Genomic DNA, 251,848 nt, shown 5'->3' on the forward strand with positions numbered 1-251,848 from the left:
GCTAAACAGAACATAAAAAATACTGTTTTTGCTAGAGGGGGAATGCAGGCAACTTCCCACTAGTAGAAAAACAAACACTGGGGTTCAATTTAGAGTTTGACTGAGTTGAATATGAAGATTATAAGCTTCCATGGATTAAATATAAAGTTCAGAGGGAATTATGACATTAATGTACAAGCATGGCAGTATTTCTGTATCAAATTAGTCTATGATTAAATACAATGCTATATATACATACACACACTCATAGTACCTTTATGGAAGTCTCTAAAATGCTCACAGTGGCTTATACAGTATTGATGAAAAATAAAGATAAAAAGGTATAGTATGTAGATAAAAACCATTTTTATAGCTTACTGAGTGATACCTCCTGTGGGTTCAGTAGCTTAAACTGTTCAAGTTCAAATTCTGATTTTTTAAAGTGGCATTGCACACTGGTATTCAAACTTTCATGAAATTGTACAGTTTTTTAAAAGAAAGACTAGAAGGGAGAGAGCATAAACGTGGTAGAAAAAGACTTCTGATTTATAACTCAACTGTTACGTGGTTAACAAGTGGTGTTCAACACATGTCTGGCCAAAACTCGGCTTCTTGTAGGTGATTAAGGATATTAAGGGGTCTGTTTTCCCAATGGTTTAATGGTAAAGAATTTGCCTTTAATGCAGGAGGCACAAGAGACATGGGCTTGATCCCTGCGTCAGGTAGATCCCCTGGAGAAGGAAATGGCAACCCACTCCAGTATTCCTGCCTGGAAAATTCTATGGACAGAGGAGTCTGGCGGGGCTACAGTCCATGGACTTGCAATGAGTCAGACACAACTTGAGCATGCTCGCATATGTGTATTTACATATATATGTGTATACACATATAGGTATTAAAAATGTTTGATTCAAATTTTGTTTTTATAAAAGTGCATAGTTTAAAAACTTACTAAAAATTCTATCACACTGGAGACCACTTATGTATAAATTTCTACTACCAGGATAATTTACTTTATGTATAAACTGGGAATACGACTATAACTCTCTCTAGTTAAAGAATCTCCTGTAATGTGTGTTTAAACCCTATTATTTTACTTACCTACATTTGCATGAATCAAAATTCTCTTGATAGTACTCAAATAACAAGGCAAAGAAACAGACTGGCAGCTGAGGCTTCACCAACTATAATCTCAACTTCACATTTGTGTTACTTAGAAATCAATGTTAGATTCTTAGTAACGGACTAAGACAAGTAGACAAATGTGGACTCAAGATATGGTTACACTGATTAAATGGACTTTTCAGGCTTTATGTATTGGGCTTATACAAAGTTTACTTAAAAAAGATTCTAGCACTAAAAAATGTTTGGGAGATAAGAGTCGGACACAATTGAGCGACTTCCCTTTCACTTTTCACTTTCATGCATTGGAGAAGGAAATTGCAACCCACTCCAGTGTTCTTGCCTGGAGAATCCCAGGGACAGGGGAGCCTGGTGAGCTTCCGTCTGTGGGGTCGCACAGAGTCGGACACGACTGAAGCAACTTAGCAGCAGCAGCAGCAGCTCTGTAAGAGACTGTCTTTCCATTTAATTTGTTAATCCAGTGTTTAATGTGAATTACTTTAACAAACTGCCTAATACATTTTAATTCTTAAATTACTCAGCTTAATGGGAAAATTTCTACAAATTAGTGTTGTGGGTCTTCAAAAATGATAACTTGTAAAATATTGAGAAATTCCACTAAAATATTCATAATTGCCTTAAGCTTTTCTGATAGGTCACATTTAAAACAATATTTCTAACTGTGAATTAGTCACATATCTATTGTTATGTTCTAAATCTCAAAATATGCTTATCCTCCATGCAACACAAGTAAGTACCCTCACACTAAAAACTGTGTTGTGTGTTTTGATAGCTCAGGAACATTTCAATGATTTTTTCCTTTATTTTGTGGTTTCATTATAAAACAACTTGCACACACCAAACTCAAACAATCTTTTTTATTTAAAAACCCACCTCAAAATTCAGTTCTGGGTTTAGTTTCTGTTTAAAAATAAGCAAACATTTAAAAGCATCAAATGTTATTCGTCTACAATTCATCTTGTTATGAACGATTTTTTAGTTCATGGAGGGGACATAAACCCATTACATAAGTCAGGCACAGGACAGTGGCCAAGGGGCCAGAAATCAGGGCACATCTGTGTTCTCAGGCAACAGTTAGAGGTCTGAAGTGGGATGGGGGAACATGACTCAGCTGTAGGCTCTCCGATCTCTATGCCCCCTCCAAAAACTGTTAGTAAGTCTCAAATCAGTACATAACAGATTGTATGTAACGTACTTAAAACCCAATCAAACCAACAACTATATCTGCTTTCTAAATTACATTGCAAAGCCAAGACAGATAAATTATAGCCTCACTATATATAATGTGTGATCTTGATATCCATGTCACAGGACCATGTTATAGGTGAGAAAGAATCATACGATACCTCTGGTGGTTTCAGAAATCTAGTTGGAAGAAGTCCATGGCTATAAGATTTCACATTATAGCAAGGCTCCACTATTTCTTGAATTGGGACAGTGAATATAAATCACAGTACAAAATCGTTAATTTTTTTTTTTACTGGAAAAGCAATAGGTGCTACATATGAGAATCACTTATATAACATCTATTTAAAAAAACAACGCAGATATAAAACATTAATTGCATAGGGATTTAAATAGGATAAGGCCAAGAAGAATATTAAGTAAAGTTTTTTTAAAAACCATAGAAAGGGCACTATGGTGTCAAAAGACAGAATTTCATTCTTAGAGCAATAAATCTGCATGACTGTCTAATTAAAAGTCACAGTATGTTGCTATAACTAACAGTGAATATCAACTGTGTCATTAATTCCAAACTGGAAACCAACAACATTAGAGGATTAACAAGAACACAACTAAAGCTCGTTGTATAAACCTGATCAGTGTATTAGCACATCAGTGCCTGGTACGTACCTGATTAGCTGTATAATCTACACTTTGCAAATAGCGTAAATTTTAATACATGGTAACAAGTGTGAGAGCACATCCTCACCGCATGCCATCAGTGATTTACACGCTTACTTGATAGTGTCATTATTCACTCTTTTCAAGGTGTAAGATCCCACCCGGCAGAATCTTCACTGAATGAACCCAAAACACTGTAATTAACAAACTATAACAAGGTTCCACCATTGAAAACTAAATGTCCACGAACCAGGGAACTAAGTCCTGACGCCAGTATGGACACGATGTTCAGCACTTTGAAAGGCAGTGAATGATGAGTCCAACTCCACTTTGTATTTTAAGCTAACGATCACCCCGTGAAGTTTCAGGTAGAATGGCAGACTGCGAACGTGCTTCTCATGCCACGTTGTTATCCTGCAGGTCAGAGAGTGATTTCTCAATGGGAAAGTAGCTTAGTTTACTCAGCATCGTTCTTGAGGAAAAAACAAGAACTCCCAAAAGAATCGTGTTAAGGTCCATTTGGGAATACCCAAACCAACGCTTCAGATGAAAAAGTGCATAAATACAGTAATACTACAAGTGTGTTAACTACAGAACAAATGTTTCTCTGGGAACCAAACAATAGTATTTTCCCACATTATTTACATGTGATGAATTGTTCCGATACCACAAAGCACCATTTACAGTCTTGACAGCTTGATGAAGCCTGAAAGGTCCTCCGACTCTGACTCTACTTAGTTGAGGATCTACCTAGAGTAGAAGGGTCAAGTTATCTCGGGTCAAGCAGGATTTCTCTTTACAGTTCAGTCCTCTTTCGTTCAGACACGTTAAAGCAGTCTTTTCATTTCACATTCTTGGCTGGTGTTTCGGATTCTGTGGATTGCCTCCCATCGGTCCAGGCTTCCCGGGTGCTTTTCAGAGCGAGGGTCTTCTGTTGGTCAACCACCACATAGTCCACTCTCTCGTCGGCTACGCTGCTGCCTGAGCCGCTGCTCTTTTGCTAAAAAGCAAAGGAAAAAAATCCCATAAGTTCCCGCAGAAGGTGTGCTTCTGCGTGAACTCCAGTCTTAAAACATGAGCATATGCACGCTGTGAATAACTTCTGAAATTCTACTGGTTCACCAAAAAATAACACAAACGACTGCAACTTAATGATGCGATCACTATCCTAACTGTACTCTGCTTTTCCACTAATTTTAGAATTCTTATATTTAAGAATTAGGGACTTCCCTCGTGATCCAGTGGCTCAGACTCTGTGCTGCTAATGCAGGAAAGTGTAAATAAACAGTGTCTGTATAATAAGAATGTGTGTGTGTGTGTTAGTCGCTATGTCCGACTCTCTGCGACCCCATGGACTGCAGCCCCCCAGGCTCCCCTGTTCATGGAATTCTCCAGGTAAGGATACTGGAATGGGTTGCCATTTCCTCCTCCATGATATCATAAGAATACAACTAATAATAATATCTAATTTGTGAGTATAACAACACCAACAAAAGCTTAAAACTTTTGGACAAAGTCAGTAAGGGAGTAATTTGGGTAAACTAACATTGGAAAGAGTGAAGACCATGATTAACTGTGGAACTTCAGAATTTTTTAAGCAAACATTTTAATGATAATCCCTAAGACAGTATAAAATATGTAACTTCCATGCCATTAGACATGAAAAAATAAATTAATCTGCATAACTGTTGTTTGTGATTTATAAAAAGGCATTAAGTAATAGAGTTTTCTAAACTTAAATTAAACATATTAATAGAATTCCCTCAAAGGAGACAGATCTTCAGGTTTCATACATGAGCTAAGTACATTTATAGAAAGAGGTTTCACTTACCTTACGTGGTGGTGTGGATTTCCCAGAATCTAAATCTAGATCTAGGTATTCCACTTGTTTGTCTCCTTTGGGCTTGATCATCGGGCTGTTTCCTCCATCAAGACTATTACTGCCAAAAAGATTCTGAAAGTACAATACAGTAAAGTGAACGGTCAAACATTCATGAGACATACTGCTCTTTACCTTGTCTGCCATCTATATAAGCCTAAATATTAATTTTAGGAGAATATAGCTTGAAGAAATGTCTCCACAGAAAATAGTATTTTAGGATGGGGAAAGATAAGTAATATTTTATTTATTTATTTTTTTGATAAGTAATATTTTAAAAATTGATTAAAACATAGCTTTGGGACTTCCCTGGTGGTCCGGTGGTTGGGAGTTTGCCTGCCAATGCAGGGGACATGGGTTTGATCCCTGGTCTGGGAGGATTCCACAATGCTCTGGGGCAATTAAGCCCAGGTGTTGCAGCTACCGAGCCGTGTAGCTGAAGCCCATGCTGCACAATAAGAGAAGCCGCCACAATGAGAAGCCCATGCACGGCAACTAGAGAGCCCACATGCAGAGCGAGGGCCCAGTGCAGCCAAAAATACATTGTAAGAACAACAACAACCAAAAAAAAAAAAAAGCTTAGGTAAGCGAGCTAAAAATAATTTGAAGAGTAAAACTTGGTTCCGACTAAGACTGGGACGTCAAGCTATAGTTAGTTGGAATAGTTCTACCTCAATACTATCTGAACTCAATTACATTCTTTAACTATAGGATCCTTATAGTCCATGTTTTCTGATTAATTTTTTTGTTTGTTTTTAGGGATTGACCAAGATGGTGGAAAGGACCTAAGCTCACATCTTCTTAAATTAAACTTTTCTCTTAAAGTTCTACATTTAAAGGCTTTCATGCTAAAATATGGTAACTAAACGCTATGAATACTGAGTCTATTGGCAAAGACTATTTTTCAACCGTCTGGAATTTTTACCAGTTGTTTCCGTCTTCTCTTAGCCACATCTTTCTGTCCCTAACAGAGGCTGTACAATAGAAGGACTACTGTCTAAGAAAAGAAAAAGAAAAAAGGAAGGCAGAGGAAGCAGTGAAGAACCAGAACAAAAAAGCCTGAGGCAGAAAAGTGAAGAAAAGAAATAGGTTATTAGGAACATGACGATCAATGCTAAATAAAAAGGAAAGGATGATGTGAATTTATATCCCTGCATACACCCTCTACTCTGATTATGACAGTCTTCAAACATGCTCCAATAAATGATTTGTTCCCAGACCTTGCTGCTTTTAATCTTAACTAAGAAGGTTCCTGACTTCTCCTAGGTGACGCTACGTGCTTACTAGGGGCTTTCACCTTGTACCCTCTACCACATAGATACTATTGTTCACACGTTAGCTCATACTTTTGGAGAAAACCATAACGATGTAATCGACTTGACAATTTTATACTTGTTTGAATGAACAACACAATTGGAAAGCTGCATAAATCCGCTTCTGTTGATTCTTTCATACTGCTACTCCATTTCTTTTGGGTTAAACAGAGTAAAACGTGATTTAGGGAAAGGATGATTGCTAGGAAAACTCTGCGTTTATTCACTCACGTATAAACGGAGCTGCTGACAGCCTGTGTGAAACGTTTTTATGAATCAGGAAAAGGTGCTCCTTTCTGGGGCAACAAAGTTCTGCCCCAGGACCCACAGCCTAGGGCGCAGGCCACGGTCTGGGTTGCATGTACTCGAATGCAGTGTGTGTGTGTGCTTTGCTGTATCTACTACATACTGCGCACGGCAGGTGTATGCAGTAGACAATCTGCATTACTGCATGTGATGGACCTAAATGCAGGAGGAGGTTTTTAAACCAAATCCATCAACTACTGCCAAGAAAACATTAAAAAAGCACTGGCAGTAACATGCAGGGCACAAAAAATGCAAGCAAATATTACTGCTCAGTTAGTATAAATAGCTACTCTTCCCCCCAACCCTGCCTTTATCTGATTCATGAAAAACTGAAATTGTTTTCTCTAAATGACTCCATATCTCATGCTCATATAAAAAACCAAGCTGGACTGCGTGTGGGAGTATGTGAAATTTTGTATTCAAATGCAACGACAGAGCTCATACCTGGAATTTCCCTAACTGAAAACATACAGAATTATTCACAGCGTTGCAGGCTATGAACAGAACCCTTGAGTTCATGTGACGTGCACATTTAATCTAAGTAAGGTGTCCCTAAACTGAAGTTCTCAGGATTGCTGGTTAAAATATAGTCTAATAATTAATAGAACTGGAATTTTTTTCATCCTTAAGTATTGTTAAAATCTATGTGCCGACAAAAAAGTCTGTTTGCTCTCTAATCTCAGCCGGGAACAGCCTGTGTCTGCCTTCTAGTTTTTAACACAGTGTTTTCCCAAAAGAGTTTAGAAAAACCCTAAGATTCTAGGAGTTATTGTGAAGTGTTCTGTGAAATAAAGGAAAAAAAAAAATATTTGGGACTTCCCTGGTGGTCCAGTGGTTAAGACTGCACTTCCACTGCAGGGAGCAAGCGTTTGGTTCCTTAGTCAGGGAACTAAGACCCCGCATGCCCTGTGTCATGGCCAAAAAAAAGTAAAACATAGTAGTGCTTTGTTTTTCTAAAATTCTTGAAAAAAATATATACAAATATTAAACATATTTTTGTTACTGTTACACACAATATATATGTCTTTAGAAATGATGTACCATAACTTGAATTTCAGGTGCTTAATTCAGTGAATTTCATAACTTAATTTTCAACCCTTAATGAACATTAAGGGTTCATTTCATGAATGCTTGATTTTAGACCTTTGTGTAAATGAATACATAAAGCACCCTGAGCACCCTGATGTGAGTCTGGAGAAATGCGTTATAAAATGCTTCCAGTATAAAGCATTTTCTTGAATGGTTTCAAACATCAAGTACATATGAAAAGAAATATAACTGAAAAACTTATCATTTTTATCTAACTTATATCTACTTTATAGATGTAGTATTACACTCTGACTCTATATTGGTTTTAGACTTTATGATCTGCTTTTCAAAAGCATTTTTAAAACTCTCCTTAACTTCTTATTCAAATTCCTCATTCTCTAGTATGGAATTAATTAAAATATATTACAGAGCAAAAAAAAAAAAAAGTTGTCCTTTTTCCTGAAGTAAATAAAGAAAGGTGGATGGGTAACATGTATGAACTGGAAGAAAGGTTGAGCGCGAACGACTCAGAAGGGCTGCTGAGGAAGAGAGATGTTAGGAGAAGACGCTACTTACGGAGTCTTCACTGGATAGGTTGGGGTTCATGGGAACGTAATTCTCTTCACTGTCATGCGAGTCGCTGCTTGAAGTTGTGCTGTGCACAGAATCCGGCCGGGGAGACAGGGGGAACCTGGAGGAGCTGACGGCAGAGAGGGTCGTCACAAACACACAGCCTGACCCAGGTTTCTCAGCTCGCTTCCACAGCAAGAATAAGAGAGAGGGCATACTCTTCCCGGAAGTATTGAAGCTTGTAACCATTTACTACACATATTTATTACAGTACACTTTATTGCAGATGTTCAAACACACATCTAGTATTTATAGCTATTTGTAAACAGATATTAAAAAAAAACATATTAAAAAAAAACTTTGAAAGGTTACTTTCCATTTATAGTTATTACAAAATATTGGCTATATTCTCCATGTTGTACAACACATTCTTGAGCCTATGCTACACCCAGTAGTTTGAACCTCCTACTCCCCTTTCCCTGTTGCTATCCCCTACCCTGCGGTAACCACTGGTTTATTCTCCACATCTGCAAGTCTGCTTCTGTAAAGGGATGCTGTGCTTCGCTTCAGCCATGTCCGACTCTTTGCGACCCTCTGGACTGTGGCTCCTCTGTCCATGGGATTCTCTAGGGCAAGAATACTGGAGTGGGTTGCCATGCCCTCCTCCAAGGGATCTTCCCAACTCAGGGATTGAACTCATATCTCCCCATAAAGGGATGTTTCTGGGCATTTAATAGCCTTGTGCAGAGCAAAAGAAAAAGAAAAAAAAGTATTGCTAGTGATATGGGGGATAAATAGAAAGTCACAGCTTTAAAAAGATTTAAGAATTCCTATTTTTAAAAAAACTTGTTCATACATATAAAATATGAACACATCAACACAGGTTTGTAACTGTGTACATTCTTTTTATTTCCACATATATATTTAAATGAATCTTTATTAAATAATCCTCACAAGAAACTATCATAGTTTCCAGATCAGTAGTTCTCAGAAATTTCTAGCCTCATGAACCTTTCACACTCTTAAAAAATTGAGAACCCCAAGGAACTTTTGTTTATAGGGTGTTATTTATTGATATTCACCATGTTACAAGTAATAGAAAAAAAATTAAACACAAGCATACACAAAAGCATACTCTATTTAGCTGTCACAACGGTATCACCCAATATTAGCCACCTCTGGAAAACTTCAGTGTACACTCATGAGAGAAGGAGAGTGGAAAAGCAAATGACATCTTGATATATTAATGAAAATAGTTTTGACTTCACAGAAACCCAAAAGTGGGGGGGGGGGTTCCCCAGACCATCCTTTGGGAACCACTGTTTTAGGTACTTTCCATTACAAAGAACAATTGAGCTATGAATTTTATACAAAGACTTACTCTCGAGCAAAACTCCTAGTGATGGGAGATCTAACTGGGGCTTGTAATTCTTCCCATTCTGGCAAAGGTTTTATTTCTAAAGGTGCTGGCTTGACTGAAACAAGAGAGAGAAAATGAGATTTTAGTACACAGAAATTTGGAAAACATGACCTTCTGTCTATACCTCTACTATAGCCAGAGTACACCTAGAGCTGGCTAGTTTTCACATGAAAAGAAGCTCACAGATGTTATGTGATTTCTCCAAGGTTACACAGCTAAAACATTAGTGACAGAAGCTAAATTAGATAATTTCCTGACTGTTTACTGAAAGTCTAAATAAAGCTCTATTATTACATGTTGGTTCTTAATTGAAGTAAATATTTTATGACTATAAACTTAATGAGAACAAGAAAGAGTAATGTGGCACAATTCCTTCATAGTTATTTGATTTATAATTTTCATTATTTCCTTATTTTATTTTTCCTACTAATGTTATATCGTCAAACACAGAGGTTTAATTTTCTATGTAAAAATGTTCTTCATTATCCACACTGAAGTATGAGCTGTGCAACTTTACATACAAAATGATGTTTCGAAAGCAATAAACACAACACTTTGCTAAAACCAAAAACTGAAAAAGGAATCAATGATTAAAGTTTTGAAATTAATTTGAAATTAAGTCTGGAAGCAAATAAAACAAAGCAATAATTACATCTTTATACTCAAACTCAGATCTGAGAAAGGCCGTAAAATTAAACAACTACCTCAAATTTTTAGCTTCCTTTAACCAACAATGTCCTCTATTAAGTAAAAATAAATGCTAATATTCTTATTAGCTTTATTTGTAAGAGGTCTTCACTAACTTACCCCATTATTGCAATCAATTACTGCAAGAATTAACTACTCTGCTAGTATATACCACAGAGCTCTTTGCCCTCAAAGTAAGATTCAGATTCCAGGAATTCAGAAAAAGAACTATAACAATATTATCTGTTAATATTCATTATAATTTAGGAGACTATTTAAACATAATTAGGTAAACATTTTATAGTTAAGATTTCATTTTTTTCTCAGTATCCCTCCTCCAGCCTTTGTCCATATGTATGTACTTTGAAATGCCAAGTTATAATTACCTTCAAACTATAAAATAGGTAGCCATTTTACAGGATCATGTAGATTTAATGAGGCTTATGCCACAGCATTCTTGTCAACTCAAATACAAAAAAATTCAATGTGCTTTTCTGAAGGCTACATTGGTTTCAGTTCGAGTTAAAATAATTTTGTTCATCTGTGCTCTTAAGATGGACATGTACAGAATACTGTGCTTACTGAAAGCATTTCTTTCACTCTGATGTTTCACTTTTTTAAAGCCCAAAGACAAATAGCAGTTTAGCTGTCAAATTCTAAGTAATGGCATAAAATAGTGAATCCATGGAAATGATTGTATATTGTCTCAGAACAGAATATATACATTATACATAAATACAGGAGGCGGTTGGAACTCACTAGCAGTTCACAAGCTTAAAGAAATCACTGTACTGATGTCTAAAAGGTTAAAAGAATAATGCGAAAGGACAAGACTGAACATCATACATGATCAAATATTTAACATGCTGCTGTTAATGGCATAACAAATAGACTCATTGTATATTATGGGAAGCATTCACTTTAGAAAGTATATGCTGGTAAGTTTTATTTCCAACAGTAATAGAATTTAAGACTCTTTTTTACTTTTAAAGGAAAAAAAAAATCACAGAATAAATAAATTCCCAACACCCCATCCAGCATGCGGTGCTAAAGTACATACCCTTTCTTCTTGTAGCAAAGTCACCTATGGTTTGTGAATCAGTTCGCTCTAAACCATGGGGTTTGGGTCTTAAAATTTTAGGACTTTGACCTAATTGGTAAAAAGAAGACTCTCTTAATATAATGTTATTTTTTTAATTGGAAAAAAAAATGGATTCTGTAAAAAAGCAACAGAGCCCTGAGCAGAAACATTACATCTCAAAAGCATCAGCAAAGTTTGTTTGTGCAGACTATTTCAGTCTTGCTACTGCATATCATTCATGCTTAAAACCACAGGAACCAGAAAGTTGCATGCAACAATGTCATAAGCAAAATGTTATAAAAGATGGTAGGGTTTTAGTGACATAACCACCTAGTTAGTTGTTATCTTTATTTGGAGGAATGGAGGAAAAATATGTGCCATGTTAGTTTTTCTTCTAACATGTCTTTGAAAACTGGATTGAAGAAAAAAATGATAAAACCGCACAGTGAGGCAGCAAGTACATCTTTTCTTTGAAGTCTGGTGTCTCATACGAAAATACCAAGGCCTACTTTCTTAATTTGATGGAAGTGTTCTAAAAACCTTTAGCTGACTACTCCCCCATCTCCTGAAAGCACCCTTCTAGAGAAGCAACGCTATAATGTCTGCAAATCCAAAGTCAAAATCAAGACCAGCCTTCCTTTCTCCTGGATACTCAGTGGCTCCCTGGGATGCCATTTTGTAAGGATTAGATGTCTAGATTCCGGAACTGCTGATTACCTGATTTAATGTGAGAATTGTTTTTTTTGGCTTTTTAGTCACGCAGCTTGCAGTTCCCCAACCAGGGACTGAATCTACACCCTTGGTGGCGAGGGCACACAGTCCTAACCACTGGATCACCAGCAAATTCCCAAGTTTTAATTTGAGAATTGGTGAGCATAAATTCAGTCGCTATCTCCCTGCCCCCGCCCCCCCCCCCTCCATTTAATTTCTGCCATGTACAAGTGCTGCTGAAAAGCCTTGTGAAAAGTACAGGCTTACCACCCAGCAAGTGGGCTCATGCTTTTCCCACTGAAATTCAGCCTGGAGATGCTGGGGTAGCAATGTCATTTCAATCAGGATTTAAACTACTTTATTCTCAATGACACCAAATTCTCTTTTTTTCTTGGCATTTACAAAACTGAGTTGACATTTATTATATTAGATGGCAAAATTAGTTTGCTGATTCAACACTGATAGCTAGCACCTCACTGACCGAAATCTACAAATTTTTGAAAATATGATTTTCTAGCTTATAAAACAGGAAAATTCCCTAATTCACAGGTACTCTCAAAGGTACTCTTTAGTTGTCTTCATAGAAGAATACTTTATTAAGTGAATTTTTTTTTACAGAGCATTTATAAAATTTACATGTATTTTCTACTCCATGCAACAATTCAGGTTGATTTTAAGACAAATGTCTAAAGGTGAAAATGTCCTGAATTGAACCTAGTCACTTAGGCATTTTGGTAGCTTCATTTCTTTGTATTTCTATTGCCTGGCTCAATCTGACATTTACATTCCAGACAGAAATCCAAGTGTTAGTCTCTCAGTCATCTCCCACTCTTTGTGACCTCATGGACTCTAGCCTGCCAGGGTCCTCTGTCCATGGGATTTTCCAGGCAAGAATCCTGCAGTGGGTTGCCATTCCCTTCTCCAGGGGATCTTCTTCCCAACTCAGGAATTAAACCCTCATCTCCTGCATTGGCAGGCAGACTGAAATGAAAATGAAAGTGATACTCAAATGATGGCTCAATATGATTGGGTTCATTCAGGTTCTGAACCTTCTGACCAACCCAATACTTATGAGGAGAGAAAGGAGAAAAATCCAAAGTATATGTACTCTCCTCTCTGCCTGCAGGCAAACATTTATTTGAATGTTTCTCTGATTACTTAAGTAAAAATAAAGAGTAAGAAATAAGAATACTAAAGTAAAGGCAAAAGAATGAACCAACTTTGAGGATACACTATTCTCAAATTCTGAGGGTTAACAATGACTCATCTGAGCCTCAGCCTTTAAATCCAAGGCAATCAGAAGTGGGCTTTAGCTAGATTAGTTTTGAACAAAGAAAGTGAACTGACACATTTTGTTTAGCAAACAGTACTGACTACTGGTGAAATCCCCATTGCACCATTTCTAATCTAACCCTTATAGATTAGAACAATCTCATCCAGGATTGTCAATCTCTGGATCGTGTGATCGGCCCCCTCATTGGTAACACAAATTGGTAAATCTTAACTTCTGATTCAGATCTACTCCAGGATCCTTATTTGCATATTGACAAGGCCACCCCCACATGGAGGTTCTGCAGGCTTTCACACTACATGTTCAAAAATGGAATTTAGCTTCTCCAACCCAGCATGCATCTGCTTTGCTTCCTCTCTCTTCACTTGCTGAGGCAGATCTCTTAGGAGTTACTATAGATTTCACTTTCTCTCTAATCTCCCTATATCAATTTTAATTTCTATTTACAGTGACGATAGTTTGTTTTCATGCAGCCAAGAAAATGACAAAATCTGAAGTCTGAAGCTCTTCCTTCCATTTTTAATGTGCACTTTATTTACTTACCTGGTTTGTTTTTCAGAAAATGATGAACTCACATCGTATGGCTAAATAACCTCCATCTATACTTCAAGTGCCCTCCAAGCTTGTAAAAAAAAATCATTCTAGGTCCCTGACTGGAGGCAGCAATGAGAACCACAAAAAGGACTTTTGTTAATGCCTTTCTGTCTGATCATCTCTAAAGTAAGGCTTCTAGAACCCTGGGTATTGAAAACCTGGCAAAGCACTCTTTAAAGAAGACACTGAAGCAGCAGTATGATTGTATAACATTGTACATTAAAAAAATACCATTTCCCCCCTATCATAGCCTTAAATCTTAGAATCAACTTTCTAGAGGCTAATCTGAGTATGTTACTTGCCTCCCTAAAACCTTTCAGTTGCATTCTCAGAATAAAGCCCGAACTCATTAGCATGGACTATTAGAGCCCCCAGGAGCCAGCACCTGCCAGGCCTTTGGCATTCCTTCCTGCATTCTTAACTTCCTCCCTCCCACCCAAGCCAGTCCTATGTTCCCCCTGGTACGCTGCTGATTCTAACTAGAAGATCATCTATCATCATTTAATTGCCATTCGTCCTCTCAGACTTTCCTCGGAGGAGGGAGCTAACAGTGCCAAGAGCTTACCTCAACCACAGTGCCTTTCTGTGCTAATTATGATAATGTGTTTACTCTTCTACCTCCTCCAGTAAACTGGGGGCTTCTAAATTACCCTTTCTTCCTTCCGCTTTAAGACCTCAGACCTATCGGAAGGTATAGTCTGTCATTGGGAGACCCTTCAATCTGTTTTGATGAACTGTTGATCTCTTAAAGCTTAATCTGATAGTGGAGTTTAATCTGATCAATGTTATAATTTTGTGTTTGTCTTGGAAGAGGAAAAAAACAAAAACAACTGAATGTTGTTTTATAAGTGGATCATTCCAAATATGGTCAAGGCAGTCAGTCATACGAGGTGTCAAGATTCAAAGAAGCAAATGCAATACTTTTTGAAAAGTCCACACACGATTAAGTATTATTTTATTTTAAATTGCTTTTTATTAATTTTTTTTTTCATTGCACCACAGGGTATGCAGGATATTAGTTCCCCAACCAGGGATCAAACCTGTGTCCCTTGCATTGGGAGCAAGGAGTCTTCACCACTGGACTCCCAGAGAAAACTCAAGTATTATTTTTACTTACCTAGATTCAACTCAAAGTGGAAAATTTATTTTCTCTATCATTATAGGTTTAACTTAGCCTGTTTACTCATCTGAAGTTTCAAAGATGATGCTACTATTTCCAGTAGGCATCTCAAAAACCAAGAAAGAAGAAAAATAATTCATAATATTATTAGTCTCTGTTAATTCCAAGAAGTAACCAAGGTAGCACACTGAAAAACTTTTACACTTGTTTGAATGGTCTTATACAAAGGGGACTATAATTGTGGTAATTATACTGGAGAGCATTAGTTGCTCAGTTGTGTCCAACTTTTTTGGGACCCCATAAACTGTAGCCTGCCAGGCTTCTCTGTCCATGGGATTTCCCAGGCAAGAATACTGGAGTGGGTTGCCATTTCCTCCTCCAGAGGATCTTCCCAACCCAGAGATCGATCTTGGGGCTCCTGCATTGCAGATGGAGATGCATTTACCTGCTGAGGCATCATAATGGAAGGTCAGGAAAAGGAAAAAAAGCCCAAAGGCAGAGGCTGTGCTGTAAATATGCCCTCTATACTCATGTCCTCTAAACTGTAACCATCAATCCACAAACCTGACTTGAGTCAAACCTTAATACTTGCTTATATTTACTGGTGTCATTCATTTATCCATCTTTCAAATATGTATTATAGTACAAACACCATCCTTAAAAAAGCATGTTAATTTTTAACAACATTCAAAAAACTTCTTTAGAAGCTCCCTTGAAAAAAATATTATCTAAGATACCACTGTGCCAAAAGGATCTACCTAGGGAAGCTGCTCAATACGTCTTCTGGGTGCTTCCTACACCAAAGTGAAGATCCAGCCAGACATGAAGATACTTTAACCAAACTTATGTCCAGAAACACCAGAAATAACCTCACACCACTTTTGTGAAAAACCAGTACAACTAGTGGTCAGAACTACTGTAGAAAGCCACAAATGGGCAAAGCCAAACGAAACAAAATAAAAAGACAGCATATCTGAGGCTTGAACAGCTGCTATTAATATATCATGTCAGAACGAGACTGAATGAGCCTAGTGAAGTGCAGGGATGAAAGCTGGTAGGTTTATGTAAGGACTTATTTTAAGAGAAATCACAATATTTCACAGCAATTTCCCCAACTTTACAAAATTGCTTTTCCATTAAAATACGAAAGTTCCAATTGAAGCAATCAAAACAGAATTTGTCCTGCATTTCCAATGACTCCTCTGCTTTCCTAATATTTAATACAATACATGTAAATGATGATTTTCTCCTCTATTAATACATAAGGCATGGCTCAGAAAAACTATTGTTGTGACAGAAATAGTATGGGTGAAAATATAGCTACTACAGTTGGGTGATGGATAAAGGATCCATGAAAATACATTAAATGTAAGTGTTTAAAACACGTATGTATTTCTGCAGCTTCAATTACTCGGAAGTATTTGAAAACTTCATCTGTTAACTACAGATGAGTTAATTACAGCAGCTGCCATCTGTAATTGGGGATATAAACAAGACTAGGATGTCACTCACCCAGTGTAGGCCCTTCCCAAAAACACAATCACAGAAACTGGTTATATTGGGTGTTGAATTGGTTATATTGAGTTTTGAAACTAAGGAAGCTGTATTTTATAGAGCTAGGTTTGCTTATTATGAGGTTTAGTTAATAAGAGATACTAGAATAACGATTGAGTCATATATCTGATGTCACAAAATCTGAAACGAAAACAGACTCATGAGATACTGTACACAGTGAGAAAAATTTCAGGACAGTTTTATAGGTTAAGTTTTTGTTTTTAAATGTATGCCAATTAACTTAAAAAAAAAAGTATTTTAAAGTCTTTATTGAATTTGGTACAATATTGCTTCTGTTTTGATTCTTTTTTAGTCCTGAGGCATATGAAATCTTAGTTTCCCAACCAGGGATTGAACCCACACTCCCGCGTTGGAAAGTGAGGTCTTAACCACTGGACCAAGGAAATCTCTACAGTTTAAGATTTTAAGGATAAACTTTTCTCTAAGATCTGAATATTAAAACGTTTTTCTCAAATAGCTATAACTTTCTAAAAAGTGAGTTGATAACGTGTGCCCTGCAGGATTAAATACTTTCCCATGCTTCCTCTCATATATTAATTTTCAAAAGTAGAGCAGTGCTACAGAACAGCAAAACACAGTTTTTTTTTTCTATTTGCATGCAGTATTTCCAGGTAGTACTAGTGGTAAAGAACCCTCCTGCCAATGCACGACAGTTTTCCTGGATGGGGAGATCCCCTGGAGGAGGGCATGGCAATCCACTCCAATATTCTTGCCTGGACAATCCCATGGACAGAGGAGCCTGGCAGACTACAGTCCATGGGGTCTCAGAGTCAGAGATGACCAAAGCAACTCAGCACAGCATGTGCACATTTACTAACTATCATGGAAACTTTTTGAGGTAAGCAAGGTAGATTTGTTATCCCCATTTTACAGATGAGGAAACCAAGTCCCTGAGGGCCAAGGGACTTGACCAAGGCTCACAGCTGGGGACTGATGGAACTGGTACCCAAAAAACACTTCTTATTTTTTTTAAATTACTATGACTTTAGTAACCTCTTTATTGTTTTGCTAAACCTGTTCTCCTTTTTTTCTTATTTTCTTTGTCAAAAACTATGTGGAAATTTTATTCTGGGTGCTTTTTTAGTTCATTTGGTATCTAAGCAAGGATGCCAAATCAGCCATCTGACCCATGAGCTCAGGACTGTCTTTTAATAATTCAGCTTATTTGTTTTTCCTGCTGTGCCATGTAACTTGTGGGCTCTTAGTTACCCTACCAGAGATTGAACTCAGGCCTTCAACAGTGAAAGCACAGTGTACTAACCACAGGGCCACAAGGGAAGTCCCTCAGCTCATTTTTTAAAGACGAAACAGAATCTTTAAAAGTAACTAAGGAATCTACTTTGTTCTGTTCTATAGTAGAGTCACCATAGGTTGGGTCAGAGGACTAGGATAATCTCTCATGTACTAGAACATAATAGTACTTTCACTACATACATAGGGAGGTATAATTATGCATACATGTAATACATATGATGTATAGTACACATGCCATATCATTATGCTCTGTACATAAAGTAATATACACCATAATGCATGCAGGGTCCATGAACTCTGTCAGACCTAGATGATACTAAAAGCGTATGTTTTTACGTATGTTTCACTATGATCCTGCAACTTTTCCATATCAATAGGAATCTTTTCTGTGTTGTGCTTACCACATGGAACCATGAACCATGAAATACACTGGGAATTTTCAAGCTGTGCTCTCCTGAGCCAGAAGGGAGCAAAGCCCGAAGGACTAATGGCTCTGTCCCTCACCCAAACTACTCCACCTCCATAGTTATGTAGGGACCTCAGCATATAAAACCGTTCCATCTGGTGTCAAAAGCTAGCGATCTGCTGCTCATGTGCAATAATTTAGAGGAAAACAAGAAAAGAATCGGTTGAGCGTTAAAATGAGGATCTCTGATTTCAGAGTTCAATAACACTTCCATCTTAATCCTTCCACTATCTGCAGGCGCAATTACAAATCTATCCATGCCCAAACATATGTTTGTTGTAGGCAAAGAATAAAATGACTAGTGATGTCTAAATAGATTTTAAAGCAAATGAAGACCAAGAGAAACAAGAAGAGAAGTTATCACATAAAAAGCCTGGGACGCTCACGCCCTTTCTAAACCAGCCAGCCCCGATCATGGCCCTGCTGCCAGGGCCGTGTGGATGGCCAGGGGTGTGGCACACGACCGACGGACTGACCAGCTGTCTGATCGAAGATGGGCACTTGACCCAAAGGCGGCCTGCACGTGGGCTGGCCTCCAAATCCATAGTGTGGACAGACAAATGAGACCCATCCGACGGTGGCTGAGCAAGCTGGTAAGTCAATAATGAACAAGGCAATTTGCAGGGGACGTGGAAGCTGTGAGGGCCCATAAAAAGCAGCCACGGGGCAGCAACAAAGAAAACGGGAAAGAAGGGAAGAATGTGAGGGAGAAGCAAGGAGGATCAAAGACCTTCCAGAGGACAGAAATGCAGGGAAGGCAGGACAAAGCGACAGCCGCCGAGCACTGTCTCAGCTGCCACTCACTTTCTCTGTTCATTTTCTTAACAGCAGAACAAAATAAAGCTCATTCTCTTGAAGATATATCGCACTCTCAGTCTCTATTTCCCACACCGGGAACTTAACTAGAATAACTATTAAAGATCCAAGGCCAGGTTAATGAGAAGTTTACACAAACATTAACATGCTTTTAAAAAATCTACATACAGCATATGAGACTTTTCAAATGTGCTGGATGCCCCAGAGATGGTGCCCCGCATCCCACCACCAACATACTAACTTATTTGGTTGCCAAGATTAAATCACACCAGCAGCATGCTGGTTTTAACCACTTGAATCCAAAATTTAAAAACATGGGTATATATGACCATTTTGGCTGAAAAGTTTCTTTTACATCGAGTTCTTGACAAACCATGCCACCTTAGAATTTAATGTTACTTAAGAAGCCCAGGACAAAAGAATAGAAGAGAAGCATTTGCTTATACCCCAGCCAAGGCAGAATCATTTTTCAGAAGTTGTTATACGAACAGAATACAAAGAGTATACAAGCAACCTTGCTGTTCTTAAAGAATGACGTCAAGTGCACTAATAATCTCAAGTCTGCTTTGATATCAAATACTCTGGAGAAGAGGTTACCAAAGGGAAGAAAAGACCATATTTAGCTTGTAAAAGTGTGTGGTATGGTCTGCAATATTCTGTTCTGTTGTTTCAAATAATTAAATTAGCTAGTACAGCTTAGAAATCAAAAGATAATATAAGTAGAACCCCCAACTTTGGACTTCTTTTGATAATCAGAATAGTTTCCTCTAGGAGCTATGTTAATTTCACAAGTTCACAAAGGGCTGCCGCCAGGCAATGGTTAATTACTCCATTTGGATGGAGCAAGGGCATTTCAGTTTTTCCTAACTATCTGACGCTGCTTGCCAATCCTGGTGAATGTTTTAGTTTGTAACCTCTGCTCTAGAGATAGGAGACTTAAAATCATACAGCATCAACATAGGACATAACAATTATTATTCTCTAAAAAGGAATACCACTAAAACAAGTGGATGACTAAGGTAATGTGAAATACTTTTGAATTACTAGTCCTGATTCCGTTTTGGATTTAATGACAGTTAAATGCGGATCTAAACTGGCGACCCCTGCTCCTTTTGCCATGCCATACTCTCCTTACCTTTTCTGTCTGGTTTGAGGTTTCGATCCACAGGGGGTGGTTCACAGTCTGCAACAGGAACTGGCCTTCTGGGAGGGGTCTTGGGGCTGGACCTGAAGCCCATATGAGCGGGAGGAGGCACTTGCATTCCAAATGAAGAAAAGTCAAATGTCCCTGGAGTCATTGGAACATAATTTGCTTCCTGAATTGGTTCTGTGAAACTGCTGGAATGTTGTCGTGGTGGAGAGTTGGGATTCATGGGCACGTAATTTTCATCCAGTTCTTCACTTGATACACTTCCCGCTGTCAATATGTTTTTGATTTTCTAAAACACACAGGCATTTCTTTTAATAAGCAAGAACTGTTGTCAAACGGGAAAACATATTTGTAAGTCATGCCTATTCATGTGGATCTGAAGGGACTTTTATTTCAGGATCTCATTTAGTCTCCAGGCCCTACGTGTAAAGGTTTGGACAATGAAATACAATTGATGATGCCAAGGTCAATTATACTTACAAAATGGTTGTGGAAGCCTTCGAGTGAACTAGATCTATCACTTGGAAATGTTCGTGGAGTATCATAGCAGTCTTGAGAACTAGCATCTGAAACAGAGAACAAACTATCAATTTTCTCCCCATCTCTGCCAGTTCTCAGGGTAAGCAGGCATGACCTTCTCTCTCTCTTTTCAGGTATTCATGCTTCACACACATAAATTTTAAAGAGGATGCTCACAAAGAAAAATATCTTGAATTGAAACATAAAATAACTAGAAAATGCAGACACTTACAGGCTAACCAGTACTGGTATTTGATTATAGCACTGAGACAGGTTATCTAAAGATGGAAAAAGAAATACTTCTACTTCCTCATCTTTTGTACCCTTGGGTCCAACTGACACCTCACTAACTTATAACTACCTCAAGATACATTACAGCCACTTCGAGGACTAAGTTAGAAATTGGTACTGAATGGCTAGACAAGTATTGGTACAAGCACCATTCACAACACATCAGATCTTCATCTTCTTTAAAACAACTGGATAACTCTATCATGAAATCCAAAAGTGTCAGCAGCACATAGTTTTTAGGGTCTGTGCCTTTTAAACTTTTTTTTTTTTTTAATTTTCAGATCTCTAAGAACCTCAAAATCTAACTGAGATTCAACGGTACAGAAATTGGTAAAATGACTAGGGGTAAGGGGAGGGAAGATTATTAACAGCTTTAAAAATAAATAAAACCAAATAAAAAGCAGAATGACTTGATTGGAACTGAGTACCAACTGGCAGACACAGTGTAAAAACTGTTATCTGGGAAGGAAACCAACAGAGCCCTGAGTACCACCTGGTAGACACAGTGTAAAAACTGTTGATAAGGGAAGGAAGGAAACAAAGCCAAACAGATGTAACACAGCAGTGGCCGTACCAGGACACAAATACAGGAAAGGGCATGACCCGGCAAGGCTTTGTGGCTGGTCCATTTCCTGTTCCTCTGCCCCACGGGTCTGCTCACCCAGGATACAGAGAAAGGGAGAAAGAGGGCTGCAGGCTTCCTGAAGCCTAAAATATTACTAAGGCCATACTTCTTCAGGGATGTAAAACTCCTCCTCTTCTTCCCTTACAGCAAAACACGCATAGAGGCACATGCCGAACACACAAACATACTTTCCAGTATTTACTGAGACTCTGACACCTTTGGTATCTCAGTAGATACCTGCAGCGCTGAAGGAAAAAGGGACTGTCTTTTAACATCACACTTTGCTTCCAAGAACAAAAAGAGGTTTTGGGGACTTCTCTGGTGGTCCAGTGATTAAGGCTCCCGGCTTCCAGTGCCTGGGTCACAGGTTCGACCCCTGGTGGGGGAACTAAGATCCCACCTGCCACAAAGTGCAGCAAAAAAAATTAAAAAATAAATAAGTAAAACAAATAAAACATCTTGGGGGGAAAAACACAAAACCAAACAAAAACTGCAGGAGAAAATGTTAAAAAAAAAAAAAGAGATTTTCTACCATTAACCTCTAACCCGGCAGAAGCCAATGGGTGCTGACCTTTTCGCAATTTGTTCAGATCCACAGTGGAAATTGTATTGCTACGTGAGGGCGGCAGCCCGGCTGTTGGGATACAGTAACTGCTGTCAGTGTCCGAGGCCGTGCGTGTGATGCTACACGTGTCCACAGGAGATCGGTCATGAGCCGGATGCGGTTTCGGTGGCCGAGGTGGAGGAATATCTGGAATAGTGTCTAGCTTTGACGTCTGCCCCAAGGTGCCTTCTGGAAATGTTCGTGGAATCTGGTAAGTATTACCAGGTGTTGGAGGAATGTCATAACTAATAGATACATGCCTCATTTGAGGCTCCACGCTCGAGGTCCCAGACGGGGTGTTAAAAACATACAGTTCTCCATCTGCTTCGGTACTCGATGGAGACACCTTTGGTAAAACGTCGTGGGAGTAACTGCGGGGCAGGTTGTAAAGGCTGGAGTCTACGGAGAGGGATGCAGCGCGAGACGGTGGAGAGTCGTACATCATGTGCTGCTGGAAAAAGCCGTTCACTCCATGTTTGCTCTGGGAGGAAGCGGGGTTTTTATGAGAAGGGACGTTATCATTGCAGTCGGTTTCCGAAGAGGTGGATTTTGCAGAATCAGCGTGTGTTCTAAATAAAAATGGTTAATGACAGAAGAGAAAACACGGTGAAGACCTAGGACTACATTTTAGTTAATATACTTCTAGCTTAGCAATCAAAATCCATGGCTTTTTCTCATTCGATTTTTTGGTGTGTGTGATCCATCCAATTGGAAGCACGAATGTTCCTGAGTTTTTTACGATTATGCACCAGATAACAATACCGCCACCACAAAACCAAAAGCATTCTCCCTAATTCCTTTTCTGTACCTTCCCACACCCTCAACTCCACCTATGAATTCCACACATAAAACCACAATTCCTGAAGCACTGGAATTAGAAAGGTACAAAACTCAGAGGAAGGTAAATGATTAAGACACTGGGAAAAGCATTTCCTCTGAAGAGCATGCAAAAACTTCATACCAATAGTTTATCAAGGTGATCCTTAGCTCTTTAGCTCCCCTGTGGCACTCTGTTGTCAAACCTAACGATGACCTGGTATTGAATGAATTCAGTGTGATCTACAAGGTGTCAACGCAATAGGTTCTGTGTATCTTCCTTTCTACTAATTTTCTTTAACAGATATTTAGCCAATGTCATAGGATCAAAGGATCAAAATACAAGCCATGGGGTTAGCCAATTCCAAACAATAATTCACCTTAAGAAATTTCATTAGAGTGTCTTTTATACTTTGGGCGCATTTTCAGTCTCTGTATTTTGTGGTATCACAAAATTTGGGAGTAAGTCAAAATGCTACCAATACCAGGGTGTTTGTCCTTCCTTAATGCTAAACTAGATACCTTAACTACCTGTGTGTGTTGTTCAAAGTCCTGGAGGAACTTAAACTCAGTATTTAAAAAATAGTAACTTGTGATAGTTCTTTTCAAGGGCATATCTTCCTGACATCTTGGTAACATCTGGCATGGGGTATTGCATTTATTCACTGAAATTCTCCCCTCTCGCCCAGTATCACAGGAACTTGACTGCAATATCCTGACTTTCCTTCTTCCTCACTGATTATGCCCTTGTTTCACTGATCAACCCTTTTTTCCTATATGTCCACCTGGAAGTGGCTATCAGGAAATAGTCCTCTAAGTCTTTACCGCACACACCATTAAGAAATCCTCCTTTCCTGTAACTTCATCTCTACTGAATGCTGACGACTCCCATCTTCTCACCAAACTCTGAGTCCCATATCTGCAAACAGTTCAAATTTATTTCCATTTGCTTATCCCAGAGTTCCCTTGCTCATGTGTACATCAAACTCAACTTACTTCTCAAATTGGTGGCCCCTTCTGACTTGCCTTGACAAGAAACGTCTTTATCTGAATTGTCTAAATTTGGAACCCCATCAGCTTTGATTCATTCTCTCTGATCACCACCATTGCTTGGGCACAAAGTCCTTCTTTCTACTCAAGTTATCTATTCCCCTTCTCTGTTCCCACTGTCACCACCCAAGTTCACGTCTGGGTCTCTGCTGAAATCTCCAACACTGGACCTTCCTCAGTAAACGTCTTTCCTCTAGTTTCTCCCTCTTCCAATGTGTCCATGGTACCATCCACAGGACCAAGACTGTTGGAAGGTCAATATTTTCAAAACCTGGTTTTCATGTCACTCATCTAACTCAGAGAAAATCCTGTTAAGAGTTCCTACAGTCTACGGGAACTACAAAAAGCCTACAAACTACTCTACTTGGTACTGAGGCTACTATTAATAGCCTGGTTCCAGCTTGTATGTCCAATCTTACCACCTACTGGTTCCTCAGTGGACCCCTTCACTCCTTTTTCATGACTGTCTCCTGCCACCAACTACGTATGGTTCAAAGCCTACTCCTCTTAGGAAGCGTCTCGCCCTCCATCTTGAAAACATATGCACTGTCCTTTCTAGGAATTTCTAACCCATATTCTAAAATATGCATTTCATTTAATTCAAATGTGAAGAGGAAGCTAGAGGTGCAATGAGTACTAAGTTCCCTGTCCTTGACTGGTTTAGAGTTTAATGGAGAATAAATGCAGCTAGCAAGTTACTTCCGATTCTGGGAGACATGGAGGCATACCTGGGATGCTGTGAAAACCCAGAGACATTTAATCCTGCCTGGGTGTCTGGGGGAAGGTCTCCTGGAGGAGCAGAGGTCTGAGCTCAGTCTTGCAGGACAAACATAGTTCTAAGGCAATGCTCACATCTTGCCTTCATCTGTAAGTACCTTCATGCTTTACTCTGAAACTCCGAAGGTGACTGCACCTGAGGGGGCTGTATCTTATGGCATTAGTTTGTACCTTCGTAGAGCCTAGTGAAACAGTGAGCTCATAGTGGATACTTCACAAATATTTGCACTGAACTGTCACTTTTGCAAAATACAGATACAAAATATATGAGAGTAACGATTTTGAGCATAATTTCTGTGACAATAGGAAAGCCGTGATACCAGTGAGATTGATGAAAGACACTATATAAAAGAAAATGTACTGTCACTTAGCTTTTGGCTTTTAAAAAGGCAGATACGGAAAAATAATTGTGGAGTTCCCTAAAATAAAATCTTAGTTAGTAGCATATACAACAAAGTTGCGAGTGTATAATTTTAAATTCTCACAGCAAACAAGCAAAATCAAGTTAGAATTTTATATTATTAACTTGTGATGATTTATAATTTTTTGTCTACTTTTACAGGTAAAATCCCATTATAACAAATATATAGAAACGTATCTTTGGAAGGTTTGTGAGCTTCTTCTTCTATCCCAGGGAATGGTTCTCAGAAACTAATTCATGGATCTTAACAAATTCTATATAAAAATTTTTGAACAAGGAGTTTGTATGATCCTAGGGTCCAATAACAGTCATTTCCTACATGAAAAAAAATCTTTTTTTGTTACAAAAATAATTCTGGAGTCTAATATGTTTAAAAAATATCACATTTCAATGCAATTCGCATCCTCCTTAAATAATGCAAATTAACACAAGAAATATACCCAATATTACTAGTTCTGGGAAAGATTGAGGGCAAAAGGAGAAAGGCATGACAGAGAATGAGATGGTTGGATGGCATCACTGATTCAAATGGTCATGAGTTTGAGCAAACTCAGGGAGATAGTGAGACAGGGAAGCCTGGCATGACGCAGTTCATAGGGTCGCAAAGAGTCGGACATGACTCAGCGACTGAAAAACAACAACATTACTAGGTGTCATACAGCTGTTAATGGTATCACAGGCATCCTGATCATGTTTCTGCCTCAACTCTCATGATTACTTCCAGCCATCCAGTTATCAACATCAAATGAGAAGAATAACCAAATTAAAATATAATTAGAAGAAGAGAGGGGTCTGGGAGCAGAGATAAAGATGACAGGGAGGGAATTCCTTGGTGGGCCAGTGGTGAACTTTACCTTCCAACGCAGGGAGTGCAGGTTTGATTCCTAGTTAGGGAACTAAGATCCCACATGCCGCCTAGCGGCCAAAAAACCAAAACAGAAAACAGAAACAATATCGTAACAAATTCCATAAAGACTTAAAAAACGGGGGCATTAAAAAAAAAAAAAAGGTGACAGGGAAACCAAGAGCTTGGGGAAAGGTTTTATACTTTGGGTCAAGCGCTGAAACCCACATACTTCATTCTACTTAAAAATCTGTTAAGTCAAGGCATGTGGTAAGCTCTGCTTCATTGCCAGATGTGAAGATTTGAAAGTTTCAATGTTTTTAGCAATATATTTGATTTTGCCAAATTTCAGTAACATCTGATTTGTTTAATCCATAGAATTTGCTGTATTGGGATTTTACCTGTGTGATTAATTTCTCACACAGATTCAAAGCAACCACAACACACTCACTGCAATGGAATCGTTTTGCTTGCAAAATCTTCTAGCAGTAGGTATTCTTCTCCTTCTTCAGAAACAAAAGATGACCCTTGGCTGGTTTACAATCACATAAGAAATGGAGCAAGATCACCATTTATAAATCAGTGACATCTGTTAAGCAAGTAACACTGTGAGTCCGTACAAAGACTAAGACCCAGGAGACAGATTTCCAAAAAAAGCCATGAAGGCATGAGTGTTCTTTGCCAAAAAATGATCAACAATCTGTTTCTTCAATAAAATCTCCTCAATATCAGAAATCATTAGCGGAAGAACATCACCCTGAAGTGTAAGCCTAAGAGATGACCTTCTATAGATGGTTTAAGCCTTCAAATCAGGGTTAGAAAAGTTTCAAGGTGAGAGGCCTGAGTGTATGCACGCACAGGCACCACACATGGTTTACCTGGTGGGTTCAGGCTTCTTGCTTTGACAGTTGATTAGCAAGAGGTAGTCTTGAGGATCCTCCTGGATGCCAAGGGTTTCTAGGTGTGGTGGAAGGCTGATGAGCTGATAGGGAGGCGGTGCAGCAGCAGCAGAGGCACCCACCTGGGAGGATGGTGGTGCGGTGCTTATCGCCAATGGTAAATCGGCTGGTGCCTGTAAGGAGCTGCCAGGTGCTTTCACAGGATCTGCAAAACCCAAGTGTGGCCATCACTGTCCATCCCATCTTAAGGTTTCTTTAACACAGCTAATTGAAAGTTTGGGGGTAAATCGTTTACCACAGAGGACCTGGATAAACTAGGACAAGGTCAGTTAAAATTCGTGCCATGTAAATGGTAATGCTGATACAGAAAATTATTGGTTCTCATTAAAAGAGATCTGAAGACAGGGCTCTTTCTTCCAGATGCTCTTAAAACAAACAAACAAACAAACAAACAAACAAAACCCATCGTTGGGAATTCCCTGGCGGTGCTTTCACTGTTGGGGCCTGGGTTCAATCCCTGGTCAGGGAGCTAAGATTCCATACGCCGCCAAAAAAAAAAAAAAGCCACGGTTAACATTGCTTTGAAGACTCTGATTTTGAGGCTATTGGGAATGGAGATGTTAGCATAAGTAGCAGCAGATTTTTTTCCCCATGATAATCAAGTGGCAAAGCCAACCTAGTCAAGCCGGCCTTCTAAGGAGACCCACTTTATTATATGAATCTACAGGCACGTGATGCTGTATATACCAGGGCCAGCTCTTCTCCCCATGTTTATTTTGCTGTTCATTCTTTTCTTTGTACCTCTCAACTGACTAGGGAGAAATATGTCTAGTTCCAGGATTCACATTTAAGGAAACAGCTTTTCCCTCAGCTCATAGCCTTATTTTCCATTTACTGGATTTCTGTAGTACTTTCATGCAAAAGCAGTCAGCAGAGAAAGTAGTAATTTATTAAACACTTAACTGCATTCTGAGAAGACATGTGAAAATAGCTAAACTGTGTAATAAGTTATTTGAAAACAACTGGAAAGCCTAGAAAAAAAAATCTCACTGTATTCACTGACAGCTATGGAAATTATTGAGGACCCAGGAGAAAAACTCTGTTAGTCTGGTTAGCAATACAAGGCTATAAATCCAGGGGAAAAGGATAAATGCTCATATTCAAATAAACAAATCTGTTTATATTAGAACAAAAAAGGCTGGGTTGAAACTGAGATTTTTCACAATAGAACATTACCTAAAGATGCTAAAACATGGTAAGAAGACTTAAAATGTTCTACAGAATAGAATAATAGGCAGATTATTTGGTCTATCAATTCCCTAGGGAAGGGCTACACGTCTGCTCTCCTCTGAATTCTACAGAGTAAGTCCACATGCTTTTGATGAGGTCTTTATGTATTCAACATTAACATCCACATATGCACTACAGCCAGGATTAAGTAACTCATTTCAAAACTCTTCTTCCTAGGCAGAGAAGCTCATATCCTAATGGTAAAGCCTGAATAATAACATGCGAGTATTGTATCTTTCACCCCGGATAGCTCAGTTGGTAAAGAATCCGCCTGCAATGCAGGAGACCCCATTCAATTCTTGGGTTGGGAAGATCCACTGGAGAAGGGATAGACTACCCACTCCAGTATTCTTGGGCTTTCCTTGTGGCTCAGCTGGTAAAGAATCCACCTGCAATGTGGGAGACCTGGGTTCAATCCCTGGGTTGGGAAGATCCCCTGGAGAAGGGAGAATTCCATGGACTGTATAGTCCATGGGGTCACAAAAAGTCGGACATGATTGAGTGACTTTCACTTCACTTCACTGCCATTTTTGGGCTCAGTGGTAAAGAATCCACCTGCCAACGCAGGAGACGTGGGTTCAAGCCCTGGGTTGGGAAGATCCCCTGGAGAAGGAAATGGCAACCCACTTCAGTATTCTTGCCTGAGAGGAAATCTCATGGATAGAGGAGCCTGGCGGGCTACAGTCCATGGGGTCGCAATGAGTCAGACATGACTGAGTGACTTTCACTTTCAATTATGATAGGAATTCATTCATTCACTCTTTCTTATTTATGAAAGGCCAGAACAGAAGATGGTGGAAAAATAAAACATTCCAACATTTATATGAGATAATGCCATAATTTCATGAGAACTCATACGAACCTCATCATGTCTGATGTTGGTTATAAATAGTGTTTCTAACAAGCCTCATGAAATTTTTACTGCTTTGATTCTGTTACAAATATAAAGAGATTTATTCAAGGGGATTTAGAATGCCATAGATTTATCAGTGACTCAGAGGAAATCCTTGTGGAGAGTTCAACTTCAGAGAACTATGAAAAATATTTACCCTTTAGAGAGCTTAGGAAAAACACACAACATTGAGGCAAGAAAAGTAGCAGAGAGATCACAGAGTAGTTGCTGCATCCCTTGTACCCTCAAGGGTGTGTTTATAAGTCTATTTCACATACTTCTGTCTTCTGCCAGAGATTTGGTGAAATTGTACAATCCAGTTCAGCGTTTACTTCTGACCAAACAAAATCAAACCAAACAGCCAAAACATTACTTGTATCAAACAGTATGAATTCTAGTTTTCCACTGTAATTCCTAAAACAAACTTTTCCAGGTGGTTGTTTTCATAGACACACTATTCCTATAGCAGAAACTACACTGGATGGCTACATACTAAATGAACTGAGTGATTCATCTTTAGTGGGAAAACAGTCACCCAGCTAAGCAATCAGTTTTGTCTCGCCTTGTTTTTATTAACACAATGGGACTATTTCATTTTTAACCTTCCATTTCTGCCACCTGTGAATGATGCAAGCGTCTCTCAATTTTGTGGAAGGAGGATGGGGATTGTTCACAATAAGTGGCAAGAACTAGAGAGAAACTTCCATTATGTTCACTAGCAAGCTCACGGAAGAAAAGACCTTCAAATAGCCGTGAACAGCAATCCCAATAGTTCCAAAAAGCATTAATGACTTGGGACTCAGATAATGGACCATCTTCAACGTTTACTGTTTGGGATGATTTTACTCACGGTAATTTGACTATATACTCAAGTCTGCGTATTTCAATGCCAGTATGGTGGGGTCTAGATATTCTATAACAGAAGATTTCTAGCCAAAGTTAACCAACTGGTCTGAAAGAAGAACCTTCCTTTGACCTTATAAAGACATGGGATTAGCCCCCACTCGACCCTATGAGTAGTTGAGCAGACTGTGTTTATCACCTTCTGCCTCACTTGGGTTTCTGACTTACTGATTTTTCTAAGTAATACCAGTATCGTGTTTCTGGGAATCAAACATCAGCATAGGGTGTGCTTCTGTGTGTAAAATTATTTCCTGTGTCTTAATTCAGAAGGCATGAAGAGAATCATTAGCATGTAGTAAAGGCTTAATAAGCTACTGTAGCAAACTCTTAGTTGAATTTTACTTAGAAAGCTCATAAGGACTGCTAAGTCTTAACAAGTTTTCAGTGAACAGAAGTAGATTGTTCTTGAGGAGAACCACAAATAATAGATTGGGTCACAGGATGCCTACCTTAATGCACAGATTTTTTACCTTTCTGCACATTATGGTTTCTGGAACCATAATGCTCTGGAGTAAGTGTTCCTCACACAAGACGGGATGGGGTGCCCAGATAATGCCTTGAAATATTCAAAATAATATATTTTTTAACCAAACATGTGCTTAAGCCCAGGGAAGCAATGACACTCTTTCTTATTGGTAAGGGACACTCTAACTTATTGCTAAGTTACAAAACTGACATGACAAGACCCTCTGAGTTTGTAACTTACTGACACACCCTACCTGAGCAAGTGGTGCATACATGCTAAGTCACTTCAGTCGTGTCTGACTCTTAGCAACCCTGTGGACTCTAGCCCCACCAGGCTACATGGGATCCATGGGATTCTCCAGGCAAAAATACTGGAGTGGGTTGCCATGCCCTCCTCCAGGGGATCTTTCTGACCCAGGGATCAAACCCGTGTCTCTTATGTCTCCCGCATTCACAGACAGGTTCTATGAGCACCACTTGGGACACCCAAGCATGTGGTAATAAAGTAATTTACAATATATTCACACAGTGGCGGGCTACATAGGATGTAGAACTCCACATGGAACATGGGTGGATCTCACAGACTTACTACTGGAAAAACGTCAGACTCAATGGTGTTATTTGTATAAACTTCAAGCACAAGCAAAACTATAGTGAGAGAAGCAAAATAATGGTTACATTTGAACTTCTTCCTGTGTTTTTACAAGGAAGACGCATGAGAAAACATTGTCGGGGATTGGATCTGTTCCACTTCTTGGTTTGAGTGGCGGGTTTCACAGATTTCTATTTCTACATCTAGATACAGAATGGATAAATAAAACTATATTGAACTGTACACTTTAGAACTGTACTTTTCACAGTCATTAAGTTATAGCTGAGTAAAAGAATAAATAAAAGGAAATTTAAGTCCCCCAATTAAGAAGCAGTGCTTTGCAGAAACGGGAGCAGGTGCATATCCTCACACATTAGTTTCTCTACTTTTCTAAAAGGAGGACTATCAGACAATCACATTATTTTTTTTAAAGCCAGTATTATCCAGGCATTTTGAGAAAAGCAACTCAACTGATGAAGAGGCAGTTTTTTACACACGCACCTGAAATGAGACCAGGAGCCTTTGCGCCAAGCTGTGTTCAACCCTAAGGCTGAGTTTCCTGGCACTTGTTTAGCAGATTTTATAGCTTCCACCTCAGTGTAGAAACAAAAATAAAACTGCACATTTCCAAGAAAAACAAAAGAAATTAGTTTCTAAGTCTCCAGACTACTAAATAAAAGCATTCATAGGAACCACACACAGTGCAATGAGCTAGAATTGAAAAACAGATTCAGCCTGCCAGCATTCTGAGTATTCAATAATAGCAATGGTCACCTGGGGCGGCGGAAATAACATGGTAATGATATTTTGAGAGGTTCCTGGAATCAAAACACAGGTCAGATTTTTCCCCTTTCCTTTTGTTTTCAGGGGAAAATTAGTTATTCTCCTAGGGATTGGGGACAGTTATGTTCTCAGACTGTAATGCCAAGCATAGTCTACTTCTTTTCACATCTACTGAAACTAGTTACAGTGAAGAATCATTTTGTGTTATTAATTTTAAGCCAAGAGTGGGAGCAGGTTTGGCTGTCTGGAAAGGGAAGAGCCCAGGGCTCAGGGGACAGATCTAGGTAAAGACAAAAGCACCTATTATTTCGTGAGTGGGGGTGAGATCTATCTGGAAGCATGAGAGGATAAAGCAGGTAATAAAGTTAATGGAAGAACAAAGACATTTTGATATTTGCCTTGTCATATTCAACTGTATAAATGTGATCACAAAGGGTAACAGTAGTTCTCTGTAGTTTAGAATTTGATACAAATCTTTAAAGATCAGAATTTTTAAAAAGGCATCTAGCAAAGTCAGTTACTACAAATGAATAGGGGAATACAGTGGTTGGCTTTAAAGCCTTTTTGCAGTTTTGCTGCTGTGTGTCGAAAACCAAAATTGTGGAGCAAAGTAAAACTGTGTGGATCCTTGATAGGACACAATGAAGACTGCTCATCTTTCACTGATTTATTCCAAGAAACTCAAGTCTCCAACACAGCCTAGTAAGACATTTCTACTGTGGTTATTTGGGAGATGGCCAAGATGAATTTGTAAAATATCTAAACTGTAGAATTGAAAAAATAAACACAGATGAATTCAGATATAGCTCAGGATCTAAAATTGAAAAGTACTGGCAAATTGAAATTCTTAGGGACTTGCTTTAATGAACAGAAAAGTCATTTGTGATTAACATAGCTATTCTTGGTAACCAACTCAGCATATATACATCAAATTTGATTAATCATACTGAATTTGATTAATCATACATTTTCTTATGACCTCTCGCTTCATGGATACTGTGAAGATTACAAGTTCACAAATTGAGAGCTTCACTCAAGACAGATACACTTCTAATCTGTTTTATAAGGATTTGAGTTTTGCTACTGAAAGCTATCTTTCAAGTTTTGAAACTTCCCCCTCTCTATACTAGGAAGTTTATGAAGTGAAAACAGACATTGTAACCGATTTTGACTACTAATGCCACTGAAACCGTTCCATTAAGGACAAAAATTCAGCTCTCAGTACAGTATCAGTTATAGTCACAGAGCCATTTGTAACTACCTAGGCTTTTCCTGGCCCTCCTGAGACAAAATCAGCTGCTCTCTATGCTTTTAGTCCCGTTTAGCAGAGCACCTATCAACCCGCATTATATTTCCTAGTATTTGCCCCTCTACTACTAGACTGGGCTTCTGAGATGGTGCAAGTGGTAAAGGAACTGCCTCCCAATGCAGGAGACTTAAGAGTCGTGGGTTTGATCCCCTGGTTGGGAAGATCCCCTGCAGTAGGGAATGGCAACCCACTCCACACTCTTGCCTAGGAAATCCCATGGACAGAGGCGCCTGGTGGGCCACAGTCCTTGTGGTCACAAAGAGTTGGACACAACTGAAGTGATTTAGCATGCATGCACTACTGTAAACTCTATGAAGGTAAGAAGTGTATTTACACACTCTCATGGTATCACACTTTAAAATACATGTATATTTTTATATATTATATAATACATTATGTTAATTATAGATTATACTAATTATACCAACTATACTAATATAGATTATATATTAATATTTTAATATATACTGAAGTATGACATATAAATAAATATAAACATATGTATACACACACACACACATGTGTATAACTTGTGCCATGCTGTGCTAAGTCATTTCAGTTGTGTCTGACTCTGTGACCCTATGGACTGTAGCCAACTAGGCTCCTCTGTCTATGGGATTGTTTAGGCAAGAATATTTATCAACTGTAATGAATTATTCTGGGTATGAATACTCTCTCATAAGATGCTCAGTTCTCTGCCTGTAATACTTCATCTGTCTGTGTCCCTAACTAGTCACCTAATATATATTGGTTGAATGAATGCCCAAAGCCTAGCAGATCCCTGTCAAACTCAAATAATTGGGTATATTAATGAATCGGTTTTCTCAAGCAGACAAAACTTACCTACTTCCTCGAGCTGACTGCGTGGGTGTTCATCAAGTTCCCAGATGATAAGGACCATTCTAAGGTGGACAAATAAACCAGACTCTATGCCTTCACACTTGTAAAGCTAATTTGGGATACCTGAGCATTAGCCATTCTCATCTGGGGGGTGATCAACTCTAACCACCCTATGAAAGTGCTTCTAAAAAATTACACACTCATGTTCCTTGACTGAAGAATGTACTAAGAGGGCACTGAATATCCTTTGTTAACTAGGAGAAGTATAAAGAAAACAAACAGAGAGACAGAAGAACACCTACTGGAGTCTTCAGATCAGCTGAATCTGTACCAATGGAAACAGAAGTCTGACTTCATATCCCCCCAAACAAATTCTAAATTGAAAAGGAAGTAGGTTAAAGAACAACATCGGCACAAAGACTATACAAATACTTGAATTATTTTAGCTGAAAAGCCATTATACAGTGCAACACATGTGGTGTCTAAATAAATCATTATCATTACTGACTGGCTGTTAAATAACCATTAAAAAGAGAGCCATCTTGTCCACTGGCAGATGAGTGGATAAAGAAGCTGTGGTGCATATATATACCAACGGGATATTCTTGTGGACACAGTGCAGGGAAGGAAAGGGTGAGATGAGTGGAGAGAACAGCATGGAAACATACACATTACCATATGTAAAACAGATAGCCAGTGGGAATGTGCTGGATGACTCAGGGAGCTCAAACCAGAGCTCTATGACAACTTAGGAGGGGTGGGATGGGATGGGAGGTGGGAGGGAGATTCGAGGGAGGGGACAAATGTATATATACCTATGGCTGATTTATGCTTCCCTGGCAGCACAGACGGTAAAGAATCTGCCTGCAATGTGGGTGACGTGGGTTCGATCCCTGGGTTGGGAAGACCCCCATGGAGGAGGGCATGGCAACCCACTCCAGCATTCTTGCCTGGAGAATCCCCATGGACAGAGGAGCCTGGTGGGCGCAAAGAGTTGGACATGACTGAGTGACTAAGCACAGCACAGCACATGGCTGATTCATGCTGGTGTATGGCAGAAACCAACACAATATTGTAAAGCAATTATCCTTCAATTAAATATTAAAAAAATATATATACCAAAAAAGAATTTGAAAAAGAACAGATACATGTGTATATATAATGGAATCACTTTGTTGCACATCTGAAACACATTGTTAATCAACTGTATTCCAATATAAAATTTAAAAAATTTACATAAAATAAAAAAATAAAAGATACATTGAATTAAAAAAAGAGCCATCTCATTTGTGACTTCAACTTTAAAATCCTCCACTGTACTCAACTATAGATCATGTCTGCAAGCAAGAAAGGAGCTTAACTGGATTAAGAAATAATACCCAAGGGTCCACTTGAACTGGGAACAATATTCAGTAACTTTACAAAAACAACCAAAGCTTTAATTCCATATGCGCAACAATTTATTGAGGCTTTTAATCAGCAGAACTCTATTGAAGTGCTCTGTGTCATTAGCCTCCTGTCTAAATCAGTCACCTCCTTCCCTTTCGCAGTGCTGTTTTCTCTTGAGCATTCTGGAGTCTCTCAGCAGGGGTTCCCCACTCCCCACTGGGCCAATCCCAGTCCTAGAAGCCTCCTGCTCCTGGGGGCTGCCTGGCCAGAGAGGAAACAGTGCTGACCTGAGCTAATTAGAGATGATGACTGTTTCACTTCAGTCCAAATCTTGATGTTGATTGTTAATACAGTTTTTCCACCCCGCACCAAATCTCCAGTGCTCCTAAATACATGTATTTGGAAATGCACACTTGTCAACATGAGGATAACCATGAAGACAATAGGGTCAAAGACCTTGGGCCACCTTTATTTCTACTTTTGGACTCTGCAAACCTAAATTAGTACTGGAGTCCCCTACCTGGGTTCTTAGTGTTTGTTTTAAAAAGAAGAGCAGTAGAGAAGCAGACAAGGAATATAAAAGGTCAGGACAGCTACATAAAAGCACCCAAAGAGGAATTCCACTTGTAAAATTCTTCTTGAAGTCTTTAATCACTCAGTTCTTCCAGGTTGTTGTTCAGTTGCTCAGTCGCATCCAGCTCTTTGCAGCACCATGGACTGCAGCACTCCAGGCTTCCCTGTCCTTCCCTGTCTCCTGGGTTTGCCCAAACTCATGTCCACTGAGTCGGTGATACCATCCAACCATCCCATCCTCTGTCTCCCCCTTCTCCTCCTGCCCTCAATTGTTCCCAGCATCAGGGTCTTTTCAAATGAGTCAGTTCTTCACATCAGTTGACCAAATTACTGGAGTTTCAGCTTCAGCATCAGTCCTTCCAATGAATATTCACAGCTGACTTCCTTTAGGATGGACTGGTTTGATCTCCTTGCTGTTCCAGGGACTCTCAAGAGTCTTCTCCAACACCATAGTTTGAAAGCAACAATTCTTTGGCACTCAGCCTTCTTTATGAATTCTCATATCCGTACATGACTTTTGGAAAAACCATAGTTTCTTCCAGGACAGGAACCCAAATATTAGATCCTTAAGAAAGTTTTCCCTTGCCTCTATCATTCACAGCCCTCTTCTCCAACCAGGGAGGAGTCTACTCCCCCTCTGCGTCCTTCCCTAGCCCCTAAGCCTGCAGGTTCTGCATCCCTCCTTCCATTCATGTAGACAGAATACGACTTCCTTCAAAAGCCTCCAGTTCACAGTTGGGCTTCTCTAAGAAGCTTTTCTTCACTACCTCTGTTTCCAAACTCAGGTCCTTCTTCCTCCACATGCTTTATAGGGCATCTGTGTTTAGTAAATTGAGATGTTTTTTCTTTTTCATCATGTTTTGTGACTGATTCTCAATTTTCTTTTCATAGGTATTGATAGTCACCTTGGCTATTTCATAACTCCACAATCCAATATAGTTTAAAAATAAGTCCTGTGTCCATTATTAAATGAATGGATAAAGAGGATGTGGTGTTTACATATATATACATATAATGGAATATAATGTATTATATCATGATGTGATATGATATACTGTAATATACACCATCAATATAAGATATATAATGGAATACTACTCAGTCATGAAAAAGTCATGTTGCCACTTGCAATAACATAAATAGACCTGGAGGGTGTTATGTTAAGTGAAATAAGTCAGACAAAAAAATACAAACACTTTATGATATCACTTAAATGTGGCATTTACAAAATGTTACAGACTAGTGAATACAACAAAAAAGAAGCAGACTCAGACATAGAGATGAAATTAGTGGTTACCAGTAGGGAGTGGGAACGGAGAGGGGCATGGTAAGGGTAAGGGACCTCAAGAAAAGGGCATTAAGAGATTCAAAGGGGATTAAGAGATTCAAACTATTATGTATAGAAAAAGCTATAAGGATATATTGTACAACACAGGGTATATAGCCAATATTTTATTTATAAAGAGCATACCCTTTAAAAACTGTGAATCATTATATTGTACAGCTGTAACATATAAATCCAGAGAAGGCGATGGCACCCCACTCCAGTACTCTTGCCTGGAAAATCCCATGGATGGAGGAGCCTGGAAGGCTGCAGTCCATGGGGTCATGAAGAGTTGGACACGACTGAGTGTCTTCACTTTCACTTTTCACTTTCATGCATTGGAGAAGGAAATGGCAACCCACTCCAGTGTTCTTGCCTGGAGAATCCCAGGGACGGGGAAGCCTGGTGGGCTGCCGTCTATGGGGTCACACAGTCGGACACGACTGAAGTGACTTAGCAGCAGCAACATATAATACTGTACAGCAACTATACTTCAATTTAAAAAACTTTAGAGAGTTAAGTCGCATGAAAATGTTATTTTAATAGGTTGAAATATCAAGTATCAGCAGTGTTAAGGTTTAACTTAGTATTTATACTGGAACTCAAGAAACACTTTTAAATAAGTATGCCTTCCTGTCATCTTCAGGACATTATTTAGACCCTGCCCCACAATGATAGTCTTTCTTTCTAAAATTTACATAAAGTTTCTCTCTAGATATTGAGAGGTGTGCTTTTTCTACATGTTGTTACTATTATAAAAAATATATTGTGTAACTGAAATAACAATGAATTTTATGATGGCTTTTAAAATGCAGTAATAAAGGAGAACTCAGGGTGCATCACAAAATCCTGAACTTAACTTACCTTCTTCTGTAGGATTAAACCCACAGATGTCACAAATACAACGAACCCACTTATTCATCTCCTCCTCGCTGTCGGCTACCAAGTAGAAAATGCGGTCAATGGTGTTGATATCAAAAATGTAGCTGTTTTCAAACTCTTTTTTGTTAAATGTCAATCCAGCATCAACTTGCTGACATAAATTTAAATCAATAATACGGATAGGCTTCTTGGCGTGATCATTTTTGTAATATTCCAAGACATCTGGGTCTCCAGTTAAACGGCCACTGCGTAACACAAACCATCTCCTCTTCCAAGCCTAGGAACAAAACAAAAATATTCACCCAGTGTTAAGCTGAGAGAAGTTTTTCAGATGCACATTTGTCAAATCAAATTTACAAGATCATTGACTAGAGAAAGTCACATATGCTGTTTTGTTTTCATAGAATAAGCTACCATTCCTGCCAAGTTTACTGGTGTCTCCTCAATTAACTCAATAATCTGTGTGTATACACACTTATTGTTCTCTATCATCTGATAAAGTATTAGAAGACACTGATTGATATTAGAAGACATTTACACTGATGTACTTATCAAGTCAACAAATCAAGGAAGATTTAGTTTTCATTAAATATGAAAAAGTAAATGGTGCTGGAAAACCCAGATATCCACTTGCAAAAGAATTAAATTAGAACCTCACCTTATATTATACAGAGATGAACTCAAAATGGATCAAAAACCTAAACGTAAGAGCTAAAACTATAAAACTCTTGGAAAAGCACATAGGGGAAGCTTCACAATGTTAGATTTGACAATGAGTACTTGAATAGGACACTAAAAGCATACGAAAAAAAAGAAAAACAGATAAACTGGATCAAAATTTAAAACTTTTATATTTTGAAGGACATGCTCAAAGGGTGAAAATGCAACTCACAGGATGGGAGAAAATACTTGCAAATCATATATCTGGTAAGACATTAATGTCCAGAATATACACAGAACTCCTACAACTCAGCAGTAACAACAGAAATATACAACTCAGTTAAAGAAAGGGCAAAGGACTTTCATATTACACCTAAAGAAGCCTAGAAATTCTTTCACTACTACCCTCTTTAACCTCAACATTGATCAAATGAAAAAAAAAACAGAATCAATTGTCTCAAAGAGTTGACTTCATCAGTTTTTAAACCCAACATCTCTGCCCAGAGACAAAATGAAGCCTTACTCTTCTGTGAGGGTCTTCCTGAGTGGGCAGTCAGACCAAAAAGAGGCCCATTTTGGCAAAATTCAAGTTATCTACTAAGAGTCATTCTCTGCTCTAGACTGAACATACAGGGTCAGACGACCAGGAAGTGGAAGAACCGAGAAATGGCAACTTATGAACCCCAAGGGAATCAAATCTTCTTCATGGACACTGTCCACTTCTGTCCATCTGGAGAACATGATGCGGCACCAGTCTCATCTCAGTCCCCTCGTTCTGGAAAAGTGTAACAAGACAGAGTATGTCTCTTCCGGTGACAACCAGCGGGTACTGACAGCTTTGTGCTTATGGCGTGTTCAGGAATTTTCTTCAGAGCAGTATATGAGTTTGGTGCTCTACCTACAGTGTGTTCAGGCTTCCCAGGTGGTGCAGTGGTAAAGACTATGCCTGAGAGTACAGGAGACACGGATTCGATCTCTGGGTCAGGAAGATCCCTTGGAGAAGGAAATGGCAACCCACTACAGTATTCTTGCCTGGAAAATTCCATGGACAGAGGAGCCTGGTGAGCTACAGTCCAAATGGGGTTGCAAAGAATCAAACATGACTGAGCAACTGAGTGTATACACACAAATACACATGCACGCACACACACACACAAATAGTCTAATCAGACAAAGAATGTTCATGACATTGGTAATATAACGTAGGCCAATCCCCCTTCCCCAAATATTGTTTGTTTCCTCGTTAACAAATAGATCCCTTTATTTAAAAAAATCTACAAAATTTATAATCACTAAAAGGAATACTAGTAGTGCTATGATATGGTCTCTCTCTCTATATTTTTTCTTTTGCAGAAGTTGGCAACTGTAACACAAAAGGCATGACAGTATCCACTAAAAACTGCTTTATTTTATCCTGAAAAATACCTGCAAACCGAGAGGAGGACTAACTAAAATCCACATAAACTTCTCCAATAGATGTTTAGTCTCAGCCTCCATAATGACCACCTTTTTTTAATAAATTCTGACATGAGTTAATTTTGACTTGTAGTTCATTGATGGAGTCACAGCTAGGAAGCTGTGACAATTCTCTGAGGCAGAGAAAATGAAAATTAAGGGACTGGAGTGGTGCAAAAAGCAGTTCATTTGGTCTATAATCATTTGGATAACTGTACTAATAACTGAATTAACTAGGGTGATAACTTCAGGTTTTAACATTTTAAAAGATTATTTAAATTGAATTCACCCAAGAAAATTTAGATATATTAAGAACTAAGTCAATAAAATAATCAGTCCATAAGTTATTGATTATACTATAAATGACATGCTAGGTGCTTGCGTGAAGAAATGATAGGAAATTGATGATTTCTTCTCTCCAAGAATCTACTGGCTATGAAGAAAACACTCATACATGCAAATATCTGAGAATACAGCAACTCTAATAAAATATATGCAGGACTACAGACAGAGAGGCCTGGCAGGCTACAGTTCAAGTGGTTGCAAAAGAGTTGGACCCCATGACTTAGCAACTCAATAACAACAAATTGTCAATGGACAGGCATTCCTTCATGGAAAAACTTATGCAATCCTTTAATAAGCAGATCAAGTAGAAAAATCACAAAGACCTAAAATATTATATCTGTACTTCTTTAATATCATCAAGATTTTTCAAAAATATTTGGCTGCACTGGGTCTTAGCTGTGGCATGCAGGATCTTTAGTTGCAGAGCTCAGACTCTCTAGTGTGGTGCATAGGGTGAGTTGCTTCCAGGGCATGTGGGATATGAGTTCTCCCCAGGAATTGAACCTGTGTCCCCTGTATTGCAAGCTGGATTCTTAACCACTGGACCACCAGGGAAGACCCTATCATCAAGATTTTGAATTAATTTCTCAGTCTGACTGCAGCTCAAAGTTAAAAGCAAACGATTAGTGTCCAGAAGAAGGCAGTGTTGGAGTTCTACAGATGCTTTAGATAATACTACAAAGTTATAAAGTGTTAAATTCACATGAATTTAGCACTGGATTCTGGATTATAAAAATCCATTCATAAATCTATTTATTTCAAAATAAATAAATATCATCTCTTAGTAAAACTCATGCCCTCATGGATACCTCCTTATCAAGCAGTAAGCTTTAAAAAGGGAGAGACAAGTGAAGAAAAAGGAAAACACAGTACTATGTCACTTATCCAGGGCCATCAAGGATTCGTATCTTTTTCTAAGTGATTTCTCCAGATGGTGAAAGTTCTGTCTTTAAATACAGAAATGACTTTTTAAAACTTTAATGTGGTTGGTGCAAGGAAATCTTTCTAAAATGCCTTACTACATAATTCATTGAACATAATTCACGCATCCCCCAATGACTCGACTAAATATCACAGGCATCAATTTCTATACTGTACTTCAGTGCAGCTCTCAGGCTGTAAGACGTATGCAGAGTTGTGTGTTATTTGCTCAGTCGTGTCCAGATCTTTGCTACCCACGGACTGCAGCCCGTCACACTCCTCTGTCTATGGAATTCTCCAGGCAAGACCACTGGAGTGGGGTGCCATTCTCTTCTCCAGGAGATCTTCCCGATCCAAAGATCGAACCTGGGTCTCCTGCATTGCAAGCAGATTCTTTACCATCGGAGCCACCAGGGAAGCCAGTATGCAAGGTTATCTGCCCCTATACTAAATGCTACAATACTGTTGTGCTTGTATAGTCCATCTCTAAATTCTTAAATACAGTCATTTTATTTTTCTCTTTAATCAGCTGTCCCTTCTCCTGCTAATCATATGATTTCTGGATGCCCAACTGTCTCCTGTCTCGGGGACTTTGCACATGCTGCTTCCTAAGTCCAGAATGTTCTTTCCTCTCTTTGCCAGGCAGACTTTGACCTTTAGGTTTCTCTTTCTTGACCACCCTCAACCCACCACTCCCCAGTGTAGAGTAGGGCATAATTTTAGGGATCTCATCACTTACCTATGTAGTGATTTTTATAATTCTGTGATCTAAGTTTTCTTTGTATTTCTTTATTTAGTATCTAACTCCCCAAGCAGACTGTAAAGTCTGAGTAGACTGTGACCATGTCTATTTTATTCGCCATTACACACTCAGTGCATAGCCCAGGGCCAAGTACTTAGAACTATTTATACAATAAACAGAATTCCCGTAAGACTGTGAAGTTGTCACAATTTTCAGACTATTAGATTAGATATATGGGCCACCCTGAATAGAAAGTCATGCTTTCAAAACCTCTTCCACCTGAGAAAAAGAGCTCCAATGCTGAATGTATACATAATAAAGTAGACACAACTGAACTTTGCCAAACACAGGCACAAAACACCCCGGGAAAATGACAAAAACAGAGAACAATGCAATCTGTCCCTTTGCTACAGTTCACGTGTCAGTCTTGGTCATCCAGTTGACTGCAGCTCCCCCATCCATTTCTGTGTTTCCCTCTTGAAATGATACTGTTAACATGTAAAAGGCCCTTGGAAACTAAAATAAACAGCCAAGAAATGAGCAGCAATGAATCGCAGGGCACTGGGCAGATTGGGCTAGCGATTACAGAGGCTGAGAAGACATTATCTAAGAGATGAACCCTTGCAGCAGGAAATTACAACATGAAAACACAGAATTTAGCCAAGCAGCACCTGCCACTTATTTATTTATTTTTAACATGGTCCAAATGTGAATGTTTGTCTCAGTCACAAAATGAGTCACTCTCATTGAATCTGGCACAGATTAAACTGGAAAACAAAAGCAATTACATAAACTACACACTTTAATAAGGCAGATACAAAGGTTCTCTGGATTAGGGTACAAAGCACAATTTAGCCACAGAATAAAGCTTGATGCTCAACAAGAGAACTGACATCAGCACCCTTGCTAATCACAGCACAAAAGCTTCTCTATGTTTTGTCTGAGCACAAAATGGGTCCACATAAATCAGTCTTTGTTATCTGAAAATATCTGGGATTCTTAAAGTTTGCCCTATTTTTATCCTTGCTGCCTTGGTAGCCCCGGAGAAAGCTGTACATTGCCTTACCAATTCTACACTGCAGTTACAGACAAAAAAGGACACTTTTTTTAGGAAACATTCAAAGCCATTTTAAACAAAATACATGTGAAAAATCATTTTACCCACTGGCTAACAAGCAGGTGTGGTTAAGGGAGCTATGCAAACATTTATTTTGTTGTCATTTCCTACATGCAACAGTCAGTTCAACCTGAAGTTGAATAAATGATGCGTTAAAATAAGATTGCATCAGCAGGTCTGCATTTTGAAGCATAACAGTCTGATGCCAGTGTCCCATCTCAGGGTTTCAAGATTAAATTTGGCTTCTATATGAAAATCAAAAGAGAATAGCACAGAGAGTGCACAGATCCCAGTGGACATATATTTACATCAGACGGTGAAAGTAAGTATCTACAATGCTTAGAGTACTTCCATTGCTTTTACCTATCCTCTATATTCGGTGACTGCCTGCAGGATAAGCCAAACTCTCTCTGGCAAGCTCTCCTAGCTTTTGCTCTCTCTCCAGCCCCACTTTTTGCTGCTCTGCCTTTCAACTGCATTGGAAATATATGCAGGTCCCTTAATACTCTACTTCTGTACTCCCTCTGGCCCTGATACATTCTGGCCCTTAGCACATAATCCATTCCTAGATTTAGCTCAGACTTTGGGAAACCACCCCTGAATGGCCCCCTCCAAGCTCTCCGTTTCCCCCTCATTTCCAGTTACAGAGTTTGACATCCCTACAAGTCAGCTTCTTGAGGACTGGAGCCATGTCCCAGCAAGGTGCTCAGGCAATGCTGAATATGTCAAAGGAGACACGGATAAAAATACAGAAGTTCTCACACTCTCTATGCATTATAGGGATATTGCTGCTGCTGCTGCTGCTAAGTTGCTTCAGTCGTGTCCGACTCTGTGTGATCCCATAGATGGCAGCCTGCAATCTTCCCAGCCCATTTGCAACTGGGCTGAGAAGAATTATTCAGGAAAGATAGAGGTGCATAAACCATAAATTCATCTGTTTTAAAACTCTACAGCTATGAGAGGTTTTCTTGTTTTTTTTTTTTTTTTTTTTTTTGGCCACACCATGCCACATGTGGGATTAGTTCTCTGACCAGGGATTGAACCAACAGCTTCTGCATTGGAAGTGTAAAGTCTTAATCACTGCACCAAAAGGGAAGTCTCAGCATAGGGCGTTTCAAATGCTCACCAGGTGATTCAAATGTGCTCAGGCAGAATTAGGCTGGTTTTTGAAAGAGAATTAAGCGAACAAACAAGTATAGAGGTTCTTTTAAAATTGTATCTAATTCCTTCTCTTCTCAAGCCTTCTACTGCCACCAAAGCAGTTTATCTGTTCTCTTCTCATTTTTGTCCACAGTATTTATCCCACCAGAGAGTATATTTGAACTCCTTTCTACTATCGGAAACCTAACCATTCTTCAAAGTTCTGTTCAAATCTTTCCCTTGTCTTGCCACATCTGCTCTCAGGAGTCTTGGCCAAAGTCTTCTGCATGGCTATGGACAGCTTAGAACCATCTGTTATCTTGTCATTTTCACTGGTGGCTCAGACGATAAAGAATCTGCCTGCAATGCAGGAGACCTGAGTTCGATCTCTGGGTCGGAAAGATCCTCCGAAGGAGGAAATGGCAACCCATTCCAGTATGCTTGCCTGGAGAGTCTCACGGACACAGGAGCCTGGTGGGCTACAGCTATCTTTCTATGTACATTTCCAAATGTTTCATATACTCATGAATTATTTTCCCAACCTGACATCCAGTTCTTTGAAAGCTGAGACCATTCCTTACATTTTTTTGTGTCTGCTGGGGAAAGCCAGTGAACTTAAATGAACGAGAGAAAAGAAGAAGTCCACTGTTATTAGGGTAGCCCAAACTCCAACTTCTCAGGTCGGTGTACAAAACCATACTTATTATAGATCAAAACAATACTTACCCTCCCTGCCTCTCCAGCCAACACACACATTTTGCTGTTTTCAGTCTAACACATCCTCTTTCTCTCACCCAACGACCCTACTCTGCCTTCAAGAGTTAGCTTAAGACCTCTTCTTTGCAGCTTTCCTCAGCTTGCTCCGAGTTAAGGCGCCTGACCGACTTGCTCCCACTTCTCTGAGCTCCCAGCACACAGGTCCTAGGCAGTGTGTTCCCTTCGGGTGGTTCACAAAGGCCTCTAATGACTCCATCCAGGTCTGCAGGTCTGTCACAGTCCCTGAATCCTCAACTTGACCTTGACTGGACAAGCTGAAGAACAGCACTTTCTATATTCTCGACTCAGCCGCCCTTCCATCACGAAACATCACCACTGTAATTTTACTAACCCACTATTATCCTAGGAAATTGGTGGAAAAAAAGAGTGGAACTTTCTTATTCTGAAATCTCTTAAAGGGTATTTCACGACTGAAATTTAAGGAAAGAAGGTCACAACTGTGAATTCAAAACTTATGTATAATCTTAGAAATCTGTAAAATGTTAACAAAGATAGGTGTTTCACTAAATGAAAATGCTATTTTTTAATAAGGGAGGTTTTAATCTAAACTTCACCAGCAGGATAATGGTTAAATAAATTTCGAGATATAGATACAATAATAAATTGATGCAAAACATTTAAAAAGTGAGACAAATCTGTACATATGAAAAATGCACGCATGCTCAGTTGCTAAGTTTTGTCCAGCTCTCATGACCCCATGGAGAAGGAAATGGCAACCCACTCCAGTGTTCTTGCCTGGAGAATCCCAGGGACGGGAGCCTGGTGGGCTGCCGTCTATGGGGTCACACAGAGTCGAACATGACTGACATGACTTAGCAGCAGTAGCAGCAGCATGACCCCATGGACTGTAGCCCTCCAGGCTCCTCTGTCCAGGGGATTTTTCAGGCAAGAATACTGGAGTGGGCTGCCATTTCCTTTTCTAGAGGATTTTTCCAACTCAGGGATCAAACCTACGTCTCTTGCAGGTGAATTCTTTATCACTGAGCCACCTGGGAAGCACATATATGAAAAATACTCACAAGGTAATTGTTAAACTTAAAAAAAAAATAAGCTACAGAATTGTATGATTTCATTTTGTCTGAAATGATTGTGTGTATGTATAAACTATGTTTAGAGAGCAGGTCTGGAAGGAGACACACCGGAAATGTTAACTGCGGTCATTCCAGGAATAGGGTTGGGAGGGTCAGACCAGTTTCATATTTTCATTTTATATGATTTTGTGTCTGATTTTTTGTCAAGGACTTTCCACTCAGTACTGTAATAATTTTAAAAATATTGCATGTTTTAAAAGCTTATGCTTCAAAATGTTCTAAAAAACGATGCCTATTAATTAATATTTTAAAATCTAGGAATGATGTACATAAGACAAAAGAGCTTACATCTGTATGGAAATGCATATTCCTCTTCATATTCTGCAGTTAGTGAATAAATTTAGCCTTTCTTTTAAATATAGAATTCCAGGATACATCTGGAGAGACTGAGTCTTAGTCAGGAAACAGCTTAGACAAAGTATAACTACTTTGTTTTAAAAACTGGAATTTAGAGGGTTAAAAAAAAAAAAAGGAAAGTTGGAAGCACTTAAAATAGAGAAACAAATTTCTTCTCCCAAAGTCTGGTGGTCTTAACATTCTTACCATTTTAATTTATTTGAAAAACCATGTCTGTAAACGGTCTTATACTTAGATATTTAAATATCTAAAATAAGCACTTTGGGAATTACTTTTCCTATTAAAAACATTAACTTTCCATAATAATAATACAACTAGGGTAAATAAAATAAAGAAAAACAAATTAGCCATGAAGCAGGGACAAAAGAAAACCATTTGCTTTAAAATACTTGAGTTGTTTTCCAGGAAGCACCATCTTTTCTCATAGCGCAAAATAAGGAAAAAACAGGCTCAGTGGAAGTTTCCACTCCATTGGCTCTGTCATTAAGATCATCTGTTCCAAACACACACAAGCCTAAAATTTCCTGTTTTCAAACTATTGTCACCATCTTCTAGCCTAGTGTTATCTGTGCTAACTTTAGCTTAGTAATATAAACAAAAGAATACACCAAAAATAATGCAAGACAATGCCTAGAAGTAGGCTAACAACTGTGCCACAGACTTCTTAAATAGGGGTTTACATACAGTGTCTGGACAAAAACAAATTAGCTAGACCTAAAGCAGTTTCATAATAGCAAACCTAACAAAAAAATAACAAAAATCAAATTTAACTCAAACACTATGGTAGCTGGAAAGAAATTTCAGGAATTTTAAATGATTAATGCAAGTGCATCTCATTTGCTTGTTGAAATCATTGCTAAACTGATGCCTACTTCAAAACTGGTGGAAGTCCTACATTAAAGGAATAAACAAAACAGCAATGACAAAAATTCCCTGATATTTTATAAACACAAACTAGTTCTTATACCTTTTGGGATCATTAGACCGCTCTGCGAATCTTATAAAAGCAATAGAACCTTTTCTTTAAAAAAGACACATAAATAATATCGCACAGTTTCAGGGGTTCACAGGACCTCTGGGCCACATGATAAGAATGCTTGAAACAGGACTTCCCTTTAATACTTCTTACTTCAAAGAAGAGTTTGATATGAGACTTTGGACCCCAACTAGGCACATTCATTTCTAAAATTCCACAGGAAGGTAGGTCACCTCTCAATACAGCATGGTGGGGCAGGTTGAATATATATTTTAACTTGTGAATACTAGCTCATCTCTCATATTTCCAAGTGTACGGGTTATGGGACACACTAACTCTGTGGGTTTCCGAGGCTTCCTCATCCTGACAAGGAGGAGGCTGAGAGGCAAGAGACTGGCTAACAGTGGATGCACGATAAGCTCAAAATGTCCTGTGTGGCTGAAGGCTTGAACCTGTACTGGGAAGAAAGACCGCCTGCCTTGGGTTTCATTTCATCTCACCCTTTTCCTGTGACCAAGTCCTCTAAGAGTCAGTGTGCTCACATCAGGGTGTGATCACAGGGCAGTGGGGTCAGGGAGTCCACCTCAACTTCTGGAATCAGCCTTCAGCCTGCCTTTGCCCTAGACGAAAAGTATTTGGGAGTCCTATGCCATCTGGTTACCTGGAGATTTAGAAGGGCAGCTGTAGTTACTTACAGAGCAAGTGTGTCTTTTGTATATCTCCCTAAGAACCCATGGAAGCAGAGGTAGCACAAATGTCCAGACAGATTCCTCCCAATTTAGCTGAAAACAGCAAAGGTACCATTAAGGGATGTGAGCTTCAGACACGTCCAGAGTCATCAAACCATTCATTTCATCTCTAGGAATCTCACTAAAGGCAATAATGCAAAAGACAGCTAAATACACAGGGCATCCAAGCACTCAGAACAATGTTGGTTATATGAACAAATATTTGAAACAATCTAAATATGCAACAATAGGTAGGGTGACCAACCATCCCAGTTTCCCCAGGACCATCCCTATTTTTACAAGTCAAAATTCCACATCTCGGGAAACTCCTCTGTCCTAAGCAAACCAGGAAGCAAACTGGTGACAGTAGGAAATTGAGGAAATAAATTAAGATACGCTTCTATGAAGGAGTCTGACACAGTCATTAAAATGATGCCTCTGAATGGCATTTTAAAGATTCCCCCTCCCCCATGGTTTGAAAAATTTCCAAACACTGAGAGGGCTTGGCCAGGAACTAATCTTTTCCATTTTGGAGTAGCTGGAATCTGCTGTGAAGGGAAACTGCAACTCCTTCCTGTCTATCAGTACCTTCTCTGGTGCTCGTCACCTGCTCCAGGTGAAGCTGACTGCTCCAGGGTATCCAGAGCACCTGTGCAAATTTCTATTAGAGTAAGCTTCTCCTGACTGTCATGAAGACCTTTGAACAGCTGTTTCCTACCCAAGATCTTGTCTCATTTCTCTTCCATCTAAGTGCTTAGCAGAGTGCACAGTAGGCAAGGACGTGGTGCCTTAAAAGACCAGTGTGACAACTGTTACCTCAACAAATGGATGAATGACTGAATGTCTCCGGGTGACCCTGAAGATGCTGTCTCTGCTCTTTACAAACCCAGTCTCTGCATAAATTAATGCTATGCCAGACCAACAGTGGGTCTTCTTATTGCTGTAAGAGTTCAGCCACAAATCCTGTCAAATCTCCTCCTCTGCAAGGTTCAGTCAACAAAAAGTGAAACCACTTAATCAAGATTAAGTCAATATGAAACCATATGGAACCATGCCAGTGTGCTACAATCCAGGAACCACAACCTCAGACAAGTCCATACAGTATTGAGACGTCTACGTATTTTAGTTATAAAACATTTATGTTAGTGTATTTAATTATATATACAACTAATTCTCCTATATGTTCAACTTTGGGGGGTGTGTGTCTAATGACATCCCTGTCTCTGAGGGTAGGATGTAATATCATTAAGAGAATAAAGGCAACAAGCCATGTACTGTGAAGAAGTACAGTAAAAATGGACAGGTTTAAGCGAAGAATAAGATGTGAGAACTTTAAATTTTGTTGTTTCAGTGCTAGGAAATTGATATCACATCTGAAAATCACCAGATTTTCTAGCACAGATACAAATTCTAAGTGCAGTTTTAGAGCAATGCTGTCCAGCAGAACTTTCTGCCATGAAGAAAATGACTGTGTTGACCATTACAGCAGCTACTAGTCACATGCAGCTACAAAGAACTTAAAACATGTCTGGTGCAACTCAGGAGTGGATTTTCCAGTTCATTTAATTTAGCCACGAGTGTAGTTGCCATCATGGGACGGTGCTGCTTTACAGTCTATTTCTTCGACTTGAGCAAGAGGCAATACCAACTGCTAAAGAGGTTGCAGTTCTAAATAAGAAAACCCACAACGAATGTTTAAAATTGTGAAATGTTACTGTAGGCTGCTGTGCCTGAGATGCTAACAATTATGTGAATATGTTTCCTGATTTTACTGTGCCCCACAAATGCATGTCCCCTGCATTATTTTTATTAATATTATTCTTGGGAAAAGAACATGCTTGCTTAAATAGTGACTTTTTAAAAAAATATAACACTAATAACACTTTGAAATTAAAAAAAAAAAGTTTATCTTCATAAACCCAACAAGTGTCTAAACTCTTTCTTCTTTAGCTATTCAATTGAAAAGTAATAATTAATTCTGGAAAAAAGCTAGCATTTTTAGTTTCCAGCAAAACATACAAAAACATTCTCCTTTTCTCCCCTGCTTTGTACTGAACAGTCAGAATTCACGATAAAGTAAAACAGTGCTATTTGGATGACACTTCAGAAACAACACTTTCACATTAAGAAGCAGAGGAGAAGCATAAAGTGGTACAAAACAAAATTCCAATTTCCATAACTACATTTATCTTGAATGAGCCAGAATAATGCTTTGTATAATTTTCTTCTTAACATGAAACTCAATCTAAAGCTTCCGGAACAAAAGATATGTGGCAATGAAAGGCTTCCTTGGAAAGGCATGCTTCCAAAGAGATGAATTATGCATTCTGGAGTCATTGACTATAAAGCACATTAAGTTCAGGAGGCAAGGAAGAAGAATCTCACCCAAAGAGAAGTAAGCACAAAGCCGAACACGACGCAAAAATTACTCCACAGATAATGAATGAAGAGGATCTTGGATGGGACCATAGAAGACTGAGCCCGAGTGTTGACAATGATGCTCTCCTCGCTGTCTCCCTTCAGTGATAGAGGGGAGCATTATCCTTTGCAAAGACATGATTATTTGGGGGAAAAACACTTTTTCATTCATGTGACATCCAGATAATCATCTTACCCTGTAAGAAAAGCTGTTGATCATTTACCTCTCTTTTTCAACTAATCAGCACCATCTTGCCCGTTCTATGATGTCTTGGCCCTCAAAAGAGCCCAGCTTTCTTTTTTCGGTCAACTTTCCATCTCCCTCTACACCACCCAAGTCTTATAATCTTTGACCAATAGGAAGACAAAAGGGAAAGACTAGAGATCTCTTCAAGAAAATTAGAGATACCAAGGGAACGTTTCATGCAAAGGTGAACACAATAAAGGACAGAAATGGTATGGACCTAACACAAGCAGAAGATATTAAGAAGAGGTGGCAAGAATACACAGAAGAACTGTACCAAAAAGATCTTCATGACCAAGATAATCATGATGGTGTGATCACTCACCTACAGCCAGACATCCTGGAATGTGAAGTCAAGTAGACCTTAGAAAGTATCACTATGAACAAAGCTAGTGGAGGCGATGAAATTCCAGTTGAGCTATTCCAAATCCTGTAAGATGATGCTGTGAAAGTGCTGCCCTCAGCCAGCAAATTTGGAAAATTCAGCAGTGGCCACAGGACTGGAAAAGGTCAGCTTTCATTCCAATCCCAAAGAAAGGTAATGCCAAAGAATGCTCAAACTACCGCACAATTGCACTCATCTCACATGCTAGCAAAGTAATGCTCAAAATTCTCCAAGCCAGATTTCAGCAGTACATGAACTGAGAACTCCCAGATATTCAAGCTGGATTTAGAAAAGGCAGAGGAACCAGAGATCAAATTGCCAACATCGCTGGATCATTGAAAAAGCAAGACACTTCCAGAAAAATATCTACTTCTGTTTTATTGACTATGCCAAAGCCTTTGACTATGTGGATCACAACAAACTGTGGAAAATTCTTCAAAAGATGGGAATATCAGACCACCTGATCTGCCTTCTGAGAAATCTGTATGCAGGTCAGGAAGCAAGTTAGAACTGGACATGGAACAACAGACTGGTTCCAAATTGGGAAAGGAGTATGCCAAGGCTGTATAATGTCACCCTGCTTATTTAACTTCTATGCAGAGTACATCATGAGAAACGCTGGACTGGATGAAGCACAAGCTGGAATCAAGATTATCGGGAGAAATATCAATAACCTCAGATATGCAGATGACACCACCCTTATGGCAGAAAGTGAAGAAGAACTAAAGAGCCTCTTGATGAAAGTGAAAGAGGAGAGCGAAAAAGTTGGCTTAAAGCTCAACATTCAGAAAACTAAGATCATGGCATCTAGTCCCATCACTTCATGGCAAATAGATGGGGAAACAGTGGAAACAGTGTCAGACTTTATCTTTTTGGGCTCCAAAATCACTGCAGATGGTGACTGAAATTAAAAGACTCTTGCCCCTTGGAAGGAAAGTTATGACCAACCTAGACAGCATATTAAAAACCAGAGACATTACTTTGACAACAAAGGTCTGTCTAGTCAAAGCTATGGTTTTTTCAGTAGTCATGTATGGATATGAAAGTTAGACTATAAAGAAAGCTGAGTGCCGAAGAATTGATGCTTTCGACTGTTGTGTTGGAGAAGACTCTTGAGAGTCCCTTGGACAGCAAGGAGATCCAACCAGTCCATCCTAAAGGAAATCAGTCCTGAATATTCCATTGGAAGGACTGATGCTGAAGCTGAAACTCTAATACTTTGGCCACCTGATGCAAAGAACTGACTCACTGGAAAAGACCCTGATGCTGGGAAAGATTGAGGGAGGGAGGAGAAGGGGACGACAGAGGATGAGACAGTTGGATGGCATTACTGACTCAATGGACATGAGTTCGGGTAAACTCCGGGAGTTGGTGATGGACAGGGAGGCCTGGCGTGCTGCAGTCCTTGGGGTCGCAAAGAGTCAGACACAACTGAGTGACTGAATGGATTGACAGTGGACTGAAAAGAACAGTGACTGGAAGGATTTACATGTACATGATTTAATGCTGAGGACTGGGAGAGAAGGGCTGGGGGAAAGAGAAAAAGACTAGTCCAGGTTCAATGCATGATACTGGATGCTTGGGGCTAGTGCACTGGGATGACCCAGAGGGATGGTATGGGGAGGGAGGAGGGTTCAGGATGGGGAGCACATGTATACCTGTGATGGATTCATTTTGATATTTGGCAAAACTAATACAATTATGTAAAGTTTAAAAATAAAATAAAATTAAAAAAAAAAAAAAAAAGACTAGCTATTTCTGCTGGTCCCATTTGGCAGGACCCAACTCATCCTAAACTCCAAGAAAAACTGCTACCCAAGCTATACAGTTCATAAAAGCTTAAAAAAGAAAGACCATATGTATAATAATATAGACATATCACATGCAGTTGACACAAGATAACTTGTACACTTCTCTGCTTTAAATATGTTAGAAACCCAAGACAATCAGTCATTCACAAAGTGCTGGCATCTGAGGTAACAGATGACAACTGAGTGCACCTGACTTGCCAGCTTGGAAGTTCACTGAAGTCTGCAGAAGCTAAAAATAGCCACACAAACATGTTTACAACATTGTGAAAATACACGATTCACACAGTTTTCTAAATATAAACCTTGAGTTCGAAGCACAGGGATTGGCTCTGGGTTTTCAGAGACGTCACTGGGACGTCCCACACTTGGCCACAGAAATCCACATTTCAGGCTTTTAGTTTAAATATATAATTGGTGGCATTTAACTAGAGTGAAGGTGGAGTGGATCTGGAAGGGAGAGGACAAGCAGGGAAAAAAAAAATGGTATCGCTTCCTCCATTTAATTAGAGGGCTTCAGAAGACCACAAACCCCCAGCTCCTTGTGGTGGGATCAGCCTGTCATGAAATTCTGCAAGAGGATATCCTGTCTATATTTTTCCACCCAGTATACCCACTCTCCGATCTAGTCCCTGCCCCGTTCCTAAGACTGTAGGTGCTACTGCAGTAGATACATGTAGACAGGAAGTCAGATGGAATATGTACATATGTGTAAAAGTGCCTGCAGCCCACTTGGTCCATGAGTAGTGTAGGCATGTTAAAGGCAACAATTCTGTGGCTGTGCTACATGGCTTGTGGGGTCTTATTAATAGTTCCCCGACCAGGGAATGAACTTGTGTCCTTGGCAGTGGAAGCACAGGGTCCTAACCACTGGACCGCCAGCAACAGTTCTAATTCTTGTGCTGTTCCTAAAAAGTGAAATCATTCTAGCTCAAACACAGGGGGAAATTTCTAGCTAAAACCCACAATGCTTTATCAACTGGGATTGCTGGCAGAAGGGGAAGGGTGCGCTAAGACTATAAACATTCAAAGGAGTATGTTATTAGTGTAGGAAAAAAATATTCAGTCTAAGTTATGCAAAATTACTTTTTGTTATTAATTGCTGGATAGAATTTGTTTAGATTTTATCCTCTGCATTTAATTCTAAAAAATCAGCTATTGAAAGAAATAAGAAAAAGAAAAACCTATAGCAAGAGACGTAGCCCTATACTATATATTATAAACTTCAAATGAAGAATCCACATTTCTGGAGGCTATCCAAGATCCAAAAGAAGTGTTCTTCAGAACAAAACTGTGTAAGTTGTACAGGCATTTTTTTAACAAAATAAACGACAATCAACAACAAATTCAACTGAAAAACTGGAGGAAATTATATATAATCCTACCACCATCAAAAATACATTTTTCCATATTTTCATCTAATTTTTATCCATGTACATATATACTTTCAAAGTAGCTAACTTTTTTTAAAAAATTGGAGGATAATTGCTTTACAATGTTCTGTTGGTTTTTGCTGTACAAAAGCGTGCATGAGCTGTTAAGTATACATATGTCCCCTCCCTCCTGTGCCTCCCCACCACCACTGTAGCTCTCTGGGTTATCACAGAGCATCAAGCCGAGGTCCCCGTGCTATCCAGGAGCTTCTCAATAGCCACGTATTTCACACATGGTAGTGTATACGCATCAATGCTAAGCAGCTAACTTTTACAATACAGATGATGTGTTTCTGGTTTCCTGAGCCACACTTCTAACTTTCAGAAGCTTAAAATTCTTGGGTTTAAAATTTGAATTCATTAATATTTCACTAATATTCACTAATATTCATTAATTTTTCAAGGTGTTGCTTATCATGCTAGAATTTACAGAAATAAAGGTGAAGCCCTCATTGAAATGCTTTCTGAAACCTGATAAAGAAAACACACTTGAGGACTGTAAAAACACAGGACATTTATTCACCATGGGCTTCCTTAGCACAGAATCCCAGATACACTCTAGCAATTAAGATATTTAATTACTCAAAGGATGTCCTATGGGGCCTTGTCCAATTTTGTACAGAATGCAGTTAATGCTCTAAGCACATAATGGTGAAAACAAACATGTATTATCTTCTCGAAAGAAATGGCAGCCTCTATTTACCAATAATGGCAATCTCATTCTGTATAGAATGATTTATTAAATCTAACAGAAAAAGAATTTATTCCAGAAAAAAAGACTTTTTGATTCTTCAACTTAACATTAGGCATTGTAAACTGAAGATATTCTCAGAAATGTTTATACCTTAAGATTAAAAGATTAGGCGATCTAGTTATACATTATCTACAATGAACAGAGGATAGTTTGGTCCAAAACTGAGGAGAAACCAAGTATCTCTGGCTTCCCTGGTGGCTCAGTGGTAAAGAATCCACCCGCCGATGCAGGGGACCCAGGGTTTGAGCCCTGGGCAGAGAGATCCCCTGGAGAGGGAAATGGTGACCCCCTGCAGTATTCTTGCCTGGAGAATCCCGTGGACAGAGGAGCTTGGTGGCCTAGAGTCCAGGGGGTCGCAAAGCGTCTGACACGACTTAGCCACTAAACAACAACAACAAAAGTTATCTCTGGTTAAAATCTGACTAGCTTTAAAAAAAGAAAATAAAATCAAAAGCACTGGTTCTATATTTTGTTGAATAACTGACCATGTAAAGACAAATTAACGAGGTTTTCATTTAAAGATTAATATTCTGTAACCCTAGGCTGGCAGAGGTTAATGAGTTTCAGGTAACTAGATCTAATTCTTGAGGAGCAAAGACAAGAAAGAAGAAAGAAAACAAACAAAACAAGACCTTTAGCTAGTCTCCTGGACTTTGAGGTCCCCACACCAACCCCATATGGCTTTCTAATCTTTAGGAGCAGCTGGTGAAGAATAATCAGAAATAAAAACTACCCAGCATTGTAGCCATCATGTACTCCTTGTGGGGAGGAGGACAATTCCTTACAGAGGTGGGGTGGGGGGCGGTGGGAGGCAGAAACTACTGGCTGTAAAATAGGCTACCAGGATGCACTATACAACATGGGGAATATAATCAATACTTTATAATAACTGCCAACGAAGTATAACCTTTAAACATTTTATTAAAAATTATAAAAGAGTTGAAAGGGAAAAAAAAGAAGAATCCCTTCTTTGCCCTCTCAGCCTAGTCCTTTCACCAAATGGCTTAGGGAGCAGTTGCACGTAAGCATTTGTTATGTGCAGCCTCCTAAGAACTCTCTCTTCACTGCTCTAGTCTCAAAACCTAACCCACACAATGCTTGACAAAAGTAGGAACCCAATGAGTGGTTACTGAGTGAATGAATGAAGAAGAATATTCACGGATAAGGTGGACCTCACAGGGACCATCATTATGGTCGTCCACAAATAATAATTAGTGGTTTGAGGTTCGATGCCAGAAACACGCTAGAAAACCAAAAGAAATATACTGTGATAATGTATTAATTGGGAAACTATCATTAAGCCTGAATAAGCATTTACACTTAAAATATATAGCTATAAGCATGATAAAGATGCCATTACGTGAAATACACAAAATAGAAAGACCTTCCCCTAAGGTATCCAGAAAGAGTAGCAAACACAGGCAATGCACTGAATAGGTTTCCTTTATATTCCGTTCTGTTGTCTGCCCCCTAGTGGAGTCCTCATGAGCAGAGAAAACGTAAGAAAGGCTGGCACTACAGAAATCAGGAAAACCCAAACCAGAACCGAACAAAGTGCAAGGCACAACGAGCTTACTTCGCACTTCTACGAATCAGTCACTCAAGGACAGAAAGCTAACTTCCAAATTCCTATTCAACACTTTTGCTCCGAAGACAAAACTCTTGTATCAGCTTCGGTAGGTTCACTCTTTCCTTATGCACCTTTGGACCTTTCCTCATTACCTTTTAAGGAGAAGTTGGCATCTCTAGATGGCATCTCTAGGTGGCATATGGGTTTCTGGATCTTTAAGAAGACAATTTACTAACTGCTAGTTTCTAAGTTCACGCGGTCAGCCTGCTTTAATCTCTGGTGTTTTCAGGTGTCTTTGACATGAGTGGCTAAAACAGAATCACTTCTACAAAGATGCCTCTGGCAAGCTCTGTATTCATTTCACTGCACTTCAAATCGAGGGGCCGGTAAAGTGAAACAGAGACGCTCAACAGCGATGGCAGACGTGGCTGAGTGACTCCTCCCAGAAAGCAGGCTTATCTCCATGGGGATCTTTCTGTCTGGAGAGGGGTGTGGGTTTTGTCTATGATCTCATCTGCTGCAGCAGCCGACTCGCCTCCAAACCGGCGGCCCATTTTATACCCGAGTTTCGCACTAACATGTACAGTTCTTTAAATATGAAGATGACAGACACTGCTACTGACTTACGTAAACAACCAGTCACGTGACCCCCTCCACTCCTTATGACTGGTGACACACCTCTGCGAGCCAACCGGCCAGGGTTACAGAAACTTCACTAACTGAACAAAACATCCGAAAATCACTCCTGAAAGGAGATACAAGTCTTAAGCGTTTCGAGGCTTCAGTGACCCAGTGGTTCTACTTCTTAACCTCCGAAAGAATCAGAATGCTAAATAACTTAAAAGTGAAAGTGAAGTCGCTCAGTCGTGTCTGACTCTTTGCGACCCCATGGACTGTATGTAGCTTACCAAGCTCCTCTGTCCATGGGATTTTCCAGGCGATAGTACTGGAATGGATTGCCATTTCCTTCTCCAGAGGATCTTCCCGATCCAGGGATCGAACCCATGTCTCCCACATGGTAGACAGATGTTTTACCGTCTGAGCCAAGAGATGTGATACCAGATTTTCTCCCGTATGTAAGTACTTGCACATCTAAAACTCCTACACTGGTAAGAGCTATTTCCCAGAATTGTATAAAACAATCAAATAAGAGGATCCATACCAAAAAACATTCAGAGATGAATAAAGGGACTAAAATAAACAGTTCCCTTAATTATCATATTTACCGCCCTTTGTAGAAGTGCATTAGTATGATAGTTCTGGCAGGTTCTAAAAACAGTTCATTTCCAGTGATTTATGACTATATCTTACATGTGACACAGTTATCAGCTTTAAACACCCTCACCAGCTTTTTCATGGAGGAAACAGAGAGGCCCAAATCAGGGGAGATGGAGCAGTCAAGGTTTATTTTAATAAGCAAATGCTCAGGGTAGAGGAACACAAGATGTAACTTTTTTTTTTTTTTTCTGTTCTCAGACTGCTGTGAATGCTATGAAAGGCGAGAGGAATGAGAAGACAGCTGAAATACATCTTCCTCTGTTCATTTATCTTTTCCCTTTGGACAAACCCTCGGCAACAGGAAGTATCAAGAACACAGAGGAAAACTCTGTGCTGGTAATGCCTTCCCGACTTTCTTGTTGCTCAGACCTCTACTACAAAGGCAAGGAACAGCAAATTTCCACCTTTGAGGACCCTCAAAAGATTTACTCCAAGCATCAAGGCTCCTATGTCAGGAAGAAGGGATGTGGGGGAACTTCCCCAGCTTTCTATACTTGGATGTTATGGATTCTTCGGTTAATTTTTATCTGCTGTTTTACTACCACATTATTTATAGAGGGCAAAGTAGCTAAAAAACTGACTTTCTTAAAACTTACTATGTTTAGACAATGATATCACTACTAAATTTGAAATATGATATTATGATATAATTCTTCAAGCATGCTTATATATCTAATTTAACGTTTTGAAGTCTGTTCAAGTGATTCATTAAAATGAGTAACAAGGGAACAAATGAGACAGCTGTTGTGTTTGTAGATCTGATTTGCAGCATGCCGTTTGAGCTCAACAAGCTACTCAAGAAAAGAACTGTTCCTATTCTCAAATAATTACATTTTAAAAATCAGTGCAGTATCTCTATTAAAGACTTAAGTTTATACAAGTAGTGCTAACTTTCTGCGTGCTATGAAATTAAACTTACAGCATTCATCACAATTTGTAATCATACTGATTATTTTGTTTGATGGTTGGTTTAGCATCTTCTCTCTCCAAGGAGACAATAAGGAATTAAGAGGAGACTGAGTCTCTCCAGTCCACCAAGCTTCTAGCACGTCGGATGATATGACAGGTGCTGAATAAAGATATGTATATTAAAATGTTCTATTAAATTCATATCTGCAGAAGGTCAAACATCAAGTTGTACAGAAGAACTTATCACACAATACTATAATCCCACCGCAGGCATCCTCACCCTGAGCTGGACTCTAAAGAGAAGCTAGTCCTGGTTTGGGCTTCTCTTGGTGATTACCCTGGGTTGGTTATTCCTGGTTTAACCCCTCACCACAGACCCATTCTCCACCTGTCTCTGTGTCTGGGGAAGAGGTGAGTGTATTTATCCCCCTTTTTCCCAGCTTTACCTAATTCCTGAACACAGAGCCCCTGGGTGGTTACTTATTGTTTCAGGGCTCAGGGGTCTGGTATACACAGCTTTTTAAATGAGCATTTATTATTTCCACCCCTGTTCCTCCAGCCCTAAGGGTATCAGGACCCTCATGTAAGCCCAAGCCACAGCACCATAAGTAGTTCCTTCATTAAGGTCTGCATTTGAACCATATGAACTGAGTCTCTTCCCTGTGCATAAAAGATACATCTTATTTCCAAACACTATGCTTCTACATGACTTCTCATTTTCAGACATAAACCATGGAGGTCTAGCTTTGACAGCTCACTTTCCCCCTCTGCCTCTTCCCCGCTTCCTCCCAAAGTAGCGGTAACCCCAGTTCAGCCCCTCGACCAGATGGATTCTGCACCACATACTAAGCCACTGTGTGGTTTATCAGGCATAGAGCAATTTTCTAGGAACAATTTGCTTTCATTCCCCTCCTCCATCTTTCCTCAATGACCTCCCACTGCCTAATTTTCATCTGCTATCCACATAACTCTCACACTATCAAGGCTGATAACACATTCTGTCCTATAACCATCTCAATTTTGTTGTTTTTTTTTAGAAACTCTATAAAGATTGACTGTAAGAGTTTAAAGTCAATAAAGGGCATTTATACTCTCATGACCATGGATATGTTTTTTCCCATGGCCCCTTGGGACTAGGACTGCACTGGCTTCTTGGCTTGTGCAGGGTCAGCATCATTAGCTGCAGGCCATACAACGGAGAATGCTCCTCGGGTTAAGGTTTAATGGAATCTCTGTTTTCTACTTCATCAATTCCCTTTATCAGATCATCAACCTTTCCCAAGCCTCCCACTGTAACGCCTGCTTATCAACCCTCTCCTTTCCTAGGTCCACTCTACTTGAGTCCTCCCTTGCCCCAACTTCTGCTTCAACAGGGGATCCTTCTGTGATTTCCTGCTGTATTTTCCCAGGGTGGGTCCACCAAGCCCTGCAGGCCATGCTTTCCTCCTTCTTGGTTTATTCCTCATTTTGTTACAGCCAAACCCTAAGAAAGGGTATATGGAAGGTACGCCTTAAAAGATGATAGCAAAAAAGATGCATGCACCCACTGTTCACAGCAGCACACTCTATAATACCCAAAGACATGGAAGCAACCAAAACGTCCATTGACAGATGAATGGACAAAGAGGGTGCGGCATATACATATACGCACACACACATATACACAATGGAATACTGCTGCTGCTGCTGCTAAGTCGCATCAGTCGTGTCCGACTCTGTGTGACCCCATAGACTGCAGCTCACCAGGCTCCCCCGTCCCTGGGATTCTCCAGGCAAGAACACTGGAGTGGGTTGCCATTTCCTTCTCCAATGAATGAAAGTGAAAAGTGAAAGTGAAGTTCTCAGTCGCGTCCAACTCTCCGCGACCCCATGGACTGGAGCCCACCAGGATCCTCCATCCATGGGATTTTCCAGGCAAGAGTACTGAAGTGGGGTGCCACTGCCTTCTCCCAATGGAATACTACTTAGCCACAAAAAACCATGTTATTTGCAGCAACATGGGTGAACCTAGAAATCATCATACTAGGCAAAGTCAGAAAAAGAAAGACAAATACGGTAGGATCGCACGTATATGTGAAATCCAAAATATGATACAAATGAACTTATCTACAAAAGAGAAACAGATTTACAGACATTGACAACAGACTTGTGGTGGCCAAGAGGGGATGAGCATGGGGGAGGAACAGTTTGGAAGTTTAAGATTAACAGATACGTGCTACTATGTATAAAACAGATTAAAAAAGGACCTACTGTACAGCACAAGGAACTATATTTGATATAATAACCTATAACAGAAAAAAATCTGAAAATGAACACACACACACACACATTTGTGTAACTGGATCACTTTGCTGCACACCTGAAACGAACACAACCTAAATCAGCTATACTTCAATAAAAACAATGTTTAAATTAATTGATTTTTTAAAAATGGCAGCAGAGCATAGTGGTTAATAACATTGTATAATCAATTGCTATCAGAAAGAACACTGTTTTAAATATTGGTACTTATTATGCTATTCTCTTCGAATAAAGGGAACAATAATACAGTCTGCTCTCCATATCTGTATGTTGCTCATTCATAGTTTCAACCGATCTTGGATCAAAAATATTTGGAAAAAAGAAACTCCAGAAAGTTCCAAAGAGTGAAACGTCAATTTACCCTTTCAGCAACTATTTACACAACATCTACATTGTACTACGTATCACAGATAATCTAGAGGTGATTTAAAAGTCTACAGGAGGGGACTTCCCTGGTGGCACCGTGGATAAGAACCTGCCTGCCAATGCTGGGGACACGGGTGCCATCCTGGGATGGGATTCCACTCGGTGTGGGGCAGCTAAGTCCATGTGCCACGACTACTGAGCCTGCACTCTAGGGCCCTGGAGCTACGACTACTGAAGCCTGTGCTCCACAATGAGAGAAGCCACTGCAATGAGAAGCCCAAGCTCCGAAACAAAGAGCAGCTGCTGCTTGCTGCAACCAGAGCAAGCCCTCGTGAAAGCCACGAAGACACAGCACAGCCAAAAATTAAATAAATACAAAAAAAAAAAGTCTATAGGAGGATGTGCAATAAGCCATTTTATATAAAGAACTTGAGCATCCATGGATTGTGGTATTCGAGGTGGGTCCTGAACCCCTCCCCCTCAGATACCAAGGGCCAACTGTATTTTAAAACCTCTCTCAAACATTTTTAGTGACAACTAAAGGCTTTAACTGCCTGAGTTATGGGTATCTAGCAATCTTACACTTTACCATTTATAATATTACTTGGGCTTCCCTGGCGGCTCAGACAGTAAAGAAACTGCCTGCAATGCAGGAGATCCGGGTTTGATCCCTGGGTCAGGAAGATCCCCTAGAGAAGGCAATGGCAACCCACTCCAGTATTCTTGCCTGGACAATTCCATGGACAGAGGAGCCTGGTGGGCTGCAGTGCATGGGGTCACAACAGTTGGACATGACTGAGCGACTGAAGCTGTTACAATATTATTAACCCATGAAAACATAGATTTCATGTTGTTTCTTTTATGTGCTCAACTGTTCATGGGTTTAAAACAGAATTCATTCAAAATTTAAAGTATTCTTAAAATATCCTTCTCAGCGCAAAAACGGCTAGAATGACACCAGCTGACAACCTACATGTGTCTGGGGAGGATATTTCAGTGGAAATGACAAATAACTGTATTTAATCTATTTATTCATTCACTCATCCAAAAATATTTACTGAGCAACTTCAGGTACCACTATTTTGGCTCCTGGAGAAACGTTTAGTAGTTCACAAAACAAAAACTGGGACTTCCCTGGTGGTGCAGGGGTTAAGACTCTGAACTTCCACTGCAGGAGGCACAGGTTTCATCCCTGGTCAGGGAACAAGGATCCTTCATATGCATGCCATGCGGCTTGGCCAAAAAACCCAAAGTAACACACACACACAAAAATTCACCTACCTCAGCAAATGTAACTTCTAGCAGAGGAAGAGAAACCCAAGTAAATGAGCAGGACTGATTTTAATTCTGTAACTGCTAGGAAGGAAAACCAAAGTCAATCTGAAAGTGATAACGTTATCTGAACAATCTGAAGGCGAGGCGGGAGGTGATTATAGCTCTCCCGTAAAATGTAGTTTAGTACAGGAAGCCACCACTATTCCTAATACAGTCCCACTGGGCAGTGACGATGATCAAGCTCTCAGGATCAGATCCTGGAAGCTGCACTCTTGAAAAGCTCTGCAGTCTTGTCTTTTCAAAGTTCTCCATCAGCTAATAAGATGAGGTAATAATCAATGCAAGGCTTCACTGTGTTATCTCTGTGCGAGGCCATTACTCTAGTCCCCTGACATCATCAAATACCAATCCTGGACCACTCATCTCTCTGGTGCAATATCCACAAACGGAATAAACAACCCGAGTAAAACAGAAGGAAAAAGAATGAATTTTACTTCAATCATTTTTTTGGTGTGTTTCTTTTAACACTTTCTACTTTCTGTAAATAACTAAGTTCGTTCTTCCCCAACCTGGGAGCGAATCAAGGGGCACTAGAGAGGAGAAGGCAATGGCACCCCACTCCAGTACTCTTGCCTGGAAAATCCCATGGATGGAGGAGCCTGGTAGGCTCCAGTCCATGGGGTCGATAAGAGTCAGACACGACTGAGCGACTTCACTTTCATTTTTCACTTTCATGCACTGGAGAAGGAAATGGCAACCCACTCCAGTGTTCTTGCCTGGAGAATCCCAGGGACAGCGGAGCCTGGTGGGCTGCCATCTATGGGGTCGCACAGAGTCGGACACGACTGAAGCGACTTAGCAGCAGTAGCAGCAGCAGAGAGGATGAAGAAAAGTATTCAGAAATGCAACAAATGTTAAGAATAAGAATAACGGTGATGAAGGCAAGTGGCTAAAGGCAGTAAAACTACTTGGCGTCATAAATATTCAAAATGTGATGATTTTGCATATATATATGTGACAAGTTTTCTGAGGGAGCATACCTTACATACAATGTGTATTTTGTGAACAGTCCTTGACTTGAGGCTGAAAATTTATTTCTGCAGAGGAAAATGATCACAGGCGACAGGCTTTCCTTCAAATGGGAGCAATTAAACTGGATGCACAGAGTAAGGAAGGTGGGCTCGAAAGGGAAGGAGACACAGTAATACTGGTCACCCAGAAGAAAGCCCGCCAGCCTTCCTTCTGACATGGTCTTTCTCTTCTTCTGCTGACAGCCTGGTGTGTTCTTGCTTCCTCTTTTTTTCTCTAACCATTATCCTCTCTCTGAATGCTTGCATTTCCACTTTAGTTCTTCTCGTGCTTGTCATAAGTAACATTGAAGAAAGTCTGTTTACTTTGTTTTAAAGTGACACGTTTAATGTTCTTTTCTGAATCTAAAAAGAAGGTATCTTTATTATTTCCTTTTATGCTTTTAAGCATTTTTTTTTTTTTTTACGTCTAAGCATGGGTCTGTCTTGATGTCTTTTTTCAGTTAAGTCAGCACTGTTAGAAATAAAATGGATCTTAAGCTGAAAATGGTCTTGGATAATTTGCTCGTTCATCAGCTGAAAGCAAAGGCTAGTCTAGCTGAGCTCTCAAAGACTGTTCCCACCACAACAGTAATAATAATCATTGACATTTATTGGGTACTAAGTACTAGGCACTGTGTGTGTGTGTGTGTGTGTGTGTGTGCGCATGTGTGTGTGTGTGTGCGCGTGTGTGTGTTAGTTGCTCAGTCATGTGTTCAACTCTCAGCGACCCCATGAACTGTAGCCCTCCAGGCTCCTCTGTCCATGGAATTCTCCAGGCAAGTATACTGGAGTGGGTTGCCATTCCCTTCCCCAGGGATCTTCCTGACCCAGGGATCGAACCCGGGTCTCCTGCATTGCAGGCAGTTTCTTTACGGCCAAGCTACTCGGGAAGCCCCAGGCACTGTACTAAACACTAAACATTAACACAGTTCTCACCACAACCCTGTAAGGTTGGCACTGTAACGATTCCCATTTATAGAAGAGAAAACACATCACAGAGAAATTAACTTGCTGTAAATGGTAAAGCCAGGGTTTGAACCAATGTCCCCCTGACCCTAAGAGTCTGTACCTTAACCACTTAACACGATACAGGAGGCAGCAAACTTTTTTGTAACGGGTCAGATAGCAGATATTTTAGGCACTGCAGGCTACACATGGTTTTGTCTCATATTCTACTTCTTTTTATTTTTTTACAATTTTTTAAAAAATGTAAAAGTTTTCTTTGGTGGCTGAGACAGTAGAGAAACCACCTGCAATGCAGGAGACCCAGGTTTCATCCCTGGGTTGGGAAGATCCCCTGGAGAAGCAAATGGCAACTCACCCTGGTATTCGTGCCTGGAGAATTCCATGAACAGAGGAATACACTGGCGGGCTACAGTCTATTAGGTCGCAAAGAGTTAGACACAAAAGAGTGAGTAACACACAGATGTTAAGAAGCCAATCAGACCTACAGGCTAGAGTTTGCTGACCCCTGCGATATGACTTTATCAATTCAGATGAGTCACTACTTTTCATTTAGACAAATTTAGATAGAAGCAAAGGTGAAAGGTTTTAGACAGGTAGCTCATAATCTTTAGTCCATGAATGTCCAATAGCTACTGATGATGGGATGCCATTAAAACAGTAAGTGAAAGTGAAAGTGTTAGTCACTCAGTCATATCCCACTCTTTTCAACCCCATGGACTGTAAAACAGTAAAGGAAAAAAAAAATGCAAACATCTTCAAAGCAACCTAACTGTCCATCAACAGATGAACAGATAAAGCAGATGTGGTATATACAATGGAATACTACTCAGCCATTAAAAAAAGAATAAAATTTTGCCATTTGCAGCACCATGGATGGATTTGGAGGGTATCATGCCAACAGAAATAAATCAGACAGAGAAAGAAAAATACTGTATGATATCACTTATACACAATGAACTAGTGAATATACCAAAAAAGCAGACTCACAGGGAAGAAACTAGTGGTTACCAGTAGGGAGAGAAGGGGGAGTGACAATATAGGGGTATAGGATTAACAAGTACAAAATAAGCTACAAAGATATACTGTACAAAACAAGGAATATATCCAACATTTTATAATAACTATAACTGGAGCATACCCTTTAAAACTTATGAGTCACTATACTGTACACTTATAACTTACATAATATGGTACAGCAACTATAGTTCAATTTGAAAAGAAAGAAAATGTAAAAAAACATCAGAATCAAAGAATTGTAGGGGGTTTATGAACACATGGAAGGACATAGAGCTTATGGACATGAACGTACAGCTATCACTGATGGGAATTCACTAAAAAAAAACCTAAGTGAGCCTCAGCAACCTAGGATTTCACAAGTAGAAAACTCTGGATATCCCTATCATTATCTGTTGGACAAAACTACTATTGTAATCTGCTTCCTGACACCCAACAATAGCATCTGCATTTATTTTTGGCCGTAGCACATGGCAGGTTGAATTCTTAGTTCCCTGACCAGGGATCGAACCTCTACCCCCAGAGTTGGAAGTGTGGAGTCTTAACCACTGGACCTCCAAGGAAGTCCCCGGCATCCGCATATTAAAAAACGCCTTCTTTTTCAAAGTCTTTCATCCCAGTTCACTGTTGAATTATCAAAATATTCATTATTTTCAATGTCAGAGATTAAAGAAGGGCAGCTAATTAACTCCTAGCTCAAGTCCCCTGAGGAATTTGGAAATTGTTGAGAATCTGAACTTCGTCTATCGGAATTCTTCCTGGGCCTCCGGCAAGATCCTACTCACATAAAATATTAACACGTCATCATTACCTACCACCCTCTTAAGATTTCAGAATTCTTGAAATAAGATTTATAGGCTCCATATATTTCACTACAACTTAATTTTCCTTTAAAAAACAAAAGTTCTATTTTTTTTTTTGTTCACATGTGCACTGATTCATGTTGATGTATGGCAAAAAACCACTACAATAATATAAAGGAATTATCCTCCAATTAAAATAAATAAATTAATTAAAAAACAAAAGCTCTGTTTCGACAGTCAGTAATCATTTTGCTAAATGAAATCAGAAACTAAGAATTTAAGCCCTTTTTTTGACTCTCCAAGTCAGGTCAAACAGGGCAATCTACAAAATCCCACCTCACAGAAAAGTTACTTCCTTAGAAGTAAACACGTGAAATTTGGTTCCGGGTATAAGCTGTTATTTGTTTTTCTCACTTTGGTGGGGGAAAAATAAAAACTGAGAAACAGTCTCACTTCTACTTTCTTTGCTATCAACTTTGGACCATTGGCTTAAAATAAACTCAGCTATTTTCAGTGGTTAGGCAAAGGGTTACTTATAAAAACAAAAACCAATGCCAACTCACATACGAGCATTACTTGAGTACAAAAGAGTCTAGAGTAAGTTATTTGTCAAGTCTAAAATTGTAGGTTTTTAAAAATATTATGGAGAGACTTGGGGCCATTATTTCATTCCTTCTCATTGTTTCTTAACAACTGCTAAATGCACAAGAATAAAAGAACGTGGAGATCATTTTTCTAAGCATTTAAAAACATTTGCTCTAATACGAGATCTTTACTCTCAACTTGACTCGGCCGTCTTCAAGAATCTGTACATTTCTTCTGTTGAGAAGAGTTGCTTACTTAGTAGTTCATTTCTTTTCCCTTAAGCACTTTTATTTATTTATTTTTTTTAATTGGAGCATAGTAGGCATCCCCGGTGCCTCGGTGGCAAAGAATCTGAGAGACAGATTCAGTCCCTGGGTCGGGAAGACCCCATGGAGAAGGGAATGGCGACCCGATCCAGTATTCTTGCCTGGGAAATGCCATGGACAGAGGACCCTGGTGGGCTACAGTCCCTAGGATTGCAAAGGGTTGGACACAACTTAGTGACTAAACAATAACAAAATAGTTGCTTTACAACAGAGAGACGTGGGTGGACCTAGAGACTGTCATACAGAGTGAGTCAGAAAGAGAAAAAAAAAATCGCATGTTACTGCATATATGTAGAATCTAGAAAATGGTACGGACTTTGAATTACTTTGAATTTGGTTTGAATTATTTCTTTAAAATGCAGAAACTCCTGTATTTCAACTCTGTCTTTTCTTTGGCAAGAGTGACAAGTTAGAGATAACCTCAGAGAATATTTATGTGATTGTTTCCTTTAGCACAAGGGCTTTCCTGGTGGCTCAGATGGTAAAGAACTGCCTGTAGTGGAGGAGACCTGGGTTTGATCCCTGGGTCTGGATCGGGAAGATCCCCTGGAAAAGGCATGGCTACCTACTCCAGTGTTCTTGCCTGCAGAATCCCATGGACACAGGAACACAAAGTATATCTTTGAAAGAGAAAACTCAAGATGAATAAGGCTTCTCTGTGCAACTCTTTTCTCTGTGTTCTTTTCTGTGCTTTGAAATAACTTCTTGCTCCTAGAAAAAGTTTCTCTAGAAGCTACTGTCCTTTGTTCTCGCCTAGTAAGCTAAGGGGTTAAGTTTAATTTACAGAGCGGGCCTTTCAAGATGAATATAGCTAATCAGCTTTCCCTCCCTTTCAGCATATCTCTACCCCTTCTGCATCTTTCTTCCCACCCCTGCCACTCCCTCTAGGCTCACCTAGATTTGTGGTTTAAAGGATCCCTTCCTTCAAAGAGCAGCTAACCTCTTGGTGGTGGTTTAATTGCTAAGTGGTGTCCAACTTTGGCGACCCTACGGACTGAAACCAGTCAGGCTCCTCTGTCCACGGGATTTCCCAAGCAAGAATACTGGAGGGGGTTGCCATTTCCTTCTCCAGGGCATCTTCCTGACCCAGGGATTGACTCCTGCATTGCAGGCAGATTCTTTACCGACTGAGCCACCAGGGAATCCCATTAGGGCTAACCTCTCAGGGGACACACAAATTCTGTGCTGCAACAGCTTTTTCACTCCTCTTCCCCTAGAGCAAGGATATTGAAACCCTTCTTTGAGAAGTTAAAAAGTTCCTTCAGGTTTTAACATCGTATAGGAAAACCCGAACAAATTTTTGGCCAACCCAATTATTTTTCAATAAATAAATAATGGTTGCATTGATTAAGCCGGTGCTCCCCCAGGTATGTTTCTCCATCCTTCTATTATGAATGTCTAGATACATGCCACCCAGTGAGAAATTCCACTTCCAGCCTCTCAGGCAGCCAGATGTGGCCAGCTGACTTAATTCTCTCAAAGGGAGAGTGACCCCAGGGGTCTGTACCTTTTCTGGGGCTGGGCCTGAACATATGGGGCATGGCACCTCCACACTCTTTCCCCTCCCTCCAAGCTTGGACACAGAAGTGCTAACTACCTTGCTCTGACCATGAAGATGGGACTCTATGATGTAGGGGAGGATGGAGTCACAAGGTAGAAGGAACCTGGGTCTGGCAGAACAGTTTCTGCAAGGAGCATGACTGCCTTTCTTTGCAAGCCCGGATGCACTAACTGAAGTTGAATCTTCTTTAATTCACTGCATTTGGGGGTCTCTTTGTTCCAACAGCATGGGTTTTATCACAGTCGCCACAGCACCGCTACCTAGCAGTACATTTTCCTCTGAGGTAAATAAAGTCACTGTTCCCAGTTTCCAGATGAAGAAACACAGACTTGGAAGACTAAGTGACTTCTTTCAAGGACAAAAGCATGGTGCAACGTTCAAAACTGCAGGTCTGCTCGATGCAAATGCCCACCCACGACACTGCAGTGTCCACTGCAGATCACTGTGTAACTCATCCCACTCTGATTCAGATTTTTCGGCTCTGTTATCTCTTACATATCCAGAACAGATATGTTATCTCAAAATGAAGGGGTATCAATTATATTTGGGGTGCTCATCAGTTCAGTTCAGTCGCTCAGTCTTGTCTGACTCTTTGTGACCCCATGAATCGCAGCACGCTAGGCCTCCCTGTCCATCACCAGCTCCCGGAGTTCACTCAGACCCACGTCCATTGAGTCAGTGATGCCATCCAGCCATCTCGTCCTCTGTCGTCCCCTTCTCCTCCTGCCCCCAAGCCCTCCCAGCATCAGAGTCTTTTCCAATGAGTCAACTCTTCGCATGAGGTGGCCAAAGTACTGGAGTTCAGCTTTAGCATAATTCCTTCCAACGAAATCCCAGGGCTGATCTCCTTCAGAATGGACTGGTTGGATCTCCTTGCAGTCCAAGGGACTCTCAAGAGTCTTCTCCAACACCACAGCTCAAAAGCATCAATTCTTTGGCGCTCAGCTTTCTTCACAGTCCAACTCTCACATCATACATGACCACTGGAAAAACCATAGGCTTGACGAGACGGACCTTTGTTGGCAAAGTAATGTCTCTGCTTTTGAATATGTTATCTAGGTTGGTCATAACTTTCCTTCCAAGGAGTAAGCATCTTTTAATTTCATGGCTGCAGTCACCATCTGCAGTGATTGTGGAGCCCCCAAAAATAAAGTCTGACACTGTTTCCACTGTTTCCCCATCTATTTCCCATGAAGTGATTGGGACCAGATGCCATGATCTTCATTTTCTGAATGTTGAGCTTCAAGCCAACTTTTTCACTCTCCACTTTCACTTTCATCAAAAGGCTTTTTAGCTCTTCACTTTCTGCCATAAGGGTGGTGTCATCTGCATATCTGAGGTTATTGATTTTTCTCCCAGCAATTTTGATTCTAGCTTGTGCTTCTTCTAGCCCAGTGTTTCTCATGATGTACTCTGCATAGAAGTTAAATAAGCAGGGTGACAATATACAGCCTTGACGTACTCCTTTTCCTATTTGGAACCAGTCTGTTGTTCCATGTCCAGTTCTAACTGTTGCCTCCTGACTTGCATACAGGTGTGCTCATAGATACTGTTAATTTATTGTCTGTTGAAGATTAAAATTTGTAGAAACCCGCCCCCCGCCTAAAGCTGAGCACGGAAGAATTGATGCTTTTGAACTGTGGTGTTGAAGAAGACTCTTGAGAGTCCCTTGGACAGCAAGGAGATCCAACCAGTCCATCCTAAAGGAGATCAGTCCTGGGTGTTCATTGGAAGGACTGATGTTTAAGCTGAAACTCCAATACTTTGGCTACCTGATGGGAAGAGCTGACTCATTTGAAAAGACCCTGATGCTGGGTAAGATTAAGGGCAGGAGGAGAAGGGGATGACAGAGGATGAGATGGTTAGATGGCATCACTGACTCAATGGACATGGGTCTGGGTAGACTCCGGGAGTTGGTGTTGGACAGGAAGGCCTGGCATGTTGCAGTTCATGGAGGGATCGCAAAGAGTCGGACACGACAGAGCAACTGAACTGAACTTCAACGGAATCAGACAGAAGGCCAAGTTGAAAGAGGCTTCTGGTTTAAACTTTACTTCCTTTCAAAAATTCTAGGATCTGACCCACAAAGCCCAGATCTGTACCTCCACTCAGTGCTCCCACAAAGGAAAAATTCATAATTTATGCACTTTGGCTATGTTTGCTGCTAAGTCACTTCAGTCGTGTCCGACTCTGTGTGACCCCATAGACGGCAGCCCACAAAGCTCCTCCATCCCTGGGATTCTCCAGGCAAGAACACTGGAGTGGGTTGCCATTTCCTTCTCCATTGGCTAACTTAGTATCTTGCTTATTACGAAAGGGGCCATGAAAACCTTACCCAACACTGGAGTGTTCCTTTCAGTAATAATAAGGCCGCACACCTTCATTGCTCACAAACCTTTAACCTATAACCAGAAGACATGCCAGGGACGTGTGTATTGGAGGAGGTTGGCGGGGTGAGGACTGGAGGGGTACTGGAAGGATAAGCCTCTTTTATCTTTCCATGTCACCCCTGGAAACAATCATCTTGCTTTAGAATCCATTTCCTCTTCCAGAAAGCTCTTACGATTAAGTGCCCGAGTCGACTTACCTATTCCTTCAACATGTACGTATTGAATACTTACTATTTGTTTATGACTGTGCCAGGCTCTAGACACGGAATAGTAAGTACAAGACAAGTTAGGAGACAGAGGGTGGTTTTTTTAATCCTAACTTAAGCTTGAGTAAAAATTACAGAATAAGTTGTTTCACCCTTTAAGAATTGCAAAATGCATAGATGATAAGAAAGGAAGACCCCTCCCTTCCATCCTTGCCAACATCCCGCCAGCACAGGGGCTATCAGCACTATCTGTAGACGTGCTTTAAGTATCAGCTCTTGGGACGTTTCTGGTGGTCCAGTGGTTAGGACTCCGGCTTTCACTGTCAAGGGCCGGGGTTTGATTCCTGGTCGGGGAACTAAGATCCCCCAAGCCACATGGCTCAGCTTTAAAAAAAAAAAACAAAAAAAAAACACGCATTCAAATACTACTTCAGGTCTGAAGAAAACACTTTCACAATGTAGTGATCTTTCTCTAAAAAAACTGCTCTGAGTTTTGAAGCTCTTAAGTGGCACTTACGTTCCACAGAATTATTACAGCCCTATTTTCATTTGCACCTAAAGTCCTCCAGGTCAGTCAGCTCTCTCTTTCATAGAGGCATTCACTTGTAAAGAGCATCACTGGACGCTAACTGGCACCTACCAGGTAAAAGTGAAACGGTAGGGCTCAGGTAAATCTGAACCCTGGCTCAGAGACCGGACAGCTTCTGCGAGACCAGAAACACAGACGGGATGACTCTTAATCCTGCACAGAAGTAGCAAATGACATGCTGGGAGAGATCATGGAAGCGCTAGAAGTGTTAGAGGAGGGAGAGCTTCTCCTTAGGATGGGAGACAGGGTCCAGCTGGAAAGGAAATTTAAATGTGAAAAGCATCGAAAGGAAGACAGCCCCTACATCTGCCCAGCTGTGAACATGCCTACCCCGTACCACGGCCTTGATCCCCAAAGCCAGCCTTTCAACAGTGTAAGGCTGAGGAAACAACAGGAGCAGGACTTCCCTGGTGGCCCAGTGGTTAAGAATGCACTCCCAACGCAGGGGACTCAGGCTCAATCCCTGGTTGGGGAAGTAGATCCCACATGCTGAAAGTAAAGATCCCAAGTGTTGCAACTAAGAACTGACTCAAATAAATAAATAAATATTTAAATATTTTTTAAAAGATGACGACAATGGGAGCAAATTCATGGAGATGGCCAAATGCAGACTGAGCACGAGGTATTTCTGTGAGGCTGGAGACTAGAGGGTGTGTAAGGCTGTAAGGAAAACAGGATAGGAAATCAGGACTAGGGCCAAAGAGTGGAACGATCTGGAGTGACCAAGCAAGGAGCTGGGTCAGTACTGAGTAGCTAGTGGTACCCCCTGGAAGTCCTTTAAAGGGGAGGAACATAAAAGCCACATTGAAAGGCGTTCCCTTGGATGTTTGGAGGCTGAGGTTCTGTGCAGGGGAACCAGTGAAGAGACTATGGGAAAAGAAGAGCCGACCTGGTAGCGGCAGTGGGAATGCAGCAAGCATCAAGTGCAAGACAGAGGAGTGGTTAAGACTCTGCCTTCCAATGCAGCGGGCACAGGTTCAATCCCTGGCCAAGGAACTAAGATCCCACATGCTGCATGTGCAGTGGGGGAAAAAAAAAAAAAAGAGTGGGCTGCAGGAAGGGAGAGAGAGTACTTGAGATACAAGGCTCTGCTTTAAAGATGGAAGCTGACTTCAGAAGCCATCTCCTGTCTTCACCCCCTTCACCTCCACCAGGCTCCTTCACACCAGGCTCCTTCACACCAGGCTCCTTCACACCAGGCTCCTTAGAGCTTTCCCAATACTGCTTCTTCAACTACCCACCCACTCTCCCAAAGGTCATCAGTCTTCATTAGATTCAGCTCCTAACTTTGCATCTCCAAGGCAGTGACTTACCTGCTTACCAGAGCCTGCAGGTTGCTCCCCTAATAGTCATTTCCCCCTTTTCTATAGTGGAGGTCAGCAAACCTCTGGAAAGCACCAGGTAGTCAGCACTTTAGCCTTGGGGCTTCCTCGGTGGCTCAGTGGTGAAGAATTTGCCTGCCACTGCAGGTTCCATCCCTGGTCTGGGAAGATCCCACCTACTGCAGAGCAACTAACCCGATGCGACACAACTACTGAGCCCAAGTGCCCTAGAGCCCAGCCCTGCAACAAGAGAAGCCACTGCAATGAGAGGCTCACGTACCACAACTAGAGAAAAGCCCGCACATCAACAAAGACCCAGCACAGCCAAAAATAAATGAACAAAATTATTTTTAAAATACTTTAGGCTTTGCAGGCTGGAGAAGGCAATGGCACCCCACTCCAGTACTCTTGCCTGGAAAATCCCGTGGATGGAGCAGCCTGGTGGGCTGCAATCCATGGGGTCGTGAAGAGTCAGACACGACTGAGCACTGTCACTTTCCCTTTTCACTTTCACGCATTGGAGAAGGAAATGGCAACCCACTCCAGTGTTCGTGCCTGGAGGATCCCAGGGACGGGGGAGCCTGGTGGGCTGCCGTCTATGGGGTCGCACAGAGTCGGACACGACTAACGCGACTTAGCAGCAGGCTTTGCAGGCAATTAAGATCTCTCTCACAACTCCTCACCTCTTCCGTGGTAATACGAAAGCAGCTGCTGACAATTCATAAATGAATGGGTGTGGCTGTGTTCCTGTACAATTTGTTTTCAAATTTTTATTGATTTTTACTGAGGTATAGTTAGGTAGACTGAGGTATATACAATGTTATATTAGTTTCAAGTGTACAGTAAAGTGATTAATTTATACATACATACATATATGTATACATATTCTTTTTCAAACTCTTTTCCATTATAGGTTACTATAGGATACTGAATATAATTTTCTGTGCTATCCAGTAGGACTTTGCTGTTTACCTGTTCTATATACAACAATAAATGTATGTTAATTCTAAACTTCTAATCTTCCTCTGGACCCTTCACCATCCCCTTTGGTACACATAAGCCTACGCAATTTTATTTACAATAACTGGTAGCTGGATGACTTGATGCTCAGGCCATTGTTGGCCAGCTCCCATTCTACAGTACCAGAAGTTTTCGCAGGGTGTCTGGCTTGCTAAAGATGGCATTTTCCAGCCTCTCTTACAGCTAGCTGTGGTGGCGTGACAGTTTGGCAATAGGATGTGAGTGAAAATGATCTGTACCACATCTACATCGTGTCCCTTCTCAGGGCTGAAAAGAGGTCAGGCTGAGTCACCTCGACTATGAAGACGGGGACTCCCACAGAACGGCAGAGAGACAAGACGGAAGGAATCTGTCTGTTGAGGTTCCCTGCCAGTCCTCCAGGAAGGACCATGTGGACTGTTTTGAGATAGAGAAGGAAAAAGCCCCCAACCTTTTAACTGAAGTCACTGTATTTTGAGGCATCTCTTTACAAAGCTTTGCATAGTCAAGTTTAGCTCAGTGCACAAAGAGAAGTTATTCAGCAGGGCTGGGCTACTGAATGATCAATCATCCATCAAGAACCCACACAGTGGTTGGATGACTCGGAACAAATCTATCAATCATCAAAGCACACATGTATCATCATCATGGGAACCAATATTGAGCAAAAGCTTACTCTGGGCCATGCACTTATAAAATACAAAGCTCACTTATCTTGAAAGCAATTCTTCTTCTCATCAGGTTTTACAGACAAGGCTCAGAGAGATTACAATATATGCTCATAGCCACACTACTCCTAAGTAGCTGCACAGATATATAAACTCGGGGATACATGACTGTCCGGCACATTCTTTTGCTCCCACCAGGAGCTCCCTCGTGTCCAGGACAAGTCATAGTAGTCAAATCCGGGGTGATTTTTAGAGATGGCTCTGTGACTACAGGCTTCAGTACTCAAACTGAAAAGTGCCGTGAAGATCTGGTGACTGACGGCTCCATTTGGGTTCATCACCACTCCCCTCCACAAGCCAAGTACGCCAGAATGAAACGAGGTTACATGACTTACCCAGATTCCTCCCATATAGTTTGAGAATGTCAGACTGCGGATGTCACGAGACAGCCACGGGGGCCGCCACCTCCTCCTTCACTGCCCATTAGAAGTTAACTGTCTCGACACCTGCTACCCCAGGCTAAAGGCAGCCTGCGGTCGGGTGGAGCAGCCATCGGGTGGAGCAGCCATCTCTGCTGGGGGCTTGGCATCCATCATGGGGACCATCTGGCTCTGTTTCCCTGCCTGTACAGCCTTTCCGGTCCTGTGCAGCCAGGAGGCCCAGGGAAAGTCAAGTTCACCCCCAAATTACAGCCTAGTCAAATGGTAGGTGAACCCGAAATTCAGGTGAAAAAGATTTTAATCTTTTCAAGTTTAAAAGGAAGAACTATTTCAAAATTCATTTTTTTTTCTTTTTGGTCTCACCATGTGACACGTGAGATCTTAGTTCCCTGACCACGTATCGAACCTGTGCCCCTTGCAATGGAAGTGTAGAGTCTTAACTACTGGACTGCTAGGGATGACCCTAGTCTGATTTTATAAAAAATAAAATAAGTTCATTTTAAAAAACTTCACTTGTTTAATCAGCTGTGGATAGCTAATCAAAAGTTAAGTACTATAATTAGTTGTTACTATACCAAGAACTACATAAAGAAAATGTTTTGTTACAGAAATGTTTATCTTGAGTAAAGCACAAAATTAACATGTTCTCAATTACTTTTTTAATGCACTTTTTTCTTTGGCACATCTTTAACAAGTATTTTCAGAAACAAACTACAATGGAAAACAAACTGTGCAGCTATTTAAAACCACATTTTCAAAGAATATTTTTGGGATGTGAAAAAAGTTCTTACATATTTTGTTGTTGGTTTTTTTTTTAAAAAAGCAGGTTTCAAAAAGGTTTACAGACAATTTTGCAGAAGAATAACTACCTATCCATATAAATAAGCATAGAAAATTAGTCTGGAAGTAAATACCTCAATATTTTCATAGCAGTTTTTCTCTGAGTGGTAAAATTGTAAGTAATTTTTATTGTCATCTGAGCATTTTCAAGATTTGCCTACATATCATAAAAATATGTTTTTAAAAGAGTTGGACTATATAAAGAATGACATGACACTAAAAGCTTTCTCCTTTCACTGCATTCTGTAAAAAGATGCAGAATATGGCTTATGCAAGTTATTTCATGCCCAGACCATATAGAAAAATCTCAGAAACTCCCATATGAAAGACCAAATCTCAGTGCTGTAACAGTAAACATTTCAGAAAGATCGGAGGGGCACCATAACATATGGAGATAGGAAGCCACTGGGGAGAGAGACCAGATTCATTACATCCACAGCTATTATCTACGTTTTATCTCCACTAAATTGACATTAAAAATGGAGTAGGCAGTGTGTATAGCACTCAGACACCTGTGACATATCATTATGGAAGAAAAGTATTTCCAGGAATTCAAATTCCCTAGTACTGCTTTACAGATTGAGAAAACAGCAGAAAAACAACTGTGAGACTAAAAAGAAATACGTGCCTGTCACAATTTAGCCATTACTAAGACCAACTAGAAATCAGTTTCTATTTCACAATGGGAGTTACTAAAACCACAGAAAACCCCACAATTAGGGAACAGAAGTCAGAATCAAGTCTAACCCTGGAGGACATTATCTCCCACCCCAGTCGCAACACCCACCAGGGCCCAGAGACACACATTTGTTTGTAGATACGAAAAGAAAAAAAGGACTGTCATGGCTCCAGCTAACAAATCATTGCCCCAAGTTTCACACTAATGGTCATATGATCCCTCAAGTGCTGCTTCTCAGACACAGTCTCTTCTTTTATAAAGTCAACGAATCACCAGAAAGGCCTGGGCCAAGCAAGCTCCAGTACTTTTTAAATGACGGAATCTCTTAACAGAGGAAAACAGGACTTTGAGAGAAATATTTCAGGAAAAGTGAAGGTAGGGAGGCTCAGGAAAATGTCTGATAAAATTCCATTGCCTTTCCAAAACAACAAAAACATCGTTTCCCAAGCCCCTAGCACAAAAGCAGAACAGAAAATAAAAGCGTGTTCTCGAGCAACATGATATGTGAGAAAAACACATTTTCACTCACTATTTCAACGAATATTTTCCCCACAGGGCTACATTACTTACAGAGAAAGAAAAAGGCAATATAGACTGAACAGTCCCCAAAAGTCACATCTCTTTATATATACACACACTCCAGACATATACGGCTTCATGGAGAACTTTTACCTGCCTTCAATAAACTGAAGAGAAGATTTTCAACCATAAAACAACAATGGAGAAAGATGTACAGAAAATCAGCGTTAGTCTGTCTAAATTGAAAACAAGTAAAATGACCACTAAAAGAAGAGATAGAGGTTTGTAGGGTAAGAGGGAAAAAAAAGAATACTAAGATACTACATAAGATTCTGGTCCATCAGCATCAGTTACGAAGAAGATGGCAAACGCACCTTTCGTGCCTAGAAGGACAGCTTCGCCGTACCTCTGATATCCATTATCCTATTCAGGACCAGCCCAGGAAAGTAATATACGCCCTCAGAAACACTGGCCTGGCCGGCACCCAAGTCAGTGACTTCAACTGCTCCACATTAATAACAAAAGCTGTACAGAGTGGACAGGCAGAGAGAGATGAAAGACCAGAGCAGACTTCTAAGAGCAAATCTATCTGCTGTGCAAGTTGCTGGCCAAGCCCTGCTCCTCCTTGATGGAAAATAATCTGCTCTCTTTGTAAAGCCTACAGTCATTTCATGCAACGGTTTTAAAGTCTGCATGACACTCTAAGAACAACAACAAAAGATTTTCATGGTAACAGACTGCATGGACTTGTAACATACCAGAAACTGTTGTGTGCACCGCACACAAATTAGCACATGAGATTTCTCTGACATAAGTGCTACTAGCCTTAGTTTACAGATCTGAGAACTGAGGCGCTGAAATGATGAGTGACTTTCCCGAAGATCACAGGGCTAGTCCAGTTGAACTCAGGCCCTTAGGCTCTGGTTGGCCAATGACTTAACCATGACACCAGGCTACCCTGTGCTAAATCCTGCTGGTGCCTCCAGCCCTCTGGACCTCCCAGGGATCCCCAACCTCTGGGATCTAAGAATGGCTGATGATCTGAGGTGGAGTTAGTGTAATAATAATAAAGTTCACAATAAACATAAAGTGTTTGAGTCATCCTGAAACTATCCTCCCCCTCCCTGGTCTATGGAAAAATTGTGTCTTCCACGAAACCAGCCCCTGGTGCCAAAAAAGGTTGGAGACCGCTGAGCTCTCAGATACTGCTACTCCACAGGCTGCAATTGTGTTGCTACTTTCTGGCTGCTCCAGGGGCTGGAGGGGAAATGCAGAGAGCTACCTTCCACGGAGGGCCCTAATTTATGTCAGCCCCTTCAGAAAAGAGGAAAGTTCTCTTCTATCCTATGAGTGGCTCAGATGGTAAAGAACCTGCCTGCAAAGCAGGAGACCCGGGTTCGATCCCTGCGTTGTGAAGATCCCCAGGAGAAAGCAGTGGCAACCCACTCCAGTATTCTTGCCTGGAGAATCCCACGGACAGAGGAGCCTGGCAGGCTACAGCCCGTGGGGTTGCAAAGAGTTGGACATGACCGAGTGACCAAGCACACACACACACATGCACACACATATCCTATGATCTCAGCACTGTTACTGTAATTCCCATTGTACAGATGAAAATCATATTCTGAGGTTAAGTATCCTGCATGAGGCCAGTGAGAAGCAGTGCTGGCATCTGAACCTAAATCTGTTTTTACCTGCTCTGTGTTCCCGCCACTACAGAAGGCATCTCCTGCCTCAGTCACAGATTCATCCCTTAACTGGGGGAGGCAACCAACAGCCACAGGTGAACGCCCTGATTTTAGCTAATTGTTTCACAAATGAATGCTGCCTGGACGATCAGGAGGAACACCGAGGGGAAAAAAGGGCAGTAAAAGTCGAACACAGCAGCCCCCAAAAAAAAAAAAAAACCTCTTACACTGCAGAAAATACCAATTAATTAGCAGAAAGCACATTTTCTGTGTACATACTCAGCACTGCTGCAGAATAAATTATCAATGTACAGAACTGGATATTTCTGGTGCACATAACCTCTGCCAATCATATTACATTTTAAACACACTGGAGGAACTCGCTACGGAAAAGAATTCTGTGATCAAATGCCTCTGTAAAGTCAAAAACTTTTTTACATTCTCTAAGTCAGGGGTCCCCAACCTCCAGGATCTAATGCCTGATGATCTGAGGCGGAGCTGATGTCATAATAATAGAAATAAAGTGCACCAGAAATGTAACATCCTTGTACTATCTGCAAACCAGCCCCCTCCCCCAACCCGTGGAAAAAAGTGTCCTCCACGAAACTGGTCCCTGGTGCCCAAAAGGCAGGGAACCGCTGCTCTAAATCTCTGAATATTCAAAAGCAGGCATATTCTATTTTACTAATGAGGTGTACAGTAATCCAAATTATTTTTTATTCTGCCTTAAAATGGAAGAAATGGACCATTATACATTTCCCCACTTTTTCCAGCCGTGGTTCTCTAAAGTTCAAGTTGCCAATCACACAGCAGCAGATAAATTAAGATCTATATCTTAGCTAAGAGTTTCTTGAAATGAAAAGAATAAAAGGGATCAAAAGATTGATGATTAAAAGTAGTAGGAGACTGTGACTCACAAAATGTACAGATATAAAGGCTTCAGATTTCGATATCCTCACTTTATGGATAAGAAAACTAAGGCCCAAGAAGTAAATGATCTTTTCTAAATTTTCACTAGAATCAGTAGGAGAAACACTAATATCCAATTCAGTGGCGCTGCGTGGTCCAGAATGGGCTCCCTTACTGATGTGAGATAATACAGCATTGCAAGCTCTAAAAGAGCAGAAACTGTGTCATGTGTCTGGTTTCTGCAGCTCCTACAAGCTGTTTTGCTTAATAAATAGTAGTAATTCTGTCTACAGTGGGAGAAGGAAATCAGAGGTGGTATGGTAGGCTACCTGCTACTTCATCTCTGATCTTTATAGACTGTTAGGCAGATGCTGGGATTTCAGCGAGCAGCTGGGCACATGAGTGCCAATCTTGCACAGAGAAGAGAGAGGGTGTGTGAGCGTGCTAATAAGTTGTTTCAGTTGTGTCCAACCCTTTGTGACCCCATGGACTGAAGCTCGTATGGCTCCTCTGTCCATGGGATTTTCTAGGCAAGAGTACTGTTGTGGGTTGCCATGCTCTTCTCCAGGGGATCTTCCCTACCCAGGGAGACCCAGATGTAGTGCCTTAAGGACATCCTTTGAAAGGGCTCAAGATCTGAAGCCATGAAACACCCGTACATAGGTTTACTTGTTCAGCTCAAGGTTTCTCTGCTCCTGATCTCTATGACTGCTTCCAACATTAGATGTTATTCTGTGTAGGTCTGAAATTTATAACTTTGACACGAATAACAATATTTTACTAAGCCCCTTTTAATGTGCCTCTTTGGTGGGGTACTGTGACTTTTACACATTACAAATAGCCCCACCTGACCTGGCCCAGTGAATGAGGTGGGGAATAGGAAAGACTGGCTTTGCAAGGGCCACTGAGCCCCCATTTCCTTTCCTAATACCACTTTCCCCAGAAAAGCTCCTTGGGTGGGGGATGAGGCCCACAGCACTTGGAGTTTTACCCCTAGCATCAGAGTCTAGGACCAGGTTTGTACCATTAAAAATACATTCACCAGGCTGTGGTCCCTCTGGACAGGCCACCCCTGTTTGGTGTCCAGCGAAGCTTTGAGCAGAAGGGGGCCCCTCGCGCAAGCTGGTCAGCTGCAGGGGCTGCCGACACTGCAGAGCTGGTCTGAGTCCAGAGGCACGGGTCACAGAGAGGCCAGGGCCACTGGGAGGCCAGCCTGGAGTGGGAGCCCGGCTATGTAACCTGAAACTTGAGAAGGTGATTAAGAAAGACATACTCAGACAAGGAGAGAACGGGAGCGGTTTGAAGCCTAGAAAATTGAGAGCATGAGAGTGACTACTTAGGAAATTCCAACCAAACGTCTCAGAAAGCAAATGCTATTGTCTCCCAAAGAAATTAAAAGAATGTCTACTTTTTGTGTCTGTGAGCTATCTGGGATCTCATTCGTCATTAAACATCAGAAGTGTTGCTATCAATACAAGGGTGTCAGGAAAAAGAAACAGCCTGGTCACAGGACTCTCACAGGTAAAGAACAGCCAAACTTACACTGTGTCTCTGTATGTTAACAGAACTGTACAGTTTACAAATCACCTTCCTAGGCACTTTCTGCTCTGATCCCTTCTGGTCTCTACAACTACTTCACGACATTTGAATAAACCGAAGTCCGAGAGGCTGACTTACTGCTCTGCTGCTGCTGCTGCTAAGTCGCTTCAGTTGTGTCCGACTATGCGACCCCAAAGACGGCAGCCCACCAGGCTACCCCATCCCTGGGATTCTCCAGGCAAGAACACTGGAGTGGGTTGCCATTTCCTTCTCCAGTGCATGAAAGTGAAAAGTGAAAGTGAAGTCGCTCAGTCGTGTCCGACTCCTAGCGACCCCATGGACTGCAGCCTACCAGGCTCCTCCGTCCATGGGATTTTCCAGGCAAGAGTACTGGAGTGGGATGCCATTGCCTTCTCCCACTTACTGCTCTAAGAGGTTCAGACTGCTATGGAAAAGGTCTTTAGGTTCACCTGGGGCTCTTCCACCATGCCAAGTCTCTTTAGAACTACTTTTCCTCAAAACTTACCTTTGAAAAGAAAGAAAATAAACGTATTCTTATGCATTAATTTTTTTCCCCCAGTTTTAATGTCTAGCACTGAAACAGGCTGGAGGTTGAAAATCATTAAACAGCATTTGTTTTTTTAATTTATCTTACTGAAGTATAGCTCATCTACAAAGTTGTGTTAATTTCTGCTCTAAAGCAAAGTAAGTTACACATACATCGATATTCTTTTCCATATTTCTTTCCATTATGGTTTATTACAAACTACTGAATATAGTTCCCTGTGGTATACACTAGGACTTTGCTGTTTATCTACTCTATATAGAAGAGTTTGCACCAGTTATCCCCAAACTCCTAATCCTTTGCTTCCCCACTTCCCCTCCCCCTGACAACCACAAGTCTATGCTCTATATTTAAACAGTGTTTTGATACACTGCACAGCACTGTCCCTTTACTGCAAAGCGTGTTAGCGTATGATGGGTTAACTAAGCTTCGAGGGCTAGTCTGGAAACTTCAGCATCACACATACTATCCTATTGTTTCTATGGGAAGTTCTGTTCCAAGTTCCAGTCACCTGACTTAAAATAAAAGAGAGCTTTTGGAGCATATGAACACAGACTAAAAATAATCACCCCTGCAAACTAAAGGCATTTTCTTGGATTTAATTTTTCTTTTCCATTTCATTTAAATGTATACAAGCATACACAGAGCCTGTTCTCATGGAGCATCATGTCCGGTATGAAAAGCTAAGAATTTCAGCAGAAGAAATTTCACCAAATACTCCCACATGTGACAGTGTGGATTACATAAAGAAGTGGGAAAGTCCCCTTCTACCCTAGAACTGTGCCAAGACATCTGACATGCGCATATCTGCCAGGAGTCTACAGTTGGAATCCATGTTTTAGATAAATCAGCATAATAGTATAATGATCCAAAAAGTTCAGAAAGGACTTCTTGCCAGGAGAACTGCTTTACAGCCTCTCAAAAGATCTGTTCTGAGAAACATGTCTCCCTGACAAGGATTTCAAATGCTAAAAGCAGAAGGGTAAGTTTCCAGTGCTGAGTTTTCAACAAACGACCCAACATATTACATGGTTGGAAGTTCTCTCATCAAGAATCGAGGTGCCGATTTAAGAAGATTTTTTACAAGTCCGGCATATATAAAAAGATACATCGGAACAGGGTTGGGACCACTGGGTCTTTTCAAGGACACAGATAACCAGAACATTGGGATAAATTCCACGAACCGGTTCTCCTGATGCTTTTTGATTCTTTAAAGACGGATTTATCCACGATTTTTCAGAAAAGTTTCTGCTGCGTGGGTTCAGACGTGGATTATGCTTAAAGCAAACCGAAACCACAAGAAAGTGCAATCAGGTGGAATCTAAACATAACACTCTCAACCAAAAGTTCAGGCAGCCATCTGTCACTTGCTTTTCCCCCTACCTCAGACGGGAGGGAAGGTGTGGACCCATGCCTCAGGATCCTGCCACTTCTTCTGCCCTCACTCAGGACAGTCCTTCCAGCAGAATATTGAAAAAGACAGACCAAGAATGATAGGGATCGAAACAAAAGGCGGCTTACACGCATGAGAAACTCTGAATTGCCCAATTTCGGTCCCCATGCGTCTCAGTCGGCTGATCCTCCATAATTTTTGATGAAGTACAACATAAACTTCTTTAAAGCTGTTTGTAGTCAAAAGGTACAAAGTGTGAGAACTGAACCCTCTTGGTTATTGAGATGAGTCTTAAAATAACCACAGCAGCTAACACTTAATTCAGTGTTCTTGCCTTTCTGTGAGAATTCTCAGTAAGATAGAAAATGCCCTTACAAAACACAACTTAACCTACTGTGGAAATACCTCCTGGGGGAGACCACTGTCTAGCTTATCTAGATCTAAAAGCAATTCACTTTATGAAAAAGCCCAATTACTGTTACTTTAAATATTCTTCTGCTTCTTTTTATATATATGCACTGAAAATGGTCTAATATGAATCCTATACAGCTTCACAGGGCTGTGCCAGAAATCCAGTCATATTCTAGTGGGTTTGCTCTGCTCTTTTTTTAATCTAAAAAATATTCCATAAATACTTTAAGTTATTTTTTGAGTGATGCTAGCCTTTCCATTTTCTGTGATATGAATCTTTATTCAGCTTTCTTATCTATTACCATAAGCTTATGTTTTCTTATGAGTTGCCTGAAAGAAGATACACTTTCATAATCTGTAAACAATCTTAAATAAGCCTCCAGTATAAATCAGTATCATCTCTCACACTTGTATTCTTTTTTTCTATTCACCTATTGCCCTGGGCTACAGTTTTCTCAGGTACAAAATGGTGGTGTGTGTTGGAGTTGGGGTGGGGGGTACGGGGAGAGGCAGGGAAACAAGCTTTATGATTTCGAAGTTCCCTTCCAATTCCAGAGTTTTATTGTTTGCTGGGTTTCTCTGGTCTGCATTTATCCTAGACATGAGCTCCCATAGAGCAGTGGTTCTCGGTGAGGGGAGGTGGGGCAGAGAGGGGACTATTTTGCCCCCCACCAGATGTTTGGCAATGTCTGCAGATATTTGTTTCAGCTGGGACTGCGGTGTGCTGCTGGCATCGAGTGGGTAGACACCAAGGATGCTGCTACCTAAACAACCTACCACGGGCAGGTGGCCCTCCAACCAAGAATCATCTAGGCCAGCTCCATCAACAGTGCTCGAGTTGTAGGGTTACAAACTCGGGGAACTAAATGATCGTCATATTCAGAAAGTTGGGGAAGCCACTTCCTAAAATAGTTACTACCTTTCCTATTCCTAGACAGGAAGTTTGGGTGCTTCACCTCCTAAAAGGGAAGCAGAAGGCAACTGGGCTTATTTCTTCCTTTCTTCCTCGATTTCTCCCTTTCTCCCCCTATTTCTCTCTTCCTCTCATCCAAACCCACAGAATGATCAATGCTACAGGCAGGATGGATAAGCCCTGGTCCCTCCCTACCTTCATCTAGTGAAGGAGGCAGAAAATCAACAGTGGTCAGTGCTCTGGATGTAGCAAGACTTGATATGGCTTGCAAAAGCCCACGGATTCTTTCAAAGACCCATGAGGTATCAAACCTTCATTTAATCAGCAGATTTACCCAGGAGCTTTCAACTGGCAAGTTTTTAAACAGATGAATTCAACTAGAAAAACTCAGTTCCATTGAGAATATGTTTTTTCATCTACCAAAATGATGAGAGTTGTTTCTCAGCCACGAAGAGCAGCTTCATCTTGCTAAAGGAACAGACGACCAAATGCGCCTCCAGGGAAACCAACAGTATTCCAAGAACTGCTGGGTGCTCAGTTCTTCCTGGCGTCTTTTTGTGGGAAAAGGTGAGTAAGGAAGGTCCAAAGGTCAGAGCTGTGACTGTACCATGGGAACCACTGCTTTCTAGGATACTCTGGGAGGTATCCAAGGGAACCATACAATTTTTCTTCCAAACCAAGGCATTTCTGAGTCCTGTGTACCAGGACACAGTGCAAACCAGGATCAGTGTTCACCGAAGCCATGACTGCTATGCTGTGGTGGCTCTTTTGAATGTCTGATGGAAGACGATGCCCACAGGAACCTCGGAATAGTCTTGGGCTCTGAACAAAAGTGTGACTTCCACTTTCTTAGTCAACTAACAATCAGTGATGGGCAAAAGGAAAGGAATATGATATTCAGGATAAAGTTGACACAGTCAAATCTGGAAAATCCAAACATACTCTGTGAATCTAAAGTATAAGATTCCCACCGGTGTGGTCCAGATGAACATAGTCTTTTCTCTGGAGCTTGTGAAAGGCAACAAAAAACTGTGAAACACCTTCAGTCTATCAATTTAGATGGTATACTGATCCTCGTAACATACCGACCCTCCAATAAGCACAGGTGCATTTCTGGTACTTGCAGTCAAGGCAAGCCCTCCACTAAAAGTCATGTGACTTGGCAAGTTTGGTGTGTTTAACCATACTCTGGCCCACTCTGTCCCCTACGAGGCAAGGGACAGTCTCAGTAACTCTCCCCTTTAAAGTCACATGACCAGCAAGGTGGATAGGCTCCTGGGCATTTGAATGAAGCCAAAATGTTCTAGGGCTTCCCAGGTGGCTCAGTGGTAAAGAATCTGCCTGCCAAGCAGGAGACCCAGGCTCGATACCTGGGTCCAGAAGATTCTCTGGAGAAGGCAATGACAACCCACTCCAGCATTCTCGCCTGGGAAATCCCATGGACAGAGGAGCCTGGCAGGCTGCAGACCATGGGATCGCAAGGTCAGACACAACTTAGTGACTAAAATCACCAATCAACTAAGATGTTCTACACTAAAATCTAGAAACTCCCAGAAAACAGGATACCTTATGGTTTGGGAAACAAAAATATTCCCAGGATCAGTAAAGTCAAGTTTGCCTTTCTTCTAACCTATAAACAAGGTAACCTCTTAAGAAAACATGATAATCTTACAGGGAGCTTGTGAATCAAAAACCAAACCATAAACATGTCATAATGCTTTGGGCATGAGAACTAAGACTGCATGTGAGAGCTGCCCCTCCAAGCGGGCCCAGGAGACCCCAGGGAGAGCCAGGAGCAGCAGCAACCCTGGCACCACCACGTCTCCTCCCACTTTCTTTTAAGCTTTATCAGAAGCAAGATTAAAAAAAGCATCATCATCATCATTCTGGGAAAGATGACACAACCTTCACCAAAGTTAGAAGGCTCAATTATTCAACTTCCATTTGACCCCAATGTCCTAGATTTGATCAAGAGAGAGACTTAAAACTGGCAACTGTGGCCCATCCTGAAAAGAGGGAACAGAGGCCACATCTCATCCTTAGGAACCAAGGGAGTCGCTACAGGCAAGCTCACCACACATGAAGGCAGAGGTTCCAGAAATAAAGTGAAAGTGAAAGCGAAGTCACCCAGTTGTGTCTGACTCTTCGCGACCCCATGGACTGCAGCCTACCAGGCTCCTCCGTCTATGGGATTTTCCAGGCAAGAGTACTGGAGTGGGGTGCCATTGCCTTCTCCAATTCTCCAGAAATGAGGACACATACAAAAAAACTAAAGCACAGACAAGCAAGCCTGGTATCAATTCAAATACAATCCTACGGACAGATGTTAAAGACTCGGGGGTAAAAGGGAATAGTGGTAGCTTAGTGTATTGCCAATGTCATGTCAAATTATCCTAATATGTTTTTTTGGTAAGTCTGCCTGGTATGAGAGAGAAATGCCATGAAGAAACTGTCTCTTCATTTTTCAAAAAGGTCTGGATAAAATGAAGGTCTGGATATGTAAGCTGGATGACATAGTTAAGGGCTGTTGTTTAGTCACTCAGTCATGCCACCGCATGGACTGCAGCCCTCCAGACTTCTCTGTCCATGGAATTTTCCAGGCAAGAATACTGGAGTAGATTGCCATTTCCTCCTCCAGGGGATCTTCCTGACCCAGGGATCAAACTCGTGTCTTCTGTGTCTCCTGCTTGGCAGGCAGATTGTTTACTACTGAGCCACTTGGGAAGCCCATCATAGTTAAGGGTAGTGACAATTATTTGAAATACCATCCTCAAAGAATATTAATTATTGAACTGCTGTAACCTGAAGGAATGGCCTTGTGTCATTATTCTTTTTTAACGGAATGCTTATATTAATCACTTAGAAGAACTCTGAGACAATGCTTATCAATTTTGTAGATGGCACGAAGTCAGATGAAAGATAATATTCCAAAGAATCTGAATGTAGAAGACTGAATGGACAGCAATGAGATGACATTTTCATAGAGACAGATAAGAGCCCCGCATTTGAGTATAATATCAGTTGCACCAAAAGAAAGGCTGGAGACTTAACAGTATTGTAACAGTGAGAGTCAGAAGTAACACAGTTGTTTAAAAAGAAAAGCAAATTCAATCCATGGCTGCATTACAAAAATTAAATAACCAGATCAAGGGGAGAGAGTCTACTAGGTGACACCCAAGTTAAACCACATCTAGAGAAGGGAGGTAAACCCTGAGAGCAGTTTTTCAAGAGGAAATTGATTATCTAGAGAAAGCCCAGGATGGTTAAGAGTACAGAAATCATACCATCTGAGAAACTGTTGACAAAACTGGGGAGGTCTGGCCTAAAGAACACTCTCTGGGGGATATGATGGCTTTCTTCAAGTACTGAAAGGCTATTCTGGGAGCACAGGGAACTATATTCAATAGCCTGTGATAAACCACAATGGAAAAGAATATGAAGAAAAAAATATATATGTATAACTGAGTCACTTTGCTGTACAATAGAAATTAACACAACACTGTAAATCAATTATACTTGAATTAAAAAAAAAAAAAGACTTATCCTGGGGACATCCCCTGAAAGAATTCAGGTTTGCCAATGACCTTCTAGAATGTAAATGCAACACTCCAGGTCCAGGGGGCCAATCAGAAAGCAAAGGAAACACCACCTCTGTGTTGTACACTCTGTTGACACAGCCTAAGATGGAATGGGGCTTTTTGGCAACAGCTGACTCACAACGATTTAGGCTTCTCATGTGAACCAAGTGAACAGCGTTCAGTCTCAGCAGTTAGCACCACTGGTGGGTCGCCACATTATACATTTCTGTGCTCAGCGTCCACTTCAATCCACTAGAATGTAAGTTTCACGAATGCAGGAGGACTTCTGTGCTGTTCACAGCTGAATATCCCACACCTAGAACAAGTCCTGGCCCCTAGTGGACATTCAGTTAATACATACTGAATAAATGAAGGACCGTTAAACAACCACCAACAAAAAAGCTATAACGGGGACAAAAGATAAAGGGCAAGACAGTAGCCTGCTTCTATGCAGCTCCACAAGAGTGAACAAACAACCACTCTAAGTTACAGGAAGGAATTTTCAATCCAAGAAAAACCTCCCTAATCATTAGGACTGTTCCACAACAGAACAAGCTGCTCCTTCAAGTAAGGTTTTGTCCTCTATAACTGCAAGTATCACACTAGATGTCTATTCGTCTACTAAACTAGATGAATAGGAAGTCTGCATGTTCTCAATGCCTGAACTGGGTAACCTCAAATACTTCTTCCGAGATCAGACGAGATTGGGTGCCTTCCCGCTGATATGGCTGGAGACCTCAAATACTTCTGAGACTTGATGATTCTTCATAGAAACAAGTTACACGGCATCGGTGAGGATGACTGGGATGTCCCCTGTAACATCTGGGCTGGACAATTTCCAGCCACTCCACTAGATCCACCCTCCACCTGGTCCTGTCCTGCTCTGAGCTGGGGGACACGAACTTTAAGACTACATCCTGTGTCACGGCTGGTTCTCTGGCTTTCGGGTGAGTTTGGGCTGGTTCTCTGGCTTTCGGATGAGTTTGGTTAATGGGGATAAGAGAGAGAGAAGTCGGAGGGCAAGGGACTGAACCTCTGGCTGCAGGCCTATGTGTCCCTTGACCAGAGACCTCAGCTCCTGCAAGGCATCCATCTCGACACAGCCAACCCCCCTGGGGTTTGGGAATATTCCTTCCTCTTTCTTCTTCAGGTACAGGCACTGGCCCTTGCCCAACACTCCTAGTCATCCTTATATGCTCGCTCTTTGGGTAAGCAGTGTTTTGATTCAGTGTACCTCAGATTATCCAACTGGAGTGTGCCACTTGCTTCCCACCAAGCCCTGACCCATGTACCAGCTAGGTGGGGACTCACCCAGTGTCTGTCTGAATGCTCCCAGGGACCAGCAGGTTCTGGAGGGCTCTGGTGCCCAGCTCTAATTGTCAGACATGCCTCTTTTCTATTCAGCCAACTCCATCATTCTCCTTCATTCATTTTAGTGCTGCTATGATAACACTAGGCTTTTCACGGCTTTGAATCCAGCTTTCAAAACCAGTCACGACACCGAGAAGGCAGTGCTGCCTGCAACAGTTTATAGCCTGTCTCATGTCTCAGCAGAACCGCTTAAGCAGTTTGATTTCCTGTGCATTCTGTAATAGCAGCTTCCCCGTTTAGCAAGCACTCTGGCTTCACAATCAATCATTCCTTCAGAAAAAGGAAGCCATGGCAGGTTGTCACACAGCAGTATCAAACTTTGGACACCAACAGCCGTTAACAGGAAATCATGTATATATTATGTTCTTCCTCCAAAAACGAGTTTATGAAAACGAGCAAACATCACCAAACTTCTCTTCTTCATCTCTTTTTATGGAGGCTGCCTTTCTGTGGGAACTAGAATAATAGAATGTTTTCACCCTACGTTGCTTTTATCTTGTAAAGACTGTATCCAGTAGGGAAATAGTGTATTTTCTTACTGCCAACAGAGTAGTACAAAATGAATGAAAATATTTTGTGAGAACCAGTACTTCTTTTCACGGCCCAGTGTCACAGCAAGGATTAAGCAAACAAAACATCAGGTGGGAAAACAGCACATAAACCTAGATGGATGTAGACAAAAGGAGATAAAGACTGCTTTTTAAGTTATTAAACAAAGAGGAGCAAAATCTTGAGAACTGCCCAAAATAGGAAGAAAAACCTCCATAGGAATCTACTGCCAAAAACGATGACTTGCATTTCATAATTATTTTTAATTGTACGTATTTATAGAAATTTGGCATCTGTGGCAACTTCTGGATGTTCATTGGAAGGACTGATGCTGAAGCTGAAACTCCAATACTTTGGCCACCTCCTGTGAAGAGCTGACTCATTGGAAAAGACCCTGATGCTGGGAGGGATTGGGGGGCAGGAGGAGAAGGGGACGACAGAGGATGAGATGGCTGGATGGCATCACCGACTCAATGGATATGGCTTTGGGTAAACTCTGGGAGTTGGTGATGGACAGGGAGGCCTGGCGTGCTGCGATTCATGGGGTCGCAAAGTCAGACACAACTGAGTGACTGAACTGAACTGAACTAAAGACAGGTAGAAATGGAGAAGATAAAAATGAAAGCCATAGGACTTCTCTGGTGGTACAGTGGATGGGAATCCACCTGCCACCGCAGGAGACATGGGATCAATCCCTGGTCAGGGAAGATTCCACAGGCAGTGCAGCAACTAAGCCCCTGAGCCTCAACTATTGAAGCCCGTGCGTAGAGCCTACGCCCAACAACAAAGATCCAGCACAGTCAAAAATAAACAAATAAAAGAAGTATAAGATTTATATGAAGAAAATATGAAAAAAAATTTACAAAATACAAGCCTTAAAAAAAAAAAAGAAAGCCTTAAAACTTTCATTATAATTCCTCCTGCAACAAGTTTTCAAACTGCTCAAATGTCTAAGTTTTGGACAATCATAGGATGATGGGGTAGCATCATCTATTCCAAAAATAGTACAGTCCTATTTCGGGGCGGGGGGACCACCATTATAGAAAAAACAGAAGCTAAGTGAATCCTACTTACTTCCAACAGCGTGCAGCTGTCCTGTTCTGCCTGGGGCTCCCTTTCTCTGACCTTTGACCGTGTAAAGTAATTGGCACTACAATATGACATTCTTTGCCACACTGGCAGGAACCTCTGTTTCATCTTTTTTTTTTCCTTCAAAAAAACAGGACCTACCAGTAACGTCTTTCTTCCTGTTCAAAGTCCTGTGGATGGAACTGAAAACACCAGTCTAGAAGCAGAGTCCCTCCCCTGTTACACCCGAGGGGAGCCTCTGTCAACGGCCTCATCATCAGAACTTAGATCCTCCTCAGAATTGGCTCAGTCGGTTAAGAATCCACCTGCAAAGCAGGAGACCCAGGTTCGATCCCTGGGTTGGGAAGATCCCCTGGAGAAGGAATGGCCACCCACTCCAGTATTCTTGCCTGGAGAATTCCACGGACAGAAGCGCCTGGCAGGCTACAGTCCATGGGGTCGCAGAGAGTCATACAGGACTGAGCCACTAAACCACCACCACTTCAGAATTTGCAGCTCAACCCCTGATGTAATGTCAGTCTAAACATAGCTTCAAAAAAGCTGAAAGATGTGCCCTCAAGCCCTTGCACTTAGGGGGAAATTTATGACAGCCTGTTTTATTGAGGCTGCAGTGGTAACTGGTTCCTAGAACTTACTCCTCTGGGAGGGAAGAGAAAAAAAGCAAACACTTAAGGACATATCCAAATAGGACACATCTAATATCAAAGTGAAAAGCAACTGCTCTGGGCCTCTCCAGTAAAGAGACACGCTCCAGACATTTTCCTCATTGGACCAACATCTCACTCTTGCTCTCTCCCATTTCAGTTTGGGGCTTCTAAGTATATATATAAACTATAGAATTTCCTTTCTAGAGACAGTGAAGATTTCCCCAGTCCTGCTACCAGACCCTGGATTCAGTCCAACAAACACATATTGAGTTCCAGTTATGTGCTAGACACTGGGTCACTGTGCTAATAATGAGAACACAGGTTTTTCCAAAAATGTAGGTATCCTCCTTAATTCCTGGTTCAGTTCTTTGGCATCCTGACTAGAAAGAGTAATTATCAATTATGGCCTTAGTCTTAGGACACTCAGGTGATCTCCAATGATTTCCTTCACTAATTTAAAAACTGGTATCAGTCGCTCAGCCGTGTCCAACTCTTTGTAAGCCCATAGACTGCAGCCCACCAGGATCCTCTGTCTTTGGAATTCTCCAGGCAAGAATACTGGAGTGGGTTACTGGGATCTTCCCAATCCAGGGATTGAACTCGGGTCTCCTGCACCGCAGGCAGATTCTTTACCATCTGAGCTACCAGGGAAGCCCATATTTACTGACTTTTGGCTATTTGCAAGGCTATTGCTAACAGCAACAGAAATGTTCCTGTCTCAGGCACTAAAATTTGAAAGGAAGGAAAGTGTAACCATGGGGGTCGCCAAGAGTCGGACACAACTGAGCGACTAAACTGAAGTAACCAAAAGCACAAGCTGAAACCATGGCACAAAGAACTGTGACAATCTGAAGGAAGAGAGACTACTTACCACTCAAGGGATCAAGGAAAAAACAATTCTAACAGGAAGTAGCATTTTTTTTTCATTTATTTTTTAATTGGAGGAAAATGGCTTTACAATGGTGTGTTGGTTTCTGCCATGTAACAACACAAATCAGCCATAATTATACATATATCACCTTCCTCTTGAGCCCCTGTCCTCCTTCCATCCCACCCCTCTAAGTCATCACAGAGCGCCAAGCTGGGCTCCCTGTGTTAGACAGCAACTTCTCACCAGCTATCTATTTTACACATGGCAGTGTCTGAAACTGCCCCCTGACCCGGCAACCCCACTACTGGGAATATACCTGCTGCTGCTGCTGCTGCTGTGTCGCTTCAGTCGTGTCCGACTCTGTGCGACACCAGAGACGGCAGCCCACCAGGCTCCCCCGTCCCTGGGATTCTCCAGGCAAGAACACTGGAGTGGGTTGCCATTTCCTTCTCCAATGCATCAAAGTGAAAAAATAAAGTGAAGTCGCTCAGTCCTGTCTGACTCCTAGCAACCCCATGGACTGCAGCCCACCAGGCTCCTCTGTCTATGGGATTTTCCAGGCAAGAGTACTGGAGTGGGGTGCCATCGCCTTCTCCGGGGAATATACCTGAGAAAACCATAACTGAAAAAGACGCATGTACCCCAATGTCCACAGCAGCACTATTTACAACAGCTAGAACATGGAGTCAACCTAGATGTCCAACAACAGACGAACAGGTAAAGAAGGTGTGATACAATGGAATATTACTCAGACAGAAAAGGAATGAATTTGAGTCCGTTTTAATGAGGTGGATGAACATAGAACCTGTTACACAGAATGAAGTTAAGTCAGAAAGAGAAAAATACTGTATATTAATGCATATGTATGGAATCTAGAAAACGGTAGTAATGAACCTATGTGCAGGGGAGGTATGGAGATGCAGACATCAAGGACAGACTTCTGGACACAAGGAAGTAGCACCGGAGCCAGTCTTCAAACCAAGAAACAGCACAGTGAAAACCCAGCCAGGAAAAGGGTGGGATGTGAACAGAGGGAGGGAAGAGAAAACAGCCTTGGGTAATTGCAGAGGGTCTAGAGGATCACAAAATTTTTAATTAAAAAGTAAATTTATTCCACTTTGGATAAAGCAGTTGTGATATAGCTATACAATGGAAGATCACTTGGCAATAACAAGCCGTAATGTTCTGATACATGCCAACAACAGGGATGAACTTTATAAACATTAGGCCAAGTGAAAGAAGCCAGATACTACAAGAGGCCACACAGTATATAATTCCATTATATGTAACAGCCAGAATAGGCAAATCCATATAGATAGAAAGTAGATTAGTGGTTGCCTGGGGAGATGGGAATTACTGATAATGTTATGGGATTTCTTTTTTTTTTAAAGTGATGAAAATGTTCTGGAGTCAGATAGTGGTGACGGATGTATAGCTCTGTGAATCTACTAAAACCCAGTGAACTGCACACTTACATGAAAGGGTGAACTTTATAGTATGTGACTTATACCTCAATAGAGCTGTTATAGAAAATAAAATCAATTCATTTAACATTTATGTTTATATAGAATTCAACGCCTAGGCTAGTGCCCTATACGTATTTTTCACTTTGACGTACGTATTAATGATGCACAGAGGAATACCATATACTTATATAACACAAAACATAATAGTAGGTTGAAATTTTTAAGTAAGGTTCACTGTCTTAAAACTTTCCTAGAAGAAATGAATCTATCTTAACTTTCCCAATCAGGTGCATTTCGGGTATTAAAAAATAAATGACAAAATAAGTTATGCAAAGCTTTTTAACATTTGAGCACCAAGTAGTTAGTGTAAGAGATCAGTGTCCTTTATATGGCATCAGCTTTAATTTTCGAATGCCATTTTTATTGAAACTCAGGGCTGTATTCCATCATATGTTTTCTTAGACCATATAAAAAAGACCAATCATAAACTTTCAGATGCCAGTTTTGTGTGTGTTGATGGTTCAGTTTTTTTGTTCTTAATTATAGAAAGTAGCATGATATTAGTATTTAATTTTTTTATAATTTTTATTGCTTTTCGGTGACACTGTGCAGCATGTGGGATCTTTGTTGCCCAACCGGGGATCGAACCCACATCCCCTGTGGTGGAAGCACGGAGCCTTAACCACTTAACTTAACCACTCTTAACCACTGGACTTTCCAGGGAAGTCCCTAATATTTAATTCATTCTGTCTTCCTCTGAGAAAGATTCAAAAACTTTAGAAAGCTACTGATAACAGTTTCCTCTTCTGGGTCATATGTACCATTAATTTTCTGATTTTGTGCCTTGCGACATACACAATGAACTTAGGAGAAGACAAATTTGACTCATCATGAGCACTGCTGTTGCTACTGCTAAGTCACTTCAGTCATGTCCGACTCTGTGTGACCCCACAGACGGCAGCCCACCAGGCTCCCCCGTCCCTGGGATTCTCCAGGCAAGAACACTGGAGTGGGTTGCCATTTCCTTCTCCAATGCATGAAAGTGAAAAGTGAAAGTGAAGTCGATCAGTCGTGTCTGACCCTCAGCGACCCCATAGACTGCAGCCAACCAGGCTCCTCCATCCATGGGATTTTCCAGGTAGGAGTACTGGAGTGGGGTGCCATTGCCTTCTCCGCATCACGAGCACAAGTCTAGCTAAATGTCCATTTTATAAGTAAAAGGAAATGAAAGTGAAAAAGATAATACAGAAGCACATAAAATGATAAAAAGCTTACCAATTTTGCACCATGGCATGTACTTATGGAAGGCACAGATGGAAGGACAATGTCTCACAATGTGCCAACTTGGAGACTGAAGGGGCCTGAACTTCTAAGCCCGACCGTGGCGCCAGTGACAGATTACTCGCTGTGTGCCTGTTACGTGCCAGTTGTCAAGAAAAGCATTTCCCTCACCTCCAAGTTGGTCCATTACTCTGCAATAATCTGACTTTCTCCTGCAAGGGGAACTTTAGTTAGAAGCAATCTTCCAATAAACTGGCAGAAGGGTCTCTACCTTTAATTTCTATAATGGTGAAAGAATAATAAGTATTGATTAAACCAGGTTAACATGCGTCCAGTTTAATAATTCAAGGTTCTTGCCCATGTTAGTAACGATCTCTTTTTGTCAGTAGGAACAGTGGGATGTATACCTGCATGAATTAACATTCTGTATTAAACAGAACAGCAAAGAAAACTGAAAGGCTTACAGAAGCAAAGTGCTGAATAATTGATGAACTGTTCTATCACTAAAACTGAACCCTCCGCAAATGTGCGTTTTCAATTTCTCATATAACTATGGGGACCAGATTCTAGCTAAATATTGATTTTTACATTAAGAGAAACTGCCAAAATGATGAATAAGAAACCAACAAGGCAAGGAAATATGTAATTTGTTAGTAGTTATTGTAGAGACGAAAAAAATAACGCTCTAAACTGTACTTATAAATTCAAGTTTAAGCACTAAGTCAGGGATTATCCCGTAACCCTGATCACTAAATGGAATTCCTGAAGTGAGACACAGTACCTGTTATTCTCCAGATCCTGAGAGAAAACAGTCTTGAATCCACTTGCCAGAAACAGTTAATATATTACTTGAATTATAAAATTTAATTAAAAATAAGAGATCCAGCAACAAAGAAGTTTGTGGTTCAAATCATTTGAAACTACCTACCAGGTAACTTTTCCAAGTGTTAAGGCAGGCCAAGACTATTTCCACACAGCCCAATTATTTTTTACTCCAGAGAGTTCCAAGTAATTTTTACAAATATCTGTAGAATTTTTTATATAAACATCCAGATGTCCCACATTCCAGTTCCCAGAAACTAGATTCCATTCAAGTATTTATTAAGATGTGTGGGTAAATGACTTGGGGAAAGAAGGACATCGCGTTGAAATATTTTCACTTATCTGAAGAGATGCTGTGTTGTATGCATGCCTAAGTGTGTGCGATGGTGACGGTGGAGGAGGAATACATACTTGCTGTAAAAATTCTGAAATTTACGGGAGAGCATTTTAAGAATATATGTTAAACCTGAGACCCATACATATTATCCTTGAGAAATATGAATAGTTTCAAAATGAAGCCCCACTGCTCTATTTTTATGTCAATTTGATGATGCATCCAGCTTCATTCTTTTCATGATAAAAAGGTGGGATAGAAATAAACAGCTTGGGACTTCCCTGATGGTCCAGTGGCTAAGACTCCACATTCCCAATGCAGGGGGCCCAGCTGGATCCCTGGTCAGGGAACTAGATCCCATATGCTGCAACTAAGAATTTGCATGCTGCAAATTCTAAGAACACACACACTGCAATGAAGACCCAGAGCAGCCACATAAAGAAATAAATAAAAATATTTCAAGTAAATCAATGGTCTACTCCTGAATTTTTCATTCTCAACAACAAAGACAAATTCAAAATGACTTAAAAGCTATAACATGAATGTCATTATGCTTTCTCCATTATTAATTACAAATACATTTTATAACAGAATCATGGGTGACAAGGAAAATGGGCAAATGAATATAGCAATTCAAAACTACAGAATTACTGAATATCAGGGCTGGAAGTGGAAGGGCAATTCCTATTTAAATGGAAACCTGACTGTGAACTCACCAGGGGACAGCCCCTGTTTGATTCACCTGTGTGTCCTTCTTAAAAAGCTCAGCATGTGCCAGGCGCTCTAAATACATTTGAAACCAACTATCATGTTTGTTGGATGAAGGAAATCCATTTTAATGTAGTCGTTTATCCTCTCAGAAGGAAAGACTTCTGGCTCTGCTCCTCCTACAAAGAAATGGCTTATTGTTCATTTATATATTAGTAATGCAAGGAGATCCAACCAGGAGATCAGCCCTGGGATTTCTTTGGAAGGACTGATGCTAAAGCTGAAACTCCAGTACTTTGGCCACCTCATGCGAAGAGTTGACTCATTGGAAAAGACTCTGATGCTGGGAGGGCTTGGGGGCAGGAGGAGAAGGGGACGACAGAGGATGAGATGGCTGGATGGCATCACCGACTCAATGCACATGAGTTTGAGTGAGGCCTGGCGTGCTGTGATTCATGGGGTCGCAAGGAGTCGGACACGACTGAGCGACTGAACTGAACTGAATGAATAAAAGCCTGAACACGAGATCATGCAATGATAGTCCTCCACTAATGGAAAGGGTGTAATTCAAAAGTTTGTATGTAAGTAGCTTCACTTGAGCTCAGAATGCATTTTCCCATAGAAACAAGTGGTGAATAATGGCTCATGTCTCTGGCCAGCCCACAAAAACTTCCTTAAGTATACAGTTCCAACAGACTGACCACTGTGCAAAAAAACGTGCCATGGGAAAGTGTCCAGCAGCCCTCTGTGGGAACCATCCTGCCGCTGCCTGGAAGGCAGGCTCCTTCAAGATCAGAGATGTGGGGGGACTTCCCCAGCAGTCCTGTGGTTAAGACTCTGCCTTCCAATGCAAGGGGCACAGGTTCGATCCCTGGTTGGGGAACTAAGACCCCACATGACATGGGTGTGGTCAAAAATAAAAAGAAAAGATTAGCAATGTGGGGATGAGCAAGAACTCAGACCAGGGCAAAGTTGTCAGGAATGACAGAGAGAAATGATGGTTTACTCTCCCCCGCCACCCCAAACTCGCCTTCTGTCCTTCATTCAGCCACTAAGCATGCATATCTGGAGCATCTTCTGTAGGTCCGGCACTGTGAGAGAGCCCTGGGTGACATAGCAGAGACCAAAATCCACAGGTTTTTATCCTTTCAGAGCTTATAGTCTCATAGGGAAGACAGACACTGAAGGATCAGAAAGGCGAACAGGGCAAGGCTGAGTGGGGAGCAGGGAGAGATCTGGAGCAGAGAGAGCCGAAAAGGAAGAGCATTTAGCAACATGAGGTATCATTTCCTCTTTGAGCTTCCACCTGCACTCATTTCCTTACCAGGGTGGAGGAGATGAAGGACAGTAACGAACAACTGAAAAGATGATGCAGTGGCGTTGCTCCTGGCTGACAAGGTTCCGCTAAGCTAGGTTCTCAGCTTTCCCAAGGAAACTGTGAGCTTCCTAAGGGCCTGAAGAAACTTTTTTTTTCCTGATGAAATCAGCCAGAGGTTTTTGTTGCTTACACCTGAAGATCCTGTCTGATATACCAAGTCACGTGACGTTTTATTACTTTGGGTCAAAGGCCACTGTAAGATTTACAGAGCAAACAAATACAGTGAGATCCTACCAGTAAGCCAGGCAATCAGAGTGAGAGGCCGAACACGATGTTATTGAGCATTTCTGAAGTCATTTCTTACAAGGAACAACAGGATGAATGCATCAGCATGCCGTTTTAATAGTAGTACCTAAAATATGGTGTGTTTTTTCTTTTTTCCTTTTTCCAATCAGGCTGAGAGATACAGAACACTGGCCAACTCCTAAAAAGCATTCAGTTCCATTCTCACATGCTTAAGGTATCCTATGGCTCAGGAATCCCAGTCGCTTTTGCCAAAGACTTGAATTTTTATCTCCCTGCTTGATTATTCCAAAGAAACTATGATACCATTAAGTTAGCTCAGGCGATAGCATCACCTGTATTATAGACTGATAGAAAAATTTTAAGAACACACATCCTTGGGGAAAAGGCCAGGTAGGAAATGAAAAGTGTAATTTTTGAAACTAGAAAAATGTACTCATATCCTTTATCTTTAATTAGAATTGATATGTCCCCTGCAATAATCTAACTTCATTCACCTTGGATAATGCATTTATTAATAATTTCCCTTAGTCACTATAAACTGTATAGAAGTTCATGTTTCATTTTCCTTTTGGCTTATTATCAACAACTTTTACCACTGCTTCTTTAAAAAAAAAAAATTGGCCTAGCTGTGAGGCATGTGGGATCTTAGCTTCCCAACCAGGAATCGAACCCATGCCCCATGCATTGGGAGCTTGGAGTCTTAACCACTGGACTGCAAGGGAAGTCCTTTACCACTGTACTTTGAAAAAAAAATCTTTTTCCCAATAAGACTCACATGATTTCATGAGTAGCAATCACATGAAAAACAAAACTTTGGCATATGAAAAAATTCTAACAGTAAGCAGTAGGATTCTGAGAAAAAAAGCAATGTACAAGAAAACTTTTTTTAGTATGACGGCAAGAGTTTGGGAAAAAGGAACTTACAGGAAAAAGTTTGTGTTGCCAGTTATTCATCCACTTTTTTTTTTTTTGCTATTTTTGCAATGTCCAAGAAAAATTTATTTCCTAAACTTAATTTTATTTTCTATTTTGTTCTCCAAAGGTCTCACAATCTTCTGATTATAAACTCCAGGAGTCAACCACTATAAAGATGATAATTTCATGGATGTAGGTTTCAATTCAAAAAATAAAAAGGACAGAAAAATGTATTTTTGACCTCAAACAATAAAAGCAAATTTAAAACACCAAAAATGATGTAAAAAAAAAAATCAGAATTGGAAGAATGTGGACTGTTTGGTAATTTTCCTGCCTCTGAATACTGATTTTTTAAAAAATGTATGTGATATATGAGATTATTCTCTCAGTATTTCAGAGAAGGACAGAGTGGTGAATCTAGTTATACAAAGAAAGCTTCTGTCTATAAGCCAGGATTCATATGAAGTTAGATCATTTGCACGAGGCCATATAGTTTTATGCTACACTCATATAAGAACCATTTCCTCTTCTACTCTCTAAAATCATTATTAACCAGAGATACTGAAAAATCAAGCATGCTGCAACCCGCCTGACCTTCAGAAATAAGAACCTCTTTTTAGGATATTTCAAACTAAGAGTGACTCATGGGGGGTAAGCGGGTTGCTGTTAAACTGAGATCTTGAGTTAGCATTCCGTGGTCTGTCTGCTCAGAGAGAACTGCCTAAAAGGGTACAGGTGAGAGGGAGAGGCTGTAACAGGGCAGGTGGAGGTCATCACCATCACTTTAGGGTGACAAACTCTCTTGGCTCTGGAAACCCCTGCAAACCTCAGAAAGGCCCTGTATGGAAGGGAGAGTCATTCAAGGAAGACTTTAAGAATATCCACGAGGGGATTCCACCTTCCAGGTGGGGTGTGTGTGTGCTCAGTCGCTCAGTCCTGTGCAACTCTTTGTGGCCCCATAGACTGTAGCCCTCTGGGCTCCTCTGCCCATGGAATTTTCCAGGCAAGAATCCTGGAATGGGGTGCCATTTCCCAGGCCAGGGGATCTTCCTGACCAAGGGATGGAACTAGCATCTCTTGAGTATGAAAAGGATACACTTAACATGGAATGGGACACACAGCTCTACAGAGGGTTCAGAGAACTCACACAAGAGACCGTGCACATCTGCCAGAAAGTTCAACACACAAGGTCAGAGGATGCAGTAAGCCTATTATCAGGGGTGAATGAAGCACCGTAGGTCAGCATAACCCTGCCAGGTGCAGGCACCTAAAATGCTCAGCACAAAGCACGTGGACACGTTCTCTCGCCGTGCACCGAACTAGGAAGGGGACAAGACTCAGTCATCTAGTGGCTTCCTCCTTCCTTATTTTCATGCTGGGCACAGATGGATGAAAACAGTCCCACTGGTATGGTGTGTCCGTTTCTGCTAGTGTACACAGCTCATTAACGGACACAGTTAACACCTGCTTTCAGGATCTGACGTTTCTGGTATCGGACAAGGCGTGCTGGTTGTCATCTGCATTGAAGAGTGGTCCTCTGGCCAGGGGTTGCTATAGTTTTACGTGGATTTCCAGTTCCTACGGGGAAACGGAAGTGTACCCACCCCCAGCCCCAGGGGGCAGAGCCCGGGCACCTGACAGCTGGGCCCCTCTGCTACATCCCTCCTTAACTACTGGTTAACTTTTAATCCATTTAAAATGTTATCCCACGTTTACTCAGCCCGGCAGTTTATAACAAACCCACCAAACAGGACAAGCCAGTCTGGATTATATAACGTGTAAATAAGCCAGGGCGCTGAGGAGGGAGCTTAGAGCAGGATGAGCTGCAGTGATGGTTAAACTGGTTCAACCTCATGACACCTGAAGACAGCCTTTCCACTCACTGCTCCCTCCTAGAACTTAACATCTAGAATAAGGAGAAGACAAAAAACAACCCCCCAAAGTTTATCACATGTATCCCCACAAATACTAACTAATAAGTCACTAAAGGGCTTCCCTGGTGGCTCAGTGGTAAAAAAAAATCTGCCTGCTATAAATGCAGGAGACCAGGGTTCGATCCCTGGGTTGGGAAGATCCCCTGGAAAAGGAAATGGCAACCCACTCCAGTATTCTTGCCTGGAGAATCCTATGGACAGAGGAACCTCGTGGGCTCCATCCGTCCACGGATTACAAAGAGTCGGACAAGACTTAGCAACTAAACAAGTCACTACAATTAATTAAAAGGGACACTAAAGTAATATTTAGATTTCATTTACTATTTTTTTAAGCTGGTAAACCTATCAAATAACTCATATTTGGACCTAACAATATTAACACGTTCTAAAGAGATCATCAGTACCTAGTAGCTTTTTCCCACACTCATATGTTATCAATTTAAATGTGGGCCAAGTGCCAGAACTCAAGTTTTACTAATGTGTTCTATGACTTGAATAAACTGTTCTATAATTTCAGACATGTACTTGTTTAAAAAACATCTTATATATCTACCATCCTCAGAGATGTTGAAGATGTACTAAATGGTGAAACTGGTAATACTGCATATTGTATTAATTCTATAATACGAGAAACTGACACAATAGAGAAGCCTCAAGAAGATAATATTTAACATTTTATAATAAGAAAGAAAAACACTGAACTAACAGTTATTCATTTTAACCCTACATTGCTTCATGAATTACATGATTACAATCATCTATAAATTTTTTTCTTTTAAACAGGCTATTAGGAATCAACTGAAAAAAAAAGCTATGAAGACTCAAAGTTGGGAATTCCTTGGCAGTCCAGTGGTTAGGACTCCATGCTCTCACTGCCAAGAGCTGGGGTTAAGATTCTGTATGCCAAAAAAAATATTATATTAAAAAAAAAGAATCAAAGTTTTATCTGTATAATTAGTTAAGAGTAGATGGTGATTGTGTAAATATAAAAATCATATACAACACTGAAAACACTACAAAGAAATTAGTGAAGTTCAACAAAAGGTGACTGAAATTTAATAACTGTGGTCTAGACATTTAAAAGCATATACATTTATACACACACGATTGGCATACAACATGTAAATATATAGGCTCATTATAATATCTGTAAAACATTTAGGGCTCAGTTTAATGTACCAGAGTTCTTTTTTTAGGTTCGCATTTTTTTAAGTTTTTTTTTTTTAATAGCTATGATCAAATTTGTTCTTTCTTGGTTTTGATACTCCATATTTGTGATTTTAAAAAATCAGTCCGGATGTCCCTGGCGGTCTAGCAGCTAAGATTCTGCGCTCCGAATGCAGGGGGCCTGAGTCTGGTCCCTGGTCAGGAAACTAGATCCCACATGGCGCAAATAAAAGTTCACATGCCATGACCAAGACCCACTGCAGCCGAGTAAATAAATATTTTTAAAAAATCAGTCTCAAGGACTACCTTTGAAGAGATTAAAAACACACACACATACACACAAAGCTCCAACCAGAAAGAAAAAAAAAAAAAAACCTTTTCTGACAAGCCTATTAAATGTACATTTAACACAGTATGGCAAAACCTGTCACAGGAGGAGCGAGCCCTGGCGTCGTTAGGCTGTATCTTTCCACTCCTGAGAGCGCAGCGGGGGCAGGGTAGCAAACCAGCCTGACCTATGGAAATGACCACACTGTGGCGAGCACCCACAGCTTCAGCTGATTGCAGATTTAAACGCCACCTTTCTTTGTCATCCCCACCCACCCTTCAGTGCAATACAGGGGAAAAAAATCAAAGTAAATGGTTTTTGAAAAAGCTCCCTAGTGATTTTGATACTCCCCTGAGGATACTCCTGAGCATCAGTATGTGAGTGAGCGATGGTTGCTCAGTCATGTCTGACTCTCTGCGACCCCTGTGGATTGTAGCCAGCCCGGCTCCTCTGTGCATGGAATTTCTAGGCGAAAATACTGAAGCAGGTAGCCATCCCCTTCTTCAGGGGATCTTCCTGACCCAGGGATGGAACCCAGGTCTCCTGCATTGTAGGCAGACTCTTTACTGACTGAGCTACCAGCGAAGTCTTGGTGGGAGCCCAATATACTGCTCCCCTAAATAAGAACTAGAGAACAGAGCACTGCCTCATCTCACCCTGAAACGTACTACATCCAGATACCTGAGAACCCCTGGTTTCAACTGACTGCTCCCCTGACTAGTTTTAGAGCCCACAGTTGTGGCTGCAGCCAGACAGGTATCAGTGCAAAGCCAAGCGTGATACAGGCCCCCAAAAGAGAACCTTGTAAATAAAGACTGCTTCTCTGATCCACAGAGCTGAGCCAAGCTGCCGTCTTTATGATCTGAGCATCTACTGGGGAGGAGTTGACTCCACAGACGCCCTAGTCTATCCTGTCTGTCCTGTTCCCATCATTTGTGTCCACATGGTAAGTCTGCAGAGGAGTGGCCCCAGCGAGGCTCACGGAAAGAGCTTCGGGACTAATTCTGCAGAAACAAAACCCAGGCAGAGCAGGAACTCAAACTCACCCCGGAGAGATTACCATAAGCTCTTTGTCAGACAAGTCCTACGGTACTATTCCCCAAAAAATGCAAAAAGGTGGTGGAAAGAGAAATTTTTTCAGAATTTGAAGGGGAGGAAAAAAAGAGTTATTTTGTTCAGAGGGTAAGGGAAGTATCCTAAATGGCATCTTCTAAACTGTTACCCCTCCAAAAAGAAAAACATTTTACAGGCTCCAATCTCCACACTCCTTCCAGAAATTCCCATGGCTCACTTGGCAGGCCTCCAGGTTGCCTAGCTTAGCTGGCAAATATTCAAATAGTTATTCCAGCTATGTTAATGAGGATACCAGGGTGCTCCCATCACGTCACCCCACCCTCCCTTTCTTTGTGTGAACTGAACCTGTGCAGGTTAAAACAGGCGTGCCAAACACTTGCTAAGTGAGATTACTGACTGTTGGCTAAGTGACTGCCAATTTAAAATAAGCATTGAGGGAGAATGGCTTTGCTCAAATGTATGTTGTCTTTCAAAAGGAATATTTTGAATGTTCAACTCACTCCCACTCCCATATTCTTCTTTGAGATAAAAATATAAGCATTAGTGATTTACATTCTTTCAGTACCATATTCAAAGTACCTTAAAGATTCCAAGGTGCTTTCTTTTTTTTTTCTTTTATTTTTTAACTTTACAATATTATATTGGTTTTGCCATATATCAAAATAAACCCGCCACAGGTATACATGTGTTCCCCATCCTGAACCCTCCTCCTTCCTCCCTCCCCATACCAAGGTGCTTTCTTTACGAGTATTCCTCTAAAAGCAACTCTCCAAAACCCAAAACCAAGAGAGGATACATGTATACACAGCTGATTCACTTTGCGGTACCATAGAAACTAACACAATATTGTAAAGCAACTATACTCCAAGAAAAATTCATTTTAAAAAAAGGAGAAGAAAAACTACTTCCCAGTGACATATGTTTGATTCCACAAATGAAGAAACAGAATTAGTGATTACACACTGGGAAAGATAATAACTGGAAATCACAGGCAGGTTTACTAATTTGTTAATTTATCAGGTAATAAACTTAATCAACACTAGCTCTTCAGCCCAACATCAAGTATTTCCTTTGTATACTCAAAGAAATCACAAAGCCAAACAGCTACTTATTTCTGGTTAGCCTGTATTCTAAAAATCTCACAATTTTCCCCACAAAATCAGACTACCTAAAAAGTTTCATTCCCCTTTCTTCCTGCCTCCCAAAAAGCTTTAACTTGTTTCTTCATCCACACAGACATTCCACACATAGTCTGAATATTAAAACAGGCCAGGCAGCTTCACTGTCAGCAGAATGGAAAGTGCCAGTTCCAAAAAAATCTCAACATCGCCTGGTCCCTAAATTAGTGCCCAGATCACCGGGGCCTTACACAGGAAATCAGGATTCAGTATCTTAAGTTAAAAATTAAAGGGAGGTTGGAAGAAAGGTATAAATGGGATTACATACCTACCCAGGGTGACTCACGCTCATATGCTCAAGATTAAACTAAGCACAGACTCTACAATCAGGAAGGAATTTTTCCTCTGGGGCAGAAAGGGGTGTGGGATTTCCAATGGGCAATGAAGTAGGATCATCTGTGTGGATCAGGTGAGCAAATTCCACACAATTAACTTCCTACTACAAGGAAGGAGGGCTTCCCAAGTGGCTCAGTGGTAAAAGAATCCACCTGTCAATGCAGGAGCCGCAGGAGACTTGTGTTAAATCCCTGGGTTGGGAAGATCCCTTGGAGGAGGAAATGGCAACCCACTCCAATATTCTGGCCTGGAGAATCCCCTGGACAGAGGAGCCTGATGGGCTACAGTCCACAGGGTTGAAGAGAGTTGGACGTGACTGAAGTGACTTAGCACACAGGCATGCCAGTACTCTTGCCTGAAAAATCCCATAGACAGAGGAGCCTGGAAGACTACAGTCCACGGGGTCACAAGGAGTTGGCATGACTGAGCACACATGTGCAAGGAAGGAGCAAATGCAGATGAGGTGCAGGCCTTCCCAAACAGTGCCGGTCTAAAGGCCCTTCAGATGTTTTCAAGACTCCAGAGGCAGGACAGAGAAGCAAAGAGAGACTGGGGTGGCACGACCATGTCAATACACTTACCATTACTGCACAGCGCACTTAAAATTTAGTAAGAGGGTAAATTTTATGTCATGTGGGGATTTTTTTACAATTAAAAATAATTAAAAAAAAAAAAAAAAGTAAGAAACTAGGCTGAACCTATCATAGTCCCAGCTCTCCAGGGCAGCTAAAATGCTCGAATTTTGGAAAGTGCAATAGTGCACTGAAGATGCAGATGTCACTGCTTGGGGTTGGCCCTGGGCTGGCTGTCAGGAAGTCTGCGTCCATGATTTCCTCTGCCTGCTGAAACCAACTGGCCTTCAACCTGGGCTATTTCCTTGGCCTCAATTCCCTAGGTCCTCATTTTTCTCACTGAGAATGGGATGAGTAGTTAGGTTTTTCTCCTTTCACTACTTTTCTTAAAGTTACCATCCATGAGTTGTTTCTTCTCCTTAAGTATTTCAATAAAGATCTCAAAGTTATGAAATTTTGTTCTGCTTTGGAAAATTATGGTTTAGAAACACAATAGAGTCTCTATAAACAGGAATGTTTGCAAGTCGAGAGCTTTATCTGAAACATTAAAAATACTTCCATATCCATGTTCCAACATCCCTTAGTTAATAAGAACATGGGTTTCTCAACATACAACCATTTCTCTAGCTTAGGAATAAGTCACACTTGCTAAAATATTTAGTGTACATAAAACCTATCATAAAAGATTTATCTTTTAGTTGTTTAAGAATCACTAAAATCAGTAAGGAGACACTAAACTTTTAAATATACCTGAGTGACTGAACTGAACTGAGCACTAAATAAAAATCATATCTTAAAACACAGAGACAAAGTACCAACATCCATGAATTTTAAGTTAATCTAAGCGTTTTCTATTCAAATATAAAAGCATTAGAAGTTAAATATGTATATTCAGTTTAATAATGTCTTATTTAATTCTGAAAAAGACATCTCCCTTTAGTAACTTAAGCAAAGGGCAATACCTCTACTTATCTAATATTTTACAACTTCTGCTAATATTTCATAACTTTTTAATAAATAGTTTATAATTTTTTTTTCCTATATGCTGAACCAAAACCAGAAAATTTTAAGTTAAAAGACTCCCACTGAAAATTTATAAGCTATATATATTTTTACACTGCACTTGGATGACTACTTAATGTTGTGGTTCTCCCCAAGAGCATTTATACTTGTTTTCAGCAAATTTAAATATTCATTGGAAACATCTACCACTGTGTTAAACAACATATGGATTAGAATAAATTCTAGAAAAAATAACTAGACATATCAAGAGACTCCTAAGAAAAGAGGTCTTCCAAGTATATGGATTTAAAACTCAGAAAAGCAAGACAGTAAGGTCACCTGGCATAAAAAGAACAAGTCGGGAGCCCAGCCTTCAATTCTTCATGCAGGACAGACGTCACAGTAGTCTAGCTTTTCTTGGGAGAAGCTGGTTCCAGGACCCCACCACCAGCCAGCCACAGTCCTTCTATTCACTTCGGGAACAAAGTGATCTACTAACTCAACGTACTTGAACTTGAACTCTCAGTGCAATGAAAGGGTGTGGTAGACACTTCATTTAATAACAATAATGATACTAAACACTTACAAAGCAGATGGGAAGATTCTCTAAGATCTTGTGGGCAGATGGACAGAGTAGAGTAGCTAAGAGACAAGGGTTCCTGAGTAAGGAAAGGAAGGGAAGGAAGAGAGTGAGGAGGTTGGGGGGAAAGAAAGGAAGGAGGAAAGGTCAGCCAGCTGAGGGTGGTGAAAAGACTGCAGTACACTCTGGGTTCCCACAGTGGAAACATGAGCACTTTGACATAGAACTGGTTAGAGTAAAGTAAACGCAAAGAAGAACATCTTGATGAAGAGATGGTTAGAGCAGAGGCAGGAAGGATTTAACAAAAGCTGATGACGGTCAAGTTTAGGTTCAAAGAAATAGAACATATACATTACACACAGGGAGAGAGAGAGACAGACAGAAATTTGAAAACAAAACTATAGTCAAGCAGAACTATTTTAAGGCCCTTTTACAAACCAACCATGTCTCAACTAATCAAAAATTAGGGCAAACCAGACATGTACTATAACGACAATGGGAAAAAATATCTGAAATTAGAACTATCCCAGGAAATCTGGACTGTGTATTAATAATATGCTTTCAGATCCAATAACCAGAAAAACCAGAACTTCTGGCAAGCAGTTAATCCTCTGTCACCTCTCCTCTCCGTCTCTAAGCCATTCAGAAAACTCAATTCAGGAATGTACATTCTTTTTCCAATCGATACCTACATACACAATAGCTTCCTTGATTTCGTAACATCTTTGAGTTTCTTGGCGATGGTTAGGTACCTTCTCATATTCTAACCTTTCAAAAAATTCCCTTTCACTTTTGTCATCGAGAAGAATTTGATCAAAATCACTGCAGGAAAACACTAAGCACATATGTTTTTCTTCTTTATTTTTTTAAACACAGTTTTAAAAAGCATCAAGCATATTGCCCTCATCTCACAGATAACAGGTAGAAGTTCCTTTCTGAGTTTTGATTCTTGCCTGTCTATCCCACTCTCTATTCACGTTTACTTCCATGGGCTTTTCTTTCTTCTCGCATTTTTTTTCTCCATGCTAACTCAGCATTTCTCTGAGTGTAAGTTAAAAGACCACCTACATCAGAATCAGCAGGGATTTGAATCAGAAAATGCAGTTTTCTGGGCCCCTACTGAGATTTATGAAAAGTTTCAAAAGAGGGGTAGGGCTGCAGAATTTTTATTTCAGAAGTCACCCTGGTGATTGGTCTACATACGAAAGCTTGAGGACCACTGCCCCCAAACCCTTGATTCTTCCTGCACCAAAGGACACAGGGACTCTACGGGACTATATGAACAATTGCCATCAGAGCAGCCAGCCGAGAAGACAGAACAGTGTGGTAGTTCTGATCACCTTCCTTTCGAAACACAGATGGAAGCAGCAAGGAAGTGTGGAGACTGAACTAACTGAGACATCAGCACAAATGCAGGCTCGTCAGCCCTGCTCTGTGGCTGCTGCCAATTATAGTAGCCAGACCGGCAAGGGGACTGATTACATGTAATTTATAAAAAGTAAACAAGCTGAGCGGCTTGTGAACAATGAAGGGTGATATTCAAGCCAAGAAGTAATAAAAAGCATGAATAAATGACTCAGCATCCCCCTCCCCACCCAGACAACAATTGGTTATATTCCAGCTAGGATCAGCACAGAAAGAAAAAAACAAACAAACCTGTATTTGGGGGAATGATATAAATGATAATAGACCATGTATCATGGGAGAAAGAATTATGTCTCTCACTGGCACCCTTATGACAGGGCTGCACAGACCCAAACTCTGGGGGTTCTACAGCTCAGCTGTCTAAATCGCTGTTTGTCAATCTTATTAAAGCCAGAAAAGGAAGTGCCTGTGTCCAGGGCTGCAACACAGTCCTGCATCTGAATTGTGGCTTTTAAAGGAAATATGGGGAAATAAAGCAAATGAATTACACAGTTGTCGGAACCAGGTTTTATGAAGGATTCCTCTACATGAGTGTTTCCCAACGTCAGCCCTGTTGATATCTGGGGGTGGGGCATGCTTGGTTGCAATGGCTGTCCCATGCACTGCCGGATGTTTAGCAGCATCTCTCCCTCAACCAGGGCTTCCCAGGTGGCTCAGAGGTAAAGAATCCACCTGCCAATGCAGGAGACACAGGAGGTCTGGGTTCGGTCCCTGGGTTGGGAAGATTCCCTTGGAGGGGGAAATGGCAACCCACACGAGTATTCTTGCCTGGAAATCCCATGGACAGAGGAGCCTGGTGGGCTACAGTCCACAGGGTCGCAAACAGTAGAACATGACTGAGCACACATACCATACCCTATAGCCTCAACCTACCAGCCACCAGTAGCACCCCCAGTGGTGACAACCAAAAAACATCTCCTCCAGAAATTGCCAAATGTTCCCAGTGGGGCAAAATCACCATCCCACTGGTACTAAAAGTCATTGGTGTACACAGACACATCATGGGGAACTGTGCATATTAGTGAAGTAGCTTGAGGACCAGATTTTTGACATAATAAATATCTCATGATTTTTGCTTTCAAATATATATACATGATCTTCTCTGGTGGCTCAGATGGTAAAGAATCAGTCTACAACACAGGAGACCCAGGTTCAATCACTGGGTCAGGAAGATTCCCTGGAAAAGGAAGTGGCAACCCACTCCAGTATTCTTGCTTAGAAAATTCCATGGACAGAGCAGCCTGGAGGGCTATAGTCAATGGGGTCACAAAGAGTTGGACACAACTGAGCAACTAACACTAACACACACACACACAATCAGTTCAGTCGTGTCCGACTCTTTGCGACCCCATGGACTGCAGCACGCCAGGCTTCCCTGTTCATCACCAACTCCCGGAGCTTGTTCAAACTCATCTCCATTGAGGTGGTGATGGCATCCAACCATCTCATCCTCTGTCGGCCCCTTCTCCTGCCTTCAATCTTTCCCAGCATCAGGGTCTTTTCCAACGAGTCCATTCTTCACATCATGTGGCCAAAAGATTGGAGTTTCAGCTTCAGCATCAGTCCCTCCAATGAATATTCAGACTGATTTCCTTTAGGATTGACTGGTTTGATCTCCTTGCAGTCCAAGGGACTCTCAAAAGTCTTCTCCAACACCACAGTTCAAAAGCATCAATTCTTCAGTGCTCAGCTTTCTTTATGGTCCAACTCTCACATCCATTCCATACATGACCACTGGAAAAACCATAGCTTTGACTAGATAGACCTTTGCTGGCAAAGTACTGTCTCTGCTTTTTAATACAGTGTCTAGCTTTTTTTCCTCAAAAGCTATGACCAACCTAGACTCTACATGTAAGTTAAATAACTCACACATACATACAAGCATATATGCCTCTTAAGTTCACAAATCTAGTTTTTAAAATATATTTTTCCATTACCAGGGACTATAATACACAATCGTAATACATTAGGGAGCTGTTCAAACCACCACAAACATGCCACATCAGAAAATAACTGAGGGGGCTTCTCACCTGTCCTAGTCACAATCAATCAGCTGTCTACTCTATCACCAGAGGATTTCTGTTCGCTTAACAAAGCCAAGGTATCCATCAGGCACAGGTCACCAAGTGTTAGAGCCCATAAGACTTTAAGGAGCCCATGAAAAGTGTCTTAATAGGATTTTTAAAAAAAAAATCAGAATAAAAAAATGAACATCATAAGAATAACAGCTCAGTTCAGTTCAGTTCAGTTGCTCAGTCATGTCCGACTCTTTGCGACCCCATGAATTGCAGCACACCACGCCTCCCTGTCCATCACCAACTCCCGGAGTTCACCCAAACTCATGTCCATCAAGTCGGTGATGCCATCCAGCCATCTCATCCTCTGTCGTCCCCTTCTCCTCCTGCTCCCAATCCCTCCCAGCATCAGAGTCTTATCTAATGAGTCAACTCTTAGCATGAGGTGGCCAAAGTATTGGAGTTTCAGCTTTAGCATCATTCCTTCCAAAGAACACCCAGGACTGATCTTCAGAATGGACTGGCTAGATCTTCTTGCAGTCCAAGGGACTCTCAAGAGTCTTCTCCAACACCACAGTTCAAAAGCATCAATTCTTCAGTGCTCAGCTTTCTTCAGAGTCCAACTTTCACATCCATACATGACCACTGGAAAAACCATAGCCTTGACTAGATGGACCTTTGTTATCAAAGTAATGTTTCTGCTTTTGAATATGCTATCTAGGTTGGTCATAACTTTCCTTCCAAGGAGTAAGCATCTTTTAATTTCATGGCTGCAATCACCATCTTCAGTGATTTTGGAGCACAAAAAATAAAGTCTGGCACTGTTTCCACTGTTTCCCCATCTATTTCCCATGAAGTGATGGGACCAGATGCCATGATCTTCATTTTCTGAATGTTGAGCTTTAAGCCAACTTTTTCACTCTCCTCTTTCACTTTCATCAAGAGGCTTTTAAATTCCTCTTCACTTTCTGCCATAAGTGTGGTGCCATCTGCATGTCTGAGGTTATTAATATTTCTCCTGGCAATCTTGATTCCAGCTTGTGCTTCTTCTAGTCCAGCGTTTCTCATGATGTACTCTGCATAGAAGTTAAATAAGCAGGGTGACAATATACAGCCTTGACGAACTCCTTTTCCTATTTGGAGCCAGTCTGTTGTTCCATGTCCAGTTCTAACTGTTGCTTCCTGACCTGCATATAGGTTTCTCAAGAGGCAGATCAGGTGGTCTGGTATTCCCACCTCTTTCAGAATTTTCCACAGTTTATTGTGATCCACATAGTCAAAGGCCTTGGTATAGTCGATAAAGCAGCAATAGATGTTTTCCTGGAACTCTCTTGCTTTTTCAATGATCCAGCGGATGTTGGCAATTTGATCTCTGGTTCCTCTGCCTTTTTTAAAACCAGCTTGAACATCTGGAAGTTCACGGTTCACGTATTACTGAAGCCTGGCTTGGAGAATTTTGAGCATTACTTTACTAGTGCGTGAGATGAGTGCAATTGTGCGGTAGTTTGAGCATTCTTTGGCATTGCCTTTCTTTGGAACTGGAATGAAAACTGACCTTTTCCAGTCCTGTGGCTACTGCTGAGTTTTCCAAATTTGCTGGCATGTTGAGTACGGCACTTTCACAGCATCATCTTCCAGGATTTGAAAAAGCTCAACTGGAATTCCATCACCTCCACTAGCTTTGTTCGTAGTGATGCTTTCTAAGGCCCACTCGACTTCACATTCCAGGATGTCTGGCTCTAGGTGAGTGATCACATCACTGTGATTATCTTAGTCATGAAGATCTTTTTGTACAGTTCTTCTGTGTATTCTTACCACCTCTTCTTAATATCTTCTGCTTCTGTTAGGTCCATACCATTTCTGTCCTTTATCAAGCCCATCTTTGCATGAAATGTTCCCTTGGTATCTCTAATTTTCTTGAAGAGATCTCTAGTCTTTCCCATCCTGTTGTTTTCCTCTATTTCTTTGCATTGATCGCTGAGGAAGGCTTTCTTATCTCTCCTTGCTATTCTTTGGAACTCTACATTCAGATGCTTATATCTTTCCTTTTCTCCTTTGCTTTTTACTTCTCTTCTTTTCACAGCTATTTGTAAGGCATCCCCACACAGCCATTTTGCTTTTTTGCATTTCTTTTCCATGGGGATGGTCTTGATCCCTGTCTCCTGTACAATGTCACAAATCTCCATCCATAGTTCATCAGGTGCTCTATGTATCAGATCTAGTCCTTTAAATTTATTTTGCACTTCCACTGTATAATCATAAGGAATTTGATTTAGGTCATACCTGAATGGTCTAGTGGTTTTCCCTACTTTCTTCAACTTAAGTCTGAATTTGGCAATAAGGAGTTCATGTTCTGAGCCACAGTCAGCTCCCTAACAGCTACCTACTAATAAATCCACCTTGGAATATATTCATCTTTATCTGGACATGATTGCAAAATAAAATTTTTATTCTTTTTGGGGGGGGTGGCGGGAAGGGAACCCACAAGGGCAAAAGTACCAGGGGCTCATGAATAATGACGTGGAACCTGGCCTCTAAATGAGAAACAAGGAATTAAACAAACAAGTGCAATCTGTGGTGATGGGTGCTGTGCTGCAGGAATGACCAAGCATGAACGGAGAACAAAACAGATACTCTGGGTCCACAGGGTCTACATGGATGACTGATGCTGGTGGGGGGTCGTTCAGGGGAGGCTCCAGGGGTAGCCTGGGAGTGGAGGCAGAGAGGGTGGGGCCAGGAATTCCTGGCGGAGAGAAGCACACAGTGCAGGTGTAGGACAGAGAGACCGATCACGAGGCCAAGTGGGGACCTGGAAGTTCAGGACAACTGAAGCGGAACGCATGAGAGAGGAAGAAGTGCCTGCAGGGCCCACGTCACAGAAAGCCCTGCCAGCCGAGAGACAGGGGGTTTGAGCCTTCCTCGCAGCAAAGGAACCCTGCAGGGCAGGCTCAAACTGGGACTATCAGATCTGGGTTTCAGAAAGGCTGTGCTGGCTGCCCTGAAGAAGACAGTTTGACACAAGGATGGGCTTCCCAGGTGGCACTAGCAGCAAAGAACCCACCTGCCAATGCAGGAGATGTAAGAGACACAGATTTGATCCCTGGGCCAGGAAGATCCCCTGGAGGAGGAGATAGCAACCTACTCCAGTATTCTTGCCTGGAGAATTCCCTAGGCAGAGGAGCCTGGAAGGTTACAGTCCGTGGGGTTGCAAAGAGCCAGACATGACTTAGTGACTAAACAACAAATATCTATATGCCAATAGATATCACTATATTAATACCTATGCATTGGTATAGATGGGCTTCCTCAGTGGCTCAGTGGTAAAGAATATACTTGCAATGCAGGAGATGCAGAAGACATGGGTTTGAATCTTGGATTGGGAAGGTCCCCTAAAGGAGAGCATGGCAACCCCTCCAGTATTCTTACCTGGAGAATTCCATGGATAGAGGAGCCTGGCAGCCCTCAGCCCATGGGGTCGCAAAGAGTCAGACATGACTGAAGTAACTCAGGAAGGATGGAGCCAGGCAGTGGACTGGCTATTGTAAAAATCCCGCAGAAAGGCCAAAAGACAGCTTAGGCAACACATAGGTCAAGAAGTCAAGAGATCTTTGGAAGATAAAACAGACAGGATTTGGTCACTGGGTGTGGAGAAGGAGAGAACAAAGAAAACCATCTGGTTTAAGCCGGAGGGGAGAGGAGGATTGCAGGGAAGGTGGCATGACTGACGTAGAGAGAAGGAACAGCAGGAGGACGAGAGGACAGATTTAGGGAGAGGATGGTGAGCACAGCTCTGCGTTGCTGTGGGGGTCGAAGCAGTTAGGGATCTACTCACCCGTCAGAGCCAGGGATGAGGAGTGAGAAATGGGCTGCAATTGTACCTCTGAATTATCAGCACATAATTCAGGGGCATTTCACTGGACTTTAAGATCCACAGATGGACTTAAAAAGGTTAGGAAACGTGCAAGAAGACAATAAGGTTTGTGTGTCAGTTTGGAAGAATTCTAGGGACACTTCTGTTCAGTTGCTAAGTTGTGTCCGACTCTCTGTGACCCCATGGACTGCAGCATGCCAGGCCTCCCTTCCATCACTGCCTCCTAGAGTTTGCTCAAACTCATGTCCATTGAGTCAGTGATGCCACCCAACCATCTCATCCTGTGTCATCCCCTTCTCCTCCCACCTTCAATCTTTCCCAGCATCAGTGTCTTTTCCAGTGAGTGGGCTCTTCACCTCAGGTGGCCAAAATACTGGAGCTTCAGCTTCAGTATCAGTCCTTCCAATGAATATTCAGGATTGATTTCCTTTAAGATTGACCTCCTTGCTGTCCAAGGGACTCTCAAGAGTCTTCTCCAGCACCACAATTCGAAAGCATCAATTTTTATGGAAACTACTATATATAAAACAGATAACCAACAAGAACCTACTGTATAGTATGTGCAATGATACTTAATATCTTGTAATAACCTATAATGGGAAATAATTTGAAAAAGTATATATACATTCAATATATATAACTGAATCACTTTGCTGGAAAGTAACAACTGTAAATCAACTATACGTCATTAAAAAAAATACTGAACCACCACCGTGGTGTGGGCACAAGTCAGGCAGGAAAAAAAAAAAAGAATTCTGTGAAAATGAAGAACATAGAGCTATTACCAAATTTTCAAAAAGGTTCATCACCTCCCAATGGATGAAGAACTATTAACAGCATGACATGAGAGAAGAGATCAGCCAGGGCTAGCTGGCACTAGAACCCTTAGGAGCACCAACACTTCCAGAAACCAGAGCCTGACATCAGGAAGGCACAGGGAAGAACATACTTTGAGAAGACAGACTGACCATCTCCAACAGTGGAGTCAAGAGTGCCATGAAAAATAAGAGTTAAGTTCAGATCGGACTTCCCTGGTGGCCCAGTGGTTGAGAATCCATCTGCCAATTCAGGGGACACGAGTTCAGTCCCTGGTCCAGGAAGATGCCACACGCCGAGGGGCAACCAAGCCCATGTGCCACAACTACTGAGCTTGCATACCGCAACTCCCGAAGCCCCGGAGCCCGTGCTCCGCAACAAGAGAAGCCACCACAATGAGAAGCCTGTGCTCCACAATGAAGAGTAGCCCCTGCTCACACAACCAGAGAAAGCCTAAGTGCAGCAACCAAGACCCAGAGCAGCCAGTAAGTAAATAAATAAAAATAAAATGTTCAGATCTAGTTCTGCTAGACTGGACAACCACGGGGGACCTTGGTGGGAATCAGTTAGATAAGAAGGGATGAAAAAGACCAGGGCTGTATTCCACTACGAGATGAGCGGCAGATAAGGAAGAGGCAGCGGTCAAGTGGACACAACCCACCTGGGAGTCCAGCTGGGAAAGGGAGGAACAGGAGGAGTCTCACCCTAGCCCTGTCTTTGAAAACCGAATCCACCTTTTACGGTCCCGGCGAAATCTCTCGACCCCTTCATAAAACCTTCCTTGAGTCCCTGAACTCACCTCCCTCGGCTGAATTCTTCTAGAGCCTGGTACCACACATCACTGACCGTAGCATGATCTGCGTTACCCAGCGCCTTCTATGTCCCCAGCAGCACGTGGACTCCTATAAGGTGGAGGCAGTGTGCTCTTGGGCCTCTCCTGAATTCCTCCCAAGGCCTTATTCTCAGCCAGCATTCCACCAAGGACTGCAGGGCCTGACCTCTGAAGTAAGAGATCTGGCCCTGCCAGAACAGCTGGTTAACTTGTATGACCTTGGACAAATCGATGAAGTCTCCCAGAGGCCAATTCCTGTAAGAGGAGGCTGAACTCTCCACTAGGGAAGAAGGAGATAAGTGTAATTGGGAAAGATACTCGATACAGCAGATTGTTTCTGTAATGCAAATCATAGAAAATAAAGCTGGATTAAAAACCACTGGACACTCAAATAACACATGACAGAAAAATAGGCTAGAAAAGGTTGAGAAACATTGAACTAGATGATTTATAATTTCAGGCTTAAAATTTTGACAATCACTCGGTCATGCTATTCAAAAGACTGTGCCAGGTACCACACTGTGCATTTCAGATGCAGAGAACAAATGCCATCTTTGTCCTCTGGAAATTAATATCCTACTACAAACACCAAAGAATGATAGATGAAGCCATAATTTTCTTTGTAAATAGATCATGTGTACACGTCTTCTACTGTGTAGACTATGGTTCATTATGAAAATCATCCAGAAAAAAATATGCTAAAACTATAAATACACCAGGTATGCTTTTCCCATTTGGACTATTTCACTGCTTAAATGAAGAGAAGGAAGAAAGAACACTGTTCTATAGCATGAATTTAATTTCATGCACTTTTGTTCAGAGGTAAATGACCTAGATGCCCTGGGAAGATTACTCAAATGGCTTTGGTTTTATGTAACAGCATCACCAGCTTCCCAGGTGGCTCAGTGGCTTCCCTGGTGGCTCAGATGGTAAAGCATCTGCCTGCAACGTGGGAGACCTGGGTTCGATCCCTGGGTTGGGAAGATCCCCTGGAGAAGGAAATGGCAACCCACTCCAGTACCCTTGCCTGGAGAATCCCACGGACAGAGGAACCTGGTAGGCTACAGTCCATGGGGTCGAAAAGAGTCGGACATGACTGAGCGATTTCACTTTGTCAATGCAGAAGATACAGGACACCAGGATTCAATCCCTGGGTTGGGAAGATCCCTGATGTAGGAAATGGTCACTCATTTTCTTGCCTGGAAAATCCCACGGACAGCGGAGCCTAGTGGGCTACAATCCATGGGGTCCCGAAAGTCAGACACGACTGAGCACGCAAGCACAACAGCATCACCAGAAACAGATGAACTTCTCAAATATTCCACATTCTTACTTGCTCAGTATTTCCTTTTACCTTTCCCCAACACTTCAACCATAAATCTGAAATCGTCAGGGAGAACTTGTAAAATCCAGTCCTCGTACACAACTTTGGGGTCAATTATAACCTTGCCAGAAGTGGGTGTGTGTGTGTGTGTGTGTGTGTGTGTGTGTGTTAGTTGCTCGGTCGTGTCCTACTCTGTGCAACCCCATGGACTGTGTAGCCCACCAGGCTCCTCTCTCCATAGAATTCTCCAGGCAAGAATACTGGAGTGGGTTGCCATTCCCTTCTCCAGGGGATCTTCCTGAGCCAGTGATCAGACCTGGATCTCCTACATTGCTGGCTGATTCTTTACCATCTGAGCCACCAGAGAAGACCACTTCAAGTACTACTTCCCTAGCCTAAGAGCCTTCTTCGTCAAGGTCTAGGTAACACCAATGGAATTCAAAACATTTGAGGTAGCATTTTACCAAGTGTCTCTCCTCTAAGAGACAAAGATTAAAGCATGTCTTTCGCCCAAATCAGGCAGTCATCCCCAATCAGAAGCACTTTCATCTTGGCTACAATGACTCTGGCTTAGGCACCGATGGGAATGTGTGAGGACTGGGGTGAGAAAGCACAGCAGGTACTTAATTCTTTAACTAGGTAGTCATTTCAGGGAGGAGTCCAGCTAGTCAGAAAGTAGCCTAACTGCATTACCCAACAGTAGTAACACCCCCTCCAGTACTCTTGCCTGGAAAACCCCACGGACGGAGGAGCCTGGTAGGCTGCAGTCCATGGGGTCGCGAAGAGTCGGACACGACTGAGTGACTTCACTTTCACTTTTCACTTTCACGCATTGGAGAAGGAAATGGCAACCCACTCCAGTGTTCTTGCCTGGAGAATCCCAGGGACAGGGGAGCCTGGTGGGTTGCCGTCTATGGGGTCGCACTGAGTCGGACACGACTGAAGCGACTTAGCAGCAGCAGTAGCAGCAGTAACTAAAAAGTGCATTTTGGGAGAGAAAAACAATCTGCTGGCTGGAACACTCTGATTCCTTGTCTTGATTACCACGTAACAGGACATAAATAACGCCCCCCATTTCAGAGAAAAGGTAAAAGAACATGTGTGTAAGGATTTTGACCTGAATACTTTGTGGTGATGGTGGCGAGGCTTCTACTACAGAGGAAAAGTGGAAACAGAGGGGAAGAGAGCAAGAGGGTTGGGATTCCTGGGGAAAGAGTGCTTTCCACCACGTGCCCACTTAAAAAAGTTAGCAGATAAAGTTCTATAGAAACGGGTAACATAACTGATTAATTACGATAAACACTGAATATGAAATACTAATTACAGAATATCAAATGCAATAAAAACGACAACAAAGACAGAGTTCTCCATGCCCTGATGCTACTGCCCTGCATTCTGTATTTCACAAAAGCAAGCCTCAACTAAAATTATATTTACCTGCTTATTTATATAACAGCTAAATATCTCCAGGCAATAAAGACAAATATTCAATTTAACCAAGCAACAAGAAAGTCAGTTACAAACCCTTATTATTAATTAATATCCCCCCCCCCCCGCTTCCAACCAGATGATGAAAAGTAAAATGCAATTTTAATGTTTTCTTTTTCCATATGTGATATTCTTAAAGAACTATGTATAAACCTTTTCCAAAAAATTTAAACGACATGAGTCAAGACAAAGGAAAATAAAAAGGGAAAAGAAAAACAATGAAGCAGGATAGTTAAAGCAAAGTTTAGTATTTTTCTTCCTTAAAAAAAAATGACTAAAGAGTTTTACATTGAAGAGAAATGTTTGGACTGTCGGTATATTGTTTTTAATTCATGGAACAATGTAGCCATTTGTTTTTTTCCTTTTAGGACATTGTTTTGTTTTGAACACATAGGGAATTACCTAGGCCAAGTATGAATTCAAAGAAAAAAGCTGGGAGAAAAAAAAACTACCACCAAACGAAAAACTCGTGGTAAATTTGGCATTCTTTCCAGTGTATAAAAATAAAACTCAGTTTGGAAATATGATTAAAATCTCCGAAACACACAGAAAGAATAGTTAAAGAGTAGGAAAAAAAAAATGTAAGATCACTCACATTTCCCCTCCTAGAAGCTCTATTTCTTTGCAATTCACATCTTCACGTGCAGTTTGCATATAGTAGCTCTGCTAAAAACAACCACATGGAAAATTTTTGTACCAGATAACACTGCAGGACAGGGCTTGGCAGCTACAAGTTGTAATCAGAATGCTTCAAGGGCTAATGTAACGCAGATAACGACCAAGCATGCATTTCGGTGTGCAGAGTCTTAACTTTTTTTTTTTTTTAATAGCAGGCTGTGGGAGGGTCAAAGCTATTGGGTTCTACTTTATATGCGTTCAGCAATGAGAATTTTTCAGTAAGGGAGCATTTTGCTTCCATGAATAAAAGAATTGCTTAAAATATACAAGATTCTTTTCCAGTTAATGCATTCTTGTAGGAGGTGAGGTGCTCACACAGACAAGCCTAGAATGGGAGAAAGTTTTCCAGTTCCTAAAATGCCTTTCCCCAGTAACTCCACAGGCCTGCATCTTCATCTCCACTGCATTAGGGCTCCCCCAGCGTTGGCAAATGAAGAGGCTACTTATTTAAGGATCGCGGAAACCCATGATATAATGAGCCACTTTTCCCCAAGAGTAATCTAAAGAAGAAAAGAATGCTGATTTTATTTATGCCTGTTGCCTAAGAGGGGGAGCAGAAAGAGACTTGGGTCTCGATAAGTTTCCTGTACATTCAAGAGGCACTGAAGCCTTGTGACTTCAATCTAAGTTCAAGTGGCAGATTCAGATGGAGCTCTCACTTGGGGGAAGTGAGCCACCATATTAATGCAAGGAATGTGAAATGGGAGAAACCCTTCCATCCACAGTCAGGAGGGGGGTTCGTGTGATCCAATGGGGTTATTCTCTTTTCCTCCAACGCTGGCTGGCACTCACACAGCTGAGCTAAGATGGCTTCCAAAGTCCAAAATAAGACGCTAGCCCAAGGCAGCCTGGGCCCTCCCGCGGGAACCCTGAGGCAAATGAATCAAAGGCTCTTTTATTCTCCCTCCCACCAGAACATGCTCCCTCTCTGTTGTAAACGAAATGCTTGCCAGCATGAATTATTTAGTTCCAAACAGACATAAAGAAATCTTAAATAACACATGTCCCTCGGAATTTTAATAAGTTCAGGTGACGGACAAGTGGAGCTCTTGGGTTTGTTTCTCGCCTCGGATAGAAAATTCACTGGTGGTCAGGAGCCCATCAGCAGCATGAGGTCACGGCAGAAACTGAAACTTCTCACACTGCAAGTTACAGCTGACGTCCAAACTCCACGCATGAAACGGAGATGCTCCGTCCTCCTCGCTGGGATGTCTGCACTCCAAACTAAGTCCCTGTTCTTCCTGTCAAGCCAGGCTTCCCTTCTGATTTTGCTACTTCTGTCAGCAGTACCTGGATTCTTCCAAGAATAGAGCCTGAAATTCACTTATGAGGTCTTCCCTGACTGGCTCCACCTCCCTCCCCTTCTAGTCTGAACTCTTAAGCAGTTACTGCCTGTATCAACCACTTGACAATTCATCCTATATGGCCTTATAAACATAGCTCCTGTAAAACGACTGAAAGGAACATGCATTTACAGCTTGTCTTCACAAAGATTAGAAACTTCTTACGGGAAGGGATTAGGCCTTTCCCTCTGCTGGCTACCACACAAGGCAGATTTACAAAAGCTCCAGAGATACCTCTTTATTAATTCACTCAACAGACACTTGGTGAGCCTCCACTCTGAACAGACACAGCACCCACCTCAGGTACTCGGCAGCCTTGGGCTCAGTTTAAGCCTTCATTCCATTAAGGGAAGGGCTGGAGGGTCCCCAAAGAATTCTGCTTCTGCAGTTCCAATATATATACCATTTAAGGTGAACAAGAAATTAAGATTTATTTCCCCCCAAAAGGAGGCCTATTGAGAAGCTCCGCATCTGCCCCTCCCTCCCAAGGAAACATCTGAGAAAAGGAACATTAGATGCTAAGAGAATTTAGAATGAAAGATGTGTTGCCCACTCCTTCCCCATTTTACAGATAAGGAAACTGAGAATCAGAAGTTCACACGAGGATCCAAAGATCTTGTGAATAGTGGCAAAACTCTGGCGAATTCTGGGTCCTGACACTCAGTCAAGGGTTCCTTTTACCATAGCACAATTTACCCAAAACCTTTCAAAAATAAAGTATTAATCCACCTGTAAAGGTGTCCCTTCTCGTGTGTTAGTCTCTATAAGAAAACAGAGAGTCCTAGCACTTACTCTTAGACATCCTCAACCTGAAAATCATCAGGACTTTATCTATATACTTTTTATGTCCTCTCCAAAATATGGAAATTTTCTTAGTCTTAAAACCGCTTTGTCATTTTATTTCTTTCATATTCTTTAAGCAGACCTGTTGTGGCAAATCACACTGAAATAACCAAGTCTCCTGTCAACCAGATTATCCAAGCATAATTCTTGCCACATTATTGTATCTGTTCAAAGATGATCAATTAAAAAAAATTAAAAACAGAATTCTAAAACTACCCTCCACATGGATACACCTTCCTAAGAGTAATTTTGAATCCCAAGAGACAACAGTCAGATTTAGGGAACTGGCAACTCTTATCACTAATCCCAGGCACAACAAAGAATTAACTATCATTAACTTTCATAAGGCTTCCCTGCTGGCTCAGCAGTGAAGAATCTGTCTGCCAGTGCAGGAGACTCAGGTTTGATCCCTGGGTCAGGAAGATCCCCTGGAAAAGGAAATGGCAACCCACTCCAATATTCTTGTCTAGAGAATCCCATGGACAGAGGAGCCTGGTGGGCTAGGTCCATGGGGTCACGAAGAGTCGGACACGACTGAGAGACTAAACAACAGCAACTTTCATAAAGACTTAATGTAATTGATAGTTGATGATCTTTGCTACTAGAAATAAATTTCCTGCATTACCGGAAAAGGTAAAAAGAAAACATTCAAAATCTGAATGTTCACTAACGTGAGGATTGCAGGAAAAAATTTCCTTCAAAAGAGCCATAATGCTCCTTCAGTCACTGTAAGCAAAGACTTCAGAATCGGTTGACTGCTACTGGGGATTGCCAAAAAAGGGCAGGAAGAGCTTTCAGACATCACGGTCCTCTTTTTTGTGGTGACACTCCTGAGCAGGGACCTTAGCTCAGCTCCTCGGTTGTCCCTGAACAAGGAGATGCTGCTATTTTGCCTTCTCCATGCCTCTCTCTTCCATGTAAGATGGCAGGTGCCCACCCAGAGGAAGATGCTATTTCTGTTTCTAAGCCCCTTCCCAGAACCACATGTCCAGACAGAAACCATCCTACAAACTGACAGCTGAAGAGCGGACTCCAAGCTGGGTATAGATTACACACCCAAGAACCAGCTGAGGTCCTGCTTCCCAGCTGGCTGGCCTCTAGCAGCCCACCTCACCCTGGCCCAGATGCAGGCTCTCTTACTGAGAGCGCACATCAGCCTAAGGTGGACAGCTGGGCTGTGGAGGAGCCCAAACTTGGTGTCCAGGCTTGAGGCGGGCCATAGGGAAGCTCCCCCTGCAGAGACAGGGGGATGGCCAGCTGGCTTGAAGCAGTCCTTTGTTTTCAAGACTTACCTTTTATCTCAGCAACAATTTGAACTGCTGATGAAAATTCATCATTAGTTCAAATGGTTGATGTGTCTTTAAACAACTCTTTAAAAATCTGAGTGCCGCTGTTGAGTGTATACTATCAAGATTTTACTTGGTTTCTATAACCTTGGTGACATTGATCTGTATGTGATTCTATGCAGGTCCCTAGCAGAGGAAGAAAACAGCTGTTTAATATATAACACAGGACAAAAACAGCAACACAGCAGCAGCTAAACTAACAGAAAGCAGAAAAATCTTCACTTCCATTCTATATTTAAAAAATATAGAGGATGAAGCACATACAAGAGGTTCCTACCCTTTTGCAAATATAGAATGAAAAAGAGAGACAAAAAGGCTGGAGAGGGATTCCTGGATGGCGCAGTGGACAAGAATCCACCTATCAGTGTAGGAGACACAGGTTCAATCCCTCATCCAGGAAGATCCCAAATACCACAGAACAACTAAGCCCGGGCACCACAACTATTGAGCCTGTGCTCTGGAGCCTGAGTCTCAACTACCGAGCAGATGTGCTGCAACCACTGAAGCCTGCACCCCTAGAGCCCATGATCTGCAATAAGAGAAGCCATCACAGTAAGAAGCCCCCGCACCACAACTGGGGAGTTGCCCCAACACTCTTCAAGAAGAGAAAGCCCTTGCAGCAACAAAGACCCAGCACAGCCAAAAATAAACAAACCAATAAAATTATTTTAAACATAGAGCTGGAGAATCTGCTCACTAGTCTTTTTCTTCCTATCTTTTATGCCACTGTCACACTCTTTAGGAAATTTAAGAAAAACTTCCATAGCAGGTGAACATACTAGTATGCAAAAACAATGCTGCTAATAAAAAAAAAAAAGCAAACATAAAATGGAGTTGTAAGTAGAATGCATTGGGGCCATAACTTGAGATGACTTTGGAGATAAAACTAAAACAATATTTTGCCACTTAAAAGCCCTGATGGACTCTCTTAATCAATGCTTGAACTACTCTTATAAATATTGGAAAACAGTGAGACAACTATCAAAGTCCTCTGGGCCAAGTGTTCCCCCCCAAAATCAATGCCCAAACTCCCTGAAGTCTCGTTTAGCGATTATGGTACCAGGAAGTCAAGATATCTTATCACAGAGAATTTGTTCATTCACAACCATTATCAAGCAACATTTTGCCTATTGGGTGGTCAACAATGTTTCCTTTCATCCAGAAAATAAAGATTTTACATGAAAACCAAACCCAGCAGAGGAGATGCATGTGTATATATATATATATATATATATATATATATATGCCTATATCTTTGAGGGGTAAAGGTGTATTAGCCAAAACTATCTATACGGAATATCAAGCCAAACAGCAATCATCTGGAAATGTCAAAATCTTCTGGGCAATCAACTTGACAGTGCAAATATAAGACAAGCCTCAATTTAGCCGATAAGACGCCAGTAACTCTCTTGGACCCCTCAATTTTGGCAGCCACCCTCTCCACAGTCTCCCTGGGCTGTATCCATGGACTGATTAGTATGGAAAGAAAACCCTAGTGCCCTGCCTCTCTCAGCTGTTAGGTATATTCTGCCCTCAGTCGACAACAATTGAGGAAGCCCACTGTTCCTCTGAAGTATCCTATGATTTCAGTCTACATGTGCTTGCTCCTGAAAACATCTATGAAATGGCCACAGGGCTCAACTTGGGCACACAATTAGAAAGCATGTGGGGTTGCTAGCTTCCTTTTCTTTCTTTTAAATTAATTAATTTATTTTAATGGAGGCTAATTACTTTACAATATTGTGGTGGGTTTTGCCATACATTGACATGAATCTGGCTTCCTTTTCTACATACGTTTGTCTTGAGCTTCCTTTTCTACATATGCTTGTCCTGTATTTCTTCAGCACTGCACCTCTGATCCACAGTCCACTCTTCCTTGCATGTTATATCCACAGACTCACAGAAAGTCATAACCTGAAAGGTCCTATCCACACGACCGAGCCTGAGCACCACTTAAACTTGATAAGAGGCATTAACCTTTTAAAGCCCAAGCAGGCAGACAGATCTGGGTTCAAATCCTGCTTCTGGTACACTCTGGTTCCGTAGATTGTGTTCTCATTTGTTAAAACAGATAATAACTGCCTCATAAAACTGTTGTAATGATCAGATGAAATATTAAAATTCTTAAATTGAGAATTTCTATTTTCTTGGTCCCAGTTAAGATGTAATTGTTGGGGCTGGCTTTTTTTGTAGTACATTAAATTGCAAGCCCAAGAGACAAGGGTTTTTTCCTACTGGGTTTTTTTGTTTTTTAATTTTATGGTCCCTAGTGTGGCACCTTTTGAGAGAGCCATAGACCAAACATGTGAAAGAATGCATTAAATCTCTATTACCACTACCTATTCCAGCTAATGTAGTGTTCTTTAGTTTCCTCAAGAATCAATCATTTCCTAAACTGTACCTTCTCAAAACAAATACATCAAACCACACCCTCTCCCCACATATATCCAACACATACACACAGAACTCCCAGCTGAAAAACACACTGCCTCTCGCCCCAAATTTTAGAATAAAGTTACCATATTTACCAGAATACTTGGGCAAACTGTGATAGATGGAGAGAGGGGATTTGGAAGAATTTTAAATATCTCTGAAGAACATCCTTTAGGATTTGTGGCATCAAATCCTTAAAGGAGAACTACTTGCCTATAGCAAATTCTGGCAGCAAGTAAACTCACTGGTGAGTTGTGGGCGAAGTTAAATATTGCACTTCACTCCGTTCTATGCAAGCAAACAGTGAGTAACAGGGTTACCTCGAGCTCTCGCATTGGGTGTAGACATCCCTCCACAAGAAACAGGGTCCATTATTACTCTCCCCGTTGGCAAATTTATATTTAAGGGGGCACATATTGTGCTTTTGAGACATACTTTACTAGACAAATATTTGCTCCATAAGCCAGGGCAACGGTGTCATTTCTTTTCTTTGCAGGGGGCAGCGACAGAAGAATCAGTAAGGGAGAAGGGGCTAAGATCCCAGACTCCCCCCAAGGACACAGACTTCCGCTGCAGTAACGTTGGTTCTTTCAAGGAATATTTCCCCTAACGGCTAAAACGGCTTAACACATAATCAGCATCTTGTATCAATTACACAAATACCACGAAGCAACTCTGGTGGCCTGGGAAAGGACCATTAACACACAGAACTCCTAACTGGCCTCGTCTGTCCCCTCCCACGGGGTTTGACAGCGTGTCCAAGGCGCCCGAACACCAGCATCAGGCTCCCTCCAGCGCCCTCCTCTCGCAGCAAACTGCCAAGGCTCTCGGGCCAAACTCCAACGTCCCTCGATTCAAAACCGAGAAAGTGTGAACCCCGCTAAGCAAACGGTAGGGCGCGTAATAACTTTTTTTTTTTCTTTTCCGTGGAGCGGATTGGAGATGCTCGGCTCTAACGCCAACTTCCCAGGTCTTCCGTCCGCTTTCCGCAACCATCCCGTGGGGAAGGCGGGAGGGAGGGCGGACCAAAGAGAGGGCTGATGAGTTTTAATACCTCCGTGGTTTTCCCAGTGCGGGAAATTTACTACACAGCAGCCCCTGAGAATTCGGTGCAGGTCTAACGAAAGGAGAATGCTCTCCCCCTCGCCCCTGCTAAAAGGAACAATAAAAACACGCAGCAGGCGCTCAGCTGTCCATACCAGGCCTTCCTAAGGGCCGATGGAGAAAGAAATTTCTCCAGTGTGCAATCTGGAGAAAGGAAGATGCCTGGCCAAGCGGAGGCCCGGGCATGAGTGTCCAGCCTGGGTCCCCAGCCTGCCGGGGAAGGGGCCTACAGGGAAGGGATGGGGACTAAAGAGAAGGAGCAGTCGGCACGCGAGCCGCCCGGGGAGGGTAACGGCGGCCGAGCTCTACTTACATAACGCTTCAACTTTTTCTCCGGGGGGGACTTGCGGAGCCATCCCGAGCAGACCACTTCGCCGCCGCTCATGGTGCGCGCCTTTCGGGCTCTGGGCCCGGCGCGCTCCCGACACCTTCGACGCCGGACGGCCGTGCAGCTGCTGGGACCTCGCTCTCCCGCGGCGCACCCCAGGCGGACGGGGCGGGCCGGCTCCGCGGCGCTCTGGCTCTTGGCGTTCGAGTTTCTTCCCCGCAGGCAGGTCCGCGGACGTGAGTAGAAGCGGGCACAGCCGCCGAGGCCGACACCTCGGGGCAGGGGCCGCGGCCGGGCCGAAGATGCCCAGGCCTCCCTTCAGTGCACCCGCCCGGCCGCCGCCTCTGCGCTCGGGCTCCACGGGACTCTGCCCCGGCGCGGAGCCCGAGCCTCGGCCCCCTGCGCTCCGCCCCCTCGGGACGGGACCTCCCAGAGCGCACTCCGAGACAGACACGACGCTGCACGCGCGCACACAGTCTCACACGCTCATACACACACAATGCCCCCGCGCAGTGCCCACTCCGACTGGCCAGCTGTAGGTTTCGCTGCGCTTGGCGCTATCCCCTCCTTCCTCCTTCTGGAGGGAGGGTGGGTCACTTCCCCGAGGCGCCCGGACCGCGGCGAGGAAAGGGAAAGCCGCGAGGGTCCCGTGGTCAGCGGGCGCAGGGCTGGTCCCGGGCCACGGAGGGAGCCGCCGGCTCGGCGTCGCTGGGCAGAGTGCAGGTCCCGCCGAAGGGTGGGTCCGCGCTGGCAGCCGCCGCGGGAGAGAGAAAGCAGAGGGCGGCAGAAGAACGAGGCGCTAGGCTGCTCGGCTGCGGGGACCAAGCCCACCGTCCCGTCCCCTAGCGCTGCTCCTGCGCCGCCTCCCCCACCCCAGGGCGCGCGGCAGGTTCTGGGCGGCCCGGCCCCCGGCCCCGATCCCTCCCTCTCCCGGCCTCCCGGCTCCCTCTTCCTCTCTTTCCTCCTCCCCTTCCCACGTTCGGGCCGGCTCCGGTTTCTGCCCAGACTTTCTCTGAAACTCCGCCGGAGCGCTTCCAGCCAAAACAACAAGGGCCAGGGAGGAGGAGACGCGCGGAGGGAGGGAGCAAGCGAGGGAGGGCGCGGGAGTCCGAGAGGCACCCTGGGATCTGTAGTTCGGGACGCTGGAGAGGGGTCCTCGGCGCCCCCGGCGGCCGTGGATCCCGGAGCCCCCAGCGGGATGGTCGCCAAGGAAGGCGGCGAAGCCTCGCCGAGGGTAACGCCGCGCCATCTCGGGTTCCCGGGCGACCGAGGAACATTCGAAGGTTCAAGTCTGTGGATTGCCATCTTGGCTCAGCCGAGTGTCAGCTCGGAGTTTGTACTGTGCAGGAGATCGGGAGTTGGGGGCGGGGAAGAGGGGGGGCGGGTACTTGACAGCGTGGAAAGCGAAACAGCCTGGAGGAAGACCGCGCGACCTGGAGAGTCTGCGATCCCGGGGTTTCTGCCCGCAAGACTGAAGGGCAGAGACCAGGAGGGCGAGGTCGCTGGAAGCGCGCCAAGGCGACCAGCCTGCAGGGGAGGTCAGAAGGAGACCCTCCCGGACTGGTGTGTGCTGGTCCCCGGAGCAGCCTTGCCTGAGTGGTGGGAGCGCTTAGTGGACCCAAAGGATTCAGTTGAATCTATCTCTGGGGCATTTTGAAGCCTTACACTCCCTCCATTTGTTGCCAGTTTCTTCCACTTGCCTTGGCTTTTATTTAAAATCAACCCTTGGGGTGTTGGACCAGAATAGGGAAACCATGTCCTAATTCTATTTGTTTTCTTGTGTGTGTTTTACAATGACTGTGATACCTGGTCCTGAGATTAACACGATCCTATAAGAGAAATATCTTTTCCAATGTATTTATGAGAAACAAAGCCCCCAGACAGATTTTGGAACGTACTGTAAATAATCAGATAAAAGGGCCAAACTTTTCTGGAAAAAATAACCTCAGGCGTGTTCTTGTTAATACAACATTCATAATCAGGAGTTCCTCTTGAGTTTGAAAATGTTACACAGTTGTAGTAGGAAATTAGGTGCTGGGGTGGTGACAAATAAAGGTCCCTGCACTCAGAGCGGTGACATTTCTGTGGTGGCATAAGATAGTTAACAGGGGTCAACCCAAGTACAGATTGTGATAAATGTACCCTGGGAGAAATTGGAAGAATAATAAGGGTGGAACTAGGTCAGATACTAGGGGAGAAGTCTTCCTTAAAGAGGCAGCTAGCCAGAGATGTGAAAGATGTTGTAAAGATGTTGTCTTGTGAAACGATCAAAGGGATAACCATAAGGAGGACTGAGAGAGAAAGAACAACCCAGGAGGCTCATTGTTTTCTTAAATGTTAGAATACAAGTGAGTGTAATTTTTATGGCAGCTAATAAAGCAAAGCAATTTTTATGTGAACTCGGGTTTTACCACAAGCCATCCATATGAAAATAAATCACTAAATTTGTTTTCCACTTTTACCACAAGCAGTGTGTCTGTATACTGAGTCAAAGTATTTCAAATTAGCATGGCAGAGACTGGTTCACTCTTTCATAGTTAACTGCTAGATAATTTACCACTTCCTCCACTCCTGTTAAAGTTATTTTTTAAAAGTTGAAGTATAGAGAAGGAAATGGCAACCCACTCCAGTATTCTTGCCTGGAAAATCCCATGGACAGAGGAGCCTGGCAGGCTACAGTCCACAGGGTTGCAAAGAGTGGGACACAACTTAGCCACTAAACAACAACAAAACTATTTACAATGTTGTGTTAGTTTCAGGTGTATAGCACAGTGATTCAGTTAAACATATGTATGTGTGTGTATGTATGTATATGTGTGTGTGTGTATTCATATTCTTTTTAATGTAAAATTGTAATACAGTCATCCCTCTGTATCCTTGGGGAATTGGTTCCAGGACCCCTCCCATACCAAAATTTTCTGATGCTCAAGTCCCTTGTATAAAATGGTATAGTATTTGCATGTAACCTAGACATATCTTTCTGTATACTTTAAATCATTTCTAGATTACTTATAAGACCTAATACAATGTACATGCTATGTAAATAGTTGATGCTGCTGCTGCTGCTAATCACTTCAGTGGTATCCGACTCTGTGCGACCCCATAGACGGCAGCCCACCAGGCTCCACCATCCCTGGGATTCTCCAGGCAAGAACACTGGAGTGGGTTGCCATTCCCTTCTCCAATGCATGAAAGTGAAAAGTGAAAGTGAAGTGGCTGAGTTGTGTCCAACTCTTAGCGACCCCACTGACTGCAGCCTACCAGGCTCCTCCGTCCATGGGATTTTCCAGGCAAGAGTACTGGAGTGGGGTGCCATTGCCATCATACAGCAAATTCAAGTGCTGCTTTTTGAAACTTTCTAGATTTTTTTCCTGAATATTTCCTACCCAATGTTGGTGGAGGAATCCAAAGATCTAGAGGGTCAACTGTATGTATATCATGTACTACTTTGGAATGTTCCAATAATTTTTTCCATTATTTCAAATAAGGGATTGAAATAACTCATTTCCGTGTAAGAAACCAGGGACTTCCCTGGTGGTCCAGTGGCTAAGACTCCTCATTCCCAATGCAGGGGGCCCCCCGGGCTCAATCCCTGGGCAGAGAACTAGATCCAACTAAGAGCTACAATTGACAAGAGCCCGCATGCTGCAGCTAAGACCCAGCAGAGGCAAATATATATAGTTAAGAAAAATAATCATTAAGTATTTTCCCCTATGTTCATTTATGTTATTTCTAGATAAAAAATAAATGAGGAGAAGTTGGAGATAAATACATCTTCATGTATGTGTGTTAAAAAGGAAATTGGCTTTATGTTTACATGATATGCCATTTTTAGATTATTAAATTTTAAATGATTAAATTTACATCTTTATATGTTAAAAAGTATGCTGGAAAACACTATTACACATCAGTATCTTAAATTTCATGCATACAACACAGACTCATGGAATGTCTTTGTATGTACAAGTTCTTGAGGACCCAGGATATAAAGAGAGGTTACCAAACCTATTACTTCACCCCTTTGTCCTAGAGAAGAGCATTTTGCTAGTAACCAGCCCCTTAACTTCTATAATACAGTTGATAAATGCTGTGAATGAAAAGCAAAGAGTCTCAGCAGGGCTCTACCCTCTGGGAGAAGTGTGAGTAGGTGGGGAAAGACTTCCCTGAGGAATGGACTTAACTCTGATCTTCAAGATGAGTAGAAGTGGCCTAGCCAAGCAGCAGAGAAGACTATTCCAGACAACAGAGAAGCTGTCAGATGCCCAGTTCCTCAGGCTGGAAGAAACGCCTGAGAACCCGAAGGAAGGCAGCGGGTAGGCTAGTGAGAGGGACATTGGACTGGGTGAGGGGACAGACGCGGGCAGGAGACAGAGTGTGCAGATGCTTGGAGGTGGTCTTAGGGTTTAGATTTTTTCCTCGGAGCAAATGACAGTTGTCACCTTCTGTGATCTTCAAATCACCTTAGACCATCACCCCTTCATGAACTCTGTCTCACCTCCAGCAGCAGACTTGCCAATCGCACCATTTTCCAACTTGATCTTTCAAGTTCTTCCTTGCTGATACCTCTGCTTTTCCATGACCCACCAGGCCCCTCCGTCTTACACTCACCCCTTTTGCCAGGTTGAATTTTGTCGTCCACAAAATATGTCATCCAAATATCGTGCTTCCAACCCACAAAGCCCCAACCCTGGGTGAACCCGACTGTACTTCCTCTGACACCAAAACAGCCGAGTGCGGTTAGAGCAAGTTAAGCAACAGAATGAGCAATGTCACCATAAATTCAGATTCAGTGACTTCAAATAGATCCTCATCTATCTGCAGGGGCAGATCTTTGTTTTCTGGAACCTGAAGCATATACAGTTTTGTTGTTGTTGTTTAGTCGCTAAGTTGTGTCCAACTCTTTGTGACTCTACAGGCTGTAGCCCACCAGAAGACTGGAGTGGGTTGCCATTTCCTTCTCCAGAGGATCTTCCTGATTGTACCTGCTTCTCCAGCATTGGCAGGTGGATTCTTTATTGTTGAGACGCCAGGGAGGTCTATATACAGTTTGAGGATTCATTTTAAAGGAAAAGAATATACAATTACAAATAAAAATGTGAATATGAATCTAGAATGCGGAAATGAATGAGGAACAGATCACTGGAGCCTTGGAGATACAGCTGCCTTTCCTTTGAGATCTCTGCGGTGATTTGGGCTTCCCAGGTGGCGCTAGTGGTAAAGAACCCTCCTGCCAAGGCAGGAGACATGAAAATATGTCTCTTATGAGGATCTCCCAGATCCAGGGTTTGGGAAGATCCTCTGGAGGAGGAAATGGCAAGCCACTCCAGTATTGCCTGGAAAACCCCATGGGCAGGGGAACCTGGTGGGCTACAGTCCCTAGGGCTGCAAAGAATCAGACACGACTGAAGCGACTTAGCATGCGCACACACACATGGGGATTTACCCGTCCGTGATAGCTCACTCCAGTATTCTTGGGCTTCCCTAGTGGCTCAGCTGGTAAAGAATCTGCGTGCAATGCAGGAGACCCTAGTGCAATTCCTGGGTTGGGAAGATTCCCTGGGGAAGGGAAAGGCTACCCACTTCAGTATTCTGGCCTGGAGAGTTTCATGGTCTGTATAGTTCATGGGGGCTTCCCTTGTGGCTCAGCTGGTAAAGAATCTGCCTGCAATGTGGAAGACCTGGGTTCAATCCCTGGGTTGGGAAGATGCCCTGGAGAAGGGAATGGCTACCCCTCCATCCATGGGATGGCAAAGAGTCGGACACAACTGAGCGACTTTCGGTTTCACTTACATAGATATGCCTCCTGAGTGCACCCTGAATCACTCTCTTCCAGCAGCTCCCTCCTCGCATGGGGGCCTGTGCAGCAAGCTTCTTTATCTTCATGGACATCTCTGCTACTGGCAATCCCACTCCTTTATCAGGACAGTGCACTCAACTCTGCAAAATTTTCTTTCTTTCTTTCTTTTTCAATAACAGCTTTATCAAGATAATAATTCACCTACCATAAAATTCACATTTTTAAAGTGTAGAATTCAGTGGTTTTTAGTATATTCACAAAATTCTTCAGCCTCACTATATACTTTCAGAATATTTCATCACCCCTAAAAGAAACCGTATTCCCCCTCCCCCTGCATCCCTGACAACCACTAATCTTTCTGTTTCTATGGATTTGCCTCTTTTGGACATTTCATATAAATGGAATCATACAGGAGGTGACCTTTTGTAACTGGTTTCTTTCAGTCTGCATAATGTCAAGGCTTATCCATGTTGCAATATGCATCAAGTACTTCATTGCTTTATAATGTTAAATAATATTCCATTATGTGGATATATCACATTTTGTTATCCATTTATCAGATAATGGACATGTGGATTGTTTTTACTTTTTGCCTGTTAGGAATGATGCTTGCATTAGTGCTTAAACCATTTTCAGATATCTCAAGTGTCCAAATCTTCCACTTTCCCCATCAAACAAAGATCTTATAGTTTCATCAGGAAAGCAAAGTGCTCAGACAGAAACTTCTTCAACCACTAGCCATCAGACATGCAAACCCACATGCCAGCTTCACTCCTCCACCCCCTCCTTCCCATGTCATATCAAAGGCGTTGCTTTCCGCTTCTGAAAGGTCAGTCCCTCCACTTATGCTTTGAATTTCATCCCATTGCATCTTTTCAAGAACATAACCCTATCAATAATCTCTTCTCTCTATATCTAAATACTGTACTCTCCATGTAATTTTTTCTGTCATTGTGTATGTTGCAATACAACTTAAAAACAAGTAGCAGGCCAGATTTAGCCAAAGGGCCATAATTTACCAACCTTAGCTTTATACCATGATTTGATTGGATGTACATTCACATACACACACACACACACACACACACACAGCTCTTTTTTTTTAATGAAAGGGAGCCATTAGTATGAAGCCTTTTAAAATAGTTGTTGTGAAAGGATTCTTACATGAAATTGCCAATAACATGCAGTTGCAGATTATTTAATTCTTCCTTAATGTTGGCACTATTCCTCTGAATAAACTACCATATCATTAAAATGAAAGTTGGCTGCACTGCATTTGACAAAAGGATTGTAGATAACAGATTACAATTCTCTTTAGTTTTTATTGGAAACCAAGTTAAATTATCCATCCCATTTAAAATATCCTCACATGTCTTCTGTTAAGACAATGTAAAAAATCCTCTACATCATATATTGCTTTTTAGCTACATTTTTTTCCTAACAGCCTTTCTTGCTCTTTCACAGCCAGACTTCTACTGAGTGTTGCTATAGTTTCTCTCTAGCTCATCCTCCATTCCTCCTCAATCTGTTTCTCTTTGGCTACCATTCCAGTTTTACTCTTATATTTGCCAAGGTCACTCATGACCCCACATTGCTAAATCAGATGAGAATTTTCAGACTTCATATTTTTCAGTCACACCTTCCTAAAACTCTCAGTACCTTAACCCTTGAGACATCATGGTTTTGGATCTTCCTGTCCCCTTGTTCCACTCTGATTTCTTTGAAGGCTCTTCTACTGGCCCGTGGCATTTTTGAGGTCTAGCCCACCGCTCTTCTCATCCACTACTTCCCCATGTGGGTGGTATTTGACAGTTCCATCCCCAGCTGGGTTCTCTCTTCTGGATCATCAATCTGTAAATACGACTGCCTTCTTTACATACCACTCAGCTCCACTCTGTCAAGCAAATCAAGTCATGAGCTCCTCCTCAGCTCTCACCAGATCAACTCCAGTGTCTTTTTATTTCTCTGGGAGTCATTCTCTGTACTTTTTTTGCTCATCTTCTATCACCAACCCACTACCAAAGGTAGATAAGCCTGCCTGTGGATTATTTTTCCATTTCATCCATTTCTGTACTACCACTCCTTCCCAAGCTACTTCATTTCTCTCTTGGATTTTGGGGCATATGCTTAATGTATCTTCTTTACCCCTGCTCCACAGATTCTCCACTTTTCAGCCAAAGACATCTTCAAAAAAGCACAAATAAAATCATGTCAATGGCTATCAACTGAGCATAGGATAAAAACCAACATCCTGGGGACTTCCCTGGTGGTCCAGTGGCTAAGACTCTGTGTTCCCAATTCAGGGGGCCTGGATTTGACCCCTGGTCAGACAACTGGATCTCACATGCTGCAACTTAGAGTTCACACGCCATAGCTAAAGATCCTGCATGCCACAAATGAAGATCAAAGATCCAGCATGCCGCAGCTAAGACCTGGTGTAGCCAAGGAAAGAAATAAAGGAAGAATCAATTTTTTTTTTTGAATCCTTAACATGGCCAACATGATGCCTGGCCTCTGCCGTCTGCAGGTATCTATCCTGCGTCACCTGGACTGCTTTCTTGTCTCTTCCTGTGCTTAGTCACTCAGGCATTCTTCCACTTCTGTTTCCTCAAACACACTCATCTTCTTTCCCCCTCCGAAGCCTGTGTTCTCACTCTCCTGTGCCTGGCATGTTGCCATCACCTTTGTGTGCCTTTCGTTTCATTTTACTGGAACTGGTTCATTCCTGCCCACTCTTCAGATCTTGGGTCACCCATCTCTTCCACAGGAAGACTTTTCTCAGGCTCAGGTTGCATCATATTCCCTACTTTACTGTCTTACGGTCCTGTTATAAGAAATTGATATCATAGCTGTTGTCTCACATCATTTTGTGAGATTATTTTATTGATATTGACTCCTCTCACTAGATAATGGATGCTGTTAAGGAAAAGGACTATTTTGTTTAGTCAAAAGGACTATGTCTATTTTGTTTAGTCACTTTATTTTTACCCCTAACACCTACCAGGCTACCTGGCATGTAAGCAATTCTTAACACATATTTGTGGAATGAGTGAGTGAGTGAAGGATGTGAAGGGCTTTGATCAGGTGGCTGATGACCTAGATGTTTGCTTGCTGCTGACATGGTAACAGGGGATAGTGCTCTAGTCAAGATGCTTGGGTATTGCTACAGTTGGAATGTTTCTGTCCCTTAAAATCCTTCATGGATCACAGCCTTGTCATGCTGAAGGGGCTGTGCAGGGCTCCCCAAGGCAGACGGGTCATAATGAAGAGTTCTGACAAAACACGGTCCACTGGAGAAGGAAATGGCAACCCACTCCAGTATTCTTGCCTGGAGAAACCCATGAACAGTATGAAAAGGTGAAAAGATATGACACCAGAAAATGAACCCTCCTGGTCAGGAGGTGTCCAATATGCTATTGGGGAAGAACAGAGGGCAGTTACTAGTAGCTCCAGAAAGAATGAAGTGGCTGGGTCAAAGTGGAGAGGCGCTTCATTGTGGGTGTAAAAGTAAAGAGAAAGTAAAGTTGGATGCTGTAAAGAACAATATTGCATAAGAATCTGGAATGTTAGGTCCATGAATCACGGTACACTGGGCTTGGTGAAGCAGGAGATGGCAAGACTGAATGTCAACATCTTAGGAATCAATAAATTAAAAGGGACAAGAATAGATGAATTTAATTCAGATGACATTATATTTACTATAATGGATTCTGTAGGAAAGAGTCCCTTAGAAGAAATGGAGTAGTCATCATAGTCAACAAAGGAATCTGAAATGTGGTACTTGGGTACAGTCTCAAAAACAACAGAATTATCTCGGTATATTTCCAAGGCAAACCATTCAACATCACAGTAATCCAACTCTATTCTCCAGCCATTAATGGAGAAGAAGCTAAAGTTGACTGGCTCTATGAAGACCTACAAGACCTTCTAGAACTAACACCAAAAAAGCTGTCATTTTCATCATAGGGTGTTGGAATGCAAAAGTAAGAAATTAAGAGATACCTGGATTAACAGGCAAGTTTGGCCTTGGAGTACACAATGAAGAAGGGCAAAGGCTAACAGTTTTGTCAAGAGAACACACTGGTTGTAGCAAACACCCTTTTCCAACAACCCAAGAGACGAGTCTACACATGGACATCAATCACCAAATAGTCAATACCAAAATCAGGTTGATTTTATTCTTTACAGCTGAAGATGGAAAAACTCTATACAGTCAGCAAAAACAAGATGTGGAGCTATCTGTGGCTTAGATTATGAGCTCTTTATTGCAAAATTCAGTCTTAAATTTTTAAAAGTAGGGAAAACAACTAGGCCATTCAGGTATGACCTAAATCAGATCCCTTATGATTATACAGTGGAAGTGACAAATAGATTCAAGGGATTAGATCTGGTAGACAGAGTGCCTGAAGAACTATGGAAGGAGATTCATAACTTTCTACAGGAGGTGGTGACCAAAACCATCTCCAAGAAAAAGAAATGCAAGAAGGCAAAGTGGTTATTTGAGGAGGCTTTACAAATAGCTGGGGAAAGAAATGAAAGGCAAAGGAGAAAGGGACAGATACACCCAACTGAATGTGGAGTTCCAGAGAATAGCAAGGAGCAATAAGAAGGCCTTCTTAGATGAATAATGCAAAGAAATAGAAGAAAACAATAGAATGGGACAGACTAGAGATCTCTTCAAGAAAATTGGAGATATTTAGGGAACATTTCATGCAAGGATGGGCACTATAAAGGACAGAAACGGTAAGCTAACAGAAACAGAAGAGATTAAGGAGAGATGGTAAGAATACACAGAAGAACTATACAAAAAACATCTTGCTGCTGCTGCTAAATCACTTCAGTCGTGTCCGACTCTGTGCGACCCCATAGACGGCAGCCCACCAGGCTCTGCCATCCCTGGGATTCTCCAGGCAAGAACACTGGAGTGGGTTGCCATTTCCTTCTCCAGTGCATGAAAGTGAAAAGTGAAAGTGAAGTCGCTCAGTCGTGTCCGACTCTTCGCGACCTCATGGAATGCAGCCCACCAGGCTCCTCCATCCATGGGATTTTCCAGGCAAGAGTACTGGAGTGGGTGGCCATTGCCTTCTCCGAAAACACATCTTAATGACCCATATAACCATAATGGTGTGGTCACTCACCTACAGCCAGACATCCTGGGGTGTAAAGTCAAGTGGGCCTTAGGATGCATTACATGAACAAAGCTAGTAGAGGAATTCCAGCTGAGCTATTTAAAATCCTAAAAGATGATGCTGTTAAAGTGCTGCACTAAATATGCCAGCAAATTTGGAAAACTCAGCAGTGCCCACAGGACTGGAAAAAGTCAGTTTTCTAATCCCAAAGACGGCAATGCCAAAGAATGTTCAAATTACCATACAGTTGCACTGATTTCACATGCTAGCAAGGTTATGCTCAAAGTCCTTCAAGCTAGGCTTCAGCAGTACATGAGCCAAGAGCATCCAGATGTACAAGCTGGGTTTAGAAAAGCTAGAGGAACCAGAGATCAAATTGCCAACATCCATTGGATCATAGAGAAAGCAAAAGAATTCCAGAAAAACATCTACTTCTGCTTCATTGACTATGCTAAAGCCTTTGTGTGGATCACAACAAACTATGGAAAATTCTTAAAGAGATAGAAATATCAGACCACCTAGGTAAGGTTTCTCCTGAGAAACCTGTATGCATATCAGGAAGCAACAGTTAGAACTGGACATGGAACAACGTACTGGTTCCAAATTGGGAAAGGAGTACGTCAAGGCTGAATATTGTCACCCTGTTCATTTAACTTCTATGCAGATTACATCATGAGAAATACTAGGTTGGATGAATCACAGGCTGGAATCAAGATTGCTGGGAGAAATATCAACAACCTAAGATAAGCAGATGATGAACAGAAAAGAGGAAAGTGAAAAAACTGGCTTAAAATTCAATATTAACAAAACTAAGATCATGACATCCAGTCCCATCACTTAATGGCAAATATAAGAGGAAAAGTGGAAGAAGTGACAGATTTTCTTTTCTTGGGCTCCAAAATCACTGTGGATTGTGACTGCAGCCATGAAATTAAAAGATACTTGCTCCTTGGAGGGAAAGCTATGACAAATCCAGACTGTGTATTAAAAAGCTGAGACATCACTTTGCTGACAAAAGTCAAAGCTGTGGTTTCTCCAGTAGTCATGTACAGATGTGAGAGTCAGACCATTAAGAAGGCTGAGCCTCGAAGAATTGACGCTTTCAAATTGTGCTTCTGGAGAACTCTTGAGAGTCCCTTGGACTGCAAGGAGATCAAACCAGTCAATCCTAAAGGAAATCAGTCCTGAATATTCATTGGAAGGACTGATGCTGAAGCTCCAATATTGTGACCACCTGATGTGAAGAGCCGACTCATTGCAAAAGGCCCTGATGCTGGGAAAGATCGAAGGCAAAAGGAAAAGGGAGTGGCAGAGAATGAGATGGTTAAATAGCATCACTGACTCAATGGACATGAATTTGAGTAGACTCCAGGAGATAGCGAAGGACAAAGAAGCCTGGCATGCTGCAGTCCATGGGGTCGCAAAGAGTTGCACACGACTTAGCGACTGAATAACACAGTCCATATGTTGAAATCCTAACCCTCAAGGTGAAGATATTAGGAGGTGGGTCTTTGCAGAGGTGATCTCAGTGATAGGGATGGAGCCCTCATGAGTGGAGTTATTGACTCTGTAAAAGAGGGGAAGAAAGTTCCCTTGCTCCCTTCCACCATGTGAGGGCGCAACAAGAAGATGCCAACCATGAACCAGACGTTGAACTCTTTCCAGACAAGGAGCCTGCTGGCACCTTTGATGTTGACCTTCCCAGATGGCAGAACTGAGAGAAATTAATTTCCATTTTTTATAAGCTACCCAGTTTATGGTTTTATTGTTATAGAAGCCCAAATGGGCTAAGAAAGATAGGAATTGTCTCCCAATAACCATACTCCAAAAAGTGATAAACCAAACTTTATATTATTACCTAAAGTTGGGGTTGTATATCTGATGATTTTTCTACAACAAAAATGTATTCCTTTAGTAAGAGGACATTTTAAGTTTAAAAAACAAAAAAGTGAGGCTGTATTTTAAAATTAATAAATAACTTTATGCATTGAAATTTTCACACATCTAAATATTTCTAAGGAAGTTGTATTTAAATAATTTGGAATGAAAATATCCTTGAAATAAGATTTATATAGATACAGTGAGAAAATGGTCTTTTCACAAAGGAATAACATAGTTTGTTTAGGATATTTCAGTTATAATTTATTAGGAGCTATGATAATTAAAATATTATGATAACACTGCCTGAATTGCATAATTTTGTATCAGACTTAATATTTCAATATTTAGATTACTTATCGGGTAAAAGAGACATTTTATTTTATAAATTTGGAGAAGGAAATGGCAACCCACTCCAGTGTTCTTGCCTGGAGAATCCCAGGGATGGGGGAGCTGGTGGGCTGTCGTCTCTGGGGTCGTACAGAGTCGGACACGACTGAAGTGACTTAGCAGCAGCAGCAGCAGTAAACCAAAATCCCTTGGTAATTGTGACATACAAACATTATATTTAATAGTATTAGAGTTACTTAATATAATTACATTTATGCAGTTCCTATGTTCAAATTATTTTGGATGAAAAACAATTATCTACGAAGTTAAAACTTATGTATACTTAAATTAAGAAAGCCTAGAGAGTGCCTGGATAGCTTAGTTGGTAGAGCATCAGACTTTTAATCTGAGGGCCCAGGGTTCAAGTCCCTGTCCAGGCATAAAACAAAACAAAATTTCTTTTAAAAAAGGAGAAAAACTAACTCAGTCTTCTTTTAAACTGAAAATTATGAGATGACTGCTTCATCTCAATGCTGTTTACCAGACCAAGGTTAAATCTGTATGTACAGAGAACCAAGAAACAGACCCGAGCGTGTGTGGTCATTAAATGCGTGACAGAATTGACACTGCACTACAGTAAGGAAATGATGGACTTTTCAGTAAGTGGTTCTGGGTACATTGGATACTCACGTTTTAAAAAAAAAAAGAGTCTTGCTTCCTATCTCACAACATATGCAAAAATCAATGCCAAATGCATTATAGATTTTAAAATTGAAATAAAAAAAAATACTAGGACATTTCAAAACAAGAACACAGAGAACTATCTTCTTAACTTTGGGAAAAGTAAACAGACACAGAAAGCACTAACCTTAGAGTTTAAAGAGCAATATATTGGGCAGTGTTAAAATTGACAACATGTCTTCATCAAACAAGTCATGGACTGGAAGAAGATATTTTAATTCCTGTATTCTTTGAAGGGCTTGTAGTTGGAATATATAAATCCTAGAATCAATAGGGGTTTCCTCAATGGCACAGCAGGTAAAGAATCCGCTTGCAATGCAGGGGACACAGGAAATGTGAGTTGGACTACTGGGTTGGGAAGATCCCCTGGAGGAGGAAATGGCAACCCAGTCCAGTATTCTTGTCTGGAGAATCCCTTGGACAGAGGAGCCTGGTGGTATACTGTGCAGGGGATTGCAAGGAGTCAGACACAACTGCGCAGCTAAGTGCGCACACGTGCCTCAGAATCAATAAGATGACAAACAATCCAAGACTTCAGCTTTCAACCAAGGTGGAGTAAAAGAGGATAGAGTTCCCCACCCTGCTGAGACAGCTTTATAAAAAGATACAAAATATATGAAACAAACAAGGTGAGCACTGCAGTCATCCTGGTTTACTGCCTTACTTTCTAGGCCACAGCACAGGGCGCTTGGAGTCCTCTGAGTTGAGGAGATGGATCTGGAAGTTGGCTTAAAACTCAACATTCAGAAAACGAAGATCATGGCATCTGGTCCCATCACTTCGTGGGAAATAGATGGGGAAACAGTGGAAACAGTGTCAGACTTTATTTTGGGGGGCTCAAAAATCACTGCAGATGGTAATTGCAGCCATGAAATTAAGATGCTTACTCCTTGGAAGGAAAGTTATGACCAACCTAGATAGCGTATTCAAAAGCAGAGATATTACTTTGCCAACAAAGGTCCGTCTAGTCAAGGCTATGGTTTTTCCAGTGTTCATGTATGGATGTGAGAGTTGGACTGTGAAGAAAGCTGAGCACCTAAGAATTGATGCTTTTGAACTGTGGTGTTGGAGAAGACTCTTGAGAGTCCCTTGGACTGCAAGGAGATCCAACCAGTCCATCCTAAAGGAGATCAGTCCTGGGTGTTCATTGGAAGGACTGATGGTGAAGCTGAAGTTCCAATACTTTGGCCACCTCATGCAAAGAGTTGACTCATTTGAAAAGACTCTGATGCTGGGAAAGATTGGGGGCAGGAGGAGAAGGGGACGACAGAGGACAAGATGGCTGGATGGCATCACCAACTCGATGGACGTGAGTTTAAGTGAACTCTGAGAGTTGGTGATGAACAGGGAAGCCTGGTGTGCTGTGATTCATGGGGTCGCAAAGAGTCAAACACAACTGAGCGACTGAACTGAACTGAACTGAACTGTGGTTTGAAGCCACAAGACACTACACCAGATAGGAAAGAGCTACACAGAGAAAGCACTCAAGATCCCCACTCGGGGCGTCCCCAAACATCTCAGATGAGTATGGATTCGCAGATGCAGGTGAAGAAACCACCCAGCACTAGGGCCAGAGTCACCGGAAGGGACTGTAGGGAATAATTGCCAGGGAACCGTCCAGGTGGAAACAGTTCCTGTTCTCCCAGGCAGAGTCAAAAACATCATAATTCACGAAGTACTATAGGATTTTTGTCTCAGGCGTGGGGAAAAATTATCTCTAGACTAAATGCTGCTGTGACTCTGCCTGAGAGTACTTGATAGCAAGATCCCATAGGTTCAAACTGCTCCCAATAAACTTAACTCTGTCCTAAATCACAGCTCGGTATATTCATAGGAAAGCAAAAATATCTAACACCAACTCGTTTTCTACAGTTGTGCCCACAGTTTTCCCCATTTACAACTTGTACCACTATTTAATATACTTTTAATCTGCTAAAAATATTAACTGACTGCTCTCCTAAATCTAAAGATAATATCATTTTAGTATAAACATATATCGCATATTTTTGTAAAATTTGTCAAAGTCTGATTAGTGTGCCTTAAGTGCATGCTTCTTTCACTGTTTATAACATGTGATTTGATAATCAAAAATTCTGGATTTTACATTGATCAGACATTACAAAGAAACAGGTAAATATGACTCACAAATGAGGAGAAAACTCAGCTGAAGCCAATCCAGTAGTGATATGCTGCTGCTGCTAAGTCGCTTCCCAGGCTCGCCTGTCCCTGGGATTCTCCAGGCAAGAACACTGGAGTGGGTTGCCATTTCCTTCTCCAATGCGTGAAAGTGAAAAGTGAAAGTGAAGTCGCTCAGTTGTGTCCGACTCTTCACAACCCCATGGACTACAGGCTACCAGGCTCCTTCATCCATGGGATTTTCCAGGCAAAAGTACTGGAGTGGGTTGCCATTGCCTTCTCCGAGTAGTGATATAGATGGTAAAATTATTTGACAAACTTATAAAAGGTGTTACAGCTGTATATCTTATGTTCAGTAAGCTAGAGCAGTGATTTAACATGTTATGTAGAGACATGGAAGATACTAAAAAGACCTAAATCAACTTTTATAGATGAAAATTATAATGACTGAGAGGAAAAACATACTACATGCAATTAATAGCAGATAAGACATCACAGAAGAAAGTTTTAGTGAATTTAGACATAGAGAAATAGGAACAGAGAAAGAAAAAAAAGATTGAAAAAAATGCACAGAGCATTAGTGAAAATGGCACTGGCTCAAAGAATCTATATGCATATAATTGGAGTCTCCAAAGTGGGAAGCACTGAAGAATACTTGACAAGATAATGGCCAAAAATTATCCAAATTTGTTGCAACTGTAAATCCATAGATTCGAGACATAGCATCACTGAGAGAAATTAAAGACCCAAGTAAGATATACTTAGTTCATGGATAGAAAGTCAATATTATTAACTTGTCAGTTTTCTCCCAGAACAATCTGTAAATTTAACACAATTCCAATCACTACCTCAGCAAGCATTTTTTCCAAAATTGATAAGCTGATTCTGAAAATCATATGGAAATGCAAAGGACCTAAGTAGCTACAACTTTGGAAAGGGGCAAAGTTAGAGAATTTATGCTACTTGACTCCAAGACATAGAAACCCACCTTATAAAGACAGTGTAGTACTGTCTTTTGGAGAAGGCAGTGGCACCCCACTCCAGTACTCTTGCCTGGAAAGTCCCATGGACAGAGGAGCCTGGTAGGCTGCAGTCCATGGGGTTGCTAAGGGTCAGACACAACTGAGGGACTTCACTTTCACTTTTCACTTTCACACATTGGAGAAGGAAATGGCAGCCCACTCCAGTGTTCTTGCCTGGAGAATCCCAGGGACGGGGAAGCCTGGTGGGCTGCCGTCTATGGGGTCGCACAGTGTCAGACACGACTGAAGCGACTTAGCAGCAGCAGCAGCAGCAGTACTGTCTTTGATAGTACTGGCATCAAGATAGAAAAATGTGAAAAAATTGGAACTAGAGTTACCATATGATCCAATAATCCCACTCTTAGACATGAATGTAGAAATGATGAAAACTCTTAATTTGAAAAGATACATGTGCCCCAATATTCATAGCAGTACCTTTACAATGGCCAAGGCATGGAAGCAACCTAAATGTCCATCGACAGATGAATGGATAAAGAATATCTGTTACACACACACACACACACACACACACACAGTGGAATATTACTCAACCACAAAAAAGAATGAACCAATGCCATTTGCACCAACATGAGTGGACTAGGGAATTATCACACAGTGAATTATGTGAGACAAAGACAAATATCCTGTGATATCGCTTATATATGGAATCTAAAAAAATGATACAAATGAACTTATATACAAAACAGAAACAGACTCACAGACATAGAAAACAAACTTATAGTTACCAATCGGGAAGTTGGGGTAAAGGATAAATTAGGAGTTTGGGATTAGCAGATACAAATTACTATATATAAAATGAGCAACAAGGTTATCGCACAGGGAGCTATATTCAATATCTTACAATAAACTATAATGGAAGAGAAAAGAAAAAAGATAGGCAAATGGATTAATGGAACAGAAAACAGTCCGGAAATAGACTCACACACACATGGTCAATTGATTTTTGACAAAGGTGCACAGGCGATTCAAACAAGAAAGAATAGTCTTTTCAATCATTGATGCTAAAGCAATTGGATACCAAAATGCAAGAACAACAACAACAAATTCAAACCATACCTTGCAGCACATGTGCAGATATACCTCACAATAGATTATAAATAGTTAAAGTAGAACCCAATAAAAAGAAAACTTCTGGAAAAAGCATAAAGATTTTCTCTTCTGGAGAAAATCTGTGTGACTGAGTTATGCAAAGATCTCTTAGATATGATGCTCAAAGCATGATCCAAAAAGGAAAAAAAAATGATAAATTGGTCTTTTATCAAAATTAAGAATGCCTGCTCTTTGAAAGATACCACTGAGAGAATGAAAAGACAAGCCACAAGCTGGGGGAGGAAATATTTGCAAATCACATATTTGATAAAGGCCTTGTCTCCAAAATAAAGCTATACAAAACTTAATAATAAGTAATAGACAGCCTAATTAAAACATGGGCAAAAGATTTGTATGTATATATATTTAACCAGAAAAAGACTCACAGATGGCAAATAAGCCATATCAAAAGATGTACTCAGCATCATTAGGCATTCAGTTCAGTTCAGTTCAGTCGCTTAGTCGTGTCCAACTCTGCGACCCCACGAATTGCAGCACACCAGGCCTCCCTGTCCATCATCAACTCCCGGAGTTCACTCATTAGGGAAACACAAATTAATATCACAATTAGATACCACTACACATCTATTGTGCTCAGTCACTGAGTCTGGTGCTTTGAAGCCCCATGGACACACATATCAGAACACTTAAAATTGAAAACACTCAAAAAAAGGAGATCATGGCATCTGGTCCCATCACTACATGGAAACTAGATGGGGAAACAATGGAAAGAGTGACAGAATTTATTTTCTTGGGCTCCAAAATCACTGCAAATGGTGACTGCAGCCACAAAATTAAAAGACGCTTGCTCCTTGGAAGAAAAACTATGACACACTTAGACAGCATATTAAAAAGCGGAGACATTACTTTGCTGACAAAGATCTGAACACTCAAAGCTATGGTTTTTCCAGTAGTCATGTATGGATGTTAGTGTTGGACCATAAAGAAGGCTGAATGCTGAAGAACTGATGCTTTGAACTGTGATGCTGGAAAAGACTTGAGAATCCCTTGTTCTGCAAGGATATCAAACCAGTCAATCCTAAAGGAAACCAATCTTCAATATTCATTCAATTCAGTTCAGTTCAGTTGCTCAGTCTTGTCCAACTCTTTGTAACCTTATGGACTGCAGCACACCAGGCTTCCCTGTCCACCACCAACTCCTGGAGCTTGCTCAAACTCATGTCCATGGAGTCAGTGATGCAATCCAACCATCTCATCTTCTGTCATTCCCTCCCTTTTCCTCCTGCCTTCAATCTTTCCAAGCATCAGGGTCTTTTCCAATAAGTCAGTTCTTCGCATCAAGCGGCCAAGGTATTGGAGCTTCATCTTCAGCATCAGTCCCTCCAATGAATATTCAGGACTGATTTCCTTTAGGAATACTTTGATTGGATTGACAGGTTTGATCTCCTTGCAGTCCAAGGAGCTGTCAAGGCTCTTCTCCAACACTACAGTTCAAAAGCATCAATTCTTTGGCAGTCAGCCTTCTTTATGGTCCAGCTCTCACATCCATACATGACTACTGGGAAAATCATAGCCTTGACTAGATGAACATTTGTTGGCAAAGTAATGTCTCTGCTTTTTAATATGCTATCTAGGTTTGTCATAGCTTTCTTCCAAGCAGCAAGCGTCTTCCAATGTCATGGCTGCAGTCACCATCTGCAGTGATTTTGGAGCCCAAGGAAAAAAGTCTGTCACTGTTTGCATTGTTTCCCCATCTATTTGCCATGATTTGATGGTACTGGATGCCATGATCTTCGTTTTTTGAATGTTGAGTTTAAGCCAGCTTTTTCACTCTCCTCTTTCACTTTCATCAAGAAGCTATTTAGTTCCTCTTCACTTTCTACCATAAGGATAGTATCATCTGTTTATCTGAGGTTATTGATATTTCTCCTGGTAGTCTTGATTCCTCCTTGTGCTTCATCCAGCCCAGAATTATGCATGATGTACTCTGCATATAAGTTAAATAAGCTTGGTGACAATATACAGCCTTGACGTACTCCTTTCCCGATTTGGAACCAGTCTGTTGTTCCACATCTGGTTCTAACTGTTGCTTCTTGACTGTCATACAGATTTCTCAGGAGGCAGATAAGGTGGTCTGGTATTTCTGTCTCTTAATGAATTTTCCACAGTTTGTTGTGATCCACATAGTCAAAGGTTTGGCGTAGTCAATAAAGCAGAAATAGATGTTTTTCTGGAATTCTCCTGTTTTTTCAATGATCCAATGGATGTTGGCAATTTGATTTCTAGTTCCTCTGCCTTTTATAAATCCAGATTGAACATCTAGAAGTTCATGGTTCATGTCCTGTTGAAGCCTGGCTTGGAGAATTTTGAGCATTACTTTGCTAGCGTGTAAAATGAGTGCAATTGTGTGATAGTTTGAATATTCTTTGGCATTGTCTTCTTTTGTATTGGAATGAAAACTGACCTTTCCAGTCTTGTGGCCACTGCTGAGTTTTCCAAATTTGCTGGCATATTGAGTGCAGCACTTTCACAGCATCATCTTTTAGGATTTGAAATAGCTCAACTGGAATTCCATCACCTCCACTAGCTTTTTTCATAGTGATGCTTCCTAAGACCCATTTGGTTTCACATTCTAGCATGTCTGGCTCTACATGAGTGATCACACCATGGTGGTTATCTGGGTCATGAAGATCTTTTTTGTATAGTTTTCTGTATATTCTTGCCACCTCTTCTTAATATCCTTTGCTTCTGTTAGGTCCATACCATTTCTGTCCTTTATTGTGCCCATCTTTGCATGAAATGTTGCCTTAGTAGCTCTAATTTTCTTGAAGAGATCTCTAGTCTTTTCCATTCTATTTTTTTCCCTCTCTATTTCTTTGCATTGATCACTGAAGAAGGCTTTCTCATCTCTTCTTGCTATTCTTTGGAACTGTTCATTCAGATGGGTATATCTTACCGTTCTCCTTTGCCTCTAGCTTCTCTTCTCTTCTCACCTCTTTGTAAGGCCTCCTCAGGCAAACATTTTACCTTTTAGCACTTCTTTTTCTTGGGGATAGTCTTGATCCCTGCCTCCTGTACAATGTCACTAACCTCCGTCCATAGTTCTTCAGGCACTGTATCAGATCTAATCCCTTGAATCTTTCTCACTTCCACTGTATAATCGTAAGTGGTTTAATTTAAGTCATACCTGAATGATCTAGTGGTTTTCCCTACTTTCTTCAATTTCAGTCTGAAGTTGGCAATAAGGAGTTCATGATCTGAGCCACAGTCAACTCCTGGTCTTGTTTTTGCTAATTGTATAGAGTTTCTCCATCTTCAGCTGCAAAGAATGTAGTCAGTCTGATTTCAGTATTGACCATCTGGTGATGTCCATGTGTAGAGTTGTCTCTTGTGTTGTTGGAAGAGGGTGTTTGCTATGACCAGTGCATTCTCTTAGCCAAACTCTATTAGCCTTTGCCCTGCTTCATTTTGTACTCCAAGGTCAAACTTGCCTGTTACTCCAGGTATCTCTTGACTTCCTTCTTTTGGTTTCCAGTCCCCTATGATGAAAAGGACATTTTTTTTTTTTTTTTTTGGTGTTAGTTCTAGGTCTTGTAGGTCACCATAAAACTGTTCAACTTTAGCTTCCTTGGAATTACTGGTTGGGGCATAGACTTGGATTACTGTGATATTGAATAGTTTGCCTTGGAAATGAACAGAGATCATTCTGTCGTTTTTCAGATTGCACCCAAGTAGTGCATTTCAAACTCTTTTGTTGACTATGGTGGCTACTCCATTTCTTCTAAGTGATTCTTGCCCACGGTAGTAGATATAATGGTCATATTAATTAAATTCGCCCATTCCAGTCCATTTTGCTTCATTGATTCCTAAAATGTCAATTTTCACTCTTACCATCTCCTGTTTGACAATGGACCTAACATTCCAGGTTCCTACGCAATATTGTTCTTTATAGCATTGGACTTTACTTTCATCACCAGTCACATCTACAACTGGGTATTGTTTTTGGTTTGGCTCTGACTCTTTATTCTTTCTGGAGTTATTTCTGCACTCTTCTCCAGTAGCATATAGGCCCATACTGACCTGGAGAGTTTATCTTTCACTGTCCTATCTTTTTGCCTTTTCATACTGTTTATGGGTTTCTCCAGGCAAGAATACTGAAGTGGTTTGCCATTCCCTTCTCCAGTGGACCACATTTTGTTAGAACTTTCCACCATGACCAGTCTGTCTTGGGTGGCCCCACATGGCATACTTCATAGTTTTGTTGAGTGAGACAAGGCTTTGATCCATGTAATCAGTTTGGTTAGTTTTCTGTGATTGCTATTCATTAAAAGGACTGATGCTGAAGCTGAAGCTCCAATATTTTGGCCACCTGTTGTGAAGAGTTGACTCATTAGAAGAGACCCTGATGCTGGGAAAGATTAAAGGCAGGAAGAGAAGGGGACAACAGAGGACAAGATGGTTGGATGGCATCACTGACTCAATGGACATGAGTTTGAGTAAACTCTGGGAGATGGTGAAGGATGGGGAAGCCTGGCATGCTGCAGTCCATGGGGTCACAAAAAGTCAGACATGATTGAGCAACTGAACAGCAACAACAAAATTTGAAGAGTTGAGATGACTGAACAACTGATACTCTCATACACAGCTTATGAGAATGTAAAATGGAAGATATTTTGGCAGTTTCTTATAAAGTTAAGCATACACATAACATATGACCCAGACATTCCACTCCTAAATACCTGAGATAAATGAAATAATATGTTCACTCAAACTCTTTTGTGCCAATGTTCTTAGCCCCTTTATTTTAAATAGCCCCAAACTGGAAACTACTTGAATGCCTTAATGGTTAATGGATGTCATATATCTGTACAGTGGGTTACTACTTAGCATGCCTTAATGGTTGCTGCTGCTGCTGCTAAGTCACTTCAGTCGTGTCTGACTCTGTGCGACCCCATAGATGGCAGCCCATCAGGCTCCACCGTCCCTGGGATTCTCCAGGCAAGAACACTGGAGTGGATTGCCATTTCCTTCTCCAATGCATGAAAGTGAAAAGTGAAAGTGAAGTCACTCAGTCGTGTCCGACTCTTTGCGACCCCGTGGACTGCAGCCTACCAGGCTCCTCTGTCCACGGGATTTTCCAGGCAAGAGTACTGGAGTGGGGTGCCATTGCCTTCTGGATGTCATGTATCTGTACAGTGAGTTACTACTTAGCAGTAGAAAGGGATGGACTAGTGATATGTGTAATGACGTGGATGAATCTCAGCATAATTATTCTGAGTAAAAAAAGTGAGAGCCAAATAAAAGTGTATGTACATCATGTGAAATGCCAGGCTGGATGAAGCACAAGCTGGAATCAAGATTGCCGGGAGAAATATCAATAACCTCAAATATGCAGATGACACCACCCTTATGGCAGAAAGCAAAGAAGAACTAAAGAGCCTCTTGATAAAAGTGAAAGAGGAGAGTGAAGAGACTGGCTTAAAACTCAACATTCAGAAAATCAAGATCATGGTGTCCGGTCCCATCACATCATGGCAAATAGATGTGGAAACAGTGGCAGACTTTATTTTCTTGGGCTCCAGAATCACTGCAGATTGTGACTGCAGTCATGAAATTAAAAAAGACGCTTACTCCTTGGAAGGAAAGTCTTGACCAACCTAGTTCAGTTCAGTTCACCAACCTAGACAGCATATTAAAAAGCAGAGACATTAGTTTGACAATAAAGGTCCGTCTAGTCAAAGCTATGGTTTTTCCAGTAGTCAGGTACAGATGTGAGAGTTGGACTATAAAGAGAGCTGAAAGCTGAAGAATTGATGCTTTTGAACTGTGGTGTTGGAGAAGACTCTTGAGAGTCCCTTGGACTTCAAGGAAATTCAACCAGTCCATCCTAAAGGAAATCAGCCCTGAATATTCTTTGGTAGAACTGATGCTGAAGCTGAAACTCCAATACTTTGCCCTCCTGATGTGAAAAACTGACTCATTTGAAAAGACTCTGATGTTGGGAAAGATTGAAGGTGGGAGGAGAAGGGGACGACAGAGGATGAGATGGTTGGATGGAATCACCAACTCAATGGACATGAATTTGAGTAAACTCCAGGAGTTGGTGATGGACAGGGAGGCCTGGTGTACTGCAGTCCATGGGGTTGCAAAGAATAGGTCACAACTGAGGAATTGAACTGAATTGAATGTGATTTTATTTATAGAAAATTCTAGAAATATAAACAGATGATAATGACATCATTGATCCTACCATAGATGAATCAGTGGTTATCTGGAGCTGGGCGGGATTGACTGTGGTGATGGTTTCTTGATGTGTACATAGATCTAAATTTGTCAACCCATACACTTTCAATATGTCCAGTGAATTGCATGTCAATCATACTTCAATAAAGTTGCTTTAAAAATAGAACAAGATAGCCAATCCAGTAGGGAAAAAAAAGGGGCCAGAGGCTATAAACTTAGGCAAAACTAAACTATGAAAGTCAGGAAATAGTGTGTGTGAGGGGCAGTGGGAAGTTGGGTGATAATGTTGATTTCTCGATTTGGGTGCTGGCTTCAAGAGTGTGTTTACTGTTGGAAATTCATTCAGCTGAACACTTGTGATTTGTGCATATTTCTGTATTTGTGTTATTGCCTTCATTTGTTTTTTTTTTTTAGAAAAAGCTTATGAAAAGCAGTTATATATACATCTGTGTTCATGGTGCAGAACTTTGTGGCAGGTTGCAGCTCTCTTTCAGGGTAAAGTCTCTGCTACTCTTATTCTAGGGATGAGTCCTCTCATTGTGCTTTTCCAGGTGGTAGAAAAATGTCCTCAGAAGTTTCTCAGAAAGCTGTTTATTATTTTTATAAGTGAAGGATGTGCCGATTTTAGCTTCAAAGAAATCAGCAACCTCTTCCAGACAGGAAATTGCTGGGGAAATGAAATTAGATTGTTGAGAATGTTAGTGCAGTTAGATTCCAGTGGGGTGGTGCCTTGGAGTGCTGGCCAATTTGCCTGTTCAGCTCTTGTGCTTCTTCTCTGAGAACTGCCTCCCTTCCCAAGCCCACCAGGGTAGATTCTTTGGCTGTGGTTGCACTCTCGGATGCTCTTGCCTGTGATGACAGCTGATGGTACCACTTGATGTATGGGATAACAATTGATAAGCCAATCAGATTCACTCTTGAAGAATTTGGATTGGAGACTGAGACTTTAATTAGTTAAAGGTTCCTGAAGCTGGGAGGTCTAGCTGCTCTCCAGGACGGAGAAATGAGATGTCTATTGAGGGAGAGATTAAATCTCCCTCAGAAGTACCAGAAAGGGAGAGAGAATTCTGGTTTCAGCTTCTCCAGGGCCACCCTGGAGTTCTTGCCCTTGGAATTCATTAGATTTTATGTGTTAAATTAAAACTTTCCTTTTTTCTATTAATACATATTATAACCTGAGTGGTTTCTCTTCCTTGTATCCAGAGGATTCCTGTCTAAGACACATGGCAAGTAATCTCAGTAAAAATCTGGTTGTGGTGGCAGAAGGGAAGAGTTGGATCATATGGAATCTCACATTTATAGTGAAACTTCCAAGTTGTCCAAGCTTCTCCTCCATATCAGGAATTCCTCCTGAGAAACCCACTGTGTCTCTGCTTGACCACCACAAGTCCTTTTTCACTCCTCCTTCCCTGCCTTCCTCTAACAGGTGTCTATTGAGTATCACTGCTGGCCAGGCACTGTTCTGGGTGCTTGGGATTGAGCAAACCAAAAAAAGAAAAAAAAATTAATAAACACCAAAATCCTCTGTCTTCAAGGAGCTTATATTCAAATGAGGAGCAACAGAAGGTAAAAATTTTACATAATATTATAGAAGGTGATAACTCCTAGGAGAAAAAGAAAGTGAGTAGGTCCATTGTGGGGCTTCCTTGGTGGTTCATTTGGTAAAGAATCTGCCTTCAGTGCAGGAGGCACAGGAGACCTGGGTTCGCTCCCTGGGTCGGGAAGATCCCCTGGAGAAGGGCATATGGCAACCCACTCCAGAATCCCATGGACTGAGCCTGGTGGGCTGCGGTCCACAGGGTTGCAGAGTCGACATGATTGAAGCAACTCTGAATGCACACACAAGTCCATTGTACATAAATACCACATCTTCAGTATCTTGTAATAGCCTATAATGGAAGAGAACCTGAAAAAGACGCATCTCTGAATATATCTGTGTGTTTGTATATCTATAGAGATATAAACTGAATCACTTTGCCGTACACCTGAAACCATTTCTTTGTAAGTCAACTGAGGTGCTACTGGTTCGGTCGCCAAGTCAGGTCTGACTGTGACACCGTGGACTATACTTCTCTGTCCATGAGATTCTCCAGGCAAGAATACTGGAGACCTGGGTTGCAATTTCCTTCTTCAAGGGATCTTCCTGACCTAGGGGTCAAACCCTCATCTCCTACATTGGCAGGCGGATTCTTTACCAGTGAGCACCTGGGAGGCGTGCTTTAGTAAAAAATTAATCTTTTTTAAGAAAGAAATAAAGTGGGTAGGGTAAGGGCCATGGACAGTGAGAGTGGTGAAGGGGTGTGCAGTTTAAAATGGTGTGGACCTGGGAACACGTCATTTGCAGACACTTCAGGGGGTGATGAAATTTGAGGAGCAGAGGAATCAGAATGAGCTGGAGGGACAGTTGTAAGAGATGAAGTGGGGGCATTACAGGGGCCAGATCACATGGGGCCTGTAGGCAGACTCAAGGATTCTGAGTCTTTGAACTGGTGGGGGAACCATCGCTGGATGCTGAGCAGACAGACATACTCTGACTTATGTTTTAACACAAGTTAAAGACATACTCTGGCTTCAGATTATAAGAGGGGAAAGGCTAGATTCAGGGACATTGTGATTACTTTTAAGGCAACCAGTACTATTGGGTTAAAATCTGTGTTCTTATCAGTTTTACCCACTATTCTCAACTCTGTCTGAAGTATTTGAAATTTTGATTCTGTTTCTTTTAAAAAAATGCTTTATCTGGTTATAAAACTAACCATATAGAGATTTCCCTGGTGGTCCAGTGGTTAAGACTCCTTGCTACCAAGGCAGGGGGCATAAGTTTGGTCCCTGATCAGGAAACAAAGATCCACATGCTTTATGGCACAGCCAAAAGATCAAAAAAAAAGAAAAATTAAACATACTATGCCAAAGCCTTTGACTGTGTGGATCACAATCAACTGTGGAAAATTCTGAAAGAGGTGGGAATACCAGACCACCTGACCTGCCTCTTGAGAAACCTATATGCAGGTCAGGAAGCAACAGTTAGAACTGGACATGGAACAACAGACTGGTTCCAAATAGGAAAAGGAGTTCGTCAAGGCTGTATATTGTCACCCTGCTTATTTAACTTATGTGAAGAGTACATGGTGAAAAACCCTGGGCTGAAAGAAGCACAAGCTGGAATCAAGATTGCCAGGAGAAATATCAATAACCTCAGATATGCAGATGACACCACCCTTATGGCAGAAAGTGAAGAGGAACTAAAAAGCCTCTTGATGAAAGTGAAAGAGGAGAGTGAAAAAGTTGGCTTAAAGCTCAACATTCAGAAAACGAAGATCATGGCATCTGGTCCCATCACTTCGTGGGAAATAGATGGGGAAACAGTGGAAACAGTGTCAGACTATTTTTTGGGGCTCCAAAATTACTGCAGATGGTGACTGCAGCCATGAAATTAAAAGATGCTTACTCCTTGGAAGGAAAGTTATGACCAACCTAGATAGTATATTCAAAAGCAGAGACATTACTTTGCCAACAAAGATCCGTCTAGTCAGGGCTATGGTTTTTCCAGTAGTCATGTATGGATGTGAGAGTTGGACTGTGAAGAAAGCTGAGCACCAAAGAATTGATGCTTTTGAACTGTGGTGTTGGAGAAGACTCTTGTGAGTCCCCTGGACTGCCCGGAGATCCAACCAGTCCATTATAAAGGAGATCAGTCCTGGGTGTTCTTTGGAAGGACTGATGGTGAAGCTGAAGTTCCAATACTTTGGCCACCTCATGCGAAGAGTTGACTCATTGGAAAAGACTCTGATTCTGGGAGGGATTGGGGGCAGGAGGAGAAGGGGACGACAGAGGATGAGATGGCTGGATGGCATCACTGACTCAATGGATGTGAGTTTGAGTGAACTCCGGGAGTTGGTGATGGACAGGGAGGCCTGGTGTGCTGTGATTCATGGGGTTGCAAAGAGTTGGACACGACTGAGTGACTGAACTGAACTGAACTGAAACATATTATGTTCCTGGCAGGATAATTGGGAAACACACAAAAAAGAATCACCCAGTATATTACCTCCAAAGGGAACCACATTTCCATGTTTATATGGCATTTTAAGCTCTCCACTGTGCACTCTTGCTAAGTCACCTCAGTGCTGTCTGCAACCTGTAGCCCAGAAGGCTCCTCTGACCATGGGACTCTCCAGGCAAGAATACTGGAGGGGGCTGCCATGCCTTCCTCCAGGGGATCTTCCCCACCCAGGGATCGAAGTGTCTCTTACATCTCCTATATTGGCAGGCGGGTTTACATAATTTCCCTCCCCCAACAATTCTCCAGCAATTTGGAGAAAGACATTCACATTTTTTCCCTAAATATTTCATTTCCAGGCCAGGGTATCTTATTTTGGGGTTCATCAATGTGTTCCAAGGTTCTAGAAATCTCTTGAAAGCATAAACAAAGTTGTGTGTGTGTTTGTGTAGAGGAAAACATGTTTCTCCAACTTTTCAAAAGGGCTTTCACATCAAAGTAAGTTAAAAAGTGATACAAAACGTTTTGAGTATTTGCCTGCCACAGAATAACCTTATTTACCCCCAACTCAGTTCACAGAGGATGGTTTATTTATTTATTCCTTGCCTGTTTCACATGACTTTGGGGAATCTCAGTTTCCCAAACAGGGATCAAACCTGGGTTGGCACTGAAAGTGCAGCGTCCTAACCACTGGACCACCAGGGAATTACCCGTAGGCATGGGTTTCTAGAAGCCATGTTTGTCTGATGTGTTGATACTCCATGCACTCGGCCACAGTTGATAGGGATGGTAAGCATTCCATGCTAAGCCAAGTTCTGTTGGGAACATGGAGCTGGGATGGAGACAAAGCCAGTTTCTGACAAGTAGACTAGAGAGACCGGAGAAAGTTGTCTCATGCAGACAGAGAAGAACGAAACAGACGGAGGAGGATAGAGCCAGGACTGCCAAGCCTTCCAGTGACATTTCATTTCCTGGCCTTAGCCCTTCCTAAAGCTCAGTTGTATTCCTAGCCCTGGATTCTCTGAGGCTCTTCTGTTTCCAGGGGTGATATTCAAAATATTTAAAGCCAGTATGCTATGGGAACCAATGCATCAGAGCAGATGCCAGAGATAAACAACTAGCAGAACTGTACCTGTGTATCTCATCTGAATGGCAGCCCTGTCTAAAGCATTAGGATTTATGACCCTCCTCTTGCCTAAGCCAGCTGAGTTTTCTGATGAATCAAAAGAGTTTTAGGGACTTTCCTAAAACTGGTGGTCCAGTGGCTAGGACTCTGAGCTCCCAATGCAAGGGGGCCCGGGTTCAATCCTTGGTCGGGGAACTAGGTCCAGCATGCCACAACTAAGACGTGGTGTAGCCAAATAAATAAAAAATAAAAAAAAATTTTTTTAAGTTTTAACAGATAGAGAGCCACTGCTCAGGCTAAACAGTTGGCAGAACAGTTCCGTGTGCAGTGGACAGCCCAGATCTCCCCATCCTGGTCTGCTTTCCTAGAATTATCTGTGGTTGGTAATGACCCCCTTATAGAACGGAGGTCACAACAAGAGTAGTCAGCTGTTGCCTGACCAGTTGAAGCTGAGTGTACGGAGATTATTGCCTGGCGTGATTTGGACACAATCCTATTAATGCAGCCCACAAGAAGATTAGCTTTTAGAGCAGCTAAGTCACGTCACACTGAACTTAAGATCAACCAAAACACCCTGGTATTTTCACATAAAATAGTCAAGCCATTTTTTCCATCATCTATATTAATGAGATGGTATTTGGAATTCAAACTCATAGCTGTTAAATCTCCAACCTCTCAAGAGCCTTTTAAAGACTCCATCACATTCGCCATCCCTCCTCTCTTTGTGTCATCCACAGATTTGAAAACATTGCTCTGTTGTACTCTAGCATGACTAGGCTTGTCTGCAGCTCAGTCTGGGGAGCATAGCCAGCGACTGGAGTCTCAACTGGATATCATACGTTGCCCAGTTTCTGGAAGGCTGGACTGTGGTCAGACAGCTGAGTCAGCAATAGATATTCTTGTAAAAGGTACTGAGATGGGAATGTTAGAAATTTGTAGCCAGGGACAAAACTGAATCACAAACCAGATGGAATAACTGGAGCTTGGGGCAACTACAGATAGAAATTTCAGTAAAACAGGAGGGAAGTTTGGAGAATCCCATTTTCTTTACACTCAGCCTACAACTGCTCTTGTCTGCATGAATGATTGACCTTTGCTGCCTGATTGTCCTCACTGACCTCGTTACCTTGGAGAAACCCTCTCCCTCACCTCCACCTTCCTCCACACTGCTTGGTAGAAACACTGAAGGACTTACCTGGTGGTTCAGTGGCTAAGACTCTGCGCTCCCAACGCAGGGGACCCAGGTTCAATCTCTGGTCAGGAAATTAGATCCCACGTACCGCAACTAAGCCCAGGTGCAACCAAATAAATATTTTTTAAATACATAAATAAATAAAATAAAAATGCTGATCCAGATAGCACCAAAGACAGAGCCACTAAAGACTAGGATATTGCTAGACCTATAAATCTACAAAGAGCCAAGCTCAGGAAGCATGAAAGAAAAGGAGATGCCAAATCTAAATAGCAACTACAATCCAAAGTGCAAGCCTGATAAGGGGGTGCACAGAAGACCCTAACAGTGTTTTGCTGCCATGCAGACGCTTGTCAGCTCTTTCACCTCAGACTTCCAAACTCCCTGGTTTAAAAAGTGTGATTTCTGAAACCCAGTGCCTAGCTATGAGAATGCTAGTTGCTCAGTTGTGTCCAACTCTTTTTCAACTCCGTGGACTATAGCCAGCCAGGCTCCTCTGTCCATGAAATTCTCCAGGCAAGAATACTAGAGTGGGTTGCCATTCCCTTCTCCAGGGGATCTTCCCAACCCAGGGACTGAACCCACATCTCCTGCATTGCAGGCAGATTCTTTATCTTCTGAGCCACCAGAGAAGCCCAATGTCTTATCTATGTTCATTGTCAAAATTATTTTTGTACAAGTTATAGCTGATAATTTAGCCATATGTTTATTGTGGGCTTTCTTTCATTTTTTATGAGAATGTTAACTCCAGAGATTTCGTCAGTAATAAACAATGATGTATTTATCTGGAAACATTTACATCTTTGAATTCCTAGGTAAGGGATTAATGATCTTCAAATTGTTAGTTGCATGACAAAAAGTTGAAGTTGGCAATGACCAAAGGCTGAAATAAAAACCATTGTTAGAATCGTATTATAATTGTGGGCCATTTTAAATCAATAAAAATGAAGTTAAAATGTTTAAAATCTGTATAAAACTTGGCAATTTCCAAAAATGGTGCTGCTTTCTAGCCAATGTTTTTTCCTCTTATTTCATACCTTAAGAATTTTCATACAATTATTGCAAAAATGTATGCAGTTTTGTAGTGGAGAATGAAACTATTATAACCCGTGCATACTTTCACAGAGTTTCTTTTACACATTTTTTTCTAATGTCATTTAAATGTAAGCACTAATGTATTATTCTGACTTCCCAGATTGCTCAGAGGGTAAAGAGCATGTTTAGTATGTCTCCACCTACAGTGCAAGAGCGCATGTTTGATTCCTGGGTCAAGAAGGTCCCCTGGAGAAGGGCATGGCAACCCAGTCCAGTATTCTTGCCTGGAGAATCCCATGGACAGAGGAGCCTGGCGGGCTAAGGTCCATAGGGTCACAAAGAGTAAGACATGACTACAGTGACTGAGGACACACACTTTTTGTTCCAACAAAGAAACTTCTTTGTTCCCTTTCTTTTATCCTGCCTTTAGCTCCCCTGGTGGCTCAAGCAGTAAAGAGCCCACCTGTAATGCAAGAGACCTGGGTTCAATCCCTGGATCGGGTAAATCCCTAGAGAAGGGATTAGCAACCCACTCCGGTATTCTTTCCCAGAGAATCCCATGGACAGAGGAGCCTGGCGGGCTATAGTTCATGGGGTAAGAGTTGAACATGACTAAGTGACCAACACTTTCATTTTTAGATACTTAAAAAATATCAGTAAATTGATAGAAATCCATACATTAACAACAGTATAAAAAGATAGAGAACATTCAGTGAAGACCCTTAGTTCACTTTCTCTGGTGCAGAAGTAGAAGCTCTGAGGCATAGTTGAGATGGTCGTCACTGCAAAGAACTACATGCCCTACTGTGATAAGGTGAGATATGGCCACTGGACACCCATTCAGCAGCCCCTGTCCCTTAGAGAAACCAGGGGGCCTTTACAGTGCTGACATAATTTTCTCTCTCTGCAGTGGGATAGTTAAGTTCAGTCACTCAGTCATGTCCAACTCTTTGCAACCCCATGGGCTGCAGTACACCAGGCCTCCCTGTCCATCACCAACTCCTGGAGTTTGCTCAGACTCATGTCCATTGAGTCGGTGATTCCATCCATCCATCTCATCCTCTGTCGTCCCCTTCTCCTCCCACCTTCAATCTTTCCCAACATCAGAGTCTTTTCAAATGAGTCAGTTCTTCCCATCAGGTGGCCAAAGTATTGGAGTTTCAGCTTCAGCATCAGTCTTTTCAATGAATATTCAGGACTGATTTCCTTTAGGATGGACTGGTTGAATTTCCTTGCAGTCCAAGGGACTCTCAAGAGACTTCTCCAACACCATAGTTCAAAAGCATCAATTCTTCGGTGCTCAGCTCTCCTTATAGTCCAACTTTCACATCTGTACATGATTACTGGAAAAACCATAGCTTTGACTACATAGACCTTTGTTGTCAAAGTAATGACTCTGCTTTTTAATAAGCTGTCTAGGATGGTTATAACTTCTCTTCCAAGGAGTAAGCATCTTTTAATTTCATGGCTGCAGTCACCATCTGCAGTGATCTTGGAGCCCAAAAAAATAAAGCCTGTTTCCCCATCTATCTGCCATGAAGTGATGGGACCGGACGCCATGATCTTAATTTTCTGAATGTTGAGTTTTAAGCCAACCTTTTCTCTCTCCTCTTTCACTTTCGTCAAGAGGCTCTTTAGTCCTTCTTTGCTTTCTGCCATAAGGGTGGTGTCATCTGCATATATGAGGTTATTGATACTTCTCTGGACAGTCTTGATTCCAGCTTGTGCTTCCTCCAGCCCAGCATTTCTCATAATGTACTCTGCATAGAAGTTAAATAAGCAGGGTGACAATATACAGCCTTGACATACTCCTTTCCCGATTTGGAACCAGTCTGTTGTTCCATGTCCAGTTCTAACTGTTGCTTCCTGACCTGCATACAGATTTCTCAGGAGGCAGGTCAAGTGGTCTGGTATTCCCATCTCTTGAAGAATTTTCCACAGTTTATTGTGATCCACACAGTGAAAGGCTTTGGCATAGCCAATAAAGCAGAAGTATATGTTTTTCTGGAACTCTCTTGCTTTTTCAGTGATCCAGCGGATATTGGCAATTTGATCTCTGATTCCTCTGCCTTTTCTAAATCCAGTTTGAACATCTGGAATTTCACAGTTCATATACTGTTGAAGCCTGGCTTAGAGAATTGTTTTTCTTTTTTTGAATTTATTTTAATTGGAGGCTAATTACTTTACAATATTGTGGTGGTTTTTGCCATACATTGACATGAATCAGCCATGGGTCTACATGTGTTCCCCATCCTGAACCCGCCTCCCACCTTCCTCCCCATTCCATCCCTCAGAGTCATCCCAGTGCACCAGCCCTGAGCACCCCATCTCATGCATGGAACCTGGACTGGTGATCTATTTCACATGTGATAATATACATGTTTCAATGCTATTCTCTCAAATCATCCCACCCTTGCCTTCTCCCACAGAGTCCAAAAGTCTGTTCTTTACATCTGTGTCTCTTTTGCTCTCTTGCATATACGGTCATCGTTACTATCTTTCTAAATTCCATATATATGCATTAATAGGTGTTTTTCTTTCTGACTTACTTTGTATAATAGGCTCCAATTTCATCCACCTCATTAGAACTGATTCAAATGCATTCTTTTTATAGCTGAGTAATATTCCATTGTGTATATGTAACACAGCTTTCTTATCCATTTGTCTGCCAATGGACATCTAGGTTGCTTCCATGTCCTGGCTATTGAAAACAGTGCTGTGATGAATATTGGGGTACACATGTCTCTTTCAATTCTGGTTTTCTCGGTATGTATGCCCAGCAGTGGGATTATTGAGTCGTATGGCAGTTCTATTTCCAGTTTTTAAAGGAATCTCCACACTGTTCTCTATAGTGGCTGTACTAGTTTGCATTACCACCAACAGTGTAAGAGGGTTCCTTTTTCTCCACACCCTCTCCAACATTTATTGTTTGTAGACTTTATGACAGCACTGGCTTGGAGAATTTTGAGCATTACTTTACTAGTGTGTGAGATGAGTGCAATTGTGAGGTAGTTTGAGCATTCTTTGGCATTGCCTTTCTTTGGGATTGGAATGAAAACTGACCTTTTCTAGTTCTGTGGCCACTGCTGAGTTTTCCAAATTTGCTGGCATATTGAGTACGGCACTTTCACAGCATCATCTTTTATGATTTGAAGTAGCTCTACTGGAATTCCATCACCTCCACTAGCTTTGTTCGTAGTGATGCTTCCTAAGGCCCATTTGGCTTCTCACGCTAGCATGTCTGGCTCTTTGTGAGTGATCACACCATCCTGATTATCTGGGTCATGAGGATCTTTTTTGTACAGTTCTTCTGTGTATTCTTGCCACCTCTTCTTAATATCTTCTGCTTCTGTTAGGTCCATACCATTTCTGTCCTTTATCGTGCCCATCTTTTCATGCAATATTGCCTTGGTATCTCTAATTTCCTTGAAGAAATCTCTAGTCTTTCCTATTCTATTGTTTTCCTCTATTTCATTGCACTGATCAGTGAGGAAGGCTTTCTCATCTCTTCTTGCTATTCTTTGGAACTCTGCATTCAAATGGGTATAGCTTTCCTTTTCTCCTTTGCCTTTCATTTCTCTTCTTTTCACAACTATTTGTAAGGCCTCCTCAGACAACCATTTTGCCTTTTTGCACTTCTTTTTCTTGGAGATGGTCTTCATCCCTGCCTCCTGTACAATGTCACTAACCTCTGTCCATAGTTCTTCAGGCACTCTATCAGATCTAATCCGTTGAATCTTTCTCATTTCCACTGTATAATTGTAAGTGATTTGATTTAAGTCACACCTGAATGATCTAGTGGTTTTCTGTACTTTCTTCAATTTAAGTCTGAATTTGGCAATAAGGAGTTCATGATCTGAGCCATAGTCAGCTCCTGGTGTTTTTTTTTGTCTGTTTGTTTGCTGACTGTATAGAGCTTCTCCATCTTTCTCTGGAAAGCATATAGTCAATCTGATTTCGGTATTGACCATCTAGTGATGTCTATGTGTAGAGTCTTCTTTTGTGTTGTTGGAAGAGGGTGTTTGCTATGACCAGTGTGTTCTCTTGGCAAAACTCTGTTAGCTTTTGCTCTGCTTCATTTTGTACTCCAAGGCCAAATTTGCCTGTTACTCCAGGTATTTCTTGACTTCCTACTTTTGCATCCCAATCCCCTGCAATGAAAAGGACATCTTTTTAGGGTGTTAGTTCTAGAAGGTCTTGTAGGTCTTCATAGAACTGTTCAAGTTCAGCTCCTTCATCATTACTGGTTGGGGCATAGATTTGGATTACTGTGATATTGAATGGTTTGCCTTGGAAACAAACAGAGATCATTCTGTCCTTTTTGAGACTGCATCCAAGTACTGCATTTCAGACTCATTTTTATTAACTACGATGGCTACTTAATTTCTTCTAAGGGATTCTTGTCCACAGTATTAGAAATAATGGTCATCTGCATTAAATCCACCCATTCCAGTCCATTTTAGTTCACTGATTCCTAAAATGTTGATATTCACCCTTGCCATCTCCGGTTTGACCACTTCCAGTTTGCCTTGATTCATCGACCTAACATTCCAGATTCCTATGCAATATTGCTCTTTATAGCATCGGACTTTACTTCCATCACCAGTCACATCCACAACTGGGTGTTGTTTTTGCTTTGGTTCCATCTCTTCATTCTTTCTGGAATTGTTTCTCCTCTGATCTCCAGTAGCATACCGGGCACCTACCGACCTGGGGAGTTCACCTTTCAGTGTCCTATCATTTTGCCTTTTCGTGGGGTTCTCAAGGCAAGAATACTGAAGTGGTTGGCCATTCCCTTCTCCTGTGCACCTGTTTTGTCAGAACTCTACACCATCACCTGTCCGTCTTGGGTGGCCCTACAGGGCATGGCTCATGGTTTCCTTGAGTTAGACAAGGCTGTGGTCCATGTGATCAGATTAGTTAGTTTTCTGTGATTGTGGTTTTCAATCTGTCTTGCCTATGATAGAGAAGGGTAAGAGGCTTATGGAAGCTTCCTGATGGGAGAGACTGACTGAAGGGGAAACTGGGTCTTGTTCTGATGGGCGGGGCCATGCTCAGTAGGACTTCCCTGGTGGCTCAGACTGTAAAGTGCCTGTCTATAATGCAGGAGACCCGGGTTCGATCCCTGGGTCAGGAAGATCCCCTGGAGAAGGAAATGGCAATCCACTCCAGTACTATTGCCTGGAAAATCCCATGGACAGAGGAGCCTGGTAGGCTACAGTCCATGGGGTCGCAAAGAGTCGGACACGATTAAGCGACTTCACTTTCATGCTCAGTAAATCTTTAATTCAATTTTCTGTTGATGGGTGGGGCTATGTTCCCTCCCTGTTGTTTACCTGGGGCCAAACTATGGTGGAGGTAGTGAAGATAATGGCGACCTCCTTCAAAAGGTCCCATGCAGGCTACACTCAGTGCCCCCATCCCTGCCGCAGGCCACTGCCTGCAGTGGGATAAGGTAGTTTTTGTTTTTCCTCCAAGTAAGGCTACACTTTGTAGTAGCTTTTGTGTAGTAAGTGTACCCAGGCTTCAGGGTATCATTGGGTTGGTTTAGAAGAATTGGAGATTTCAACTCAAATTTCTAGGAAATACAGTTTAGTTATTATGAAGCTTTTGATATCTCTGCCATCCAGAAGCTTAGAGTCCAGTAGAGTTAATCTCCAAGTCATCTAAGATTTAAAGGGTATAAATAGTGGCCAAGTGTTGGGAGAGGTCCATCTGCTCCTTGAGTGATGTGTCCATGTGGTATCTACCATGCTCGTTGCTTTTGCATAGAGATGGCCACTAAGATGTCCTTCATTTCTAAAGGTCTGCCTGGTTCCTTTAGGTCCTGTAAATCTCTTGGATACTCCCATGCTGTGCCTGGAAAGCCCAGGAATTATTCAGCTTCCTTCTTGCCAACCTAGGATTAAAAGTGTTTGTGATGTTCTGGTCCTTATCCAATCAGACTCATCTTCAGAGAGCTCCTCTGGGGGCTTAGGTCTCCCTGGAGCCCTGTGCAGTGAGCATACCACAGATGCCTGTGGCTTCCAGACCCCACACCTCTTAGAGGTCTCGTTCCCTCCCCAGGCCTCTGCCTGAAAACAGGTGGAGAAACACTCTGGATGCCTGATGAGTTTTGGCTGAGTATTGCTTCTTCCTCCTCCTCTCCCCACCCAGCCCCAGGGGATCCTCTGTTAGTCTTTCCTTACTTTGATCTCATTTTAAAAATCACTCTGGAAATTTCATCAGTGGGACACAAAACCAGAGATTTCTTTTGTTCCTGCTTCCTTTCCTGTGGCCAGGTCTGACTATGTGCTTAAACGAGGTGAGGGCGAGAAAAGAAGTAGGAAAACCCAGAGATAAAATAGTAGTTGAGGTTTGAAAACTACATCTGTAAGATAGGAAGGCCATAAAGACCAAATGCAGAAAGACAGGACAAGCTTTTCATGTTCTAAGAAGTGTTCAGAGACAGGGAGAAATTAGTGCTAACTATAGAGTGGGTGTGGGCTCCCTTGGTGGCTCAGATGGTAAAGGATCTGCCTGCAGTGTGAGAGACCCGGGTTTGATCCCTGGGTTGGGAAGATCCCCTGGAGAAGGGACTGGCTACTCACTCCAGTATTTTCTTGCCTGGAGAATTCCATGGACAGAGAAGCCTGGCACGCTATAGTCCATGGGGTTACAAAGAGTCAGATACAACTAAGCAACTAACATTTTACATAGAGTGGGCGTAGGCTCCATGGAGGAGGTAGAATCTAAGCTGGGCTTTGATGGATGGTTACATTGTGGGCAGATAAGAGATCAGAATCCTACATTCTAGGTGGAGAGAATAATTATCCTCAAGGCCCAGATGCAGGAAGATGAGGATAGGGACCATTGATAAGGAAGTCTGGAAAGATTCTGAAGAGCTTTGAATCCCAGGTGAGGAGAACAGTGTTAATATGAGGAACAGTAGGGGCCTTCCCTGGCGGCCCAATGGTTGGGACTCCGCCTACCACTGCATGGGGCACAGGTTCGCTCCCTGGTTGGGGAACTAAGATCTGACATCTCTTGGCCCCTCTGGGTGATTGTTGTTTTTCTCTGAGCCCCAGGTCCTTTCCAGCTTCAAGCCTGTGCGAAGATTAAATCAGAGAACAAGGGCTCCTGTTCCAGAGACCAGAGCAGCTTGTAGAAATCCATTCCCCTCTTCCCCCTCAGTAAGAGAATTCCGATTTTATTTGGAAAGGCAAAGTGCCTGGCTAAAAGCCTACCTTTCCTAGCCCTTTTGGCACCTGGGTGTGATCATGTGACCGATGGTTCGGCTAATGAAGTGTGAACAGAAATTGTTAGTGGAGACTCAGAAGATTCCTTCCAGGAGACAGACAGCTGTCTGTGATGTGCAGATAATGGCTGAGCTCCATCTTTTCTCATGAAGTGACCACGAGGAAGGAAACACCGTGATAAGGAGTCCCAAGCAAACAGGAGAGGGGTAAATATCCCAAGCCCCTGGTGATTGTGAGCCTCCATACTTGCCCTGGGCTGCCCTCTATTTCTCTGAAAGGGAGAGGAAGGGAGAGATGGAGCAAGAAAAAGAAAGAGAATATATCTTCTATTTTGTTTAAACCATTATTTCAAATCCCCATTATCAATAACCAAACAAAATTCCTAACAACTGCTAGGAGGCCTCCCCCAAGCCCCCAACCACTTAGCCTAGAGAGATAGCCCTTTTTTTTTTTTTTTTTGGCCTTGAGGCCTGTGGGATCTTAGTTCCTTGACCAGGTATAGAACTTGTGCCGCCTATGTGGAAGCATGAAGTCTTAACCACTGGACCACCAGGGAAGTCCCAAGATGGCCCTTTTAAATGTGCAAGAGACAACTTCTGGAAGGATTAGGCAGGTACTCTGCTAAACTCTTGGCATGTTGTTGTTCAGTCACTAAGTCGTGTCCAGCTCTTTGGGACCCCATGAATAGCAGCACGCCAGGCTTCCCTGTCCTCCACTGTCTCCATGAGTTTGGTCAGACTCATGTCCACTGATGCCTCAGTGATGCCGTCCAACCATCTCATCCTCTGTCTCCCCCTTCTCCTCTCGCCCTCAGTCTTCCCCAGCATCAGGGTTTTTTTTCCAATGAGTTGGCTCTTCAAATCAGGTGGCCAAAATATTGGAGCTTCAGCTTCAGCATCAGTCCTTCCAATGCATATTCAGGATTGATTTCTTTTAGGATTGACTGGTGTGATCTCCTTGCAGTCCAAGCAACTGTTAAGAGTCTTCTTCTACACCACAGTTTGAAAGCATTCATTCTTTGGCACTCAGCCTTCTTTATGGTCCAACTTTCACATCCATACATGATTACTGGAAAAACTATAGCTTTGACTATATGTACCTTTGTTGCATATTATGTGGCATGATTAGCTCATGTATAATAATCTTGTGATTTTTATTACTATTTTCATTTTACAGATAAAGAAACAGAGGCTGTGGAACTTATCTAATGTTATAGAGTCAAAAAGTGGTAGAGCTGTGATTCAAAACCAGTTCTGTCTGCTCCTAGAGCTCATGCTTTTTTTTTTTTTTTTCAATTTCAAATTATATTACTTTTTAAAAATTTCGGCTGCACTAGGTCCTCACATAGGCTCCTCTAGTTGTGGTGCTCGGGCTTAGGTGCCCTATGGCATGTGGGATCTTAGTTCCCCAACCAGGATTAAACTCATGTCCCCGCCATTGGAAGGTGGATTCTAAGACACTGGACCACCAGGGAAATCCCTAGAGCTCATGCTTTGATCTCTATAACCAGGGGTGTGCTACCATCAAAGATCTTGCTTTGATATTTATCATTAATCTAGATCATAGCATGGTTTTTCCCTGTCTCTGTGCATTTTATTTAGAGGAGAAAAAAAGACAACTTTTCTTAAGAGGTGGCCTGGCATGTTTGGTGATTGTATTTCATACAGATTAAATAGGCCCTTTCAATTAGCCACTTGGTTTATGCCCTCCTGATCATGCTGAGAGTTTATTGTAAAGAGAGCTGAGGACCAGCCCCTCCATCTGGTCCATCCAAGGCTGAGTTAAAGGAAAGGACCTGGACTTTCTTCCCTCTCCACCTCCTCACTGGAACACTGAGATCTTCTTGCTGCTCTATTGTTTTGAGAGTGACAAGGGCCTGTAGGTACAAATCTAAGCAGAAACCTAAACCCTAGGGTTAAACCTTATGATACTGAAATGAAAGGGAAAGTTTTTCTTTTCTAGAACTCCAGGAGCTTTTTTTTTGGGGGGGGAGGGGTAAGGGGGTTGTGTGTGGTCTTCACTGGTTGTGTGTGTGGACTCTAGAGCATGTGGGCTCAGTGGTTGAGGTGCACAGGCTCCCTAGTTATGGCTCTTGGGTTTAATTGCCCAGAGACATGTGGGATCTTAGTTCCCTAAGAAGGGATCAAATCCACATCCCCTGCATTGCAAGATAGTTTCTTAACCACCGGACCACCAGGTCCCTCTAGGGTTTTTGAGATGGCAGATGGGCCTGGTCAGGGGCCCAAACCTCCTAGTGCCCAGGAGGTTTCCTGTAGTGTGAGGTGTCTCTGAAGGAGTGCGAGGGACAGGCTGCAGTGTTCTGGGGAACCTCAGCGGGAAATCCAGGAGAGGCCTGCCTGAGCAGATTTGCTGGTGCCTCAAGGCAAGGGGCAGAGCTCTGAGTCCAGGCCTATAGTACATGTGTATTAGTTTCCTGGACTTCCCTGGTGGCTCAGACAGTAGAGAATCTCCCTGCAATGCAAGAAGCCTGGGTTCCATCCCTGGGTTGGGAAGATTCCCGTTGGTTTCCTAGGGCTCCTGTAAAACAGGACCACAAATTAGACTGCTTAAAATAGCAGAATCACATTGTCTCACAGGTATGGAGGCCAGGAGTTGGAGATTAAAGTGTCATCAGGGCTTTTCACCCTCTGAAGTCTCTGGAGAAGGCTCTCTCCTGGCTTCTGGTACCTTGTCTTGAGAATAGCCATCTTTTCCTTGAATCTCTTCACTTCATTAACCCTCTCTGATGGTCCGCTCCTGTGTCCAAATTTCCCCTTTGTTAGAAGGACACCAGTCATATTAGATTAATGTCCACCTTTATGGCTTCATCTTAACTTGACTACTTCTGCAAAGACTCTCTATCCAAACAAGGTCACATTCTGAGTTACTGGAAGTTAGAACTTTAACACGTTTTTTTTGGGAGACATAATTCAACCCATAACAGGATGGAATTCAAATTGGAGAAACAGATGTAGGAGCAAAGATAGAAGGAACCAGAAGGTTAAAAAGCCAGGAATTCTCGGGAAAACTTTCAGAGGCCCTGAACTCACCCAAACTATAACTCTGGGAGTTCAAACCAAGTTTACCTAAATCTCCAAGGATTAGGGCAGCTTTCCTATGAGATCTGGACTGCAGAACAGGAAGAGTCAAGGACACTGCCTCCCGGAAAGGAACACCCTCTTTGATGGAGCTGTAAGAATCCTCACCCCATAGGGTGGATTCTCTGTCTGCCGGAAACCCATCTCACAATGCAATTTCCAAGTGTTTTTTTTTTTTTTTTTAATATTGATGTTAAGGTGCCTTTCCAGCTGCGACCAGGAGACATTAACCTAAAATATCATCTTGCATTGTGTTACAACAACATCATTAAAGTACAGAGTTGGGGAGAAAGATGTAGCTGATGGATTTGTACTAACACAAATAGAAGGGAATCTTGAAAATACAGAGTTGAAAAATAATTGGTTTTTCTTTAACACTGTCTAAGTAGAGGGTAGTATTTCTAGGTCAATAGTATCAAGTCATTGCCCCCAATGGAAGTAGTTAGGTTTATCCATCTTCCCAGTGTCCCTGCCTCTGCTGCGCCCAGTGACTCTCAGCTGAGCGGCTGAGCTCTCCCCATGTGGCTCACTCAGTCCCAGGTACTTCCCAGAATGGTTCTAACTTGAGGCAGGAATCATTTCAACAGCCCCAGGTTTCCCTGTAACCAGCAAAGGATTACTGTTCAGCTCTCTTGCAGGTTGATTGCAAATATAATATCCAAGCTCTGGTCTGTGCTGCACATCTGTGCTGACCACTCATTTTCCTGGTTTGTAGTTGCTCATCCATGGGGCTCTCACCCTAAGTATGGGGTTATTGCCTTCAGAGTTGAATTTATGTCCCTCCCCCCACCCCCCACAACATACGCATATGCTTCCCACCCCTCCCTCCTTTATAAACCCATTTGGAAGGACCATGCATCTATCTTGGCTTTCATTGTGAGTTCCTACCCAAGTCATTTATTTAATCCTTTGGTCCTGCAGTCAACTCTGGGACCCAGCTTTTCCCTGACTAGTTCCTTTTCCTTAATCACCATGGCCATGTGAGTTCCAAGATGCTATGACATCTGTGACTATGCTGTGACTAGTTTAGGACACTTAACCTGGATTCCCAGTTGCCGTGTGACCTCATCTATTGGAATCCCTGTTAGTTCCTCCAGGACTTGTTCTTGATGTGAGAATGGAGAGCATCTTCTTCTATTTGTTCTCTTATACCTGGCTTTGGTGAGTTGGTCCAGCTCATGGATTATCAAACTTTTTCTGTGAAGGACTATATAGCAAATGTTTAGGCTTTGTAAGCTGTATGGTTTCTATTGGAATCACTCAAGTCTACTGTTGTGAACCAATGGGCGTGACTGTGTACCAATAAATCTTTATTTATAAGAATAGGTAATGGGTTGGATTTGGCCCAAGGGCCATAGCTTGCTGATCACCTAGTCTGGTCTATAGCTTGTCTCTTTATTGCCTCATTTTCCACTTTCTTTCCCCTTTTTCCTGCACCATCATCCTCTTCCCTTATATTGTTGCAAGTAGAGCACCATGCCTTAATATCAAGTTCTAAGATAGGATTCTATTTGCCACTGGTTATATAAATAAAAATTAGTTTACATACCTGAGTAGCAAGTCTAAATTTCAGTGTCCACAGATGCTTCTTAGAGGAGGCACATAGATTAGGGTCAGAGATGGTTCATACTTTAATCAGATGCCGTTTAGGCAGTTTCTGTTGTTCCTTTTCCAGGAACTAGGACCCTGCCTTTGCTTATCTTATAGAATCTGGGTGGTAGTCACCATTAGTGATCTTAATCACTCTTCTGACTAATATTAGTCATTAATAATATTATCCAATATCTACTAATAATATTCAGTTCAGTTCAGTTAAGTCGCTCAGTTGTGTCTGACTCTTTGGAACTCCACAGACTGAAGCACTCCAGGCTTCCCTGTCCATCACCAACTCCTGGAGCCTACGCAAACTCATGTCCATTGAGTCAGTGATACCACCTAACCATCTCATCCTCTGTCGTCCCCTTCTCCTCCTGCCTTCAATCTTTCCCAGCATGAGGGTCTCCAATACTATTCCTGATATATTCCCTGAGTAGGAACCCTGACTTTTGTTCAGCTATGGCTACAGCATACTTAGGGAGGATATAATCCCTTCAAAGTGTAGGGAATGAATTTTTACCAAGAATTTGTACTAGATGACATCTCAGACCCAGTTCTGGGCAGTAGTGTTTGGACAAAGTCTTCTTGGGGCATTTAGGAAAGACTTTTTCTCCATGGTAAGAAAGAGAGACATGAGGAGAAATCAGTTTCCTTCTCTTCCCTCTCTTGTTTGTCCTTGTACAAGAATAATATTCTTATAGTTCTTGTACCCATCCTGGTAGCACGAGGGGAGACATGATCAATACTTTGATGGTGGCAGAAGGAAAAACTGGAGTTTGTTTGATTATAGGGTGCTGTCCCACCCTGTGGTGTACAGTATATGCACCATATTAATTTTTTAAATTTTATTTTATTGAAGTATAATTGATTCATAGTGTTGTGTTAATTTCTGCTATACAAGAAAGTGATTCAGTTATCCATATATATACACACACACACACATATATATTCTTTTCCATTATAGTTTATCAGAATATTGAATATAGTTCCCTGTGCTATACAGTAGGACCTTATTGTTTATGAGGTCTATGTATATTCCTCCCTATTAACTTTTAGAAAATCTAAAAGATTCCAAATCCTGAAAGGCATCTGGCCTCAAGGGTTTTGGGTAATGGATTCCATACCTGCACTATAATTTGTATCCTGCATGGGGAAATAAAAATCCCATTTCTAAGGTGAATAGTACCCCCACGCCCCAGGAAAGCTTATTTTTCATTTGCTAACAAAGGGGCAGCCTTTCTCTTTGCAGCATCTCCCCAGAGTCTTCACCTCACCGAGCTCAAGTCTATGAAAGGAAGGAAATTCCTGGCTACTCCCCGTGAGAATTCAGTGGTGGCTTCTTCCTCAATATACATTTGTTTTTATGAAGAAAACTCCATACAAGGGTATAACTAGCTAAAAGTCTCCTTCCTTCTTCAACATATGGTGGAGGAATGCAGTGGAGCTGTGTGGAGGCAGAGATCAGTTCTGTCGCTGACCCTGTGCAAATCAAACTGAAGTATGTAGTGATAATATGTGACTTACCATGAAATTTCTCATGTCAACAGATTTCCCCATGTGACTATAAAGAGCCGCATATCTGCTTGGCTGATAAAATCTGTTTGAATCAGGCCTATGTGCTTTGGGTGGCCCACAGCAAACCTCTAAGGGCGGTAAATTGCATCTTTGGAAAGGCAGGCTTTTTGGAACTGTGTCTGCATCCAGACTCCAGGGGATTTCAATGCAGAGGGATTTGCAAGGTTTGCATTTTTCATTCATTAAGGCTGTGTTGCTGCCAAAGTTCTCTTCCTGTTAGTCATCCAGGGAGGAGGGCTCAACACAGTGGGCTGTGTCATAAATTATTGTGAGGCTGAGGGCAGCCCAAATGGAATACCAAGGGGGCCATAGATCTTGGCACAGGTTTTATGAACAAATTCTGAGAAATCCAAATGTATTGAAAAATCACATGTTTACATAGGAATGAAAGACTCAGGCTATCTTTAAATTCAGCAAGCCAAGAATTAAGCTTGTCTTTTATCTATACCAGTAGGCAAACCCAGAATTAGATGACTGTGAATAGTCTATTTTTGTGGCATTCCATAGAAACATTCCTGCAGTTAAATGATCCTTTTGTCTTGATCTGTGGTTCTTAACCTTTTAATTTTTTTACACATACATTTTTTTGTGGATCCCTTTGAAAATCTAAAGAAAGCTTTGGGCCTTCTGACCAGAAATTGTCCACAAACACACACACAATTATATATACAATTTCAGAAGGTTTATGGGTCCTCCGAGGTTCATCCATAACCCTCAGTTAAGAATCTCTGCTCTTGACACTAGAAGTTCCTTGATGATAATGATTACGTCTAATCGTTACGTCTAATTATATCTAATCTGCATAACATCTCTTCTATTCATGCCTAACACCCCGTTTCATACTCAGAAATTCTAGTTAGTGTCTCCTGACATGAACTTACTGTAATAAAGTTCCTTTCTATTTTTTACAGTATTCATTGAAAACATACGAAGTAGTTATTGGATTAGAAATACAAATCTTGGGACTTCCCTGGTGGTCCAGTGGTTAAGACTTCATGCTTCCACTGCAAGAGGTGTGGGTTCAATCCATGGTTGCAGAACTAATATTCCACATGCCCCAGCAGTGTGGCTAAAAAATGAATAATAAATAAAAATAAAAATGCAAGTCTCCTTTTAAAGTAAGTTCTGGAATGTGTCATTATATTCCCTTGATACAGAAAAAAATCGTAACGGAGAATTACTTCCTCTATAACTCTAAAATTGCTCTGAAACAAATTTATATGTGGGCAAAACTGGAAATGGAATTGCTGCTGCTGAGAATTGCCCACTAGCTGTCTACCTTCTGCTTCGTGTGGACTTTTAAATTAAGGATCCTCCTTTTTATTTAAGATTCTCCAGAGCTATGGGGTAAAATGTCCTTGCAGGCACTGACCTGAGCAGTTCCAGGGGGTGCCACTCACACATATTAAGTGCTGAGCCGAGTCCTCACTCACTGCTGGTAATGACCGCCATTGCTGAGCTCTCACTGTGGTTTGAACTCAGACTTTCCTGACTTCAAGACCCTGCCCTTAACTACTGCCCTTGTCTTTTTTCCTTTGTACTTGCTAATTTGGGCTTCCCAGGTGGTTCATTGGGAAGGAATCTGCCTGCCAACACAGGAAATGTGGGTTCGATCCCTGTTGGAGAAGATCCCCTGGAGAAAGAAATGGCAACCCGCTCCAGTATTCTTGTCTAGGAAATCCCATGGACAGAGGAGCCTGGCGGGCTACAGTCTAAGGGCTCTCAAAAGACTTGGATATGACTTAGTGACTAAACAACTTGCTCACTTGCCAAAGAACATCAGGGTAGAGGAACAGACGGGGACAAGGTCTATTTTTAATCCTTCCTCCCAACAAAGGGAAGGATTCCCAGATGTGTCTGAGGAGCTTCTGGGCATTGATGCTTCCAGGCGTACCAGCCAGCGTGCCGCCTGCCATGGGGTGTGATGTGTGGGGATGGTAACTTTGTGAACATCTCTTATTATTGGAGAAGAACTGAAGGTACTTTGAAAGAACTGAGGATCGTATAGGGTGGCCCTGGGGAAACTGAAGCAACTTGACATGGTCTTGGGGCCCCTTGGCTTCTCTTCCAGCCGCTATCACTTGGGGAACACCCCTTTTTTCATAGGTTAAAGCACACTGCGGTGGGGGGTTTGGGCATTTTGTCACTCAGTAAGAAAGTGGCAGAGTTTGTTGTAGAGGCTTTTTAAAAAGTCTTGTTTTATATTGGAACTTAGTTGATTAACAGTGTTGTGTCTCAGGTATCAGTTCAGTTCAGTTGCTCAGTCGTGTCCGACTCTTTGTGACCCCATGAACCACAGCACACCAGCCCTCCCCATCCATCACCAACTCCCGGAGTCCACCCAAACCCATGTCCATTGAGTCAATGATGCCATCCAACCATCTCATCCTCTGTCATCCCCTTCTCCTCCTGCCCCCAGTCTTTCCCAGAATCAGTGTCTTTTCAAATGAGTCAGTTCTTCACATCAGGTGGCCAAAGTATTAGAGTTTCAGCTTCAACATCAGTCCTTCCAATGAACACCCAGGACTGATCTGCTTTAGGATGGACTGGTTGGATCTCTTTGCAGTCCAAGGGACTCTCAAGAGTCTTCTCCAACACCACAGTTCAAAAGCATCAATTCATTTCAGGTATACAGCAGAGTGATTCAGTTATCCATATACATGTATCTGTTCTTCTTTAAATTCTTTTCCATTTAGATTCTTATAGAATCTTGAGCAGAGTTCCCTGTGCTGTACAGTAGGTCCATGATACTGTACAGGCTTTTGTTGCCAGGTAACAAAGGCAGGGGGCACATGGGAAGAGGGGTTCACGTTGAGGTTGGGAAATTCAGTCCTGATCCAGATGTGTGTTGTGGGGTGAGGATGCGGGGTTGCCAGAGAGGCATACCTGTGGACTAGCTAAAAAGAAAATGATTTCTCCTCGATTTATCTGGAAGCCGCCCCTGAGGATGACTGGTTGGAGAAAGATTCTTTCTCTAGTCTGAGAGCATCGACCCTGTCATGTGGGTCTCCCAGCTCTGCCTCCTGAGCCACTAGTTGACCTTCTCCCTGGGAAAACTAGCAAGTTGCAGTTCTACCAAAATCTGGACTAATTAGAGAAGCTGAAGAAGAAGAAACAGATACCATCCAATTCTCTACTTCCAAGCTAAATCTTAGAACATGGAAATCAAAGTGAAAAAGTGAAAGTCACTCAGTCGTGTCCTACTTTTTGTGACTTCATGGACTATATAGTCCATGGAATTCTCTAGGCCAGAATACTGGAGTGGGTACCCTTTCCCTTTGTATCATTTAAGAGCATTTCTCTGGGTTCGAGTCCAGGGATGGAACCCAGGTCTCCTGCATTGCAGGCGGATTCTTTACCAGCTGAGCCACAAGAGAAGCCCAAGAACACTGGCATGGGTAGCCTATCTCTTCTGCAGCAGATCTTCCCGACCCAGGACTTAAACTGGGGTCTCCTGCATTGCAGGCGGATTCTTTACCCACTGAGCTATAAGGGAAGCCCAATGACCCTAGCATTTATACCTTAACAAAGAGGGGGACTGGAAGAGAGTTACTTGGCTGGAGCCAAGGTTGGCAAAGCTCATAGGATGGTGGGGTAGGGGTGAAGGAAGAGAAGGGTGGTAGGGTTGGAACACACTACACAGAAATGTCCAGGATAGAAGCAGGGAAGCCACGGGTGAGCCTTTCCTTAACCTCACATCACTCCTGGACAGGGGCCAAAGTCTGCTGGAAGCCTCACACTGACCTCCTCCTGGTCAGCAGGTCAGGCCATTTGGGAGCACTAGCCCTCTGTGTACAGAAGGCTTGGCCCCTGACCCCTGATGGGCAGTGGTATTTGTGGGAAGAGCAGCCACAGCAGCAGGACTTGGATGAGGCTGCCTGGTGGGGGAATCTGTCTGCGTTGTAACCTGATCTCCTAAATTGGCTCAGTGGTAAAGAATTTGCCTGCCAATGCAGGAGACCTGGGTTCCATCCCTGGGCCAGGAAGATACCCTGGAGGAGGGAATGGCCACCCCTCCAGTATTCTTGCCTGGAGAATCCCATGGACAGAGGAGCCTGATGGAGCCCAGTCTATGGGATCTTGATCAGACAAGACTTAGCAATAAGTCATATCATAAATGACAAGTTACTCAGTAGAATTAAAATGTCCCAAGGGTAATCAGGCACTGTTAAAAAGTTGAACAAAGAGACTCTTTCCTGATTACTGCCTAAGCCAACTTTTTTTTTTTTTTAATCTTTATTTTGGATTATTTCCATAATTAGGGGTAAAGCAAACACATTTCCTTGGGTCCATTATTTTACGTGATTATGATTTCCATGAACATTGGAAATCCTGAGTATCATTTGAATATTTGCCTGCATGCTTGTGGGAAGCTTGTGGGAAGCCTTTTCTTGGTAGTAAGTCCAGTTTTCTAAATTCTTCCCTTTCCTTGAGGTATTCCATTTTGCATTCCTCATAAGTGGCTGGATCATTATAGTAAGCGGTTAGACATTCTTGCAATGCAGAATTTTCTTTCTGGCATTTTACTGCCATAAGGATTCCAGAGACCTTGCAACATTTAGTGAAATATTAAACTTGTTCAGAACATCTCTCAGGCCTTTCCCCTTATTATTTTAGGGATCAAAACATCTTTCTCAACATGTCTGAGATGCTGTTCTGTGGGGCTGAGCCCAGACTGGGGTTAAAAAATTAGGTCGGTCTATATACCATTGCTTAGAGGCGACTAGAAAGCCACAGGATACTAGAGTCTGTTGCTGGAGCTCCCCTCTGTGAAAAAGTCACAAATGAACTGTAATTGTTTTGGACTAGGCATAAAGCCATGATGTAGTGCTTGACCTGCAAGGCCACAATGCAAGTACGTGTGGGAGATGAGCAAACAGTCCCAGTTATTGAAATTCTAGCCTCCTGGCACTTCTTGTTCTGCATGGAGAGCACCAGCCTCTTGCCCACTCTTACTTCTCTAGATGAGCATTCTCACCTCTATTCAGGATTACAGATAACTACAGGGAAAGTGTAAGAATGATCAGCTAAATTTCATACTCAAAGCAAGGCTGGGAAGAGCCCTGGAAGATGGGAAGTATTTAAAAAGGATCCTTCTTTAGGATGGTGCTGGTGAACCTATCTGCAGGGCAGCAGTGGAGATGCAGACATAGAAAACAGACTTGTGGACACAGTGGGGGAGGAAGAGAGTGGGATGAACTGAGAGAGCAGCATGGAAACATATGCATTATCGTATGTGAAATGGATAGCCAGGGGGGATTTTCTGTATGATGCAGGGAGCCTGAACCCTGTGGTCTGAGACAACTAGAAGGGTGGGATGCACTGGGAGGTGGGAGAGAGGTTCCCGGGGAAGGGGACGTGTGTATCCGTGCGGCTGATTCATGTTGACGTATGGCAGAAACCAACACGACGTTGTAAAGCAATTATCCTCCAATGAAAACAGAAGAAAAAAAAAAGCCTAAAAATAAAAGGATCCTCTTTTCTAAGGGAGAAATTAGAGAATATTCCAGGTTTATGTCTCATCTTTACCCTTCCTCAGCTTTCTTCTCACTTTCATTCAGTATCATACCAGCTGAATAGCTTCTGTGCTCAAGACATTGTGCCAAGCATCACTAAAGATGCAAGGATGGGTGAGCCTGGATCCCTGTCTGGTGGGAGTTCTAGGAGGGGGCCAGTGTCAGTTATGGGACACAAATAACTGTGAGAGAAGGCCCATTTGGTAAATCCAAAGATAGTGCTTGAGTGGCTCAAACAGGGAGAAATGTGTCCCCCTTGAGAAGGGTCAGGAAAGACATCTTGAAGAAAGTAACATTTGCAATGGGCCCTGAGAAATGAGTAACATTTAATTAGTGGGAGGAAAATTAAGGGTTGGATGAGTGTATCTGGAGGAGGAAACTGTCGAGCAAAGGCCCAAGGACAGAGGGCCGGGTAAGGACTGAGAGGTAGGTAGGTAAGGAGCATGGTGTGCGTGTGTGTGTGTGTGTGGGTGTGTGTGTGTGTGTGCATGCACACGCATGTGCTAAAAAATGTATGACATGTACAGAAGAGGCCTGGGAACAATACTCTGCTCTTCTGATATCACTAACATAGTACTGATGCTCCAATACTTTGGCCATCTGATACTAAAAGTCAACTCATTAGAAAAGACCCTGCGGCTGTGAAAGATTGAGGGCAGAGGAGAAGGGGGTGATAGAGGATGAGATGGTTGGATGGCATCACCAACTCAATGAACTTGAGTTTGAGCAAGCTCTAGGAGATAATGAAGGGCAGGGAAGCCTAGTGTGCTCACAAAGAGTCAGACACGACTTAGCGACTGAACAACAACAACATATCACATCCCTAGAGCAGATGTCCCCCAGAGCCAGTGATTGAACAGAATATATATTAGGTGTTAAGGGGCAAACGGCAGAGTTTTCTATCTATGTTTCCTATGTTCGACCAATGTATATCTATGTATCCTTTTCCCACTATTTATATTTCTCCCTCCTTTTATTTCCAGCTATTATAGGAAGCAAATTTGGCCTTCCACATCAGTAAAGGCATCTTATCCATTCTGCTTCAGAAGATATAGCTTTGAATTTTTAAATACCCAGGCAATTTTCCCTTAATAATAAGTGAAAGAAAACCTGGTGTAACTTTGGCTTCACAAGTAAACACTCAGTTTAACATTTCAGTTTCTCAGAATTCCTCTGGCTGTCTAGCTGTGTGTGCTCTGATGCTAATAAGCAAGACAGGTCTTACCAGCTATTCAACAAACCCAAGCAAGTAACATGTCTGAACAGAACATATTTTGACTACTTTGCATAAAAAATTAAAAGTTTGGTGACCTAATATTTTGGTTACATAAATATTGATATTTAGTGAAATATTTGGGGGCAGAAACAACACCATTCAACTCTTCTAGAATTTGAGGACGTCTCATGGCTACCCTGACTCCAGAGGGTTTTCTTGGCATGATGCCATTCCTCGGTAGAAGAGTATTCATGAAAAGATTCAATCTGTTTATTCAGGAGAAAACGACAGCAGCGGGAAGGTTCACCGAGTAAAAACCTGGTCATGTTGACAAGATTTGACAAACTTTCATATGGTAGATGTCTGGGTACGCGGTCCCCTAACTGCTTGGGGAATGTGAAAAGTGGGTGAGTCGGGAAGGAGAACATCTCCCAGCTCATAAAATTCCCCATGTAACATTAGAAATTCACCGAAAGCTCTAAAATACAGATCTCTCTTGGAAGAGTTGACCGCATTTTTCATTCAAGTGGTACAAATTACTCAGATGCATTGTACTCTCATTTCACAGGTTGAGCCGGGGTATATGGAGGCACTGGAAATATTGGTAAGAGGTTGATGTTCGGAAGGGAAGGACTCATTTTTAAGATGTTTGTCTCTTTGAGATGTTTGCCTCTCTTATGTGCGTATTTGGCTGAGCCTGGTTTTAGTTGCAGGATGCGAGACCTTTTCCAGTTGCAGCAGAGTTTTTAGTTGGGGCCCATGAAGTCTTGGTTGTGGCATGTGGGGTCTAGTTCCCTGACCAGGGGTTCAACCTGGGCCCCTTGCATTGGAAGCACAGTCTTAGCCACTGGACCACCAGCAAAGTCCCTAGATGATTTTGTTCTGTTTTTCTTTTAGAGGAGACACTAGTACTATTTCCTGGTCTTTATGACTGAATGTGAGACCTCATCAGAGTTCTGGAAAACTCCAGGAGCTGGAAGGGAGCTCTGATAGAGGGGATGAGGCAGGCCCTGGGTGGAAGGAGAGGGAGGCTGGGAGATAGGAAGGTTGTAAACCCAACATTACCTGCTTCAAAATATTCCTACTACTAGTAGGAATCGCTCCTTGACATTGATAAAAACCTGCTAACTGCCTGTTTTCTACTCAATGTCTGAATTGCTTTAAATAAATATTAGACCTGTTTTGAATTTTTCCTCTCCCTGTAGATAATTAGAGGGATCTCGTAGACAAGCTCATTACTTTGGAGTGAAACAGTCTCTGGTCCTTCTCCTGGTTCTCTCAGTCAGATGCTGGGCATATTACTTGACCTCTCTGAGCACCCTTTCCCCCCATGTCTAACAGAAGAGGCAATAGTCGCTGTCTTGCAGGTTTAATGTGAGAACTAAATAAGATAATATATGTTAAAAAATCTCTGCAGGATACCGTCAGTACATACTTTATTTCTTTTCCATAATGCTTCATTTCATTTTGGAATTCTGGAAGGACAGTCTCTCAGTGAAGAGCTGGCAGGGCACTGGATTATTCTTTTTTTAATGTCTTTTTTTTTTTTTTTTTTCTGGCTGTGCTGAGGGGCATGTGGGATCTTAGTTCCCCGACCAAGGATCACACCTGTGCCCCCTGCATTGACATCTTAACCCCTGGGCCACCAGGGAAATCCTTGCACTGGGTTATTCTTGATAGGGTCCTCCAGCTCTCAGCTACAGCCCACACCTCCCAGGCCCTGAAGCTGACTCATTCTCTCAGGGGACCTGGGAGCAGAAGAAGAAATGGACTTGGGTTCAGTGCCAACTAGAGCAGAGCCTTTCCAGAGCTGTCCCAAGCCCAAGGCGTTTCCCTGGAGCCGGATCAGCCCTGAATGGAAGGGGCCTGGCTTTGCTGCGTTTGGCTTGCATTCGAGTTTCCAACGAACCCTACCAATGTCCTGCCAGACATGAGATGCTGCGCCCTTTTCCCTCAAAGCTGTTTACGGTAATTAATCAAGGCATTTTGGAGCAGGAAATCTTCATGGAGAGGCTGTTTCCCATAGACATTCCAGCCTGGAACACATCTTCCAGGCTCAAAATATTTTATAAGTTCTCATCCCTACAACTTTATGAATTACCGTTCAAGCTGGAAACAGTTGATAATTTATACATGTTTCTTAATTGAATGTCATTTGAGGTGAAAAAAATCAATCATTAGCCCAGCAACCATCCACTATGTTGTAGAATTAACCCCAGCCTCTCTTAATCTGCATGGTGGAAAGTACTTTTGGAAACTATAGGTTTAAAGAGAAAAAAAACCTTGGGAGGTACCATGTGTGGGGGTGTTGATTTGTTTTTGTGCCTGATTCTCTGGGAGGGTGAAATAAAACTTCTGAAAGAATAGGTTAGGGTAATTTGCAAAATGTAGTTTGTCTGACATAGGAGACTCTGAACCTTGAGAGTGACACATCTAAGCTTAATCTGGCTCCCCCACAAAAAGGAAGAACAGTCACTGGGGCCTTCATGCTAAGGAATGGAGTTTCTGAGGGAGGGGCAGGGAGGTTAGCATTTTCTTCTTACTGCTTAAAGTCCCCTTAGGATTTCCCTGGTGGCTCAGATGGTAAAGAATCTGCCTACAATGCAGGAGACATAGGTTTGATCCCCAGGTCGGGAAGATCCACTCAAGAAAGGAATGGCAACCCTCTATTGCCTGGAGAATCCCATGGACAGAGGCCACAGTCCATGGGCTCTTGAACTGTAGAACATGCCTGAGCGATTAATACTCTCAGAGTCCCCTTTGAGAGGCAAGGAAGACTTACTCTGCTCTTCAGATGGTCTTTTCAATTTTATTTTCCTTTTTTCCCCCTATGTGGTGTGTTTAAAGAGATGGGACTGAGTTAGTCTGTCACTGGAAGGGCCCCTTGGGCCTTTGGAAGTTCTGGGAGAAACTGAGTAGGCTCTGGGAAAGGGAGGCACAGGCCTGGTTCTCATTCTGGTGCAAAAACACACTCTTGCCTCAAATTTGTCTTGTCTTCTCCTGCTTCTGGAGATGGAGAACCCTGGGAACAAGGTTTGAGTGGGGTCTATCAGAGTGATCCTCAAAATGTGGTGTCCAGACCAGGTACCTCAGCATCCCTTAAGAGCTTGAAAGAAAGGCCAGTTCTCAGGCCTCACGCCAGATCTGCTGAATCAGAATCTCTGTGCATAGAGTCCAGGAGGGTTTCCCGTGTGGCTCTGTGGTAAAGAACCCGCCAAGGCAATGGCACCCCACTCCAGCACTCTTTCCTGGAAAACCCCATGGATGGAGGAACCTGGTGGGCTGCAGTCCATGGGGTCGCTAAGAGTCAGACACGACTGAGTGACTTCACTTTCACTTTTCACTTTCATGCATTGGAGAAGGAAATGGCGACCCACTCCAGTGTTCTTGCCTGGAGAATCCCAGGGACAGGAGAGCCTGGTGGGCTGACGTCTATGGGGTCACACAGAGTTGGACATGACTGAAGTGACTTAGCAGCAGCAGCAGCCAACGCAAGAGATATGGGTTCGATCCCTGGGTTGGGAAGATTCCCCTGGAGAAGGAAATGGCAACCCACTCCAGTACTCTTGCCTGGGAAAGCCCATGGACAGAGGAGGCTGGAGGGCTGCAGTCAATGGGGTTGCAAGAGAGTCAGACACAGCTGAGCTACTAAACAACAACAGCAAGAGCCCAGTAACCCAGGTCGTAACAAGCCCTCAAGGTTTTCCTAGTTCATATTAAAATTGGAGACTGCTGGCCTCGGAAAGCCTATTTCCAGGCTAAGTCTTAATTATCTAACTAGGCACAGCTGGACGGGGCTTTGCCTGCCGGGTTCATGGAGAAGGACGGATCTGAAGTCAGAAGCCCTGCAGCTCACAGAGCATGTGGGCCCGAATGACTCTGTCCTGTTGGACCTGCAGCAACGGTAAGTACCTTTGAGGAATCAGGTTTTTAAATCAACCTGCTTCTTGAATATTGGAGCTAATATTAGTTAATGAGCTGGTACATTGACAGGGCCTGAAAGTTACTGGATAAACAGGAGGTAGCCAACAAGGGATAAGGCTGGATAATGGAGGCAAAAGTTTTAATTATTTTTAATCGTGTTTTCAAAGAGAAGGAGTATTTCTCGTTCATTGCGTGCTGGTGTTTGTTTTATGGGGCGGGGAGGCCTACAAAGGTAAGCGAGGTTGAAGGGCCTCAGTGCTGGCACCTACCACCTATATGGCCTGAAGCAAGTTGCTTAACCTCTGAGACTTATTTTCATTGTGTATGAAATAGGTTAACACAGAGTTCGCAGCACTGGTGTAAGGTTAGAGATTCCAGGTAACCCCACTGATATGCCTGAAGGAAGGAGGCTCAATAGATCACCCAGGAAGAGTGGATTTCTTTTTGGCTTTGGAGGCATCCTGTGTTTCCTTTCTTCTTAAAGATTCATCTTCCTAATTCTTTGCTTAAGCTGACATGAAAATTGCCTTCTATGGTGGGAAGGATTCCCTTGTATTGTGGAAATGCACCTTTGTGGCTGGAGTTTGCCAAGGAGATGTGCCAGCCTTTTGCAGATGACTGGGAGTTGGCTTGGAGAAGGAGATGGCACCCCACTCCAGTACTCTTGCCTGGTGGGCTGCAGTCCATGGGGTCGTGAAGAGTTGGACACAGCTGAGCGACTTCATTTTCACTTTTCACTTTCATGCATTGGAGAAGGAAGTGGCAACCCACTCCAGTACTCTTGCCTGGAAAATCCCATGGGCGGAGGAGCCTGGTAGGCTGCAATCCATGGGGTTGTGAAGAGTCGGACACAACTGACCGACTTCACTTTCACTTTTCACTTTCATGCATTGGAGAAGGAAATGGCAACCCACTCCAGTGTTCTTGCCTGGAGAATCCCAGGGATGGGGGAGCCTGGTGGGCTGCCGTCTATGGGGTCGCACAGAGTTGGACACGACTGAAGCGACTTAGCAGCAGCAGCAGGGAGCTGGCTGCTAAATGTTGGTCCATTCCAAAGTCATAAGTCATTGGAAATACTGTGCATGTGTGCTCAGTCATGTCTGATTCTTCGCGCCCCCATGGACTATAGTCCACCAGTCACCTCTGTCCATGGAATTTCCCGGGCAAGGATACTGGAGTGGGTTGCCATTTCCTCCTCCAGGGAATCTTCCTGACCCAGAGTCTGAAGCCTCATCTCCTGCATTGGCAGGAAGGATTCTTTACCACGGAGCCACCTGGGAAGCTGGAAATACTGTGTGTAGCTGTTTATGTACCAGTTCTTGTGTGCCCTCTGTGTACTTGATGGAGGGCAAGCAGAGCAACGCAGAGTAACTGGGAGGTAAGTCTGTGCTCAGGCAACAAGGCAGGCCAAGCTTGGGAGGTGGGGGCAGAGAGGACTCCCTTGCCTTGATGGAGGCTAGTTCTGATAAAGCAACACCAGTGACTACTCCAGAGACACCTTGGGCAAAACACAAGGGTTGTTGCGCCTCAATTTTTTCATCTGCAAAATAGTGATACAGCCTGGGCCTTACATCACATTGCCCTGAGAATTAAATGAGATGAATTTATATAGCCAGCCCATGATAGACTACTTTCTACCAGAGTCTCTCTCAATGTACTACTGGCCTTCAGTATTTTTCATGATTTGGTGTCTCCCTATTTTCTCCCAGAAAAGCACCGTTTTCAATCTGTAAAGCGTAAAAACAGATGATTTCTATCTGATATGTCACACTATGATCTGCCAAAAAGAAAATATCTTTATTGGCTAGGGGAACTAGCTAATATTTTCTCATCTTCATACTCCAGAGCACAGCAATAGCCTGGTCTTCCTTTCTCTTTCTCCCTCCCTTTCTTTCTCTGTTTCTCTTTCTCTCTGTCTTTTGAGGCATTCTAGGTTCTGAATACAGTCATGAACGCAGGAAAGCTCCCAAGGTTTTTAGGCCCTCGTTCTGCTCCAGTGTTGAAACAGAGAAAGGGTAGGATCAGGACCTCTGCAAACATCCTCACACCTGTTTGGTTTTTTTTTTTTATCCTCAGTCATTTTCTTAATTTTGTTGAGGGTATCTTTTTTTTTTTTTCTTAAGACATATTAAATCAAGATTTTCCTTGATGGTTGTTTTTTCAACCAGTGCCGTGTTAACTTGCTTCTTTATACTTTCTCTTCTTTCACACAAACTAGAGACTATGGTGAAATGGCAGCATGCTGCTGCTGCTGCTGCTGCTAAGTCGCTTCAGTCGTGTCCGACTCAGTGCAACCCCATAGACGGCAGCCCACCAGGCTCCCCCGTCCCTGGGATTCTCCAGGCAAGAACACTGGAGTGGTTGCCATTTCCTTCTCCAATGCATGAATGGTGATGAGGAAATCCCACATGCTCTCGAGTTCAGCAGGCCTGGGTTCAATTGACTCAAAAGTCTGAATGCCAGTTGTGTGATTTCAGACAAGTCTCTTAACCTCTCTGACCTTCAATTCCCTTATCTATGAAAGGAAGAAAGTAAAGGACGCCTATTTCATAGGACTGTTGTCTCTGTTAAGATGGGTAAAGGACTTTGCACAAGGTGAGCAATAAACAGTATAGCTGTGATGAAATCCTAGCCCTGGAGATAACATTCCTCTGAAAGTTTTTACAATTTTTATTTATTTTTGGTTGCTAGTTCTGGGTTGCTTCCCACGGGCTTTCTCTACTTGTGGTGAGCAGGGGCTACTCTTCGTTGTGGTGCGTGGGCTTCTCATTGTCGTGGCTTCTCTTGTTGCAGAGCACAGGCTCTAGGCACGCAGGCTTCTACAGTTGGGGCACATGGGCTCAGTAGTTGTGGCCAGTGGACTGTAGAGCACAGGCTCAGTAGTTGTGGTGCATGGGCTTAGTTGCTCTGTGGAATATGGAATCTTCCCAGACCAGGGATTGAACCCATGTCCCCTGCATTGATAGACGGATTCTTATCCACTGGGCCTCCAGGGAAGTCCCCTCTAAAAGTTGAAGAAAAGTTGAGCTCTTCACCAGGCAATCCTAAGGGAAATCAACCCTGAATATTCATTGGAAGGACTGATGTTGAAGCTCCAATACTTTGACGTGAAAGAGCTGATTCATTGGAACGACCCTGATGCTGGGAAAGAGAGAAGGCAGGAGGAGGAGATGACAGAGGACGAAACGGTTGGATGGCATCATCGACTCAATGGATATGAGTTTGAGCAAACTCTGGGAGATGGTGGATTACAGGGAAGTGTCTGGCATGCTGCAGTCCATGGGGTCACAAAGAGTCGGACATGACTGAGTGACTGAACAACTTCACCATTACCCTTTGAGGCACTCTTCTCTTTTTATAGACAAGGAATGGAGGCCCAGAGAGGAGAAGTAATATGGTCAGAGGTGTGACTCTAGAGAAAGAAAAAACCGGGATTCAGCCCAGATTTTTTTGGACCCTAAATTTACAGCTCCTTTTACACCATCCCAGCTGCCCTCTGATGATAAAAACTTCATTCTCTTGTGGTATAATGAAACCCAAAATTGTGAATGCCAAAGACATATGCATGTGCCTCTTTAAAGCACTGATTACCTTCTGCCTCACAGGATAATTACTTATGCATATGCAATAGCTTATCTGTTAGCCTATGCAAAAAGAAAAGTCAAAGCAGAGCCTAACTGGGTGGTCTCGTATTCTCCATTGAATCAGCACAGGACCTTGGAGCCAGTGCGTCCTCAACATATATTCACTGAATAATATTGAGCTGAGTGATGGATACTTACACCCAGCTTTGTGTAATAGTTACACCAGCATGCCAGCCTGTTTCTCTTGCATGTGGTGCAGAGTTTGGTTTAAAAATAATTTCTTACACCTGTCTCTGGTATCAAACTGCTTGAGGTGGTTTATTGCTCAAATTAATCTGAACCTGACTTCGCTGACTCACCTGGGGAGAGCAACAAGTTCACACACCAATGTGCGTGAGGAAGAGGGAGGGGACAGGCTCTTTGTAAATTATCAAGACACAGGCACTGACACAGCAAAAGACGTCTATGCAAATGATATGCTCTGTTTCAATAAGTCAATTAACAGAAGCCCATGTTGCAATCATTTCCAAGCAGTGCTTTGGCAAAAATTAATGTAGTTGAGGGGCTTATCAGATAATAACATTGAAAAGTATTTGTCTGCTCGGCTCAGTCGTCCTGCAGGCTCCTCATCCCACCCAGTCCTGTCCACAAGCAGCTCTGCTCTTAATGAAGGATTTAAGCTATCAATGATTTTGCATGTTAGGTTATAGGTTTGCTTCTGGTTCATTTCGTGCTATACAGACTTGCTCTCTTTGAGTGCGAGTTAGTTTCAGAAATGACTTAGTGACACCAGGGGGGAGAACACCAATCAGACATATGCAGCCCACTCAGGGATTCAGTGCAGCACAAGGGAAAATTGATAATGACAATTCAATCTTAGTGGATGTACTTTCAGAACTAACCAATTTGAGGACTGAATTAGGGTCTCAGGGCAATAAGTTAGGGATTCGCGAAGTTTCCACCAAGGTGGGCACAGTGGCAGTCAGGGTCACATGCTTGGCACTCAGGAGTCATCATTTTCTTTTTGCAGTTTAGCGACTGCTTTTTTTTTTTGGTGTTTCCTGGTGGCTCAGAAGGTAAAGAATCCGCCTGCAATGCAGGAGACCCAAGTTTGATCTGTGGGTCAGAAAGATCCTCTGGAGAAGGAAACGGCAACCCACTCCAGTATTTTTGCCTAGAGAATTCCACGGACAGAGGAGCCTGGTGAGCTGTAATCTATGGGGTCCCAAAAGGGTCAGACACAACTGAGCAATTAACACTCTCACTGTGGCTGGACACTGTTACTTAAATTCATTGACTGCTTTGTGCCTTGGTTTGTTCATTTGGACCAGTGGTTCTCAGCTGGGGCCGTTTTGCCCCAGCTGAGGACCGCACGGCAATGACTGAAGACAGTTATTTGGTTGTCACCAGCAGGGGAAGGACGGTCGTGCTCCTGACATCTCTTGGGTAGAGGTCAGAGAGGTTGCCAAACATCCCTTATAGCATAGGGTGGCCCCCACAATGAAGAATCATCCAGTTCAAAATGTTAGCAGTGCCAAGGAGGAGAAACCCCACTTTAGAGAAACAAGCCCCTTGAACCACAACCCCTACCCAGTGCAACATTAGGCGATTTGTAGAAGACTTTGAGATCCTTGGATCTAAGTTGCTGTGTAAGTTAAAAAAAAAAAAAAATCATGTTGTTACAAGTCCCCAGGCCTCAGTGACGCTTGCTGACAGGGCCTGACTCAGCTCCTTCTCACATTTTAAAGGGTTATCTTCGCTCTCATTTGGGATTTGTCTTTTTTTAAAAAGCTTGTTTTTCTTCCAAAGTCCTTTAACTTTTAAAGGTTTGGCCCTGAAGAGCCTTAAAGAGAACTTTGCAAACTGGTCTTGGTTCTAGACGAAAGGAAACTTATTTTCCTGAGGCCAAGGAACCTAGTGAGGCTTCAACAATGATCCTATTACTGTCTAACCCAACAGCCAAAGAGCTAGGTTAGTAAGAGCAGACTGAGTCTTTTCATTGGCTCTTCTCTTCCCTTTGCTCCTGGAAAATTCTCTTCAGCAGCCTTGTGGGATTCACAGAGAGAATGACAAAGAAGGGAAAAAACAATTTCCAGAGTAGACGGTCACAAGAATCATCTTTATTTTTTCTGGAACCATCTAGGAAAAAAAGAAAACAGCCAGACAAGACAATTTTAAACCAAGCCTGCTTCTGATTTAAGTCATTTCCTTTCTGCTAGCCTGTCAAAATTCAGCTGCATCCTATCAGGTCAGTCTGAAAACCAGACTGGCACATGAGGTATTTTTGGTACTCCCTGGACTTTGGCAGGCTCTAGAAAATATCAAATGTGTCAGAAATCTGGGAGCCCAGGGGAATGGAGAATTGGAGTTTATTTTCATGGAAAGTTGGTTGTGTACTTAGGTTGCTGAGAATATTTTCCCTGTGAAAGGATGATTTGAATGAAGGCTGAAGATTAGGGGAAAAAATTAAACCACTGAAGATTAGGCAAACGAATAGAATTTCTACCTAAGAAAATTTATTTTGGCCTATAAACTTCTATTTTGTTATCCAAGGAAAAGCATTCTACCAGCTCTGTTAATAATACTTCATTATTGTTCAGTCAGTTCCTTTAGTGTATGGCAAGAGTCATTAAAAAAAAAAAAAAAATGTTGTGAGCTGGAGGGCGCCAATGGAAAGCAGTGAAGGAAGATCCAAAGAGGATGCTCTGAGAGTCAGGGCAAGAGCCAGAGAAACAGATTCCCTAGCTGTGGCCATTGTGGACTAACAGCTTTGCTTGCAGGGACCTTTGATGTCCCTGGGATCGACGTTTCTCTGCTTTTCTTCATTCCACTCTTTGAAGGGGATTATAGGAATACAATTGGCTCCTGATGATGACACTGGCATTATGAATAATGCTTGGGGGCTAGACCTAGGATGCTGAGAACTGACTGTTGGTTTCTCAGAACATTTTGCACAATGTCTGGGATGCTGTGTCAGCAGAGTGACTGTCAGAAGAAATGGAGGCAGCAGAAATTCATTGGAAGAAGACATTCAAAACTAGGTATTTAAACAGAATTTTGCAATAGCATCTTCGTCTCGTTTGTGTTGTGGTGTGGTAGTGTTTACCTTGCCATAATTTTGTTATTTTTTATTCATAGAACTATATAGCTTGAAAAAAATATTCTCTCACTGCTATTAAGTGTGATCACTCTTGGCTTCATTATAACTCCTATAATCAGTCACAGGATTGGCAAAAATCCATGACTTATCAAGAAACCAGCAGTCACATTTATGTGCTTGTTTAGATTTTTCTCTTCTATGTAGACTGGAATTAAAGAAGAAAGTATGAAGCTTGATAGGTAGAATAATTAAGCAGGAATGGAATTTCTCTTGCAGGCTAGAGGTGCGAGCAGGAAGGTTTAACTCTTGTAGGAGCACAACAGGGATGTGGTTATCTCTGTGATGAGGAAAGAAAGGGTCTGCTAGCCCCAAATTCCCAATCCACTCCTTCCCTGCCCTCCCTCTGCTTTGACAACCACAAGTCTGCTCTCTCTGTTTCATCAGTTTAGTTCAGTCGCTCAGTCGTGTCTGACTCTTTGCAACCCCATGAATCGCAGCACACCAGGCCTCCCTGTCCATCACCAACTCCCAGAGTTTACCCAGACTCACATCCATCGAGTCAGTGATGCCATCCAGCCATCTCATCCTCTGTCATCCCCTACTCCTTCTGCCCCCAGTCCCTCCCAGCATCAGAGTCTTTTCCAATGAGTCAACTCTTCGCATGAGGTGGCCAAAGTACTGGAGTTTCAGCATTAGCATCATTCCTTCCAAAGAAATCCCAGGGCTGATCTCCTTCAGAATGGACTGGTTGGATCTCCTTGCAGTCCAAGGGACTTGCAAGAGTCTTCTCCAACACCACAGTTCAAAAGCATCAATTCTTCGGCGCTCAGCCTTCTTCACAGTCCAACTCTCACATCCATACATGACCACAGGAAAAACCATAGCCTTGACTAGACGAACCTTTGTTGGCAAAGTAATGTCTCTGCTTTTGAATATGCTATCTAGGTTGGTCATAACTTTTCTTCCAAGGAGTAAGCGTCTTTTAATTTCATGGCTGCAGTAGATAAGGTCATTTGTGTCATATTTTAGATTCCACATGTAAGTGGTATCATATGGTATTTATCTTTCTCCTTCTGACTTATTTCACTTAGGATGATAATCGCTAGTTCACCCGTGTTGCTGCAAATGGCACTATTTCATTCTCTTTTATGGCTGAGTAGTATTCCTTTGTATATATGTGCCATATCTTCTCTGCTACTTCATCTGTTGATAGACATTTAGGTTGCTTCCATGTCTTGGCTATCCTGAATAGTGCTGCTGGGAACCTAGGGGTGTATGTATCTTTTTGAATTATCAGTTCATTTCAGTTCAGTCTCTCAGTTGTGTCCGACTCTTTGCCACCCCATGAACTGCAGCATGCCAGGCCTCCCTGAATTACAGGTTCATCTAAATATATACCCAGGAGTGGGATTGCTAAATCATATGGTAGCTCTGTTTTTTTTGTTGTTGTTTTTTTAAGGAAACTCCATACTGTTTTCCACAGTGGCTGCACCAATTTACATTCCCACCAACAGTGTAGGAAGTTTCCTTTTCTCCACACCTTCTCCAGCATTTGTTATTTGTAGACTTTTTATTGATGACCATTCTAACCAGTGGTAGTTTTGACGGGCATTTCTCTAATAATGATGAACCTCTTTTCATGTGCTTGTTAGCCATCTATGTCTTCATTGGAGAAATGTCTGTTTAGTTCTTCTGCCCATTTTTTGATTGTTTTTGTGTGTGTGGGTGGAGGAGGGGGGAAGGCTGGGTTTGTTTTTTTTTAAGACCTTTAAAAAAATGTTACTGCTAAATTGGGATAATGCTATCTTAAAGGACCTGGTAGTACATATTTTAGGCTGTAGCCTGTATGGTCTCTGTAGCAACTAGTTAACTCAGCCATTGTAGTATACATGCAGCACAGAGAACAGGAAAATGAATGAATATGGCTGTGTTCCAATAAAAGTTTATTTATGGACACTGAAATTTGAATTTCATGTAATTTTTCACATTTTACAAAATAAACTTCTTCCGATTTTTGTCAACCATTTAAAGATGTAAAAACCATTCTTAGTTTGCAGACTGAGGTGGCATAGCAGACTTGACATGTGGTCTATACTTTGCAGACCCCTGGTTTAGAGGGAAACAAAATGGACTTGAACTTGGGCAAACTTCTAGAGATGGTGAGGGACAGGGAGGCCTGGCGTGCTGCAGTCTATGGGGTCACAAGCACTCAGATATGACTGGGTGACTGAACAACAACAGTGACTTTGGAATTAGATTGACTCTGGTTAAAAATCTGGCTCCACCTACAGTTCACACACTGCTTGATTTGACTGCGGGCAGATCATTTTTCTGAGCTTAAGTTTCCTCACGTGGAAAATGAAGATAGTCTAGTCTCTCATTCACGGTTATTATGAGTATAAAAAAATAACATAAGTAAAATGCTTGATACTCTGTTGGTGTTCCCTTAACAAATGATAACAAGATAATAAACACTATTATTGTTAATTGCATGTACTCAAATTCAGTCACCCATCTTTGCAATATGAACATAATATTGTACATTTCTTTAAAGGGAACATGATATCAAAAGTTTTTCAAGCTGATCACTCTAACTCTACAAGGATTTTCTTCATCCAAATGGATTTCTTTGGTTTCCTCCTGGAGTCTATAGATCCAGACTCAGTATGTATGAACACCCCCCCGACCCCCGCCCCAATCTGTAGCTCTTGTCTCACACGAACAGATAAACAAACACTCAAAGCATGTTTTTCTTGAACCTTCTTATATGGCTTCTGAGAGAAGCTTGTCAGCTTCACATTGCAGTTTAAACCTAGGAGCTGCTACATCCTGGTTTGCCTTTCTCATCAGACTTGGCAGGACAAGCATCTTTGGTTTCACTTTAGAGCCTTATATTTGTAACAGAGCAAGAGAGCCGAGAGACGAGTGTTTGCCTGGCTTTCGCTCGATGCTGTAAGTGAACCTTCAGAAGAAACTTTATTCAGAATAAGCCATCACATCTAATTCTTCAAGGGACAAGCATTTCTCCAACCGTATAATTTGTGAAAATACTTTCCCAAGATCTATGTTTTCCTGAACCCAGAACATTTTTTAATTAGACTTTCCACTTGAAAGAAGTATCTCTGTTTCTTTGTCTCTTCTTTTATGGTATCAAATCAAATTTTGAAGAACAGTGTGACCTAGAGGGTCAGCATTAGGGAAAGATACACAGGACACTGGCTTTGGGTGCAAAATTTAAAGGGCACCAAAAACTTAGTAATCAAGATAAATGATACTTTGATGCAATATTTTTTTAAAAGTTAAAATCCATTTGAACAAAATCCAACTGAACAAAAGTTCAAAGTTTTACCTAGAGACAGAATCAGAAACAGCGCTGGCCAAACCGTATTTGAGCTTAAGGCCAAAGGAAAGATAAGTAATACTGACCCAATACATCTTACTTAGACTCCTTTATAAACTCTTTCTCCCTTGGAGCCATGCCTAAAATTGTTCCTGTAGTTAAAAACACTGGTTTAGAAACTGAGTTGGTTCTGTTGCACTGTTTTCCTTTCTTCATTGCCTACTTCCTCCACATTCTCTCCTTGGGCTGTTTGTTTCTCTTTTTTGTTTTGTTACCACTCACTCACATTTCTGTTACTTTCTTTCTGCACATCAGCTTTGACCCATTTACTCTTCCTCAGTTTTTGGAGGGAAAACAATCAAAGAGCTCTTTCATTTATAATAACTGGATGGTTTCCTACCAGTCAATACTCACTCTGAGGCCAAATGCCTTTCATTGATGGTGGTTTATGTTCTCTTGGCTTGAAGCCACCATGGTGGCCCCTTTCACAACTCTCCTGGCTCCCTGGGGTATAAAAGTCTCCAATCTGGGAAACTCTGAGCTACGTGAAAGCTGATAAACCACAAGAAGGGTAGAAGAGTTCCCTGTATTCTATTGGTGACAGTCTTAGAGTTAAGTGTTCACAAGTTCAGGGGGCCACTCCCCTGTGATGTGTGGTAGTTACCAGCCCATTCTTTAGAGAGGAGGGTTTGAGAACCTAATGTATAAAGAAAGCAAATGTGGCGATGTGTTGGGCTATTAATGTGGCAGCATCTGGCATTTATAATCTGAACAAAACTCCCTTCCTCTTTCTTAATCTTTATCCCAGATGAGAGCATGGCTCAGGACCAAGAAAGTTTTTAGTTTTTCTTCCCAGGAAAGCTAAGTCAGAAGCCAGAATGCCACAGGGAAGCGACCATGGGAAGAGGGGGTCAGAGCTGTCATATATTCCATGCGATAGCTAGCGCACCATGGGGACACAACATCTGATGAACATTTTAAATGCAGGCAATTACATGAACACTGATTCAGCCCAGCCCTATGAGTTTATAGCAGATAACCGGACAGAGTCATGATTTGGGGATACTTTTGCTATTCTCCAGTATTTAAAAAATGTCGTTAGCTGCTCTGTTGCCCAAGAATATATACAAGTGAGAGTTCCTTTTGTCCAGAAGTTTAAGTTCTAAAACAATAAAATAAACATGTCACATATTTATGCACATGTTATCTAAACACATACCAAGTACTTTTTGTGGTTCGTTTGAAGTTTTGATTCTGGTTTTCTGTATTTATTTATTTTTCTTTGAAGAAACAATGTGAATATCCTGCGCTGGGCTAGGCTGGGAGTGGGGGGAGATGGCTATTTTTCAGATGACGAAAGAAATCAAATTTAGTTCTTCTAGGCTTGGAAAGCATCCAGCATTAAGTAGAATTAAAGATGAGCTTGAACAAGGTCAAAAAAAAGAGGAGTTCTCTGAGGAGATATGGGAAACTTTTTCAGCAGGATGAGAACTAGTGGTGTTCAGACGCAAATCCAAGGGAAGTTGCGAGCAGTGTACTTGAACTTGAGCATGCATTAGAGTCACCTGGTGGTGGTTGTTCAGTCGCTAAATCATGTCCGACTCTTTACAACCCCATGGACTGCAGCATGCCAGGCTCCTCTGTCCTCCACTATCTCCCAGAGTTTGCTCAAATTCATGTCCATTGAGTTAGTGGTGCTATCTAACCATCTCATCCTTTGCCACTGCCTTCTTTTGCCTTCAATCTTTCCCAGCATCAGGGTCTTTCCCAGTGAGTGGGCTCTTCATATCAGGTGGCCAAAGTATTGGAGCTTCAGCATCAGTCCTTCCAATGAATATTCAGGGTTGATTTCCTTTAGGATTGGCTGGTTTGATCTCCTTGCTGTCGAAGGGACTCTCAAGAGTCTTCTCCAATACCACACTGGGGAAGCATCAATTCTTTGGCACTTAGCCTTCCTTATGGTCTGTCACATCCGTGCACGACTACTGGAAAAACCATAGCTTTGATTATACACACCTTTGTCAGCAAAGTGATGCCTCTTGGAGTGATTCTTAAAATATTCATTGCTGTGGAGAAGGAAATGGCAACCCACTCCAGTATTCTTGTCTGAAAAAGTTCATGGACAGAGGAGCCTGGTGAGCTGCAGTCCATGGGGTTACATGGCTGAGCACATATGCATGAGGGTGGAGGGAGATGGGTTGGTAGCAATAAACTGGTAGAACTAAAAAAAAAAAAAAAAAGCATCACTGGGCCCCACCCTTGAAGTTTCTGATTTAGCAGGTCCAGGTGAGGCTCGAGCACTTGGAATTTTAACAAGATACCAGGTGATGCTGCTGCTGATCCAGAGACTAGTATCAAGTCAAAGTTTATCTTAACTGTATTACAGACCCCACTGGAAATCCAAAGAAAGCTGTTAGAGTTCCCATGGAAAACTGTACAAACAAAAATGTGAAATTTTGAGTCTAGTTTCAGGATTCATTTATCCAGATTAAGGATACTTCCTAGGTATTTATTGTCCATTGAAAAAACAATGCCCAACCTGAAAGTTGAGAGTTACATTTTATTTGGTGGAGAAAACTCAGAACTTTAAGCATCTCAGATAATTCAGGAAGACTGCACTGAAGAGGCAGGATGGGAGCCAGGATATGTAAAGAATTTTTGCAACAAAAGCCCAGGTAGTCAGAATCCAAAAGATTACTGTTAAAAGAAAAGCAGATATCTCAAGTTAAGGAATTTAGTGCTTTTCTATATATTGTTATTGTTCAGTTGCTAAGTCATGTCTGGCTCTTGGCGACCCCATGGACTGCAGCATACCAGGCTTCCCTGTGCTTCACTATCTCCTGGAGTTTGCTCAGATTCATGTCCAATGAGTCGGTGATGCTATGTATGGTGTTTTCTATGGGAAGATGCAAGATCTGGGCTCATTGCAATCATTCCTTTGATACGCACCTCAGCTACCCGGGGCCAGTATCCTGTGTTCTCTCATCCTGAGTCATCTCAGAGTGCACCTTTGAGGGTGGCTGCAGCTGCCCGTATTATTTCTAACCTGAGTTCCCTCAGGGATCATCATCTGGGCTGCTGTAATGTGACGGCTTAATGGCTGGCACACCTGTTGTTTACTGATATGGCAGGCAGTGTTTTTTAACTCACAGTATCACTCAGTTTGAGATGGCTCCTGCTATCTCCAACTCCATGATTCTTCATTTGGAGATTTCATATGTTCATTCCACCAAACCTTGTAAGATTTGAGTGATGCTGATTTTGAAGTGTTAGTTGCTCAGTCATGTCTGACTCTTTGCAACCCCATGGACTGTAGCCCACCAGGCTCCTCTGTCCATGGGATTTCCCAGGCAAGAATAACTGGAATGGGTGGCCATTCTCTTCTCCAGGGGATCTTCCCAACCCAGGGATCAAACCCACATCTCCTGCATTGCAGGCAGATTCATTACCGTCTGAGCGACCAGGGAAGCCTGCTTTTAGGGATGACTTAATTAAAACCTCTGGATTTAACTAACATTCTTGAAGACAGAAAGGGTTTTGTAGAAAACAAATCATTTTTAAAACTCTGGAACTTCCCTGGTGGTTCAGTGGTTGAGACTCCGCGCTTCCACTGCAGAAGGAGTAGGTTCAATCCCCGATTGGGGACCTAAGAGCCTGCATGCCATGTGGTGCAGCCAAAACATGAAAAGCAAAAGCCAAAAAAAAAGAAAAGCAACCAATATTTAAGACTCTGTGTACATGTTTTTACAAAGTTTATTCTGGTGCCCCGTGGGTACTCAATTCATTTTGAAATAATTTGAATAAAACTGTAACCCTCCTCTAAAGAAAGTTGACCTTGAAAGGATGACGGAAAACTGAAGCATTTATGAGAAATTTTGAGTACATGCATTGTAAGTGCTGAGTGCCAGTTTCAAGTCATTTTTTTTTTTTCAAGTCATTATGAAAAGAAGAGAGATTTCCAGCAAGTAAGTAAAGAAAAAAAAAAAAGCTCATTCTGTTTGCATATTGCAGCCACGGCCGTGGTGCAGAGAAAGAAAGTCTAGCAAAATGCAGAAAGGCATGTGTTTTGGTCAGAAGACTTAAATCTTGGATGCAGATGCTGACTTTTATTAGCTTGGTAATCCTGTGAAAGCTATTCCCTTCTGGAGCTTCAGCTTCCTTTTCTGTAAAATGAGAGTGTTATCTATCTGACAGGTCTTTGTAAAGATAAGACTTATTTTTTTAACTCCTTTAGCATAGAGGACACTCAATCAACATCCTGCCGGGTGTAACTTTTCCCATGCTCAGTGTTACTCCCTTGATCCTTTCAGGTGGTTCTTTGCCCATAATTGGATGATTTCCTCACTTGCATGCATTCATCAGATGTGGAATGAATTCTCAGAGGGGACTCTGCAGATCTCTGGAGTTCTGTCTCCGTGCAGCTCTCCCTGGTATTTGGCCCTGGGAACTCTGGCAATGTTGGTCTCTGGGGACTTTCTTACAGCTCAACTCAGGGGCTCTTCCTGGACTCTGCTTGAGACCCCGCTCTGCTCCTCCAGCTAGCAACTCTGTCAAAGCAATAAGCTAGGCCAGTGGTCAGCTTCACCTCTCGGGGATCACTTTCCTTCTGTGCCTGGTGTTCGGTGTTTTGCAATCATTGTGTCATACGTTTTGTCCATTTTTCGGTCCATTGTTTCAGGCAATAGTCTTTTCTCTGTTACTCTATCTTGTCTGGAAGTAAAGATTTTTTATTATTTTAACTTTTTTTTTTTCTTTTGAGATCTATCACATGAATGTAAGAGCATTTAAAATGCATATGTGTGTTAGTCGCTCAGTCATGTCCCACTCTTTGCGACCCAATGGACTATAGCTCCCCAGGTTCCTCTGCCCGTGGGATTGTCGGGCAAAAATACTGGAGAATACTGGAGTGGGTTGCTATTTCCTTCTCCATTAAATGCATATATAAATTTTTAATAATAAAACAAACACCCTTTCACATATCAACCAAGTTAAGAATATTGACAGTGTATTAAATTTTTATCTATGCCTGTTCTCAATTCCCTTCCTTTCTTCCTGAAGAAAACAATTCCTCTGAATTTTATGTCTATCTATCATTCACTTAAAAAAGTATCTTTGCCATCCATATGTGCATGCTCAATTATTTTTTAAGTCTTGCCTATTTTTGTATTTTCTATAAATGAAACGATCATCTATATACTCTTTGAACTTGCCTTTTTTATTCTACATTATAATTTTGATATTTATGCATGTGGATGTAGTTCCTTCATTTTCATTGGTTGTATCCACATTTTATTTAGCATTCTGCAGTTAATAGACTTTTAAGTTGTTTTAAGTTTGGAGTTAGTGAGCACAGTTTGCTTTGTTTATTCTTATACTTGTATTTAGGTGTTCAGGTACATGAGTTGTTTGAGGGCATGTATGCTGGAGTGAAATTACTGAAACTGTGTGTATGCACAAGTTTACTAGTAATGAAACATTATTTTTCAAAGCAGTCATTCCTATTTATACCCCCGGCAAAGTACATAGGAATTCTCATTGATTCACTGCTTCTATATTTTGTATTGCCATGCCTTTTTTTTTTTTTTTTTATAGTTGCATTCTGGTGTTTTTTTCTTATATGATATTATACATGTTTCAATGCCATTCTCCCAAATCATCCCCCACTCCCTCTCCCACAGAGTCCAAAAGACTGTTCTATACATCTGTGTCTCTTTTGTTGTCTCCCATACAGGGTTGTCATTACCATCTTTCTAAATTCCATATATATAAACTGCAAAATTGGTAGGTTTGTGATGGTAACTTATGGTTTTCATTTGCATTTCTTTACTAATGAAGCTGAGTATTTTATATTTGAGTTTCTTGTTTGATAGTATCTATCATCTATCTATTTTTGCCCAGTTTTATCTTGTTTTCCCCCCTTTATTTGTTAATATAATAGTATTCATATATTCTGAATGCTAGTCTTTTGTGCTAGTATGTGTTGCAAATAACTCTTCACAGTTAGCTTTTGTACTTTCATGATACACTTTGAGGAATTCTTAATTTTTATGTAGCTGAGTTTATTTTCTTTCCCTTTAAAATTGTCCAGTAAGGAAAATCTTAAAAAAAAAAAATCCTTTATTACCCTTAAGGTCACAAATATATTCTCCTTTGTGATATTCTTAAAGCTTTGTTTTTTTGCCTTTCATGCTTAGATCAGTTTTCCACTTGAAACTGAACTGCATGATTACATTGGGCTAAACTGTAATACCAGCTCTATCATTTATCAGATGGTTGTCTATGCAGAGGTCTCCATTCTCTTCTGTAGTTTGTCTACTCCTGTGCCAAAACCACATTGTCTTAATCATAATAACTTTACTGTAAACTTGATAGTTGGCAAATTCTATCTTCTTTCTTAAGAATTGACACTTCCACAATAGTAAGTCCTCTAATCCAGGAATTTGAAGTACAGGTTGATTTATTTAGGCCTTCTTTAATATGTAGCAAAATGTTTTTGGTTTTCTCCACAAACGTTTTTTACATCTTCTGTAAGTTTAATCTTAGGTATGTTTAAAAAATACTATTAGAAATGGCATTTTAAAAAGTTCATCTGTTTGTTCAGTTCAGTCGCTCAGTCGTGTCCGACTCTTTGCGACCCCATGAATCGCAGCACACCAGGCCTCCCTGTCCATCACCAACTCCTGGAGTTCACTCAAACTCATGTCCATCGAGTCAGTGATGCCATCCAGCCATCTCATCCTCTGTTGTCCCCTTCTCCTCCTGCCCCCAATCCCTCCCAGCATCAGAGTCTTTTCCAATGAGTCAACTCTTCGCATGAGGTGGCCAAAGTACTGGAGTTTCAGCTTCAGCATCATTCCTTCCAAAGAAATCCCAGGGCTGATCTCTTTCAGAATGGACTGGTTGGATCTCCTTGCAGTCCAAGGGACTCTCAAGAGTCTTCTCCAACACCACAGTTCAAAAACATCAATTCTTCGGCGCTCAGCCTTCTTCACAGTCAACTCTCACAGCCATACATGACCACTGGAAAAACCATAGCCTTGACTAGACGGACCTTTGTTGGCAAAGTAATGTCTCTGCTCTTGAATATGCTATCTAGGTTGGTCATAACTTTTCTTCCAAGGAGTAAGCGTCTTTTAATTTCATGGCTGCAGTCGCCATCTGCAGTGATTTTGGAGCCCAGAAAAATAAAGTCTGACTCTGTTTCCACTGTTTCCCCATCTATTTCCCATGAAGTGATGGGACTGGATGCCATGATCTTCGTTTTCTGAATGTTGAGCTTTAAGCCAACTTTTTTACTCTCTACTTTCACTTTCATCAAGAGGCTTTTGAGTTCCTCTTCACTTTCTGCCATAAGGGTGGCGTCATCTGCATATCTGAGGTTATTGATATTTCTCCCGGCAACCTTGACCAGCTTGTGCTTCTTCCAGTCCAGCGTTTCTCATGATGTACTCTGCATAGAAGTTAAATAAGCAGGGTGACAATGTACAGCCTTGACGTACTCCTTTTCCTATTTGGAACCAGTCTGTTGTTCCACGTCCAGTTCTAACTATAAAAATGCAGCTCATTTTTGTATGTTAATTTTATATTCAGCTACATTGCTGAGCTCTCATTAATTGTCATAATTTGCCCATAGATTCTTTTGTATTTTCTGTGTTTATAGCCATGCCATCTATAATAATAATTTTGTTTCTCCTTAATTATGGCACTGACCTAAAATTTTCAGCATAATATTCAATACTAGTGGTGATAATGAGCACTCTTATCTTAGTTCCCAATCTCAAAGGAAATATAACATTTCACTGTTGACATATTAACTGAAGTATTTTTGAAGACACTAGCTCTTTAGTACTCTATTATTTCATTGTCTTCCAGCTTCCTTTTTTTTTTCCATAGATGAATAGTTATATGTCAGTCTAATTTTTCACTCCTGACCACTTTTTAAATCCTCTCTGACTTTAGTTTTTTGCAGTTTTATTCTGAAGTACCTGGTGATAGATTTCTTTTTATTTATGTTGCTTGAATTTGTGAGACTTCTTGAATCTGTGTGTGAGTACTATCTTTTAATAAAATTTTAACTCTTCTATCATCAAATATATTCTTTGCCAAATTCTCTCCCTTATATCTTTCTGGAAATCAAATTAGATCTATGTTAGTCTTTCTCGTTGTACTCTTATAACTTCTGTTAAATTCTCTTTCACAATTATCCTCTGTTTCTTTATGATGATTCCTGGATAATTTTTTCCAATCTATTCCTGTTCACTAATGCTCTTTTTGGTAGTATGTTAAAATCTATCTATTTTGTTTTTAAAAAATTTTTAATTTTTAGAAAGTCAATTTGATTCATTTTTAAATATGCTTATGCCTCTTAGAGAAATTTCTTTTCCCATGCAATTGTTTTCTTATTTGTCTTACTTTTGTTTTTATTTGAAGGAAATGGACAACCCCTAGTTGGATCTTGTTGCTTATTCAATCTGTCCGTCTCTGACTTTTGTGTTTTAGATTATTTATTTTTAATGTGGCTATTAGTGTGATTGAATTTAAATCTAATATCTTGCTATTATTTTCCTATCAGTTCCTTGTTTTCTTTTTCCTCTTTTACCACCTTCTTTTGGATTTAGTCACACATTTCTGATTTCATTTTATTACTACTATTTGCATTATTAGTTGTATCTCTTTTTAATTTTTTTAGTGATTGTTCTAGAATTTACAGTGTCCGTCTTTAACTCATCACAGTCTACATTCAGCTAACATTATATTACTCCTACATATTGTAATAATCTTTCAAGGCTACGCTTCAAATTCTTTCCTCCCACTTTTTGTACAATTTTGGTCATGCATTTTACTTTTACATGTTTTAAAACCCATAATACATTGTCATTTTTGCTCTAGATAGTCAGTTTTGATCAAATATTTCCTATTTCCCTATCATCTTTAATAGAGAATGTCAGGTATAATTTAACTTTTTTTGTGCATACTTGGAATAATCATTTTGAGTATACTTTTAAAAAAAGTGTTTATTTATTTATGGCTGCTTTGGGTCTTTGTTGCCGTGGGCTGGCTTTCCCTAATTGTGGCAAGTGGGGCTACCCTTTAGCTGTCGTGTGTGGTGAGCCCCTTCTCACTGCAGTGGCTTCTCTTGTTGCAGAACAGGGGCTCTAGGCGCAAGAGCTGTGTAGTTGCGGCTCTTGGACTTTGTTGCCCCATGACATGCGGGATCTTCCTGGACCAGGGATTGAACTGGTATCCCCTGGATTACAAAACAGATTCTCAACCAGTGGACTGCCAGGGAAGCCCATTTTGAGCATTCTTAAACTTCTGATCATAATAATCCTACCAAGCAGATATTACTAAAAGTTATTCATTAAAAAATCTACAAAACATTAAGTTGAAGTTTGGAGCATGCCAGGGAATAAGAAGTGATACAAACATTTCAATTGATAATTTTGATTTTGGGTGAGATCTATAATTGTCAATATTCCAGTTGCATTCTCTCATCGTGTTTTTGTTTTCGGTTTGTTTTTAGGATACTCAGTGTTGACTTTAGTAACCATTGAAGTGAAATACTAACAGCTTACATTTATTGAGTGCTTATGTTTATCAGTGTAGTGTGTGTGCTTAGTCACTCAATCGTGTCCAACTTTTTGAGACTATTGGGCTATAGCCAGCCTGGCTCCTCTGTCTGTGGAATTTTCCAGGCAAAAATACTGGAGTCCACATCTCCAGTGTCTTTTCAGACAGATTCTTTACCCACTGAGCCATCGGCAAAGTCCATAGCCATCAGGGAAGCCCGTAAGCCTCATAAAAACTTTATATGATTGGTGTGTGTGTGTGCTTAGTCATGTCCGACTCTTTGTGATCCCATGGACTGTAGCCCACCAGGCTCCTCTGTCCATGAGATTCTCCAGGCGAGAATACTGGAGTGGGTTGCCATGCTCTTCTCCAATATATATGGTTGGTACTATTTTTAATTTACATTTTATAGTTAGGAAACTGAGGTACAAGGAAGTCAAGTAACTGGTTCAAGGCCACACAGTTAATATATAAAAAAGTTGAAGTATGAGCCCAGGAAATGGGCTTCAGAGTGCGTGCCTGTCACACCACCCTTAGCTGCTTTATACAGGGCTCTTCCACACAGTGTGGAGATGGAGAGAGCTGTTCTCTGCTTCTGCAGGCAGAACACGTGTACCGTTTTCTTTTCACCACTTTTTATTGGGAACCTGAAGGAGGGCACGGCAACCCATTCCAGTATTTTGCCTGGAGAATCCCATGAACAGAGGAGCCTGGTGGGCTATAGTCCATGGGGTCGCAAAGAGTCAGACAAGACTGAGCTACTAACTCCTCACTTCACTTATTGGGGACGATTTCAAAGCTGCAGAAAGATTACAAGATGAAGCTAATAAGACACTGTATATGTTCTTCATCTAGACTAATTTTTTAATGTTTTTGTTCTTTATTTCTCTTTGAGCCCTTGGCAGAGGTCATAATCATTTAACCCTTAGGACATACAGCTTGTAGCTCCTATGAGCAAGGATATTCTTTTAGCTCATGTATGGTCCATTATCAAATTCTGTAATTATTTGAATACTACCCTTAATAGGTTTAGTTTTTTAAAATCCAGGGTCCAATAAAGGATAATTTACTGCCTTTGATTATTGTGCTTCTTTGGTTCTTAAGTAGAGTGCCTTCCTTTCCTTTTTGTTTTATTTAATGACATTGACTTTTTTCCTTTTAAGTCCAGGCCATATTTTTCTAGATTGTCCTTCAATTTGCATGTAATTGCTTCCTTTTAATGTGATGCAGGTAACACATTCTTGGAAGGAGTACTGAATAGATGATGTGGGTCCTTCTCAGCAAGTCACATCACAGGAACGCAATGTGGATTTTTCCCATTATTAGTAACATTGGATTTGATCAGTTTTTCATTTCTACCAGAATTCTGCCAGAGGTGCAAAAGCACCTTTTCCTTCTCAAATTAATAATTAGTATCAGGCTTCAGCCTTGTGACTGTGTACATATTTTTTCCCAAATAATCTTTTACCCAATAAGGTTGGCACCCATTTTTGGTTCCTGCTGAATCAGTTATTACTGTCATGATTGTAAAAATGGAGATTTTCTCATTCCATCATGCTTTTGCATTTATTTATTGGCTTTTTTTCTGTAAAGAATAACTCCTCCTCCACTTGAATTTTCTCAGCAATTTTTATCAGCATGACCTTCTTGGATCCACCCCCCTCTTTTTTTTTCAACTTGTACTATCCACTTCAATCAGTATTCATTCTGATGAATGCACGGTCTAGAATATTGACCGTGGTTGTCCCCTCATGCAGACTCCTGCAGTCTTTTGGCGTGCCCTTGTTAGTTGCCCTCATTAGTTGGAACACCATCCTTCTCGCATTTCCTTCCTTCCTTTTTTTCTACAAGATGCTCCAGGCTCGTGGAGGTCCTGTATCACGTCCTCTGTCTCTGCTTGTTACACACCGCCCTTTCCTAGGTTCAGATCTTTCCTAAGTTCTTCCCTCATCTTCTCTTCTTGGTGTTTCTAGTTCCTCTTGATTCTCCCATTTACTGCATCCATTGTGCTGACAGAGTGGCCCTTAATATGTATTTCAGGCGATCAAAATACATCATTTATGCCATAAAAGCTTGGTCAAAGCTTTATTCTAAAATAGCCTTCTATCTTGTCCTCTGTTTCCATCTTGTCTCCTACAAACCATTTCCTTAACAGCAGCCAGAATAACTAAAAAAAGAGAAAGTTATCAGTGACTTTTCTGCTTAAACTCCTCCAGTGACATTTGACTGCACACAAAACAAAAATAAAACTTCTTCCTATGGCTACTTCTCCAGTCTTACCTCCTACCACTCACTTGCCCCCATGCTTTAGTCTTTGTCCATTAACACATTAAGTTTACTTTTAACTTGGGAGCCCTGGCTTTCGGATTGTCTGTCTCTGGGATTCTTGTCCTTGGATCCTTGCATCCTTTTCCTTCCACAACTTAGCCTGAAGGCCTTCTCTGTTCAACCATCCAAATAAGGCCCTGTCTGTTGTATTATTTATAGCCATCCCCTCACCACCACCCCACGAAAGGAACTCATTACAGATGGTAAATAAGTATTTGTTAAATGACTCACAAGTGAATGAATGACTAACTCATATACAGCACATCAGAGTATCAGGTGTGATACATGTAGGTTGAGTGAGTTCTTGGTTCTGTTTCATTTTGCTCGCTGTCTAGGTATGATCACTACTATTGTCTTATTGTCATTATTTTGTGTGTGTGCAGGAATGGAGGGGTCCAAGTTACTTCCAGGTTCAAGTCCATTTTGAAAACCTTAGGGTTCTAGGAGGCTGTCTTTCAATAGTGAAAGTTTTACTACTTTATACGTGAAATTAAGTATGTCCATGGAGTCTGAAGACCCTACACAAGATAAGAGCTCCCCCTGAAAGCATCTGGTAAGAACTTACTCTCATGTCAGCCATGTGCTTTGAAAGAGAAATGGGGCGGGGGGAGACGCAGTCATAGAAGCGGGCCTTGCCTTACACTTCTCATGACTCAAAGGCTACTCTTTCTGCTTGGGAGACTAGCTTTAAGGAGAAGACTGTGTGACTTAATGATACTACTCACACTTCTTAAATGTTAGATAATACAAAAAGACCCTGTTTTTGTTATACTTACATCTTCCATTTTCTGTGAAGCAGGCTCATAGCAGGGAGAGTTCCACCAAAATAATACACTGTAGGTCCCAAGAAAGAAATCATCTATGAGTTATTCCTGAATGTGCTCTGCTGTGCTTAGTCTCTCAGTTGTCTCCGACTCTTTGTGATCCTATGGGCTATAGGTCACCAGGCTCCTCTGTCCATGGATTCTCTAGGCAAGAGTACTGGAGTGGGTTGCCATGCCCAACTCCAAAGTATCTTCCCAACCCAGGGATTAAACCCGGGTCTCTTGCATTGCAGGCAGATTCTTTACCATTGAGCTATCAGGGAAGCCCCTATTCCTGCATCAGTCAGTTCAGTTGCTCACACTTGTCCGACTCTGCGACCCCATGGACTGCAGCACGCCAGGTTTCCCTGTCCATCACCAACTCCTGGAGCTTGCTCAGACTCATATCCATTGAGTCGGTGATGCCATCCAACCATCTCATCCTCTATTGTCCCCTTCTCCTCCTGCTTTCAATCTTTCCCAGCATCAGGATCTTTTCAAATGAGTCAGTTCTTCGAATCAGGTGGCCAGAGTATTGGAGTTTCAGCTTCAGCATCAGTCCTTCCAAGGAATATTCAGGACTGATTTCCTTTAGGATTGACAGGTTTGATCTCCTTGCAGTCCAAGGGACTCTCAAGAGTCTTCTCCAACACCACAGTTCAAAAGCATCAATTCTTCAGCATTCAGCCTTCTTTATGGTCCAACTCTCACATCCATACATGACTACTAGAAAAACCAGAGCTTTAACTAGATGGGAAATTAATGTCTCTGCTTTTTAATATGCTTTCTAGGTTGGTCATAACTTTTCTTCCACGGAGCAAGTGTCTTAATTTCATGGCTGGAGTCACCATCTGCAGAGATTTTGGTGCCCAAGAAAATGAAGTCTCTCACTGTTTCCATTGTTTCCTCATCTATTTTCCATGAAGTAATGGGACCGGATGCCATGATCTTCATTTTTTGAATGTTGAGTTTTAAGCCAGCTTTTTCACTCTCCTCTTTCATTTTCATCAAGAGGCTATTTATTTCCTCTTCACTTTCTCCCATAAGGGTGGTGTCATCTGCCTATCTGAGGTTATTGATATTTCTCCCAGAAATCTTTATTCCAGCTTGTGCTTCATCCAGCCTGGCATTTCACATGATGTACTCTGAATATGTTAAATAAGCAGGGTGACAATATACAGCCTTGACATACTCCTTTCCCAATTTGGAACCCATCTATTGTTACATGTCCAGTTCTAACTGTTGCTTCTTGACCTGCATATAGATATCTCAGGAGGCAGGTAAGATGGTCTGATATTCCTATTGCTTGAAGAATTTTTCATAGTTTGTTGTGATCCACACAATCAAAGACTTTGGCGTAATCAATGAAGCAGAAGTAGATGTTTCTCTGGAATTCTCTTGCCTTTTCTATGATCCAACAGATGTTGGCAATTTGATCTCTGGTTCCTCTGCCTATTCTAAATCCAGCTTGAATATCTGGAAATTCACAGTTCATGTACTGTTGAAGCCTGACTTGGAGAATTTTGAGCATTACTTTGCTAGCATGTGAGATGAGTGCGATTGTGTGGTAGTTTGAATATTCTTTGGCATTGCCCTTCTTTAGGGTTAGAATGAAAACTGATCTTTTCCATTCTTGTGGCCACTGCTGAGTTTTCCAAATTTGCTGGCATATTGAGTGTAGCACTTTAACAGCAACATCTTTTAGGATCTGAAATAGCTCAACTGGAATTCCATCACCTCCACTAGTTTTGTTCGTAGTGATGCTTCCTAAGACCCACTTAACTTTGCATTCCAGGATGTCTGACTCTAGGTGAGTGATGAAACCATAGTGGTTATCTAGGTCATGAAGATCTTTTTTGTATAGTTCTTCTGTGTATTCTTGCCACCTCTTCTTAATATCTTCTGCTTCTGTTAGGTCCATACCATTTCTGTCCTTTATTGTGCCCATCTTTGCATGAAATGTTGCCTTAGTAGCTCTAATTTTCTTGAAGAGATCTCTAGTCTTTTCCATTCTATTGTTTTCCTCTATTTCTTTGCATTGATCACTGAGGAAGGCTTTCTTATCTCACCTTGCTGTTCTTTGGAACTCTGCATTCAATGGGTATATCTTTCCTTTTCTCCTTTGTCTTTAGCCTTTCTTCTTTTCTCAGCTATTTGTAAGGCCTCCTCAGACAACCATTTTGCCTTTTTGCATTTCTTTTTCTTGGGGGTGGTCTTGATCACTGTCTCCTGTATAATGTCATGAACCTCCATGCATAGTTCTTCAGGCACTCTATCAGATCTAATACCTCGAATATATTTGTCACTTCTACTGTATAATCATAAGGGATTTGACTTAGGTCATACCTGAATGGTCTAGTGGTTTTCCCTACTTTCTTCAATTTGAGTCTGAATTTGGCAATAAGGAATTCATGATCTGAGCCACAGTCAGCTCCCAGTCTTGTTTTTGCTGACTGTAAAGAGCTTCTCCATCTTAGGCTGCAAAGAATATAATCAACCTGATTTTTGTATTGACTCTGCATATAAGTTGAATCAAATCCTAAAAGATGATGCTCTTAAAGTGCTGCAGTCAATTTGCCAGCAAATTTGGAAAACTCATCAGTGCCTACAGGACTAGGAAAGGTCAGTTTTCATTCCAGTCCCAAAGAAAGGCAATGCCAAAATGTGCTCAAACCACTGCACAGTTGCACTCAACTCACACACTTGCAAAGTAATGCTCAAAATTCTCCAAGCCGTCTTCAATAATACGTGAACTGTGAACTTCCAGATATTCAAGCTGGATTTAGAATAGGCAGAGGAACCAGAGATCAAATTGCCAACATCTGTTGGATCATAGAAAAGGCAAGAGAATCCCAGAAAAACATCTACTTCTGCTTTATTGACTATGCCAAAGCCTTTGACTGTGCAGATCACAATGAACTGTGGAAAATTCTTCAAGAGGTGGGAATACCAGACCACCTGGCCTGCACCTGAGAAATGTGTAGGCAGGTGAGGATGCAACAGTCAGAACCGGACACGGAACAACGGATTGGTTCCAAATTGGGAAAGCAGTATGTCAAGGATGTATATTGTCACCTTGCTTATTTACCTTTTCCTGCAGAGTTTAATTCAAATCAACACTAAATAGAATTAAGGCCACTGCATCTTTTTTTTGATGGAAAAAAATGTATAATGAAGTCCAGTATCAATGATGGTAGATATATATGAAAGCTAATGAAATAGGAGTCAGATACCCTTTGCCTTTGTCTCCGTATTTGGTCATTTCCTGTCATGTGGACAGATGTTATCTGAGTTTTAAGTTTCTTTTGAATGTTTAGCTGCCCCTAGAATTTTGTTTGGCAAATCATTTTTTTTTTTTTCCTTACCCATCCGGGTTCTTAGCTATAAATAAGTCTAGAAATATTGCTGAAAAATGTTATTACCTCTTCAAAGTACAGTGATAATTAAGAAAAATAAGTAAATTTTCTGAATTAAAAAAATGACTGCTGTACCAAATGTCATCACTCTACAGTATGAATATTTCTGATACTTCTTACTACCAAGATAATTAAGAAAGAACTAGTTACCTGAAAATAAATTTTAAAAATATTAAAAGTAATTTTTAAGTAAAGATAGCAAAGGCAAAATGTAATACAGATGTATGTGTATATATGCATATATATGTATACATATGTACATTATATACATGTGTAATACATATATAAATGCATAATTAATAATGTGCTGAATGCTGTGCTAAGTCGCTTCAGCCGTGTCCAACTCTTTGCAACCCCATGGAGTAACCCACCAGGCTCTGCTGTCCATGGAATTCTCCAGGCAAGAGTACTGGAGTGAGTTGCCATTTCTTTCTCCAGGGGATCTTCCGGACCCAGGGATTGAGCCTGCATCTCTTATGTCTCCTATATCGGCAGGTGGCTTCTTTATCATAGCGTCCCCTGGGAAGCCCTTAATTAATAATATATACATATATATACAAATAATATATACACATATATACAAAACTCTCCAAGTTTTGTGTTCATAACAAAATGCTATTAGTCTTGTGGCAGGTTGCTTGTCAGAGTTATTTTAAGAGCTGATTGCCTACTGTATTGCCGTTAAGTGTCTGAAAAGCCAAAAAGTTGACTCAGCCAGGACTGGATGCAACCATCATCAACCCATCAAATTCACTAACAAATGGACATTGAAAATAGTCTGGACAAGTTAAGAATTTTGGCCTGAGTGCTGATGAGCTAGATCATCTTCTGCTTGGACCACTTTTGGAGTTAGGCTTGGCATTTAGAGGAGTCATTAGAAGTCACAATATTTTGCCTCTGTATATGATGACAGCCGTGGTGGTCTGCTCTCCTGCAGGTTGACCCCCTTGGGATAAATGCTGTGTATTGTATTGGCCAAAAAGCTTGCTTGGATTTTTCCATACTATCTTATGGAAAACTGGAGCGAGCTTTTTGGTCAACCCCAAATTTATTTATTTATTTTTTGGCTGCACAGTGAGACTTGCAGGATCTTAGTTCCCCTACCAAGTATTGAACCTTGGCCCTTGGCAGTGAAAGCACAGAATCCTAACCACTGGACATGAGGGAGTTCCCTCTATGCTGTTTATTTGGGAGGCACAGCTAGTGGTCAGGGAGATGTTTTGTTCCTTGCAAACCTAAGTTGGCCTAATATTGAGGACACAGAAATGGTAATTAAAAAAAATAACCTTAGAGATCTAAATCAATATGGGTTCCCCCCAGACACCTCTCTTTCTCCTCAGAGAATCTAACATAATGAAATTAAATTGTAAAACTGGATCCACAACTTCACCCTTTTATTCCCTTTTTCTTTGACTTTCTATTTAAAGAATTTTAGATCCCACAGAAGAGTTGAAACAGTAGGGCAGTGAACACTTCTCTCTAGATTCAAACAAGGATACATTTTGCCACACTGAACCATTTAAAAGTAATTTCAGACATCATGACCGTAATTGTTTACCATGGACCTCCTGAGAATCACAGACATTCTTCCATCATATCATTATTGTGCTTAAGACAATTAACGGTAGCTTTATAATACAGTCTTGCTGCTAAGTCACTTCAGTCGTGTCAGACTCTGTGTGACCCCATAGACGTCTGGCAGCCCACCAGGCTCCCCCGTCCCTGGGATTCTCCAGGCAAGAACACTGGAGTGGGTTGCCATTTCCTTCTCCAATGCATGAAAGTGAAAAGTGAAAGTGAAGTCGCTCAGTCGTGTCCGACTCTTAGTGACCCCATGGACTGCAGCCCACCAGGCTCCTCCACCCATGGGATTTTCCAGGCAAGAGTACTGGAGTGGGTTGCCATTGCCTTCTCCTAATATAGTCTTATACCTAGTTTATTTTCAAATTTCCTCAGTTGCCACCCAAAACATCTTTTTTAGCTGTTTTTTCCAACCAGGATCCAAAATAAATTTTATGATTTGAAATTGGTGGTTAGTCTCTAGTCTTTTAAAATCTAGATCAGTATCCTCTGTCAGTCCTTTTTACTTATAACATTTATTTTTATAATGGTACAAAACTGTATCTTGTTGGCAAATAGATGTGTAGTACCTACATTATTTTTTTTAAGAAATTCATATTTACTCAAATATTATACCTTTAAAATCATATTTTTTATGATTTTTTATAAAAAATCATATTTTTATTTAAAAATCATATTTTTTTATTTTTTACATCATTTTATATTTTCAAAAGTAGTTTTATAAGAGCCTCTAGTTTTATGCTCATCTATTCTTTCCCTCTGTAAAGACTCATTTACAACCTTATTCTTCAGGTATTCTCATGGTTAGTTGCTGGTAGTGTATGTTGAAGTCATCTTTTTTGTTGGGCAATTTTTAAAGCATCTATCAATATTTAAAATATGTATGCCCTTGACTCACATTCTGTACTTAGGAATTTATCCAAAAGGAATGTTTGTACAGATGAATAAGGATACATGTATAAGGACAGTGATTGTAATGGTATTTGTAATAGCTCCATATTATCAACAGTATAAAGGTACATTCAGAAGTTGCTTGTTGAGTCTTAGCATATCCGTAATATGTAAAACTCTGAAGCTGAGTAGCATGAAGTAGACCTCAAAGTACCCATGAGATAAAATATTCATGAACTATTAAGTGGAATGTTACCTAATTGTATTTTGTTTAAAATGTTTTATATATGCATATACATTTTATTTCTTTAATAGATACATAGACATGCATTTATACATGTTAGATTTGTATATGCATAGGAAAATGTCTTAAAGGTAAAAATAATAGTAAAAGTAATTATGTATACTTTAGGTTAAGTTTTCTTTAAGAAACTTAAATTTTTTTTAATTTTTTTTTTTTAATGGGGTTTTGGGAGATGGGAAAAGGAGCATCCTTCCCTTTTTACTTTGTAAATTTCTTTATGTGTTAAATTTTGTGATGAGTGCATATAGCTTTTATAATGAAAAATGTAACACAGATTTTAAACCTTCATCATATCAAAGAGAAGGCAATGGCACCCCACTCCAGCACTCTTGCCTGGAAAATCCCTTGGATGGAAGAGCCTGGTAGGCTGCAGTCCATGGGGTCGCTCAGAGTCGGACACGACTGAGCGACTTCACTTTCACTTTTCACTTTCATGCATTGGAGAAGGAAATGGCAACCCACTCCAGTGTTCTTGCCTGGAGAATCCCAGGGACAGAGGAGGCTGGTGGGCTGCTGTCTATGGGGTCGCACAGAGTCGGACATGACTGAAGCGACTTAGCAGGAGCAGCAGCAGCATATCAAAGTAAATTGTATCATATGCCAAAATTATCTCCAGAGAATTTAGAGATAAATGTAAAACTCTAATCTTTTAAGGAAAATAGAAATAAATATCAGTTGAAAGTAAAGGAAAAAGCAGAGATGTTTTTACAAATTTTAGACTTCCATGTGTAGACCACTAGCCCCCCTAATGAAAATCTCTGTGTTTATTTAAATATAGTTTTCAGTATTTGGTTAAGAACTTTTGCTAAAGCAAATTAAGCAATAGTTTTTTTTAAGAACTTTAAAAACAAGATGAGAAAGTGCTGATGGCTTGTTGCATCATAAGAACATCTTTGCTAATGTTTTAAAAAGTCAAGAAGAAGGCAAGGAGGTTCTTGGCAGTGTTCTCTGATTAGAACATCATAAAGCAGGGGGACTTCCCAGATGGTCCAATGATTAAGATTCTGCAGGGGAAACAGGTTGGATCCCTGGTCAGGGAACTAAGATCCCACATGCCCAGTGGTGTGCCCAAAAAAGAAAAATAAAAAAGAAAGAAAGGTATAGAAGAGTGGCAATGTCAGGAAGACTGGGGCTAGAGGGAAAAGGCAGAAGGAAATATCTGGAATGCAGGGTATTGTGCAGTCAAGTAGTTTCTCCCTTTTTTCTATCCAGCCACATGCAAGCACCTCAAGGGAGACAAAAATGGAACAGCCATTTAAAAGGAACATCTGGTAGACCAGTCACTTTCTCAGGCCTGCTGGCCTGCATTTCAGGATAAGACAAAGAGGCTGTGGTCAGGTGGAAAGTGCTGTGGCTTTTGTCACCACCCTGACACTGAGAAGGCCTAGGAGGGCCTAAAGTGGAAAGAAGACTCAGGGCCAGTTAGGGAGAAACCAAGCCTGATGACCGTAAGTATATTTCAGCCAACCAGTAATAACAAGGAAGGAAAACTGAGAAAAGATCTTGGTTGCCCACATTCTTTAACTGTTATACTGATGTTGCTTTCAATATAAATTTGGCATTTGGAAATAACAGTTAATCATTACCCTAGATTTTTTGTTCCCTAAATGAAGAGCTCTATTTTGTTATGGTGATGGTTTTTAGAAGCATGATTGGGTGGAAGAATGTGCTAAGATCTTCATCCCAGTAAGCCACACCTGTGAATGTCCTCATCTTGAAAACGACGAGGTCACAATCTAACTGTAAGTCCTATTACAGATGGTCTGGCTTAGGGCGAAGCAAAGGACGTTCCCTCTGATTTCTAATTCTAATTTCCTCTTAAACTGTGCTAGGCTGCTTGAATGAAGCAGTCAACACCCCAACTGTTCTTTTGATGTTTTTTTTTTAATTTGCTATACTGGATTTTCATAGCTGCATGCAGGCTTTCTCTAGTTGTGGCAAGCAGAGGCGACTCTCTAGTTGTGCTGTGCAGGCCTCTCATTGTGGCGGCTTCTCTTACTGTGGAGCGCGGGATCTCGGGTGTGTGGGCTGCAGTAGTCGTGGCTCCCAGCCTCTAGAGCACAGGCTGCATAGCTGTGCACGGGCTTAGCTGCTCCGCGGCATGTGGGATCTTCCCAGAGGAGCTGAACCCGTGTCTCCTGCATTGGCAGGTGGATTCTTTACCACTGAGCCACCAGGGAAGCCCCACCCAAACTGTTCTAATCATATTTATATTTTGGGCACGGCAATCAGAAGATGTGTTGATTAATCTCCCCCTCCTATTTCTTCCAGTTCTCCTGGGTCCCATGTACACATATAATCAGGACTCTCCCTGCAGTGAGGGAGCAGGAGATGAAATGGTTAAGTGAGGCTCTGAATCAACATGCAGCAGAGCTGGGCCCTGTCTGGTTGCTTTTTGTAGGAAAGCTGAGGAGCAGACAAAGATTGCCAAGTGCAGAGCCTGGTGTGTCTGGGTCAGCCTTCAGCTCGCTAGGCTGCCACTGCATGTCTTCTCTATGTGTTCTCTCTGTGTGTACAGTTACTTTTACTAGAAATTCTCAGGAAATTACAAATCATTTAAGAAGGTGAAAGTGCTAGTTGCTCAACTGTGTCCGACTCTTTGTGACCCCATGGACTGTAGCTTGCCACGCTCCGCTATGCTTGGGATTCTCCAGGCAAGAATACTAGATTGGGTTGCCATTCACTTCTCCAGGGGATGTTCCTGACCCAGGAATCAAACCCGGTCTTCTGCATTGCAGGCGGATACTTTACCATCTGAGCCACCAGGGAATAATTTATAGAGATTGTATCTCTTTTTTTTTTTTTTTTTTCATGGTACAAAATGTTTAATATACATGCAACAAGTATCGTACATCAAGGCAACGAAATACACATGGAAATAGTAGCATGTAGCTCAGCATTCTGTTTAGGGGAGGGTGCGTGAACAATGAACACTGCTGAAGATCGAGACACACCTCATGCAAACACTAACAAACTATCTCTATAACTAGCGGGAAATGAACTGTGTAGAAACCTGAAGTCACATTAGCAGATCAAGTTTATACCAAGAGCTCCAAGAAAGGAGGAGAAGTCACTGTCCTCAGATGTCGTGTTTCAGTCTGCATTCAGCAGCGTGTTAAGATGCACAAGATTCGGTACACATTAGAACAAATCCGAAAATTCTGATCAATTATGGAATCCTGTATTTCCTTTCTATATTATAAAAATGTATGGAAAATGTAACAATGATTTTCTTAAATTACTAAAGGATAATGTCATTTGAGAGTGGACCATGAATGAAAGCATTTAGTCTGACTTGTTAGGAAAGCAGCAGCAACAGTGCTTAAGGCCAAAAGCCTAAAATTTTCAAAGGTTCAAAATTTTCAAAGAGATTGTATCTCTTATATAGACTCAGATTTTTAAAAATATATATTTATTTTTATTTATTTTATATATTTATTTGACTACAACAAATCTTAATTGCCACACACAGGATCTTTTAGTTGTGGCATGCGAACTCTTAGTTCCTTGACCAGGGATCAAACCCCGGTTCCCCGGCATTGGGAGCACAGAGTCTTAGCCACTGGATCACCAGGGAAATCCCTAGACTCAGTTTTACTACTGTGTTTCTAAAGTTTGGGCCAGCCTTCCTTAGGTCTGCCTTCTGCTACTTTGTTGTAGTTTCCCAAAGGCTGGCTGCTAATGAGCAGATTGTCTAGTTTTAAATATAGAGATCCCTCATGCTGTCTCGGAGAAGGCAATGGCACCCCACTCCAGTACTCTTGCCTGGAGAATCCCATGGATGGAGGAGCCTGGTAGGCTGCAGTCCATGGGGTCGCTAAGAGTCGGACACGACTGAGTGGCTTCACTTTCACTTTTCATTTTCATGCATTGGAGAAGGAAATGGCAACCCACTCCAGTGTTCTTGCCTGGAGAATCCCAGGGCCAGAGGAGCCTGGTGGGCTGCCGTCTATGGGGTCACACAGAGTCGGACACGACTGAAGTGACTTAGCGTAGCGTAGCGTTTCTGTACCCCTTTTCCTGTCTGTTTTTGTTTTAAGGTCTTTCCTGCATACTTGAGCAGCTTTTTGTACTTGCAGTGCAGCTTGGTTAAGGGAAGGTGACATTCTTTAACTTTATTCTCTCCTACTCTGGCTAACAGGCGTGGTAGAAAGTTAATTGCGGCTTCCTCTTGCTAACCAGCACTTTTTTCCTGCAGCTGAGGCTACTAATCAGCATATTGACAATACTCCCTAAATTTACATTAAGGTATGCCTGATCCTACACTTGATCATAGCCAAAAATTTGAAAAACTCAGCAGTAGCCACAGGACTGAAAAAGGTCAGTTTTCATTCCAATCCCAAAGAAAGGCAATCCCAAAGAATGTTCAAACTACCACACAATTGCACTCATCTCACATGCTAGCAATGTAATGCTCAAAATTCTCCAAGCCAGGCTTCAACAGTACATGAACTGTGAACTTCCAAATGTTCAAGCTGGATTTAGAAAAGGCAGAGGAACCAGAGATCAAATTGCCCACATCCATTGGGTCATGGAAAAAGCAAGAGAATTCAAGAAAAACATATACTTCTGCTTTATTGACTATGCCAAAGCCTTTGACTGTGTGGATTACAACAAACTGTGGAAAATTCTGAAAGAGATGGGAATACCAGACCACCTGACCTGCCTCCTGAGAAATCTGTATGCAGGTCAGGAGGCAGCAGTTAAAACTGGACATGGAAAAACAGACTGGTTCCAAATCGGGAAAGGAGTATGTCAAGGCTGTATATTGTCACCCTGCTTATTTATCTTCTATGCAGAGTACATCATGAGAAATGCTGGGCTGGAGGAAGCACAAGCTGGAATCAAGATTTGTGGGAGAAATATCAATAACTTCAGATATGCAGATGACAACACCCCATAAGGGTGGTGTTCTGCCATAAGCAGAAAGCGAAGAAGAGCTAAAGAGCCTCTTGATGAAAGTGAAAGAGGAGAGCTTTGGCTTAAAGCTCAACATTCAGGAAACTAAGATCATGGCATCTGGTCCTATCACTTCATGGCAAATAGATGGGGAAACAATGGAAATAGTGACAGACTTTATTTTCTTGGGCTCCAAAATCACTGCAGATGGTGATTGCAGCCATGAAATTAAAAGATGCTTGCTCCTTGGAAGAAAAGTTATGACCAACCTAGACAGCATATTAAAAAGCAGAGACATTACTTTGCCAACAAAGGTTTGTCTAGTCAAAGCTATGGTTTTTCCAGTAGCCATGCATGATGTGAGAGTTGGACTATAAAGAGAGCCAAACACCAAAGAATTGATGCTTTTGAACTGTGGTGTTGGAGCAGACTCTTGAGAGCCCATTGGACTGCCAAGAAATCCAATCAGTCCATCCTAAAGGAAATAGGACTGATGCTGAAGCTGAAACTCCAGTACTTTGGCCACCTGATGGGAAGAACTGACTCATTTGAAAAGGCCCTGATGCTGTGAAAGATTGAAGGCAGGAGGAGAAGGGGATGACAGAGGATGAGATGGTAGGATGGCATCACTGACTCAGTGGACATGAGTTTGAGTAAACTCCGGGAATTGGTGATGGACGGGGAGGCCTGGCGTGCTGCAGTCCATGGGGTTGCAAAGAGTCTGACACGACGGAGTGACTGATCCTGATCCAGGCTTCCCCGGTGGCACTAGTGGTAAAGAGCTTGGCTGCCAGTGCAGGAGACTTTAGAGACACAGGGTTGATCCCTGGGTTGGAAAGATCTCCTGGAGGAGGGCAGGGCAACTCACTCCAGTATTCTTGCCAAGAGAATCTCATGGACAGAGGAGCCTAGTGGGCTATGGTCCATGGGGTCGAAAAAAGCTGGACTCGACTGAAGCGACTTAGCACAGCACAACTTGCCTGATCCGGTTCTCCACATCCTCGCCAGATTTGATGTTTTCACTATTTCGTTTTGTATCTCAGTTGTTCGGGCAGCCACGACAGCTCCTTGTGGTCTTATGCTCTCCTAAAAGCTAATGGTGTGGAGCATCTTTTCATGTGTTTATTTGCATCTGTTTCTCCTCCTCTGTGAAATGTCTGTTCATGTTTTTCACCCATTTCCTTGATGCATGTTTTTTTTTTTCTATTGAGTTTTGAGAATTCCTTATGTACCCTAGATATTAGTCCTTTGTTGAATATGTACATTGCAAATATTTTATCCGATTCTGTAGCTTGTCTGTTCACCTTCATATAGGTTTTCACAGAACAGGTTTTTAAATTTCATGAGGTCCAGTTTACCAACTTTTTCCTATAATGGATTGTGCTTTATATAATGGTGTCAAGTCTAAGAACCCTTGGCTTAGCCCTACATCCTCTGTGAAGACTTGCATTTTTCACCAAGCTTGGTACATTTTCATTCATTGTTTCTTCAGATGCTCTTTCAGCTCTACAGTGTTTCTCTGGTCCCTGTGCAACTACGACAGTAAGAATGTTGAATTTTTTTTATTATTGTTCCACGAATAGTTGCTTGAAGTTCACTATTTCTGACCTCTGTCATCTTTACTATTGAGTACATCCAATGGGTTTTTAAATTTCTGTTATTGTATTTTTCAGTTCTACAATTTCTATTTAGTCCTTTTAAAATAACTTCTTTCATTGCTTAGGTTCCTATTTTTTTCATTTATTTCAAGAGAATTTGTTATTGATTAAGCATTTTTATGATTCTGTTTTAAAATCGTTGTCAGATAACTCCTACCTTTGATTTCTCTTGGTGTGAGCATCAGCTGATTGCCCTTTCTTATTTAAGTTGTCATTTTCCTGGTTCTCAGTATGACGGTGATTCTCAGTTGTATCCTGGACATTTTGCCAATTATGTTGGTAATCCTCCGGATCCCTTTTAAATCTTTTGTTTAGCAGGCATTTATCCTGTGTGGGGCTTCCCTCAGAGCTCAGTTGGTAAAGAATCTGCCTGCAATGCAGGAGACCCAGGTTCAATTCGTGGGTTGGGAAGATCCCCTGGAGAAGGAAATGGCAACCCAATCCAGTATTCTTGCCTGGAAAATCCCATGGACAGAGGAGCCTGGTGGGCTACAGTCCATGGAGCCAGAAGAGTTTGACATGACTTGCAACTAAACCACCACCACCACCCTGTTTGGGTTTAGCGTGCAGCTTTTGGCCTGTTTTTGTGGTCTGTGGGCCCAGTGACAGTTAATTCCTCTAGCCTTTATGGCGTTATTTTAGTGGGCCTGGTCTATCAGTGCCCTGGCATTCCCCATGCTTTCTGCTGGCTAAGTGTGTGGGGCAAGCTGCCTGGGAAGCCTCTTTAGTCCCATGGGCCCCAATCTCTCCTTTGCCCAGAGATACTAAGGCCACCAGGGGCACTGACAGGGGCATCCCACCACACCCCTCTTCACCAAGACTCACTCAACACCCAGGCCTGGAGACCACCCTCCACCAAATAAACCACCCTTCATTTTACTTTGAGGCATTCGTGATGCAGGCAAGCCATCGAAATGAAGCCTCCCTGGAAACCTCAAGTCCAACCACAGGATGCGTGGCATTTTGCTGTTGTTGCTCATTGAATCCTATTGCTTACTCATCTAGACTTTAAGCAATGGATGAAGAGAACGAATAATTTTGCTATCCATTTTCTCTTGTGTAGCTATCACAGTGCCTGATACACAGTGGATATTCTTATTTAATAATTAACTATTCCACTGTACTGTACTCTTCTAATAGTAGAACATGTTCCTTCTCTTACTAAGCTTACCTTCTAGTGGGAGAGGGCTTCCCTGGTGGCTCAGAATGTAAAGAATTCTCCTGCAGTGCAGGAGACCCAGGTTCAATCCCTGGGTTGGGAAGATCCCCCAGAGAAGGAAATGGCAACCCACTCCAGTATTCTTGCCTGGAAAATCCCATGGAAAGAGGAGCCTGGCAGGCTGCAGTCCGTGAGGTTGCAGAGTCGGACACGACTGAGTGACTAACACTCTTACTCGCTCTCTAGTGGGAAAATAGACCATAAACAAACTACTAGGTATAAAATAAGCTACAAGAATGTATTGTACAATATGGGGAATATACATTTTATAAGAACTATAAATGGAATATAACTTAAAAAAATTGTGTATCTCTATATTGTACACCTATCACATACAGTATTATAAATCAATTATACTTCAATTAAAAGAAAAGTAAATATGTAAAAAAAATAATTAACTATTGCAGATACTGGTAGGGGTGAGAATGAGTCCTGAATGTGGAAGAACTGCTTGTCTTCCCAAGAACTTACACCTTTGATGAGGAGGATTCATGGGGAACTGACTAATGGTGGTGTAAGTCATTCAGATAAATGCTATTAATAGAAAAGGATTAGAATGATCAGCTCTGGTGGTCCCCATCAAAGAGAAGTTAATTACTAATTTATGGGATCAAGGAAGACTTTACACAGGAAGTGGTTTTTAGCTCATCTGGAAATAATGCAATCTAGTAGATGGTAGATTCCTTCTCTGGAGGGCACCCCCCTTTTTCCTGACTTATATTCTTTTTCCTTAAAGGAGAAATTCTTACAAAATCTTCCTGTTACTAAGGGTCTGCTTCCTGCAGAAAGTCCTGAATACCATCCAGTGATTTAAAAGCAAGAACCTCTCTGGGATGATAGTAGATCCAGCTCTGGGTGGTAAGTCTGGAGGGAAAATATGAACCAAGTTTTCAACCCAAATACTATTCCAGGGCCTTTGGGAGCCTCTTTGTTTTGGTTTAAGCAATGTGTTTTGGGCTCCTAAGTAATCTCTCAGATGGTAGCAGCATTTCTAATTAGATCTTAGTCTTGCTGATTGTAATTCATTTAAGGGTGTGAACATTCTTTTTTCTTAATTGGATTCACAGTGTTACTGAATTCTCCAGTGATGAAGAGAAACCGTATAAACTTCAGTAATTTGATTTTCCAACTGAAGGGCTATTAACTCTCTCAAGAAGAGAGAATATATAACAAATCCAATTGAATGGTTATTTTCTTATAAAAGGGCGACACATTTTCATAAAATATTTTGCTAAAATGTTAGTGAGTGTTTTGCGGCCACCTCACTGATTTTTCCTCAGGAACTTGGTTGAAAAGGTGGGGAAGACAAATCATATTGCTTTTCTTTAAATGATTTCTTTAGCACAGAAAGGTTAGGTGGCTTGCTGTTTCTCACACAGCAGACCAGGAGCCAGAATCATTAACTGCATCCTACATGATATACTTTTTTTGTGGCTAGAAAAAAAGATTTAAAAGCCTTTGCCCTTAGTAGTAGTTAGGGTACTCACTAACACTCAGAAAGTGAGGGTGTGGGAGTGGGGATGAAGGAGCTAGAAATGAACATCTTGAGAAAGGCACAAGATGGAGAAGTTGAACGTTGTCTGAGGAAAGCACCATTTCTGGATGCAATTGGTAAGGCCACACCATTGGGCCTTGCCACCAAAATGATGGGCTATCAAACATCAGAAGAGGCTGTGACCCTGGGGTCAGGGGTGACCAATAAAGAGCTATGGCAGAGCTAACTACATGAAGGTTTTTGTTGTTTTTCAGTCACTAAGTTGTGTCCGACTCTTTGTAACCCCATGGACTGCAGCATGCCAGGCTTCCCTGTCCTTCACTATCTCCCAGAGTTTGCTCAAACTCATGTCCCTTGAGTCAGTGATGCCATCCAACCGTTTCATCCTCTGTCATCCCCTTCTCCTCCTGCCCTCAATCTTTCCCAGCATCAGGGTCTTTCCCAGTGAGTCAGCTCTTCGCATCAGGTGGCCAAAGTATTGGAGCTTCAGCTTCAGCATCAGTCCTACCAATGAATATTCAGGTTTGATTTCCTTTAGGATTGACTGGTTTGATCTCCTTGCTGTCCAAGGGACTCATAAGAGTCTTCTCCAGCACCACAGTTCGAAAGCATCAATTTTTTGTCACTCAGCCTTCTTTATGGTCCAACTTGGTTTAGTTAAACATCTCCAGGCCTTTCCTTCCTTTTCCTGAAGTAATTTCTATCTGATTATCTTCAGCAGAACTTGTTGGGGTTGAAACATTTAATGTCTTTACCTTAGCATCAGCTCTCATCTTCTCCGTGTTGTGCTACTTACCCTGACTTCTCCTGAAATAGAGCACAGTCTCTTTTGGGGCAAGGACCAAAGCTTACAGATTGTATCCCCATAGGGTTCTGCACAATTCCTTCTACAAGTTAAGAAGTCAGTAGGTACCTTTTGATAGTATTTCATTTAACATAGACATAAAGGATGTCCATTGTGTTTATCTCCAGGCTGAGGCCATTCCCATTTTAAAAATTTTTATTTATTTATTTGGCTGTGTTGGGTCTCAGTTTATGGCATGTGGGCTCTTAGTTGCAGCATGTGAGATCTAGTTCCCCGACCAGGGATTGAACCCTGGCCCTGTGCGTTGGAAGTGAGGCATCTTAATCACTGGGCCACCAGGGATGTCTCCAGTTCCCACTTTTTGAGGACTGATGTTACCAGCATAGACACCAGAGCTGTGCCTTCACTTTGAGATTCTACCTGATAGGCCAAGTAGAGCCGATGAGTCTTTCTCTTAGACCTCTGGCATTTGAGACAAGGAGGAAAAAGACATTAGAGTTTCCTGCCAATGGGAACCTATTGTTAGAAGAGAGTGAGGTTCACAAACTCCTGGTTCCTGTGTGAGGCAGCCACTCTGCTTGTCCATCAAGAGGCATAGTTTCCATTCGTATCCACTTCACACACTACAGTTCCCCACCAGCATCAGCTGATGATTCCTTGAGTGCATGAAACATGAGGTTCCAGTCTAGAGATGATCATAAACCTACAACCCAGTTCTATTCAGTTACAATCATAAACTCAGTTCTAACGAGACATAGTAGGAAGTCAGCTGAGGGTCTTCTGTAAAGTATTTATTGCTCTTTGAGAAAATGAGAACAAATAGTGTTTCTCTCTGCCTTTGCCACCATCTGCTGCCATCCTTACCCTCTGCTTCCTGCCTTTAACTGGAGAGCCTGGTCTTAAGGCAGCTATTTTGTGACCATGAGGCAATCAAGCACAGGAGTGATGGGCACATAGAGTCTGGTAAAATGAAAGGATGAGAAGAATCCGCCTCCTTGATGACATTGTTAAGTGGCTGAACCAGCCCTGGACTATCTGGAATGTTATTTTGTTAGAGAATTAAATGTCCTTTTTTCTGAAGCCACCCTTAGTCAGATTTTTGGTTGTTTGCAATAAAATGTATCTTAAGGATAGACTCTATGACCCAGATCGTCCTAGAATTTCATTTGATTCACTAATACACTTCCTGTAGATGCTTTTTCACCTTTGGGTAACCAGAGTAAATTTCTATTTTGTGAAGCCAAAGAAGCATTAACTTCTTATGTCGGCTTATTAAACTATTACATAGGCTTTTTGCAAAATACTTAAGGGTTTTTTTTCTTATATCATAGGAGGAAGTCAGGAAAAATGATCATCCAAATGCAGAGAGCATTTATTTCTTCTGCTTCCTTGAGTGTGTTCCTCTGCATTTTGACATAACTCTGGATGAAAGCAATAATCAACTCAAAAACTACTGTTGCTGTTATGCTCTTGACTTTGAGAGAGAATTGCAAAAGAGAGATGAGAGAATTCAAGCTTAGCTTAATGAAAGATAGATGCTCTTGCTAGTAACCTAGAATGTGGTTTGAACGTAACTATTTTATGTTACCTGAGGTGAGAGTAAAGTTTAGATAAAAATACGTAGCAGAGAGCATTTCAAATTGGCATATCTCTTTTTCAAACAGATAAAATAATATTTGGTAAAAGCTCCAAAGACATTCATGTCCTTTGACCAAGCAATTCCATGCTAGAGAATTTTTCCTAAGGAAATATTTTGACAGATGTAGGACAGATGTTTCTATCTGTAATAGGGAAAAAAAACACTGAAAAAGAAAAACATTAACTATTCAACAATAAGAAGATAATGTAGTTAATTACAGTATATCAACTAGAGGGACTGCAGTTCAACCATTAGATATATAATAATTATGTAAACAAGGTAAGACTAGAGAAAATGTGACTTTTTAAAAAACACAGTACATCAGTTCAGTTCAGTTCAGTCACTTAGTCGTGTCTGACTCTTTGCGACCCCATGAATCGCAGCACACCAGGCCTCCCTGTCCATCACCAACTCCCGGAGTTCACTCAGACTCATGTCCATAGAGTCGGTGATGCCATCCAGCCATCTCATCCTCTGTCGTCCCCTTCTCCTCTTGCCCCCAATCCCTTCCAGCATCAGAGTCTTTTCCAATGAGTCAACTATTCACATGAGGTGGCCAAAGTACTGGAGTTTCAGCTTTAGCATCATTCCTTCCAAAGAAATCCCAGGGCTGATCTCCTTCAGCATGGACTGGTTGGATCTCCTTACAGTCCAGGGGACTCTCAAGAGTCTTCTCCAACACCACAGTTCAAAAGCATAGTGATATGTAAACTACAATGGTGAATATAGATAAAATCTGGAAGGTACATGAAAAAATTCAAAAATAGTTTTTGGAATCAAGTGGAACTGAGGATGATTTCTTTCATTTTTTCAGTGTTATTCTAATTTGTGTTTTATTCTTAATGCCAAGCCTGTGTCATGCCAAGATAATCACCTGTGCATGGAAAAAAAAATTTTCCCTCTTTCCAAACCTCATGGGGACTTAAGAATATTCTTATTCTGTGTTCTCAAGCTGAATAACTGAGCAATGGAAAACTCTTGAGTAGTCTGTAGCTGAGAACTGACAGGCCCACCATCATAAACGACTTGAATGTACAAAACAAGTTCTCCAAGGCCTTAGAAGGATTGATGACATATGGTCTAAGGGGTATCAGAGTGGCCTACATTCTTCCTGATCCTTAATTTCTCCCTATGGTCTACTGGGTGGCTATTCGTCTCTTTCCTTGGAAAGTTTTCTGAGCCTCAGAAGTTCTCTAGGCCTTCTGAAGTCGATGCATTTGGCTGAGGTCGTGTTCAAGGACATACCACATATATTGCCTGGGAAAGATCTCACTAAAATTGTTCCTCCTACTAGAATGTAACAGTCCTCTTCTTGCAAAGAATGGAATTAGTATAATAGCAACATCCAGAAAATACTTTCGTTTGGTCCTTCTGTTAGGAGATGCTGGCATAGAGAAGGCAATGGCACCCCACTCCAGTACTCTTGCCTGGAAAATCCCATGGATGGAGGAGTCTGGTAGGCTGCAGTCCATGGGGTCGCGAAGAGACGGACACGACTGAGCAACTTCACCTTCACTTTTCACTTTCATGCATTGGAGAAGTAAATGGCAACCCACTCCAGTGTTCTTGCCTGGAGAATCCCAGGGACAGGGGAGCCTGGTGGGCTGCCATCTCTGGGGTCGCACAGAGTCAGACACGACTGAAGCGACTTAGCAGCAGCAGCAGCATATGATGAGTATGGGCAGGACTGGGCTAAGATGATCTGGGAATGAGCTGAAGCAAACACATTAAATTCTACTTCTATTTTTAAAAATATTAGGTGTATTTATTGATTTGATTTTGCCGGATCTCCGTTGCTATGCAGACTTTTCTCTAGTTGCAGGGAGCGGGGCTGCTCTCTGGCTGTGGTGCATGAGCTCCTCGATGCAGTGGCTCCTCTTGTTGCAGAGCACAGGCTCTAGGGCACACAGACTTCAGTAGTTGTGGCTCAAGGGCTCAGTGGTTGCAGTTCCTGGGCTCTAGAGCACAGGCTCAATAGTTGTGGTACACAGACTTAGTTCTTCTGTGGCATGTGGGATCCTCCCCGTCAGAGATCCAACCTGTGTCTCCTGCCTTGGAAGGTGGATTCATTACCACTGGGAACCACCAGGGAATCCCCTTCTTCCATATTTATTTGTGAATCCAAATAAGAAAATACTACATAATAACAGTCCCTTTCAGTGGTAAGAATGGACCCCTGTTGGAAGGAAACATGCCTTTAGCAGAGATGAATACAGCCCTGGAGAGAAACCTTGGTCTTATGAGTAAGAAGTCTGGTGTCCCAGCCACAAGAAAGTAAGTTGCCTTTTAGGGCTATAAGACAGAGCAGCGTCCATATAGACACATATGCCTGAGGTGTAGTGGTTCTTGGCACTTGGAAATGTCGGGGAGAATTTGTAAGGTTAGAATAACTGGGAGATATTACTCAAGTTAGTGAGCAAGGGCTCGGACTACTAATCTCCTACAGTGTTGTAGACTGTCCTGAACAGTGAAGAATCATCTTTCATAAAATTCCAATAATGCTCCTATAGGAAAACCCTGGAAGATCAAAGCTGGGAATAATCATGAAGATAGTCATCAAAAATTCAAAGAGTAGGGGAGACTACAGAAGAAAAGCCTATGCCTCTTGAGTGCTGAGTTGTTTTTTTTGATGGTAATGAGTCAACAATTCAGGAATGTATCTAGTATATTATGAAAGCTTTATCGGAGATCCTTATACATCATTGTCTCAGGGAAAACCAGCTGTTTTGGAATTCTCCAGTTAGATGTATTATAAAGGTGGTGACATTGAGAGATTGTTTTGAGAGAGGAGCTTACAAAAATCAGGTTTTGAAAATATATACCTGCTGGAAATTTTACCAACCTTTATAATTGTTCTCAGCTTTCTAATTTCACCTTGACTTCTGGGACGGAAACTCTGATGACAGAGAATATTCAAAAATGAGATAAAGAAAGAATACTTTCTACTTAGATTTTCCACATTGAGCCTAATTCTTTGTGAAAACTATCCAAATTTTTTTGGCCTGATATATATTTTTTCCAATTTGGGGATAGTTCCGTTTGTGCTAATATGTTTAGTCATGCAGCATGATAGACTTTTAATTAAATCTACTGCATGATGAGCTGACTGAGCATTAGGAAGTTTCTGTAACACATCTTCATCTATTAGCTTCATGCAAATGTCTTTCTTCAGTCACAGAACTGTAGTTATGTTTACTCAACCTGTAGTTTTAGGGTTTAACTAAGCCTTTTAACTTTAATCTCCTTTTCCCTATGACTGCTTATTCATTATTGTAGAGGATTAATATAAGGGAAGGCTCAGTCGAGTAGTGATCCTTCCTTAATTGCATTCTGTAGACGGGGAAAAAAAATAAATTGAAGCACAGCTCAGTTCAGTTGCTCAGTCTGTCCAACTCTTTGCGACACTGTGGACTGCAGCACAGCAGGCTTCCCTGTCCATCACCAACTCCTGAAGTTTGCTCAAACTCATGTCCATCGAGTTGGTGATGCCATTAAACCATTTCATCCTCTGTTGTCCCCTTCTTCTGCCTTCAATCTTTCCCAGCAACAGGGTCTTTTCCAATGAGTCCATTCTTCACATCAGATGGTCAAAGCATTGGAGTTTCAGCTTCAGCATCAGTCCTTCCAATGAATATTTAGGACTGATTTCCTTTAGGATTGACTGATTTAATCTCCTTGCTGTCCAAGGGACTCTTAAGAGTCTTTTCCAACACCACAGTTCAAAAGTATCAATTCTTCGGTGCTCAGCTTTCTTTATGGTCCAACTCTCACATCCATTCCACACGTGACTACTGGAAAAATCATAGCTTTGACTAGACAGACCTTTGTCAGCAAAGTAATATCTCGGCTTTTTAACGTGCTGTCTAGGTTTGTCATAACTTTTCTTCCAAGGAGCAAGCGTTTTTTAATTCCCCGGTTGAAGCACATCACCCATGAAACTAAGGACAAGTGGATACGCTGCAAAGGGAAGTATTATAAACTTATTTTCAGTCTTTTCTACAGGCTTCTAATATATTTGAAAGTACAACCCTAAATCTGGTTTTTCCCACATCAGAGATTTTAGTTTCCCTTAAAAAAAAAAAAGAATATGCCCCCTGCTTCTCTCTCTCTCTCTCCCTCTCATAAAAAGGACTCTAGTGCTTTGGCTAGTTCTTAATGTATTTTGTTCTCTGAGTGCTTTTTCTTGACTCATCTTGAGTAACAGAACCCAGTGAAGAAGTAACTTTAACATCTTTGTACACTTTCTCACCCCTTCTCTTCTCTCCTTGCACAACATCTGCCATGTTGCTCTTGGCAAAGTTACCAGGACAGTTACTGCTAAGTTACCGGAGAGATGAGGTGGGGATCTTAGGTTGGCCCTGGGTCATCTTCCTAGGTGGCTTTTAGGAGCCTGAACTTCCACTGCACTGAGAGGAGGAAAACTCTCTAGGGACTGGAGGGAAAAAAAGATAAAAGAGTGTTTTTCTTAGTTTCCAGATCAAAATGGGAACCTGATCTTTGGTCTTGTTTTTCAGCACTCCCTAACCCAAGGAATCCTTCTTGTATCCAGAGGCATTCCCCCCAGAGCAGAAGGCTGCTCACAGCCTGGGTGGCCAGCGGAGCTTCCTACGGGAGAGAGGCTCTAAGAGCAAGGGAGTGGTCAGGGCAGGAGGGCAGGTGAGCATTCTGTGTTCATTCTTCTTCCTGACGCCACCCAGGGTCCTCAACTGGGAGCTTCAGTTGGGAGGGCTGATGGAAACAATTTTCTCTTTTGTGTTGTTTTAAATGAGAGGAATATGATTATAGTATTTTACTCTTGATCCTCACTTTGGCCTTACTTCTCAAGTATGCTATTCTTTTCCCAACAGATATCACTCACTTAAAAAGGGTTTATAATGAAGGTCTCTTGAGAAAACATTGCAAGGCAGTCAGGAGAGACAACATTTTCCTCCTTCTGTGAAATTCTAGTGGAGGCTTATCACAAGCTGTTTCTCTTGCCTTAAATGCCTGCTGCTTTCTCGTCTGTTCAGAGAACTGCTGCTAAATTTTCAACCCTCTTGGGTAAAACCTTCCCTGAAAGCATCTGCCTTTTCTTCCCCAGCTTTTATGCCCTCTCAGTGCATCATGTAACACACCCTGGTGGAAATGAACTTTTATTAAAACATCATGCTCTAAGCAGGTCACAGGCAAGCTACTCACCAGGCTTTGTTCCTTCGGTGGCAGAATAGATTGGCAGTCAGGTCTATCTAATCCACGTGTCTTTCTGTGATGGTATCTAGAGAGAATCTTGAACTTGAGGTTTCTAGGAAGATAACAATGACAACAACAACTCTACTTAGTTCACGTGACGAATGAAAACCATTTACATTTGACTATAGGAAACAGTGGAAACAGTGTCAGACTTTATTTTTTGGGGCTCCAAAATCACTGCAGATGGTGACTGCAGCCATGAAATTAAAAGACGTTTACTCCTTGGAAGGAAAGTTATGACCAACCTAGATAGCATATTCAAAAGCAGAGACATTACTTTGCCAACAAAGGTCTGTCTTGTCAAGGCTATGATTTTTCCTGTGGTCATGTATGAATGTGAGAGTTGGACTGTGAAGAAAGCTGAACGCCGAAGAGTTGATGCTTTTGAACTGTGGTGTTGGAGAAGACTCTTGAGAGTCCCTTGGACTGCAAGGAGATCCAACCAGTCCATTCTAAAGGAGATCAGTCCTGGGTGTTCTTTGGAAGGACTTATGCTAAAGCTGAAACTCCAGTACTTTGGCCACCTCATGTGAAGAGTTGACTCATTGGAAAAGACTCTGATGCTGGGAGGGATTGGGGGCAGGAGGAGAAGGGGAGAACAGAGGATGAGATGGCTGGATGGCATCAACGACTCGATGACGTGAGTTTGAGTAAACTCTGGGAGTTGGTGATGGACAGGGAGGCCTGGTGTGCTGCAATTCATGGGGTCGCAAAGAGTTGGACATGACTGAGCGAGTGAACTGAACTGAACTGATAGGCTTAATTGGGGTTTCCCAGGTGGCACTAGTGGTAAAGAATCTGCCTGCCAATGCAGAAGACTCAAGAGAGATGAGTTTGATCCCTGGCTCTGGAAGATCCCCTGGAGGAGGGAAATGGCAACCCACTCCAGTATTTTTGCTTGGAGAATTCCATGGGTAGAGGATCCTGGTGGGCTACATACAGTCCATGGAATTGCAAAGAGCCAGACATGACTGAGCAACTGAGCACACAGCACATAGACTTAATTTAAATCTTTTTGTTGGAGTTCCTGTTGGGATAGTAGCAGTGGTTCAACTCCCATCTGTGCCCCCTTTCCCCGCAACTACTATAGGGTCTGCTGCTGCTAAGTCCCTTCAGTCGTGTCCGACTCTGGGCGACCCCATAGACATCAGCCCACTGGACTCCCCTGCCCCTGGGATTCTAAGGAAAGAACACTGGAGTGGGTTGCCGTTTCCTTCTCCAATGCAGGAGAGTGAAAAGTGAAAGTGAAGTCACTCAGTCGTGTCCGACTCCTAGTGACCACACGGACTGCAGCCCACCAGGCTCCTCCATCCATGGGATTTTCCAGGCAAGAGTACTGGAGTGGGGTGCCAGTGCCTTCTCATTATAGGGTCTAGAAGCCTGGAAACTACATTTTCCAAATTTCTTGTCATCAGGTGTCTAGTTTAGGTTCCAGAAATGAGAGCCCCCTCTGAGATTTAGAACAGAACCAAAGGAGAAGCTATCATTGATTCAGCAGTTGTGGACAAACATGTCAGGTCTAGCAACGCACAGACATGAGGCTTTGCCAGAAGTTTCTAGGTATTCTTTTGAAAATCACCCACTGTGGTGCAGTAGGAAGCTGAGATCATCAGCTCAGATTTGTTCTGATCCTTGGACTTCCTATGAGGAGCTGCCCTGGTCTTTGTTCTGCTCCACTCTTATGGTAGTTTTGCATTAATATAAGGGCTCTAATTCTCTGAATTAAATCCCCTCCTGCTTGAAATACCTACAGTGGTGTCTGTTTCCGCTGCCATACTCTGACTGATACAATCTATATAATCGATTATAAAAGATAAGGGCTATAGGGTGAATCTTTGATATGAGATTTTGGTTCTTGTTCATCAAGGTTCAGATGATTAAAACGAGTTATTATTTTTTTTTCTCATGCCACCCACTGTTCATCCTCTTTTTTATGTTTCATTCCTGTTTTGTCTTCTACTTGTATTGTGATTTGCTTTGCATAAAAGAGCTCTTTTCCTCTTATATGTTACAATGGTTTGAACACAGTAGGTCCACAGTATGTATTTGTTGAATTAAAATAATCTATGCTTATGCCCTGGTTGTACATTCATTTTAGATACAATATCTGGTAGCTGCATGGCAAAAGGGGGGCTACTCTACTTCCAGGATATTGTGCAAAATGTCTAATGATTACATACACCAAGGAACAGTTTCATCCCTCAGTGTGAATAATGTTGAATCACTGCCTATTTGTTCTTGCAAGTAGTCATTTACTTGGTAAATATTTATTGATCACCTATTATGTGTCAAGATACTGGGACACATGAGGGAACAAAACATGCAGAAATCTCTGCCCTATTCATCTCCCTGCTTTGATTTGATCTTGAAACCTGAGACCGGATGCTGCTTCCCTTGTTTCTTTGTGTTAAGCGTCTCATTGTGACTGTGACAATTATTCTGGTAGGATGATCAGTGTCCCTGATGGCAGGTCCAAATGGAAAACTGATTCTCCACATTAGGAGGGAGCACAGAGTCCAAGGCCCTGTCTGTGAACCTTATCTTCCTGGGACACTTTAATCCAGGGATGACACTCCCTGTCTTGCTAAGTGGCATCACACACATATGTGGCCCCAGTTCCTTCCTGTGTGAAAATTCAGACTTCCCCTCTTTATTAATAGCAGTTAAGCACAGTGTCTCCTCAAGCCTTGGCAAGTTCGTTGTTCTGCTGGGATTGATGACACTTAGTAGCACTCTCATTCAAGTCTCTTCTTGCCAATGGTTTATAGTATTTCTCTTGTTATTTAGATTTAGACATCAAATAGTCTGGAGAGGTTTCCTATTCTATATGTTGTTTTTGGCATATTTCCTCAAAGAAGGCCTCATTATCTTTGCTCACATGCTACCTCTGAGTGATTTCTGGAATGAGACTGACTCATGGCTTATGACTAAGTTTGGTAGCAATTTCCTCTAAAAAGGATAATTCTACAGTTTATTGTAACACATTATGTGAACATTCTGAAATATTTAGTAATATACAGTAATATACCTGTGGGTAAAAGATGGAAATGTATTGACTTCATGTATTAGGTTGGTCAAAAAGTTCGTTTGAGTTTTCTCCAACAATGGGTATGGAAAAATCCAAACCAACTTTTTGGCCAACCCAATATAGATACGTTTGTACTTCTTAGTAAATTTAGTACAAAGGGAGAATTCACCTACATATCACTTAGGGTACCTTTACTAAAGGAGGCTGAAGCTTTCACTGTATTCATGGTGATCCCAAAGAATGGCTGGAAGGAGACCAGGAACCATTAGTGGTTCTGGTCGATGGAGAGTCTCAGGCCACTGAGATAGGACTTTTAACTTGATTTAGGCTCTGTTCCCTGCCTTACGTGGAAAGGGTGTTACTCTGACCATTGCAGGGCAGGGCTGGAAGTGGGTGTGGTCAGATCTCCTGACGGCGCCGGGAGAGTAGTGGTCAGATCTCCTGATGGCACCCAGAGAGTAGTGGTCAGATCTCCTGACGGCGCCGGGAGAGTAGTGGGGGTCCAGGCAATGGCACTGCCTATTTCCAGCCTAAAAGACATTTGGGCAGCTGGGCTTTGACTCTGTACAAAAGAACCTGTGATTAAATCATAGCATGGGCTAGCTGAACTCACATTTTTAAGATTTAGGCCAATCAGTACAGCACAGATTCCCCACCCCACACACCCCCACCCCCAACCCCACCAAGAGGATGGAAAACCTATGCTTCCAGATTCCTATTCTCTATGTCCATATACGAAGATAGATAGTAGTGAGTCAAGCCAAATGGATTTTACAGGGTGTACCTTTTTGGTTGCCTGCATACAGAAGCAGTCTGAGCTGGATTGAAGAAAGACAAAAAATTGTGCAGGGAGTGGGGAGAGGAAAAAATGAGAAAAAGGAAATGAGTGGGGAAGACTTTCAGATCAGTTATCAAAAAAAATATGAGGAGTGGAAATAACTGGATCCTTACTTTTAAATAATGCCTATGTGTTGTCTTACATCAACAACAGCAAACTAGGAAATTAAGAGTTAATTTTAATATCTTTTCCACCCAAGCCTATTTAAAATGTCTGAAAAACCCAAACCAACAAACAAACCTCATAAGGTAGCAAATCAGTCTCCTGTGTCCTTGGAATTCTCCAGGCAAGAATACTGGAGTGGGTGACCGTTCCTCTCTCCAGGGGATCTCCCCAACCCAGGGGTTGAACCCCAGGTCACCTGGATTGCAGGCAGATTCTTTACTGCCTAGTCACCACGGAGACCCATTTAAAATGTTCTGATAAACCCAAACCAATAAGCAAACCTCAGAGGGCAGAACCCGGAGAGAAAAGTTAATTTTACTGAATGTCAAATAAAAATAATAATACTATTTTCTTTTCTTTTAAACCTAGGGGGATAAAGTTCCAAGCCTGAGGCACAGTTAGAAAGAAAGAGGAAGATGATGCTTAATGGTTGTTCTCTCCTTTGTAGCATATCTCTACTTTAATCCAGCCTGTTAACATTCTGCTATTTATTTAAATGGAAGATGGTATGTAAATACACTAAATATAGGGAGGCAAAGCTGGGGATGTTCCAGTTTTGCAAATGTGGTGGGGAAATGGCCATGGAGTGCCCTGGCCAGAACATTCCAGCTTTGTTGGCTGACCCAGGGGCCGTCCTGCAAAGACATCCTAAGCAAATATTTTTGCAGTTAATGGGCACAATTATTGAAATTTCACACAGCACTTCAATTTTGCTCTGTAGTTCAATTTCCCTTCCACGTTCAATATTCAACCTTTTAAAAGACACATTTCCAGAGCTAAATTGGCATTAGCAAGCTTTGAAAAGTTCTACCAAATGAGTGGAAACAGGCTGTGAATTTCTTCTCTTTTCCATTTCTTTTTCTCCAGATCCTTCTGTCCTAGTTTAAGCAATGTGTGAGGTCAGGAAAATAGGTGGGGTTTGGAAGCAGGAAGAGGGAAGGGGGTTCATATATACTGTCAGAAATCAGAAATATCTTTTTTTTTGGATAAAATCTCATCAGGGAGGAGCCACAAATTTTACATACGAGTTGACCTATCTTTAGTATATTTATCAAATTATCTTCATTTATACTGAGATTATTTCTACCAAAATTATTTCCACCAAGAAAAATTTGAGGGGATTATAACTATAATCATATACAATGAACAGGATAATAAGATCAGAAAGGAAATTTAAAAGTCATATATGCAGGCAGAGGGAAGAAACCTGTAATGGACCATTAATTTATATTCAAATCTTTACAGTAACCAAAGCAAAAGAAGAAATATAAGCATGTAATTGTTGAGTGAGGTCTTGCAGTTTACCCAGCTCTGGGTTTAGACACAGAAAAGCACTCAAGTAATGTATAATAATGTCAAAACAATAGTACCTTTGGTGTCTTCACTGTGGAGAAAATTTAGTGATGATTAGCTTTATTCTGCGGAGAAGGCAATTGCACCCCACTCCAGTACTCTTGCCTGGAGAATCCCATGGACGGAGGAGCCTGGAAGGCTGCAGTCCATGGGGTCGCTGAGGGTCGGCCACGATTGAGCGACTTCACTTTCACGCATTGGAGAAGGAAATGGCAATCCACTCCAATGTTCTTGCCTGGAGAATCCCAGGGACGGGGGAGCCTGGTGGGCTGCCGTCTATGGGGTCTCACAGAGTCGGACACAACTGAAGTGACTTAGCAGCAGCAGCAGCTTTATTCTGACGATAGTTAACTGTGATTATCAAAACATGCATTAAGCAAAAGTCAGGTCCCGTGGTTAGGACTCCATACTTCTACTGAAGAGGGCACGGAATTGATCCCTGATCAGGGAACTAAGGTCACACATGCTGCAGGGTGTGGCCCAAATTTTATTAATATGTCACGTCTAGGGAGTTATAGACTTTTTGTAAAACATATCTAGGGATGTGCAAAGGTGCTGCCACCATACGTAACTGAGGCCAAAGTCCCAGGTGTGGTGTCTGAGGCCCCACCATAGGCAACTGTGAAGGCTTTAGCTGGCAGGCTCTTGGGGGAACATCTGCCCTCTGTGTACAGTCTGGAGGGAGTTACAGTCAGACTCACGTCCCCACAGGCGGGCCAGGCTCACTTACAACTACAGTCCTCGTCCAGATGCCTCAGTTCAGAGGCCTCCTTATCAAGGGACCTTCCTTTTCTAGCCCCTGACTCAGTACTTTTCCACTCCTTGTCCTCTGCCCAACCCACCCCAGGACTTCCCTGGCTGGGACACAATTGGCCAGTCAGTGCTAATACATCTCACCCTGCCTGTAGCTGCTCCGGGAGGGAAAATGAAACACTTGAGACAGCTAGTGCTTTCTCCTGTTTTCGTCTTGATTACACTATTGCCGTGAGTGCACAAAGCCTTAACTGTTCATCTCTGTTTGGCCCGTTGTCTTAATTGACCACCTTAATACCTGGCAGCTCGGCTTTCTCCAGTTTAGCTCCTGACAGTAACTAGATATCAAACCAAGGAACAGAGAGAAAATTTATGGTTCTTCGGGTTGAATGGATATTTATTCAGGATGATCATCTTCCCTGGATTTCAGAGTCCATCGTGAGGGGAACTGAAAAGCATCATGCTTTCATGGACAGGGCACAGAATGAGATGCCAGAAGTCCTGGGTTCTAAAATGTCCCTTGCTCTGTAATCTGGGCACACAACATCATCCAAATATTCTGGGTTTTAGTTTCGAAACTATGAAGTGAGGAACTCTGACAGGGGGATTTTGAAGATGCCTTTCACTGTGATGCTCACCAGAGCCATCACCTCTTCATTCCTTGATGTAGGTCAGAGTGTCCATCATTCACCTCTGCGGGATGTGGGAGTGACAGTGGGAGGAAGTTAAGGCAAGCCTTTAGGAACAAGTACCCTGGCTTCCCTTGTGGCTCAGCTGGTAAAGAATCTGCCTGCAATGCGGGAGACCTGGGTTCAATCCCTGGGTTGGGAAGATCCTCTGGAGAAGGGAAAGTCTACTCACTCCAGTATTCTGGCCTGAAGAATTCCATGGACTGTATAGTCCATGGGGTTGCAAAGAGTCAGACACGACTGAGTGACTTTCGCTCACTCACTCACCCTGTCCTAGATTGCTATCGGGGAACTCTCGGCTTTAGGTAAGAATTTGGGGAGACTTCTGTAGCAGTCCAGGGTTTGAGACTTCACTTTCCAATGCAGGGGTTGTAAGTTCAATCCCTGGTTGGGGAGCTGAGATCCCACATGTTTCTTGGCCAAATACAAAAAAAATAACAGAAGCAGTATTGTAACAAATTCAGTAAAGACTTTAAAAATGATTCACACCAAAAAAAATCTTTTAAAAATTGATATTTTCTCTGAGTACAAATGTAATTTGGAATTTTATAATTTTTGCATATTTTCTAGAGCAGATAAGCCCATGGTTTAGTTTTAGGTCATCTTTAGATGAGTGCCTAGACATTTGGTAAATTATACTTCTTTGTTTATAGACATAGGGGAGTATGTATTGTAGTATTTACTAAATATTGTGTTGACCAAAAAATTCAATAACATTGTACAGTAAACATGAAGAAGATTTTTGGCCAACCCTATAGATTTTAAATAAACATGGGTGTTGTAGGCTGAATTTATGTCTTTCCGAAATTCCTATGTTGAAACCTTAACCCCCAATGTGATTGTATTTGGGAATGAGGTCTTTAAAAAGGTAATTAAGGTTAAATGAAGTCATCAAAGTGGGGCCCTAATCCTATAGGATGGTGTCCTCATAAGAAATAAGATCTCACTGGCAGTTTTTCTCTCTCTACCTGTGCACAGAGATGAGGCCCTGTGAGGACACAGTGGCTGTCTACAAGCCAGGAAGAAAGATCTTACCAGAAATCAACCCTGCTGACACCTAGATCTTGGATTTCCAGACTCCAGAATGGTGAGAAAATCAGTGTCTATTGTTTAAGCCACCCTGTCTGCGATATTTTGTTATTTAAGCCCAAGCAGACTAATACAATGAGGGAAACAATCATCTATATAAAACTCATTGTCTGAAAATGAAGCCAATGAAACAAAAAATATGGCATGATATTGAGCAATTGATGGGATATAAGAAAACTATCCACTTGACCTTGACATTGGAAAAGATTCCTTCAAACATCACAGCCTATTGACATAGGAGTATGTTTCACTCTGTGTGTGTTCAGTAACACCCTTTACTCTGCTGAGAACAGCATTTTCTTTGCCATAATATTTTATTTGTTCATAAATGTTTTCCAGTTTTCATGAGTTAACCTTTAGGTAGAGCTTAGTATGATGGCATGTACACACATTTATAAACTACATAAAATAAAAATATAAATTTCAATAGTGTAAAATAGAGCTAGTAAGCTGGAGAGTGGTATAAAAGGAGGGTTAGAGCAAAATGGAGGGAGATAATTCCTCATTTTATGAATTAGAGAGTTGAAAAAGAATGAAATAATGCCATTTGCAGCAGCATATGTAAGGTGTAAGGTGTAGAGATTGTCATAGTGAGTGAAGTGAGTCAGAGAAGAACTATCCTATGACATCCTTTATATGTTAACTCTTATCCCTTATATGTAAAAATACATCCCTTTACATCCCTTATATGTAAAAAGAAATGATACAAATGAACTTACTTACAAAACAGAAACAGACTCACAGACTTAGAAAATGAACTTATGGTTACCAGGGAAGAAGGATGGGGATAAGGGATAGTTAAGGAGCTTGGGGGTGCACATTGCTATATTTAAAATGGATAATCAACAAGGACCTACTATATAGCACTGAGAACTCTGTTCAATGTTATGTGGCAGCCTGGATGGGAGGGGAATTTGGGGGAGGATGGATACATGTATCCATGGCTGAGCCCCTTTGCTGTCCACCTGAAACTACCACAACATTGTTAACCAGCTATTCTCCAATAAAGAATAAAAAGTTAATTTTTTTTTAAATTAGAGGGTTGAGCAATTCCGTCTGAGGTAGGTGGATTAAGAAACAGAAGATACATTTCTTTTAAAGTTACAAAACTCACTAGTAGTAGAACTAATATATAAATGGTCAACAAGTTCCTGGAGGGAAAGGAGCTAGTTGTGAGCTAGATTCTGTGTTATTTATGAAATCAGATCAATAACTACTTGGAAAACTGACATATTAGGAAACAGAAGTATAGCTACATTGTTTGGAACTAAAATCGCAATCATAAGTAGATGATATTGGAATACCTACCAGTGGAGCCCCCCTTTCCCATCCAGTTTCTGAATGAATCAGGGAATAAGTAAGGCAAGGAATAAGGTTGATGGGAAATTCAGGCTTACTTGATGATTAGTAAAGACTAACTTGGAGTAAATGGCTCTCTCTGGAAGGCTTGTTTGATGCACTCCAGGAAGGGGAACTTTTTCCAGGAATCATAAAACTGCTGGACCAGGGCAGCCCTTCCCACATTGTGGGAAGAGCCCCCCACCCTGGAAAAGTTCCAGCCCCAGGAGAAAGAAAGAAGGAAGCTGAGCCAGACACTCACCATTTATTTTTCTCCAATTTCCCACTCAGATCAAGCCATTAAAAAAAAATTTTTTTTTTTAATTTATCTATGGCTGTGTTGGGTCTCAGTGGGGTCATTGTTCATTGCAGCATGTGGCCCCAGGACACATTGAATCTTAGTTCCCTGACAAGAGATTGAACCCGCATGCCCTACATTGGAAGGCAGATTCTTAACCACTAGACCACCAGGGAAGTCCCAGATTAAGCCATTCTTTAAATGAATTTCATGGTAGAATGAAAAGAGGCCAAGATTGACACATATGGAAGGAACTTCAAGATGAGGAACATTTTCTCCTTAACAGTTGCCTGTAGGGAAATTGAACATGTTCTGAGTGTAGTGTGGACTGTTGAAGAATTTCACATTTCATTATATGGGAGAAATAGCGGTAGGAAGTGGCCGATTTTGATTGCTACTTTGCCTCTCCTTCATCCCCCTGGTGATTTTGGTTGAAACACCTGAGAAGAGTTGATGACAAAATTAAAGGAGAAAGGAGCAAACACCAGCTCAATACCATTAAGTCGGTTCTCCTGGACATATGTTTTCAACCTTCATCCTCTTGAACATGGATGCTATATCTCTAGCTACTTCTGTTGAGTTACCTTTATTTCCTTCATTAAGATGTAGGCATTAGATAGACATCTCAGCCACTTCTTCTGCTTGTGGGATACACAATAGCCTTATTTTCTTTTCTTCCATGTGAATCAATTCTAACAAGATGAGAGTTCAGGGAGGACCTTCTGGCCCTGAGATTAGACTGAGGTGGGCTACTCCCAACTGTACTTGTTTGATCCTTGCCCACCAATCTTCATTCTGTTATTCCTCTCATTCTATTGCACTGAGAACACATTTCTCTAACCCTCAAAACTAAGCATGTCTTCATCCTCCATTGCTAGGTCCCCGAGAACTTGGCAGCTGCACTGTCTTGATCTGGGTGGTGGTTACACAGGAAATGATGTATGTGAGAATGTACTGAACTGTATACTTAAGGCTAGTACACTTTATTCAATGTGTATACATGTGTTTTACTTCAATTGGAAAAAAAAAAAAAAAACCCTAGCCTTAAATTTCTTGACAGTTTCTATCGCTGCCCAAAACTGGCAAAAGAACGGCCCTGGCCCTCCCTGCTAGATGTTTATTATGGCAACACTTTGAAGGTGGGGCTTTCTGAACTCTCCATAATCTGCCAATGTTTCCCAGTCTTTTAAACATTTCTTTTGCTCAAGACTTACTGAAGGGTTTCAAGGCACAATCAGTTTTCTTCTTCACCAGATCTTTTTAACCGAGACACAAAATCTATAAGTCATAAAAAAGTATCACTACATTTTGCTACATTAAAAAAAAAATCAACATGTGTGTGACCAAAACACCATAAGATAAAAATTTGGATGAAAGGATTAATATGGAAAAAAGCAATCACAACTCAAATCACAGACAAAGGACGATGTCCCTCATATAAAGTTCTGATCAGTTTATAAAGAACCTAGTAGAAAAGTGGGCAATAGATGTGAACAAAACATTCCATAATGTATAAGACACCAAGCACATGAACAGATGCTTGACCTCACTCAAGAGGTTAATGAGAAATGAAAATGGAAACCACAGCAAGACACCATTGTTCAAGCTATCAGACCGGATGCAATTAAAAAATTAGATGTTGGAAAGCTTGGGAGAAACAGGCCCCATCATGCAGTGCTTGGGAAGGATGATTTCCCAGCTCCTATAGAGGGTCACTGAACAGTACCTATTCACAATGACAAAAGCATGTGCCCTTTGAGCCCATAGTTCCATTTTTAGGAATTTAGATGGCAGGCAAAATGGCACCTATTCAAGGTAACATTATTGTTTACGCTAGTGGACTTTTGATAATAACCTAAATGTTAATGAATACAAGTCTAGTTAAATAAATCATGCTTACCATAGAATACTAGGCAGCCATAAAAATGAAAGCTTTTTTTAATAGTTTAAAAATCTGAGTTATTATTAAGTTAAAAAAAAAAACAATGGTAGAACAATGTGCAGAACGTGCTAATATTTGTGTAAAGGAGGAAATGAGTGAATGAATGAGGGGACAAGTCCAGATCTGTCTAGACTGTGTTTTGGGGAATTAGGGAGGTCGAGGTTAACAGGGAGAGACAATGAAGTTGTCATGACTTGTGGTGTTTTGTCTCTGCTCTCCTGCCAACCCTTTTTGGTTCTTAGTTCTTCATTCTTTTCCTTAACCCTACCCTTCAACCCAAGTGCGCAGGGTCCTGCCCCAGCTCTCAGCACAGCCCATCTATCCACAAACACCACCAGAGTTAATGTTAGTGAACTGTGGTAGAATCCTTCTGGTTGTAAGTGAATTTTAGCGGAGGGCCCATGAGACGTGGATGCCTCCCATCCTTTCTATAGAAAGGCACCTTTAAAAGTGTTAGTCGCTGAGTCGTGTCCAACTCTTTGTGACCCCATGGACTGTAGCCCACAAAGCTCCTCTGTCCATGGGATTCTTCATACAAGAATACTGGAGTGGGTTACCATTTCCTACTCTTGGGGATCTTCTCGACCCTGAGATCAAACCCAGGTCGCCTGGATTGCAGGTGGATTCTTTACCACTGAGCCAGCCGGGAAGCCCACTGGCAACTTAAGCTCAGTTTTTAAAATGATCTTTTGGCTATGCACGATGGTGTGATCACTGACCTAGAGCCAGACATCCTGGAATGTGAAGTCAAGTGGGCCTTAGAAAGCATCACTACGAACAAAGCTAGTGGAAGTGATGGAATTCCAGTTGAGCTCTTTCAAATCCTGAAAGATGATGCTGTGAAAGTGCTGCTCTCAATATGCCAGCAAATTTGGAAAACTCAGCAGTGGCCACAGGACTGGAAAAGGTCAGTTTTCATTCTAATCCCAAAGAAAGGCAATGCCAAAGAATGCTCAGACTACCACACAATTGCACTCATCTCACACGCTAGGAAAGTAATGCTCAAAATTCTCCAAGCCAGGCTTCAGCAATATGTGAACCGTGAACTACCTGATGTTCAAGCTGGTTTTAGAAAAGGCAGAGGAACCAGAGATCAAATTGCCAATATCCGCTGGATCATGGAAAAAGCAAGAGAGTTCCAGAAAAACATCTATTTCTGCTTTATTGACTATGCCAAAGCCTTTGACTGTGTGGATCACAATAAACTGTGGAAAATTCTGAAAGAGATGGGAATGCCAGACCACCTGACCTGCCTCTTGAGAAATTTGTATGCAGGTCAGGAAACAACAGTTAGAACTGGACATGGAACAACAGATCGGTTCCAAATAGGAAAAGGAGTACGTCAAGGCTGTATATTGTCACCCTGTTTATTTAACTTATATGCAGAGTACATCATGAGAAACGCTGGACTGGAAGAAACACAAGCTGGAATCAAGATTGCAGGGAGAAATATCAATAACCTCAGATATGCAGATGACACCACCTTTATGGCAGAAAGTGAAGAGGAACTCAAAAGCCTCTTGATGAAAGTGAAAGAGGAGAGTGAAAAAGTTGGCTTAAAGCTCAACATTCAGAAAACGAAGATCATGGCATCTTGTCCCATCACTTCATGGGAAATAGATGGGGAAACAGTGGAAACAGTGTCAGACTTTATTTTTCTGGGCTCCAAAATCACTGCAGATGGTGACTACAGCCATGAAATTAAAAGACGCTTACTCCTTGGAAGGAAAGTCATGACCAACCTAGATAGCATATTCAAAAGCAGAGACATTACTTTGCCAACAAATGTCTGTCTAGTCAAGGCTATGGTTTTTCCTGTGGTCATGTATGGATGTGAGAGTTGGACTGTGAAGAAGGCTGAGCACCGAAGAATTGATGCCTTTGAACTGTGGTGTTGGAGAAGACTCTTGAGAGTCCCTTGGACTGCAAGGAGATCCAACCAGTCCATTCTGAAGGAGATCAGCCCTGGGATTTCTTTGGAAGGAATGATACTAAAGCTGAAACTCCAGTCCTTTGGCCAGCTCATGCGAAGAGTTGACACATCAGAAAAGACTCTGATGCTGGGAGGGATTGGGGGCAGGAGGAGAAGGGGACGACAGAGGATGAGATGGCTGGATGGCATCACTGACTCGATGGACGTGAGTCTGGGTGAACTCCAGGAGTTGGTGATGGACAGGGAGGCCTGGCGTTCTGCGATTCATGGGGTCGCAAAGAGTCGGACACGACTGAGTGACTGAACTGAACTGTGGCATGTGGGATCTTATTCCCCAGCCAGGTATTGAACCCACACCCCCTGCTTTGGAAGCGCAGAGTCTTAACCACTGGCCCATCAGGGAAGTCTCTACAGTGCATCTTTGAGGTGTGGTGGAGCCTTTGTTACTTCCTGGAGGGCTGTGTCTAGAAATGTTTGACATGAGAATATTTAGTGATTGATGTTTTCAGAAACCAGGAAGTACTTAAAACAGGGGTTTTATTTTGTGAGGAGGTTTTCTCCATGGTGACACTGCCTAAAAGCCCACTTATTTCTTATCAAAATAACAAAGTTCTGAAGGAAAACAAAGAGCTCCTTAGGGCTTCTACCAGAAGAGAGAGGAGGAGACGTGAGGTCCTCTTTCTCTTTTGGTAGAGTGTGTCCCCATCCCAGTGTGAAGCGACGGCAATGCAGAACAAGGGAGGGTAGAGGCACAGAGAGGAAGTCAAAACCTTCAGAAAACAGATGAAGGAGAAAGCCTAGAGACACAGGGCTGCTGAGAAGGAAGGATGGGCATTGAAAGCCCTGCCAGTACCTCTTGTCTTTGGTGAAAGCTAGTAGAGCCCTGGCAACCTATGCAGTGACTGCAAACAGGTAACATTTCACAACAGGGCAATGGGCAAATAACTCAGTGGCCCCCAGTGAGGACTAGTGAATGAATCATTGTCCATCCACAAAATGGGACGATTCTAGCTCTAAAAGGGAGCAAGGACTAGCTCTCTCTTCCACTATAGAGTGATCTCCAGGATTTAGGTACTTAAAAAAAAATTAGGTGAATAAAATCTTGTGCAGTGTGCTACCATTTTATATATATATACACACACACACACACATACATATATATATCCTATACATATTTAACAAGAAATAAATATATCATATATACACACACACACACACACACACACACACACACATATATATATATATATATATATATACACACTGCCACTAAGTCACTTCATAGACAGCAGCCCACCAGGCTCCCCCTTCCCTGGGATTATCCAGGCAAGAACACTGGAGTGGGTTGCCATTTCCTTCTCCAATGCATGCATGCATGCTAAGTCACTTCAGTTGTGACCGACTCTGTGGGACCCCATGAACAGCAGCCCACCAGGCTCCTCTGTCCATGGGATTCTCCAGGCAAGAATACTGGAGTGGGTTGCCATTCCCTTCTTCTATATATTTATAGAAAAATATATTTATCTAAAAGATAGATCAATCACTTCAGTTGTGTCTGACTCTGCAAATCTGAACTGTAGCCCACCAGGCTCCTCTGTCAATGGGATTCTCCAGGCAAGATTACTGGAGTAGGTTGCCATTCTCCTCCAGAGGATCTTCCTGATAACGGATTGCATTTCTTTGGGCTCCAGCATTGCAGGCAGATTCTTTACTGCTGAGCCACCAGAGAAGCCCATATTTATCCCTTAGATGTCCCTTAGTGTGTATATATATATATATGTATATGTGTATATATATAAAAAATATATATCTATATCCCTTAGTTAAAGGGATAAATATATAAATATACATACATTAAAAAAAAAAACAACAGGAGGATAAACTATAAAATTAAACAAAATGGGGAGTAATGGGGGAGGTAGTAGAAGGGGAAAAAGGAGACAAGTTGTCCTTTGCATATACTTTGCTTTGTAGTTTTGATTTGGCTATCATGTATATATTTTATATAATTATAAAGTGAAAATTAAATTAAGGGCTTCCCTGGTAGCTCAGCTGGTAAAGAATCCACCTGCAATGCAGGAGACCCTGGTTCAATTCCTGGGTCAGGAAGATCCCCTGGAGAAAGGATAGGTTACTCACTCCAGTATTCTTGGGCTTCCCTGGTGGCTTGATGGTAAAGAATCCAGCAATGTGGGAGACCTGGGTTCACTCCCTGGGTTGGGAAGATCCCCTGGAGGAGGGCATGGCAACCCACTCCAGAATTCTTGCCTGGAGAATCCCCATGGACAGAGGAGCCTGGCGGGCTACAGTCCACAGGGTCACAAAGAATCAGACACAACTGAACGACTAAACACAGCACAGTACAAAAATAGAAATTTAAAAAAACATATGAATTTAACTCTGTACCAAGTTAGAGGCATAGCAATACAACTATTCTCAGTGCCTTTAAAACAGTAATTTGATTGTAGCTCCTACAGGGATATTCTCTGTGGGAAATTATAGAACAAGGAAGTTGGTTTGTTCAACAATTACAACAACAAAATTTGCAAGGAAAATAAGAGAAAGAGATGAGAGGGACGCCCATAGACGGAAGAAGTATGAGAAGGCACGTCTAAATCAGTTGAGTAGGGACATATTTGAATTCTGCTTCAAGCATTCCAACACAAAACATTCTAAGTAATTTAAAAAAACCTAAGCATTCTAAGAAAGTTGGGGAAGTCAGAGTGCTGACTGAACACTTCATGATGTTAAGAAACTATCAATAATTTTTTAGGCATAACCATTTAATTCTGGTTGAATTTTACTTTTACAAACAACTCTTAGGATTTAGTGATACAAATGGAAATACCTAAAGACTCCACCAGAAAATTACTAGAACTAATCAATGAATATAGTAAAGTTGCTGGATATAAAATCAACACACAGAAATCCCTTGAATTCCTATACACTAATAATGAGAAAATAGAGAAATTAAGGAAACAATTCCATTCACCATTGCAACAAAAAGAATAAAATACTTAGGAATATATTTACCTAAAGAAACTGAAGACATATATATAGAAAACTATAAAACACTGATGAAAGAAATCAAAGAGGACACTAATAGATGGAGAAATATACCATGTTCATGGACTGGAAGAATCAATATAGTGAAAATGAGTATACTACCAAAGTAATCTATAGATTCAATGCAATCCCTATCAAGCTACCAATGGTATTTTTCACAGAGCTAGAACAAATAATTTCACAATTTGTATGGAAATACAAAAAACCTCGAATAGCCAAAGCTATCTTGAGAAAGACGAATGGAACTGGAGGAATCAACCTGCCTGACTTCAGGCTCTACTACAAAGCCACAGTCATCAAGACAGTATGGTATTGGCACAAAGGCAGAAATATAGATCAATGGAACAAAATAGAAAGCCCAGAGATAAACCCATGCACTTATGGACACCTTATCTTTGACAAAGGAGGCAAGAATATACAATGGAGAAAAGACAATCTCTTTAACAAGTGGTGTTGGGAAAACTGGTCAACCACTTGTAAAAGAATGAAACTAGAACACTTTCTAACACCATACACAAAAATAAACTCAAAATGGATTAAAGATCTCAATGTAAGACCAGAAACTATAAAACTCTTGGAGGAGAACATAGGCAAAACACTCTCTGACATACATCACAGCAGGATCCTCTATGACCCACCTCCAAGAATATTGGAAATAAAAGCAAAAATAAACAAATGGGATCTAATTAAAATTAAAAGCTTCTGCACAACAAAAGAAACTATAAGCAAGGTGAAAAGACAGCCTTCAGAATGGGAGAAAATAATAGCAAATGAAGCAACTGACAAACAACTAATCTCAAAAATATACAAACAACTCCTGCAGCTCAATTCCAGAAAAATAAACGACCCAATCAAAAAATGGGCCAAAGAACTAAATAGACATTTCTCCAAAGAAGACATACAGATGGCCAACAAACACATAAAAAGATGCTCAACATCACTCATTATCAGAGAAATGCAAGTCAAAACCACAATGAAGTACCATTTCACGCCAGCAGAATGGCTGCGATCCAGAAGTCTACAAGCAATAAATGCTGGAGAGGATGTGGAGAAAAGGGAACCCTCTTACACTGTTGGTGGGAATGCAAACTAGTACAGCCACTATGGAGAACAGTGTGGAGATTCCTTAAAAAACTGGAAATAGAACTGCCATATGACCCAGCAATCCCACTGCTGGGCATACACACCGAGGAAACCAGAATTGAAAGAGACACATGTACCCCAATGTTCATCGCAGCACTGTGTATAATAGCCAGGACATGGAAGCAACCTAGATGTCCATCAGCAGACAAATGGATAAGAAAGCTGTGGTACATATACACAATGGAGTATTACTCAGCCATTAAAAAGAATACATTTGAATCCATTCTAATGAGGTGGATGAAACTGGAGCCTATTATACAGAGTGAAGTAAGCCAGAAGGAAAAACACCAATGCAGTATACTAACGCATATATATGGAATTTAGAAAGATGGTAACGACAACCCTGTATGCGAGATAGCTAAAGAGACACAGATGTATAGAACAGTCTTTTGGACTCTGTGGGAGAGGAGGGGGGGATGATTTGGGAGAATGGCATTGAAACATGTATAATATCATATAAGAAACGAATCGCCAGTTCAGGTTCGATGCAGGATACAGGAAGCTTGGGGCTGGTGCACTGGGATGACCCAGAGGGATAGTATGGGGAAGGAGGTGGGAGCGGGGTTCAGGATGGGGAACATGTCTACACCTGTGGCGGATTCATGTTGATGTATGGCAAAACCAATACAATATTGTAAAGTAAAAAAAAAAAAATTCTTTAACATAAAAAAATAAAGTATCACTGAGGTTACACTTATCAACAACAACAACAAAAAAATAAGTAAAGATGAAATGATGTCTGTGATTGCCTCAAAATAATCCTATGGGGGAGGGGAAGTGAGTGACCAATATATGGAGGTTCATCATACATCTTCTATTCTTGTGTCTCTGAAATTGTCCAGGTCTCAAAAATAAGTTTTGTATAGGGCAGTAGGAGAAAGAAAATTCTCATTAGCAGGTTATATTAGTAGCGTGTTCTTCACACAACTAGTCTTTTAGTTAGACTTGTGTGTCTGTGACTGTGAGATTCAAACTCTTCCAGCGCATAGGACGATGACAGTGCCTTTGAGGAGATCAGAATTCAGAGGTTCAAGGGCCAGTTGATTTTAAAACTGGCCTCAAACCTCATTTTTCTCATTTATCTCCTTTTTTCTGTTGCTGATCCAATTCAGCCCATTCCATCGTTTTGCCAATTCATGCTGAGGCTATTACAGTAACTACCTTACTATTTCTTCCAATTGCAAAAGGCTAATAGAACACAATTATATTTATAATAAACACACTTAAGAGCTCCCTAAACATTGGTATTGTAAAAAGGCTTAACAAAAAAGCCATACAATGGAGAGGCACTATTAACAATACTCTACACCAGTGAACAGAATGTATTTATACTACTGTCTGGTTAGATAAATGGTTATTTCTTTAGAAAAAAAATGAAAAAATATGTTGTAAATGTGTACCCTGTAAGTACCACATTGGAACTCAACTTAATACTCTGTAATGGCCTATCTGGGAAAAGAATATATAAAAGAGTGGATATATGTATAACTGATTCATTTTTGCTATATGCTTGAAACTAATACAATATTGTAAATCAACTGTACCCCCAATAAAAATTATTTTGAAACAGAAAAAATATAATTACATATACATGATATAAAATTCAAAAAAGTAACAAAAACAACAACAAAAGCTACTGTAAAAATGAGCCTCCCTTCTACCTCTGCCCCTCAGTTCTCTTCCTGGAAACATTAATGTTCACAGTTTATTGTGTATTCCTCCAGAGATATTCTAAATATATTTGCAGAAGACATAATTATACATCACAAATGGTAGTAAATTAAATGTAATTATTGAGTAATCCTTAACTTTCCCTAATCTGTGCTTTTGAGGGCTCCTTTTTAGTTTTGGACTGTCATTTATGCAGCCAGCACAGAAAGGCAATTTTGAAAAGATCTTTTCTTCACTTTTATTTTTTTTCCTTTGGTTTTGAAAAGCTCTGTCTTGATTTTGATAACTTGAGCACTTTCATTTTTTCCAGATGAATAATCACAGGCCAGCATAAATAAGAATTTAAACTAGTCTGTGCCTGTATCCACTGATAGATTTCTGTGAACATTTCTGCTTTGAGTTCTAGCAGGGTCCGAAAATTGACAGTTAAAAACATTGATAAAACTAGACAATCCTACTGTTGCTTCTTGTCTCCTTAGTTTCAGAACTGTGAGTTCTGATGAAGACCAAAACCATGGGGATTTTAATAAAAGGTATCTTGACTTAAGTGCCATTGTGTTAGATCCACCACGACAGGATGGGGAAGGCCAGAGATTGGGAAATAAGTAGGAAAGAGAATTGCAAAGGAGGGCATCACTCCTTTTGCAAGCCTATCCTCAGATCCTGGATTCTAGCTTCTCTTCTTTTTCTTTTTTAATATATATTTGTTTATTTGCTGCAAATAAACTGGGTCTTCATTGTCGCGTGTGGGATCTAGTTCCCCAACCAGGGATCAAATCTGGGCCCCCTGCATCGGGAGCATGGCATCTTAGCCAGTGGACCACCAGGGAGCTTCCATTAGCTCTCTTCTTAACATCTGTGCTTGGAGACAGCACTGTACTCCCTAATACCCTGCTTTACAACAACTCTTTGACGTCATAGCTGTAGCAGTGCAGTTGCTTTAAGATTTTAGAGATTAATCATTCAAGTTTTAGAGTTAGTCAATTGAGGTTCCCACCACATGCATAATACAAGATATTTATATCAACCAATAATTATGTATATCATTAGATCAATTAACATTAAAACGTTAACTAATACTTTGCATAACACTGCACTTTAAGGTATGAAGTAAAATCGTAAACATCCAGCAGCAATTCCCAAGGCTGCCACCCCTATCTCTTGTTCCTTTGTTTCCTCCTCTCTCCCCGCTTCCTTTCTCTTTCTTCTCATCGGTTCAGCTCGTCCCTAAGAAATGGTCCTTCCATCCTCAAGCACAGGGCAGATTTAAAGCTGGCCTCAGGCCCAGCCTACTCCGTGTTATCTCTTTCTATGAGGAAGACCAGGTTACACTTACCAAAGAACGTATAGGTACCTACTAAGAAAATTCATGGCAGAACAGCTAACTAAAAACAGAGGTTACAGAAATGCATCATTCTAAAGATCAAAGGGTCCAAGAATCAAATCAATGCCAAATAGAATCCACACAAGTTAAAGATAACTAAAATTGTGAAAAAAAATTTACTCTTTCCCTATGGATTTTGACTCTGTCTTGTAATTAAATACATTAAAGCATAACTGAGCCAAATACTATTGTCTTATTTAATATATAATTTAGTGCCTATTCTACTCAAATTGAAGCTTTTATACATTATCTTATATTATTATTTAAAGTGCTATAGCCTTATAAATTCTAATATGCTACAATAGATACACATTACTTTAGTATAGAATTACTGTTATCTATAGGTCCTGATTCCAAATGTCTAGAAAGGAAGTCTAAATTTGTTCACCTTGGGGAGGAT

The 251,848-nt window shown here is 41.6% G+C and overlaps 1 protein-coding gene, 1 long non-coding RNA gene, 1 other non-coding gene and 1 pseudogene across 9 annotated transcripts; 2 read left to right on the top strand and 2 right to left on the bottom strand.

The window, feature by feature from the left end:
• Positions 1 to 1,965: 1,965 nt before the first annotated feature.
• On the bottom strand, positions 1,966 to 129,874 carry GAB1 (GRB2 associated binding protein 1). Of its 7 annotated transcripts, XM_070769063.1 has the most exons (13): positions 129,020 to 129,874; positions 121,555 to 121,625; positions 38,300 to 38,594; positions 27,055 to 27,280; positions 26,628 to 26,708; positions 22,236 to 22,837; positions 20,710 to 20,795; positions 20,215 to 20,518; positions 11,232 to 11,321; positions 9,446 to 9,539; positions 8,071 to 8,194; positions 4,799 to 4,921; positions 1,966 to 3,967 (listed from the first exon to the last, which is right to left on the bottom strand). In XM_070769063.1, exons 3-13 carry the CDS (start codon positions 38,355 to 38,357, stop codon positions 3,809 to 3,811), a joined length of 1,947 nt encoding a protein of 648 aa, XP_070625164.1. In that variant the 5' UTR covers positions 38,358 to 38,594; positions 121,555 to 121,625; positions 129,020 to 129,874; the 3' UTR covers positions 1,966 to 3,808. The 7 variants fall into 7 exon arrangements, with proteins under 7 accessions (XP_070625164.1, XP_019833073.2, XP_070625161.1 ...); XM_019977514.2 differs by lacking the exon at positions 121,555 to 121,625; XM_070769060.1 differs by lacking the exons at positions 121,555 to 121,625; positions 129,020 to 129,874 and adding an exon at positions 84,429 to 108,903.
• Positions 57,174 to 59,449, top strand: LOC139176691 (uncharacterized). Its single transcript, XR_011561093.1, has 2 exons — positions 57,174 to 58,314; positions 58,715 to 59,449. It is a non-coding gene; the product is annotated as an uncharacterized lncRNA (long non-coding RNA).
• Positions 129,875 to 142,535: 12,661 nt separating the features above from the next.
• TRNAK-UUU (transfer RNA lysine (anticodon UUU)) lies at positions 142,536 to 142,608 on the top strand. The gene has a single exon. It is a non-coding gene; the product is annotated as a tRNA-Lys (tRNA).
• A 35,972-nt stretch (positions 142,609 to 178,580) lies between these two features.
• Positions 178,581 to 179,167, bottom strand: LOC109570864 (COX assembly mitochondrial protein homolog pseudogene; annotated as a pseudogene).
• Positions 179,168 to 251,848: the final 72,681 nt, after the last annotated feature.

Source organism: Bos indicus, chromosome 17, assembly GCF_029378745.1.
Source record: "Bos indicus isolate NIAB-ARS_2022 breed Sahiwal x Tharparkar chromosome 17, NIAB-ARS_B.indTharparkar_mat_pri_1.0, whole genome shotgun sequence".
Classification (NCBI taxonomy): domain Eukaryota; kingdom Metazoa; phylum Chordata; class Mammalia; order Artiodactyla; family Bovidae; genus Bos; species Bos indicus.

Excerpts from the sequence above, each read along its gene's own strand:
- GAB1 (XM_070769060.1), bottom strand. The coding sequence starts at position 84,572 with ATGCGTGTAAGCCGCCTTTTGTTTCGATCCCTATCATTCTTGGTCTGT. Across the intron at positions 26,709-27,054 it reads AAGAAGCCTGAACCCACCAG|CCAAGGGTCATCTTTTGTTT; the intron begins GTAAACCATGTG and ends ATTGTAAACCAG. Across the intron at positions 20,796-22,235 it reads TCTGAACAAATTGCGAAAAG|ATGCTAGTTCTCAAGACTGC; the intron begins GTCAGCACCCAT and ends TCTCTGTTTCAG.